This window comes from Carassius carassius, chromosome 28 (genome assembly GCF_963082965.1).
Source record: "Carassius carassius chromosome 28, fCarCar2.1, whole genome shotgun sequence".
Classification (NCBI taxonomy): Eukaryota; Metazoa; Chordata; class Actinopteri; order Cypriniformes; family Cyprinidae; genus Carassius; species Carassius carassius.
In genome coordinates this window covers 8,698,534-8,943,176 of record NC_081782.1, presented here as the reverse complement: position 1 = coordinate 8,943,176, position 244,643 = coordinate 8,698,534, and the positions used below count along the sequence as shown (strand labels likewise).

At 39.5% G+C, this 244,643-nt stretch overlaps 16 protein-coding genes, 1 long non-coding RNA gene and 3 pseudogenes across 22 annotated transcripts; 6 read left to right on the top strand and 14 right to left on the bottom strand.

Moving 5' to 3' along the window:
• Positions 1 to 9,765: 9,765 nt before the first annotated feature.
• LOC132107862 (WD repeat and SOCS box-containing protein 1-like) lies at positions 9,766 to 24,447 on the bottom strand. The gene is made up of 9 exons (XM_059514169.1): positions 24,047 to 24,447; positions 22,619 to 22,787; positions 20,931 to 21,202; positions 18,532 to 18,663; positions 17,787 to 17,887; positions 11,947 to 12,119; positions 11,734 to 11,847; positions 10,955 to 11,062; positions 9,766 to 10,584 (listed from the first exon to the last, which is right to left on the bottom strand). The coding sequence occupies exons 1-9, from the start codon at positions 24,084 to 24,086 to the stop codon at positions 10,422 to 10,424; spliced, it is 1,272 nt and encodes a 423-aa protein (XP_059370152.1). The 5' UTR covers positions 24,087 to 24,447; the 3' UTR covers positions 9,766 to 10,421.
• Positions 24,448 to 25,920: 1,473 nt separating this feature from the next.
• On the bottom strand, positions 25,921 to 169,089 carry LOC132108398 (uncharacterized). 3 transcript variants are annotated; one of them, XR_009424436.1, is made up of 5 exons: positions 168,927 to 169,089; positions 166,623 to 166,749; positions 165,271 to 165,350; positions 164,916 to 165,147; positions 164,509 to 164,779 (listed from the first exon to the last, which is right to left on the bottom strand). It is a non-coding gene; the product is annotated as an uncharacterized LOC132108398 (long non-coding RNA). The 3 variants fall into 3 exon arrangements; XR_009424437.1 differs by lacking the exon at positions 165,271 to 165,350 and having other exon boundaries at positions 164,510 to 164,779; positions 166,645 to 166,749; positions 168,927 to 169,087; XR_009424438.1 differs by lacking the exons at positions 164,509 to 164,779; positions 164,916 to 165,147; positions 165,271 to 165,350 and adding an exon at positions 25,921 to 25,963 and having other exon boundaries at positions 166,645 to 166,749; positions 168,927 to 169,086.
• LOC132107861 (CUE domain-containing protein 1-like) lies at positions 36,190 to 59,339 on the bottom strand. Of its 3 annotated transcripts, XM_059514167.1 has the most exons (12): positions 59,071 to 59,339; positions 48,102 to 48,183; positions 44,476 to 45,085; positions 43,200 to 43,327; positions 42,677 to 42,803; positions 41,413 to 41,626; positions 41,041 to 41,109; positions 40,094 to 40,183; positions 39,902 to 39,995; positions 39,552 to 39,610; positions 37,204 to 37,273; positions 36,190 to 36,941 (listed from the first exon to the last, which is right to left on the bottom strand). In XM_059514167.1, coding segments are annotated over exons 3-12 (1,140 nt in total). In that variant the 5' UTR covers positions 44,764 to 45,085; positions 48,102 to 48,183; positions 59,071 to 59,339; the 3' UTR covers positions 36,190 to 36,940. The 3 variants fall into 3 exon arrangements, with proteins under 3 accessions (XP_059370150.1, XP_059370149.1, XP_059370148.1); XM_059514166.1 differs by lacking the exon at positions 48,102 to 48,183 and having other exon boundaries at positions 58,988 to 59,339; XM_059514165.1 differs by lacking the exon at positions 48,102 to 48,183.
• Positions 60,419 to 76,462, bottom strand: LOC132107860 (vascular endothelial zinc finger 1-like). 2 transcript variants are annotated; one of them, XM_059514164.1, is made up of 5 exons: positions 76,243 to 76,462; positions 65,547 to 66,289; positions 65,066 to 65,135; positions 64,822 to 64,987; positions 60,419 to 63,374 (listed from the first exon to the last, which is right to left on the bottom strand). In XM_059514164.1, exons 1-5 carry the CDS (start codon positions 76,273 to 76,275, stop codon positions 63,010 to 63,012), a joined length of 1,377 nt encoding a protein of 458 aa, XP_059370147.1. In that variant the 5' UTR covers positions 76,276 to 76,462; the 3' UTR covers positions 60,419 to 63,009. The 2 variants fall into 2 exon arrangements, with proteins under 2 accessions (XP_059370147.1, XP_059370146.1); XM_059514163.1 differs by having other exon boundaries at positions 65,547 to 66,292; positions 76,243 to 76,461.
• On the top strand, positions 78,717 to 80,095 carry LOC132107858 (gap junction delta-2 protein-like). The gene has a single exon (XM_059514161.1). The coding sequence runs from the start codon at positions 78,717 to 78,719 to the stop codon at positions 79,794 to 79,796; it is 1,080 nt and encodes a 359-aa protein (XP_059370144.1). The 3' UTR covers positions 79,797 to 80,095.
• LOC132107859 (ras-related protein ORAB-1-like) lies at positions 81,090 to 83,124 on the bottom strand. The gene is made up of 6 exons (XM_059514162.1): positions 82,741 to 83,124; positions 82,442 to 82,514; positions 82,097 to 82,192; positions 81,753 to 81,848; positions 81,543 to 81,674; positions 81,090 to 81,444 (listed from the first exon to the last, which is right to left on the bottom strand). The coding sequence occupies exons 1-6, from the start codon at positions 82,752 to 82,754 to the stop codon at positions 81,223 to 81,225; spliced, it is 633 nt and encodes a 210-aa protein (XP_059370145.1). The 5' UTR covers positions 82,755 to 83,124; the 3' UTR covers positions 81,090 to 81,222.
• On the top strand, positions 93,048 to 93,983 carry LOC132107548 (olfactory receptor 52J3-like). The gene has a single exon (XM_059513663.1). It carries the CDS (start codon positions 93,048 to 93,050, stop codon positions 93,981 to 93,983), a length of 936 nt encoding a protein of 311 aa, XP_059369646.1.
• Positions 99,647 to 100,593, top strand: LOC132108397 (olfactory receptor 52B2-like). The gene has a single exon (XM_059515106.1). The coding sequence runs from the start codon at positions 99,655 to 99,657 to the stop codon at positions 100,591 to 100,593; it is 939 nt and encodes a 312-aa protein (XP_059371089.1). The 5' UTR covers positions 99,647 to 99,654.
• Positions 102,887 to 104,551, top strand: LOC132107547 (putative gustatory receptor clone PTE01). The gene is made up of 2 exons (XM_059513662.1): positions 102,887 to 103,849; positions 104,540 to 104,551. The coding sequence occupies exons 1-2, from the start codon at positions 102,887 to 102,889 to the stop codon at positions 104,549 to 104,551; spliced, it is 975 nt and encodes a 324-aa protein (XP_059369645.1).
• On the top strand, positions 115,270 to 116,351 carry LOC132108395 (putative gustatory receptor clone PTE01). Its single transcript, XM_059515104.1, has one exon. It carries the CDS (start codon positions 115,371 to 115,373, stop codon positions 116,349 to 116,351), a length of 981 nt encoding a protein of 326 aa, XP_059371087.1. The 5' UTR covers positions 115,270 to 115,370.
• Positions 126,762 to 127,703, bottom strand: LOC132107545 (olfactory receptor 52J3-like). The gene has a single exon (XM_059513661.1). The coding sequence runs from the start codon at positions 127,701 to 127,703 to the stop codon at positions 126,762 to 126,764; it is 942 nt and encodes a 313-aa protein (XP_059369644.1).
• Positions 127,849 to 134,954, bottom strand: LOC132107544 (olfactory receptor 52J3-like; annotated as a pseudogene).
• Positions 135,833 to 136,771, bottom strand: LOC132108396 (olfactory receptor 52J3-like). Its single transcript, XM_059515105.1, has one exon. It carries the CDS (start codon positions 136,769 to 136,771, stop codon positions 135,833 to 135,835), a length of 939 nt encoding a protein of 312 aa, XP_059371088.1.
• LOC132107543 (olfactory receptor 10A6-like) lies at positions 139,080 to 139,852 on the bottom strand (annotated as a pseudogene).
• LOC132107542 (olfactory receptor 1L4-like) lies at positions 144,716 to 146,839 on the top strand (annotated as a pseudogene).
• A 13,187-nt stretch (positions 169,090 to 182,276) lies between the features above and the next one.
• On the bottom strand, positions 182,277 to 183,557 carry LOC132108394 (olfactory receptor 1M1-like). The gene is made up of 2 exons (XM_059515102.1): positions 183,540 to 183,557; positions 182,277 to 183,437 (listed from the first exon to the last, which is right to left on the bottom strand). The coding sequence occupies exons 1-2, from the start codon at positions 183,555 to 183,557 to the stop codon at positions 182,424 to 182,426; spliced, it is 1,032 nt and encodes a 343-aa protein (XP_059371085.1). The 3' UTR covers positions 182,277 to 182,423.
• Positions 183,558 to 196,155: 12,598 nt separating this feature from the next.
• LOC132108393 (olfactory receptor 52E8-like) lies at positions 196,156 to 197,142 on the bottom strand. The gene has a single exon (XM_059515101.1). The coding sequence runs from the start codon at positions 197,134 to 197,136 to the stop codon at positions 196,156 to 196,158; it is 981 nt and encodes a 326-aa protein (XP_059371084.1). The 5' UTR covers positions 197,137 to 197,142.
• A 10,707-nt stretch (positions 197,143 to 207,849) lies between these two features.
• On the bottom strand, positions 207,850 to 208,857 carry LOC132108392 (olfactory receptor 1M1-like). Its single transcript, XM_059515100.1, has one exon. The coding sequence runs from the start codon at positions 208,828 to 208,830 to the stop codon at positions 207,850 to 207,852; it is 981 nt and encodes a 326-aa protein (XP_059371083.1). The 5' UTR covers positions 208,831 to 208,857.
• A 1,273-nt stretch (positions 208,858 to 210,130) lies between these two features.
• Positions 210,131 to 211,165, bottom strand: LOC132108391 (olfactory receptor 52E8-like). Its single transcript, XM_059515099.1, has one exon. The coding sequence runs from the start codon at positions 211,163 to 211,165 to the stop codon at positions 210,188 to 210,190; it is 978 nt and encodes a 325-aa protein (XP_059371082.1). The 3' UTR covers positions 210,131 to 210,187.
• A 14,176-nt stretch (positions 211,166 to 225,341) lies between these two features.
• LOC132108390 (olfactory receptor 52E8-like) lies at positions 225,342 to 226,349 on the bottom strand. The gene has a single exon (XM_059515098.1). The coding sequence runs from the start codon at positions 226,317 to 226,319 to the stop codon at positions 225,342 to 225,344; it is 978 nt and encodes a 325-aa protein (XP_059371081.1). The 5' UTR covers positions 226,320 to 226,349.
• Between the last annotated feature and the right edge of the window lie 18,294 nt (positions 226,350 to 244,643).

Here is a 244,643-nt window from a genome sequence, read left to right as displayed (position 1 = left end):
TTATTATTATTGGAACCAATCGATTTAACGGTTACATCACCTTAAAGTGAAGTGAAGTGATACAGCCAAGTAGGCTATGGTGACCCATTCTCAGAATTCTTGCTCTGCATTTAACCCATCTAAAGTGCACACACACACCCAGAGCATTGGGTGCACAGAGCCATTTATGCAGCAGCACCCAGGGGTTCAGTGCCTTGCACAAGGACACCTCAGTCATGGTATTGCCAGCCCAAGACTCGAACCCACAACCCTAGGGTTAGGAGTCGAACTCTCTAACCACTAGGCCTCGACTTCCCTAAGCAACAAAAACAACGTATCTGTGTGGTGTGGCTGACACAGAACAACAAAAGGGATAGTTCGCCCAAAAATTGTGTCATTAATTACTCAACCTCATGTCGTTCCAAACACCGTAAGACCTCCGTTCATCTTCAGAACTCAAATTAAGAAATCTTTGATGCATTCTGCCAGCTCTCTGACCCTCCCATACAGAAAGGGTACTACCACGATCAACATCCAGAAATGTAGCAAGGAGATCGGTTAAATAATCTATGTGACATCAGGGGTTCAACAGTAATATAACGAAGCTATGAGAATACTTTCTGTGCGAAAAAAAAAAAAAAAAAACTCTACTCCTAGCGCCATTTTGGAGAGTATCCTCTGAACGCAAACAGTGTATGTTGTTCTGTGTAAGCTCCGCCACACGGATAAGTTTTGAGTGTTGTTTGTGCTTTGATTTGAACGAAAACAACGTATCTGTGTGGTGCGGCTGATACAGAACAACATACACTGTTTGCGTTCAGTGGATACTCTCCAAAATAGGGTGGCGCGGAGGAGACTGTTGTTTTTTTCTTTTGCGCACAAAAAGTATTCTTTTAGCTTCGTAATATTACTGTTGAACCCCTGATGTCACATGGATTGTTTTACTGACCTCCTTGCTACATTTCTGGATGTTGATCGTGGTAGTAGCCTTGCTGTCTATGGGAGGGTCGGAGAGCTGGCAGAATGCATCAAAAATTTCTTAATTTGTGTTCCGAAGATGAACGGAGGTCTTACGGATTTGGAATGACATAAGGGTGAGTTATTAATAACAACATTTTCATTTTGGGGTGAATTAACCCTTTCAATTTGACGCAACTTTAGATAAAATATTTAATTTTTCCAAAACACAAAATTTATGATTGTTGTCAATATGTTATAATTTTTACAACCCTTTGGTGGAACTTGTCTTGTCATATAACTGCTCTTGCTGGTTCAGTAATACAGCTCCCATTATGTCATCAGAGGCACACTTTGTATAAGAGCTGGAAAAACACGTTAAGTGTGTATGTGTGTGCGCATGCATGACTGTTCACAGGTTCTGCTCTCTGCCCACTCACATGAGAAAAGACTGTTTTTACACTTTCCATTGAGTTACTACTTGCTGGGTACCTTTGATGTGTAAGTAATGTTGGTAATTCAATTATTATAAATGATTGTGTAAATAAACAACACTTTGGCTGTTCAGAGTTCATCAAAGTCTTTGTAGCGAAGTGCTGCTTTATGCTACATATGCACTATTATAATGCATGTGCCTCAACTGCAGATTAGGAAATGTAACAGAAATACATAAAGAAATGTAACAGCACCAACTTTCCCATGGGAAAAATCTCCTCTCTTCTGCAGCTTGCCAAGAAGGAGACATAATTTCAAAATGAACAGTAAAGTGGGCTGAAGCCAAAGAAGAGCAACTGCTAATTGTCTTTCCCCACGTGGAAGTCAAGCCAAGACACTTTTAACCAACTGCATTAAAATGAAAAACTGTTTTGGCTCACAACACTAAGAAAAAATGTTTACGTCCACGTCAGCTGTATGACAGGAGCTTGATGGTTTTGCAGCCGGTTGAAATGCTGCTTAGTCAGTGATCTTAACCTATATCCATCCACACCCGGTATCCTCAGAGTAATGACACTGCAGAACAGGTTAGGCTAAATAGAGAAAGAAGAGATGGAAAGACTTAAATAGACACTCCCTCCATTCCAGGTAAGCATTGGTTTTACTCTGTATCAGTCAACACATTCACACACATAAACTGTGTAGGTGGAGACATGGTACTCTATATTATTAGCTGGTTATATAAACTATAGCACATTGAAAATTCTGTTATCAGGCTGTGAATTGATTTCCATCTGGTTAATTGCTCGGATTGCAGTGTGTTTAAGGAAAGATGTTCACAAGACATGAAGTGCGAAAAGTAAATAATCATATCTTACTTTTAAACAAATAATGGCTTTTAAACATATTATTTTAAATAAAAAAAATAGAAAATTAAAACAAATGCTGTTGTTTACAATCACTTTCACTTCGAATTTGATGGTAATCATGTATACGAATAAGTAAATAAAAAATATGCATATAGTGCCTCCTGCTGGAAACTAGGGAAAGTAGTACATTTGTATAAAAACTCCCTCTAAATCACTTGTCATGTCATTAAACTGCTATTTTGTTGTTGTCACTGTTGAGGTTTCAGATCTGTGTTCCAGAAAGTTTTACAAGATCGAGGCTACGTGATGTGTAATGTGTCCTGTGTGGTATTGCAGCGTTAAATGCAACATCAGGGCAGGAAGTGATGCACAATCAGAAAAGTATTTGGTTCACAGGAAGTTGAGACAATTGAAGGAAGGCCAAAAAAAAAAAAAAAAAAAAAAGAACAGAAAAGTGCACTGCACTTATTTCTCAACTGCAAACAGCATAACTTCTGCAAAATCATCTTAATTAGGTTCTTTCGTTCCATTAACTATTTCTAAGAATTCAGAATAAATATCAGTAGTTTGACATTATATGTGTTACTATATATATATATATATATATATATATATATATATATATTAATCCCTTAATGATTCCAAATTACATGACAAAAATTGTAGTTAGTAACCCATTACACTTTTCATGTAATATAATCAGACTACTTTTAGATTATTTTTGATCTATCTAGTTTTTCACATTGATTTTTCACACATACATATTGAGTAAGAAAATATATTCCATTTGTTGTTATCAACAACGAGAAGAACATTAAACATGATATTAAGTTAAGGTTTCCCAAACTGGGTTTGTAAAGGAACTGCAGGGGGTTTATGAGTTTAAAATATATTAGGTGATAGAGGATCAGATGAAAAAAAAAGTTGGTGAATTTGTGAATTTAAAATGTGTTTGAAAGTCAGAAGTGTTCCAAAGTAATACATGGTAACATAACTGAGTGCTATTCAAATAGAAAAGGTGTGTGTTCATCAGTATGTGGCAATGTTGAAACACAACACGATTTTTGAAAATTCAGTGCTCAAATGCTGTATAGTCACCTGACTAGTGACTGGTCTTTCAGAGTGTATACAACTGGTAGGCTCTTTTAGAAAGGAAATTTAAATTATGAAAAAGAGGAATTAAGGAGAATCAATAGATTATGTTTATTAAGTTATTGTGTAAATAATATGGAATCATGTAATCCATGAAAAAATATCTTAAGTCTTATCACGTGTATTTTAAAACGTAAATTAAGATAAGCACTTAATTTTTGGAATGTGTAATCCAGATTTCATGTAATCAGTTACTACCCAGTTCTGTACACACACACACACACACACACACACACACACACACACACACACACACACACACCTCAGGACAATTTAGGAAAAAAATTCTAAATACTAAATATAGCCTATGTAATATATTTATAGGCTTCATATTTTTATTTTTAATTCTTTTTACAGGTTAACATAATTATGTTTGGCTTAAAACAGTTTTTTTTTTGCTGAATGCTGTCTTGAATAGAAATGAACTCAAGGCGTACAGTATGACTACAACAGCTGCCGCTAGATGGCGCTCGCTCACTGTCAGATCACTCACACTAGTCTGAGCCGCTGAAGCAGTCTGGACAGAATGACGCGCACAGCTATGGAAAGCCTTTTTAACATTTAATCTATAAGCTGTACTAGTATCTTTTTTCAAGTTACTAGTACTTATTTTTTTAGATACTAGTATCTTTTTCATTAGGTACTAGTACTTATTCATTAACTACTGCTTATTTTTTAGGTACTAGTGCTTATTCTTTAGGCACTAGTGTCTTTTGTAAAGTTACTAGTACTTATTCATTAGATACTAGTACTTAATCATTACATACTAGTGCTTATTTATTAGGTTCTAGTACTTATTCATTAGATACTAGTACTTATTTATTAGGTACTAGTATTTATTAATTAGATACTAGTACTTATTGATTAAATACTAGTTCTTATTTATTAGATACTAGTATTTATTTATTAGACACTAGTACTTATTCATTAGATACTAGTACTTAATTCAATAGTGACTAGTAACTTTTATATTGTTACTAGTAACAAATTAACAATTTTTGCTATTGAATTCTATGGGGATCCGTCATTGAGATATCAACTACTGAGTTTTGACTAGTATGTATTCCACTAGTGACTAGTAATTAATTTTTATGTACTAGTAGTTATTCATTTGGTACTAGTATGTATTTTTTAGATACTAGTACTCATTCATTAGATACTAGTACCTATTAAATAGACACTAGTACTTATTCATTAGATAGTACTTATTATTAGATACTAGTACTTCTCAATTAGATACTATTACTTATTTTTTAGATACTAGTACTTATTCATTAGGTACTAGTGCTTATTTATTAAAAACTAGTTCTCATTCATTAGATACTAGTACCTATTAAATAGATACTAGTACTTATTTAATAGATACTAGTACACATTTATTAGATACTAGTACTTATTCTAAATGTTACTAGTATGTATGTAATAATAATAATTTAAAATGGGGGGAAATATCATTATGAAATAAATGTTTTTCTCTAATACACATTGGCCACAATTAAGGACACCTTTTTATTGAATTATTTTTTAAACCTCAATTTGCCAGTTTAACAGCTCTACATTTTCTCCTATAATGCCTGATGAGGTTAAAGAACACCTGACAAGAGATCAGAGACCATTCCTTCATCCAGAATCTCTCCAGATCCTTTAGATTCCCAGCTCCATGTTGGTGCTTCTCCTCTTCAATTAACTCCTCTCATTTTCTATAGGGTTCAGGTCAGAGGACTGGAAGGGCTATATCAGAAGCTTGGTTTTGTGCCCAGTGACCCATTTTTGTGTTGTTTTTGAGGTTTGTGTTTGGATTATTGTACGGTTGGAAAATCCAAACATGGTCCATTATAAGATTTCTAACAGAGTAAGTCACTTTTAGATTTTTTATATGTTGGTATTTGATATAATCAAAAATGCCATGTATCTAAACAAGATGTCCAGGACCTCCAGCAGAAATATAGGCCCACAACATCAAAAATAGAGCAGTATATTTCATTGTACACATGGGTTACTTTTTATCTCTGTGTTCACCAAACCCATCTTGAGTGTTTGCTGCTAAACAGTTCATTTTTTAGTTTCATCTGACCATAGAAGCCAGTCCCATTTGAAGTTCCAGTCGTGTCTTATAAATTAATATGCTTTAGTTTGTTTTTGGATGAGCTAGGAGATTTTTTCTTGTAACCCTCCTAAACAACATGTGGTGATGTAGTTGCTGTTTGACAATTATTTTTTTTAAGGTTTTCTGAGCCCGAGACTCAACTATTTTCTGCAATTCACCAGCTGTGATCCTTGGAGAGTCTTTAGCCACTCAAACTCTCCTTCTCACCATGCATTAGGACGATATAGACACACATCCTCTTCCAGGCAGATTCATAACATTTTCTGTTGATTGTAAATTCTTAATTATTGCCCTGATGGTGGAAATTGGAATTTTCACTGCTCTAGCTCATTTGTTAAAGTCACTTTCTAATTTGTGAAGCTCAATTATCTTTGGTTGCACATCAGAAATATATTCTTTGGTTTTTCTCATTGTGATGGATGATTAAGGGCATTTGGGCTTTGTTTTCCCTCCTCTTTATATTTCTGTGAAACAGGAAGCAATGGTTGGATAATTTCATGTTTATAATAATGCTGGAGTGCTCGAAATTGTGAATATGACTGGGAATCTAGGGGTGTTCTTAATTGTGGCCAATGTGTATTAGAGAAAAAACATTTATTTCATAACAATATTTCCCCCCATTCTTATTATCCAATGAAAGGTTAGATTTTTGTGAATTTTTTAAATAAAAGATCAAAAGGATTAACAATGCAGATTAATTTTCAGTCTTCTTTGATCATATTTACCCAGGGTGTCCATATTTTTGGGCATGACTGTATATGAAAAAAAAAATAAAGTTAACATACAGCTCTTGTATGATATTTATTGTTTTTACTGGAGAAAAAAATAGGAAAATAACAGCTAATACATTTGGTGTCGTATCTCCATCCTGCCAGCAGAGGTCACTCAAAGACCAACAAACACATTAGGCTACTATATTTACGAAATTACAGTTAAAAAACTGACAAAAATACATTTTCTATGTGCTTGTGTACAAATAATCTTTTCTTTTCTATTTGGTTTTCTTAAAAAAAAAGTACATCCATCTTTTTTATGTTTCCTTTTTAATCTCTCTCCTATATGTTGCTGGCTCATTAATATTCAACATACAATTACCATACTGGACAGAAATGCAAATTAAAAAAGTACTAGTATCTATTAAGTTCAGGATATCTCTGGTCTAAAAAGTTACTAGTAACTAAAAAATAAGTACTAGCTCTATTTTTTGTTAACACGAATAGTTTAATTAAATACTAGTCACTATTGGAATAAGTACTAGTATCTAATGAACAAGTACTAGTAACTTTACAAAAGACACTAGTACCTAAAGAATAAACACTAGTACCTAAAGAATAAGCACTAGTAGTTAATGAATAACCACTAGTACCTAATGAAAATAAGTACTAGTAACATGAAAAAAGATACTAGTACAGCTTATAGATTAAATGTTACAAAGGCTTGCCATAACCAGCCGGTGTCATGGAGACTAATCACCTTGTGGGTGTTTTCAAACTGCTGGGTGTTTATAAACCATGCAATCAAAACGATGCTCCTTAACATCACTATGACGTCAGCCAATCATGTATCATGGTGTAAAAACACCCTGATCTGGTAACTCCCATTATTTTCCTGCAGAGACCTATACTTGTTTGTCATGCCCAATTCTGACCCCCGCCGGATCATTACCCTCCATAGTATTGGCATGTTTAGGGTTAGGTGTGGAGGAGGGGTTGAAATTTGGGTGGAGATGGGGGGTAATAATTTACCAGGGGGTCGAAAATGGGCACAACACCTGAAATAGATACGGTCATGCTGCTCTCTCTGACCGTCGTGTCAGATTCTATTGAACCTTGGCAGCATTTACGGAGTGGATGAATGGATTCTTTGAGACTATAATAATACTATAATACAATTTTATTTTAATTCATATATCTAGGCCTATACTAATTAAATCAAGTAATTAAAGCAATATATATATATATATATATAAATATATATATATATATATATATATATACTTGATGAGTGCAAAATAATATTAAATTGAATATCTTGACCACAAAAAATAGCTAAAGGTAGGCCATCATGTGATGTGATCCCCTTAAAAAAATGTTTGTAGATACTGAATGACTAACTGAATTGTGTGGAATAATGTGGCAATGGTTTCTTAAGAACTACGTCTGCTTCTGATGCTTTTGGGAAACGCTGTCTTATTATAGTGCGTCAGCAGCGATGGCTGTCTGCGATTGATGCCTTTCAGCATTTGCGTGTGTTCCGATGAGCAGGAGAAATGCTTCTATCCAACACAACTATTCGCTAATATAGTCTTTTTTTTCTACATAGAAACATATTTAATTCACCGAATTTCTTGATAAATAAATAAAATTAATGGTTAAAAAATGCACTTTAGAATCGATATTTATATGTGAGGATCAATCCTTTCGATACAACAGTGCACAATGCGCCCATCCCTATCAGGGACCAGCCTATACTGATCACATCGGTGTGATCATACGCGTCAAAGGGTTAAACTGACGTGTGAAAGGGTTAACCTCGATATCATTACCGCTGCTAGTCAATAATAAACCCGATAATGACCTTTCATGCCTTTTGGACAGAGTCAACACTCAGGATGTTCAGTAAGTTTCCACAATCTGTGGAATGTAAGCTCAAGAAAACATTGACTCAAATTATTTCTGAACGAAATTATTTGAATAAATATGAAATCAAAGTGATATTTACATATCTATCTCTAGCAGTTTTAAATTGCGATAGTACTGAAGGTTGGAATGCTGTTTTCTGTAAGGGTTCTTGAGGAGTGACTTTGTTATGCGGAGCCTGGGAAGTTCACAGCTGTGAAATCTCACTGTGATTCTTGTTTGTACAGTCATCGACGGGTCAATAACCCACTGAACCGAGAGCTACCAAACCCTTGCTGCTTTTTGCCCATAGATACAGAAAATGAAAAGGTTTTATATTTATAGGTCTATTTTTGCACATTTCATTATAATACCAATCTAGAAATATTTAGATACAAGTAAACAATTTGTAAAATCTAATCTATCTATAGCAAGGATGCATTCAATTGGTCGAATAAGCGAAAAATACATGTTATAGCTATATAACATTTATACGTTATCATAAAAAATATAAGCAGCACAACTATTTTTAACATAGATAAATGTTTTTAAAGCAGAAAAGTAGCATATTAGAAATTCAGTTTGTCATCATACAAATATAATAAATATTTAACATATTTATATTAAATATATATAAAAACCTTCAAGACAACAAAATTATTTAAAATACTTTATTTCGACAACAATCATAAAAACAACAAACAAAATCACTACTGACTGGAGAAGAAAAATAAAAGTACATTCTAGTAAAATGAGTTTTTGTTGACAAATTCACTTGCTCCCGTTGAGCACAGCATTAGGTATTTTGTCTGAAACAGTAGGACAAATTAACTAGTTTCCAAGCATCTCTAGAATATTCATTAATGATTGAAAACTACTACCACCGTATTCATAAAAACTGCAACTGCTAGAATTTTGGTTTGAACACTGAAGTGCATCTATGTATCCTTTCTACATCTACTTTATAGGAATGAGTCTATAGAAAACCCAATCTGTTGAACATCAGCATTCTTCATACACCCAAGCAGAAAAACAGACATGCATCGAAACACTTTCAAGTTTTAGCCACAAAAGATGGTCAGAGAAAACTGACTGTGCCAAGAACCCAAAGGGATCTCTGGCGTCAGCTTTTTCAACACATTTTTCCTGTCAAGACCATGACCAGATGAATTTGCCACATTCTTAATTGATTCAATTGCTTTAGATGACAGGCAGGGTCACATGCGTTATACAATCAATAAACACAATCATGCCTTTTTGTTTCAGGACATGCAATAAACCGGTTCCTCAAAATAGAGGTAGATGAGACATGCCCAAACAAAACCACCTCCACAAAACCTCACTTTGGCTCTCTGTTTCAACACACAAGGCAAATGTCAAAATGTTAACAGAATGAGGTTCGATTGAGAGTTAAGTGGAAAGAAGGTGTCGGGCGTAAAGTGATGTATGAAAAGCATGAAAAAAAAAACAAAAACAAAACTGAAGCTATATATATATATATATATATATATATATATATATATATATATATATATATATATATACACATATACATACATATACATACACACACACACACGTATATACACATGCCTTTACAAATCTCTGTACAGATATATATAAAAAAAACAATACAATTTGTGGAGGAAACAAATTAGCCGATGTGTTACTGAAGTGTTAGGTTTGTAATGATGAAAGCCATTAACGAAGCAGCATAAGCGTGTGGATGTTTATTATCTCTAAAGAGGCACGTCAAGGGGAGGCACTGCCTGTGTCTCTGAACTACTCAACTATATTTCGCTCATTACAAGCACATACACACTTTCACATTGTCACTTCCCTTCAATCCCTCTCACAACCAGCAAGGAAGAAGAAAACACTGCAGAATGTTAGGGAGACAATCCCCCATCACATCGCTTAAACTCAGTTTAGGAATACCTTAAACAGAGCCAGAGAAAGAACTTTCACCTTTCATTTACCAACTCTAAGGTGCTGTACAAATTGTGCCATAAAAAAAAAGGAAAACCGTGGTCCGCTGATTAAGGCTGTTTGAAGGCCACTACCTTATTATGGGCTTAAAAAAAAAGACAAATTTGAACAAAACATTGAAATACACTTGCAACTAGGAAAACTAAACTAAAAAAAAAAAAAGAAAAATAAATAAATACAAAAAGAACCAATCTCGCCTTCATTAGAGAGTCGGTTTGCGCAGAAAAATATTTTTGTAAAAAAAATTTAACGGAAAAAAAAGGCCCACATACACATTTCATTGGTTTCACAGAGCGCCGTGTTTTGCGTTCCAACTTAAAGTGTCTTGTATGCCAGGTAGTCGTGCATGGAGAAAGGAATGGGAAGCGTATAAACCTGCTGCGTGGGCATGACTCGCCGCAGGGTCAAGCGGCACAAGTGCTGGAGGCTCGCAATGCTGCGTGGAGAAGCCCAGAAATGCACGCTGCCATCACGAGACCTGTGAAAACAATCGAATGCCATTTCGTTTATTTAACTTGGCAATGACACATGATCAAATGTCATTCTGAACAAGGTCTGGCTGTGTTTATATAATACAACTTGCCAGTTCATCTTTGTCAGACTGCTATCATAAAGAGAAGTATGAGTGTATGTGGGACAGCCAACTCATCTAAATAATTTCATATACAAAGCAGGCTGCAGAGCTGGCTTGGTGCATTTCTATAATAATAGATCGTTCAGGATACTTTTGAAAATGTGATGAAACTTATTCTTGGCTTCATCTCAAAACAGAAGAACAAGCCAAGATACATATTCAATCCTTTATGTAGTAACACTACCCAGCAAACAATGGAGTAACAGATTCGTACCCCGCAGCTAAGACACTTCCGTCAGTAGAAAAGGCACAACAGAGGCCGTTGGTGAGAGGGGCGATGGCCTGAGGACTCTTATCATCGATGCTCCAGAAACGCACCAGCCTGAAAAATGAAAATACAAGTTGATTCTCTACTGCGGTTTCCAGTGTCTTCCATAACATTTCAAGCAGATAAAACATGAAACAAAGTATGAAATTTGCCTAAAATAACTAGTTTAAATAATGATTTTACATGGCACTGTTAAAAATTTGATGTAAGATTTTAATACTTTTTTTCCGGCAAGGACACACTAAACTGATAAAAAATAAAAATGCTTAAATTACATTGTATTCATTTAAATGACTTTTAAATGGTCATTCATTTAAATTTTTAAATAGTCTTTTAAATGACTATTTTTGATCAAGTAAACAGCCTTGGTGAACAAGAGCATGGTCCTATCATTTGCGCCTAACCGCAAAACAAATCAAATGCACAGTAAGTGAGACATTATCATCCGCCATTTTGTAGAGCACAAACGGTTTCATTCTCTCAGTACGAGAGAGAGGCGCCTCCACCCAGAATCAGGAGGAGGCGCGGCGAAGGCAAACTGGCCGCTAATAGTGATTAATGGATGTCATATGAGAGGCATGTGATCTTTCCCAGAAAGAGGCCCTGCAACAAATCACACACTACTTCCAGAGCTCCTATCGCCCTAATGCAGGCTATTAACTGCAACACAAACGATCAATGTTGAGTTCTCAAAAGCAAATAACCGAGTGTTTGCATTATCTTACATGTCATCAGTGACGCTAGCAATGTGCCGACCGTCATGACAAAAGGCAACAGAGCGAACCCATCGATCATTTGCTCCTCCTGCAAATATGGGTGAGGGAGGAGGGAAGAGATGCCTGAAGGGAAGATAAGAGATCAGTTAAACAACATGAACTTCGGAGAGAATTCACACAGAACTAGAAAAGGAAAAGGGGGTGGAAAAACTAGTCACGTACCCCAACTCGAACAGAACTGTGGCTGTATGAGGGTCCCATATGATGACACGGGTGTCGTAGGAAGCTGTGGCCAGCAAGGCCCCGTCAGGAGAGAACTCGCAGGACACCACGTCGTTATGATGGCCCTCCAGCTTACGGATCAGAGTGTACTTATCCATGTCCCACAGGAAGACCTGCAATGCAAAAGACATATGTTATAGCCTACTGTGTTTTCCATACAATTCAGAGACAAATAATTCAATTATTTCAAATTAAACAGCAAGATCAAAATGTGCTCAGTCTCATTTTTATGGTAAAATCCTAAGCACTACAATCAAACCCAGAAAAAGTAGCACATGCCAATGAAACAGCAAGGCTTAGTTGCACATAACTGCACAATGTCAAACTCTACAGAGCAGCTAGCAGTTACAAGTATTTAAATTACATCAATGCTCACATTTTTAAAATTAAAATAAATAGTGATACAGAAATACTACAGGTGTACACATATATAAAATTACATTATTCCAAGAATTACTACGTGTAAAAAAATAAAATAAAAATACAAACAAGTAATAACTTAAGGTAACATTATGTTACTCCACTGGTACCCCCTTTCAGTTTTAGTTCACTTGAGTTTACAATAGGCTTGCACCGCGCCGGTGGAGGCCTACGAAGAGACAAGAGATACTGCAAGAGAAGAGAACATTCGATGGCCAAAAGTTTGACGCCTTTGGCAAACACAGAATACAGACATGTCACAACTTCAAACTCTGCTGATGAATCAATCATGAGACTTTCTAGTGCTTTATTTACTCCAGCACAATTTTTAGATTTAAGAAAGCAAAATTTTTGAGTGCCAAGAAAACATGGTGCCTGCATGGTCTTTATATTAAAGGGGTCCTATTATGATTTTTAACTTTTGGAATTTTAGTCAGTGTGAAGTGTGTATGTTTGGGCATAAAAAGAACTACAAAGTTACAAATCTCAAAGTCCACTCCAAAGGAGATATTTTGGGGGGAAAAAAATCCCTTTATAACAACAAATACAAATGGCTCGTTCGGACTACATCGCTGTTTTTCCGGGTTTTGTGATGTCACAAAGCGCCCCATAAGAATATCATTAAAATAATTTCCGCCTATGAAAATTCTAATGGCTGGGGGATGGGGAGGGGTGAGGCAAAGAGTATAGAAGTAACAAGAGGCGAAACTCAATAGAACGTTCCATAGCAACCCACGCACCCATGCGTAGAGCTGCAGCTCCGCCATCTTGGACTGAACGCAACACAGCTGTCATAGAATTGAATGATACCGGTTCCAATTCAAAAGCGGTTGAGGGAATTAAATAGTAGTTTCTAGTTTTTAATATCTCTATAGCAGACATCCCATGTCTCCCGGAAGTTCTGGGAGTCTCCCGCATATTGATAGCGGCTCCCTGATGCACGCAAATTATATTATATTAATTATATTATATTATTTTGTAATATATATATTTTATATAGCATATAAATAATTATATTTTTTAATTTGTATATTTTAATAAACTCAAACGTATATAACTTTTTTCTGTTTCACTTTCATAATTTATTTCACTTAAACAACCTAGCAAATGTCTTCTTTAAAACAAGACCAACCATAAGTCTATATTCCAAAGCATTCTTGAATTACAACCATTTAAGTTTGGATAGTGATTTTCATGTTTATGCGAAAAAAGGGTGACAGTTAAAGGGTTAATTTAGTGATAACAATGAATTAATAAATCGGTCATTTGCCAGGTCAGGTGTTCATATATCTCTGAAAATATGCGATTTAAAAAGCCCATTTCGAGTCTTAACCCAATTTTGACCAAATATATAATGTTAGCAAACTGTTACTGCGGTCATGGGATAGCTTACATTAACGTTACAGCACCTGTTATCGTTGACGTTAGCTCACTTTAACGTTAATAAAACACTTTTCTATTTTACCTCTCTGAATCTTTGGGGAATCTATGAAATGCTAGTTGCTTGGTTGTACACTGATAGTTGTTACAGTTGATGGCCGAACACGGTTTTCTTTGTTTCCAAATTACAGACATAATGTTAATGCTGCAGTGTATACGGTAGTTCTGCCAACGGTAAAGCCGTTGGTTCAGTCCAAAATGGCGGCAGCGCGATAGCAGCGCCATCTAGCGATTGTTGTCAAAACTACAACGGAGTTTCGCCTCGTTACTTCTATACTCTTTGGGTGAGGTCGTGGTTAGAACTATATATATATATAAACTACACACACACACACAAACACACACACACACACACGATGTAGATGCCTCATTAGCAACTGTTTCTATATGCTATACTTAAGCCATCTGCCATATTGTAATGTCAACTTGACATCATTCACCATAGTAATCACTGAATATTCGAAAGATGCCACAATCCTGCACAGAACGGCTCAACGGTTCTGTGAGAACCTACAGTATGGTGGATGATGTCAAGTTGTCCGTTCCAATATGGCGGCCACATCTTTATACCTGGAGCATCTATACATACCTATGGTTAGAACTCTTAGTTGAGTGCATCAGACAAGATGATGATGAAGTTTTTGCAAGTTATTACAAATGCACCAAAATAATTATCTACGTAAGCGCTGCTTTGTGTACAGCTGTTACCGGGAAAACCTCGATCTCCACAGCTCCAACAGCGCCTCCTGCTGGCATAGATGAATTTGCATATATATGCAGCCAGAGTCCCATCCTAAACTATACCAGAGCAGAAGGAACTTGCTGCTTTGGCAAGGAGCATGGCAGTACTGAAACACTGTCTAAGCTGTTCGCCAATCACAATGCACTGGGACAGCTAACCAATCACATCAAATTCCATTTTTCGTAAGCCGGGCCTTCATCAAAGCCAGAACTAATCGAGCCATTTGAACCAGACTGGGGAGAAAGATATTGTAATAATCTAAATTATGTGAAAAATAATGCTTTTTTTGAACCACAAAGCATGAGAGCATGTTCTAGTACACCCCCGAAACAAAATCAAGACTTTGTAAAAGAGCATAATAGGACCCCTTTAAGAAAACATTCTTGTTTATTCCTTATAAGCTACAGACACTGCACTTGAACAAAAGTATACATATTTATTCAATAGTTTATTGCGGTTTAAACATTCTGGTGTTGTTGGAGAAACTACAACGGTGCATTATACAAGGCTAATTTACCATTTTCTCTAACTTGGCAATGTGAGTTGAAAGGGCTTCAGGGTGCACAACTACTGCCAGCATTCAGTGTTAACCTAAGCCAGATATCTTGCACGTGGAAGAAACAACCATTTTTGGAAGTTGAAATAGTGTGATTTTATCAACCTTTAGGAGAAACAAGTGCTACTATTAAATGGTGGTTCCTTACAAATTAGGAAAAACAAGCTGGTGTTTGCTGAAGTTCTCGGGCTGTCGCTAAAACAGACTCTGCTTTCAGAACACAACAAATTAGATTATTCACAAATGGAAAACAAAATGCGCTTTCACTTAGTAAATGCAACCAGCTTGGAAAGTACAAACAGGTCCTGCTTCTGGTGGCTTCATGTATGATGAAACATGGAATGATATATTTGCGCAATTCCAGATTAAGGCTGCTTCATACTGAGCGCGATGCAAAAAAGCGAGGCGAATCGCAGACAAACGTTGCTTTCATACCGAGCATGAAACGATTGATTGCCTTATGCTAATTCACGCCTGCATGCTAGGTGGTGCTGACCAGCAATGCATTTTTTCTCAGATATGCATCTTATGGATTTAACATCGTTAAAGCATTAAATATAACTAACGTGTGGTTCTATACCAGAAACACAAACTATCTATAATGCTTACAAGTGATTATTAATGTTTTTTCTTAAAACCCACTACAAACCATCATCGAGTGTTTGTAATAACTTCCGATTGTGATCTATAGTTGATTCTGATTCTATAATAGGCAAACATTTGTAGGCTACGTTTAAGCTCAAATCTGATTGGACGGCCCGTTTCATCTTGGAGGGATGGGGGGAAAAAATCGACACGGGACAAAAAAAAATCCTTGCTTTTTCATACCGCGAATGATCGCGCCTTGTGTGAATTCTCCCATAGGGATCTATTGTTTCGATTCAAAAGCATCATCGCGCCGAACTTTCGCTTTCAGTGTCAAAAGCCCTTTAGACTGACATTATCGGTTTGCAGGAAGTCTTCTAAGTATTGTAGCCCTTTCATTGCTCACACATGCCAACAATGCTCCCAATCCCCCCTTTACTATTAACTAGGGCTGTGCAATTAATCCGGGTTGTGCTTTACTGATGAGATGCACGTGACAATTGAATTTGATTAATTGCACAGTCCTACTACTAACCCTATTACAAAAGAGTCTAACTAGGGCATTAAGTACAGAAAAATCAGCCAAGTGCTTCATATCAGACGTGTCTTGAGTTTGTTTTAACTAAGACACTAATGAGTGGGTGGGCTCTACTGGCTGACTCATGTACACGTACAGCAGACACAATGTCTAGAGCTCCTCTCTTATTGTAAATGTGTAGATGATGGGAATGCTACTAAATATAGAGATGGAAAGGAGTTAAGGAAGGGAAGTAGGGGTAGGAAGTGAAGGGGATCTCACTGTCAACTCTTCTGAGAAATAAGGTAAAAGAGAACTGCGACAGCGGGAGGTAGACAGACATGGAGCAAAACCTACGTACAGGAAGCCCTTGTGGGCAGGAGCATGGAAGCCCCTGGGGCGTGGGCACGGGCACATGAGCGTCCAATGGGGGCCGCGATGGCAGCCGTGCCCCGCGTGGTCCGCACCAGCTGCTCTATATGTCAGCACGGCGCTTCCCTCAAAATCACTCAAACACAGAGCTCTGCCACCACCTGGGACAGGGAAAGCAAGACACTTATGGACACACACAACTGTACAGTTCAACCGCTGCTGCCTGTTCATGGGAGGAGAGTTGGCTAGGAGTCGGAAAGACTCAAGAGCTGGTTTCGGGGATGACTTACTGACTGGAATACTTTCTTTGTTGTGCCATAAGGGCTTTCACACACAGCCAGCATGACAGCTACATACAATACACTGCTGTTCAAAAGTTTGAAGCCAGTAAGTTAATTTTAACAATTTAAAAATTACCATTTTCCTTTTGAATATATTTTAAAATGTAATTTAATTCTGTGAAGGCAAAGCTGAAATTCCAGCAGCTATAACTCCAGATTTCAATGTCACATGATCATTCAGAAATCATCCTAATCTGCTATTTTGGTGCTCATGAAACATTTATTACGAATGTTGAAATAAACTGATTTAACAAATAGAACAAACAGCTTTTGAAACTGAAATATTTTGTAAGAAATGTCTTACCCGTCACTTTTTAATCCAACGTGTCCTTGTTTTTTTTTGTTTTTTTAAGAAAAGTATAGGCTACTTCTATTTAACATCTTAATGACCCCAAACGTTCTTGATATCAGTTTTGATATCAGGTTTAATACCACTATGTGTGTGGGAAAGATCCTAGGGATTTCACGTTTTATTCAAATTATATTTATGAAAAGATATCGTCTATTAATAGAATTGTCTATTATTAAATTTTATTAATAGTAACATCAAGAAAAGCTTCATGGGTGAAAAAGATTCATAAGAAATTTACATTTCTATATACATGCGCATAATAACCAGGCACTCATTTGTACAAACAAAAACAAACCAAAACTACAGGCAGGGTTTATAGAAGTAGATTATGGCACTCAGCATTATGATGATATATAAAGATTCATTTAGCACTCATTAATTGGTCATAGCAAAACTACGAACAGTGAGAAACACCAAACAGGTAATAAAGAGGAAGAAAGAACTGCAAAACGTACCGCTTTGCCTGCCCCTACGGAACAAAGGACAGATGAATCCGGTGAGAAAGCACTGCAGTAGACCCAGTTTTGATGGCCACGGAGTACCTTCACCATGTTACCTATTAAGACAAAGAATTTAGATTGCTTAATATATAGTAATACTTTGTTTGTTTTCTGTTATAACACTTATAGTTGGTTATAACATTTCCTAAAATCCTAAGTAAAATTGTTACAATTTACAACAAAACATTATGCAAACAGTTTACAATAATAAATTACCAATACAGTATTTATCCTTTGAAAGCAATGTTGATTTCCCAATGTTTCCACACTTTGAGACTTAGGAAAATTCATTTGAACTTGGCCATTTGTTTGGCCAACATTCCTTCATGATTAGTGTAATAAAAAAAAAAAAAAATGTTTGCAAATACAGTGAACTCCCATTTTATCTTCAAGTTCCCAGCATATAAATAAGATTCACGTGATCTTATTAAAACAGCAATCCTATCCTAGGATCTTGCAAGTAAAAGAGAAAATATCAGCAAACATTCTTTTGGAGTATTGAACCATGTCCCACATGCCAAATGCCCAAATCTCAGAGTGGGTGAGCATGTACATGCTTGAGTGAGTGTGTGTGCTGTGAAGGAAACGTCTACTCCAGAGACTTTTCAGCTTAGGGTTACACAATATCTAGCTCTAGCATGTTAATATGTAAAGCTAACAGTAGTGGCACCAAATACAAAAATCAACATTTGGCCCTCACCGTCATCTTTGAGGTCCCACACGCGTAGAGTCTTGTCTCTTGAGGCAGAAACCAGCAATAAACTCCCATCTGGGGCAAACGTAAGGTCTCGAACAATGTCTGTGTGGTCCATCAGGTTCAGCAAAAGTTTTCCTGTACAGAAGAAAATAAAATTGAGGATAAATATAGACAAAAAAAGCCAAATCATTCCAGATCAGCCACTGTTTACAGCACAAAGTCCACATTAATTGATGTTGCATCAGTATCAACATCGTCACTGTATCTTGGAAGCTGCATTTAAAGGTGACATATTATGTCTCTTTTTACATTATGTAATATAAGTCTGTCTATAAAGTTTCAGCTCAAAATACCCCACAGATCATTTATTATATAATTTTTGAAACACGCCGTTTTTGGTGCCTGTCTCTTTAAATGCATATGAGCTACTGCTCCCCGCCCCGTTTTCCAGAATAGAGCCGTGTCATTACAGCTCGGACCTGCTAAAAAAAATATATATAAAAATGTTTTAGTTCAGATTATCATCATGTTTATCACGCTGAAACCATGCGTTTTAAACCATGTTAGTTTAAACTTCTGATATACGGTTTTCTGAGTGTACACATCTGAAGCACATAAACAGAAAGTTGCTGTCACAGCACGTGAGTACTAAACTAAGTTCTTATTCACATTCAAGTTTACATTAAAAACACACGATTTACAAAATCAGTCGGATATGTCATTGAAGGTTTTAAATCCTGTGTGGCAGCAGCAATGTAAAGCAAATTTATCAATAAATCCACTGCTCTGTTGTCTCCTCTGAGGCTGGAACTCGAACTAGTGTCCGGTGCTCGTCTGTGTAGCCAAAGGCAGAACAGTTAGTATTTTTTGCTCAAACTTTCGCTATGGCATTAGAGCTGGTACACCGTTGTCTCCTGCGAACTCAAAATGACGGCGCTGTGCGTATAAACTTAGAGGGCGGTAATATTACAATGAGTTCCCAAGGGAGCTAAATCAGACGTGCTTGTTTTCTCAGACGCTTGCAGAAAAAGGCTTACCAAAACAACTGGGTTAACCTAGTTCAGCTATCGGATTAATCGATCTGATTAATAGCACTTAAAACCTGCAAAATTCAGATTTTCATGATGTCACCTTTAACACTTAGTTGACTTTAGAAATTTCTTTGACTACTTAGGAATCAAAGAGAGGAAGATTTCATTCGTGGCTTGGCTTTCATGCTTATAAAAGCAGATGTCAAAAAGGGACTTTCCAAGGAATTCTGGAAAACACTGAGCAGTTATACATCCAAGCCCTTTCTTTATGTAAGGTGCTGAATTGCCTAGAGGCATACAGAAGCACAATCACTGACACCTGCCAGCCTAATTTGCTTTAAATCCCTATAATTAGCTCCATCTACAGTGACAGAACTAAAATCTTTAACATGCGTTTCTAAAATGTAATTGAGGCTTAGTAACAGGACCGATTTGTATCTTGTCAAGCATGAAAACATACATTCACTTAGCATATAGAATGACGGGTGCATGGCACAAATCCTGTCGAGATACTGTACAATATGTTGCGATCAAATTTCCAGAATGTTTTCAGAAGGGAGAAAAATAAAGGCAGCTGGAGGAAGAGTCTCACACCCTGAAAAGAGCAAGTCAGCTGGGTAAATTTATGGCATTGCGGTTTTAGTTTGAAAGGAGGTGGAGTCATCCACTGAAGAAAACATCTCTTACCCCTCAGAACAGCCAATGGCAGTGTCTTAACAGGACCTGCCCATCTATTAATATATTTTACAGCTGGGCAAAAAATAATTATATATCTTGGAAAAGTCACTACTTTTTCTGCAGTCAACAACCGCCTCTCTGTTTCACAAAAACAGCGATTCGTTCTCTGATAGCAGATTTACACATGCTTTTATGACCATTTAAATGTGAAACTTGAACAGAGGCACAGAAGCAGAACTTAAGTGGCCAAGAAACCAATGGCAAAGCAGTACAAAGGTTCATAAAGTGGAGAAATGTATTGTGTAAGGGAGAGCGTACTTATGAGGTTGAGTAAATATGTTAAAAATTATATTTAGCACTGACTGATGACTGCAAAAAAAAGCTAAAATTCAATAGGTGTATGCGAGACATACATTTGTAAAATATGAAGTATGATTAAGTGATAGAAATGGTTAAAAATTACAGAAAGGTAGGGCTTAAAAGATCATGTCAACATCTTATATAACCACCACCTCCCCTCTCTCTTACACACACACACACACGAGCGCACACACATCTGTTGGGATATAGAAAAACAGGAAGCTGACATGCAGAAGTGTTGAGGGAAGATGGTATGGGTTTTTAAACACATTTGCTTTAGTGCAGAATCATCAGGAAAAAACTGATTACTTGATTCAATGAGAGGACCCTCACCTGTATAGACGTCCCAAATTTTGATGCGGCCATTGTTGAGGCCTGTGGCCAGCAGCAGCTGGTCCTGGCCGAACTTGAACCTGTGCCATTCGATATTAACACAGCGACTCTGTTTTTCAGGGACAGAAGAGCCGAAGGCCAGGCCCCAGACAATGTCACCACAGTCGATGGTGTGCTCTCTGGGCTCGCCTGGCAGCAGACTGCCCTCACTGTTCTGCCGGGACAGTCGTCGAGGACCTGCACTGCTCGACCGATCTTCATTTCGTACAGAACTAGGGCGAGGAAAAGAGAAAAAAAAATAATTGTGTTGTGTTGGTATGAAAATCATGTCTGTGCTTCATGGAAAACAGGTAACAAATTCTCTTAAAGTTGATAAACTGTCAACAGCAATTAAAAAAATATATATCTAGCATGTCTGTTGAAATAAGCTGCACATTGTAACTCTTAGGAATATTTGAACACAAAGTAAACTCCCAGCTTTAGAGGTTACTTAAGTGTTGCATCAACTTGGACCCATTTGATGTCACTAGGCCAGTTCCTGAATCATTACAAGAGGTTATATTGCATGAATACAGAGCAGGCGCTGCAGAACTGAAACAGCCTGCCACGTGTCAGCTGAAGCTTTTAATGGCACAGTGGCTTCTGCTTTTGCATTAAAGGAATAGTTCACCCAAAAACCCGCAAGTCTTTTATTAGTATTCAAAACACAAATGAAAATCATTTTAACCAAAACTCTGATGCTTCAAAAAGTTCAAAATATGAATAGAGCATTTAAATCCAGGTCAAACTTTGAGTTTTAAAGATGAATAAGTCTTATGGTTCTGGAACAACATGAGGTTGATGAAGTGATGACAATTTTTTTTATTAATTTAGAAAAGAATAAAGACTCCAATAACCTGTATAAAATTTTGCCTTTGATTTTAGTGCCACTGAAATATTATCACAGTTCTTTTTTTAGTGTTTATTAAACTTTTAAAGTTTTAGTAATGTTGCTGTATGTTCAATTGTGAACCTAAACTTAAATTTAACCACCAAATGATATCCTTTGTGTGTACAACTACTAATAAAGCTACTACACTTCAATGCAGAATGAAAACTGTTTTACAATACCATGGTTCTCTTTTATGGACATGTAGAACGGTTTGTTTACTTCCAACTATCATAAATTCTGTTAAAGTTTTATTTTAAATGTTAAAGTTGTCTGCATGGTTTATGTTGCAATATTATTTCTAGTATTTTTATTACGAACACCTGCACCAAAACCAGAAGATAATTACTTAACATTTTATATAATGACTGCCAAAATAGCTAGAAAAGTACAAGACCTTCTGCATTTAACACTGGCAAAGAGCCCAAAAAGTTGCTCAGTTTGAGACATGAAGCCAAAGGGCAATGATGTGAACTTCATAATGAGGACTCTGCATTCAGTACTGGACAATAGCTGGTTGGCAGGGCTGTGTGCTCAACGGCGCTCTCTCTATAATGTAAGGTGAGAGGATGACTGCCGCTGAAGGCTAAACAAGCCTAAACACTGGGCACCACTGTAGCATAGCCACCATGTGAAAGCCCAGAGGGCCGAACAAGACAACCAGCATACGTGCAGACTGCCTTTGTCAGTCCATCAATACACAAGCTGTATTGTAACAATTCACCACAGTGAGAAAAAAAAGATAAGTGTGTATACTCACAAGCTGGCTAAGCATTTTTTCCATGGTACAAGTCTCACAATTCGATGTCCTTGAGACCAAGCGAAGTAGGAACCATCAGGTGCAAAAGCTACAGTCCAAGTCTCCCGTCCAGACTTCTGGTCAAAGGGAGCAACAGGAGGTATGAGTTCCCCGATGAACTTAGCTTTACCTGTAACAAAAAAAGCACATTTTTAAGCCTTTAAAGCATTTAATAAAACCAAAATGGCTGGCAAACTACCTTTTGTTACTATTTTATAACAAACATGCATTTTGCCTAGCCACAGTGGTCACTGAGTTACATTATAACTATATTTCCATCTACTTTTGCAAAAAAAAATTTTTTTTTAATTCTGTTATCATTTACTCACCATCATGGCGTTTCAAACTTGTTTTGACTTACTTTCCTTACAGAACACAAAAGATTATATTTTGAAGAATGTTGGTTACCAAACAGTTTTGGTAACAATTATTTTCTATTTTATGGACAAAAAAAACTGAGACATTTCCCAAAATTTCTTTTTTTTAATGTTCCACAGAAGAAACAAAGCCAATGTTTCTTTAATTTTGGGGTGAACAATCCTTATATACATACACACACACACACACACACACACACATACATACATAGAATATATATATTACTTTTTATGCAAATAACTTTGAAAATGTTGTGGAGCATCTAATTTTGTGTCAATGGCACATTTTTAGTAAACAGCAAGCAATCCAAGAGTTTTATAATGGACTAGAAGCGATTCATTACGTAGGTACTAATTACAATAGTGTATATGTACAAATTGGAATGTATATAATATTACACACTAATAAATAGTTGTCTGTAAAATGTCTGTAGAATTCATTAACAAAACAGAGCAATTCGTTAAGCGAAACAATACTTGTCACTAACAGGTTAATGACTAGTAGCAACTGAATAGTAACTGATCAATATTTGAATACGTCGCCCTGGATATTAAAATGTAAAAACAAATCACATAAAAAAACATTCAAAAATGTAAAGTTTATATAATTAACACAAGTCATAACAGCGTAACGTGTCGCTGAGATGGTGATTCATTCACAGTGGTCTGGGGAGGGTGTGTGGATGTGCTCTGGGTGTGTACCGTGAACGTGGGACACAATAATTATAGTACTCGCAAGAACTATGAAATATTTAAATAACTGTCAATATTTAAACGGACGTACACGGCGTACGGATTTGTTTGAGTTCAATCTGCGTCCAAGCGAAAATTGTGTGCTAATATGGCTGAAATAAACACGACACGGAAATTAGGAGTAATTTACGTTAAATCCATATCCACACAAAAGTGAACACTAATTATATAGGATACTACACACGTTTAAAAAGAAACTAACGTAAACAGTAAGAACCCCCCCCCATGCAAAGCAGTGACGAGAATTTGAGAAACTCACCTATTTCATTTTCGTTGACAAAATCTGGGAAGCTTGCCATCTAAATCGAAGCGAGTCTCTAAAGTCTGAATATTCTTGGTTAACGAAAAGCAGGCGCTCAGATGAATGCGCTAAACAAACGGATAAGGCTGTATGAGTCAAACGCTTGGGAATGCGGAGCGTCTCACGTCGACGCAACGCTGACTATATTTACATATACGTTACGACTGTTTGAAAAACAGATAAAAGGACCGTTTTAAAGTTCAAATTCAGTTTAAAAAAAATGAAATTTAAACAAAGAAAACGATGCAGTAACAGTCTAGTTCCTTTAATCACGTTGCGAACGGTTGGAATTCAATGTATTGTAATGGCTGCGTGCCTCCTATCGATTCGAACACACACTGATGGGCGGGATACTCTAGCGACGTCATAACAGTTGCCGGGGCGACGGAGGAACATCGATTTCTGATTCGCGGAAATCCGTTTACGCGTGGCCTCTGATTGGCTGTTCGCTCGAGAAAATGAATGGAATGGATTCGTGGAATACGTGCTGATAAGGAGTGCGAGGATGAAGCGCTCATCCAGTGCTGCAGTTTAAATCCATATCCCCAAAAGCAACAAAATATCGAATTCAGTGATGAAATTGCTTGAAAGGTGTCGGGAGATTAATGTACAATTTATTTCATTTTATTTTTGGTCGGTTGTGCCTATTAATGATTAATGTCGTGAAATGTTCCATTGCAGTGAGAGAACAAAGAAAGTTTAGTATGTTCATGCACAACCGGAGGCTGCAGTTTTAGTACCCCGTCTATAGGACCCCGGTTATTGGACCCTAGTTTTTTGTGACAGCGCCACCTACCGAACTGGATGATATAGCAACGGTTGCAGTTTCAGGACCGCAGTTATAAGAGCCAGGTGGTTTAGTTTGTACATGCATAGTTTGAAAGACATTTAATCTCAGGAGTACTTTTATTATATTTTATAAAATTAGTTTTTTATTCAAAATACATCAGAGGTAAAATGTAAACAATTTACACAAAACAAATTACACATCTACAGTATATCAATCTTTAAACTGAACAACTGAAAAAGTAAAGTCTTAGTTTCTTGGATTATACTGTATATTGATAAACCTCCTTAAGTTTAACTAATTTGCTCGTTATCAGGTAAAATAAAAATGGAATCAGAATATGCAGTCACTAAATGATATAGCCAGATATTGTAATGGTTGTAGAGAGGCAAGACAAAACTCGAGAATGATTAAAGAATGAATTTATTGACATACATACATACATATATATATATATATATATATATATATATATATATATATATATATATATATATATATATATATATATATATATATAATTTGTGCAAGAACAAAAGCACCAAAAAGACTCCCTTTTCCATCAGTTGCTGCACATGGATGTAGGCTTCAACTCTGACAGTCTGAGAGAGAGAGAGAGAGAGAGTGAGAGAAAGAGAGAGTGAGTGAGTTAGAGAGAGAAAGAGAGAGTGAGTGAGTGAGAGAATGAGTGAGAGAGTGAGAGAGAGAATTAAATAAGAAACATTTGTTTAACATGTTCAACTGAAATATATCTCTCTGATTTAACACTTATGAAATGTTTTTGAGCTTTTTCACATTTGGCTCCCAAACTCTGGAATAGCCTTCCTGGGAATGTTCGGGGTTCAGACACACTCTCTCTGTTTAAATCTAGATTAAAAACGCATCTCTTTCGCCAAGCATTCAAATAATGTATCTCTTAAATTGTGACTGCAGTTGCATCTGATCAAATGTGCATTCTTATTCTTTAGCTTGGGTTAAACTAATTAATTTTACTTTGTTTGAACCGCAGCTATGCTTATGATGTGTCTATTTGTTTACATATTTTGGTAACTAGGATTTACACAAGCTCCAGTCTGGATCCAGAACACCTGAGAAGAGATGATGCTGACCCCTCAGAGGAGTGTTTTCGGTGATCCAGTTCGGTAGGTGGCGCTGTCAGAAAAAACTAGTGTCCTATAACCGGGGTCCTATAGGCGGGGTCCTAAAACCGCTGCCTCCAATTCCCTTTCATAGGTCACTTCAATGCTGCGGTGAAGTCACCACTATGGGAACACCTTCGGTGTGACGAATGTCTGAAGCCCTATACCATCCTGCCAATCCTATTGGCCAAATAGCGCGTGGCACCACCCATGCATGCGTACGCATATATATGCCTGGTGCCGCGCGCCATTTAACTCAGATTTCATTCCTTCAGTAACGAAGCGAATATAGCGAATCTTCTGTGCCCTATTATCTCGCGTTCTCCAGCGATCTTCACGAGCAGTATTACTCCTCTCCACGGACGCGATGAGTTTTAGGAAATGCAAAGAGCCGTGTACCAGGTACATCGTGAAGGGGGACACTCATGACAGGTGCGTAGTTTGTCTAGGCTTTAGGGCTGCAACTAACGATTATTTTGATAATCGATTAATCTGTCGATTATTTTTACGATTAATCGATTAATCGGTTTATGTACTTATATTTTAGTTTTTTCCATTTTTTCCCCCAAGTAAATTATTAATAAATGGTCTTTATCATTCAGCATAGATTTAAGAGATTTTAACCATTTTGCACTGTCATATCCTCATCAAAAATATACCTGGAGTTGTTTTATTGTGTTAGTAATCCTTTGTCGAACTCTTCTGCAATCAGAACACTGACCCATACTCTAGCAAATTTCACAAGGAGATTTAAAATAATGTTTTCACCATGGCAGTCCTTAGAGCTCCTAAAGTAGTTTAACATCCCGAACGAAGCTTATTAAGGAATCTTTCAGAACATATTTTCACGAAGAATAAGGATAAAACAGAATAAAATTGCAGTGCATTGTATTTTATTATTTACTGGGAAACAGCTTTATAGCTTTTGCTGTGAAATTGTAAACAATCCTTCAAAAAAAGTGCCAATGGCATGAAACCTGAATGGAACTCACAATTTAAAGTAAAATCCATCAGAAGGTTGTCCAGAAAAAAAAATAGGACACACACAAAAAACCTGCTGTGTGAAAAAGAGCAGTGAATACTTAGGAAAAAAAAGTGCATTTCAAATATCTTCATTTACCTCTCTCATTCAGTCATAATAAGGCTGCACGACTGAATTTTGAACTGGTAAACGACAAACTGATTACAGAACATGTTTGTAAAGCTTTAAATGTTAACTGTTAAAAAGCAATGTTATCAGCTTTTACGACTAAACATTTGCAAACAATATTGTACTGGAGAATCTGCACAAATGAAAGTCTTAGGGGCCGTTCACAAATTGCTCCTAAAAACGCGTGGAAAACGCTAGGCGCACCGCTTTCTCCTTCTTCCAAAGCGCTCGCACAGAAGCGCCCCTGAGGCGTCTGCCTTTGCTAAGCAACCATGACGTGCTCTCTCCTTGAAGACACGGGCATTTCAGCAAAGGATAAATGGATTTGCAGCTCAAATAAATCGCTTGCAGTAGCTCTGCTACTAAGTTTATTTCAAAATGGAAATCCATATACAACTATGATCAGCTGTTCCTTTCATCTTGACTGAGCTTTTAACGTTGTTACGGGAAAGGATGAAGCTGATTGGTTAGTTCTTGTCACATGACCCGCGGTGCGGTTGCGGCATTCTGAAAAGTTTAAATGTTTTTAACTCGATGCGGTGCAGTGTTGGAAATAACGAACTTGAGCGCGCAAAAGACGCGATATGTGAACGTCCCCTTAAACAGTGCAGTAGAGCAGAGTTTACAGGTTACTCTTCTTTTTTGAAGGCTCAAAGTAAAGTACTCCCACATCACGCTGAATGCTGCAGACATATAGACATCATATGATGTCTATGGCTGCAGAGACGCTGCTCGGGAAGCACGTGACATAAAACAAGGCCAGCTATTGGCTATTCGCTACTTCTCCTGTTGAACTGGCTGAGTAAAACCTCCGGTGGCTCATTACTGCCACACTTTGGTCACCGCAGATTTGAAATATGCACGAAATGAGCCGCTTACGGCAAATAAAAGTTATTTAGCAACGAATCGATGACTAAATTAGTTGACAACTATTTTAATAATCGATTTTAATCGATTAAATCGATTCGTTGTTTCAGCTCTACTAGGCTTACACCACGCACAGGCGGCGCTTAGCGGCCTTTCTTCATGCCCCCATTGCGATGGCCTGCGGCTCAGAGTGCTGCGCTCGAGGGTAGATGTTTTTTCCGATATCGCCCCCGTGTCTAACCCCCGCCATGTCACTTCTGCGACTGCCGAGGCACCGCACGAGGTGATAGCTTGGGGTGACATGTGCGACATGGATTTTGAGGACAGCTCAGCTCTGGAATATTCTCCTCATCGCTCGCTCTCCCCTACCCTAGTGCAGAGGAAAACTTTTATTGAGCCTGTCATCTTTTCCTGTGAGGATTTACGGCCCACACCGGAGGCATGTAGTGCCATCTCCTTCGGTTGTGACCGCCATGATGACGACGTTTTACCGCGGCCTCGGGGTCTGAGGACTTCGCGGCCGACACTAGCCCTCTCCCTCCTAGTGGACAGGAGAGGCGTGTTTCCCCCTCCTACAGTGAGCTGTTGGACGTGGTTTCTCGTGCGGTGGGTACATTGGGGCTGGAATGGGAGGTTGAGAAGGCCGAGGCCCAACCTTCTTCGAAGCTGGACGACAGTTTTTTAACCAGTCGGACTCCTGCACAGCCCCGGAGGCCTTTACCTTTTTTCCCGGACCTCCACAAGGAGGTTTCGAGGTCCTGGAAACAGCCGTTCTCGGCACGGATTACGAACGCTGCGGCTGCGGATTTCGCCACCATTTCTGATATGGCAAACCATGGCTATGCAGCGATACCGCCGGTGGAAGAGACTCTCGCCGAGCACCTCGTGCCTAATTCGGCCGCGGCGTGGAAGTCTCGCCCCCTTCTTCCCTCTAAGGCGTGTCGAGTCACGTCCAGTTTAGTGGGGAAATCTTACATGGCCGCTGGCCAGGCGGCTGCTTCGCTCCATTCTATGGCGGTCCTTCAGGCCTACCAAGCGGAGCTGTTAAAAGGATTAGATGGAGGGGATATTTTTTTCCCCATGAGGCGGTAAAGGAATTACGGCGGGCAACGGATTTGGCGCTTCGTGCTACCAAACATACTGCTCGAGCAGTGGGCCGTTCCATGGCCGGTTTGATCACGGTTGAGCGCCACCTCTGGCTTAATCTCACCGACATAAAGGAGAAGGATAAATCTTTTCTCATGGACGCCCCTGTTTCCAAGGACGGTTTGTTCGGAGAGGCTGTCACTTCAGTGGTGGAGAAATTCAGGGCAGCGAAACAGCAATCAGCCGCTTTCCGCCAGCTGATTCCCCGCAGACCCAGGGAGGTTGAACGCCGACAGGCGCCCGCGCGTTCTCGCTCAACCTCCTCTCACCGCCAGCGAGTAGCCTCTCGGGAGGAGCCTTCACCTATGGCGCCCCCTCGAAAGGACTGGGGCCCTAGGGTTGTTCCACCGGCTCAACAACGTCAACGTAAGAGGTTGAACCTGAGTTCGATGGCTAACGCCTCTCGTTCTCGGGCACCGAACAGCAGCTCCTGATCCTTTTGCTGCTTGCCAGGGACTGTGCCCTCCGCTAGAGAGCGCTGTTGGACCGCTTTCGCGCATCCAACATTCTCATTGCAGTCCCCACGCTCAAACTCTGACTGTCTCGCCGCAAACAGCGCCTCGAACAGCATTGGATCGAGCTGTAACGCCAAACGCTCCCTCAGAAATTCTGCGCAATCCAGCTTTCAGAGTTAGAGGGGCGTTTCAAAGGGTCTTGCACGGACGGCCCGACATGACGGCTCGCACAGCCGCCGCTTTTCCGCTAGCGGCAGAGCCCGATGTTCAATCTGTTGGCCTAACTCCTGCCGTGGACACGTTTCAGGATTACGCACAACGAGATGCAATGACTATTATGCATACACTTCCCCTGTGCACAAACACCGTGAGTTTTTTGTGCCCGGACATTTCAATGTGTGTGATAGCGTTGCAGGAAACGGACATTTTGAGACCGCTAATATTGTTTCGGGCCGCGTGGGAACGCTTGCCCGGCATTTCTCAATGGGTGTTACGCACAATTTGTCACGGATACACCATTCAGTTTCGGAAAGGCCCACCCCCTTTCCGCGGAATTCTCTCCACGGTGGTGAAACCGATGGATATAGCGGTGCTGCGACGGGAGATGTCAGCTCTACTGAACAAAGGGGCTATAGAAGAAGTACACCCCTCTCAGATGGAGTCAGGGTTTTACAGCCGTTATTTTGTGGTACCAAAAAAAGACGGCGGATTACGACCCATTCTGGATTTACGCCGTCTGAATCTTGCACTCAGGCCGAGCAAATTCAAGATGTTGACGGTAAAGTCTATTTTGTCTCAGATTCAACCAAACGACTGGTTTGTCACGATCGATCTGAAGGATGCATACTTTCATATTCAGATCATCAAGAGACACAGGAAGTTCCTCAGATTCGCTTTAGAGGGCAAAGCGTATCAGTACCGCGTTCTTCCCTTTGGCTTAGCTCTAGCTCCCCGTACTTTCTCAAAATGCATGGACGCAGCTCTGGCCCCGTTGCGGCTTCAGGGCGTCTGTGTTTTGAACTATTTGGACGATTGGCTGGTGTTAGCGCAATCGCAGACTCAAGCACACTCTCATCGGGATTTTGTGCTGAATCATTTACACAGCCTGGGCTTATGCACAAATTTCCAGAAAACTGTGTTAATCCCCTCTCAACGGATTACCTTTCTGGGAATAGAATTGGACTCTCGCGCGATGACAGCGAAGCTTTCTCTCCCGCGTGCTCAGTCGATTGCGTCATGCGTGCGGCACTTCAGAGCGGGTCACGCAGTGACAGTGAGATTGTGCCTCAGACTTTTAGGTCTAATGGGGACGGCTCTTCCCGTAATTCATCTGGGATTGCTTCACATGCGCCCGTTTCAGTGGTGGACGAAACGATGGAATATTTCACCCCGTTGTCTTCCGCATCGAACGATCTCGGTGACACGGAGGTGTGTGATGTCGTTAAAACTGTGGACGTCAGCCGAATTTCTCCGTACCGGGGTTCGGCTGGGGATCTGTCTTTCCCGAGAGACTGTCACGACAGATGCGTCTTTGACCGGTTGGGGAGCTGTTTGTCAGGGGCGCCCAGCCCACGGTGGACAGCGGCACAACACAGCTGGCACATAAACAAATTGGAATTACTGGCGGTCTTTCTGGCTCTCCAGTATTTTTCGAGTCTGCTGATCGGCCGTCATGTGCTTGTCAGATCAGACAACACAGCGGTCGTGTCGTACCTGAATCATCAGGGAGGATTACGCTCTTGCCCCCTGTGCAGGCTGGCGAGACGTATTCTTCTTTGGTCTCGCAACAAATTTCTGTCAATCCGGGCTGTTCATATCCCCGGACGACTGAACTTCGGAGCAGATTTACTATCCAGACAGATTCTGGAGCAGGGGGAATGGAAATTGCACCCCCAGACGGTGAATCACCCATGGCGGATTTTCGGAGAAGCGAAAGTGGATTTATTCGCGTCGAGCACGACTACGCATTGCCCGCTATGGTTCTCCCTATGCCCTCCATCGCCTCTGGGTTTGGATGCGTTAGCTCACAACTGGCCCAGGACCAGTTTGTATGCGTTTCACCCAATTCGTCTGATCCCAGCGGTATTATGCAGAATACGGCTGGACAGAGTGGAACAGCTGCTGCTGGTGGCTCCGCGGTGGCACACACAGCCGTGGTTTGCGGATCTGATCAATCTGTTAACGGGCTCTCCGTGGGAGATTCCCCTCAGACAGGATTTATTATCGCAAGCACAGGGACTGATTTGGCACCCGAGGCCAGATCTGTGGAAACTGTGGGCGTGGCCTCTGAGCGGAGTGAGTTAATATGTCCCGGTCTTTCTGTTGAAACCTCCGAGACTATACTAAACTCTAGAGCAGCTTCTACGAGACGCTTATATGCTTTCAAGTGGAGACTGTTTACGACATGGTGCGAAACTCATAATATGGAGTAATTAGACCTAATTATGTCCCTAAGGTCGCATCTAATCCCTTTCGCTTTCAGGTGGTCCTGGAGGCTTAATCCCCTGCTGTGGCGGAGTCTGGAGATCTAAGTCTTTGCCCTGTGAGAGCTTTAAAGACTTATGTGGATCGTACTGCCCCATGGCGTGAGTCTGACCAGCTGTTTGTCTGTTTTGGACATAAGAATAAAGGCCATGCAGTTACAAAACAGCGCATGTCCCATTGGCTGGTGGAGGCAATATCCTTAGCCTATGAGGCACGCGGGCTCGCTTCGCCATTAGGAGTTAAAGGTCATTCCACGAGAGCAGTGGCTTCTTCTCAAGCCTTTCTCGATGGATCTTCTATGGATGATATCTGTGCTGCGGCAGGCTGGTCCTCACCGAGCACTTTTATCAAGTCTTACAGTCTGGATGTGAGGATGGCTCCTGGCTCCCGGGTTCTCTCCGCTTGAGCAGATGCTTCCTTGGATCACAGCTATCAGGTACGTCAGGCGTTATGGTATAGCGTTCCCATAGTGGTGACGTCACCGCAGCATTGAAGTGACCTATGAAAGGGAACATCTCGGTTACGTATGTAACCTTGGTTCCCTGAATAGGGAACGAGATGCTGCGGTTCTGGCCGTGCCATACCTTGATAGCATTCTTCTTCTTCAGTCATGAAATCTGAGTTAAATGGCGCGTGGCACCAGGTATATACATGCGTACGCATGCATGGGCGGTGCCACGCGCTATTTGGCCAATAGGATTGGCGGGATGGTATAGGGCTTCAGACATTCGTCACACCGAAGGTGTTCCCATAGTGGTGACGTCACCGCAGCATCTCGTTCCCTATTCAGGGAACCAAGGTTACATACATAACAGAGATGTTGTGCAGGAATACCCTTCTCAGTTTAGTCGCAATTTTTAATATAAAAGATTTGTAGTTCATATGCTCCTGTTGAAAATTCTCTGTAAAGTTACGATGATAATGTAAATGTATTATTGTACATTTATTTTAATAATTGTATTCTTATTCAGAACTAGACCTATAAATCTGAATATTAATCACTGATTTATTTAAGCTACCAATTGTTTCACTTAGTAACGTTAGGCATTTCATTCAAGAATACATAAAATATATCTGTTACTTTTTTATTGACACGGTTGCACATAAATAGGGCTGTTTTTATTATAATACATCCATACATGTATATTATTTTATTGTAACATAAAAATGGGTATAAATATTTTCGAACAACTCAAGCTGTTCTACTGCAATGAGCAACCAAGCAAGAAGGTCATCTGTCAGAAAAGATAAAACAAGATAGTTTTACAAGATAGTTTTTTGTAAAACAAGATAGTTTTACAAAGAACTTGGCCAGATATTAGTCTCTTTGGCATATCACAGTTTAGACCTCTTTAGAAGAGTGGGCTGAAAATAGCTACATCCGAGCATAGCCAAGTCCAGCCCCATTCCTGTCGTTTGCTAAAGACATTTGACAACCTAAAACATTCGGAAATAAAAAGTGGTCGTATAAGATGACACAAACTTACATTTGTGCAATCCTTAAGTGACTTACTGCTTTTATAAAATAGTATGTTAACATATTTTTTCTTCTGCTTGTAGATGCTATGATTTCATTTATATGACATACATGTGCCAGAACATTCTGTTGGCAGTTCTGATAAAACAGATAATGTGATGAATGCAGTCTGTCTGCTCATCGTGTTTATCTTTAAATGTGGTTTCAGCCATTTGTTTTTTCCCCCTAAAAAGGTAGAAAGCAAAATTATGATCGAAAAATAATTTTGAAATAATGTTTCTTTGTCAAGGGAAATGCTTGTTTATTTATTGCCAGATCATTACGTGTTAAGGAGGAAAACTTTTTAGGGTTAACTTTTTAGTGTGTCATATAGATTAAGTGTGTTAGATTCAATGGTTTTTATCTTTGATTTTTGCAACGGCGGCTCACTTGATGCCTGATAGTGAAATGTTTTTATTTTGCTTTTGGCTGATAAGCGATGCGAGTTGTAGCTTTGTACCCAGTTTCCTAGTAATTCCAGTTCACAGACAGTTGGTGAAGGGAAGTTCATTCAACGGTGTAATAAAAAAAGACAAATCGTTTAATATACAAATTTAAATGTATGTAAACCCAAAAAAAATGCATCGATTAGGAAAAACACATCCATTATAAAGACTTGTGCTGCCATCTAGTGGTTACATTTAGAACAGTGGTTTTCTAACTTTTCATAGCCAAGAAACCACAAACATGAGCCCCTTAAGAATCATAAAAAATATAATATATATCATTGTTTTAATATATTTTAAAATGAAGTTTATTACTGTGATAGCAAGACTAAATTTCCAGCAGCAACGATCCTTTAGAAAATATTCTAATATGTAGATCTTGTCCTCCGTTATTATATCGATTGGTACATATAAGCTATCTGTAATGAATTTCTGTTGACTTTATTGGGGGTGAAAACATGGTCAGACAGAGTACAACAATTGTATTATTTATTCCAATAACTAATAAACATCTGAATTGTAAGAAAAGTCCAGAACTTGAAATAGTCTTAAGTGAATGGTGTGATGTGGAACAATCACAGACTTTGGACAAGTAGACAAAGAGTCAACTTAATTTGTGTGAGAGTCATATTTTTCAGAAGAAACTACGGGGACAGAAATAATGGGTAAAACAAATATTTCATATAAAAAAATTGCCAATTTGCATGTACGGTTGCTTTCTTCTAATACAGTAGAACAGTATATACCACTAATTGTAAAGAGCCACTTAAAGTCATGTGGCTCACACACAAAACTTTCTGAACACAACTCCCAGTGAATTCGGCTCTTTCGGTCCCATACAAAAACAGAAAGTGGAAAAAGGGATCTTGAAGAGATTTCAGGTAAACACACAAGGACATGTGATCAAGAAAAGGAACTTGGCTACAAACTGAAGCAGATCAGCCACACAGTCCTTGAATTCTTCATATCAACCTTATGACCAGTAAACAGGGGGTGCTAACTTGCCTATTAAAGCCTTTGCGCTAACAATTTTTCAGTTTGAGTTGTGCTTTTAGCAGAAAGTGAAATGAGAGCAAGTTCCCTGAGAGGATAACATATTTTAACAAGCAGGATTGAAGGGAAAACCTCACAGTCTTGCGTGTCCGTGAATCACAGATGACAACGCTGTATGCGTTATTTCTCTCAACAAGGTTTGCCTCTTACAAAACCTTTGTTCTTTCAATTCACATCATTTTCAAATGAGATTACAGACTTTTTTTTTGTGCCATTCATGAAAATTTGGAAAAAAGTAATCATGCAAATATGCACGGCCTTAGCACATATTTCATAATGGTGATTACAGTTCACAGAACATGATTTTATGTGGTATACATGTCATTCATGATGCCTAACAATACTTACATAATTTGTAATAATGGCAAAAATCAATCACATATTGAGGTGACATGAACATGACCTCATATATATACATATATATATATATATATATATATATATATATATATATAACAAATCCCCTTAAAACAAGCAAGCTCTTATAGCCACATTGGTACATTTCAGAAGCACAAAGTGTATCAGTAACATCTGAATCCTGCATATAATACTGAGACGAGATGGTTTCAAACTGACAGATTTAACTGTTGGACTATCTGATGTACATAAAACAAACATCACTGTCACACAGTGTTTTCCAACGGGCCACTTTACACTGAATCAATACTAGGATGCACAACACTAAAAGGAACATAATGGCACATTCTTATTGGTTGATCGCAATTAGACCTCCAACCAGTCACTGGAAGCACAGCGTTAGGGTAAATCATTCAGTTTGATTTGCAAGAAAAAAAGAAAGCAAAGCACACAGCAGCGTTTTGGTTGGTTCAATGACAGCATCATTCAAACTGTTCTATGCTCATTCTGAAAAAACAAACAAACAAACAAACACGTTTAGATGACAACTATGCTGGCTCAATCAATCACTTTTACGGTTGAAAAAAGTATTTAAATATTTTATAAAACAGATATGGCAGTGCAAACATGAGAAGGCAAACTCTTCAGTGGGTCAAAAGATAGCCTTTCTTTTTTGTGTAAAAAAAGACAAAAGCCTGAAATCAAATTTTGGAAATCGAAGATGTATTACATAGAAGATGTGCATTGCCTCAGTCTTAAAGAGGGACATCTCATCTGAATTTAACTATGAAGAAGTTGTATGGAAATGGACTATTCAGCACCCTAAAATCACAACAGACTAAATTTTTTTTATTATGCAATGATAAAGAAAGGTTTATGAGTAAATAATGGACGTGATGATCTGGGTACATTCTTTGAGGAAATGCCGTTGATGAATAATGTGCAGATTAGACTCCGAAAGTCTATTAAAAATAAAAGTGTTCTATACTAATATGCTGAAATGACTGACCGTTAACTGTGGACAGTAATAAACAAATCAAATATCTGTGTATTTAAATTCCTCAGGTTAATTATATAGATACAAAAACAAAAAAACAAACAAACAAAAAAAACCCAAAAGGGAATTTTGTTTCAGATGGTTTAGGATAAAAAAAGAAAAATACATAGTTGAAGATCAGTACTATAGCTGTTGAGTATTACATATGAAACCAAATATTAACAAACAGTTACAGTACAATAATTATAATAGTAATCAAATGTAGGTAACAATGATCTTAGGCTCGCAAAAGGCTGCTACAAAATGATCACGCAGTCCAGCCTCGACTGGTCCTCTGGAGTCTGCAATTGCCTGCCACTGAGCTAAGCACTGGAGCCACTGAGATAAGGAGCTATCAGCCATGGGTCATTCTGAGGTCACCATGGAAACCCTAATTTCCCAAGAGCACAGAGGGATCTGGTAAGAAATTAGCAAGAGGTCTGTTACTAGATATCATGTCAGTTATACTTTTTACGGAATGTGATGACACCACTATATTGGCATTGTTATATAACACATACATACATACACACACACACATACACGCATATATATACACACACACGAACATAACTTATATTTGTTTACAAGTTAAATTAAAAGCCCCTCTAATGGGTTTAGAAAATACAAAAGGATACAACAGGAAAGTGGTTTATCTCACTGATAGTGAGACCCTCACCATGATAGTGGTTCCTTATGTGGCTCCTCCTCTTCCTGTGCAGCCAATCGTCTAAGCTGACTTTCTTCATCTAGAAAGACACACGACATTCAAAATTAAAAAGGTATTTACTCCAAAGTAGTGCTGCACAGTTAACTGAATTCATAATATGGCCTCATTTCAATTATTAAAGGCTGCTAAATAAATATTATAATAAATAAATAAATAAATAACATACATAAATATACAGTCATGGCCAAAAGTTTTGAGAATTACATAAATATTAGTTTTCAAAAAGTTTGCTGCTAAACTGCTTTTAGATCTTTGTTTCAGTTGTTTCTGTGATGTACTTCATACGTTTCAAAGGCTTTTATCGACAATTACATGACATTTATGCAAAGAGTCAGTATTTGCAGTGTTGGCCCTTCTTTTTCAGGACCTCTGCAATTCGACTGGGGATGCTCTCAATCAACTTCTGGGCCAAATCCTGACTGATAGCAACCCATTCTTTCATAATCACTTCTTGGAGTTTGTCAGAATTAGTGGGTTTTTGTTTGTCCACCCGCCTCTTGAGGATTGACCACAAGTTCTCAATGGGATTAAGATCTGGGGAGTTTCCAGGCCATGGACCCAAAATTTCAACATTCTGGTCCCCGAGCCACTTAGTTATCACTTTTGCCTTATGGCACGGTGCTCAATCGTGCTGGAAAATGCATTGTTCTTCACCAAACTGTTGTTGGATTGTTGGAAGAAGTTGCTGTTGGAGGGTGTTTTGGTACCATTCTTTATTCATGGCTGTGTTTTTGAGCAGAATTGTGAGTGAGCCCACTCCCTTGGATGAGAAGCAACCCCACACATGAATGGTGTCAGGATGCTTTACTGTTGGCATGACACAGGACTGATGGTAGCGCTCACCTTTTCTTCTCCGGACAAGCCTTTTTCCAGATGCCCCAAACAATCAGAAAGGGGCTTCATCGGAGAATATGGCTTTGCCCCAGTCCTCAGCAGTCCATTCACTATACTTTCTGCAGAAGATCAATCTGTCCCTGATGTTTTTTTGGAGAGAAGTGGCTTCTTTGCTGCCCTTCTTGACACCAGGCCATCTTCCAAAAGTCTTGGCCTCACTGTGCGTGCAGATGCGCTCACACCTGCCTGCTGCCATTCCTGAGCAAGCTCTGCACTGGTGGCACTCCGATCCCGCAGCTGAATCCTCTTTAGGAGACCATCCTGGCGCTTGCTGGACTTTCTTGGATGCCCTGAAGCCTTCTTTACAAGAATTTAACCTCTTTCCTTGAAGTTCTTGATGATCCTATAAATTGTTGATTTAAGTGCAATCTTAGTAGCCACAATATCCTTGCCTGTGAAGCCATTTTTATGCAACGCAATGATGGCTGCACGCGTTTCTTTGCAGGTCACCATGGTGAACAATGATTTCAAGCATCACCCTCCTTTTAACATGTCAAGACTGCCATTCTAACCCAATCAGCCTGACATAATGATCTCCAGCCTTGTGCTCGTCAACATTCTCACCTGAGTTAACAAGACGATTACTGAAATGATCTCAGCAGGTCCTTTAATGACAGCAATGAAATGCAGTGGAAAGGTTTTTTTGGGATTAAGTTAATTTTCATGGCAAAGAAGGACTATGCAATTCATCTGATCACTCTTCATAACATTCTGGAGTATATGCAAATTGCTATTATAAAAACTTAAGCAGCAACTTTTCCAATTTCCAATATTTATCTAATTCTCAAAACTTTTGGCCACGACTGTATACCTAGTGTCAGTGTTCTAGAAAAACAGTTTGAGGAATATAATAGAAAAGAACAACATTTATCTGAAATAGATTTTTTTTTTGCAACAATGTAAAGTTATTTAATGTCCCTTTTGATTCATTGAAACATATTTGATTAATAAAAGTTATATTGCTGACACTTTGAACGGATGTTTGTATATATTTACATTTAAACATTTAGCAGATGTTCCGAAGCAATTTACAAATGAGGACAATAGAAGCAATAATAATAATAAAAAAAAACAATATGTAAGTGCTGTGACAAGCCCCGTTAGTCTAAAGCAGTACTCTTAGCAAGGTTTATTTATTTATTGTTTAATAAAAAGTAATACTAAAGCAACTACATAGAATAGAAAAAGAATACTAATAACTAAATGTTAGAGGGTCAATTTATATATATTACAATAATAATAGTATAAAATAAAATATTAATTGATTACGTTCATAGAGTTTATCGCTGAAAATATGAACATTTCAGCATTCTGAGCAATGAACTCTACCCAAGCAAATATGCTTTCAATTACCCAGAGATGTAAAGAAATAATGGCTTGGAAAATTGGAAAGAAAGTCATACCACATGGGTTTCCTTCCACATCATCTAGGAGGTTGGCAGTGGAGTTGGCTGTGCCCAATCTGAGAAAGGGCAGTCAAAGTAAACAATCGACACTGAACTGAATCAAAGTTACTGTGCCAAGCATCATAAATAACATTTGCAAGGTTTTCACAGCCTTCTGAACACAAAAAAGGGGAGCCACTGAGTTTAACAGTAAAAACACAGCATCGTAACTAAACCTATATCTCTAAATATTTCCTCATCCGTATCTTAATTTTTATTTCATACTTGCCCTAAAAATATTCTGATTACTTGTTACTCATATTGGACTGAATTAGGCTAATGTTTATCCGACACATTTTGAAAGATACGAATGATGCCGTAGCAGCGTTCTTCTTTTAGACTTCCTCCGCTTCGTCTTCTCTGAGAACCCTCGGGCAATTTCAAACAGCTTCTTCCTGGTTGCTGCAGATGAGAACGCAACAGACATGTTAATGCCCTGTAAAATCCTGAATACGCAAATATCTTCCAGTGGACTGGGGTGTTTTAGGCAAGATCCTTACACTTCCCCATGTGCTTAAGCTTGTCTCTAAACAGAGCGTCATCTGAGACTGCTGTGCAGGTCTCTACAGATCCCGAAGCATAATGGTCACCTGTGTTTCAGGGAAAAAAGTAAAGCATCTTGATGACTACAGTACGAAGGTTGCAAAATGGTTGTGTGTTAATTTTATATTTTAAACAGGTTTATCAAAACTTTCTACTATTAGAATGCCTAATGCATCACAAGCCTCTGAATTATCAACGTGATCCAAACTGATGAAAAACCGGTTGCACACAATGTACAACATGCCTGATTGATATTACAATTTTTTCTCAAGGTAAAAGGCCCGGAAGTGTCTTTTTTTACTGTAATATAAATGTATGAATAACTTTTATATGGTTAGCATTTTAAATTAACACTTACTTAGGTTTGATTATCCACTGATCCGTTTTAAAAAGATTTGATACAACAGGGTTTTGTCAAACACCACTGTATTGCATTGCATTATATTTTTTCCACCCCACAATTAAAACTAGTTTTGACTATAATAGCAAGCATTTAACTATCACCTTACTACAATATTAGAAAAAATAAAGTGATGACTGATATTTATTTGCAATTTATGCAAGTTGTCTGCTATAATGTTATTAAGATTTCACTGATTTACATTACAAGCTATCAGAATTTTCGGGCTATCAGAATTGGCAAGTTTTATATTTTTGCTCAGAAAACTGATGTTTTATTCCCCTTCAGTATGAGCTCTATATTCTCCCATCTCATACTATATAAGCCTGATGTAACAAATATTATACTTAACAAAAAACATTATTTGTCAGGCTTTAAAGGGTTAAAAAGTGAAGATTGGGAGTTTTGAAAGAGAAAATTATGCATATGCACAGAGACAGTGTGTGACATACATGCTCACATACACAAACATAAACTGCCACTGTTCAGGTGGATGATATCTACCTGTGGAGTTCTCCATGCTAGCTGATGAATGACTGGATTTGGATTTCTTTGACTCGTATTTCAATCGATCTACAACATAGAAGGCAGTCGTTATGTAACGAAAACTAGGCCTTGACATTCAATGAGGATATGAGTTCGTCCAACGAGAATCATTCAAGTAACATAAAATCTCACTGTGAGAAACAGACACTGTTAATGGCCTTGGAGAGAAACCGAAACAGTCAGCAGCAACGTTCAAAGCCGGGTTGAGTAAATTATCATAAGAATTGACTCTTCAGGATTTGTGTAGGTGGAACTGTGAAAAGTGGGGAAGCGGAGTATGCCAGAAACTGCTCATTGTCCCGTTTAATGTGTGGGCGAGTGTCTTCCTACCTCTTTCCAGTGCAATGAGGAACTCTCGGTTCCTTTGCAGCTCCTTCATGAACTCTTCATTCTGCAGGAAAAGTGCAATACGCTCATCCTCTAAATATTGCTTCAGTTTGCGTTCCTGCTCTGAAGTACCGCCTGTTCCTGTGACGGACGCCACAGTGGGGACCTTCTGGGGTACTGAGGAGGAGGGGGGCTTGGAGATGCTACTCTGAGAGCCCTGCAGAATATTGAAAGGTAGAGGGATATACAATAAAAATGAGACATTCTCATGAAGAACCCGAAAGCTAGTTTTTAAAGTAAACATGGTCAGCATCTCAAATATGAACATTAAATCATAAAAATGAGGTTAATTTTATTTATTTTATCACTGGTCTATATTATCCTATACTATAATAATTTAATATATTTTCCCATTATGGTAATGTAGAAGAGAACTGTTCACACTATGTTAATGGGATGGAAAATATGCTTAAAACAGGCTTTGTTTTTTTATATTTCCATTTAAATTTTAGTTCCATTTAAAATCTATACATGTTGAGAGAAGATTGGTTCTACTGAAAAACACTGAAGTGAGAACCTTATTAACATGATAAATCTCTTGTTGCCTCAAAATACCGATATAATGTCTTATGTATGAATGATCATCATATGCAGGATAGCTGTGTATAGAACAAAGACGCCATTATATTTTATTTAGCCAAGTTTAAAAAAAGCTTAGTTTAAGAGCTTCAAGACAACCGTACACTGGCCTGCATTGCATTAGCATGTTTTAATGATCAAACTCCTGGAACTCAGTGAACTATTAATGGATCTTTAATATCATTGATAAAGAAAAAAAGAGCTGGAGCAAGATCAAGGCCAAAATAAAAGCATGTACTAGTTTTTGACATCACGTCCAGTGGTCACATGGTCTCAGAGTTTGAGATAGATAACTGAAAATACAGACCCTTTTTAACCCTTAAGTGTAAAGGTGGTAAAGGCAATGTGACACTCTAGATAAGTCTATGATATACACCACTTAAAGTCTGAGATCAGTAAGATTTCTTAAAAACATTTTTGAAAAAAGTCTCTGATGCTCACCAAGGCTTAATTTCTTTGATAGAAATATAGTTAAAACAGTAAAAATGTTGAAAATCCTTGCTGATTAAAAGTATAAATTTGTAAATAGTCTCAAAAAATTACTTAATATTTAAAACAAAAATAAATAAATGAAAAAGCATAATCTTACTTATTTGAACTCTTATTGAATCAAATGATAAATGCTGACCTGTATACTGTCCAACTGTTGGGGCAGGATTCGCAGGAAGTCGTCAGGCAGATTGCCAAGTAATGGTGGGTTCCAGTTTTTGTAACCTTGCACTTGTCTGTGTCCAAGGGGAGGTTGGGCCTCAAATCTGAAAGATAACAGAGGGCAGTGTCACTGACACTCATTTCAAAACAGATCAGATTTCAGATGACACATAATTCAATTACAGATGTGTCTAACCTTTTTAATGTTTGTGAATTCATGGGTATTACGATCCGTGGATAAATGGAATTACATGCATATGGTTTATGAAACCACACACACAAGGATCAACAAGAACTGCAGTTTGGTTAATGAACACCAGGGGGCATCATTTAGAGAACTGTTAACTTAAATGAACAAGGAGGCCAAGATCCATGATGACCCCATTACATGTTTCCAAGACTGATGTTTCAGTAATTTGTTTAAAACAGCTCTCAAACTCATTTCTTTGTAGAAATTGGAAAGAATGATCAGTAGAGAACATCAAAGCGCTATTTATCACCTGGGTGGAGGAACTGGAGGAGCATCTGGGTATTTCCTGTCATATATGTGCATGGCATATGTTGGTGGTGAGTAGACAGGGGGCGGCTCTTCATCTGAGCTGTCTGGCTCGAGGGTCCGCTCAAGAATCTGATATAAGAGAACAAAATGCAATTAGCAGCAACTTGAAACTTTTATCACGAAAATAAATACCAAATTACACTGCACAGATCCATTCATTTATTTAGTAGTGGCCAGGTACTAAAACCATTAATGCAGAAGGATGTCAAAAATATTGGTTTCGTGGGAAGTTTATTACATAATACTCGACTAATCTTTGCTTGAAAGCTACGAGACATTGCTTTAATATAATTTGATCATAATTCAATTAAATCTGATTAAATTACTGCTATAAGGATTAGCTTGTGAAATTCTGGTATCATAACAAATCTAAATTATAATTATGGATCTCCTGTATCCATAACTGTATTTGAATTAAATTAAATATTAAATTAAACACAATTCTGTTCAAATTAAATCACTGCCATTAAATGTAGGCTATATATTAGACTGGTTATTTTTATTGTACCTTAGATCAATATTTTGCAGTGATTTTTATACCAACAGCATATGCAGTCTAGTACATACTGTTTCAACACATCCCCATCTAAACATAAGATTATAAATAATGCAAGAGGTAAAAAATATACCAGTGGGGAATGTCCTTAAAAACATATAAACAAAATGCACTGCAGTTTATGCTTCACTTAGGATCGCATCGAAGTCTAATGGCAGAGCATCTCCACTGGGCCATGAAGCAGACGGTTACAGAGACACAGACAGATAAGACTGTAATGTGTCTCAGATCCATCTCGGGGCCCAATACTGACACACTCTCTTATCGGAGCAGTCAGGTGTAGGAGGACTTTGGGTAAGAAACCTATTGATTATCACACCCCAAAAAGTGCAATAAAACCTAGTCCCAATTTCAGTCGGTTTCTGATGCAAAAACTATTGTATGACTTCAGGAGACTTATAAAATAAACAGTAATATAGAGCTTAAGCCGTATAGACCACTTTTCTTATACATACATATATATACATATACATATATATACACATATACATATACATATATACATACATATACATATATATATATATATACATACATATATATATACACACACATATACATATATATATATACACACATACATATATATGTCATCTTCCACTGAAGAAATGTGATAATATAGGCAATATGGGTTACAATAGATGCTTTTAAAGACACTGACCTCTGGTGGGATGCTGTCATCTGAATCCGAACTATCATCTGAGTCTTGTCCGTCAATGCTCATCTGCAGGAGTTGGTCGATGGTGGCATCCACAGCCCCATTGTTGGAGCGCAGTACGCACTCAATCACCTCATAGTCCATGCTAGGGAACATGGTTTTAAAGTCCTCCATGGCCTGGTTGAACTCCAGCCGTCGAACTTGCCGATTGGGCCTGGAGTTGTTGAGCTCACCTGTATCTGAGCCCCGAGACCCTCCATTACTGCTGCTGCGTCGGAAAAGGCTGGTCATCCTACAGGGAGACCGGATTTCTTACCTGACCAACGACGCCACGCGGTCAACGCTGGTGCCTACTTCCACCTAAAGTCTCCCAAAAAAATGTATCTCCCTCGTCTCACGTCTTTCTTTGGTTTCTGGAACTATTCAAGTTCACTTTTTCATCATTCCGGACACAATCTAGTCCACTGGAGCGAGAGAAATCGTTTCTTTCTCTTCTTCTGCTTGTTAAGCTGCATCCAATACGACAGTACAGAGTCACCAACACGAGGGAAGATGACTGTCTGGTCTTGAGCGCACTAGCTTTGTGTCCGACTGTGCGATCTCCCCATTAGCTCTGTTCAAAGTATAAAAAATACACAAACAAGCTGTTAAAAGGACAGGGTTTGAAACCATACAGTTCATTATAAAAATCTTTGACTGCCAACCATCAACCATTTAATAGTCTGAACTCATGCTTCTTATTGGCTTTAAGACTAACCAGCTTGTATTTAGTCCACACATTTCGCAGATATAATGACACAGGCAGAAATAAGCAAACGAAAGAGGAAGAAGCAAAAAACAAGTGAGGTCGAATTCTAGGTTTGGAAGTAAATACAAGGGTGAGAAATCCTGGATGAGCTGGGTGACAGAAAGTGTATCCATATAATACATATATAAAAGCATCACACTAAATTAAACATTAAGGAGACTTTTTGTGTCGGGTTTATGGGCCCAACCACAAAATTATTTTATTTTATAAAACTGCAAATGCTTTATTTTGTTTAAATGCAAAGCTGCATTTTCACCAGCCATTACTCCACTTTTATAGTCACACATAATACTTCAAAATCATTGCTGAAGAAACATTATTCTATTTATTAACAATTTTGGAAACAGTGAGACCTCTTCCTTTATGGATTTTGTCTTCCTCGGAAAGATCAAAGGATCATAATTTATTCGCAATTAAACTTTCATTTCTTAAAAAAAAAAAAAAACACACTAACCCTACATTTTTTAATTACAGTGTATACTAAAACATTCTTGCAGTTTCAACAAAACCCTCATCTCTGTTAGCCAGCAACATACTGTGACCTTATTTGCGGACTTACATATTTAACAAACATTTACAACTGCAAGGTATAAAAATACACAATAAATGTAGTATTCAATGACAATGCAGCCCTGGTCCAGTGGGTCATGTGACCGTTCCATCATCTGGCCCGAACTCTTCCAAACTGGCCCCACAGGGCACACGTTATCACACAACATCAGCTTAGCTTCAGTAACAGCACTAGCTTGGAGGAACTGCAGCGAGGAAAGTTTAGCTAAATTATCATCATTCCAGTAAGAGATAGTTTGCACAGACACATAAGCTTAAGAAAAAGTCATGCTGAGCTCACCCCAAAACAAAGTAAGTCCAGGCAGGATTAGCATTAGTTTTCATTGTGTTTATGAAACCGCAGAGTGAGACCATATAGTGGCTGAAATCAAGAAGCAACCCGCAACTACTAGAATGATCTCAACTCAATAAATTAGATGGTTAGACGGAAGAAAATGGCTGTAAGATGTCTTTGACCATAAAGAATTTTATTTAACATAATAAGCTCTCATTTCAAACAAAATTTAGCAAAAACAGTGCTTTATAACATTTTAAGATGCTGAGTATGTAAATGGCCTTTACAACATATACTGCAGCGACAATTTCTTATTTTACACACAGAGATAGATGTGTAATTAAAATAATGTATAAAATAATTGAATTTAGTAATATTGCACATAAAAAAAATGTATCATTCAAAAACTTCCAGGTTTAAATAAAATGATTTCTAAACCGTAAAATCTATTATTGACAAATAGCAAATCTTAATTTAAAATTAAAAATCATTTACCTTTTTTTTTGGCTACTTAATGCAAATCCTGACCGACCCTCAGACCTCGGTACTCTCCACATCCTAGTGCTCCAAAGTTTCCATATATCTGCTTTGGGTTATGATGCGAAACAGGAATGCTAAAAATGTGTGAGTCTGCAGAGCACGGGTGCAAGTTTGCGGTGATGTTCTCATATGCCTGCCTCCTTACTTGCCCCATTTCAACCCTCCCTTTCTCTCTCCTCTCAGTACAGGGCAGAGAAATCCCTGCTTCGGTGAAACAATGCACATAGCCGAGCCTGAGCCAAGCCCACATGGCACTGCCAGGACCCAGCACCCCTCACCAGCCTCTCGTTGGCATGGAGACATTTTGTGATGTAAACAGGATGCTTCGCCGTGAACTGATATGAAAGCGTATGCATGCCTGCAGGGATGCCGGCAAGAGAGCAGGGAGCACTGTTTAATGCTCGAGGAAAAATTCCTCTCGTGGCCAATTTCAGTGGCTTGAGGTTTGGGTTCGGAGTGAAAAGGTATTGTTTTAGTTCCCTACTGAACCAAGCGCCTATTTTGCATCTACTTAGTCATTCGGCTTAGACGCTGCGATGCCTTGACGACGCACAACAAGAAAGGTCACCGAAACAAGAGTAGTTTTCTAAGAGTATGACCTATTTGGCTGGAAGTAATGGCAACTCGGAAAAATAAACAGGAGAACTGTGATTTCTGGAAAATCCTTGGTCTAGGATAGGTTTAAGAGTTTATTATAGTGCTTTCAATATAATAAGTTTATTATAATTATTATTATTATTGAATTATTATTACAATTGAACAATTATTATTATTATTTCACAATATTACTGTTTTTACTGTATTCATGATTAAACAAGTGCAGCCTTGGAGAGCATAAGATACTTCTTTCAAAATCATAAAAAAAAACTCTTACCAGCCACAAACTTTAGAAATGTAGTCTATTTAACTATTAAAATAAATAAACTGTTTACACTGTAATTAACGATAATTGTAATTGTACGATAATTAAATAATATTAATAATTATAATAAAACATTCCCTTTTAAATTAATTTTATGGTCTATAAAATAACTCGGCCTGAAAATAGTTCCTCCTCAAAAGCAATATTATGCCTATATTTAGTGCAAAGCTGCTTGTTGTCTGGAAGAGGATTTCAGGAATTCTTTCTGAATTAATTCATCTCCCTCCTGTCTGGAGACAGGAAATAGGGAACAGGATGCTCCATTACAAAGCCTTTAGAAGTCCCAGAAACACGTTTGTAGCATGTTTAGTGCATAGACTACATTAAATAATGTAATATGAATGTCACCAACTCAGCAGAGTAAAAGATAATCTAATAAACTATCTTGTTCACAATAAATGCAGGGATGTCAACACCTGGAGTTTGAGGCATACAAGGTACAAAGAGCTGTAGTCAATTATATATAGATGAGCTTATTATCAGCTGAATTTCTGAACATCCTACTTTCCACTCACCCTTCCTGCTTGAGACTCTCACTTCCTGTTGTGAAGCTCCCGTCTGACCCATCACTAACACTCCATATCAAAGAGCTTTGAACTGAAGACGAACACAGCAGAGATGAGTTGCAGTGCATGTATGTGTGCACTCAGAGTTGGCACGGACTGCACAAAGCCAAGGCCATACATTCCAGAGCTATTTTTCACAGGACTATGATCTGTATTCTGAGAACCTTTACTAATGGATGCCAGATCTCGATTTTTACTCATCCAGAAAACCAACTCACTGTCTTCACAGCCAATGTAATTAAAAAAAAAGTCAGACAAGATGTAAACTATTCATGTTAAATGTGCTTCATACATCTGTTCTGTAACCTGCTTAGGAATTATGACTACTGGGATGTTTTACAAGCAAGGGGCCGTTTGGCTGCTAGTTCTTAGGTAATATAAAAACTAAAAAAAACAGCTAGGAAAGTACTTTGACCTCAATCCAATCTACTTCATGATTTACAGCTGAACGGAACAGTGATTAAAAAAAAGAAGAATTTCAGAATTTCACTGTTACACTACAGGTTTAAAAGTTTTTATTAATATTTGAAAACGGAAGTGTCACTTTTTTTTAATTTTTTTAAATTTTTTTAAATTAACAGCATTAAAGGGTTAGTTCACCCAGATAGCAAATTTATGTAATTAATAACTTACCCTGATGTTGTTTCAAACCCGTAAAACCTCCGTTTACCTTCGGAACACAGTTTAAGATATTTTAGATTTAGTCCGAGAGCTCTCAGTCCCTCCATTGAAGCTGTGTGTACGGTATACTGTCCATGTCCAGAAAGGTAAGAAAAACATCATCAAAGTAGTCCATGTGACATCAGAGGGTGTATTTTTGTGACAAAAATACATTTTGGTCCAAAAATAGCAAAAACGACGACTTTATTCATCATTGTCTTCTCTTCCGTGTCTGTTGTGAGAGAGAGTTCAAAACAAAGCAGCTGGATATCCGGTTCGCGAACGAATCATTCAGTTCACCAAATCGAACTGAATCGTTTTAAACGGTTCGCATCTCTAATACGCATTAATCCACAAATGACTTAAGCTGTTAACTTTTTTTAATGTGGCTGACACTCCCTCTGAGTTCAAACAAACCAATATCCCGGAGTAATGCATGCGCTCAAACATTACACTGACTGAACTGCTGTGAAGAGAGAACTGAAGATGAACACCGAACATGAGGGTAAGTTATTAATTACATAAATTTGCTATCTGGGTGAACAAACCCTTTAATTTAAAATACTAATATTTTGCAACTTTATAAATATATTTACTGTCACTTTAGATCAATTTATGCCAACCATGCTACAAAACCTTTGAATGCTATTCAGACTATATATTGTTTTTTATAGGAATGGTCATTTTTAACAAACAAGTAAACTGGTAAATTTTATGTTCAAACAAACAACAGAAATCATAGAACATATGAATAATATTGAATAAATCATTTATCTGAACCAATATAACAATACATTAAAACACAGCAATATCTTTTAGAACTAAAACATTTAAAGCATGTAAATTGCTCTAAATTTTTCTGTGATTATGCAAATTATGAAAACAGTTTATGATTTAAAGAAAAAGTTCAAACTGAATTCAAGGAAATTAGTTAAACTTCAAAAGTACACTGACATTTTTCAAACTGAAGTTTAAATTAAAGATGTCATTTATGCTGTTAAAATCTCAACATAACACTACCATGTTCCCTGAAAACAGAAAAAAGCCCCCAAAAATCTACACAATATACAATGTTACTTAATTTTGTTTCTGCAGCAATATAATATTGAATTCATCACAAAAATTCTATACAACAACCCAGTCCTAGTTAGAAACTGACAGATTAATGGAAGTGGATCTGACAAGAAAGCTAGTAGAGACGTCCGTGACAGAGAATAAGAAAACAACTGCCAACCGCAGCAGTCGTGAACTCTTGAACCAAGGATTTAGCAAACTCATCCAGGTTAGTCAATAAGTCACATGGTGCACAGAAGCTTTTCAGATCCAACACATGATGTGAATTATGGGAGAAGAAATGCATCATATCCTGCCTGCAAGCTGGCTGCAGGCCAGTGGACATCCAGATGCTGCAGTGCTTTAAAAAACTCCATTTAGAAAAGCCTGAATACCATCACCTGCTCAAAGGATGCATGGATGCGAGATGTCCACTTTTCACATTCATCTTGCTTAATGTAGAGACAACTTGATTTTAAGAGTATTTTAAAATTCGCATTTAACAAATAATTGGATTTACTAATATTACTTTGCCTTATTTCAATGCTAATTCGATGACAAAGCACTGATAATGAGTTGGGAAGTATAATCATGCATAGCTTAATACCATGTTTAAATATAACTATGGTTTCTATAAAACCTTACTGCTATTTTTATAAAATTATTTAGAAATGGCCAGTTTCAAAATAAAGATGAATTAAAAAAAATGAATTATTAATGGTTTTGTGGCAGCTGAAAATCAACTAATTAGCCAAAATGTTAGATAAAAGAGCATGAGGCAGGGGATTTGTAGAGATTTGTGAACAACGATCGTTCCAATTCAGTGCAAATCTGGAGCTTTCTGCAAATGCCGTGTGGGTCAGTAAATGCTGTAAATAAACTTCGAAGCAGGGATATACAGGTCCTTCTCAAAAAATTAGCATATTGTGATAAAGTTCATTATTTTCCATAATGTAATGATAAAAATTAAACTTTCATATATTTTAGATTCATTGCACACCAACTGAAATATTTCAGGTCTTTCATTGTTTTAATACTGATGATTTTGGCATACAGCTCATGAAAACCCAAAATTCCTATCTAAAAAAATTAGCATATCATGAAAAGGTTCTCTAAACGAGCTATTAACCTAATCATCTGAATCAACTAATTAACTCTAAACACCTGCAAAAGATTCCTGAGGCTTTTAGAAACTCCCAGCCTGGTTCATTACTCAAAACCGCAATCATGGGTAAGACTGCCGACCTGACTGCTGTCCAGAAGGCCATCATTGACACCCTCAAGCGAGAAGGTAAGACACATAAAGAAATTTCTGATCGAATAGGCTGTTCCCAGAGTGCTGTATCAAGGCACCTCAGTGGGAAGTCTGTGGGAAGGAAAAAGTTTGGCAAAAAACGCTGCACAACGAGAAGAGGTGACCGGACCCTGAGGAAGATTGTGGAGAAGGACCGATTCGAGAAGCAGCACTGGACTGTTGCTCAGTGGTCCAAAGTACTTTTTTCGGATGAAAGCAAATTTTGCATGTCATTCGGAAATCAAGGTGCCAGAGTCTGGATGAAGACTGGGGAGAAGGAAATGCCAAAATGCCTGAAGTCCAGTGTCAAGTACCCACAGTCAGTGATGGTCTGGGGTGCCATGTCAGCTGCTGGTGTTGGTCCACTGTGTTTTATCAAGGGCAGGGACAATGCAGCTAGCTATCAGGAGATTTTGGAGCACTTCATGCTTCCATCTGCTGAAAAGCTTTATGGAGATGAAGATTTCGTTTTTCAGCACGACCTGGCACCTGCTCACAGTGCCAAAACCACTGGTAAATGGTTTACTGACCATGGTATTACTGTGCTCAATTGCCCTGCCAACTCTCCTGACCTGAACCCCATAGAGAATCTGTGGGATATTGTGAAGAGAAAGTTGAGAGACGCAAGACCCAACACTCTGGATGAGCTTAAGGCCGCTATCGAAGCATCCTGGGCCTCCATAACACCTCAGCAGTGCCACAGGCTGATTGCCTACATGCCACGCCGCATCGATGCAGTCATTTTTGCAAAAGGATTCCCGACCAAGTATTGAGTGCATAACTGAACATAATTATTTGAAGGTTGACTTTTTTTGTATTAAAACACTTTTCTTTTATTGGTCGGATGAAATACGCTAATTTGCCAAAATTTGAAAAGCTGTATGCCAAAATCATCAGTATTAAAACAATAAAAGACCTGAAATATTTCAGTTGGTGTGCAATGAATCTAAAATATATGAAAGTTTAATTTTTATCATTAAATTATGGAAAATAATGAACTATCACAACATGCTAATTTTTTTGAGAAGGCCCTGTAGATGGGTAATTAATTAATCATTCAGTTTACAAAAAAAGAAATGCAAATAAAATAAATGTAAAAAAAATAAAAATAAAGAACAACAATGTCTTGTTAAAAGCATCTGCTAAATGAATATGGAGTTATTATTTGTAAACGTAATAGGGCTGTCACTTTTGTGAAAAATCTAATTCTAATGAATATCGAATATCATGCAATGTATTCGAATATATTCGAATACCTACAGCTCTCTTTTTATTTACAATGTTCCCCGGGGTGGAGAACACACGTTCGGAGCACACAGACCTGCCTGGCTACTAGCTTTTATTCGCTTGATTTGGTCAAGGGCCTATGCTACAATACGTCTAGAGTGCCCTCTACTGGATAAGATGGCAAAGAATCAAATAAAAAACAAATGGTCTAATCATAGACTGTAAAAAATGCGCAACACATGGCATTTTAAAAATCGGATATTTTATTTATAGTTCGATTACGGATATTTCAAGTCATGTTCGAATGCATATTCAAATATCGAATAAAAAGTGACAGCCCTAAAACGTAAATCTCCCAACGATTGCATCCCTTCTTACAAAGTAGAAATCACCCAAATACAAAACAGCCACATTCTTAGGCAATGATAGGTCAAGGAAACAATGAGAAATTTTGGGTGTTGACCCACATTAGTGCACCATGGCCCCGTCGCAGTGACTCCAGCCATCCTGATTGAGAGCACTAAACTTGTTTTGACAGCCGATAAAGGCCAATTAAAGCCTGCAGGTTGTGTTTTCACAGGCCTTATCCAGGGCATTATCAAGAAGCTTTTTTTTCCGGAATAGGTTTCACTTTGCATTAATAGCGTTAAATCTGACAGACCGCCAAACACCGTAAGGCTGAAGGACTTCAAAGGAGAATAAAATGCATTATTGGCACACAAGCTTTGATGTAATGATTCCTCAAGTGTGCGCTGTGATCAATATTTAACAAAGCTCTAATAACGTCAAAGCGGGAGAGTACAGTTTTAAACCACTCAGAAAATGCAGAAGATGTCCAAAGAGACCAAGACACTTTTCAGATGGGAAACTATCGGGTGAAATCAGCACAAGTTAAAAAAGATAACAAACGGTCTAGCAAATCAGGAAAAAAAATAAAGAAGTGAGAGAAACGCTCTTTCACCAAGACTGAAGAGAGGAAGGAAAAAAAACAACAACATGGGTTTGTTGACAGCAGATCTTTCCAAGCAGTGTGTGCCATGATCAAAAGAATGCTAAATCTAGATGCTCAAATACCAGGCCTTTTTGTTCCTTTAACGCCGCCCGGCTTCAAACTGGCAAACACAGATTAAAGACAACGCTTGCTCTGCTGGGTACAAAATCAATCCGACATAAACAGACAAAAATGAAGTTAACAAATAGAAAATAACAATATTAGGTCTTGTGATTATATTCCGAATCAAAAAAGGCAAATGGAGCAGTCAGAAGCAAAAATATGGCTGTTCTGCAAGCAGATGAACAGAACGGACCCACGGGGGGAGAACCTGGAAAGCCTCCACACGTTCTCAAGTGAGCCAGTCAGCTTTAACACCTTGGCAGACGGACAAGAGCAAAACTAATTGCAAAACAGACCTTAGACAGAGGCACAATCAATTACGCCGTCTGTGACGTCTGGCTGTGAATGAAGGAAGTGTGAAGTCTGCAAAGTAGAATAATTCGTGGTTGAAAGGGAGTAGCTCACTGCTATCTGTAATGGGAAGTAAGTCTATCTGAATGCATCACTGACTGGATGGATGCCACAGAGCCACTCATTGGCGAAATCTCTTGAATAGTGACACAAAACAGTTCGGGTTTGATTCATGGCTGTTTCTGCATTTGTCCTGGAAGCACAATTCAAAAAGGCTTGTATGTGGAGTAAACACCCGCAGTATTTCTGTGGGAAAGCACTGTCATTTGTGACTCCAGGTTAGATGAATAAACAGGAATCAGTCAGGCAGGCACTGAACCAAACAGTGCAACGCTTGACAATCTCCCTCCTCCTCTTTCTTCCTCCTTTCCTCTGACCTGGTTCCAAAGCCATAGTCAACATGATGGAACTGGGGTTTCTGAAACAGGAAGGTGGAAAGAAAAAGGCTGACTTGACTATGACACCCCCAGCATGTCCACTGTCCCACTGCTGGATGGTCTTCAGAGTGTCGCACCCCTAGTGCATCTGTTGAGGTTCGACGCCATAAACCCAGTAACGATAGTGATGATCCGAAAGTCCAATATTGACAATAAATGTTAAATTTAAAACAAATACAAAGAAAGTTTTTTTTTATCCTATTCATGAAAAAACGATCACTGTCATCTTTTCTTGCCCTCTTTGCAAAAAAAGCTGTGATTTTTCCATGACTGGCTTTCATAGTTAAGATAAAATCCTTTTTTGATAGACCTGATAATTATTTTAGTATAATCATATCAATTAAAAACGTAACGTTAAAAGGTGTAATAGTGTATTTTTTTACCATATAAAATTTAATAAAATTAGCAGCTAGCTATAGCAACAGATCTAGTTTCATCTCACTCCAGTCTAACTTTAAACTAAATTATTTTATAGGTAATTTACTACACATTGTCATAGGCCTATGCATACTGTGGATTAAGGCTAAATTTTACTTAATCTTGCTAAATGGGGTAAGCACAATTACTTTCTCATTTCAGATGTGTATGTTCTTCTAAGAAGTAATGATTTGTTATACACCGATTCAGACACTGACGGGCAGACCAATTGCTTTAACCGTTCATTATAATGAATCGGCTCAAAGGAGTCATTAGGTCACAAATCAGACCTTAGCGGACGTGTTGTGTGGGAATCCTGGCTGTTAGGACATCGCAAAAGATTTGTCAACACACACACCTGCTATACTCACCTGCATAAATGTATTATAGTGTCCTGCACCTACTAGTAAAAAATATATAAAAAAAAATATATCTGGTGTCTGAATAATTGCTGGTTTGATTGTGCATTAATTCTTGTTAAAACTACAAAGTAATTCGGTCAAGAACAGTGTGTGATTTTCTTTCTTTGATTTTCTTGGATTAACATTACAGCAGCTATATAGCTAAATTAGGCGCAGTCACTTTAAGAGACAATGAATCCATCCAATATAATACACATCAAATTTTTTGCTAAGCTTTTTACTTTCACTTAAGACATAACCGACAGTTTTTTTCAAACATACTTTCCAAGACGGTATGAATTTGACGGTATTTGTATTTGATGGTACAAGAGCAAAATAAGGCAAATTTAGTGTTCAAGCGTTTTGAGACGCCTCTCTCTGCATGAGCTCTGAACACCAGAACACCGCGGTGCTGAAATGGGCTCTTTCACATCCTTTTCTGTTTGTTTAAACTGCGATTTGTAGTTGTTCGTTCAGGTGCAGGAGGAAGTTCGAGGAGAACTTCACAAAGGAGAGCTCAGTTCAGTGTTGCTGTCTGTGAGACGCGGCTCTCTCTCCGTGTGCGCAACGAACACAGTGCGCGAGTAACAGCTTCTCAGTTGAGCTTTTCCGCGTCTTGTGTTTGAATGCTTTAAACTCTTTTTATTGTTTAAATCGACAAGTGGCAAGGCTTAAAAACGTGAAAATGGTAAGCTTTTGTGACCACAAGCAGCAGTGGCCTGTCAACTGTCCTGAGCGTCTTTTTAGGCTGGCCTCAGCCAGACGGTTGAGATCGCCAGGGGACCCCCTCAGCCGTGTGCCCCTATAATCGTCACCACCTTTCATCCCACTAGCGACGACCCTGGGATCAGCTGATTTTGATGTGAGGGAGCGAGCAAAGACAGACTTGAAGACGGAGAGTGCCCGCGCGGGGGGCGCTGTGCTCGTTCTCTCCGTCACCCCGTCAGTAACCTGCTTCACTCACAAAACCCAATTACAGATCAAATAATGCTTTGGCGGGACAAAAAATCGTTTTGGCGGCCGCCAAAAAAAATTCAATGTAGGAAAAACCCTGTATATATATATATATATATTAGTAAAACCATGGTTATTTTTCGTAAGGGTAATTTTACTACTGTGCCAAAATAAAAGCTCGCTGGTTGCAATATGGCTTACTAACTTTTTAAACGTGCATACATGACTCTCAAAATGCATGTTCTCTTCGCTTAATTAGTGTAACATTTGAATAAAACTGTTAAAATATATCAGACACTGCTTACCTCCTTTTGCCATCAATCAACCATTGTATACCACTTCCTCTGAACGGTGTGCGTGTGACGTCACACGCGATACTTCACCTGAGTCCGTTTCGTCTGATGCCTAAATGTATGAGACCTGACACCTGACGTCGTTTTTCCTGGGACCTGAAGCTTTTCAGTCAGAGGCGCGATGTCGTTTTGTCCGATGACTGAAGCCTTTTAGTCTGAGGCATGATGCCTTTTCATTTAATGACTGAGGTCTGAGGATGTCCTAAAATGTACACCGTAAGCTAGCTATTATTCGCTTGATTTGGTCATGGGCCTACGCTACAATACGTCTAGAGTGCCCTTTACTGGATAAGATGGCAAAGAATAAAATAAAAAAACAAACAGTCTAATCATAGACTTTAAAAAATTCGCTACACATGGCATTTTAAAAACCGGATATTTTATTTATAGTTCGATTACGGATATTTCACGTCATGTTCGAATGCATATTCAAATATCAAATAAAAAGTGACAGCCCTATTATCCTATTAATGTATTAAATAATAATAATAATTATTATTATTTTTATCGGGCGGCCTATTATAATTCGGCTATCAAACTGCACAGCTATTTCACTTCAGCACCGCATCTCACTCACACACACACACAGACACACACACACACACACACACACACACACACACACACACACACACACACACACACACAAATGTTTGTTTTTGTGAAAAGTGGGGACATCCCATAGGCGTAATAGTTTTTATATTGTACAAACTGTATATTCTATGGCCCTACACCAAATAGTTATGCTGTGACATGAACAAAGAGTTTCTCTCTTGCTCCACCCATGTACGATAACATTGTGTATCGTCGATCTCACGGGCTGACGATATGACGATTTGAAACATGACCATATCGCCCAACACTAAAATACAACCACGCCATTTAACACATGTAACCTGAGAAATGACCTCACTAATAAGGAAGGGTAAATCTACATCCAGCTCATCACCCCTGAGGTCCTGGGGTAGATCATGAGACATCTTATAAGCTTTCAATGGGATAATGCCATACAAAATGGGAGGTGTGTAAGTTGATACAATGAGTCCATCACCCACTTCAGCAGCTTCGAGAAGGGCAAAAACGGTCAGTGGCCATATGCAAATCAAGGCTCTGTTAAGGGGTGAGGAGTGGCACCAGCAGTCCGTCAGACAGACCTTCACCACCTCCTTCATCATATATAGCATTGTGAGACTATGGCAGCCTGACACTACATCTTTGAACTCAGAAACTCAATTTGAGTCTTAAAATGTGTTACGCTAGGGTTCCTTGAGAGGTCCATATGCACAAGCTATACTTCAGAAAATAACAAGAAACAGTATGCTATATTGGTTGATTAAAAATCTAATTCCAGGCTGTGAGAAAGCAATAAAAAACAATAAATATGACTTTATCTTCTTGGAACAGTATGCCTTGTGCTACATGAAGCTGTGCAGTGATTGCGGACTGGAATGGGCCTCTGGTTTGTCAGATCTGAAATCTATGGGGAAAAGCTAAGGGCCTCAAACAAAATGGATATTTTGGTGGTTGGAACAGCATGTCAGCCTCAGCCAAGAAAGCACATGTAATCTCTTTCTTTTTAACTGAACACTATCATGGGATTTTATTAAATGGGCTAAAACCCACTCCTTAGTGTAAAGTTGTAAGGAAGCTGTCAAGAGTATAATGAGTAAAAGATTAGCAATTAAAATATCCTGTTGCACTCACTGAGATATGTCTAGTTTACACACTGAGGAGAAATATTCAAACAGGCATATGAAGCCCAAAAAATGTAATTTGAATGGGCAAGTTGTGCTCAGACCGCCTGATTTCCGTGAATCGGTTCTTTTGAACAGCTCGTTTCGACAAACTGGCTCACAAAATGATTCAGCGGTTCATTATCATGTGGCATCATTCAATATATTACTAATAATAATTATTTAATTTTATAAATAATTATAATTCCATTTGATAAATAAGGACGTTTATTGTAAATGCGTGTGTCCATGTTCTGTTTAAATTATTTATAAGATGCCTTTGAATGAATTGTATTTACAGATCTTTAATGAAAAATTTCGCTTGCATTTCAGTCTCCGAAAGAGGGGATTCTTGCGAGTCATTTCGAAATGAATAAGTCCGAAAGAATGGTGTTCGGTCCAATGACTCGGAATGATCCTGAGATGACTCAAGATCCGCTCGAACCGATTTGTTGAACGAATTGTTCAGACCAGTTTAGCGGACAGGTTCAATCGATTCACTGAAAAGATCCGACTTAAAATAACGATTCATTCACGAATCAGATATCGATGTCGAACATACCGACGAAGACCAAAAATTCCATTCCATTTTAGCTTTTAAAACACAGCCAACCAGATTAATGGCAGAAGGACAGCGTTTTCACAGCTTACATTTTAACACGACTACAGCATAATTACCCTTCTTCACATATATAAACTCATACAATTTATGTGTAAATAAGACGCGAGGCCGCACACACTCCTCAACAACAGCAACCAAACAGCCATAATCTAAACAAGGACGTATAAAACAACCATAAAACATCGACATAGCGATTTTATCAGTGTATTAACTACCTACCTGTCTTATATAGCGAACACATCGTGCAATCCGTGGAGTTCAGTGTTCAATGTTTCAGTTTTAAAATATACAAAGCTACTTACTCTAGGTGAACAGAAGGAGAACGCCACAGCGCGCGTTCCCAATCCGTCCCGCCGTCTTCCTCTTTTATTTTTAAAGAGACACTATTTGCGCATTTACTTGGGCTTTAAAAAACTATTCACGGCATGCATCATCGCTATCGAAACAGACTGGGTCCCGGTCGTTGCGTTCATACCGCAGCGCCTGAAATCCCACAGAAAGAGAACTAGCAGTGTGTTGTTGTGTACTGGGATGAATCAAAGAGATGGGAAAAATCTGTCACAGCCAGAATCTGTGTGTGAGGGAACAAAGAGCCACACAGCCGCTTAGTGGACAGAGAGCCTAAGTACACCCGCTGAGTCCAAATCAAAGACGTCCAGGTGACTGGGAAATGTTTGAGAAAATGAATAGGAATATAAATTTTTAATTCTAAAAAATGTAGGAATAAAATAAGACTGAATAAATTTGCGAGACACTTTACGTGTAATTCAATTAAAAGGATATTTCATCCCAAAATAAAATTCTGTCATGATTTAATCATGTTGTTTAAAACCTGGATAAATTTTACCCTTCTACTGAACAGAGTTGCTGGTACTCAGTGAAGTCAATGTGTATGTCTTGCCAACATATCTGTTTGAAAATGAATATATTTGGTAAATGCCAAATTAGAAAAAAATAAAATGATTACATTAAGACTGATAAATATTTGTATGCAATTTTATTGTACTTAGGTGTTCAGTCTTCAAAAGCATATAATTTCCAAACAATAAGTATACTTAAAATGTAATATATGTAATACTGTATTTACAAATAAGAGATTATCTGCATTATAATACTTAAAATAGACAAAGATATAGAGCATTTAAATGTAGATTATAACTTGCTCTTATCCTGAATTTCCCCCTAACATGATCTTAGTATAATTTACCTTTAGTAAAATTGTTTAAAATGTATATATCTATCAGGAATAATATCTAAGAATAATTCTTAAAACACTGCAAATTGATCAAAATTCTTATCAGCATTTTAGATTTAAATCTGTATGACATTCACTCAAGATATACAAGAAAAATGAAAGGTCATATATGCATCAGTCATTGCTTATACGGTCAGAGGACTAATGTATGCCCTTATGTATTCATTTTCATGAACTTTTAAGACTGGAAAGAAGTCCAGTCTTTTGTGAGGCATGATCCTTCAGAAATCAAACTAATATGCTATTTCGGTACCCAAGAAACATTGCTTCCTACTATCAATGCTGGAAACAGTTATTTGATGAATAGAAAGTCTAAAGATGCAGCATTTATGTGAAATCTATCATTTGACAAAATCAAAATTCCCTGCAAAGCATTGAGAGAATGAGGCAAATCATACTTGACAGTTTTCTTTTATTTAGACAACCCAAATAAAAGGCACATTAAACATTGCGCAATGTGTTTACATAATTATTCTTGACGTACATTAAAAAAAAAAAAAAAATGTAGGAATGTTTTTACCTTTCTGCTAACCAAAAAAAGCCTAGTCTTCATATATATACAAAATTATCAATGTTAATGTTCTAATACAAAAAAGTCTTATAAAAGGTTATTTTACTTGTGTTTTTCCTTGCATGTGTCTATCGTAACTACCACGTTCTCTGAGCTAAATGTTTTTGTACAAAGATATACATTCATTGGCCTTCACATGGGTTTGCCAATTTAATCAAAAAGGACATGAAAGGACTTAACTCATTTAAACGGTCCTATCCAAAATGAACACCAAGTCTTTTCTTGTTTTTGCCCCATTAATGTTCTTTAAAAGATACTGATGCATAAGGAGTAACTTCATGAGCAACACTTTATAGGATATATATATAAAAAAAAAAACACCAACAACAAATTCCTCCAAAATTGCAACATGATATTTTATATGCAAAATAGATTCTAAATCTCCACACACATTTGGTAAACAGTTAAACTGCAGTTGGCCGCCCAGGCAGTTTCCATCGCTGAGCACTGCTCGTCTTATCTGAGAGAAGACTGATGTGTTTCACGGTGGCATTTTCAGACATGCAGTTCAGGCACGGAAGTGACGCCATTGTGGAAGGACAAACATTTTAAATCACAAGCACAATTAAAAACCCTTTCGTTTGTTTTAGTTTTTTGTTGTAGTGTTTTTTTCAGCCACATTCCTCAAATTCCAGTTCTCAGTTGTAATAATCCGCCTCTACAGAAGGCAACGTTTAAAAAAAACAAAATGAAAACTTAAAACAGGCCATTAAGCGATTTTTGCTTTAACATCCCTACATGGAAGTCCATGTAATACTAACTTAAGACTGCAAATGCTTTGTTACCAGGTCAACGCTGGTTGGGAATCACTGGGGGTGCGAGTTAACACAAAACTAAACCCTCTTCTGGCGATTTACGCCAAAGCGCGGTGGTAGCTATGACATCATCATTTAAAGTACGATCAACTTCTGCTGGTTTTACTCTCTGTTTGAGACTCATTCACATCAGACAAGCACACACAACCCTGGTTTAGAGGGCCACGTGTGACTACATACCTTGCATCGGTTTTTCCATATCACAACACAAAACAGGTACGACAGCAGTCTGGCTCGGTCAAAAGGAGGACTGAGAAAGGAGTATTGCTTATTATATCTATCAGGGATAGGAAAATCGAAGAGAATAACTAGTTTGGTGATATCTGCGCAAGCCGGTTTTCTCTGTTATTTTTAAACAGGGTTACTCCAAACAATATGACAAACCCTGAAAATTTGAAGGCAGTTTTGGTTTTTACTGTGACTTGGGAAAACGAACAAGCAACAGAGGTTATTTGTATGCTCCTGTGACGGACGATCACGTCAACGGCTGAAGAATATACGGCACCTCGACTTCTGAGGTGCTTCTCAGTTTTCACCAATAAAGGGAACTTTGTTTACTGTGTTAATTGCGTAAAAAATTAGGTCTGGAAGAAAGCGCTATGCGCGATTCTGTCCGTAACAGGAGTCGAATAAGTTGGGACATCCTCAGCAAATTTCCTGAGCAAAAGGTCCTAAGGAAAAACAGCCCTCGTCCTTTGGAAAGGAAGAGCAAAAACTACACGGTTACAAAACTAAATGCTCTTAAGAATACAAATGGACCTTTCTGTGTTGAAGTCGGCCACTTGGTGACCAGGCATCTATGCGAACACTAAAAATATTTGATCTAAAATAATACTGCCGTCAGAATAAACACCAAAGAGATATGTGTTCAGTGCAAGACTGTAACGGTTAATGTTCAACCCCACTAAGCAGAAGAATATCCCAGCTATTGAAACAGAACGTAATTATTCTAAAATCAGGAATGACCAACTCCAAAGATTACCTATAAAGAATAATAATAAAAATAATAATAATAATAATACAGCTACAGATTAAAAGGCTTACAATGAAAGGAGGCCTTTTATAAACTTGTTCTACATTTTCCTCATTTGTAGAGTATTGTCTCAAAAAAAATAAAACACTCATCTTCCATTAATGGAAGCCACTGTCCCTTTTGCTGTACGTGACTCATTAATATGCATAAAACTATGAAATACTGATAAGCAAGCTAACGTAACAAAAATAAAATCCTCACAGTTAATATTTGCCAAAGTCCTTAAACCGTTAACACTAACAATGAAGCGCTCCGCTTCAAACAGCCGACTGGCAAGGATTTTCTGGCACTAGAAAAGTGAAATCACCAAACATACAGCATGTCAGTCTTCCACTCCATGCAATAGCTATTTTTTCTGTCCATCACTAAACTCTAGACAATCTCTCAGCCGAGCGAAGGAGATGCAAAGTGCCAGCTAACATCTGCATGATTCCTTGCCGCTGCGGACTGTCATTTTCCTATACTCGCCATTCCTCCAGACTCTTTTTTTCCCCCTCACAGCTGGAGAGGAAGACTAAAACGGGAGACATGAGGTTTACTAGGAGAAGGCGGGTGGGGCGTTGGGTTCTACCAGGGAGGAGAAGAAGGCAGGACCTGCGAGAGGAAAGACATGCTTTCCATTGGCCTCATGGCGATGTTGAGTGGACCGGTGATGTTCATTGACATGGGCGAGGTTATGGCGACAGGATGGGCGATGTTCATGGGCGCCGTAGCTGGGATGTTGACCGAGGCGATGTTGACGGGAGCAGTGATGGTGACTGGATGCTGAAGGCTGATGGGGGAGGTGATGTTGACCGTGTTGGTGGTGATGTTCATCTGGGCGGCGATGGTAACAGGGTTGCTGGCGATGCCGCGGTTCATGGCTGTAGTGTTGGACGCAGTTGAAGCAGTGACTGATGTGACTGGGGCAGAGTTGCACACGTTGTTAGAGTCTGACCGGAAAAAGTAAAAAAAAGTTACGAATGAATAAAACACTGGGGTGATTTCTAGGGTTACACTGTGGGCAAGACAAAGCATGGTTCATTAATAAAGATGACCAATGGTTAGTGTGAGAGTTTCAGGAGAGTAGCTGTATTGCCACTGATTATTTTAAACCTATTGATCTTATACATTTATTTTTACATTCGGTTTACTGCAATATATTCCACACTGCTGTTGCAAATTTGTCACCATCATCCATTTTTTTAAACTGGCTAAATTGTCAAACATTACTTTTGATTGTCTTGAAAATATCAGTAAAACCTAAAAAAAAAACAATGTTTTGCATTACATACCATCTATTTTTTTTTTGTCAAAATGTATTTTTATAAATACTTCTAGTAAATATAATACATTGTTAAAGACCAATGTTTCTTAAGAATTATAAATATACAGTGTTAAATGAAAAACGTTCCTAAAGGAAAAGTTAAAATTTTCATTGTAAACTTTTTTTTGTTGTTATCTAATTGAACATTTTATGAAAAATATAAATATTTCTAGTAAATTAATTGTAGTAGTTTTGAAATGCATAATGTGATGGGACTAGTGAAATAATTGAATATCCAATATGTGACTTATTACACAGAATAAGGCACATAACATATTTCATAGTATTCTAAGCAGTGATAACGGCACTGCATTATAAATATACTTTATTTTAATATAAAATAATAGGGATGTAACGATTCACTCAACTCACGATTCCATTCAATTTGATTTAACGATTTGATTTTGATTAAAAGATTGATTTAAAGATTTTTTTTTTTAAACAAAATGAGATTTAAGATAAATTATAAATTAAATATGTCCTTTTATTATTGCTTTTACAAAATGCTGCACATTTATTTGTGAAATTGAAATATAACTATAATAATATACTAATATTGCACTTTATATAAACAAAATAAGGCTTTGTTTGTGTTCTTTCCAACTCAGATAAACCATATATTGTCATAGTCGTGTGTTTATTAGTCATGTTGAATCAATGATAGCAGTTAAATCTCCTCTTTATTCAGCTGCATGGATTTTCTGCAGTGATTTCCTGGGTTTCTTTTTTGCATCATATTTATATTTTCAGCACAAGAGCGCCATCTGGCCTTTGGATGAAGATTTAGTGCTGATCACAGAACCGTGTTTCTCTGAATGATACACATGAAAATCACAACTTCTGTTGAATTACGATTTCGATTCCATTTCAATTAATCGTGCAGCCGTAATAGTACACAGCTTACATTTTTGGGAAAATACCCTTTAGCACCTAATATAATGAAAAGTGAATAAAAAAGGACAATTCCATTTTGTAATGGCCACATCAAATCACACAGGTGGCAAACAGTCAGAAAGCACTAATTTATTTGGCTCAAGTGTGAAAGTTGGAGAACTGTTGGAGAACTGACATACCTTTGTTACAGGGGGAGGTGAAGCCGGCCTGGCCGTGGGTCTTCAGGTGGCTGGTGATGTAGGCGGCACTCAGCATCTTCCCGCAAATGTTGCAGGTGACTTTGCCTTCATGCCGTATCATGTGTGAACGTAGACGGTCTTTGGTGGCGAAGGCGGATGTGCAGGCCTGCAGTGACGCAGAAACAAATCAGTGTGTGGACAGAATGCCACAGACCAGGAGAGCGAGGGGCATGCGCAGTCTTACCGTAACTTGGCATTTAAAGGGTCGTTCTGTGGAGTGTACGTGCTTGACATGACAGCTAAGATGATCTGGTCTGTTGGAGATGAAATCATAAACAATAAAAAATGGCGTCGCTTTACATGGATGAGAGCAAAACTTGAACTGCACTGAATGATGGCACTATGCAGAAAATGTATTCATGTAAGAGAAAAGCTGTGATTGGGGAATTCAAACTTTTGACACCTGGCAACCGCAGTCATGAAAGCTTGTGGATGCTTGTAAAAAGAAAATTAAATGATTTCAGGATAAATAACCTGTCTTATTTACAGATGCTTTACAGTAGAATTTGCATTCGTCTTTTCTTTAAAGAAGTTTTCATCATTGCTTCTGTTATTTTCCTGCTTATTACTTTGAAACATTATATATTGTTTAAAGCGCTACATAAATAAGTGAGACAAATTGGTTTCTTCTATTAAAAAACAAAAATAAGAATTGCTGCACATACCGAGAGAAGCCTTTCCCACAAACAGAGCAGATATACGGCTTGTGCACGCCACCGTCGTGCGAGCGCACATGGTAGGTCATGCGGTCCTTCCTCTTAAAACGCTGGTGACATATGGGGCATTCAAAGGGCTTCTCATCCGAGTGTGAGAGCTTGTGGCGGTTGAGGTGATAGACGTCACGGAAGGCCTTGCCGCACATCTCGCAGCCATGGTTCTTCTTCACCGGTTTGGGGGGTTTCTTGGGTACGGCCGGCTGCTGCTGAGGCAGGACCGACATCACGCCCGCGGCTGTAGGTGCAGAGGTGGTGACAGTGGTGAGGATGCCCGCCACTGTGGAGACATAGGAGGGGTTGCCGTTGTTGTCGCGTGGCACAGTGGAAATGAGAGGCACCATGGTGGGCGCTGTGGTTGTCTTCTTGGGCCGTGACACCATCTTAATGCCCGTGTGACAGGACTCATGTCGCCGGAGGTGGTAACTGTCCCGAAAGGCCTTGCTGCAGTAGCCACATATGAAGGGTGTCTTTGACTTGGGTTCCTTCTTTATTACTACCTGACCTCCACCGCCACCACCACCTCCTCCCCCTCCGCCTGTCCCACTGCCCATGTTGTCTTTGAGGAGGTCAGCCGCACTGACTGGGGGTTTCTGGTCGAGCAGGATGGGAAGAACAGGCTTTTGATCCTGCGGCTCAGAGTTGAGCAGTGGCAGCAGGCTGTTCTGGTGCTGGTGGTGGAGGGCTTCATTGGCCTGCTGAGATAGAAAGAGAAGACATCTTAACATGTCGAACAATACTTTGAAGCTTTTAGTCCTGAAACAAAATCGAAACTGACATAAAGTGTATTTGAGTGGTTGACCGATATTGTTTTTTTGACAACCGATGTAGTTTTTTGTAAATTATTATATATTATGCAATATATAAATGCATACTTTACGAGATCTCACAGCTAGATCCAAATAAGTCTGCAAAGTTTGTGAAATTAAATGTTTAATAAACATTAAAAAAATTTTTTTTAAATAAATGTGTATATGCTGAAGGTAAACGAGAAATAATTATGTTTGCCTTTCTATTTCTAATAATATAAAAGCAATCATTATAATACTTTATTGTATACCTTTATTGCAACCCACAGCGGCATTTCATTTCGTAATCCACGTTTTGAAGGAATTTGGTGAACCATTTGGCGATTCAAAAGCACAAAGAGTCATCTGCTCTTTAAGCTCTTGCAGTTCTTTGATGTCACACACTGATCGGTCTGATGGTGATGATCCGCTTCAGGTCGAACAAGCCTAATGATTCAACCATTCAGAAAGAACCCTTTACTTCACTCCTGAATGAATCAGCCATTTGAACTAATCGAACGAATGAATAAATGAATCGATGACTTAATCATCAAGACATTTACCTCCACCTACTGGCAGTTTTAGTTTATTTAGAGTTATTATAATTTCATTAAAGAAATTATTTCATATTTTCATATTAATAACAATAAAATTAAGAAAATAAATTATTAAAGTTATAGTTCACCCAACCAAAAATGACAATTTTCACATAGTCCAAAAGAGTAGGCTATGTAATAAATTTTATCAAACTAAATATTTATTGCTGAACCTACTTTTTGTAATGCCTGATGCTTTACACAACAATGACTTTAAATTATATTTTGTGGAATTTCTCCAAATTTGATGTCTTTAATTTGATTAAATCACCACATCATGTAATTAGATTAAAAATTGTAATCGCTTATCAGTCCTACTAAATATATTAAAAATGAAAACCAAAAATCAGTCATGCTACAAGGGAATTTAGGCATCACAACATCACAGTATAAAAAAAACATTAATTTTAAGACTTCTAAATATTACATGTAACAGTATTAATAAATTATAAGTACATTTAAAAATTAAGCAAGCATTAAGTGATGATAAAGGTTTAATTTAAATACTAAATGTCAGCCAATATATATTCTATTTTAAATAATTATAAATAACAAAATCTTCTGTAATAAAACTTGACTGTGTATGCCAATCATTCGCTTTGAACACATGATGCAAACTCATAGCCCGAGCTGTGTGAAAAGCCTAGCTGTGATACTATGGGCCAGCGCTGCTATTGGCCAGTATGAGGTAGACACGACTTCAGCTGAGAGACGGTGTCAAATGTTTAGCAAAAATAGAAACTGACTCATTTCCAGGGCATCTGTACAACTTGGAAAACAAGAGAAGCCCTGACTGGGACCTAGCAGGGGGACAGTCAGCTGTTCAGTAAAGTGCAGGATGACTAATGAGATACTGGAGCAATTGAGAAAGCTGAACAGAAAGTGAGGGAGAGAGTATGAGAAGGAATGTGTACTGTAATGCATTCAGATGTAAAAAACTTGCCAAAAACTGTCCATAAAAAGCAACTCTTTAAGAAAAAAGCAACATACTTCAAGATGAGAAAAAGCAGATGCATTAAGAGAAAAAGACGTAATTCTTGGCCAACATAATTCCTGTGTGACTAACTAGAATCTTTAGATCACGTAAGGGCAAGATGCAAATGTGCAAAACTGTTCTTTATATCAGAGACTTCAGTGTTTTTGCACAAGAAAAACACAGCCTGCAGCCTGCAAACATAAATCTACTGCATGTAAAATGATCTGAGCTTGTAATGAAAGTGCTTCCACATGTGACTGGCATCACGGGCTCAGGACATTCTGCTAAACTTACATCATGTCATACACAACAACAACTGCAAAACACACATGGTGAGACTACATGGTCAAAGGAGCAAGTCGTTTACATAGCTCTTTTCTATAAGTGAAGGTGGGACGGGGTGACCAAACCTGTCATAAAAATATCCAATACATTTTGTAAATTCTTGCAATTCTTAAATATCATTTGCATATTCAAACATGGCAAATCAAGATGTCAATGTTGTTAATGCCACTTAACAAACATTGCTGGTTCTTGCATGTTTGAATAGTCTAGTATGTGGAAAAGCAAATGAAATTTGATAGCTACTGTGGAGGGGAAAACGATCTGTCCCCCCCAATATTTATTTTTGGCATTTTTGCCATTATTATGATAGGATCAGAAAACAGATCAGAGCTGGCAGGAAGCAAAGTGGGAAAGTAATGTGGGGACGGTATCGGGAAAGGTCCTTGATTCGGGATTCAAACTCAGGTTGGTGCACTGCCTAAAAAGCTATCAGCACTGGCAACTTCATATCTTTAAATTAAAAAAAAAAAGTGGAATATAGTGCAATACAGCTATTACAGTAATTCAGAGTATGAAAGCATCGGTTTCCATTTAATTTCATTGTAAAGAGAGAATGAAAATTCGTCCATCTTCTACTCACCCTCGAAGCATCCTAGGAGTATGTGACTTTCTTCTTTCAGAATAATCCAATCAAAGTTGTATTAAAAAAATTGTCCTTGCTCTTTCCAAGTCTTTCAATGGGGGTAAAATAAAGTGCACGAATCTTTAATAAAACATCCGCCACACGGCTCTGGAGGATGAATAAAGGCCCCCTGTAGCGAATCCATGCGTTTTTGTAAGATAAATATACAGATTTCAAACGCAATAAACACTTTTTTTTCTCACTTCTGAGTAAAAAGACTGTTGGGAAGCAGAAGATGTGCAGGCGTAAGTTGTAGTTCGTCAGCGCTGCGCAGTTAGTGACGAGCACGGAGATAGAACAAAACAAAATGCTAGTCATGAATTAGAAGCACAAAATGAGGATTTGTGCGCACACGACACATACGTCTTCCATCTTCTGCTTGCACGTCTTTCATGTCCCAGAGTCAGCAGACGTGAGAAAAAAAAGTGTTCATTACGTTTAAAATCTGGATATTTATCCTACAAAAACGCATGGATTCGCTACAGGGAGCCTTTATTCATCCCCCAGAGCCGTGTGACGGATGTTTTATTACAGATTCATGCACTTTATTTCATGTCATTCTGAACTGTTGACAACAAACACCCACTTACCCCCATTGAAAGGCTTGGAAGAGCAAGGACAATTTTTAATACAATTCCAATTGGATTATTCTGAAAAAAGAAAGTCACATACACCTAGGATGTTTCGATGGTATAAGATGGACGAATTGTCATACTGGGTTGAACTACCCCTTTAAAATTCTTCTAAATTTGTTTAGTGATCCACAAAAGAAAGAATCTCATATTGGTTTAAAATGATATGCGGGCCTGAAAATTACAAATATTATAAGAAGATAAAATAAGTTTTTTTAGTTGAGGCCAAAATCTGTTACAGGTTAAGACATAAAAACGACACAAAAAAAAACCATGATTATAAATTAAAGAAGGAACAACAAATTGGATTACATGCAATTACGAACAGAAAAAACAGCATAAGTTAAATAAACAAGGTTTTATAAATCACAACATAGCAAGTCTTGCAATACAAAATAATACTCTTAATTAAATAATTAAAAAAAATTAAATATAAGCAAGATTTTGTCTAATCCAAAAAAGCATCTCTTCAGGCAGAGGTGGGGAAAATTAAGTGGAGGTTGGTAGAGCATAACTTGCTCATAAAGGGTGGGGTCGTTGGTTAAGGGGGGTGTGGTACAACCCTTAGTGCAGGGCCTAAAACAAGAGTAGCTGAAAGACTACACGACTATTAGGCTCCCCGTTCTGCAGCTGCTTGCATTGTCACATTGGTCACGGCATCCAGTTGGTGGTATGGGGGGGGTGGATATTCACCCACACAATTGAACCGCTGAGGAAATATAGTAAAGCCTACAGTAACATGAGACTTGCAGGCTGGACCTACCTCTGACGACAGCCGGGGAAATGCTATGCCACATTAAAGCTTACAGGCGTATATATCCTAAAAGAATGTAAGAGCAGACATGTTCAGTTTGCATTTTCACCTAAAAACCACGGTCTTTGTGAGCTTAATTAAGTGACCTCGCTCTACAAAATGTGCAATTAGATGGGACACAGCTGCTTTGGGAGCTCTGAACATTGTTAACCCAGCACTATTTGCTGGTATGGGTTAGCATTTGTATTTGGATGCATTCAAGTTTGCCACACATTAAGCATTCAAACAGTGACAGTGGCCTGCTCTAGAGGTCTTCACGGGTCCAAAAATTCATGCCCGAACCGGAAAGAAACCCGTGATGTACAACACCGAACCGACCCGGACCCGTCTAATATTTCATGTAGAAAATGTAAAGCGCGGTTTGGCGGTCGAAGTGTCCCTCACTGGTTGCCATAGAAACATGAAACGCGATCGAGACTGCACATGCATGCTAGCTGTATCAACCTAAAATATGCTTTAACGCAATTTGAGCATCATAGAAAACATTCATGTGACAGTTCACCTCAGATTGTGTTGCTGATTTGAAATATATTAAATATTAGTGTGTCAAGTCTGCAAGCATTATCACCATGCGTGCACTTGCATTAACTCTGAGTCTGCGCGCTCTGATTCTAAGGGCAGAGAGAGAGAGAGAGAGAGAGAGAGAGAGAGAGAGAGATTTTTTTTTTGGCTCACTCTTTTCTTTTCCTAATTTTACAAGTTGCAGGTTAGGCCATCCTTAAAAATATTCTTGTTTGCCGTAACTCGACCGACCCTGTCAATTTAGCACCGACTCTATTTTTTTTTTTGCTTTTAGTCCGACCGACTTGCCGATTGTAAATTTGCGTTAAGACCGACCAATTGTTTTTTTACTCTTCAAACAGCTAATACAAATGCAATAAAATACTATTAATTATATTTAAGTAGGTATTGTAAATATATAAATTGCCTTGGCCTACATACAAATGAAGGCTATCTTCTTTAATTAAAAAAAAACCCATTGACGTCATCTGTGTTTACATGTATGTCACACTGTGGCCTGTGCGTTCGCTTCGTCTCCTCTCATTCACTGTCAGAGTCAACGGTTCGCGCTTGGTAATGATGGCTGCGGCTGCAGTAAACTAAATTTTCGCGGTCACTGTTCAAAGTCATACGGGTTCGGGCACCATCATACATCTAAAAAAATTCATTAAAACAGCTAGACACCGCTTTAACTTGGCACAAAGTTCTGGAAAAACTGTGCCCAGATCTTTTCCCATGCCTTCTCCTCTCTAGTCTAAAACCGTGACCGTGTCGACTGTCACTTTATGTTCGAAAATCTATTGCACGAATCAACCAACACAAGTTTCGAAAACGAAAATAAGAAAATAATTTTAACGGCCTTCTCTCGGAGCGCGTCCAGGTTTTTTTTTTTTTTAAACAGGCCTCACACAGCAACTGGAGCTTCGGACAAACACGCATAACAGCAAATAATACTTCTGCACAATGTTTCTCTTTCTACAACAGAAATGTGAATTCAGCCGGTATTTAGTCTCATACAGTTTCGGACTTGAATCGCCTAGGGCTGTCAAAATAGTTGAAAAAACTAAATTCGAATTTTTTACTTAAATATGATCAAAATTCGAATTGTATTCGAATTTTAAATGCATAATTTCAGTTAGGGTGAAGAAAAGCTTTTTTCTTCTCTTCTGAGGCTCAAGATAACGCATCGAGCAAAATATTACTGCATGTTTATTCAAAGCATTAGAATACATGACTGTGAAAAAAACATAATATTTAAAATAATGTTTATGAACCAATTATTATTAATTAAGTTGCTTAAAGAACTATAAACAAAACAGCATCATGTATGCATGCATTGTTAAATAAATAAAAAGGGCGGAAAACCAGTCACATAAGGTTACATTTTTTCATTTAAAAACATGAGATGCAGTGGGATGGGGAACAAAAACCCAACATAAAGTCTTGAGATATTTTTAGAATATTAAATTAATACATTAATTTTACATGTCTTTCTAAACATGCGGCTCTCTTGTGCGAGACGCGAGTCCAACGGTGTCCCTCTAGAAAATGCGCGAAATATGCGTTCTGTGTGAACGGCTTGGTTTCAGTTTTGATGTAAACAAGATCTTCTCCACATTGATTTTTTTTTTTTTTTTTAAGTGGCTTCAACTGGAAAGTCTAACATAACCTTAAAATGTAATGACACATATATTGTCATCGCATCTCGTGCGCGTACACGAGGTGAAAGATGAGAAAGCAGATAGCCTACTGCGTGTCGAGCTCGTCCGCCTTTGAAAGTTGTGTAGACACAGCTGTGCGCGCGGCGAGATGGAATGGAACACGTACCGGGGCTCATAAGGCAGCTTCCTTAATGCACACCTAAAATTCGAATGCGCATTCGAATGTGGATTTTTATTTTAAATTCGACGAATATTCGAAAAAAGATTTTTTTTGATAGCCTAAGAAAATCGCTGTTGTTGTTGAAATTTAATCGTAAACACAGCCATGTTGAAGCCTGCAGTAAATGTTTTGCATTATGGCAGTCCACTCTGCTTAAAATGTTGCACTCCTGTTTGTCATTGTGCACGTAACTTCACGCCAATAAATCATCAAAAATATTGGTCTTTACCAATATATTGAATCTTTACATTCCTCCTGCCTGTTGTCCGTGGATTTACCTATATTTGGTGTTATTTGCCGTAAAATACTTTAGACATGCAAAATCGATTTTACAATCGATTCAATGAACACTCGTCACTCAAATCAAACAGGATTTTTTTCACAAAAGTGACAACCCAAGAAAGCAAAGTAAACGTTCTCTCATTTGTAGATTGCATTGATACGTATTGAAGGCAATGATGCGCCCGAAGGCACGGCTTGAAGACCCAGTCAGTGACGTCACGATATGCTAATTTGTTTAAATTCATACGGACGTCATCACCATCACAAAAATTTACTTTTTTTTTTTACATTGAAACTTGAAAAAAAAAAAAATATAGACCGACCTACCGACCTTCTTTTTAAAAAAAATTACTGTTACTGCAAACCAAAATATTTTTAAGGATGGCCTTACAAGAAACACAAGCAGTGTTTGATCACGGCCGGGTGTTCTCCGAGTCCGATGACTCGAACCCGACTCGGACCTGGCTGATCATTTAAAATATAGACCCGAACCCGTACGGGTCCCGGGTCGACGGGTCTCGGGTGCACTGTGAAGACCTCTAGCCTGCTCTTCATGCCGCTTGGATGATTTTGATACAAATCTGCATTGAAGGCTGAGGTCACTCCAACAGAAATAAAAATGGAAGAACTGTAGGTACTTCAAAACGCAGATCTAAATCTGACAAGCATGACTAAACGCAAAATGAAATCTTAAGCAAACTCAAAGCGTTTAAAATACGCTGCTATTGTGAGCATATATATTGGAACGTCGTATTGGTACATATGATAATCTGCATTTTGTGCACAGCCATATTGTGGAAAATGGACTTTCATAATATGATATAAAAACTGACAGACTCTGGTCTGCTGTGCAAACCTCAAAACTTTAACAGTGATCGGTGAAAAAAGCAGATGCACAGTTAATTCTGTTTAAGCCTATTACAGCCATTTCTGTTGGTGAAATAGAGAAAAAAAAGCTTAATAACAATGCCAAAATTAAACATGTGACATCAAAACCAACATATCTGCTCATGTAATCTATCAAAAATCTAAAGGCAAGAACAAGAGCAGGCACATCTCTTTTACGCCAAAGACAGAAGCCAGTTAATCAGATTTTTGTTTGCTGCAGACGGATTAGGAGATGCCTGTTGGGAGCCGGACAATGCCCCGCTCATGAATAACCTCAGACGCCTGCAGAACAATGAGGAGTGACGCGCTAGACCGTCGTCTCATTAGATGCTTCATCACATGGGTGGAATCAAGCAGAACAATTAAGCTCTTTTTTTTTTGTTCACACAAGATTTAATAAATCACTGATCTTGTGGTTTTAAAACTACTGTAAATTAATAAAGTGTAAAGATTTCATAGCTAGAGCCATAGTTATAAGACATTTTAGAATAACTTATGTATTTAGTATATTTTTTTATTCAAACATTGAGTTGTTTATCTCTTAAGTGGTGAGTGAATTCTGATCGCTACTGACAATATCTAGATCAGCATTTGAGGTAAAGAATGCACAACATCAAACATGGATTATGAATGGTGCATGCAAGATAAGCAGCGTGAAGAAAATCTGCATAATGTGGTAAGAAAGTTCCAGACAAAGAATCTATGCTCACAGGAAAGGCTAAATCTGATCTGCAAAATTGTTTCAGTATGTGTCCAATTAAAAATAAGTGTTAAGATGATGGTGATGATGATGAAGCACACACTGAAGTTGTTACAGGCCTTCCTACCATTAACTGGCAACAACATTTTGGACATTGTCTGCTTCTATTTCTTCTCAATAAATACATTTTCGGAAACTTTTCTGGGACAAAGCCTAGAGCTGTAGAGCGATTCAAATGTTTTCTCTCCCAAGAGAAAAGTTAATAAAAAAGCTTTGAGTCCCTACCTTCTCACACTCATAATAATACTAAGAACTTTACATATCTTGACTACATTTAATAATTGGTTTGTTCATTTTTAAAAAAAAACAATACTTATACTTTTCTACTCAGCTAGCAACACCATGTTCTTGGGTTTGATTCCCAAGGAAGGGAAGAACTGATAAAAATGTGTACTTTGAATGCAATGTAAGTGGATTTGTATAAAAGCATCTGCCAAATGCATAAATGTTCCACCAATGGTACCACTGGTAAATTACATCATTTGGTGGATCACTAAAGAATAGCACCTATCATGTACTTATTCTAAATGGGAGTAAGCAATATTTGTACCTTTATATTAAGTTTAAAGTATGAACTCATATCAGATCAATGGTAAAAAGAGTTGCATGCAGTCAATAACATGCCATAACCTAAGCATTCACATGTCAGTGCAAACATGCAGATTCCTCATGCATCAGTGCAAAAGTCACATTTGCATCTCACATACCAATGGAATGCCTGCTTTAATAACATTAATCATTACATGCATAAGCTTTATGGACGTCAGAGGCATGAACATGGGCTGACCATACAGCAAAGTTCAACACCTTTTTAAAGTTTGAGTAAGAAAATAAGAACAACAAACGTTCTGTGAGACTTTGCGTTTAACGTTATCATAATAGTGAATTTTGGGGTATCATAATAAGTTTTCTACAGAAGAACCTCTACAGTATTTTTGCTTTCATCATATGCATGTTCTGTTCTAGGTAACGTAACGTTAGGCAGCTGAGAAGATCTTGAAACACCAATGAACCTCATGTTCCCTCCAATAAAAGTAGGGAGCTGCGTTAACAACAAATAAAAACTAACACAGGAAATTAAGGAGAATTATGGAGATCGATTGGGAAAGAAAAGTTAAGTATTAAAAAAACGTGCCAAAATGAACATAAACATCGTATTCTATTATTACATACGCAGACATGGACGTTGCGTCTGGTCAAAACATCCAAATTGTGTCATAACAAAATCAATGAGTACACAAAAGGAATAAGCTGTCTTCTAAAAGTGTTTAACTTAAAACCAAAAAAAGGCATAAAGCACGTAAAAGAGTGTGAATGATAAAGAGAAGGGGGAAAAGAGTGAAAGAAATCCCTTGTACGTCTCCCTCACAGTTCACAGCTGGAAGTCTGGGAGAGATGCAACATTAGCGGCTAATGTGAGCTAGCTTAGCTGCCATTGTTTTTACTGCCTTAAAATCCCGCTTTTAAAGCTCAAATCTCCGCGCTACGCGCTGTTTTTAAGGGTCCCGAACGATTTTCAATTTTTCCCGCGCAGTTGGGATTTATTTCGAACGGCTGGCTTACCTGAAATAAAAATGAACTCCAGCTCGTCTCCATTGCAACACTTAAAAAAAATCTGCAGGAAACCTACAAGAAATCTACAACAAAGCAGCTAAACATGGCAGCTGCTACAACTTCCTGCAACCCCGAGGGCCAAACCATTTCATCTGATATCCGCGCTGCTGCTGCTGCTGAGATTCTGCCAGCTCACTCCATCACAGAGCTGCACTCACAAACACTAGTTTAGAGCAACGATTCTTTTTATTTTGAATCAAACATTTATCATCATTAACCAAATTTTAACACGACAACGATGTCGAAAGAAATAAACAGGAAATCGTTTAATGAATATGCATATTTTAGGTAGGCTACTACATAAGCAACTGACTTAAAGTAAAATTATTGAAAAATGTAAAACCATATCAAATTTATTTTAAAGACGTCTTATTTATTCATGCATGTATGTATGTATTTATTTATGTATAGTTTTTAATCAAGTAAAAGCTGTTGTAGGCTAATAAATGAGAAAATATATTTATAATCGGCCAATATATCTAAAATAGAATAAATATAAAACACACACACATGCATACATACATATAATACATACATACCTACATATATATGTATGTATGTATGTATGTATGTATGTATGCTCTCTTTATATATATAAATATGTGTGCGTGAAATATACAAGAAATAATAAACATACAAACATAGACATACACATGTACAACAAATTATAAAGTAAACAGACATCCAGTTTTGGTGTGAATTAAGTGAGAGGACCAAATGCAAAATATTAATATTATGTATATGGAGTAACCAAGACAGATGTCGAGGCGGCACAAATTATGTTTTACTCTGGATATTATGTGTCAGGGGCAGATGGTGAGGTTGCCTAGCCTTTGCACAATGTGCAAAATGTTAGCTGTAAAATGCATCTGTCTGTCTTTTGTTTGCTTGCAGTTTTTTTTTTTTCATTTTATAGTACAGCAGATGCAACTGTAACTTTAAGGTTATAAACCTTTAGTCTACTATGATTTTGAAATGTTGCATTGCGCTTGAAAACTAAATTTTAAAGCATATTTATATTCTTAATTCAAAAGATTTCACAGAATTACATTTTCCCCAAAACTCTAATTAGAATTTTCATGACTGAATTATTATTATATTAAAAGACTGTTGTTTTGCTTGTTTTTACCCAAAGGATGAAATATTATGTCGTGTTTATAATACATTTTTTTTTCAATAATTAAATAAGAAAAAGATGAGTGAATGGGTCAGTACAGATTAAATGTTGTTTATTTTCATATTGTGTTTAAATATTTATCATGCAGAAAATAATTTCATTAGTTTTCACACTCCCAGAGCAGGTATAGGACAAAATCTCTCATGAATTAGCATTGTTTCTCCATTCCAGCAGGTTCTTTTGAACAATTTGTTTGACTGTTCACGGACATTCAGAGATGCTGCATCCCATTGTATTTTTAAATCTTTGTGACATTGTACATTGGGACTCTTTGTCTGAATACAGTACAATGAGGGTTTGGATAGATGCCTGTGGTCAGCCCGTTTCCCCCAGCTCACACACTGAGGTCTTTTCCTGGTGACAAGCAGACCGTTTTTCAAATGTAGCAATGCAAATTTTGGCAATGCCATCTTTGTGTACAAATTATCCATAGGTAAGTGTTTTTTTCTTGTCTGTTTTATTAGATTAATCAATGTAATGGTCATGATGTCGTACAATTTAATTAAATGATTGAGGCATTTTATTGTCCTACCAAATTAAATAATGACTGTAAAGAGGATATAAGGATAATTCAGGATAATTGAGAGATTTGACAAATTTATCTAGATTCACCTCAATGTAGATGACACAATCAAGCAATTAGATTAACCTAAAATACATTTAAAACATGAAACATTCATGAGGAAGAACTTAAATCAACATAAATCAACATGTTGGCATCACAAATTAACATTTTCTGGAATATTGTTTTTAATTTGCCTAAAGAGTAGATTATTTAACTTTCTTGAAGGAAAATTTTACACAAAAATGAAAATTTGCTGAAAATTATAGCCTTAGGACATTCATGATGCAGTAGAGTGTATTTATCGGAACAGATTTGTTTTTTTTTTTATTTCTCTTTACAAAATATTGATTGATGAACTAAGTCATGTTGTAGATTATATTGTTTTTATCAACTATTTTAACTCTTATTCTGATGGCACCCATTCGCTGCAGAGGATCTGTTAGTTAGTTAGTAAGTGATGTAAGGATGATGTAGTGATGTAAAATTTCTCCAAATCTGTTCAGATGAAGAAATACACTCATCTACATCTTTGATGACTTGAGGGTGAGCAAATTTCAGCAAATTTACATTTTTGGGTAAACTATTCTTTCAAGAATTTTTTTTTTATATAATATACTAGATAACAACATAACATAAAATCTTTGCCTTTCCACTATTTCCTTATTTTTCCAGATTAAAAAAATGGCTGACTGGTCAATTCTGGGCCGCTTTCTAACAGAGGTTCAGAATCATTCAACGGTAATCGGTAAGATCTGGCTGACGGTGCTTCTGATCTTTCGCATCCTGCTGGTGACCCTTGTTGGAGATGCTGTGTACAGCGACGAGCAGTCAAAGTTTACCTGCAATACGCTGCAGCCGGGCTGCAACAATGTCTGCTATGACACTTTCGCCCCTGTCTCACATTTGCGCTTCTGGGTCTTCCAGATTGTGCTGGTCTCAACACCTTCCATCTTCTACATAATCTATGTGCTGCACAAAATCACCAAAGACGAGAAAATGGAGACAGAGAGGGTCCAGGCAGAGACTAAGGACTCCGTGGGAGACTATTCTGGGCAGCTGGAAGGGGACCGTGTCAGACTGGGATATGGACACCAGGGAGAAGAATGGAGTGGTCAGGATGAGGATAGCATAGAGCAAAGTCTCCTGCAGGATGATTTCGGAAAGGAGGGCAAGGATCCAACCACACTCTCCAGTCAGGTTCTCCTCATCTATATTGTTCACGTCTTGATCCGCTCCGTCCTAGAGATCACATTTCTTGTTGGTCAGTACTACCTGTTTGGATTTGAGGTGCCTCATTTGTTTAGATGTCAAACGTACCCTTGTCTGACACGGACTGATTGTTTTGTGTCGCGAGCCACGGAAAAGACCATTTTCCTTAATTTTATGTTTAGCATTAGCCTGGGTTGTTTTCTCCTGAACATTGTGGAGCTTCACTACCTCGGATGGATCTACATTTTCCGCATTTTGTGTGCTGCCTGCTTCCTGTGCATCAGGCCAGAGAGGGAGCTGTATTCTCAAAGCAGGCCTTTGCTGCTACGCCTGAGACATTCAATGCGGAGCAGGCTGGTCCTGCAGTCCCCCACAACCACCTTGTCTGAGGAAAAGACGGCGACGGCTTTGCTTTCACACGGCCCAGCCATTTCCTTTGAGACTGACTCCACTCTTGAATGCACCTCAAAGAGGAACCCAGAGGAGAGGGAATGCATGAGGCTGAAATTGGCCAACATGGCTAGATTTACTGGCAAAAAGTCCTGGTTGTAATGTGTATTGATGGTTTTTATTTTCTCTTGTTACATAAGCTCATTGTAAATTTCAGTTTGAGGCCTGTTTCACACACCCTGACCATATTAACAAGTAACAACTTTCACAATGCATACAGGCAGTTCTGCGGCCAAGAAGAAGCACTGAAAGTCAACTTTTGGAGCACTTCATGCTGAAATCAGCAGAAAAAATATTTTGAAATAGAAACTTTTGAATTAGAGCAACATAAAATGATGGAGCGACCTATTTGTTTGAAAAAAGACACGTGTTTTTAAAGGAAATACTTTATTTAAACTTACTTACAGAAATTCTGTATTTTTAATTATGCATTGCATTGTGTTTTAGAGGTGTCTGTATAAGTCTTTCTACTATTGTAGTAGCTCAAAATGAGCCCACAGGATATGTGAAACAGGCCTAAAACTTTTAGTGATTGAATACTATGTTGTGATCTTGTCAGCTGAGCTTGTTAGCGTTGAGTTGTTTTGTCGTGTAGTAATGTTCAGTGCATTTTGTGTTTGATTCAAATGCTTGCAATGCTTGACTTAAAAAAGTTGAACCCTTTCAGAGCTTTTATTATAAATCAAGATGCACAACTTTCAAAAATTTTGAAATATCATAAAAATGAATATTATATATTCAGCTAAATGTCCAGATATGACCATCACATCATGTATATTACATCTCCTTAATTGTATTATTACTTGACTTTTTTTTCAGTAATGAGATGAGATAATGAGTATTTCATTACTATTTCATGAGACAATGACAGTGTCATGCACAGCAACTCTTGGGCCATTGCTTTATCTGCGCATGTAATACTTGCACATTAGGTTGATCTGAGTGTTTATTTAGATTCAAATGCAGTGCAAATGCTTCTGTATATGCAATACACAGTGAGAGATTGCTTGACACTCATAAAAAGCTTACTTTTTTAAATGTATATACATTTTTTTTTTTGAGAAATTGAAAAGTAAACATATTTTAAGCTGAACTTCTCTAAGATTTCTTAGTGTTGCTTCTTTTAACAAGGCTACTGCATTAGATCAACGTGGGGTCCAATACCCCACACATCACAGAAACAAATTACATTTCTAAAATATATTAAAACAGAAAATAAATTATTTTAAATTGTAATAATATTTCACAATATTACTGTTTTGTTGTATTTTTCATCACATAAATGCAGCATAAGAGATTAAAAGAGGATAAGAGGTTGTGTATGCTAACAGGCTTGGTCCATCACCAAAAAAGAGAAAAGAGCACTTAACATAAAACAGTGCATGCTTGATTTACAGAAAAGGCATGTAAAACTTTCATTAGCTCATGGAAACATAAAATCAATGACTTATTTAATATTCAGAATGAAAAAGAAGGAAAAAGAGAAACACATAAAATGATAAACAAAAATATTAAAAGATACTGAGCACTAACAACAAGAGCTGACCTCCTCAGCCACTGACTTCTCTCCACCAGGCCATAAGGGGGCACTGTTTATTTTGGATCCCATTTTAACTGCTTCATTCTGAACGCTGTCTGTCCCGATCCTCTTCTGGATTTCAGAGGCCATTGTTAAAAATGCCTTCTCTACGTTGTTTGCGTTCTTGGCACTCGTCTCCAGGAATGGGATTTTGAGTGACTCAGCAAATTCCTGTAAACAGTGCAAATGAAAGTTCAAATAATTGCTTGGATCTGCCATTTCTGTAGAGCAGACTTTACCATAAATTTGCATTAGCAGAGTGTGCTTACCTTTGCTGTGGTAAAGTCTACCACCTTTTTTGAGGCAAGATCACTCTTATTACCGACTAACAACTTGGAGACATTTTCACAGGCATAGCGGTCAATTTCTTCTAACCATTGCTTCACATTGTTGAAAGACTCCTGAAAAAGCAAAGAACTCCATTAAACATTCTCTATTCCCAAAACTTTATATCATTTTGTAATATTCAATAGTATTACCAGCTCTGTGACATCATAGACAATTATAATCCCATGTGCCCCTCGATAATAACTGGATGTTATTGTTCGAAATCGCTCTTGCCCTGCTGTATCCCACTTTAGGAGAGAGAAACATGAAAAAATTAACAGCACATATGTTATTTGCAAAACAATGCCAGCATATTATTAGTTTTTGTCACTTTACAAAAATAATTCTCTTTTAAACGTCTTGTTCAACAAGCGTTTGTTTAAAACAGATCTAACAGATCAAAATAAAAAAATAAAAAGCAACACATGCCTGACACAAACCAACTAACTTAGTCGGAATATAAATGTATATAAATGTCTGTAATGTCTTTACTCACAATCTGCAGTTTAACAGTCTTCCCCTCCATTTCAATAGTTCTGATTTTAAAATCCACTCCAATAGTGCTAATGTAGCTCTCTGTATAGGTGTCATCCTGTTAGAATAATTGTGTCATCAACAGAATTATCATATCGTTTCTTCCATGACAGATTCTTAAAAAAAAATCTACATTGTTAATAATTGTAAAATAATTTTACATTGATAAAAACAACCGGCACATAGATTTGAAACATCAGTATAGTGAGTATATAATAGAAAGAATTGACATTTTTGGGTCATCTACTTTAAATGATTCACTGAAGAACTTTTAAACAGAATATTACGGGTAAAATATTTAGCTTACAGCAAACCGTAGAAGTAAACACGACTTTCCTACACCAGAGTCCCCAATCAGCAACAACTTGAACAGGTAGTCACTGAGAAAAACATTATGATATTACTAACATGTTACTGTACTGGGCATTCATGCATTTTTATTCACCTATTATTTTGGGGCAAAATTTATAATACTAAGATAAATGGCACAAATTAGAGGCCTCCTCTATTCGTTGCACTGTTAGCAAAACAATATACTGTAAACAAAAGGACAAACTAGCACCACAATAATGTACACAAGCAATCTTGAGAGCCAAAACTACTTACTACTCAGGATTCATCCTTAGGGTCAGTAATAGCAAGATGCTGTTTAAATGTCTTTCAGCCTGATTATCTTTGTTCAGCTGGTTTCTGTCCTTAGAAATGCAAACAGCAACAACCGTGGCAATAGTGAACCCAGATACTGCTCCATCATTTATTCAAGCCTTGATCAGGTTACAAAGTGGCCATTGCCTGTTTTTTAAAGGTGCAGGCCTGTAGAAGTGACAGCGAGGGTGATACAGGAGCATATATTGATTTCTGCTAAATTCTGAAGACACAAAGCTGTCCGTGTATTACGTTACTGTACCAATCACCCGGCATGATGTTATTGTAGTGTCAGAACAAGTTAATCACTAAAAAAGTACAAACAAAACAAACAAACAAACAAACAAACAAACAGACAAACAAACAAAAAAGTTATAAAACTCATGAAATTCATATTAACAGGTAAGAAAAAAGAGTGAACCACAGACAATCACCAGATAACTTTGCCAAAACCTAATTTGTAATAGCAAACTACTTCCGCTAGAGGACGCTGAAGAACGAAATAATCCACTCACCTCATTATTTTTGAATGTTTGTCAATGCAAGATATTCCAATCCACAATATTACATAACAAGAGGGTATTAAAATTGTATAATGTTGTATTTTTTTTAAACAATCTTTTTAATAAGCAAAAGATTTTCTTAAAATAGTAATCTGAATTAATAGACGTATGATTTTTTTTTTGTGGAAAATCTGGCTGAAGATTAGACATTTGATGATTGAAAACATCACCACAAATGATGAATTAATGTACAACCCAATATTTTGAGGCACACATTTTCAAGTCTGATGATGTTGCACAATGTTGTTGCTAGTTTTATTATTAAATTATTTTATTTTCATACTTTTGTTTTTAGAAATGCCATACAGTCATACAGAACAGTTATGGCAATAATCTTGCTGCAAACCGATACTGTAACAACAAAACAATACAGGCCAAGAGATCCAAGAGGGCCAATTATTGTGTTCCCTAGACTCTAATAAACTCAAGAGGCTTACTGAAGATACTGCAACAGAAAATTACTTCACGAAGTCCTGTATTGCTTTTCCTTGTAAAATGATCCTCCATTCAATACTTGAAATTAACTATTTACAGGTCAACATGCAGCACTTTTAGAAACAATTCACATCACATTTAGAAACAATTAGTTCCACTCACAAAGGTCTAATGTACTGCAATTTTTTTTTTACATTCCTATTTGACACAATTGCAGAAATGGCCTGGTAAATGTCTTGAATGCTTTACTTCATGATCACTAACATATTTTGAGTTAATCATGTGACTCTATTACTCCTTGCAGCAGACAGGAAAAGCAAGTTGTTTTACACAGTTACTAAGAAGCCACTCCAAAAATCATTTATGAATAAAACATAAAAAAGCACTTAATCAAAGTACATGACTATTTTTAATTGTTGTCAAAGTAAAAAAGACGCTTTATGGTGTAGGTGTATGCCTGGTTTTATAATATCTTATATCGTCTATCAAGGTTTTTTATAAAAAACAACAAAAAGAGCATGTTGTGTCAAAGCTTTTATAGCTAATCATGTTACAGACCTGATATCAATTAACTTAATTAATCACTAGATGTTCTCCCAGCTGAATCTTTTCAAAACTGCTTGCTTTTTTAGCCATTTGTTGCCCCCGTGCCAACTTTTTTGAGACCTGTAGCAGGCATTAAATTTTAAATGAGCTAATTAAGTGGATAAAAGTGTAAAATTTCTCAGTTTAAACATTTGCTACATTATTTATGTTCTATTTTGAATAAAATATTGGCTCATGTGATTTGAAATTCCTTTAGTTTTCATTTTATTAAAATTTAAAAAACGTCCCAACTTTTCCGGAATTCGGGTTGTAAAAACAATTATGTTTATGAAGGCCGAAATTAGTTTGTGAGCACTTCACAATGTTATGTTTATGCATAGTAATAAATAAAACGCAAGTAATAAATAAAAAAATAAAAATAAATTCGAACAATATAAACCATAAATTCTATATCATTGTTACTTACTTGCAGAGCTGGACGCACTTACATGTTCTCTTAAACTAAAAAGATAAAAACACATGACTGGAAGGAAACCAGTTACACAGTTTGAAAGAAAAAAATAATAGACATTTTAGTAAAATAAATCATTTACCTGTTTAGAGTGTGTTTATGTTTTTTTGGCTAAGGTCAAAAAATCAGTAATGAGCCTTTTTTTTTTTTTTAAGTGTAGTGAAATTGTAGCAAAAATGTCAGTGCTCTTAACAACAGTTGACAGATGACGCTGAACATGAATAAATACATAAAGAAGTAAAACACAAAGTAAAAACTAAAAATATATGTGATGAAGAAAGTTCCAGTGAAATATCTTCACAATCCTCTATGATGGCTAAGTCCATAATTTTGATGTGACTGAGTGTTAGTTTCTTTCTGCAGAGGATGAGGTTGTGGCGTGATGCATCTGAAATACATAATTGAGTTTAGAGTTGTCTATATGATTATGTAAAAACAGTAATGTCTATGAAGGCCAAATGCAAAAATGGACAGAATGTAAGCCCTTGAGTATATTAAAAGAATAAAATTATTTAAAGTCATGGGATAACTTTAATATTCTTTTTTTGTGCCTAGGTATGTTTATGCATAAACCCAAGTAATAATAGATGGAAAAGAAATAGAATAGATATAGCTAGTGTAAGAGGGTCAATTATTATTATTTTTTAATAATATTTAAAAAGAAAACAAGTAGATAAAAATAGAAATAGAATAGAGAGTCCTAGTGTTAAATAATAATAATAAAAAAAATCTAACAATATGTATTATAAATTCAATGTCTCTGTTATTACTCAGTGGAGAAGAGAAGTATCCTTAGCTTACAAAAAACTAAAAAGAGAAAAGAACATGTTTGCTTGGAAACCAGTTACAATTTTAAAGTTAATTTGTATTTAAATTAAAGAATGAAATCATTTACCTGTTGCGAGTGTGTTGACAGTCTGTGTATTTGGATGGCTGAGCTCCAGAAAATCAGTAATGAGGAGCTTGACAGTTACAGATTTAAAAAAACAAAAAGGGCGGGAATAAAGAATCGTAAACTCTAACACAAAGAACAATTTCAGCATAAAACGGTTCTTCGTTATTCTATGGTTCTTAATAGAACCGTTACTAATGTACATGTAAAGAACCTTTAAAGAACCATCTTTTTTTCAGCGTGTAGTTCCAAACTCTACCAGCAGGGGCAACCTGGGCTATGCTACCAGTAACTCTACATCATTTAAAGTGACCTGAGGCTTAATTCGCTTATTAAATTCAGGCCCTTGTTCCCTACAGTCTTAATCAACTCACAGCAGCTTTCCCTTGACCAATGTTTCACAGACTTAATTAATATGTTTCCTCTTTGGTCTTTAGTCCCAGTAGGGTCAGTGTTTTCATGGTACATTGACATAAGTCTAGAGAATTCTGGATTCCGATAGACCTGTGTTTCACATTATGGCACATTTAATACATATAACTAACTTGACACTCCCAAATCAAGGCCAGGAAGCTCTATGCTAATGTATTAAGAAGTATATTAATATAATCAGACTGTCATAGAAAGGAGATGTGTCCACAATGTGCTGTAAAATGGGGTTATTGATACATAATTATATATGGAAGAAACGAGCTAGATCAGTGACTCCCACAAAACTTTTCATCTGCATTATCATTAGAACCAAATTTGTTTACTATTGTCTGACAATGATATGTATTAGTTCATGATAGAAATATTTAATAAAAGCAAAACTGTAAAAAAAAAAATTGTTCTTTTGTTAAGAAAGTCTCTGTTGTTTAAGAAGTTTTGGTTATGATTAAAAAATTATTGAGATCACTTGCAAGTATAAGCTGTTTGACATAAATCCCCAAGGTTTTATTAGCAACAGTGTTTTTAGTTAGGGTGTTGGATAACTGGTGAATTGTCTTGAAGCACTAGAGGTTTATTATCAAAGGGTTTTTTGTAAGTGACAAAACAAAACTAGAGGCCATTAATAGACTCTCCCACAGGTCTCATAAATCAGACATTTTAAGTTGATGAAATGGTCTGGCGTTTGTAAAAAAAAAATAAAAAAATATAGTCTCATTGGCTTAACAAATATATGCCTCGGTAAGTAGTTCATATAATTAAATTGGCTTGAGAAGGACAACTTACTGATCTAATATTTAAGCGTATTAATATTCTTCTGAGCCAAAATTTAAACATTATATTCTCCTAGAGCTTCCAAGCTACAATGACCTAACTCGAGTTAAACCTTCAGACCGGTCTGACTCAGTGTGGTGTATCTTTTCTTACTGGTCCAACTTATGGTTTTCAGAAACCAGACTATCAAAACCACCTAAAATCTCATAGACTTTCATTGAGGGTGTGAAATCTTTTATACAATAAGATATGTGGAGTTTTTAAGCTGTCTACTGCCATAGCTAAGCTTAAAAATTCCTTACTGAAAAACTGCTTAAACCAGCCTAAGCTGATTGGCTGCTTTGGCTGGTCTCCAAGCATGGTTTTAGCCTGACTACGTCAGACTTCGTACTTCCGCTAAATTTCAGTTCGCTTCTGTACTCAGTCTAAGATAGCATACCATCTCCCAGTTTTCCTCCGGCTCCGCAACAGCCGTCCTATCAACAAATAGAGGGCGGGCTGAGAGCCGTGACGTAGACGCTAAACTAAGCGTAAGTGCCAAATTTAAGATTGTAGTTTATGTTAGAGAAATCTAAAACAACAGTGGACATGGAGACACGGGATCCCACATAACAAATGTCTTCTGGCCGAGATCCGGGCCACACAATGACTTTTCCCTCGACTAAGTACCGCAAAGAATGACGGCCCAGAAGTGGCTCAGAACTGGATTAAAGACTCGGGCCACACATGGGCCATAACCAGCCCGAATCTCAGCCAGTTAATCAGCCCTAGCTGGCCCTGATCTGGGCCAAAACAGGTTTTATTATTGGTGCCAATTCTCAGCCTTAAGTAAACCAGAATCCCCAAATCTGAGCCACACCTGAGCATTATAGCCCAGACCCTACCCAGACAGAAAGCAGTGTCGGACCATATCCGGCCCGAATGGATTTCACACGGGCCAGATGTGGGCCGAATCTGGGCCAACACTATATTGCTGTCTGGGAATTTTAACATTTCATATTATTACCTTGTATATTACTGTGATTGCAATTATTCATTTTGTGACATTCTTTAATGTACACACAATATATGCCAATAAAGTACATTAAACTGATTAGAAAATCAGACTTAAAACCCACACATCATGTAACTGTGCAATAAAAAACATATTGCATTGGTTTTTCTATTTATTTTTATAAAGAACAAATCAACCAATAAAGAGTGAGTGTATAAAGTATACAGTCTAGAAGAGAAACGTAACAGATAGACACATGTAACTTAATCATAATAATTTATTACAGATGTAACAAAGAGCAGTACCGATCGTCAGTGAGAAACTGGGGAGGCCAAAGTCCGGCAAGGCGATAATTGTGATTGTGTCCCCCTTGGTTGCTCTCATGCAGGATCAGTTTAATGAGGCAGCAAAACTCACTTGGTGTCTTTTTATTCGCAGCATACCTGTGTTTACTGTGGAACTCTGCTCTCCTCATTTGATCTCAAGCTAGTGTCTACTACAGCGACTCACAAATCAGGCAACCAACTGGACCTCATCTACATGCGCTGTTGCTCTGTGGCCAATTCTTCAGTTGCTCCACTGCACACCTCAGACCACTTCCTCATTACTGCTAACCTATCACTTATTCCTGAAGTGCCTCACACTCCAACGCAGGTCACCTTTCGACGGAACCTACGCTCACTCTCTCCATCTCGCCTATCTTCTGTGGTTTCATCCTCGCTTCCTGCACTCTCTCAGTTCTCTGCTCTGGACACGAACAGCGCTACGGACACTCTTTGCTCCACTTTAACATATTGCTTGGACAACTTTTCCCCACTGTTGTCTAGACCAGCACGCACTGCCCCATCTGCCCCCTGGCTGTCTGAGGTTCTCCGTGAACATCGCTCTAAACTCAGGGCTGCAGAGAGGAAATGTCAGAAATCAAGAAACTCTACAGACCTCAGTTTGTATCAGTCTCTCCTCTCTTCCTTCTCTGCAAATGTCTTCACGGCTAAAACATCCTACTACCACAACAAAATTAACAGCTGTTGTTACGCTCGGACACTCTTCAAGACTTTCTCTTCTCTTCTTAATCCGCCGCCACCACCTCCTCCATCGACTCTTACAGCGGACGACTTAGCAGTTTTCTTCACAAATAAGACAAGATCCATCAGCGGCCAATTCTCCACACCGCAGACTGAGGACAACTTCACAATGACCGACGCACACTCTTTCTCCTCCTTCTCCCCACTCTCAGAGAAGGACGTCTCCAAACTTCTCCTGTCCAATCATCCTACTACTTGTCCACTTGATCCGATCCCCACTCACCTCCTTCAAGCGATCTCTTCTTCAGTCATACCTTCGCTTACTCACATCATTACTCACGTTCGCTTACTACATCAACTCCTCTCTTCACTCTGGAACATTTCCCTCAGCATTCAAGCAGGCTCGGGTAAGCCCACTGCTCAAGAAACCATCTCTTAATCCAGCGCTTCTTGAAAACTACAGACCGGTATCCCTTCTTCCATTCATTGCAAAGACACTTGAGCGAGCTGTGTTCAACCAGTTTTCTATGTTCCTTGTACAGAACAACCTCCTGGACAGCAACCAATCTGGCTTCAAAAGTGGCCACTCAACTGAGACTGCTCTGCTCTCGGTTACTGAAGCCCTGCGACTAGCAAGAGCAGCTTCAAAATCCTCGGTACTCATCTTACTGGACCTTTCTGCTGCTTTTGGCACTGTTAATCACCAGATTCTCTTGTCCACCCTCAGAAAGATGGGCATCTCTGGAACAGCACTCCTGTGGGTTAAGTCCTACCTCTCTGACAGATCCTTCAGTGTGTCTTGGAGGGGTGATGTTTCAAAGTCACACCACCTTGCTACTGGGGTCCCTCAAGGCTCAGTACTTGGACCACTTCTCTTCTCAATCTACATGACATCATTAGGATCTGTCATTCAGAAGCATGGCTTTTCTTATCACTGCTACGCTGATGACACCCAACTCTACCTCTCATTCCAACCAGATGACCCGACGGTAGCTGCTCGCATTTCAGCCTGTCTGAGTGACATCTCTAGCTGGATGAATGACCATCACCTTCAGCTTAACCTTACGAAGACAAAACTCCTGGTGATTCCAGCTAACCCATTGCTTCATCACAACTTCTCTATACAGCTGGGCTCATCAACCATTACTCCTTCGAGGACAGCTAGAAACCTAGGAGTTGTGATGGATCTTCAGTTAAGCTTCACAGACCACATTGCTACAACTACCCGGTCCTGCAGGTTTGCCTTATACAACATTAGGAAGATTAAACCCTTCCTGTCAGAGCAAGCAACCCAACTTCTTGTCCAAGCTCTTGTTCTCTCCAGACTGGACTATTGTAATGCTCTCCTAGCGGGCCTTCCTGCATGTACTGTCAAGCCTCTGCAATTGATCCAGAATGCAGCAGCGAGGGTTGTCTTCAATGAGCCAAAAAAAGCTCACGTTACTCCTCTCCTCATCAGGTTACACTGGCTACCAGTAGCTGCTCGCATCAAATTCAAGGTACTGATGCTAGCCTACAAGACGACCACTGGCACGGCACCAACTTACCTAAACTCATTGGTTAAATCTTATGTGCCCTCCAGAAGTTTGCGCTCTGCAAGTGATCGACGCCTTGTGGTACCATCCCAAAGAAGTTCAAAATCACTCTCACGGACCTTTTCCTGGACTGTGCCCAGCTGGTGGAATGACCTCCCAATCTCAATTCGTACAGCTGAGTCTTTACTCATTTTCAAGAAACAGCTAAAGACTCATCTTTTTCGCCTGCACTTAACCAACTAACACTAGCACTTTTCCTTTTCTTGTCTTTTAATTAAAAAAAAAAACTACCTATGCGTTCTATACTAGACTAACTGAGACTTGTCATGGCACTTGTATACTGTTGATGTTCTCTTGTTGACCTGACTGCTTCTATTGTTCTCATTTGTAAGTCGCTTTGGATAAAAGCGTCTGCTAAATGATTAAATGTAAATGTAAGTGTGAGGCGGCTGAGCCGGCGCATAACACACGTCATAACCAAACCTTATGTTATTGGCTTACGGGTACACCAATGATTTTTAACTTCAGACAAGACAAGAGAAAGAAAACACTTGTCAGTAATGCCCTTCCAGACTCTGTCTACGAAGCAAAGCGAAGTAGCAGAGTTTGGTATTACTAGGCTAGGCTGGTTTTAAAGTGGTTATGGCAGCTTTTTAACTGGTCAGACTGGGTCTTCGCTGGTCAAGCTGTGATACTTGCTAAAAGACCAACCAGGCTAAACCCAGATATTTTCAACTTAAACCAGCTAAGACTAGGCAACCAGCCAAAGCTGGTTTTAGCTGTTTTTAGCAGTTTTTTTTTTTGACTGAATCAACTGGTTTTTACTGTATTAGCATATAAACATGCAAACAACATGCGTGTAACTTGCTAATCATGTTAGAAACATGCTAGAATCATGCTAGTAACATGCTAATCATGCTAGTAACTTGCTGATCATGCTATACTCATGCTAGTAACTTTCTAATAATGCTAGAAACATGTTAACAACTTGATAAACTTGTTTGAAAACATGCTAACAACATGCTAGTAACATGCTTATCACGTTAAAATCATTCTAGTAACATGTTAATCATGCTATAATCATGTTTACAACATGCTAGTAGCTTGCAAATCATGCTAACAACATGCTAGAAAGATGCATGTAACTTGATACTCATGCTAACAAAATGGTAAACATTCTAATCATGGTAGAATCTGTGTATTTGGATGGCTGAGCTCCAGAAAATCAGTAATGAGGAGCTTTTACACTCATTTTACATAGATTTTTAAAAAACAAAAATGGCGGGAATAAAGAATCCTGAACTCTAACACAAAGAACAATTTCAGCATGAAAGGATTCTTCAGTATTCTATGGTTCTTAATAGAACCGTTACTACTGTAAATGTAAAGAACCTTTAAATAACCTCCTTTTTTTAGAGTGTAGTTCCAGACTCTACCAGCAGGGGCTATGCTACCAGTAATGCCGGGTGCACACGAAAAGATTTGTTGTGTGACATTCATTAGAGCTATAGAGAGTAGAACAGACGGCTCCTTTCGTTTCGAATCGCTCTCGCACCGAACAATCACGTGCGCATATATCGTTCCCTGTAAATCTCACCTTCTAACACGCAGCCCCTCAATTATGTACAATACCTGCATGTTATTGGTCAAACTGCTTTGGATGTTTTAGGCAATATTAAAATCCTGGCCAGAATGTGTCCCATATGAACGGTGCATATGGCCACCCTTACCTATAATGAAAATTCCATGGATGTAATGGTTCTTCATTGAAAAACAGAAGCCAATAAAGAACAATATTCTGCTAATGGAGCTGTTCCTCATGTCTGCTAGGCCTGATTGAAATCTAATCAACATAGCCATAATTATCAGTAGATTAAAATAATATGACATTCTTTTCGACATGCAACTTAAACAGGACATCAAACCATGTTTGAGATTCACTGAAAGTGATAATTAACTGACCTGATCTGGTTATATCAATGGTTTCTATGATCTACTTACGGTACATGCCTATGATTCTTCTGGAAAACGCTGCCCTGATCAGTATAAATAATTTCAGAAAACATACAAACATAGCTTATATCTTACTTTTTCAGTTTAATTTAAGGTATTCGGGATTGTTGTGGTAGTCCCAAGTCTCCCGCTACTCTTCATCATTTAGTTTCATGGTTTTCCCCCCACAAATTTTCCTGTCTTCAGGGGTTTAGATGTAGGTAATGTCAGAAATATGGTTGTCTATATAAGACAAATGTGTTTCACTGTCCTTCATAATTGACTTCACTTGAATGTAGTCTCTTCTACTGGATGAGGTGAGAAACATTAATTGTGTTGTCTGTCAAGTTATATTATATAAAGATATTTTGGGGTAATTTGATATTATTATTTACTTTTCCAAAGATTTCACAGGGTCATAATGGAGAACATATCCATCATAGTCAGTTTTAAACTGAACCTGGATCAAATGTTTTATTTTTTTAATTGAATAAGGGGAAATTTGGTGTTTTATTGATATGAATGTAAACATACTATTATTTTTCTTGTATTCCACAGATTCCAGAGTCATAATGGAGAATTTATCCATCATAGTCAGTTTTGAGCTGACCCTGGATCCATTTTCCATCCCTCCAGGAGCAAAATATCCCATATTTATCTTTGGCATCTTCATCTACATGTTTGGTGCTTTTTGTAATCTGACCCTGTTGCTCCTCATTATTCTGACACAAAGTCTCCACAAGCCAATTTATGTTATTTTGTTCAGCCTCCCTCTGAATGATTTTGTGGGAATTACTTCCATGCTTCCCAAGGTTCTCTCTGACATTGTGACAGAAACTAATAATACATACTATCCCCTCTGTGTTCTCCAGGGTTTTCTGCTCCACATGTATGGAGGTGGTGTTTTGTTCATCCTGGCAGCCATGGCTTTTGATCGCTATATTGCCATTTGCATGCCTCTGCGATATAATAGTCTAATGACACCCAGAGTTGTTATGGCGATTGTGGCTCTTGTATGGGGGTTTGACTTTTTATTAATTTGTACACTGTATTCCTTGCAGGGAATGCAGTCAAGATGTAGATCCCATATTGTGAGTGTGTTTTGTGATAACCCTTCTCTTTTTAAGCTGACCTGTGGTAATACTATAGTTAACAACATTTTTGGCTTATTTACAACAGCCATTATGCAGATTATTAGTGTTTCCATTCAAGTATTTTCTTATGTGAAGATTCTGATTACCTGCTTGGTTACAAGTAGTTCTGACACAAAGAGCAAGGCCATCAACACCTGCGTTGCTCAACTGGTCATTTTCATCATGTTTGAAATTGTTGTGACTTTCTACATCCTGTCCCACAGGTTCTCAAATATTAATGCAAATCTGCAGAAAATTATGGGAATGCTTATTTTTTTGGTGCCTCCTGTTATGAACCCAATTGTTTATGGACTGAACAGCCATGAAATCCGAAAACATTTCCTTAAAATCTTTCACAGAAAAATCTCTTTTTAAATGTGTTTTGTTATATCAGTTTGTGCCAAGATGTCTTATAAAGCCTTTTGCTGATGTTCAAAGACAATTCCAATAAACTATTTCTAATATGTAGTCAGTAGAGGGCAATTGCACAACTATTTTCACTTTAGGGAAAATGAATGGATTCACATTAATGCCAAGACCTATATTCATAAAATTATTGTTAAGCTATATAAAAAGAACAACAACAAAAATTCACCAGTGTAACAATTCTTTATTTCTCAGTTATCATATAGAAAATGACAAATATTAGGTGATCATAATAAATCCACAAACTCCAAACCAATTAAAGGGAACAATACCACATCAGAAAAAAACCTTTACAACTTTTGAGAAAATTAACAGAAGATTAAAAGCACAAACAATATATTTTATTTGCTTTGTTCCAAATTTCTTGCTTTATTGGCATACTTATAATAGAGAATGCAGAAGTGCATAATGTCATTTTCAGTGTTAACTGATATCTGTTATCATGAATGGCATTTTATGACAAACATGATTTATCATTAGGCAAAAGCCAGGCCCTGTCATTTTATGGTACTTTCTGAATATACAGTTTTCAGGGTTTGTGTATTCATGAAGACTAAATTGTTTTCTGTCACTTCAGTGTGAAACAATCAGTTTTTGTGTAAAAAATGAATAAATAAAATAGAAGGTGTAGATAATCTTTGTTCTGTCTGCTTCTGTCATTTGTCATGCAAACAAAAAAGGTCAGACACATAATTTCTGTAAGTAAAATAGCAGTCTCATGCTCTGTTTTGTTTATAGACACTAATTCAGAATGGATATTTAAAATGATACAAGTTTGTCTGCTGAGTGCATGAGAAAAAAATAAACACACACACACACACACACACACACACACACACACACACACACACACACACACACACACACACACATATATATATATAGAAGGGCTGTCAGTTGATGAACATTTTTCATGTAAATATTTTCATGATGTTTAAGTTTATTAATTTAATTAATCACAATTCATTGCAAAATAAATTATAAATTTGACTATGAAAATACCCACAAAAGATTATTTAAAGATTTTTTTTGTGTTAAATGAAAGTATGAAGTAGACATTGCAAATTGTATCTTTAGAAATATTTTATTTGATTCAACAACAATATAAAATTATTACACATAAATATTAAGGCTACAACGGCCTTACAAAAAATATGGAACACAAAAGGGGATAATTTGAGAAGTACCTCAGTATTGTTTGTTCATGCAGTGAAAGACTTTGGTAACCACAACAGCTTTGTTACAAAAAGTCTTCAAAATACCTTCCTTTATGTTCCACTAAAGAAAAGGTTTGAAAAGACATGAGGGACATAAACGAGTAAATGATGACATAAAAAAAATTGGGGTATACTATAATATTCTATACATTAAAACTATACCTTTAATGTTTTTATTATTATTATTATTAATTCAATTATACTCTAAATAATAAACTAAATCTGCTGGCAGGTGCCAGTAAATGTCTTTAGTCGATTTGTTCAAATGGCTGATTAATTCAGGAAAGAAGTAAATGGCTCTCTTGGGCCTTTGAATCATTGATTCACATGATTCATTCAAAATGCAGATTCATTCAGAAACTAAACACCGCTGTGTTGCTCAGAGATGCACAACAATTCTGCTATGGCTTTAAAATGAATCAGAAGTTGCTGCCGACTTTATTTCAGTGTAGAGACATATTTCCAGCTGAAACGGAATATTGAATAGAGGGCATGGTTTTATTTTTGCGCCCCTCCTCTCTGTCTCTCTCTCATACCAAACTAATGGTTTTAGGGGCGTGGTTAAGGATATTCATCTCAAGCGGTCAAACTGACGTCATCAGAAAATGAATGCCATTTTTTTCAGTGGATTAACTTGCACAGAATAATTGTTCACATCAAGAGTATCTATGTGCGCTAGTAAAGTAAATAAAGTCAGTTTTGATTTAATGTGTACTTTAAAGGTAAAATATTATTTGCAAGATTGAGCATAAATACATCATATTGTTCTTAAAATATAACACAATATCAACTTTTTATTAACTGAACTGTTGTATAAAATCACATTTAAACTTGTGATATTCGGGACAAAATCATCACTTGTGTAATCATATGCAGTATATACGTAGATGCCTCATTAGCGACTGTTTCTATGGGCCACTATATGTAAGCTATCCGCTTTATTGTAATGGTCAACTGGATGTCATTCACCATAATATTCACTGAATATAAAAAAAATGCTACAATCCTGCATAGAAAGGCTCAATGGCTCTCTGAGAAACTTCAGTATGGTGAATGACGTCAAGTTGACCATTGCAAGATGGCTGACGCATCTACGTGCCTGGAGCTGTCGAATAGGACATGCATGCATGTAATAGTCTGCTGCTCTTCTTGCTCATGTGATATGGTATGATATAAATATGATACAAAAAACACATACAGGGGCATTTTTGCACCAATATCTTGAATTTTAGTGCATAACTGCATTTATGGCAATATTGTCTGGCATCATATTTGGCAACTCTCTGAAATGTAAGATGACATACAATTCTGGGGGCGGGGCCATGTGTTAACTGAGTTAAAATATCTTAATCACCTTATTATTATTATTATTTTTATAACTAATTAATTAAGTTAACACATTAAACTGACAGCCCTAATATATATAAATGACTTACTATTAGAAAACAAAAATATTTTAAACAGTGTACCTACTAAGGGCATGTTTATCATGTGCCCCTTCTTTTCTTTTTAAAGTTATTCTGATTCAAACCTTGTATATTTTTAAATACAAAAACAACTTACAGTCAAGCTCGGCATCCCAAAGGTATTGTTAGTGGCATTGTTCATATTGACCTCTTAACATCAACACAATTAGTGGCACAATTAGTTAATTATCAAGTTGTTTATTGTATGTGACAAAACCAAGTGGACGCCATTAATGAAATCCCTCCAGATCTCATCAATCAGACTGACATAGGCCTACTAAAGGTCCCCATGGACCAATAATGACATGAATGTGCAACTGTTATTATTAATGCAATGAACTTAAAGTACCAGTGAATGTTAAGCATTGAATAACAATGTGTAAATTTATTTCAAATGTTACCATCCAAAATCTGATCTCTTAAAATTACATGGTTAGACCTCCAAGTGAAGACAATCAAAAGCATATGTAGACATTTTTTAGACTAAACATACTTTGTTTTACATACTTTAAATACAGCGCTTTGTGCTCTGGAAACATCCACGCTTCTGATTTAACCCATAAAATTAATTTTAATGGTATAAATAAATGTAGTATTGCTATCAATTTGGTGATATTAAATAATATTTTTTAACTTCGATAAAACCAGTTAATTTAGGTTTTTAGGTTTACACCACACAGTTATTAAATAAAAATGGAAGATGTTTTATTAATTTTGGCTGTTCATTTACAAAACAACAGCACTTTTGGGGGAATGAAAATGCCAATTTTTAAAAATGGGTTTCAAAAGTTTTTGAAAATTATACCATAATCATCTCTGTAAACTTCAAAAATGTGAATTTGTTATGTCATGCTATGTTTATCACACGTTCAGTCTATAGGCATGATGAATACTTTAAGAATAGGTATGTGCACAGGTGCTTAGTGTTTCTTTAGAAAGTGACATTTTAATGAGGATTATTTTTTGACAACATTGTTGTCTGTACGTGAAACTTTTTTAAAAATGCCAAAACTTTTCTGTTTTGATTACATTGCTGTAGTGTAATATACCCTTAGTTACCATTTTTAGGTATATATTTTTTCACTGCATGTCAGTAATGGCATACAAACCCATATTTATTTTACTGGAGGGCCTATATTGCCCTACAGCCTTGCTTTCATAGCTGCCAGCTTGTCCATTTTATAATAAATGCAGTATCCTAAAGATCCCACTCTTTTCATTTCATTACAAGGAAAGATCCCACTCTTTTCATTTCAAGAAAAAAAAAAGGGGCGGACTTAGTGATTTGGGAGCCCTAAGCAAATTCCAGGTGTTGGGCCCTAACACAATAAGGGTTTCATATTTTATTGAAGCAGCCCTGGCGCCGCCATTGGCTAGCGGACCCCCACCTGCTGTTAGCATTCCATTGACTCCCATTCATTTTGGCGTCACTTTGACAGCGAATAACTTTACATCTGAGGCGTTTAAAGACTCCATTTGTCCATTCATTATTTCTAAAGAAACACAAAAATGTATAAAAGGCTCCATTACCTTGTATATTACATTATGGCCCCGTAGAAGCAGTTTTTGTAAAAATAGGCTAACGATTGCGTCATAACCTGCGACTCTCTGTCGCACAGTAGAGAAATTACCGTATGGACAGGAGGAGAAGCTCGCAGGCAATCTTTTACTGTCTATGAGGCAATTGGGGGGACGTGGAGGTATGAAGTCAAGGGAGAAGCCCATAGAGTCCATAAAAGCAACTGGACAAAATTATTCAACAACGTCTGCAACATTCAGTGGGTGATTCAGATTTCTCTTGGCACAGCGATAAGAAGACTTACAATTGTCAGACAGGTTGCTCACGTGACATCTACGTCATCAAGCTCAGTTTGAGTCTGTGCAGTATGCTCGACCCCCAGGAAGTGCATGCTTCTAGTTGACTTCATTTGTCTCCGTTGAATCCAGGGGGGCAGGGTTTCATATTTTATTGAAGCAGCCCTGGGTAAGAGTAAAGGGATCTGTGATTTTTTTTTTAGTAATTGATTTATTGAAGTGGCAAATTGATAATAAATGTTGTTATTTTTAATAAATAGAAATAAATAACAGATTAAACATATTGCCAATAGACAATTAATTATAACATTAATACATGTTTTGTCTAAATTCTTAATGAATATTAGCTGGTTAGTTAAATGATTTGAAATGAAATAAATTTTCAGGGGGTGACTTGATGTATAACCAACCGTATTGTTGATTATAAAGGCTAAAAAGCTAAAAAAAATAAAAATAAATAAAAAGAAAATTTCTATTTCATTGTAGATGGATATACAACATTTTTTTGTTGAGTGGAATAGGTCTGCAAATTAGCAACAGTCAGATAAGCTCTTTACACAGCACAATGAATCTCTTATTTACATCATATCTACACTTTGTTATAATGAGAGGATTCCCGAGCTTAGAGAACTCAGCACTTTACAAAAACTTAGCATTTTGAGTGGTCAGTGGATTCTAACTTAAACATTTCTTGTCATTGTGTTCAAGAAACCATCAGATATGTCTGTGATTGGCCACACTGCTCAATACTGCAAATATGTTTAACCACGATCAGATGGCCTCCCTAGGTTGTATGTATATGTCAAGTCTGTTTGAGAATCTGTGTCGTATTTGTGATTATTAAGTATTATGCATTATTCGTCTTCAGGGGTTATAATGTGGATGATGTCAGTATGATGACTGTCTATATAAGACAGTTTCAGCTTGAATTTGTAGAAGACAACATCAGCATACTGCAGTCTTTTCTAACTGAAGTGCTGGTAGAGGTTTGAAGTGTGGATGAAGTGAGTAATATGCTGACAAATGTTTTATTCTACAATTCATTAAGGGGAAATTTGGTGTTTTATTGATATGAATGTAAACACATTATTTTTCTTGTATTCCACAGATTCCAGAGTCAAAATGGAGAACTTTTCCATCATAGTCAGTTTTGAACTGACCCTGGATCCATTTTCCATCCCTCCAGGAGCAAAATATCCCATATTTATCTTTGGCATCTTCATCTACATGTTTGGTGCTTTTTGTAATCTGACCCTGTTGCTCCTCATTATTCTGACACAAAGTCTCCACAAGCCAATTTATGTTATTTTGTTCAGCCTCCCTCTGAATGATTTTGTGGGAATTACTTCCATGCTTCCCAAGGTTCTCTCTGACATTGTGACAGAAACTAATAATACATACTATCCCCTCTGTGTTCTCCAGGGTTTTCTGCTCCACATGTATGGAGGTGGTGTTTTGTTCATCCTGGCAGCCATGGCTTTTGATCGCTATATTGCCATTTGCATGCCTCTGCGATATAATGCTCTCATGACACCAAAGTTTGTGATGGGAATTGTAGCTTTCGTATGGGGCCTTGACTTTTTTTTAATTGTTTTGCTTTTTTCTTTGCAGGGAAGGAATTATAGATGCAGATCTAACATTTTGAATGTGTTTTGTGATAACCCTTCTCTTGTTAAGTTGGCCTGTGGTAATACTATAGTTAACAACATCTTTGGCTTATTTACAACAGCCGTCATGCAGATTATTAGTGTTTCCATTCAAGTGTTTTCCTATGTGAAGATTCTGATTACCTGCTTGATCACGAGTAGGTCTGATGCAAAGAGTAAGGCCATCAACACCTGCATTGCTCAACTGGTCATTTTCATCATGTATGAGGTTGCTGGAAGTTTCACCATTCTGTCACACAGGTCCTCAAATGTAAACACCAATCTGCAAAAGATTATGGGAATGCTCATTTTTGTAGTGCCTCCACTTTTGAATCCAATAGTTTATGGATTGAACAGTCATGAATTACGAAATAATCTGCTAAAAAATATACGGAGGAAAATCAATAAAATGTAAAATATTTGTAAAATATGTTTTTTTTTTTACTGTTTATGCCAAGAGATTCCACAAAACCCTTTACATAGTAGTGTTATGATTAATTATAAAAGTGTAGCAGGATAAAATGACTATAGCCATTTAGCCATTTTTAAGAACAAGAAACTGCACTTAAAATAAATTTACATCGCTTAGCATACAGTTCATTTTCACACTGATATATCCATGAACAATGTATTACTCTTTTGGAGAGTCTCAGAGACATAAGGTATGAAACATATCATTGAAGATATGTTCCTGTACACTGTATTTATATGTTGATATATTTGCATGTGTTTTGTGTGCACAGTTACTATAACATTTTCACATTTCTGAAAAGTGCATATGTTAACATGCATGGTAAAACATAATATTAAAGCTTTAAATCCAGTGGGTTTTGATTAGGTCAAAATGTTAAAACAAAATGAATAATGCTTATTGTTATTTTTATATGTAGGCCTACATCACTGGTTTCTCTGGGACAATCTTAGTCTAAAACAGTCCAAAAGATACTGTGTTTAGATATGTTTTATTATATAGAAATGGCTATTATTCAACCTTTTAGTGGATTCTCATTAGTTAATTGTTGGAAGAAAGGGTGCCGTTTCATGCTTTGGGCCTAAATGTACAATAATATATTCTTGATCACTTTTAGGTATGATATCTGTATACTGTATGCACAAATGTCAAATGTTAATGTAATTGCAATTAATCTCAAGGCATATATGCATAATGTCTTTTATTAAACATGTATACTCTATGCTACAGTTTTCTTTTTTGTAAGAGAAAGGCATGCTGTTTTCTGCAGTGTGCAAATACAACAGACCTACAGTACTACACACTCAAATGGTTTTTATAACATTTGTGGCCCTTGACCACAAAATCAGCCATAAGGATAAATCTTTTAAGACTGAGATTTGTACATCATCTGAAAAAATAAATACAATTTTTCATTGATGTATGGTTTGTTAGAAGGACAATATTTGGATGAGATACAACTATTTGAAATCTTAGGGTGCAAAAAAATCTAAATATTGAGAAAATTGCCTTTAAAGTTGTCAATAGCAATGCATATTACTAATCAAAAATTAAGATTTGATATATTTACAGTAGGTAATTTACAGAATATCTTTATGTAACATGATCTTTACTTAATATCCTAATGATTTTCGGCATAAAAGAAAAATCTATAATTTTGACCCAGACAAAGTATTTTTGGCTATTGCTAAAAATATTCCCCAGCGACTTAAGACTGTTTTTTATGTCCAGGGTCACATATTAACTTTGCTAACCCTATAACCCTATAACCCTATAGGGAGAATGCAGCTTTTTGTTTTTGTTTTATTTATCTTTGAATTTTTGATTTTCATTGTTGCCTGTTTCAGTTTTAGTTTTTTTAAACTGGAAAAAAGAAATGGCTAAAATGAAAGAAAGAAAGAAAGAAAGTAAAAAAACAACCACTTTCCACCTTAAATATTGGATGTGCAACATGACTGAACATATTTAAAACACACTGTACACATTTTGTAAACAGTCACAGAGAAAAAAAATAACTGATCACACTCCTATAGACTTTTAAGTTGTTCTGAACACAAACTTCAGTACAAACATGCATCTCATCTCAATGTGCTCAAAAATTTGCTCAAAAATTTGCTCAGAATATCCAATATGTTTGATCTCCAACGACTGGGTGGAATCAAAGTCTGAAAAAAATAAATAAATAATAAAATCTATGCTCATCTTACATTATGCAGTATGTGAAGTACTCTTCAACTCATATTGCCCAAAATCTGCAGACATTAAGAATTAGAATTGACTCCAAAAATCTGGGTAAAATTATGTAGTGTATTCCAGCCTTTAGTGTTTAAAATAATGTGTGATCTTTCATTGTTTTCAATAATGTGAAACACATCTGTTCTCAAAAATGATCTAAAAAATGTGTTTCATGACTGTTAAAGGATTTTTAAAGAGTATTTTCATATAGGCTCCAATATTCTAAAATGGCAGATTCTCATGTCTTAAATCTCAGGTCTATTTTAGACACAAACATTACATCATCTGGTGTCAAAGGACCACAAACTAAACCATGATTATAAGTCCCACGACTAGCTAGTGTATTCAGGTCATACAGTTAGTGAACTAAGGTAAGACATATTGTGACTTAAAGTAGGCAGTCAGATTTACAAACCTTGTTACATGACCACTATGTAAAATTATTTATTTATTAATTATTTTAGTGAAAATATATTCGTTTTGTTTTCCATCAAGGTTTTTAATGGCTGGAAACCTTTCAAATCCCACTTTCACATTTAATCTTAAAATTGCAAAACTTGATATCCATCCTAAAGCAATATATCCTGTGTTCATGGCTGGAGCTCTGATCTACGTGTTCTCTCTGGTCTGTAATGGAATCATTCTTGGACTGATAATCACTCAGAGAAGCCTTCACAAGCCGATGTTCTACATCCTGTTCAGCCTTCCTCTAACCGATTTAATTGGAATCACAGTCGGTCTGCCCAGGGTGCTTGTGGACATTTTAACAGAAACAAATGATGTGTATTACCCTACGTGTGTTCTTCAGGCTTTTTTACTACATATGTATGCATGTTCAATACCTTTTCTACTGGCAGCCATGTCAGTAGACCGGTACATAGCAATATGCAAGCCGCTCAGATATAATTCTATCATGACTCCTTGCAAAATATGTGGAATCATAGCTCTGGCATGGGGTCTTGACTTCGTCTTAATACTAGTGTTGTTTTCACTTCAGTCTAGAATGGTAAAATGCAAGTCTTTCATTACCAACGTGTACTGTGACAATGCATCTTTGCTTTTGCTTTCATGTGGAGGGGATTTGACTGTGAACAACGTTTATGGTTTATTTATAACAGCATTTATACAGATTAGCAGTATCTTAATCCAGCTATTCTCTTATACACAGATTCTCATAACATGTATAAAACAAACACATGCTGATTCAAAAGTTAAGGCTCTAAATACATGTATAGCCCAGATTGCTACTTTTTCCCTCTTTGAAATAGTTTCAACTGTTGCTACATTATCATATCGGATCCCCAGCATCTCTTCCAATGCACAGAGGATTTGTGGTTTAATGATTTACACAGTCCTTCCGACTGTCAATCCAGTCATATATGGAATGAAAACTAAAGATATTAGAATAGCATTACTCTTGGTTTTAAAAAAGTACAAAGTTAGCCCAGAAAAAAATAAATTTGCTGTTAAAAACAGAAAATAATAATTATGGAATGTAAAAAAAAGTTTCTTGATGTTGTATTCTGGATGGAAATTGACACAGGTTTACCTTCTCGTTAAACCTATATTAATCATGTAAAAAAAAAGTGAATGAACATTTACTAAACAACTGTATCATAACAGAGTTTAAAAAAATGATTTTATTACATGAGATGTGGGTGTAATTTCTTTGTAATTGTTGTGAAGGTATTAAATTATTTTAAAAACGCTGTATTATCTGTGTATAATGGACTTGTTACTTTGTACTAGGCTTTTCATGTCTATATAAATGAGCAAAAAATAAAGGAAATTAATAATTGTGGGATATTTACCAGATCTGAGGATTTGTATATTTTCACTGAATGAACAAAGTGCTTCTGATTCTATAGCCTCATCTAATAGTCAAAAGATTTGCAGTTATATTACGGTTATATTTTTGTCATGAAATAAACAGAATGACATTAACAAATAGTGAAAATGAACCCTAAACCTAACAACTGTGAACAAAAATAGTATTTCCCAACAAAGACTTTTGATGTTGCTGTACAAGCATCTTTTGTTTCCACTAAACTGAAGAAACCAACTGAAGAGAATAAAAAACAAAGGTAAGATTTTGACTTCGTCTAAAACAGTCCAAAAGTGACTGTGCTTAGATATGTTTTATCATTGTGTCCAGAGCCGGCCCTAGACCTTTGGGGGCCCTAAGCAAAATTCGGTTGGAGGCCCCTTTGACCGTTTTAAGTAAGGCCTAAAGAAAAGAAGTGACTACCTTATAACTATACTGTACATATTATATCTACTATGTTATTTTAAAAAATTTTAGTCTATTAAATTATGTTTAAATTATTCTATGTATGCTGTATGTTAATTATCTTTTTTACGCTGCTGGTCCTGAGTAAGTATTTTGTTCTTATGTGGCAACATGTACAGAATGACAATAAAAGACCTTGAGTTCTTGAGTTGAGTTCCATGTTTGATGTCTAAAAGGAAAATTATGATACCACTGAGCTGAATGGCAGTGCAGTTCAACGAACACACACTGATGAACTTGCTGAATAAGAAGACTGATAAAGTGATTTTCACTGACCTTCAAAGAAACATTTTTAATTGACACCAGAGTTTAATAGGCACAAACAAAAGCCTATATATAATTTAAATGAAATCGAGCAAATAGAATAACATTTAAATAAAATAATATATATAATAATAAATAGAACATTTAAATGTTTGAATTTTTCAAATAAACAAAATTAACAATAACATCTAAAACACCACAAACAAGATTAATAGTAACAATAATAAGAATTAGGTAATATTTCAATAGAACTATTAAAATCCATATTTGTGCAGAATGATGTGCTCAAAGCAACATGGAGTCACAGTGTGCAGCGCTGCGCTGCTCAAGTGGGCATTTAAAAGTTCACGGCACAAAGCGACGAAATGTCGAGCGCACAAATCCTAATGTATATCTGTCCAACAGTTTATTGATCATTTGTTTGGTCACAGTTTTAAATTCCAGTTATTGTGGGTTTGATGCCGATTCATAGTCCTTGTGATGTGTGTGATCTAACAGGCAGACGGTAGCGAGTCGTTTAAAAACAGCAACAAACATAAAATACAAATACACAAAATAAAGTAATTTTATTCAAATCCACAGCCTTTTATCTACAGATCAAGCATTATAATGTAAATATATGATATATTGGAGAGAGTTTTACCGTGCACGAGACGCGCCCTTTTTGAATAATGTTTATGAACGGAGAATGATTGACGAGGAAAAACGAGTTTCCGTAAACTTTAATTTAATGATGTAAATAGTAGGCCTGTCGTGATATTCGATAAATCAATAAATCGCACTATAAAAAAAATGAGCTTGATAATTTTTTCGGCCGCGATAATTTCTTTTTTCAATTTTTATTTAAGAAATGTAACATGTCACGATGTGTGGTCAGTCTGGAGCGCATGTGGACAGCCCGTGGCAGACACACCCTTTCCGATGGCAAAGTTGTCCCAGGAATAAAGAGATAACGACTTCACTTGTCTCCATTGAATCCAATGGGGTCGCTGTGTCCATTTCTTTTACTGTCTATGGTGTCAATGCGCCCAGTGAGTTCACACACACACACACACTTTCTTTCCAAAGCGCTCGGGCAGTTGCGCTCAGGGGCGGTCTGGCCATCTGGAGGAGTGAGTCGATAGCGCGGCCGTGGCCGATATGTTTTGTTTGCATGAGTGTTTTGCCCTCCCTCCCTGTTTAGTTTGGTCTACTCCACTGCGTATCTTGAAACACACCCCCTTTAACGTTGTCTATTTTACAGAGAGAGAGAGAGAGAGACAGATTTATCCGGTACAGCGAATTTCTCTGAGCAGCAGGCCACTGTAGACGTTCACTTAAAACATAACCGACTGTGTTTACGAGAATACTTGCAGAAACAATTATTTTTAGAGTGACTCTAGGGGGCTCTCTGCTGGCTACGGGGCCCTTTGCAATTTGCAAGGGTCGCTTAGTGGCTTGGCCGGCTCTGATTGTGACGATCGAGACCCAGTGAAACACAGGGAGAGAGAGATCCAAATCTTAATCCAAACAAGCCAGGGTCAAAACCAGAAACAATACAAACAAAACAAAGGAGGAACAGGAAAGGGAACAGGAACGGGAACTTGGAATACGAGGAACTCAGAAGACGAGAATACTGGGTAACGGAAGGAAACGTAAGAAAAGTACTCCATCCAGAAAAAAGGAAAAGACTGGTTAATATAGGGAGGCTAATGACTAATAAGTGAAGGCACCTGGTGCAATTAACAGGAGTGCAATTACTGTGATGAAGGGACAAGGCTAGTGGGAATTGTAGTGCCTACGGTGAGGTGCCTAAGGGGAAGTGAGCCAACTAGTGGACACCCAGGGAAACAGAGACCAGGCAGCGTGACAATTATATAGAAATTGCTATTATTTAACCTTTTAGTGGATTCTTATTAATTGTTGGAAGAAAGGGTGCCGTTTCATGCTTTGTGCCTAAATGTACAATAAATATTGATCACTTTTAGGTATGATATCTGTATACTGTATGCACAAATGTCAAATGTTAATGTAACTGCAATTAATCTCAAGGCATATATGCATAATGTCTTTTATTAAACATGTATACTCAATGCTACAGGGCTTTTTTAGTGTAAGAGAAAGGCATGCTGTTTTCTGCAGTGTGCAAACACAACAGACCTACAAAATCTTTTTTTTTATAACATTTGTGACCCTGGACCACAAAATCAGTCATAAGGGTAAATCTTTGATTTAAGATTTGTACATCATCCGAAACAATAAATACACTTTCCATTGATGTATGGTTTGTTAGAAGGACAATATTTGGATGAGATACAACTATTTGTATATCAGAAATTTTAGGGTACAAAAAAAACAAACAAAAAAAAACTCTTTGAGAAAAATCACCTTTACATTTGTCCATAGCAATGCATATTATTAATAAAAAATAAAGTTGATATTTACAGTAGGTAACTTACAAAATATCTTTATGTAACATTATCTTTACTTAATATCCTTGTTACAATCAGGGTCTTGTAGGCAAGGCCGGATCCAATTGCAGCTTTTATTCAAACAAAGTGCATAGTCAGACAGGCAAAAGGTCGTACAACAGCAAACAGATGAGACAGAAACCCACAAGGGCGGAGCAGTGGACCACCACAGCCTAGCAGACGGGACTGAAGCCCACCAGGGTGGAGCAGAGGACCAACACAGCAGAGCAGACAGGACAGAAGCCCATCAGGGTGGAGCAGAGGACCACCACAGCAGAGCAGATGGGGCAGAAGCCCCCAGGGCAGAGCAGAGGACCACCGCAGTGGTGTCAATGGCTCAGTAGAGAGAGTCTGATCAGGTAGGACTGAAACAAAGAACAAACAGGTAAATGGCAGCCTCGTGGCCGTGATAAGGTGGGAAGAAAGTTCCCAAACGGCCTCCATAGCCGTGACAGGACGAGAGTTCACAGACGGCCCCCATAGCAGTGACAGGACGAGAGTTCACAGGCGGCTTCCATAGCTGTGACAGGATAGACAGGAAGTTCACAGACGGCCTCCATAGCCGTGACAGGGCAGAACGAGGATTCACAGGTTGCCTCCATAGGCGCAGAAAAACTCAAGAATTCAAAGCCCACAACCTTGGGTGTGACAGACAAATCTGAAAGTTCTGAGGTAGCCTCCTCGGTTGGGTCAGGTCAGGACAATGGCCAGTTCAGAGCAAGGCGATGATTCACGGACTGGGAGTGTATTGCTGAGCACCACCACTTTGCAGGGAGCTGAAGCAGACATCCCCCTTTTGTGAGGTTTGGCAGCATAAGCCGCCACCTCTGGATACTCTGCGGTGGTGTTTGCGACCCAGACACAACATAAAGGGATTCCCATTATGGGAAGCGCTGCAGACAGGGGGAATCAATTCAAAAACTGCAGGGCTAAGGTGAGTTTGTTAAGGGACACCAGCTGTGCATCTCTCACACTGGAAACCATACTGGGATACCAAAGAACTGACCTCAAAAATCTAGGTGCAACACACAGGATGAGACTAGTCAGACAGGCAAAGGTCATACACCAGCAAACAGTATCCAGAGGGCAAAGCAAGAGAATAATCCAATACAGGCAATTGATAAATGCAAGCAGCAAAAGATCAGAGGCGAGATAAACAGGCTATGGTCAGAACAAAAAGAAAAGGAAACAGAATACAAGGCTAAACAATACTGAGCACCTGTATGTGAGTGAGTGCAAACTTTATAGGGTCTGGGTTATTGGAAACAGGCGAGTGTGTAATCAGAGAGGATCTTGGGAAATGGAGTCCAGGGTGAATGTCTGAGTGGTGTGTGTGGGAACCTCTGATGGTGAGCAGGAAATGGATCATGACAATCCTAATGATTTTCGGCATTAAAAGAAAAATCTATTTTGACCCATACAATGTATTTTTGGCTATTTGTAAAAAATGTACCCCAGCAACTTCCCACATAGCAAATGTCTTCTGGCCCAGATCCAGGCCACACAATGACTTTTCTCTCAGCCCAAGTACCGCAAAGAATGATGGCCCTGAAGTGGCCCAGAGCTGGATTAAAGACTAGGGCCACACATGGGCCATATCCGGCCCGAATCTCAGCCAGTTTATCACCCTTAACTGGCCCTGAACTGGGCCAAAAGAGGTTTTATTATTGGTATCAATTCTCAGCCTTAAGTAAACCAGAATCCCCCAGTCTGTGCCACACCTGAGCTTTATATAGCCCAGACCCAACCCAGACAGCAAGCAGTTTCAGCCCAGATCCAGCCCACATCTGGCCCGTATCGATTTCACACAGGCCAGATGTGGGCCAGATCTGAGCCAATATTATACTGCTGTCTGGGAATACAGAATCTTAATATTTCATATTATTGCCTTGTATATTACTATAATCGCAATTATTTATTTTATGTATTTTGGTAAACCAGACAGCAACATAGTGTTGGCCCAAATCCGGCCCATATCTGGTCTGCGTGAAATCCATGCAAACCACATGTGGGCCAGATCTGGGACGACGCTGCTTGCTGTCTGGGAATGTACATACAAACTATGCCAATAAAAGTACATTAAACTGAAGAGAAAATCAGACTTAAAACACACACATCATGAAAAAAAAAACGTATTCCATTGGAACAAATCAACCAGTAAAGAGTGAGTGTATAAAGTATACTGTCTATAAGAGTAACGTAACAGATAGACACATGTAACTTAATCATAATAAGTTATTGCAGATGTTTCAAAGATCGGTACCACTGTAATCCAAATGATGATGCATTTCAGTTGCAGTCCTCTCAGGCAGACTATAACAGAATCGTGAGGAGCAGGGAATAATTTAAATTGTTAAATGCTGAAAATACTATCCCGATCCACTCCGTCAAGGTGTGCGTTTCGCATTCAAAAAACGTATCACCTTAAATACGGCATGTCGCAATTTATGAAGAAACCGGCAAGAGCCAATGAGCTTTTGAAATCGCTGCTGTAAAACTTGTAAAACTTCTTAACGGCACATTTTTAAATTGTTACTATAGCTACAGAGGAAGGAGATACATATCGCTGATGAATGCAGTTTGAATTTGGATCTGTTCCTCACACAAAACATCACACAGAGGATTTAAATAAAAATAAAATACTTTCATGATCATTTTATTTAATGCTTGTGCATGACAGCATACTAATAAAAATTATGTGCCCCATTATGTGCCCCATGGTAAACCAAATAAATATTACATGATAATGGTTAAATGATCTCTCTCTCTCTCTTTTTTTTCATGTAAGGATTCTAAGATTATTTGTACCAAGAATAATAATATAAAATTAAATAAAATTATTAAGTGCAGTTTAATGCACTTGACTGATTTGCTTAATTTTGAAATGATGTTTCATTCTGTTTTGACTTGCTATTTCAAAGACTTAATTTTAACAATACTACACTTCATTAAAATGTCTCTGATCATTTAACCATTATCATGCAATGTTATTTATCTTGTTTATCATGGGTCACATAATATGCTGCCAGATCTTAGCCTGATTTGGGCCACATATCACCTTACTGATCTGGGCCACAATCCTCCCATCAACAATCGGCCCTCATGTTGTTTGCCGGATCCCCGCCGTGCCATCATTGCCACACATGGCCCAGCTCTGGCTGAAAGGGTACATGCCATTGCCGACATTAGGCCAGCAGTGTCAGCTTGAGGCCACATGTGGGCCAAGTCTGTTTGCTATGTGGGTTGTGGGCCAATACTGTGTGAAAATACTGTTCAACTGTAACACACAGACTCAGGAACAGAAGGTTAATGAAATAAGTTTATTAAAACAGGTATATATGCAAGCAGGAAGAGATCAATGGCTGGAATTGATACTGGTTTTCTCCTTACAGACAGTGGGGTGACCAGGATGGATGAATTGTTGCACAAACCTTGGGAGATACGTAGGAGAGGAGGACTTGGAAGAGGAATCACTGGAGGCACACAGGAGTTTCATGCTGACAAAGAGGTAGATAGAGAGGGAAGTTAGAGGAGTCAATGCAGGTAACTTGTAACAGGGAGGGTTCCACTGTGAAGCTACAAGATCAGGCAAAGGAGACTGAGGTGTGTGCTTATATGTGGTGGTGAGTTTATGAATTGTGAACAGGTGCTGATGATTAATACTCAGGTGAGGAAGTGCGCTGTGATTGGCTGAGTGATGAGCCTGACCGACTTGAGACATCAACTCATATTGCCCAAAATCTGCAGACATTTAGCAACTAGAATTGACTCCAGAAATCTGGGTAAAAATTATATATAGTTTATTCCAGCCTTTAGTGTTTAAAATAATGTGTGATCTGTCATTGTTTTCAATAATGTGAAACACATCTGTTCTCATAAATGATCTAAAAAAATGTGTTTCATGACTGTTAAAGGATTTTTAAAGAGCATTTTCATATAGGCTCCAATATTCTAAAATGACAGATTCAGTGTTAAAATGTCAAAATCTCATGTCTTAAATCTCAGGTCTATTTTAGACACAAACATTACATCATCTGGTGTCAAAGGACCACAAACTAAACCATGATTACAAGTCACACAACTTTTTATTCTGCATAAAAGGTGATGATGTACCATAGCCTATAGTGGTGCTGTCACAGTGTCTGGGTTGTGTTCCCTGGGTTTCCACTAGGTGTCCTCAGTTCCCACGGTGTTTATCATATTATCACTTCCTGTCTCCTTATTTGGTCACCTTCCTCCTTGTTTAGTTAATTGATTGTTCCCCACCTGTCTCCTGTTTCCCCATTATCCTTTTGTGTATTTATACCTGGTCTGTCTGAGTCTTTGTCACGGAGTCCTTGTTGTATGTGAGATACAGTTCATAGTCTGCTCTTTCCGTGTGTTCTTGTTTTGTGTTATTGGATTTTCTGGTTTTGACCCTGCCTGGACTGTTTACCCCTTTGGATTTGCCATTTAAATAAAACTCATACCTGCACTTGGATCTCTCCTCGTTAGTGATGGCAAAATCGAGGCCTCGTGAACCAATGAAACAGTTGAACCAAATGTGCCATATTGTTTCGAGGCTTCGAATCAATCCGACACCCGTCTCAACGGTGACACCTAGTGGTCACTTGCAGGTGTTGATCTGAAACAACCTTGACGAGCCATTAAAAAAATGTGTTGTTTTTTTATTATTATAATGTTCTAATATGTGAAGCTTGTAACCTATAGGCTCCTCACTGTGCATAATGTTATTTTGGTCATGAAAAATGAATATTAATAAAAGAAATCAAGCCACAATGTCTCACTTTTTTAGAGATTTTTATTCAAAAATATTAATTTATCTGCTGTGGAAGGACTTAGCTTACTTCTTTTTTTACAGATAATTTCTCCAGCCTTTGAAAAAATCCTCTCACAAGGGACACTTGTTGCTGGCATACAAAGATATTTTTTTGCAAGGACATACAAATGAGGAAAGATTACTGCTCTCTCTTTCCAGTAAGTTAGTGGATCATGAGTTCTGAGCAAATACGCATCGTTGATGTATTTTTTCACTTCCACTGTGGCATCAGCTGTAGCATTGTGTATCATCTTGGTTTGATGGATGCGAGTATCAAAAAGTTCCCATAAACTGTCCTGTGTTTCTACTGGTGTTGATGTTGATGGTGATGATGATGATGATGGGTGTGATGTTGACATTTCTGGGTCTGAATAAAAATGAAAACAGCAATTAGTAACAAATCCTAAACTGACGGCATATATGAAGGATATATTATATTACATAATTCAGATTACATAACATAACACAGACTGAAACTGCTCACCAGGATTTGTGTTTGAACGCATCAGTGAAGCACACTCCAGTGTGATATGCTTTTCAGCTTCCTGGGCTTTGGCAGCATTTCCAAATGCCACATTTTTGAACCTTGGGTCCAGCAGTGTAGCCAGTGCCAAGGCTCTAAAACTCTCATAACCTCCACATCTGGAGTGCAGACCTTCTTGCAGATGTGAGCCTATGAGCCAAAACAGGAGAAACACATATTTATAATAATGACAATAATATGACAGTTATGGCCAATCACATGGGTAGTATGGTCATTGTGGCCTACCTAATTGAACAGTTGATTCCTGCGTTGCATTTCCTTTTTTCTGTGCAAGCTTGTGCTGCAACATCCTGTACAGTGGTATAAGCTTTGAAGCAGACACTCTCTTTTCCTCTGACATCTCTGTTGTTGCGAGTTTGAATGGTTGCAGTATTGACAATGATTGTTCAATAATGTCATAATCAATACTTGTCAGGGGAGCAGTATCATTGTTTAAGTAGGAAAGTGCAGCAGCCACTGGTTCACGTTGGTCATACAAGCGCTGTAGCATGTCAAATGTGCTGTTCCATCTCGTGTCAACCTCCTGTATCAGTTTCAGAGTTGGTCTTCCCATCAAGCTCTGCATCTCCACAAGCTTGTCCTTTGCTTTGCAGCTGGATCTGAACAACCCCACTATCTTTCTGGCCTTCTGGCGTATTTCATTGATGACTGGGGTTTGATCTAGTGCCTTTTCACAATCAAATTTAAAGTATGAGCAAAACATGGGACATGGCGAAGGTGGAGTAGCTGGGCACTTAGGATCATGTTAGATGCATTGTCAGTCACAATGCACTGAACTTTGGAGGTTATTCCCCACTCAGCCATTAGCAAGGCTTTAGACTCCATGAGATGCTGGGCTGTGTGGGTTTGGTAAAACCTCCTTACACCCAGTACAACAGTTGCCATTTTTGCCTCTGGTGTTATGTAATGGCAAGTCACACCAAGATATCCATCCATATTAATGGAGGACCACATGTCAGCTGTAAGGCTAACAAATTCGGCCTTTTGTAGGTCCTCCATTGTCTTCTCCTTGGCTTTGTTGTACTTTTCGCTGACCATTATTTTAAGCACCTTCCGGGATGGGAGGACATAGCTTGGATCAAGCTTGTTCACAAATGCCCTGAATCCCTCATCGTCCACGATGGTGAAGGGCTGCAGATCCTTCACCACCATGTTTATAAGAGCCTCATCCAATTCCCTCTGTCTGACTTTTAAAAGAGAAGACAAAACATACTTTCAGAAGAAAAGCAGAAGAAAGAAGCCAGCGACACTGCCCATGATGGCCGCAGGTCCAGCACCACAGCACAAGATGGCCGCCAACCCAGCGCTGCTGCGGTGCATGACCACCAACCCCGCACCACGAGGCAAGATGGAAGCCAGCCTCACCCCACAGTGCAAGATGGCTGCCAGCTCAGCACCAACGCCCAGGATGGCCACTGACACCCTTCTCGATTACTTCGAGATGCTATCAAGGATCTTAGATGTTCCCAAGATGGTTCACGTCATGGCTGCTGAGCAAGAGCCACAGCACAAAATGGCCGCCAGCCCAGCGCCACAGCACAAGATGGCCGCCAGCCCAGAGCCACAGCACAAGATGGCCGCCAGCCCAGCGCCACAGCACAAGATGGCCGCCAGCCCAGCGCCACAGCACAAGATGGCCGCCAGCCCAGCGCCACAGCACAAGATGGCCGTCAGCCCAGCGCCACAGCACAAGATGGCCGCCAGCCCAGCGCCACAGCACAAGATGGCCGCCAGCCCAGCGCCACAGCACAAGATGGCCGCCAGCCCAGCGCCACAGCACAAGATGGCCGACTCAACGCCTGAGTCTCCAGACAAGGTGCCACCGACTCGCCATCATAGAGGGCGGAGGAGGAGGAGACAGGCGCCTACCGTTCCTCAAAGCCCGGAGAACGTTCCCGAGCGGACCGCTGCCGTCCAGGTGGACGTTCCCGAGCGGGCCGCAGCCGTCCAGGAGGACGTTCCCGAGGCGGTGCCCGAGGCCGTTCCCGAGGCCGCCTCCCTCCTGGTCTCTGTTTTGTGTCTGTCTTGGAGCGTCTGGGAGCCGCTCCGTAGAGGGGGGGTACTGTCACAGTGTCTGGGTTGTGTTCCCTGGGTTTCCACTAGGTGTCCTCAGTTCCCACGGTGTTTATCATATTATCACTTCCTGTCTCCTTATTTGGTCACCTTCCTCCTTGTTTAGTTAATTGATTGTTCCCCACCTGTCTCCTGTTTCCCCATTATCCTTTTGTGTATTTATACCTGGTCTGTCTGAGTCTTTGTCACGGAGTCCTTGTTTTATGTGAGATACAGTTCATAGTCTGCTCTTTCCGTGTGTTCTTGTTTTGTGTTTGTGTTATGGGATTTTCTGGTTTTGACCCTGCCTGGACTGTTTACCCCTTTGGATTTGCCCTTTAAATAAAACTCATACCTGCACTTGGATCTCTCCTTGTTCCTTGTATCAACGTACGTGACAGGTGCATAGCTAGTGTATTCAGGTAAACTTACAATAGTTAGTGAACTAAGGTAAGACTTATTGTGACTTAATGTAGGCAGTCAGATTTACAAACCTTGTAACATGACCACTATGCAAAAATTATCTATGTTGAAAATATATTAGTTTTTTTTCCATCAAGGTTTTTAATGGCTGGAAACCTTTCAAATCCCACTTTCACATTTAATCTTAAAATTGCAAAATTTGATATCCATCCTAAAGCAATATATCCTGTGTTCATGGCTGGAGCTCTGATCTACGTGTTCTCTCTGGTCTGTAATGGAATCATTCTTGGACTGATAATCACTCAGAGAAGCCTTCACAAGCCGATGTTCTACATCCTGTTCAGCCTTCCTCTAAACGATTTAATTGGAATCACAGTCGGTCTGCCCAGGGTGCTTGTGGACATTTTAACAGAAACAAATGATGTGTATTACCCTACGTGTGTTCTTCAGGCTTTTTTACTACATATGTATGCATGTTCAATACCTTTTCTACTGGCAGCCATGTCAGTAGACCGGTACATAGCCATATGCAAGCCGCTCAGATATAATTCTATCATGACTCCTTGCAAAATATGTGGAATCATAGCTCTGGCATGGGGTCTTGACTTCGTCTTAATACTAGTGTTGTTTTCACTTCAGTCTAGAATGGTAAAATGCAAGTCTTTCATTACCAACGTGTACTGTGACAATGCATCTTTGCTTTTGCTTTCATGTGGAGGGGATTTGACTGTGAACAACATTTATGGTTTATTTATAACAGCATTTATACAGATTAGCAGTATCTTAATCCAGCTATTCTCTTATACACAGATTCTCATCACATGTATAAAACAAACACATGCTGATTCAAAAGTTAAGGCTCTAAATACATGTATAGCCCAGATTGCTACTTTTTCCCTCTTTGAAATAGTTTCAACTGTTGTTCCATTATCATATCGGATCCCCAGCATCTCTTCCAATGCACAGAGGATTTGTGGTTTAATGATTTACACAGTCCTTCCGACTGTCAATCCAGTCATATATGGAATGAAAACTAAAGATATTAGAATAGCATTACTCTTGGTTTTAAAAAAGTACAAAGTTAGCCCAGGAAAAAATACATTTGCTGTTAAAAACAGAAAATAATAATTTTGGAATGTAAAAAAAAAAGTTTCTTGATGTTGTATTTTGGATGGAAATTGACACAGGTTTACCTGTATGTTTCATTCTCGTTAAACCTATATTAATCATGTAAAAAAAAAGTGAATTAACATTTACTAAACAACTGTCTCATAAGAGAATTAAAAAAAATGATTTTATTACATGATATTTGGGTGTAATTTCTTTGTAATTGTTGTGGAGGTATTAAATTATTTTAAAAACGCTGTATTATCTGTGTATAATGGACTTGTTACTTTGTACTAGGCTTTTCATGTCTGTATAAACTAGCAAAAATATTGTGGGATATATATATAAATTGTGGGATATTTACCAGATCTGAGGATTTGTATATTTTCACTGAATGAACATGATTCTATAGCCTCATCTAACAGTCATCAGATTTGCATTTATATTATATTACAGTAAATAGGCATGGTGAGAGAATGAAAGAAACCTTTTTTTTTCGTCATGAAATAAACAAAAGGACACTAACAAATAGTGAAAATTAACCCTAAACCTATAACAACTGTGAACAAAAATATTATTTCCCAACAAAGACTTTTGATGTTGCATACAGACTTTATTAAAGAGTTTGCTGATTTTACATCTGAGTTTTTTTCTGGCTGCAGATAAAGTTTTAATAGCAGGTGATTTTAATATTCATGTTGATAATAAAAAAGACGCATTGGGATCAGCATTTATAGACATATTGAACTCTATTGTGGTTAGACACCAGGTTTCAGGACCTACTCATTGTCGAAATCATACTCTGGATTTAATACTGTCACATGGAATTGATGTAAAATGGTATATGTGAGGATTTCCAGCATCATAGTACTGAGACTGCTCTCCTTAGATTTACAAATATCCTGCTCTTTTCATCTGATCGTGGCTGTATCTCTCTAATAGTTCTATTGGATCTTAGTGCTGCATTTGACACAATTGACCACAACATTCTTTTGCATAGACTTGAACACTTTTTTGGCATTAATGGAAGTGCATTAGCATGGTTTAAATCATACTTATATGACCGCCATCCACTCGTATGTGAATGAAGAGGTATCATATCGATCAGAAGTGCAGTATGGAGTACCTCAAGGCTCAGTACTAGGACCGCTACTCTTCACGCTTTATATGTTACCCTTGGGAGATATCATCAGGAAACATGGTGTTAGCTTTCACTGTTATGCTGATGATACTCAGCTTTATATTTCTTCGCCTAGAACACTGTCTAAGACTTGATGGCTGCTCTGTCAATTCTTCGTCATCAGTTAGGAACATAGGTGTGCTAATTGATCGCAATCTTTCCTTAGAAAGCCACGTTTCTAGCATTTGTAAAACTGCATTTTTCCATCTCAAAAATCGAAATTACGGCCTATGATCTCAATGTCAAATGCAGGAATGTTACTCCATGCATTTATGACCTCAAGGTTAGATTATTGTAATGCTTTATTGGGTGTTTGTTCTGCAAGCTTAGTAAACAAACTACAGCTAGTCCAAAATGCAGCAGCAAGAGTTCTTACTAGAACGAGGAAGTATGACCATATTAGCCCGGTCCTTTCAACACTGCACTGGCTCCCCATCAAACATTGTTTAGATTTTAAAATATTGCTTATTACTTATAAAGCCCTGAATGGTTTAGCACCTCAGTATTTGAATGAGCTCCTTTTACATCATAAACCTCTACGTCCGCTACATTCTCAAAACTCAGGCAATTTGATAATACCTAGAATATCAAAATCAACTGCGGGCGGCAGATCCTTTTCCTATTTTTCCTATTTCCTAAAATCCGTTAAAGGATTTTTAGGCTGCATTAATTAGGTAAACCGGAACCAGGAACACTTCCCATAACACCCGATGTACTTGCTACATCATTAGAAGAATGGCATCTACGCTAATATTAGTCTGTTTCTCTCTTATTCCGAGGTCACCGTAGCCACCAGATCCAGTCTGTATCCAGATCAGAGGGTCACTGCAGTCACCCGGATCCAGTACGTATCCAGATCAGATGGTAGATTGTCAGGAGAAAGCAGGCTGGATTCAGGTGCGGGTAAACTCAAGGCTTTATTCACAAAGCGGAGACAGAGAAGAAAGAGTCACGTTCCACAGGTTTCACTCGCAGTGACAGGATGAACAGCAGATGAGTCACGTTTCACAGGTTTCACTCGCAGTGACAGGATGAACAGCAGATGAGTCACGTTTCACAGGTTTCACTCGCAGTGACAGGATGAACAGCAGATGAGTCACATTTCACAGGTTTCACTCGCAGTGACAGGATGAACAGCTGAAGCTACTAGGAGCTCTGGGCTTGTAAGAACTAGAGCAGAGAAATAAGCCAAACACACTGGAGCCTGAGGACAAGACACGACAGGGTGAGTACAAAGAGCTGCTAGATGATCGGAGCTATTGGAACGAATAACAACAGTCTGACAATAGACAGAGAAACACAGGGAATAATAAAGGGGAAAAAATTAGAAGGACATAGAGAACAGGTGGCGAGCAATTATGGTTAACAACGGGGAACAAGGGAGGCGGGGAAAACACAAACAGGCAGACGTGGTGAGCTGTCAAACCATCCCAACACACACACACACACACCCACACACACCAAAAAGACAGGTGATTAGCCCCGAGACCCGACAGTACCCCCCCTCCCAGGAGCGTCACCTGGCGCTCTAGGAAGGGGCCTACCTCGATGCCGCCGGAAGTCCCCAATCAACGAGCGGTCCAGAATGTCCCGGGACGGCACCCAACACCTCTCCTCTGGACCATACCCCTCCCAGTCCACAAGATACTGAAACCCCCTGCCGCGGTGCCGCTCATCGAGTAATCTCTTAACCGTATAGGTAGGAGATCCATCCACAAGACGAGGGGGTGGGGGGGTGGGGCGACTGCAAGCAGGATTAAGGGGGGAAGAGAACACAGGCTTGACCCTGGAAACATGAAACACCGGGTGAACCCGACCAAGAGTAGGAGGGAGCTTGAGCCTGATCGCCACCGGACTAACCACCTTGGTGATGCGGAAAGGCCCAATGAATCTGGGTGCCAGCTTACGAGAAGGCGCCCGGAGAGGCAGATCCTTGGTAGAGAGCCAAACCCGTTGACCACACACATAGGTAGGAGGAGAGGACCAGCGACGATCAGCTGCAGCCTTGGTTCTGTCAGAGGCTTGGACCAAAATCCTCCTGACTCTCTCCCAGGTGCGACGGCAGCGCTGGACGAAAGCCAGGGCGGATGGAACCGCTGCGTCGGGTTCCTGTGATGGGAACAGAGGTGGATTATAACCAACAGCACACTCAAAAGGGGACATACCTGACGCGGCCGTAGGAAGGGTGTTATGGGCGTATTCTGCCCAGGAGAGCTGCTGACACCAGGAACTCGGATTGTTGGATGCTAGACAGCGGAGCATTCTTCCTAGATCCTGGTTGGCCCGCTCACACTGCCCATTGGTCTGAGGATGAAAACCAGATGACAGACTAGCAGAGGCCCCAATCTGTCTACAAAATTCCCTCCAGAACCGGGAGACGAACTGGGGACCCCTATCAGAAACCACATCCACCGGTAACCCGTGGAGACGGAAGACGTGATCCACCACCAGTTGGGCGGTCTCCCGGGCGGAGGGTAGCTTGGGCAGGGGAATAAAATGAACCGCTTTGGAAAAGCGATCCACCACCGTGAGAACTACAGTGTTTCCCTTCGACGGAGGAAACCCAGAGACGAAATCAAGGGCAATGTGTGACCAAGGACGGGAAGGGATAGGGAGAGGATGCAGTAGACCATCAGGAGAGCGATTGACAGGCTTACTTTGGGCACATGTGGGGCAGGCCAACACAAACTGTCTAACATCTGCGGCCATAGTAGGCCACCAAAAACGCTGTCGGATGGCAGACAACGTTCTCCGAATACCTGGATGGCAGACTAACCTGGATGAGTGACCCCACTCAAGGACCTCAGAGCGCAGCGCAGCCGGCACCAGCAACCTGCCCGCCGGACACTCTCCCGGCACCTGCACCCCTCGACCGGCCTCCTCAACTCGCTGCTCGATACCCCACGAAAGAGCCCCGACCACCACCCCCTCAGGAAGGATGGCCTCGGCCGCAAACTCCCCTCCCGGAGCACCGAACAGGCGAGAGAGGGCATCAGGCTTGGTGTTCTTTGATCCCGGCCGGTACGAGAGGGTGAAATTGAATCTGGCAAAGAAGAGCGCCCAGCGGGCCTGACGCGAGCTCAGCCTCTTGGCCGAACGGATGTATTCCAGGTTCTTGTGATCCGTCCAGACCAAGAAGGGCTGCGCTGACCCCTCCAACCAATGACGCCACTCACCCAAGGCCAATCGTACCGCCAGCAGCTCTCTGTTGCCGATGTCATAGTTACGTTCTGCAGGGCCGAGACGATGAGAGAAGAATGCACAAGGATGAACCTTCCCATCATGGAGGGAACGCTGAGATAGAACTGCGCCAACCCCAACGTCAGACAAAACGGGACTTTAAAATGTCAAAGGCTACCTGCGCTTCCCGGTTCCACCTGAAAGACACCTTAGTGGAGGTTAAGGCTGTCAGCGGTGCAGCGATCTGACCAAATTCCGGATGTAACGCCGGTAGAAGTTGGCAAAACCCAGGAAACGCTGCAGAGCCTTCCGGGAGTCAGGGATCGGCCACTGGGCAACAGCTTCAATCTTAGCGGGATCAGGCTTGATCCCCTCCGTAGAAATAATATGGCCAAGGAATGTAACAGACTCAGCGTTGAATTCCCACTTCTCCGCCTTGACAAACAACTGGTTCTCTAGTAACCGCTGGAGAACCCGTCTGACATGCTGGGTGTGTAATTGGAGAGAAGAAGAAAAAATCAAAATATCATCCAAATACACAAAGACAAATTGATTAATCATGTCACCCAACACGCTGTTGACGAGTCCCTGGAAAACGGCTGGAGCATTGGTCAGACCAAACGGAAGAACCAAGTACTCGTAGTGTCCCGAAGGGGTGTTAAATGCCGTCTTCCACTCATCCCCCCCCCGAATGCGCACCAAGTGGTAGGCATTGCGCAGGTCTAACTTGGTGAAGACCCGAGCTCCCTGTAATAATTCAAAAGCAGAAGACATTAAAGGTAGGGGGTACCTGTTCTTGATAGTAATGTCATTCAAACCTCTGTAATCAATACAAGGGTGCAGGGAGCCGTCCTTCTTCTGAACAAAGAAAAACCCTGCACCAGCGGGAGAGGAGGAATGGCGGATGAGCCCAGCCTGAAGTGACTCGCGTATGTACTTGTCCATGGCCTCTCTCTCTGGACCTGAAAGGGAATATAAACGACCCTTAGGCGGAGAAGAGCCCGGGAGGAGATCAATGGCACAGTCGTAGGGGCGATGCGGAGGTAGCGAGGTGGCCCGGGCCCTACTGAAGACCGCCCGAAGATCATGGTACTCCGCCGGAACACCAGTCAGGTCAGAGGGATCCTCCTGAGGAACACAAGACACAGAGACAGGACAAAAAGCAGCACCCAAACATGACACGTGACAAGACTGACTCCAGGCTAAAACAGAATTATAGACCCAATCAATGTGGGGATTGTGCTTGTGCAACCATGGGTGTCCCAGAACTAAAGGAGCCTTAGGGGAATCAATAATAAACAGTTCAATCCGCTCATGATGACTGCCAGCAATATGGAGGTCTATCTTGGGAGTGACGTGGGTGATGGTGGTAAGGGGACGGCCAGCTAATGACCATGCTGAAACGGGGCTAGCCAAAGGAACAAGCGGGATCTTCCAACGTTGAGCAGAGGCAGCATCAAGGAAGTTCCCCTCAGCCCCTGAGTCCACAAGGGCGAGTCCAGTGTGTGAATGACTCTGGAAGGAGAGTTGGAACGGCAGCTGAGTGCGTGTTGCAGGAGAGCTTGAGCTGAGAACCGTGCCCACCTGGATGCTCCGCCTCACTGGTGGACCCTGGCCCTTTAATGGGCACTGAAGGGCGAAGTGGCCTCCCTTGCCACAGTATAGACACGCCCCCGACAACAGACGCTCCTGCTTCTGCCGTGGTGTAAGCCGTAGACGACCCAACTGCATGGGCTCCTCCTCCAAGGGCTGTCGGCTGGCTAAACTGCCTGAAGAGGACTCTAGGTGGCGCCACGGGGCGGGTGTTTGCCGTTGTTTGCGGCGCCGGCTGAGACGACCCTCAATGCGGAGCGCGAGACTAATGAGCCTATCCAATTCCCGCGGGAGCTCTATGGCCGCGAGTTCATCCGAAATGGCGAAATCCAACCCCTCAAGAAAACGAGCGTGCAGCGCGCTCTCATTCCAGCCGCATGCCGCAGCTAAAGTCTGGAACTGGATAGCATAGTCAGTGACGGAGCTCCTCCCCTGAGACAGTCGTGATAACTGGGCCGCCGCCTCATCACCCTGAGCAGAGCGATCAAACAATTTGGCCATCTCTTGACTGAAAACCGCGAAAGTGGCACAACAGGGAGCCCGCGATCTCCAAACGGCGATTCCCCATTCACGGGCACGGCCCGAGAGGAGTGTAAGGACGTAAGCCACCTTGGTCTCTTCATTGGCGTAACGCCGGGGCTGCAGAGAAAACACCAGCGAGCATTGGGAGAGAAACGCTTGACAGGCGTTAGGATCGCCATCGTAGACCGGCGGATTGTTGGCATGGGGTTCGGACTCGTGTGACATACCGGTGTGAGAAACGGGACCCCGGCTCGTTGCCTCTTGCTGAAGATCGTCCACCCGTGTGAGGAGTTCGGAGACTCGGGCACTGAGAACTTCCACATCCAGCGCGGTGGTGTTGAGCTGAGTGGCATGCTGCCCGATCAACACTCCCTGTTGAGCGAGAGCCGAGCGAAGCGGACCAGATCCCGCTGAATCCATAATATGGTCAGACTGTTCTGTCAGGAGAAAGCAGGCTGGATTCAGGTGCGGGTAAACTCAAGGCTTTATTCACAAAGATGAAGATTTTTATAGATCAGCACCTAGAAAGGTTAAAAACTCGTTCTTGAGTCAAGAACCGTTTCCGTCAGACGCGTCCGATTCGAGAACCGAGGAGCTGATAATACTGCGCATGTGTGATTCAGCGTGAAGCAGACTGACACACAGAGCGTCTGAACCAAACTGATTCTTTTGGTGATTAATTCTGAACTGATTCTGTGCTAGTGTTATGAGCATGGGTAAACCGAAGGTTTGAATCAAGGGCAATCATCGCCAATGACGCCATTACGTCGAGCGCAAAAGAACCTGTGAACCGTTTTCTTCAACCGGTTTATTGAATCGAACTGTCCGAAAGAAGTACTGGTGATCCGAAAACCGATGCAACCATTTCTTGACTCTCTTCACAGCAGTTCAGTCAGTGTACTGTTTGAGTAAATTAATTACTCTGGGATATTGATTGAGTTTGAGTTTGAACTCAGAGGGAGTGTCACATTAAAAAAGTTAACAGCTTAAGTAATTTGTGGATTAATGCGTATTGGAGACGCGAACCGTTTAAAACGATTAAGTTCGATTTGGTGAACTGGTTCAAAAAGATCCGGTTACATCGAATGATTAGTTCGCGAACCGGATATCACAAACTGCTGTGTTTTGAACTCTCTCTCACAACAGACACGGAAGAGAAGACAATGATGAATAAAGTTGTAGTTTTTGCTATTTTTGGACCAAAATGTATTTTCGATGCTTCAAAAAATTCTAACTGACCCTCTGATGTCACATGGGCTACTTTGATGATGTTTTTCTTACCTTTCTGGACATGGACAGTATACCGTTCACACAGCTTCAATGGAGGGACTGAGAGCTCTTGGACTAAATCTAAAATATCTTAAACTGTGTTCCAAAGATAAACGGAGCTTTTACGGGTTTGGAATAACATGAGGGTAAGTTATTAATGACATAATTTTGCTATTTGGGTGAAATAACCCTTTAAGTCTTCCACCATTTTAGAGAGTATTACAATGCATATTAATGCTTTTCCCTAAGTGTAAATAACACTGATTATGCACATTACTACATTCATGTGCACGCTTTCCCCCTTAATGTAAACCATGCTGATTGGGTCCAAACCGTTCTTGGGTACTCTCCAAAATGATGGAAGATGTAACTTAGGGGAGAAGAATCGTTGAGCAAATTATGTTATTTCTGTTTTCTTTAAACCAAAAAAGTATTCTTGTATCATCATAAAACTGAAGTTGAGCCATTTCTGGACCTGGGAACATTTCAGTTGCGTTGCTGTCTATGGAGGGTCAGATATCTACATCTTTTATTAGCCTACATGATGCACATGACTTGTTCTTGATTCCTAAAAAGACATGATGTTTGTATTTAATACATTTGACAGCTTTTAACCTTACCCTGGAGCTGGTTCACCCTCCGCCTATGACCTTAAGTGATCATCCTTCAGCTAGGTTGAATGTCACCTATAGGCTAATGATTTATATTTGTGGAGTTGGTTGGAACTTTTTTTTTTCTGTTGAATTAGTCATGGGATCAGGTGTTGTGTTTTGTACAGTAGCTTGCGCACAGGCCTGCTGGTAGAAAGCGTAACTGCATTATCTGATTTAAAATGCATCTTTTGACTTTTTCCTTTAAAACTTGCTGAAAATACTAAAATATCACATCGTACCAATGTTGACAAATAAAATGTGAAGTAATCCTTTTGGTTGATGAAAACCTTTTATTTAAATGAATAAATATATGCTATGCTATGACTTCCCACACAGCAGATGATCTTGGTGTGAATATTGTTTCTGGAATGCACCTTGTCAGGGACCAAGCAGTTAAGCAAGAGGAGTCGCAAGGGAAATTAAAAAATAAGGATTTTTATTTCCCAAAAATCATGACAACAAAGTGAAAATAAAGGTTTGGGCCCAAAAACAAAAGTCAAATAAACAAACAGTAAGTAAAGCTCTAAACAAAAAATACAACTAACTCTTACAAAGAAACAACGGGGACTTATATATTGGCTGATCAGACCAATTTTAACACACAGGGGAAGACTAACAACAACAACACTACTACACAAGCTACAAATAACAGCAAAATCTACATAAAACTTATTCCAAAAGTAATAAACATTTAATTAATCTTAATTCAACAAAAGTACTCAATATAATATAAATCCAAACCCCAGAATATCTAAGCAGAGAATGAGCTATCCCCCCAGGACATAAACAATGGTAGTGTCCAATTAGGCCACCTCCCCTATAAAACTGCTCCTGCTCCAACCGCCACCCCTTTAAGCCAGCCAACTTCCTGGATCTCTCCCGGGTGTGGAATCCAACACTGGTAAGCTCAGAAACAAATAATTACACAATCAAAATGACAAAAGTAACTAATGGTGAGCGCTCCCAAAACTATACTTCTGTATGGTCAACTAAATAAAATACAATGTATGTGAAATGACCTTTGTGTCCTGGGAGTTATTTGTAACTAAATAAATGTTTGCAACAAATGTGAATGAAAAATGCATACAAACTAATCCTAGAGAAAAACAGCACAAACTAAGTACATGAGGTTACCGCTCTTAAACTGGTTGTGAGGCCATGGCTGTGGCCTTCACACACCTCATCAGCCAAAGGAGGGTCATGCATGGCAATGATGGCATGACAACAAACAACATAAGACTGACTCTTGTTAGGTCTGTGGCCCATGATCAATCCTGTGATCATGAGCCACATTTGAAAGTTTTTCTAAATAGATTTTTAAGAATTACTAGGTTTGATTATGTGTAATTGATAGTGAACTGCAATACATTTCTAAACTGTTAAAAAGAGGTTTATTCTTTACCAATTAAGAAATAATTTCCATATTTTGTTACTTAGTGTACATGTGTGTATGTTATTGTGTTAGTGTTTTACAATTTGGATGTCATGTTTCTTTCCCCTTGACCCTCCTATTCATGGAGATTTTTTTGCGTGGCAATAAAATAACTATTATGATTATATACAGTTTATTTTGAACATTGTAAACCAATAATGTCCTGTAGCTCTTTTGCTAAATATCAAACAATTGCATCTTCTATATTATTAAGATGGAAAAAAATTTACACCTACAGAAATGAATAGTACAAATATGTCTACAATTAAGTAGGCTACACTTACATGAAGACTTGTGTCATCATCAGTGGCTTAGAAAAAGTGATTCCATAAGGAGGGTCTTCCCTTCATGGTGGCTGTCATGTTGAGATCACATGACCAGCTGAATACTATTCATTTAATTTCAGTAATCTGCCTAATTTTTGACAGTTTCAGAAAATGTGCAAAGGGAATTTATAAGGCCGTCTGTCAAACAAACGGACTGATTTATGATAAACAGGTCAAGCAAAATGATGAATTTGCATCCAAGGCACTTGTGTAACAAATAAAAGTTAAATATATCATCAGTTCATGATAATTTCACACACAGATCTAATTATGTCAGAAACTACTTATCTTCTTGTTTTTAAAACAGGTGAAAATTTTCTGTCTGATCTCTTTAGTTTTAAAACCATATACAAGTGGATTCACAAGAGGTGGAAAAATAAAATTGGAAATAGAAAACACTCTGCGTAGGAAAGCGGGAACAAACTCAGATCGATGTGAAATAAGAGGAAAAAGAGTGTTAAGCTCTAACAACAGGAAGACAACCAAATGTGTACCACATGTCTGAAGTGCCTTAATCTTTGCATCAGACTGTTTATTAGTAACACATGTGATTAATATATGAATGTATGTAAATGCCACAACAGAAAGTGAAAGGCCGTGATAAAAAATTATGCAACTCAACCCAACGATATTGTTCACCTCTGTACCATCACATAAGAGTTTCATTAATGCTGTCTTATAGCAGACTAGATCTGTCATGTGTGTCTGGCAAATCCTGTAAGGTAATAGAATAGTGAAAACTACAGTTATAAGAAAAAAATTTAAAAGCCACATCCCAGTTATGATTTTCACCAAGTTATTGGTAGTCATAATGGCTCCATATCTCAGCGGGCAGCAGATAGCGATATACCTGTCATATGCCATAGCCGTAAGAATAAGATAAGATGCTCCACCATTCAGGTGGGCTAAAAAGCCTTGAAGAAAACATGCGGGATAGGATATCGATCTGTCCTGAGACCATATACTATACAGCAACTGAGGAAAAAGGCTTGTAGCATTCATTGCATCATTGATGGGCAGGTTAAGCAACAGTATGTACATTGGTTTGTGAAGATTTCTGTTCATGCAAATTGTATTAATAATCGTGAGATTGCAGAGTAAGATAAACAAGTATGTTGTTAATCCAAATATGAATGCAGGATAAATGCTCGTCTCAGGCAGTTCCAGAGAGTGAAAAGTCAGGACCAGTGAGAGGAGAGATTCATTTGGATACATGATGAATGTTCCTACTATTAACAGCCTTCACAATCCTGCTGTTAATGCTATCAATATAAATAAAGAGTAATTATCAAAAATAATCCTGCCAGCAAAAGTCCTGCCAGATCATGATTGGTGTCCAACATTTATCCATTCCATCCTTTCATTTCGCTATATCCAGCATCATCTTACTTAGACTACAACCTGAAAAAGGAATAAACATTAAACAACAGCATGCTAAATTTGCCACAATATGTATATAATATATATATATACAAAATTTTTCCTTATTTATCTCGTCAGATTAATAAAGTTCATCTTTCACAGTATAATTTAAATAACTGCTAATCATTATTTGCTTAAAACCAGTACACAGTTGTTTTTAAAAATAATGTTTAAAATAATTTATTTGCAAAAATTGTCATGCATAATGTCACCTTAAGTGATCATCCTTCAGCACTGTTGAATGCCATCTGTGGGCAAAATATTTATACTCATGGAGTTGCCATGTTAGTGTTATAGTGTTGCCTCAGTCATGGGAAAAGGTGTTGTTTTGTAACATGTGCACAACCCTGCTGGTAGATATTGTAACTACACCCTACACAATCTGATTTAAAAAGCTTCTTTCTGCTTTGTCCAGAAAGAAGTCAAAAGTTGCTAAAAATACTAAAGTATCACATTGTACCTGGGTTTTTGGCAAATAAAATGTCAGTTAACCTTTTTGGTTGATAAAAATCTTTTATTTACATTAATAAATATATTTTATGCTTTGAATTCCCACACACAGAAGACAATCTTAGTGTAAATATGGTCTCTGAAATGCACCTCGTCAGCCCAAGGATGGCCACACGTGGCAATGTGTGACAGCTAACAACATAAGGCCGACTGCTGGAAGGAGGTGTGTGGCCCAGATCAACCCTGCGATCAAGTGATTTCAGGCTTGTGATTATTAGCCACATATAGAAAGTTTTTCTGTAACGTTTACATTAAGGTTCCCTTTATAAAGGGTTTATAAAGGTGTTAAATGACTAAAACTAATTTACAAATGCATTATAAATCATTGATAAGCAGTCATAAATGCATGAATAAAAAGGGTGATTTTAGTGCAATACCTGCCAAACAGTGAACCATTTTTAACTCACATGTTAGAAATGTATTATAAGTATATTTATTAATACTGATTTCACTCAAAACCAGATGATTTATTTCATGATGCAGCAAAAATCTAATATTATAGCATGACTAAATTATGTTATATTTATAGTTTTCTCATTTATATCTCATGATTTGTCACTTTTCTTATGATGTTTCTTACCAGAATCTACTCTACCATGCCCATGATTCTCCAAAAAAGTTCATGATGCTGATATATTTTCTTTATTAAGAAACAAATTAATCATTATGACAACATGCTGCAAATGCTCACAACACAACCAAATAAAGAAACACAGGCCACCCTCATGAAGTCTGTTTCTGATTGTTTGGTAAGAGACATTCCCACCAGTGGCCTGCTGGAGATCATTTTGTAGGGCTTTGGCAGTGCTCATCCTGTTCCATCTTGTACAAAAGAGCAGACACCGGTCCTGCTGATGGGTTAAGGACCTTCTACAGCCCTGTCCAGCTCTCCCAAAGTAACTGCCTGTCTCTTGGAATCTCTTCCATGCTCTTGAAAGTGTGCTGGGAGACACAGCAAACCTTCAGGAAATGGCACGTATTGATGTGCCATCCTGGAGGAGTTGGTCTGCCTGTGCAACCTCTGTAGGGTCCAGGTATTGCCTCATGCTACCAGTAGAGACACTGACCCTGGCTAAATGCAAAACTGACGAAAAACAGTTAAAAACGTTGAGTAGGGAAATATATATATATATATATATATATATATATATATATATATGGCATTTTATAGTGGCCAGCCTAAGGCACACCTGTGCAATAATCATGCTGTCTAATCAGCATCTTGATATACCACACCTATGAGGTGGATGGATTATATCTGCAAATGAGAAGTGCTCACTAACCCACAGATTTGTGAACAATATCTGAGAGAAATAGGCCTTTTGTTTACATAGAAAATGTCTTAGAACTTTGAGTTCAGCTCATGAAAAAAGGGGCCAAAAACAAAAGTGTTGCATTCATAATTTTGTTCAGTGTGTGTGTGTGTGTGTGTGTGTGTATATACAGTATATTAGTGCAGTCAAACTGTCATTAGTTGATCCTTCTAATGATGCATTAGATGTAAATAAATTAAAACAGTGGCCAATATCACACCTGCTCTTTCTGAGTTCATCATTTGTGCTTTGCAGTGGGTATGTGAACAATGGCAGTAAAAAAAAATTAACCACAATTCTCAGCAAATAATAAGAGTAATGGAAACTGCATGTAAATGGGAGTGAAACGCTTTACTCTTGACATGTAAACATCATAATAGGATTAAGTCCTTACTTTGATTATTGGAAATAATCACATTATTTGTGCTCATGTAAATGTATTAATTGACATTCAAATACAAGACTTTTGTAAATGGGTATTATGATTTTTTTAGGGGGTTATTGTTTTACAATTTGGATGTCATGTTTTTCCCCTCTCAGCTTCCAATGCACGGAGCTTATGGGAATGAGTAAATACAATGCCATGCTGAAATTCCACCCGTCTGTGTTTTGATACAATATAATGCAATACTATGCTGTATCAATCCCCTTAAGCACCCACAATAAAGAAATAGCTTGACTTCAGGTGTGGTTGAGGAGATAAGATTGGACTTCTAACACCGTGTCCACACTGGACGCCAGCGGCGTGATACAAAATGACAAATCCTCGAACAGTAAACTGATTATTCGTTCTATTTATTAGTACTGATACAAAGTACAAATGATCTGCAATGGTTGTTTTGTCACATCCAGTGTGGACAGCATCAAGCTGTTGCGGAGAGAAAATAACTCAACAATTAGGGTAGGATATAATGATATAACTATTATTATTATATACAATTATTTTATTTAATCTGTTGTGCTGAACATTGTAAACCAATAACGGCATACACACTGCATTGCAATTATCTTCTGTAGCTTTTTTGCTAAATATCAAACAATTGCTTTTTCCTATCTATTAAGATGGAAAATATGTACAACTATGAAATAAAATTATTATATAAGATTACATCCGAAACTGCTTATCTTCTTGTTTTTAAAACAGGTGAATTTTTTTTGTCTGATCTCTTTGGTTTTAAAACCATACACAAGTGGATTCATGAGAGGAGGAAAGACAAAATTGGAAAATAGAAACAACTCTGCGTAGGAAACCAGGAACAAACTCAGATCAATGAGCAATACTAGGAAACAGTGTGTTAAACTCTAACAACAGGAACACGGCCAAATGAGTACCACATGTCTGCAGTGCCTTAACCTTTGCATCAGACTGTTTATTAGTGACACAAGTGATTAATATATGTATGTATGTAAATGCCACAGCAGAAAGCGAAAGGCCATGATAAAAAATGATGCAACTCAACCCAACTATATTGTTCACCTCTGTGCCATCACATAAGTACGGTGGCCGAGACAGCTCAACACGCTGCAACTTAAGAAAACACATGCAAATTGAAAAAAACATCAGCAAATGAAGAAAACATCTCTGTTTGACAACACAAGTGTTGCAAATCATCACAGCACATGCATATAACAAAACGCGCTGCAAATCATCACAACACATGCATATAACGAAATGCGCTGCAAATCATCACAACACCTGCATATAACGAAACGCGCTGCAAATCATCACAACACATGCATATAACGAAACGCGCTGCAAATCATCACAACACATGCATATAACCAAACGAGCTGCAAATCATCACAACACATGCATATAACGAAACGCGCTGCAAATCATCACAACACATGCATATAACCAAACGAGCTGCAAATCATCACAACACATGCATATAACGAAACGCGCTGCAAATCATCACAACACATGCATATAACCAAACGAGCTGCAAATCATCACAACACATGCATATAACGAAACGCGCTGCAAATCATCACAACACATGCATATAACCAAACGAGCTGCAAATCATCACAACACATGCATATAACGAAACGCGCTGCAAATCATCACAACACATGCATATAACCAAACGAGCTGCAAATCATCACAACACATGCATATAACGAAACGCGCTGCAAATCATCACAACACATGCATAAACGAAATGCGCTGCAAATCCTTCACAACACATGCATATAACGAAACGCGCTGCAACTAGTACTGACCACAATGGAAATGGTTCAAAGAGACCTCAAAAGGTGTCGGACCCGACTTGGATTTGTTTATCGTGCAGTGGCTACTGGTCTGTGGAGTTGTAGGTGGACTGAAAGGTGAGTTTTTATTTTCATGGTGTTTTTTAAACACCATGATTCCTTTATCTTTTGGATATTATTAGCCTAAATAAGCTGAATAATTACATGATTAAATGTAAAACATTACTTAAGATGGCTAACTTTAATATTCTCAACTAAATATAATTTCAAGGTTAATGAAAATAAATTTGCAATGCTTCATTAATTGTTTCTTAATGTGTATGTGCTGTGAGGATTGCAGCGTTTCTTAATTTATATGTGTTGTATTTGCAGCGCGTTTCGTTGTGTGCATGTATTGTGAAGTATTTGCAGCGCGTTTCGCTATATGCATCTGTTGTGAAGTATTTGCAGCGCGTTTCGCTATATGCATGTGTTGTGAAGTATTTGCAGAGCGTTTCATTATATGCATGTGTTGTGATTTGCAGAGCGTTCCATTATATGCATGTGTTGTGATGATTTGCAACACTTGTGTTGTCAAACTGATGAAGATGTTTTCTTCACTTGCTGATGTTTTTTTCAATTTGCATGTGTTTTCTTAAGTTGCAGCGTGTTGAGCTGTCTCGGCCACCGTTCATAAGAGTTTCATTAATGCTGTCTTATAGCAGACTAGATCTGTCATGTGTGTCTGGCAAATCCTGTAAGTTACAAGAATGGAGAAAACTACAGTTATAAGAATAAAATTTAAAAGCCACATCCCAGTAATGATTTTCACCAAATTATTGGTTGTCATAATGGCTCCATATCTCAGCGGGCAGCAGATAGTGATATACAGTATCTGTCATAGGCCATAGCGGTAAGAATAAGATAAGATGCTCCGCCATTCAGGTATACGAAAAAGCCTTGAAGAAAACATGCAGGATAGGATATTGATCTGTCCTGAGACCATATACCATATACTATACAACATGATGAATGTTCCTACTATTAACAGCCCTCACAATCCAGCTGTTAATCTACCATTATAAATAAAGAGTAATTATCAAAAATAATCCTGCCAATAAAAATCCTGACAGAATCTATGAGAAGTTGGTGTCTAACATTTATCCATTTCATTTTTTCATTTTGCCATATTTAGCTCTTATGTATCTTACTTAGGCTACAACCTAAAAAAGGAATAATCATTAAAGGTCTCCTTCTTCGTGATCCCATGTTTTAAACTTTAGTTGGTGTGTAATGTTGTTGTTAGAGTATAAATAATATCTGTAAAATTCTAAAGCTCAAAGTTCAATGCCAAGCGAGATATTTTATTTAACAGAATTCGCCTACAAAAAAACGACCCGTTTGGACTACATCCCTCTAGTTCCTGCAGTAATGACGTCACTGAAACAGTTTTTTGACTAATCTCCGCCCACATGAATTCACAAAAAAGGGGGCGTGGTCTTGTTGCGCTCCGACGGAGAAGAGGAAGAGCTGCGTTTGTGTTTGTCGCCATGTCGTCGAAATGCTGTTATTTTCATCTCAGAGTCCAATCACCTTTGTTTGGCCTTCCCAGGGACGCTGTACTTGGAGATTAATGGTTACAATTTATGTTTAACTCGGTTCCCGAAAATTATAATCCACATGTAAAACTATGTGCAGCACATTTTGCAATTTTCATGCGCATCGTCAGTAAAAACGCTCCTGTGATTATAAGTACATCTCCAGCACATGCTCCTGCCCACTTGCTTCTCAAAACTACTCCAAAACTAGCCCAATCATGTTTCCAGGAGGGCAGCATGCTCTAAGCTGGTGTCGAATCACAACACAGGAACTGCTGGCCCAATCAGAACTCATTCCGTATTTCTGAAGGAGGGACTTTATAGAACAAGGAAGTCATCAGCCCGTTTTTATGACAGTGAAAACAGCGGTATACAGATAGGTGAATTGTGTGAAAAATACTGTTTTTTTACACGTGAAACATGAACACATGTTATATTGCACACTGTAAACACATCTAATCAGATTAATAAGGCACATCCTTAACTGTACAATTTAAATAATTGTTAGTCCCCATTTATCCAGTACAGTTGAGATTTGAAAAAATGTTGTCTATTTGAACAAACTGTTATGCATAACGTCACCTTAAGCGATCATCCTTCAGCACTGTTAAATGTCAACTGTGGGCAAAAGTTTTATACACATGGAGTTGGGTGGATAAACTCCTATTTTTGTTGAATTAGTCATGGGAACAGGTGATGTTTTATGGCACATATATACAGTATATATACTCTGAGAAACTCCTTTCTGATATTGCTCCACTATTTTTCGCTGCAGCATTGGGGGAATTGGTGATTCTCTGCCCATCTTGACTAGACACTGCCACTCTGAGATGCTCTTTTTATACCCAATCATGTTGCCAATTGACCTAATAAGTTGCAAATTGATCCTCTAGCTGTTCCTTATATCTACATTTAACTTTTCCGGCCTCTTATTGCTACCTGTCCCAACTTTTTTGGAATATGTAGCTCTCATGAAATCCAAACAATATTATTGGCAACATGCACAATTTGTGTTGATTTTAAGTGACGTCACAAGTAGCGGAGAGTGCAAGTAGTGATTGCAAGTGACATTGTATTTTAGTTTCTTTTTTCTTGTCTCGCCACCTGGCTACTTTTATAAAATGTTGGGAAATTCATCTTGTCAAAGAAAAAAAAAATCTTTATGGATTATATTTTTACTAACACACAGTTTTACACTTCACAGGACATTAATTGTTATCATTTGGATTATTGTTGTTTTCATGATCTCTTTAGACTTTTATTGTGACGCCACCCATTCACTGCAGATTTTCATTTTTTTTTCTGAGTCAACTATTCCTTCAATATTACATGGAAAATTTAATGAAAGGGTCCATACTTATATGACAGTCTTTACATTTGTTTACTGGTTTTGAAAATGACACACTTCGCTTTGATCTTTCTTTATACATTCTCTAGAAAGCGAATTCAAGTATGTGCCAGAGGATGTAAGAAAATCTTGTGTATGGACACAGTTTGCCTGTATTTATGCAAATGACTAGCCAGTGCTCACATATGCAACTTTTTTATCCACACATAAATACACAATGAATGAAGATCAGTATAAAAAATGAATGTTTTTGTCAAACATTATTATGTTTGTAAACAAATACTTTTTTTTTAATTTTATTTTCATCAAACTTCAATTGCTAATCCTTTGGAAAAGACTTTCCTTTTTAAATGTTTATAAAAATGGGAATATGCAGAAAATGTAGTCATATTACATAGTATATGATTTTGTAATTTCATACTTTTACATAAACATTTTTAAACATCTGTAAAAAAAAAGCACTACAAGTGGATTGGTGATGTTTACTTTTGTTGTCAGAGTTGCTACTGACTACAGATCAATAAAACTGAATATACAGTGATTAAAAACAGCAACCCACATATGTGAAATTATTATTAATAATATTCAACTTTTTGTCATTTTCACCCATTAATCTGTTTTCATATAAATACAAACAGTATAGACTAGCTAATAATGTTTATTTACTTTATTATAAATATGATTATTTTTTTAATTAAGATAGACATAGCTGATCAGCAGATTAATGATGAATGAATAATTATATTTTAACAGTTAATGCTAGTAAAAAACGTTTATCAACTGAAATTTTAAGACATTTTAAAAATGTTTAATTTATACAGACTCTGGATAAAAATGCATAATATAGTGAAAAAAAAAAACAATAGCTTTCTGTGAGGAAGAAACTGTAAAGTATAATAATCATAATCATAATCATAAATATTAAATGGTTTATTGTAATTTTGCTTTAAATGAACATCTTCAAATACTATGTATCTTACCCTTGAAACAGGTGAGAAATTTCTGTCTGATCTCTTTAGTTTTAAAACCATACACAAGTGGATTGACAAGAGGAGGAAACACAAAAACTGTTATGGAAAACATCCTGCGTATGTAAGCGGGAACACTTTCTGACCGATGTGCAACAAGGGGAAAAAGAGTGTTGAACTCCAAGAACAGGAAGACAACTAAATGAGTGCCACATGTCTGAAGTGCCTTATTCTTTGCATCAGACTGCTTATTAGTAACACAGGTGATTAATATATGAATGTATGTAAATGCCACAACAGAAAATGCAAGGACGTGGTACAAAACCAGGGTAAACAATCCATAGATATTATTCACTTTTGTGTCTTCACACATGAGTTTCATTATAGATGGATTATAACAGATGAGATCTGTCATGTGTGTCTGGCAAATCTTGTAATTCAGAAAAAGAAAGAAAAGAACAATTATTACAGCAAAATTAAAAAGCCACATCCCAGATATGATTTTCACCAAGTTACTGGTATTCATAATGGCTTCATATCTCAGTGGGGAGCAGATAGCGATATACCTGTCATAGGCCATAGCGGTAAGAATAACATAGGATGCACTACCATACAGGTGTACAATAAAGCCTTGAAGCAAACATGCAGGGTAAGATATGGATGTGTCCTGAGACAATATACTATACAGAAGCTGAGAAAAAAGGTTTGTAGCACCCATTGCATCATTGATTGGCATGTTAAGTAACAGTATGTACATTGGTTTGTGAAGATTCCTGTTCAAGCAAATGGTGACAACAATTGTTACATTGCAGAGTAAGATGAACAAGTAAATTGTTAATCCAAATATGAATGCAGGATAAATGCTGGTCTCAGGCAGTTCCAAAGAGTGTAATGTCAGGACAAGTGAGAAGAGAGATTCATTTGGATACATGGTTAATGTTAACTGTTAATGGCCTGTTTAAAGAAAATTAAACAGGTGTATAAAAGTTTAATATTGAATAATTTACAATTTCGGTATAAATAAACAAAAATGAATCATTTAGATTAAATCTAAATCTCACCAAACTGTTGAATCTATATTGCGGTCCAAACTTGAGCTATCATTTGTTAATTTGGCCTTGTTGCATCTCATACAACCTGGAAAACTCAGCAGTACATCTGATTATCCACAACATATTCAATAAAATGATTTCTTATCTTACTTTAGTGGTGTTGGAAAGCACTTTGCTGTTGTCATCTGATTTATACTTGTGCTGTTTACTATAGGAATGGATTATGCTATTTATAGCATGCGCACATTGGATTCTAATCAACTGACATTCTCTACAGAGCAATTTTTCACATGAGACAGAAGCCTAAATATACTGCCCTCTATATTGCCCCTTGAGATATAGTGCAGTTATATGTCCAAATAATGTATTAAATATTTTCAAATGCATAATTTAAATAATTAAATCAGTTTTATTTTCATAAATGCACTTTTTTTACTTAACACTTATACTTACTTAATACTTAACACTTTTTTACACTTACTTTTACATTTGCTAGATGCATTATTTGCACCTATAATGATTAAGCATTTTTATATTTATACCAAATTAATAACTTTATATGCAGTAACACATTTCCGATTTGAATTGATTTATTTATTTACATTTTTTTGCTGTCGTTCAGCTGTTAGTTAACTTATAGTAAAAAAAAAAGACTCGATAATGGTAACTTCAAGTATACAGTATATATCTTCCAGATGAATATGCACATCAAATAGACGTATCTCACATAAATCCACATATGAAGAAAAATGTGTGTACATGTGTAGACAGGCTCCCATAAGTTACTGATAACTGCAATTCAAGCTCCAAGCTATTGATCATGCTCTAGCTCTTAGGTAAGTGCATGATAGAACTCTCATGTATGGACACAGTTTTGCTGTGTTTATGACAATGAATAGCCAGGGCTCACATTTCTCCACACATAGATGCCCAAATAGTTTGAAATTGTTAGTGAATGAAGATCAGTATGAGAATTAATGTTTATGTCAAGTATTGTTATGATGTTTGTGAACAAATACTTTTTTGTGTGTGTTAGTTTTCGTCAAACTGCAATAAATTGCAAAGCCTTTGGAACTGACCTTCTTTTCCAAATGTATATTATTTTAAATCAATTAAGTCATCCCCAGAGATCTATAGAATTTTATTAAGAATTTTGTTATATTACATATATTAAGACTCAGGAGGTGAAAATAAGACTCAAAAGTATTTATTAAAGAAGCCAAAAAAAAAGATGAAGGCAGAGGTGGAGCCTACTCCTGCATGGATGGGGCCAACCTGGTGGTCATGGGGAGGATGGATGGAAACAACAGTATCAGTATCTGCAAACACAATAAAGGGTGAGTCGAGGGCTTATGAGTGACGATTAGCTAGATGTAATTGTAATATGTGACGTGGCACTTAGTCTTTCTAGTAGAACTTGCACTGATGCTTCCATTTACATTTTTATCCATAAATCTGTTTGCATAAAAAAAAACTAAAAAAACATTAATTCACATTCTTCTAAAATAAATTATTTAAATCTCATTAGAAGATTTTTTTCTTTTCAAAATTGACCTATATAATCATTTTATTCTGACATATAGGCTACAGCAAAATTATTTAATATTTTTTCACTATTTTTTTTATTAACAACAGGTTAGATTCTCAATGAACTGTAAAAAAAAATTCAGGAAAATATCTTAAATGAAATAAATTGAAAAAACAATCATTTTACAGAAATTTTCATTAAAGGTTTTACAGAAAACAAAATATTTGACAGATTCTGAATAGTTTTGTAAATAATATCCTGCTGTAAATGCTCAACATGCAGATCAAGCTTTTTTTATTATACGGACTGGAATTTTAGCTGGAATACAGTTTAAATTAAACATATATTTAATTTATTTTGGTTAACTAGACCATAATTATGATTACTATCGTTGAGAAATGGATGTTGTTCCCTCAACATAGCATCTCGAGGCCACGACATAAGGATGTCATTACCTCGCCAAAATGATCTGGTGGCCACGACATATTACGACGTTCCCACGGGTTAATATTACGTTCCCACAAGTTAATATGACTTTACACAAATTAATATCTCGTACCCATGACATATTATCACGTTCCCACGAGTTATTATGTCGTGGCCACGACAAAACTAAGTAAACCGAACAAGTCACCTTACGGGCACGGTACCCCTGGCACTTATTTTATTATGCAAAATTTACAGTTATTTTCAGACACTAGCCTATTCATCTTACTCTTGAAACAGGTGAGACTTTTTGTCTGATCTCTTTAGTTTTTAGTCTTTAGTTTTTAAATCCATCCACAAATGGATTGACAAGAGGAGGAAACACAAAAACTGTTATGGAAAACACAAGGATGTGGTACAAAACCAGAGTAAACAGTCCATAGATATTATTCAATCTTGTGTCTTCACAAACTAGTCTCATTATAGTTGGATTATATAGCAGATAAGATCTGCCATGTGTGTCTGGCAAATGTTTTTGTTCACAAAAAGACAGAAAATTGCAAATATGAGGGTAAAATTAAAAAGCCACATCCTAGTTATGATTTTCACCATTATTGGTATTCATAATGACTTCATATCTCAACTGGGAGCACATAGTGATATAACTGTCATAGGCGATAGCGGTAAGAATAACACACGATGCACCACCATACGGGTGTACAATAAATGCCTGCAGTAAACATGCAGGATAGGATATTGATCTGTCCTGAGGAAAAAGGCTCATAGCACCCATTGTGTCACTGATATTCATGTTAAGCAAAAGCATGTACATTGGTTTATGAAGATTTCTGTTCAAGCAAATGGTGACAACAACTGTTACATTGCAAAGTAAGATGACCATGTAGGGTGTTAATCCAAATATGAATGCAAGTTACATGCTTGTTTCAATCAGTTCCAAAGAGTGCAAATTAAGGACATGTGAGAGGACAGATCTATTCATACACATGGTGAAAGTTGGTGAAATTCAAATCTTAGCAAACCATTTGAATCTATGATGCTGTCCAAAATTGAGCTGTCATTTTTTCATTTTGCCTAGTTATATCTCATACAACCTTAAAATCTTTTTACCACAGTACTTTTAACTACAGAACATTTGTTTCTTCAAAACATAATCAGATAAAATGATTGCATAACATTCACCTATCAGAAGCCATTCAAAGGCGGCATCTTTTCAGTGCTGTTGGAAAGCACTTTGTTGGTACTTTGTCATCTAAAGTCATTTGATTTATACTTGCGCTCTGTTTAGGAATATGTGATGCCATTTAGCATGTGAACATTAAATTCTAATCAAGTGACATGCTCTACAAATCAATATTTGACATGAGGCATAATTTACTGAGTATACTGCCCTCTGCTGTCCACTGAAAGTGCAGTTATTTATCCAAATTATGTATTAAATATTTCAAATTCAACCCTTGAAACATATATATATATATATATATATGGGGTGTAATGGTACACTAAAAAATCTACTATACTCGGTTTATTTTCATTTATTTTGAACAGACAGTAGTACAATTACAACTAGATGTGAAAATACTAAATATTATTACATTGTGTTTTATATATATATATATATATATATATATATATATATATATATATATTCATAAATACATGCTTTAATTTCTTACTATCTTGATTTGGCTTGTTTATATGAATAATTTGCAATGCTAATGAATTTTGCAGGAGAAATACAGTGTTTTTTTGTAAAATCTCAGCAAGTGTACAATACTAATGTTTTTATTTTGTAGTAATTAAATGAGGCTGAAATGAGGTAAAGTTCATGCTGATTTTTTTTAATTAAAAACTCAAATGTAAATGAATGTTTCTCACATTTCCAGGTTTAATAAATAAACATTTCCACCAAAAGAAAATACATTTTGTATTTTTACAATAACAATGTAATTAACGTTACATTTGTAAGGCATTATTACATTTATTTCAAATTAATAGCTATTTGAATGCAATAATATATTATTAGATTTCATGCATATTTTTTTTTGTGAAATGGAAAAATCCATTGGAAATCCAATGCTGCTCACAACTCTAAGCCCTGCAGGACCACGGCAGCCCTAGTAGGGTTTACATCATGGCTAGACAATCAATGCCTGCACCTTTGGCAGCTCAGTCTCAGCCTAAAACAAAACCAGAGCCCCGGCAATGCTCCCAGACCCTCATGCGCTACACCTTCACCAAGCACCAGGGGCCCCCTTCCAAAAGTGACATTGGATCTAAAGTGAAAAGTGAAGTGACATTCATCCAAGTACGGTGACCCATACTCAGAATTCGTGCTCTGCATTTAACCCATCCAAAGTGCACACACACAGCAGTGAACACACACCCGGAGCAGTGGCCAGCCATGCTGCGGTGCCTGGGGAGCAGTTGGGGGTTCAGTGCCTTGCTCAAGGACACCTCAGTAGTGGTATTGCAGACCTGAGACTCAAACCCACAACCCTAGGGTTAGGAGTCAAACTCTCTAACCACTTGGCCACGACTTTCCCTGAGCCACAGAAGCCATCCTAATGCACCAGGAGAGATGAGGAAATGGCTAAATCCCTCTGTGGCCAGACATCCATCCAAGAAGACTTGTGCTCGCTTGCCATCCAGGGGCAGCACAGTGTCTCACAGCAAAAAGGTCCCTGTTAGGGACAAGAGGCCTTTCTGTGTGGAGTTTGCATGTTGCATGTTTTTTATGCACTCCCTGTGTCAGTGTTGGTTTACGCTGGGTGATCCGGTTTCCTCCCACAGCCCAAAGACATGCAGGTTAAGTGAATTGAAGATTCTAATTTGTCCCCCCTGACTCGTGTGTAAAACATACTTGTTTATAGATTGACTTGTGTATGGATTTACTAGTTTTCACCATAAATATAGCCGTATATGTTGAATGGTGTTAAGAAGAAGATAAACAAACAAACAAACCAAACTATTGTCATCCTGTGCTTATTTTGACAGCAGATTTGATTCAGTCTTAGTCATAGTCTTTTGACTAGAATGCCATTTAGTTTTAGTCATATTTTAGTTATCTGAATTGTTTTTGTTTTAGTCTAGTTTTAGTCGACATTATGGTCAGTTTTTGGTTTTCACCATTATCTAGTACAGGATAAAAGTTATTTCCCCTCACTTAAGAAAATTAATTGCGGTTGGTGTTATGATATTGCCACAGACAATGAATCCTGTCATATATGGACTGAGAACTAAGGAAATCAGGGTCAAAGGGATAACATTTTCCAGTGAAAGGTTTTTGCATCATGAACAAATAACAGTGGTGCTGTCCAAAATATTGTTTCTACAAAACTTACCTTGCAAAGTTTATCAGTTATATAAATTAATGTAACATACAGTATTAATCTGTTTTTCTGTCAAATCTTTCTCTCTAAACTTCTATTCTGGGTGGTTTAAAAAATATTTTTCTAAATCTGGGGCACAATGTACTGTATTAATTATGAGGGAATTTTCCATTTGTATTATCATCATTTTTATTATTATTATTAACATTTTTATTATTTTGTGTTTACCTTTATTTTGAATTTCACATTGCGTTATGTTTTAGAGTTGAAGAAAATGTCTGTAAAATGAATGGATAATGTCCTGACAATGAGCTGCTAGTAGGCCTACTTTTTCTGTTATGTTACATATTTATTTCTTAGAGTGTAATATTATATGCCTGTTTTAATTTTTTTTTATTCTCTCACTGACTACTGTCTTTTCTAAATACCATGTCTGTAAATATTTAAAACACCTCAAATCTCATTTTGATGTCAACCTGATAAGTTCCATTATATGATTCAAATGTCAACATATTGAATTTGCTGACATATGATTCATCTAATTAAAACCTGATTTGGTTAAAAATAGTTTTTGACTAGCATTTTAAGTAATATACGTACATGATGGACATTTATTACATGAACTGAGTTACATGAACTGAGTTTCATTTCATCTGTTTTTATCATAAACAGAATTCTGGATGTAAGTGAACCAAAGCATTGTCATTACATTGACAATAATACTTACCCACTGTACAATACAGGCCTATGTGGACATTACGGATATTAATGCAATGAAAAAAATGCATTGAATGATTTTTGTCCATTTAATTATTGTTATATTGACTTTTAATATAGGAGTTCACAGTGTACACATGGGTTAAATAGATGTTAGGGACATTGGCATTTAATGTTTCAAGATATTGGTGTGAGCTTGTCTAATGTGTCATAATATATTGTATCAAACAGTGTCATGGCACAGCAGGCTCGTCTCGCATTGGCTGCCAAAACACGGTGTCATCATGACCTCATTTATTACCTGGAGACCCATTAGTTGTTAGGCTTGCATGTCAACCTTTTGTGTACTGTAGAAACCGTAATTAGTCATTAGTTTGATGAATGTACTTAGTTTAAATTAGTCATGTTTGTTTCTAGTGTCTCAACAGGGAATCACAGTAAGTTTGTCAAAACAGGATAATGAGTCTCTTAGGGATATGCATGACCAATCAAAAGATTCATAACAAAGTTACACTATGAGAATAGAATACTTTTTATTTGATAAGATATTTTTATTTTATTAGAATAGAATTACTATTAGATATTAAATCTGATATTGCTATACAAAAGTCTACTTTAGTTAATCTTTATATAAACTATTGGTCTCTGATGAAGTTTTGACCTATAAAACAGTTTTTTATGAATTTGATGTTTTCTAGTTATAATTTGACATGAGACCTCATATTATAACATAACAGTAACTTTGGCATATATGACATTTAATTTAATTTGGCAATTAGATTTGCTAATTCTTCACAATAACAGAACAAAAATGTTTAAGAAGAATGAATCTGATTTCTTTCTATGGATGTTTCTTTATCGGTCTTACTATACACACACACACGCACATTTCTTTTTTTGAATTTGTTTACCTCTATGAGTCAAAGTGTACAGACCAACAAAAGCTTTATTTGGACATAATTAAACTAATTAAATACTCATGAGAAACTATTTTGTTAAATAACGACTTCAATCAAGGTAATTATATTTTTGTTTGTACAACAGTGGTTAATTAGACTCATTAGACCCTGGTCATCAGTTTAGAAGCCCTTTAAAAATCTGTTTGCCTTTCAAACTGCCCGATTTCAACACAAAGCAAGATTTTAAAAGAAATCAGTAGGTATTTTATTTGTTTGCTCACTTAATTTCCATTTGCAACAGACATTTTTAGTTTTGTCAATATTTTCTGTACAGTACAATTACGATACTGCACCTTTTTATGATTACAAATATGTGGAATAAATGTGAGGTTGATTTTATTATTACTAAAATGGAAAATGTAACACTTCAAATATAAATCCCCTCATACTTTGTTAATGAAAGACATTGGCTTTTCAATCAGTTTATCAGAAACTTTTATGGCTTCAAATGTTTTACTTGTGTAATAATCATAATGTTTTGTTTCTTTTTTTACAGATTTGGAGTTAAAATTTATTTTTCAGTTGCTTTCAGCAATGGAATAGATTTTTTCAATGAAGGATTTTATCTAACTGCCTTTCGCAATCTAGCAAACAAAAACTACCTTATTTTGGCCTTGGCGATCATTTACATCATCACCTTGCTGGGTAACCTTGTTCTTCTGACTGTCATGCTAATGAACTCCAGCTTACAGAACCCCAAGTATCTTGATGTTTGTAATCGTTAACATTTCAATGAACAGTGTTATTATTCCTCAAATGGTGCCTGTTTTTGTGTTCAATCAGAATTATGTTTCATTTGGAGCATGTTTTTCCCAAATGTTCTTCATGCATTTTTTTTGTGACATGGAATCTTTCTCTCTTGCTCTTTTGGCATATGATCATCTGATTGCGATCTGCTGGCCTCTGCGTTACTCTACCATAAACACCAACCTAAGGATGCTGCTCATAATAGTAGGGACTTGGTCTATGCTTGTTCTACTTGAGATTTTCCCAGTCGGTCTTGCAGCCAGACTCCCTTACTGTGGCTCAAGAGAGGACAACAGCTGCTGTTGTGAACACAGTCCAGTCTATATAGTTGTGTTCAAAATTATTCAACCCCAACTGAAATTGATTGTTTTGGCCGGTTTTACATTGATTTTGATCATTTAGTCATCCTACTTACAATTAAATCAAAGAGGCACGTGCAGGTCAGACAAATATAACATTTATAATGAAATAACCACAAATGTCTTTTCTGCGCTCACATCATTATCAGTTTTATTCAACCCCCAAGTGACAATCAATCTTAGTACAACATCCTTTTACAGTTAAAATAGCTTTTAAACGTGAAGCATAGCTTGACACAAATGTCTTGCAGCGATCTACGGGTATCTTCGCCCATTCATCATGGGCAAAAGCCTCCAGTTCAGTCACATTCTTAGGCTTGCGCACTGCAACTGCTTTCTTTAAGTCCCACCAGAGGTTCTCAATCGGATTTAAGTGGTGACTGATGGCCACTTCAAAATGTTCCAGCCTTTAATCTGCAACCAGGCTCTAGTGGACTTGGAGGTATGCTTGGGATCATTGTCCTGTTGAAAGCTTCCCTGTACCTGCAGAAGCAAAACAGCCTCAAAGCAAGATTGACCCCCCGCCATGCTTCACAGTAGGCAAGGTGTTCTTTTCTTCATAGGCCTTGTTCTTCCTCCTCCTAACATAGCGTTGATCCATGGGCCCAAACAGTTCTAATTTTGTTTCATCAGTCCACATAACACTATCCCAAAACTTCTGTGGTTTGTCCACATGACTTTTGGCATACTGCAGTCGACTCTTCTTATTCTTTGGAGACAGCAAGGGGGTGCGTCTGGGAGTTCTGGCATGGAGGCCTTCAGTACGCAGGGTGCGCCGTATTGTCTGAGCAGAAACTTCAGTACCCACATCTGACAAATCTTTTCTCAGTTCCTCAGCAGTCACACGGGGACTTTTCTCCACTCTACGCTTCAGGTAGCGCACAGCAGTAGAAGTCAGCATCTTATTTCTGCCACGACCAGGTAGCGTTTCAACAGTGCCCTTTGCCTTGAATTTGCGAATGATGCTTCCTATGGTGTCTCTTGGTATGTTTAACATCTTTGCAATCTTCTTATAGCCATTGCCCTTCCTGTGAAGAGTAATCACCTCTTCTCTTGTCTTCCTGGACCATTCTCTTGACTTCACCATGTTTGTAACCACACCAGTAATTGTTTAGAAGGAGCTGAGTATCACAGTCATTTTAAAGCTGCCTAATTAGTGCTTATTAGACTTTATTGCTGCTCCCTGACATCCACAGGTGTTTTCAATACTTTATTGAAAACACTTCAATGAACCTCTGTTCTTCAGAGTGGTAGTCTTTAAGGGGTTGAATAATTGTGTCAATGAAGAATTCACAAAATAAACATTTACTACTGTATTACAAAACCAATTGATGTCATTTTAGTTGCATATGGTTCTTTAAGAAGTCCTTGTAGGATTTCATTCTGAATACAATTACAAATGTAGACTAAATTCCCGAAAACCCTTTACAGCATTGGGGGGTTGAATAATTTTGAACACAACTGTAGGTTGACTTGTACAGACATTTCATTCAACTGACAACTGGCTACAGCTAAGACTCTGACTGCTTTACTAGGCCCTTTGTTTTTTATTATCTTCACCTATGTGATTGTAGTGGTTGCTGTGACAAGGATTGTATCTATATCACAGCGCTGGAAGGCCTTCCACACCTGTCTCACTCACCTGCTGTTAGTGCTTCTCTATTATATACCTGTCATGGTGGCATATGTTTTAGGAAACCTGCGACTAGTTCAGAATGTGGATCTTTTAACATCAATTCTGACTATTTCTGTTACCATCCCACCAATGCTCTACCCCATCATCTACAGCTTAAAGACTGATGAACTCAGAGACAAGATATTCAAGCTTCTGAGAAAGCCAAAAGTGGCACAACTAGGGTGACCAGACGTCCCGAAAAATTCGGGACAGTCCCGAAATCTAAGCTGCTGTCCCGAATCCCGAATCCCACTCTAATTGTCCCGAAAATTATACTGAAGCAAAATCTTAATCCCAAATCCCACCGAAAATTATACTGAAGCAAAATCTTAAATAGTTATTGTCTGATAAAACATAAAAAACTGTCCGTGGAGCGAGGTTGAGTCATCCTGCAGCCTGGCAACCAGCCCCCGCCGGCTGCTCATTGGCTGCAGCATCTTGTTTTTTTTTTTTTTTTTAGATATACCGTAGGCGCGCATTAAGATATGCACTGATAAGCTAATTTTCATTCATGAAATTGACATGGCTGGTGTACCGGAACCCCAACACGCTGTAAAAAAGCTAAAACGTCTCTGCAGGTACCGGGAGGAGTGGGTGGGCAGGTATCCATGGATTGCAAAAGCCCTACATGATGAAAGTAAAGCGTTCTGCAAAGTGTGTAGGAAAGAGTTTGGTGTCTCTCACGGGGGGGAGGCAGATGTTAGGCTGCATGCTAGCAGCAAATTACACTGTACCAACACCGCGACAGTACAGACCAACACGTTGGTCTCGTCCTTCTTTAAGAAGCAGGATGATTCCATGTATAATAAAATAGCTGCTGCTGAGCTGACCTCCGTGTTCCACTGTGTGGCCCACCAACAATCATACAGATCGCTTGACTGTGCGATGAAGTTAACACCAAAACTGTACTCGGATTCGGGCATAGCTAAACTCGTTAGCTGCGGTCGCACAAAAGCTGAAGCACTGGTCACAAACGTCCTGGCACCCCTCGCATCTGACTTCTCCCAATGCCTCGAGTCAAAAGATATGTTCTTTTCCATTTCAACCGATGCCTCTAATAAAGGCAATGTGAAAACATTCCCGATCTCTGTGAGATTCTGGACTCCTGAGCAGGGCATCCAGAACAGAGTTCTTGATTTCTTTGAACAAGCAGCCGAGACCGCAGATGCCGTCACTGACACTTTACTGAATAAATTAAAGGAACACAAACTCAGCATCAATAATATCTCGGCTTACTCGGCTGACAATGCGGCAGTGAATTTCGGCAGAAAACACTCCATTTACCAAAATCTAAAAAAAATCAACAGCAAGATCCTTCCCGCAAACTGCCCAGCTCACATAATACACAATGCAGTAAAACGTGCCAGCAATGCACTGCAAATAGATGTGGAGACTATCGTCATAAAATCATTCAACCATTTCAGCTGTTCTGCGAAGAGAGTTTCCACCCTCAAAGAAATGTTTGAATTTGCTGACATGGAGTACCAAACACTGTTGCGTCACGTCCCGACACGCTGGTTGAGCCTGCACCCTGCAATTGACAGACTTGTCAACACCTGGCCAGCGGTGCGCAGCTACTTCTTGTCACTGGGACAGGAGGAGTGCCCCCGTGTCCTCTGGGATGCGCTCCAGGGTAACGAGCATGGAGAGGAAGATGAATGCAGCGAGCTGGAGGTCACACTCTTCTTCTTGCAAAACACTTTAAAGCTTTTCACTGGTGCTGTGCTGAGTCTTGAGAGTGACAGTCTCACCTCAGTTGAAGTATATACACTTATGAACGGCCTCCGAACCAAACTCCAGCAGCGCAAAAAAGATGCTTTTTTCGGAGCAAAAGTTGACCGCGTCCTCCTCTCCTCCGTTAATCTTAGGGTTGACAGGCTCAAGAGAGAATTCACAAATTTTTATGATATCGCGGAGCAATACCTTGAGAAATGGTTCAACTTCTCAGAATCTGGGCACCTGTTCAACATCCAGTGTTTCAATCTTAAGGAAAAGCAAGAAATCAGCTACAGGGAATTAACGGCCGCTGTATCGGCCCTTCAGATGGATGATGAACTCGACCTGGATGAGCTCTACAACGAGAGCTGTGTTCTGAAAGAGATATTGCCTCATCTGGAAATACACAGTCACCCTGTAGGTGCGCTTTGGGCCCAAGCACTCAGGAGCACGTCTGCGTTCCCACAGTATGCCAAGCTACTGTCTTTCATTTTGAGCATCCCCGTGAGCAATGCTTACTCGGAACGAGTGTTTTCAATAATGAAAGGTGCCTGGACCGATGTGAGAAACAGGTGCTCATTTAACCTGGTCCGCAGCGAAATCAAAGTAAAAATGAATTTAATGATGACTTGTGCAGAGTTCCATAAATACATCCTGGGAAAGACGGGAGTGCTGGCAGCAGTGAAAAGCTCTGCAAAATATGCTGATGTCGAGCCTCCACAACCTCGGTAGGCTATATAGCTCAAGTGTGAATTAAAGTTATATTGTTTCTATTAATTTATCTAATTCATCTAGGCTATATGCACAAAGACAATACGACCATTTTGTCCCCTTTTTGCTTTATAGAGTAGATGAAGAGAGCGCAAGTTGCAGCAGCCGTTAGGAAAGTGCAGGCAGAAGTCGCGTGAAGAAGTCAGACCGGTCGAGGGCGAGGCACCGTGTTCAAAATAATACTTCTATAGCCTGCTACGTATTAGGCTATCAATTTATATGCATATATACTTGTTAATAAAAATATGATTGGTTCATTAACTTCAGTTTGAAGTATAAAAATAGCCTAACGTTACTTCTATATTATATCAAATTATATGTATGTACTTATATTAATAAAAACATGATTGGTTCAGTCACTTTCGTTTGAAATTCATTATCTTTATTACCCCCCCCCCCCCCCACCCCCCGTCCCGAATTTCAACCAATCTCATCTGGTCACCCTAGGCACAACAGATCATTAAAAATGAGTCCAATGGTTAACAAAAATCTTGTTTTTCCCATAGTAAGGGAAATATACTTTTTAATATTTTACATTATAATCCATGTTAAGCGGAATGCACTTATAACCTATATGGTTATTAAAAATCTATCTTTAAATGCTCTGGGTTAGTGTAAGACCCTTTTTTTCTTCTTGCTTTGTATTCATGGTATGATGCCTGCAATTAAGCCATACGTTACGCAGAATTAAATATCACATATAGAGTTTTTATTCAGTTGTTCACAAATGATGAAAGAGCATCAAAATAATTAGTGTTTTATAATTTCACAAAACTCAGGTCACTGTTAGACCCACTGTCATTAAAAAATTGTCATGAGACTATGCTATAATGAGTAATACAGTAATAACAAGCACATTAAAAGTACATCTATACAGTAACCAAATATGATTTCTTTATTTTATAATATACATTTTTAAAATATGAAAATGTTGTTGTTGTTTTTTTAACAAAACAAAACAACAATAAACAAGATACACTAAAAATAAATAAGATACCCCAGAATACAAAGCAATTTATTGCATATTTCACTGAGGCATCGTGAAGATGCATTACTTTCCCACTAGATGGCAGGGAAAGACAAGAGACACTCCTACAATGTAGTTGATAGATTTCCAACATTAAAGCACATACGTGATACTGGACCACAAAACCTTAAGTGTCAATTTTTTTAAATTGAGATTTATAAAAAATCTGAAAAATGAAAAAAATAAGCTTATTTAAATAAATAAATATAAATAATAAATAATTCTTTCCATTGATGTATGGTTTGTTAGGATATGACAATGTTTTGTTGAGATACAACTATTTGAATATCTGGAATCTGAGGGTGCAAAAAAATAAAAATTCTGTGAAAATCCTCCTTAAAGTTGTCCAAATGAAGTTCTTAGCAATGCATTTTACTAATCGAAATTTAAGTTTTTATATATATTAACGGTAGGAAATTTACAACATATTTTCATGAAACATGATCTTTACTTACGTAATTATGTTTTTGAATTTTATTCATGTTTCATTTTTCAGTGCAAAAAATAAAACAAATGATGGAAATAGTTGGTTAGTTGGTTAACATAATGTAATTTGCTAATATGACTCTAGTCCAACATTTTTATTCACTTATTTCTGTACTTTAGTACTGTAGTTTATGTAAATATCACATTTTTAAATGTTTTTTCGAGTCATTCACAAACGGTTACATGGAAGCAAAATTATTGTTTATTATATGTTTCATAATGAAATAAGTGCAAGTGTCCATAAAAAAACTGTACATTTTGGAGACTGAATGACTATAAAACGAACAAAAACAGAATAAAACAAAAGCGCACTAAACAGACATCTCATACAGTCATCAGATATACCTTTAGTGAATAATGCATTATAAAAATAGTAATATATCTTATCTCTTTCTAATATAAAATATAAGATTTAATATCTAACATATCTTATCACATGTTGCCATTTACGGGGGGATCAAGAGAGTATCTGATAAGTATCTTTGGAGCTGGTTCATACTTAAAAACACCAGAAGTCAAAATAATTAATCTTAATTAAAAATATGGTACATAGTCAAGAATATTTTCCTGTGTAAGTCACTGGGTATTTCATGAAGATTCAATCTCTCATTTATCCACTAGATGGCAGAGAAAGGAAACAATGCACTGAAGTTGACTATTTGCACTATTTACATAACTACAAACACACTTTTTAGCATTTGAATAGTTACTCATAGAAAAGCATACTCTACTCAACAACAATAAGGGATCTAAACAGAGATCTGGGCTGCATTACAGAAGCATATTAACTCAGAATGCTATTCTATTCTATTCAGTTTATTCTATTTCTATTTTTGTTTTATAACCATGGCAGTTTTACATAGGAAATATACAATACTGTTTCAAATCTTAAGTCAAGATTTAAATAGGAAGTTTCTTATAAAACTAACTAGTTACACAAGCACCGAATTACTTAAAATGTACAATAGGAAGAAAAAAATAAAACAGTTATATCAACAAGATTCTCCCAAATGTTGTCCTAACTAGCATAAAAAGAGTTGTTTAATCAAGCACTTTAATATTACAGAATGTTTTGAATTGTTAAGAGTCTGCAAAGCTCCCAGCATGCATTGCAGTTGGAATAAATTATGTGGCTACTGTTATGAGAGTATCAATTGCAGACTTTTTGTTGTTTGTGTTTTGTCATCACTGGTAATGGTTTTTGTGTTGATGTTTAAGATCTTTTTACTGTTACAGATCACTCGGGAGGCTGAGGAGTATCAGACAGAAGGGTTTATTAATAGACACAAGCAGAGGAGCAGGTAGTGTTGGGTAGAGTGATAAATGGATCCGTGAGAGCATGGGTGAAGACGTCAGAGCAGGGAGGTGAACCACACACACTATGTGTGTGTGGTATTTATGGTGCCGAGGTGATAGGGTAATGATGAGGGTCAGGTGGAAGTGCTCAGTACTCAGGTGAGGGCGTGCGTTGTGAATGAGTGGAGGTGGAACCTGGCGTGTTTGTAACAGTACCCCCCTCCCCAAGGCCCGCTCCTAAGGACCCGACGATGTGGTGGACGTCCTCTTCCCCTGGGAGCTGGTCGGTCAGGATGATTGGAGTGGAAGGTGTCGAGTAAGTTAGGATCCAGAATGTTTTGTGGAGGGAGAGACAGAAGGATGGTGAGATTTAAGGAGAGACACATTGAAGGTGGGGTGAATCCGGTACTCAGGGGGTAATTGGAGTTTGTAAGTGACTGGATTGATATGCTGGAGGATGGTGAATGGGCCAATGAATCTGGGACTTAGCTTGCGGCAGGGCAGGCGCAGGCGGATGTCCCGGGTGGACAGCCAGACCTTCTGACCAGGTTGGTCCAGGTAATAGGAGAGACGATGACCTCTTCTGGAAGAATGGTTTCTGGTTCTTCGAGATTCTCTTCGGGGGCGTGACACCGGGACAGGGCGTCAGCCTTTACGTTTTTCACCCCTGGGCGATATGAGATGGTAAAGTGGAAGCGGGTGAAGAATAACACCCAGCAGGCTTGTCTTGGATTTAATCTTTTCGCCACTCGAAGATACTCCAGGTTTTTATGATCTGTGATCTGTTGATGGCCAACAACTCCAGGTTGGCGATATCATAGTTGACCTCCGCTGGGTTGAGTTTCTGGGAGAAGGCGGCGCATGGGTGGAGGCGACTGGCATTCCCCTGCTGCTGAGAAAGGACCGCTCCCACTCCGGTGGTTGAGGTGCGTCGACTTCCACGACGAAGGGTTGGTCGGGGTTGGGATGAATCAGGAGTGGGGCGGTCGTAAAAGCCTCTTTGATGGTGTGGAAGGCCTCTGTGGTGGCAGGAGTCCAGTGGAGAGATTTGAGTTTGTAACGGAGGTGACTGGTGAGAGGGCAGGTGATGGTACTGAAGTTTTTGGATAAACCGTCTATAGAAGTTGGCAAAGCCAAGGAACCGTTGTAACTCTTTGATGGTGGTAGGAGTGGGCCAATCTCTGACGGCATTTACCATCCGGATGCCACTGCTGCTGATGTTGTATCAAAGGAGCTGCACTGAGGGCTGATGGAAAGAGCAATTTTCGGCCTTGAGATAGAGTTGAAAGGCCCTCAGGCGTTGCAGATCCCCCGCAACGTGGCGTTGATGTTCTGCCAGGCTCCGGGAGTATATGAGGATATCATCTATGTAGACGAGGACGAACTTGTGCAGGAGATCCCAGAGCACCTCATGGATGAAGTCCTGGAATACGGAGGGGTCGTTAACAAGTCCATACGGCATCACGCAGTATTCATAGTGGCCAGTAGGGGTTATAAAGGCTGTTTTCCACTCGTCCCCCTCTCTTAGGTTATAAGTGCTACGGAGGTCCAACTTGGCACCACGGAGATGTTCCAAGGCAGCTGGGATGAGGGGAAGTGGGTACCTGAACTTGACAGTGATATTGTTGAGAGCCCGATAATCAATGCATGGTCTTAAACCTCCGTCCTTTTTCTCCACAAAGAAGAAACTCGAAGCAGCAGGGGAGGTAGATGAATGAATATAACCCTGGGCCAGCGCCTCCTTGATGTATTACTCCATGGCCTTCTCCTCCGGAATGGATAGGGGGTATATCCTTCCTTTAGGCACTGGTTCACCCGGCAGCAGATCGATGGCACAGTCCCACGGCCGGTGTGGAGGCAGCTTGGAAGCCCGTTTTGGGGCAGAAGACCTCACTGAAGGGGGCATAGCAGGTATGGATGGCGATAGATTGGTTTTCCACTGGGCTCTCTATTGAAGTGGAACAAACTGGAAGAGGTTCAGGGGAAGATGTGGCTGGAACTGGACAACCTGAGATGCAGCTCTTGAAACAGGCGTCGCTCCAGTTCAGGACTTCGTCCGTCTTCCAGGAGATTATGGGATTGTGCTGCTCTAACCACGGGCACCCTAGAATCACGTCAGCGGTGGATTCCTCCAGAACCAGCAGATGGATTTCCTCATGATGGAGTAGTCCGGTTTGGAGGGAAATGGGACCCACACTATGACGCACGCATCTTCTACTTAACGGTTTGCCAGTGATAGTGTGGACTTGGTAGGCTGACGGCGTTGCCATGGTAGCGAGCTTGAGCTGACGGCAGAGGGCGCCAGAGATGAAGTTGCCAGCTGACCCAGAATCGAGGAGGGCGGAAACCGGAAGAGATATGTCAGCGGCAGTAAGTGTCACAACAGTGGTGAGTGGTTTCATTTGGTATCTTGAAGGGAGAATGGGACGAGGAGGACGGAAGGGGCATACAGCGATGGCATGCCCCGGGGCTGCACAGAAGAGGCACAGATTCTGGGCCAGCCGTCTTTGTCTTTCAGCCATAGAGAGACGATATGAGTCCACTAGCATGGGTTCGCTGGCTGGTTCTGGGGAGCTGACGGCCTCTGGTCGGCAGAGTGGCATAGAGGAATACGCCTGGCCCTGGTGCTCTTCTAAGCACGACTGCATACGGGTGGCGAAGCGGATGGACAGCTGGATGAATCGTTCAAGCCCAATGGTGTCCTCGTATGCAGCGAGATGCAACCACACTCGAGGTTCCAATCCCTGACGGTAGGTAGTCAGTAAAGCCTGTTCGTTCCATCCACTGGAGGCTGCTAGAGTCCTAAACTGAAGGGCATATTCATTGACAGACATTTTTCCCTGTTTGAGATTATACAGCTTCTCACCAATAGAAGAGTCCCAAGCTGGTCTGCCAAAAACTTCTCGGAAATGGTTGATGAAGCTGGAATAAGACTGGATAACTGGGCTATTTTGAACCCATATTGAATCTGCCCACAGTAGTGCTTTACCTTGCATTTGAGAAATTACAAAGGCTACCTTGGATCTCTCGGTGGGGTACAAGTTCGGTTGCATCTCCAGGACCAGCGAGCATTGTAGGAGGAAACCGCTGCACTCCTCCACCGAACCAGAGTAGGGCGCCGGCCAGGCCATGGGACTGGCGTGAACGGATGGTGAGGAAGTGCTGGCATCATTGACGGAAGTGCTCGCTGGTGTTGGGGATGCAAGTGTAGCCGTGAGTGTTCTTCAGAGTGCATCGACCAGATCTTGAAAGGGGTCTGTGAGGCTCATGCTTGTGCCTAGCGGTGTTGGTCCGGTCCTCTGTTACAGATCACTCGGGAGGCTGAAGAGTAACAGACAGAAGGGTTTATTAATAGACACAAGAAGAGGAGCAGGTAGTGTTGGGTAGAGTGATTAATGGATCCATGAGAGCTGGGTGAAGACGTCAGAGGAGGGAGGTTAACCACACACACGCACATTGGGGATCTTGATCTTCGGAGAATCGCTGGAGAGAGGCAAGTAGAGGAAGAGTTAGTCTTTTGTGTTAGCATACAGGTAAGACCTTGTCGCGAACGAGACTGGAAGCTGATTGAGTGCGTGTGTGGGGTATTTATGGTGCCGAGGTGATAGGGTAATGATGAGGGTCAGGTGGAAGTGCTCAGTACTCAGGTGAGGGCGTGTGTTGTGAATGAGTGGATGTGGAACCTGGCGTGTTTGTCACATTTACTTTATAATCTTTGATTTATTCAAGAACTGTGAATATTTACTATCATTCAAAAGTTTGTGGTCAGTAAGATTTTTATTTATTTATGTATTTTTAAAGAGATTAAAAGTTTTATTCAGCCAGGAGGCATTCAATTGATTAAATTTCTCATGTATTAAATTGGCAGTTAAGACATTTATAATAGTTAATAAGGATTTCTGTTTTAAATACACCAATCCGGTTCAAGACTATTTGTTTGAACATTGGAGCACAAAAACAAATTACTACTAACAAGTCAGTAAAGCACGTATGAAACATTTTATTCTTGTCCCCCTTTGAGTTCATTCTAAAAACAGTGATCACTATTCATATGTAGAACAAAAAAATTAATGAGAATGTGTGCTTGTGTGTGAACCCTGTCAAAAAGTTCAAAGTTCAATGTTGTGCCCTGTCCTTGGACAGAGTCAACTCATCAAGAGAGAAAAAAAACATGTAAATTAAGTGTGTGTAATTTTGGTAAGATAGGAGCTTGACTGGCAGATCGTACCATGCACTCATCCCTGCTATTTACAGTACATCAGCCTGATATAGTGATGTTCACAATAACAATGAACAAAGAGAGGGGAATAAATTATTTACTGTATTGATAAATAGAATTTGTTACATTATTAAACTACCATATAAAACCCATGCAAGCACTGACCTTCCAAAATATTTGATAGTTGACATTCTCATTAATACTGTCTAAAAGCATAGCATGGTAAAAAAAAGAAGTATTAAAAACAAGTATGGTACATGTGCCTAATTGTATTAAATTATTAGCTTTAATTATGCTTAGGGATTTGACCTGGAGACCTCTAAATAATCTCTATGGAGAATTATTTCATCATGCCATAGAGATTAACATTTTGTGGAATAAATGTATGACATCATATAGCTATTCCTAAACTATCAATTAAACGTTTGGGCACACTTTGGTGGTTAATTATTGACAAGAGTTTGTTAATTATTTTCTGCCTCTCATTATCTTAACCCAGAGCCTACTGTATATATAAGGCCTTTTTGTATAAATCTAAAATGTGCCACTTCAGGTTGTGGTGCAAGTTTCTTTTTGCTGTTAAGTCCACTTAATTGTCTATACATTTACTTTTAGAGCAATTATGGTAATATGGCAAGTATGATACATCAGACATAATTATATCACTCAGTCATCGTTGCATTGCATTGTATTATGTTTTGACCCCACAATAAAAGCTATGCATTGAAATATAATTTAAAATTTAGTCTAATCTTTAGTTTAATCTAAAGTCCAGCTTCAGGTTTTCATACACAGTTAAACAACATATATTTACTTGAATTTACCACTAGATAAAATACAATAAAATACCATCTATGAAGCTGAGATTTTAAACGTGCGGCACTGATTTTCTTATAAAGTGTTACTTAGACTTCAAAAATAGTTTGTCTCTACATCATTTGAATTATAAATAATGTTACTGTCATGATCCTGGCTTTCCTTCTCTTTTCTTTTCATCCCTCTCCTCCCTCTGCTTGTTGTTTTTTGTCCTACTCTCACTCTTAACCCTCATTACTGTCAACTGAATCCCATTCTCTCATCATCACACCTTTTCGCTACCTGCCTCCTTTGCCTTCTCTATATCTAGCTCTCTTTTTTGTGTCTGTGTTGTCAGATTATTGTTTAAACTAGATGCACGGAGCTGAGTTTAACTGTTACTTCACTGTAGTCTTGTCTTGTCCTATCTAGTCTAGGCCTGCTCTGTCTTATTCAGTGTTTCTTATAGAGCCTCAATATAGCAATTGTGTTTACCTCCTCTGTGCTGTACCCAGCGGTCTTCGTAGAGGGTTGCAGAGTACTGTGCTTCTCACCTGTGCTCCTGGTCTCTCCGTTCAAGAGTCGCCCGGACCTCCGGCTGAAATCTTGAGTTACCCCTTTGAAGAAGTGGTCAAGGGCCCTGAATTACTTTGTGAATCCTTAGTTCTGTTTATCAGCCATGCGGCGCATCCTTATTTTCTCATTAAACAAGACTGTACTTGCTTTTGTCTCTGGACCCTTCTCATTTATCACAGAATAATCCGACCAATGAGGAATGGATCAGGCTGGAAGTCACCCTTTCCAGGCCGCTGTTGAGATGCAAGGAGCGCTGCTGGGAAGGCACAATGAGGAACTCACCGCGGCTCTCCATATGGTGGACTCGTTATCCATTCAGGTGACCGATCTTATGCAGCAACTCGACTCACTTCGGAGGGACACTTCACAGTCCGTCCTCCAGGATTCACCTGAGCCGCGGCTCAATAACCTCCCATGTTACTCTGGCGAACCCACTGAGTGTCTGCCGTTCCTTACTCAGTGTATGGTATTTTTTCAATCCAGGTGTCTTCCTACTTCAGAGAATGCTCACGGATAGCCTATATCATCTTGCTTCTCAAGGGAAGAGGGGAAGTGGGGGACTGCTGTATGGAATGCCGAGGCCGATTGTCTGACCAGTTACGTCCAGTTTAAAGAGGAGATGTTACGTGTCTTTGACCGTTCTGTCCATGGTCCAGAGGCTTCTCGCACCTTGTCCTCCTTACGGCAGGGACGCCATACTGGCACCGACTTTTCCATGGAGTTCCGCACTCTCGCTACTTCTTGTGGATGGAACGAGCCAGCCCTGGTGGCCCGTTACGTTGAGGGGCTTGATGCCGACATAAAATGGTAAATGGACTGCATTTAAATAGCGCTTTCAACAGACCACATGGCCATCCAAAGCGCTTTACAAGTTGCCTCACATTCACCCATTCACACACTCATTCATACACCGACTGCGGTGTCAGCCATTCAAGGCACCATCCAGCTTGTCAGGAGCAGCTGGGGTTAGGTGTCTTGCTCAAGGACACCTCGACACTTGGTCAGGTGGAGCCGGGGTTGAACCACCAACCTTCCGGTTTGTATGCAACCTACACGAACCACTACCACTACCACTACCAGGGGCGGACTGGGACCAAAAAGTGGCCCTGGATTTTCTGGCCCACAGCAGCCCACCACATCAAAACGCAAACGCCCCTGTTTTGATGTAATTTATTTATTTGATATTAAAGTATACTGTTTGGGGATTTTAACCAATAGGGCAACTGATCCTCCATTGAAAAAAAAAAAAAAAAAAAAGATAACCTGCGTGCTGCAGCTGTTCATTTAGCGACTCCTAGTGAGCGATACATGTTCATCACGAGACAAACATTCTCCTAGAACTCACACTTTGCATTCAATTAACCAGTGTTGGGGAGTAACTAGTTACATGTAACTTAATTACGTAATTTAATTACAAAATAAAAATAACTGTAATCAGTTACAGTTACTAAGAAAAAATGAGTAATTAAATTACAGTTACTTCTGAAAATTTTAAAGATTACAGTGGGGATTACATTTGAATATTTACACACATCCACATACAGATGTAATTGATTTCTTTCCCAAATTGAACTGACTATTCTGAGACGTACGGCCAGGGGCGGACTGGCCATCTGGAGCACCGGGACTTTTCCCGGTGGGCCGCCAGCCAATGTGGGCCGGCCCGCCCGGTACACAAATATATATATTTATATATATATTTTTTTTTTTTTTTTTTTAAATTGACGGAAATCATAATATTACATCTCTTTTCTACGCAAATGGATGAGTGAGTCGATCGCGCAGCCAACAAGCGCGTTTTCGTCTAATTTAGAGAGAGACAGATTCATCTGGTACAGCGAATTTCTCTGAGCAGCAGGCCACTGTATACGTTCACTTAAAACATAACCGACTGTGTTTACGAGAATACTTGCAGAGACAATTATTTTGAAATAATTGTGTGTGTATTTGTTCATTCAGAAGTTAGGATACCCAAAAGATGAATTAATTCTTTGTACGCGCATTGTCTGAAATGCTGCTCACAGCGCGTGCTTTGAACGAGTGCGCGCAAGCTTCGAACGCGCGCAAATTGTTTAAAAAAGTTGAATCAGCAAGATTTAGAAACAAGTGAAAACGATCAACTACGATACATTTCACCCCTCCAAGCGAGTGAACAACGCAAATTTTAAATCACTATTCACGATAGCCCGTCGGGAAGAGCAGTGATACATTTTGGAGCCCGACTGCAAAACACAATAGCCCCTGGACGTCGGGCTAGCGATTTTGCGAGCCCTGCACCTCAGATCTATCCAGTTTGTGAACCACTGGTTTCCACAATGTTTTCGTTAAACAAAATAAATGATTATTTTAAAAGATTTACTCAAGAGAATAATCTGTTCACGAATCGGATCATGAACTTATATTACCGCATATTCATGCATCTGTTAATTGCAGTGTTGGGAAGGTTACTTTGGAAATGTAATAGGTTACAGATTACAAGTTACCCTATTTAAAATGTAATAGTAGTGTAACTTTTTCAATTACTTTATTAAAGTAATGCAACTAATTACTTTTGATTACTTTTTGATTACTTTTCAAAATCTCCAATAAATGTTTATTTGCAACTGTTAATCATCTTCAAACATTTACACCATTCAGGTTTAACCTTACAGCAGTGCTCAATACTGTCAGACTTTTACAATCCTTCATCACTTGAATTAAGATGATCAAATTTGAACACATGTCTGCACATAGGCGCCGATTTATGTTTTTCTCCGTGGGTGCTCAAGGGCGCACGCCATTTAAAAAATAAAAAAAATAGACTAGGCTATTCAAAAAATATTGCATTTCAGAACCTTAGGCTAATGGACAGCGGCCGATACAAACAAACACAACAGCGTCATTTCTCAAAAATACAAACAGGATTGGAGATGAAAAGTTTAACTGACACGTAACCGCTAATGCGTTCAGCTTCTTGGGAAATTAATGTTTTGTAAATATTGATTAAAAAACTATTGCGAAAGGACAGCGTTTCCATTAACCGATTGTTGCGACTAAAATAATGAGTTTCTGGGAATGTCTACCTCATTTATGTTTCGAGGTTTCTTTTGATAGTGGCATGGCTTTTCTTTGAGGTTTCGAATCCATTATTCATATAGGCTAAAAAAATATTTTTTTATTTTATGTATTTAACAAAGAACTCGTATTCTGTCCAAAAGTAGGCTACTTTTGTGTCCATTAGTTTTTCCTCTTTTAAACCGTATATAGGCCTATACTTGAGCAGAAAAATGTTCCCATTTAAACCCTGTTACGAACTTTAAGGAGTCTAGGGAATGTACCGTAACATTTACATATTAACGTAGCTACTGCTGGGTATGAAATGAGGTGGAAGAACATGACAGACAGTCTGTTTATTCACAAAAAGCCAAAGCCACTAGATCCAGTAAAATAACAATAATAATGTGCGCTATGTACAAGATAAAAATGTAAACAAACAAACAATAAAATGGGAAAAGAACGAAAGCGGCGCCAAAGGAAAGAACAAAATATAAGAAAACAATCCTTAATCTAAACCTAATCTAACCAAAGCAAAATGTAGAAAATAAACCGAAATCTTCAGTGCATCCGGCACCTTAACTAAAGTGTCTAACAAAAACAGAAATACAATGTGTGGCGCTCACTTATTACCTAGTGTGTCTATACAATATGTACAGTGTATATCGCGATATACTGACCTGCGTTCTCTTCCCTCTGTACTACCAGCTGTTACTCAAGGTCTCATAGCGAACGAATAACTCTTAGTCTGATTAATGATTAGTGATTACGGAAAGCAATAAATGATTACATACTCGCACGGCACTGTATAGTGGGGGATGGGACGTTTTCAGAAACGCTGTGATTGGTGGATAGGATATGGAACATGCATGCGACTGGTTATGTCACTGTCACTGACAACAACATAACCAATCACAGTGTAGCAGACGCTTCATAGCGCCAACTGCAATGTTTAATTTTAAATAAATGTAGCCTACTGGCAGTCTGGCAATGGCACACGTGGGTGCTGATTTTCCGTGGGTGCTCGGTATTTTCCGTGGTATCGGCGCCTATGTGTCTGCATGTCTGCTTCATTAATTTCCACATGGGGCGGACTGGGATAAAATTTCAGATCGGGAAATCTCAAACTCATACAAACAAATTCATGGACGACACTATTTTTTGTATGGAACTGATATAAAAAAAGATTTAAATCTTTAGTTTGGGGACATGCAAAATAATTAAAAGTTCTCTCCTGAACTTCACCTTCACTTCATTTCTTTTTTCTTTTCAGTCTCTTTATTTTGCCCTGTTATCCATCTACCTCATGACTTTAACACTCAAGATTTAACAAAACTATACTTTCTAAATTGCCTACATGTCAAATTGAGTGCATCACTACAATATAAAATCCTAATACTGAACATGAGTCATGTTTTTCCCTCACAAAAATTAACTGCTTTTATTACGTAAAAGTACAGTAACCATGTTTTTTTTTAATTATTATTATTGCAAATGGATTACCATTTGTATTTATTTTTAAATAAATAAATATGTAAATTTGTGGCATGGTTTAACAACAGTAACCTTTGTCTCTGAATTTATAGCAAATATTAAAACTTTGCATATGCTTTGATTCAAGTGTACTTTTGATATATTTGTCCAAAATGTGGCATATTCCGTCCGTGTTAGGCAATAGCAATCCCGTTTTTACGCCCAACCCTCACTGCCCGAAGCTAGCAGAGAGCACGTGTTCTCTTCCCCCAACGCAGCCCTGAGATCCACTTCCTCGGAAGACGCGGCAGCAGACAGTGGGCGCTGACCATCGGGAAGCGATGCAGGGGAGGCCGGTGAAGCAGGGAGAACCGGCGAGCTCGGTTGAGCTGGAGACGGTTCCGGAATTTGCTGGGAGCGGCGCTTTTTACGGCGCTGCGGCACAGCGGGGAATGCAGGCTCGGAGAAGAATGCCAGGCTCGCGGTGAGGGCAGCCGCCGTCAGCGAGCGCGAGCGCTGCATGATCCTCACCCAGGCAGGAGACACAGATGACGTGACGGTCGCCTTCGCTGAGCGGGGCTCTGCATGAGCCGCAGGAGGGCATCTTTAAAAAGACACAGCTCTTTTATGAGTGTGTGTCGCAGGGCGAACACACACGAGAATACAAAAAGGATATAGACGCCGGAACATGCAGCAGGAACGGCAGTGGAAGGCGGCGTAGGCCAGTGGCTTCAGGAATGGCTCGAGTTTAAAAGGAAATTTCAATGAAAATTAGCTAGTGGATTTTGCATGCTGAGCCACTTCCCATGCCTATGGGTAGGGATAGGCTACTCCGGTCCTGGAGGGCCACAATCCTGCAGAGTTTAGCTTCAGCCCTCATAAAAACTCACCTGCCTGTATCTATCTAGTAATACCGAAAACACTGATTGCCTTGTTCAGGTGTGTTTAATAAGGGTTGGAGCTAAACTCTGCAGGATAGTGGCCCTCCAGGACTGGAGTTGTCTATCCCTGCCTACGGGTATATAAGACGACAGCGCGCATCCACTTAATCAGATTTTTGCTTTGGAGCCGAGTAGTTGATGAAATATATTTACTACAAAGCTATTCATCTTAGTGTTGGAAGGGCTGTTCCTGGTTAGTGTTACGGCACGTTACATCGGTGTCCCTGTAATCTGTGATTCCCTTTGGCGCTTCATCTAAAAGAGCAGTTTCCTCTAAAAGAGCAAATCACGGATGATTTGTGTCTTTTTCGAGATGCCGTTTTGTCCGTGTCCTTCTGGATGCGGTTGTTTTCTGTCCTCTGTTCACAGCCACGATCACTGTCTTCAGTGTCAGTGTCATGCTGAGGTGGCGCTCGAGGATGAGTCATGCATCTATTGTGGGGATATGACCATGGTTGCGCTGCGATCATGGCTGTGCTGCGGTCCCATTGAGTCTTTTGGTGGCCGGCCAGAGGAGATGTCGGAGACTGCTCTTCTGAAGGTGGCGAAGCCAGCGCCGCTTCTTCCCCCGGAGGAGGCCCGGGCAGAGAATCTTTCTCACTCTCAATCAGGCGCCCCATATTGCCAGATAGCACACGTACGTCGCGGAGACGTCTGCTGAAGAGCGCATCATCTGATAAACATCGGATTCCTTTTTTATAGTCGTATTTTGATCGTCTGTAGATCGTCTGTTTGAGCTGTTAAATGAAACGTCTTCCCTACCTCTAAATGACATCTATACGACGTATCTTTATTACCCGAAATATGCCGGCATGTCCGTCGAGAACGGGAAGCTGCTATACTTGATTAATTTAAAGGGAAATACTTGAAGAAATAACGATTATTTAAAATCCATATTCTGTGATTTGCTCTTAGTACAAGAACGTTTATAACATGTTTAAAAACAAACATCAAATTATTATGTAGACATAAATTTATTTATTAAATGTATTATATTCCATTGATGTTTTCAAGGAGACACAAACAATTTTTCTTTACTTATGTGCACAGACACTGTGCACTTTACGTTAACATTAATATTGCTCTAAATAATCAGACAAAAGGTGACATACTTTACTGGAAACAAACGAGAACAAAAGCACAAATTGTTTTAACCACGTAATCCATCATGCACTTGTAAATCGGTTTGTCCAACTATCCCTGTTAATGGAGATAAACGCGTGTGGAAGTTATTTTGTAGAGCTTGTGTAAGATAATTGACTACTTGTAGGTTTTAGCATATATTAAAAATGTGGAATGTACACCCGGCCATGGCTTAACTCACATATTACATTTTATATTTTAATTAGAAGCACCATTAAAATGCTTTCAGTATCTATTGAGAATGGTTACAAAGACACTCATTTTTCGATATTTAACTCTACAAGGTAGAAACCTCAGGAGGAAACAGACTACACAAATGTTCATCTGAACAGATGTTATGCAGCTTCACAACATTAATGACACTTAATTTCTTCTTTCCCAGTTTTAAAACTGAATACAGGTCAATATAGCATTTCAATAATGTAAGGTGATGACACTAAACACCTGCTCATCATATTACTGCACAAGACCCAGAACTGACCGTGAGAGTTTACACTTCAGATATGTTCAACTTCAATTGGTCTGCGCAGCAGCGCTTAAAGTATGACAAAGTAGCGTGAGAGCGATTCAAAAGTATATGAAGCTGTCTTATTGCTCTCATGGTACCGTGATGTCATACTTCCATCGGTCTGCACAGCACTGCTTCAAGTCTAACACACCTATTATCTCTTCTAGGGAAAGATGAAGTGAAGTTGCTTTTAAATAATAAACTTGAGATCTATTCCATTTCAAATATTAAAAACATTTAAACAACTGAATGGACAAAGGTAGGCAAGACCATGCTACATTGTGAACTGTAACAAATCAGGGAAACTGTTAGGCAAGATTAAATTATTTTAGTTTGATATTGTGTAGAGATTATGTTGTGAATGGCATCTCTCTCCAGAACAGAAATCCATAATATTGGCAGTAGGCAGGGTGCAGACACTGGTGATGGACTGTGATGAGACACAGGTGTGGGACAGATCGTGACCAGGGCTGAATCTGGGTGTCTTAGGAGATCACAGGCTGGTCTGTCCTAAGCTATTGGGTGAAGAAAAGAAACAGTAAGAGCATTTTATGTAACAATGTTCACAAAAAGAGCATCACATCATATAAAACATTTTTATTTTTTAGCTTGGGTTAAACTAATTAATTTTACTGTGTTGGAACATGATGTCTCTATTTGTTTCTCTGTTTCTGCTGGGATCTTCATCCCGTGGTAACTAGGATTTACACAAGCTCCAGCCGGATCCAGAACACCTGAGAAGAGATGATGCTGACCCTCAGAAGACCCCAGATGATGCTAACCTTGAATCTACAACAGAACTAACAAATATTGCTACAAGTGTGACTGCATCGTATAATAATTACTGTTAATAATGTTCATCGTCTGGCTGACTACGTCTTTGATTTGTTTTTGTTTTTTTTCTGAAAAATCCTGTCATATGCACATAAACTGACAGTCACCACTGATAAGCTACTACTAAATATTGTAGAAACTTAATTTTCTGTAAAGTTGCTTTGTAATGATTTGTATCGTAAAAAGCGCTATACAAATAAACTTGAATTTAATTGAATTAAAAAGATACTTTAAATGTGACATTAAAAACCACCAGTAGGTGACAGCAGGTAAATGTTAATAAGTGAGTAATTAAAACAGTTGATTCATTCAGGAACAAAAAGCCTCATGTTGCTTAGAGATGCAAAACAGCACTGTGGCTTTGTTTGGAATTATTTTTGTTGGCGAAATAGTACAAAAAACGTAAGTCTCTTAATAGAACGTAGTTTATGAAACGGTTGTTAAAAAAAAAAAACCTATTACATTTGTATATGGTAATTTTTTGAGGGAAATAAGGCACTCTGCCATGTGAAATTTACCAAAATTGATTAACTATATTTAAATGGTATTAATATAGACATGTTCTGCCCCCATGTCTTTTAATTTGTGATCATTCTGAATGTATTTTAATAGACTGAATCATGCAGTGAAAGAGCACTTTCTAAATGCAGACACGTAATGCATGCACTCTGTAGGTGTTTTCAATGTTTTTTTTTTTTTTGCGTTGTTAGAATATTGTTCAAGATAGCTCACTTGTCAAGGTATTACTTTATTATATCATGTTTATGTGTGCCATTTTATTTGTTCTATCTGAAGTCTCTCACAAAGAGTTAGCCTCAGCGCATACTTGTATTCTTCAATTCTCTCTGATGACGCAGGGGAAGAAAAAAAAAAAATCTTCGGTCTGTCCAATGATTATAAACAGTAATTAGGTCATTAAGTCATTAGGTAAGACTGAAGTGACCAAATATATTTAAGACCTATCTAATCTGAATTTAAGACATTTAAAGACTTTTTAAGGCTTTATATTAGGAAAACACTATTTAAGACATTTTAAGACTTTTTGAGGACCTGCAGACACCCTGAATATACCGGGTATATATAGCGGTTATCAAATTGATCAGAAAAATTAAAATTATTTGCAGCTTAAAACAAACTATTCACTGACCAACAACACAATCTTTAATTTAGTACCTCATCCGAGTGATATAAGAGGTTCAATAGTTGAGGATGGAGGAGAGGGTCCTCACCAGGTCAGGTTTCCACAGCTGTGCAGCCAAGGCAGAAGAAACAAGGAAACTAGAGAACAAGAAAATGTGTGCCACACACATCACTCATATATCAAAAGGAATAAATATAATAGTTAATAATAAAAAAGTGTTTTACAACAAGGTGTCCACATTGAGTCTGTGGGTTGCCATTGTAAAAATCACTCCATCCAACTTTCCATCAGACATCCACAGTAAGACAGGACTCAAGCCTGTATTAACTGTTACAGAAATAATAGAATAAATATATTTGTTTTGTTTTTTTTACACTTAACACAGATGTTGTTTAAACAAATTTATATTTCACCCAAATTAACTTGAGCGCTTTACTGCCCAATATCCATTTTCATAAAGAGAGAAAAAATTAATAAAAATTACCATTGCCACTGTGGCAAATTGTGTGGCACTGAAATATTCAGGGCAAGTGTAATGTGACACACAGAGAGAAAATGATATATGTACACATTTCAATATTTTCATATTCTTTTAGTATTGATTGTCAAATTAAATTTAAAATGCCTAATAAATATAATAACTAATAAAATAAACAATATATTTTAAAATATCTTCAACATATGGTGAAAAAAAACACCCATTACATTTACAAATAAACAGAGGTAGCAAACAAGTAACCTTTGACATTATGTCCTTGAGGTAACCCTCACTCTCACCCTAAAAAAACAACAACAAAAAACACCTGATCTAAGCAATATTAAACCATTAAACTGTAGCAATATTTATAACAACTCTAAACATGAACACATTGGGTTTCCTGTATTAAGCTCAGGAAAAAATAATAAATTAATTAAAAAAATATATGAATGAATGTCACGTGACCGTAGGCTACATATATGCGATGACCGTTGTTATTTGTATCAGATGACCGTTGTGATTTCCTCAGCCTACTGTACCCTCAACATTTTTTGATCATTTTCCTCACATTAATAACCTGTAAATAGAACCAGTTGTATATATTAAGTTCCTGTTCATTCATTACATGTCTTTCTACTACTGTTGTTTTAAAAGTTAATTAGTCGTCTTTAAGTTTGTTTGTAGTTTGTCGTTAGTTCATCAAGTGGTTGGTAAGTAACATTTATATGGATTAATCAGCCTTTTGATATCTTTACGTTTAATTATATTCGAGATAAGAATCATTATACATGGAAACACATACACTTAAATACAAACAAACTAACTAAAACTAAATACAGAAATGTTAAAGGCGCTTTTTCCCCTCGCGAAAACAGCTGATGTACGTCATCAAATTCACTTCAACGCCATTCTGAGCGAATCCAAATCACCGGTGGGCGGGAAAATCTGAAGCGCTGCTCTACTCAGTACTGATTGGCTAAGGCCTATCGGTACTGAGGAATATAACGTAGAAATTTAAAATATTGCTATACTTTTAGTGTGAGTGAGTGAAGTGACATTCAGCCAAGTATGGTGACCCATACTCGGAATTTGTGCTCTGCATTTAACCCATCCGAAATGCACACACACAGAGCAGTGAACACACCCACACACACTGTGAGCACACACCCGGAGCAGTGGGCAGCCATTTATGCTGCGGCGCCCGGGGAGCAGTTGGGGGTTCGATGCCTTGCTCAAGGGCACCTAAGTCGTGGTATTGAAGGTGGAGAGAGAACTGTACATGCTCTCCCCCCACCCACAATTCCTGCCGGCCCGGGACTCGAACTCACAACCTTTCGATTGGGAGTCCGACTCTCTAACCATTAGGCCACGACTTCCCCAACCCATAGCACTTGCGCTGAATCTAAAATCCATCACTCTGTACCCTCAAATAGTATACTTTTCAAGGGACACCCATTTGTGCTGGACCAAAAACTAAGTGGACGCAATCAAGTGCACTCGTATTTTACACCGCAATAACAAGTAAGATTTACACTCAGCGGTTTTTCGAAATTGCTCGCTAGTTTTCATTCATTCCTACAAGTTAGCTGTAGTATTGGACGTCGTAAGGGGCTATCTCGGATTGGTTTAGACCCACCAGCTCTGAGAAATGTAAGGCAAGTCAACCATGAACAGAGGCTCCGAGCTAACGTAATAACAGCGGCCCGGATCAAGTTACACAAGCACTAAACGTATATGATGTCCAGGTAAACATAGGCGAAATCACAAAAAGTCCGGTTCAGTGACAACAGTTTAACAAACTCACGGTTGCGGGATTTCGTTTCAAGTTTACCTTACCAAACCATTCAGACTTCGCTTGTACCATGACGCTGATCAATTTTCTCAGTTGAATAAGGCTTTGAACCCGTGCCATGTTGTTCTTGCAGCGCGACATCAGCACCTACCAGCCAATCGAATGCCTTGCTTGAAACAGAGGAAACACAATTAAAATCTCGCGAGACACTAAGCGCCATTCAACTCGATGGATATATTTGACCATTTCGCTTCACAGCTTTTTGTCACGCTTCTCCATTCATCAGGGCTGCGACTCTGTAATTGAATACTATTATGCGCGTCTCGTGTTTATAAAAGCAAAACATTCTGACTGGCTACTAATGTTAGTTTGGTTGAGAGTGAAAGTTGCACCTCTCATACAATTGGTAGGCGAACTCATGGACTCAAAAGTGATATCAATCAACAAGATTCTTTATTATTTATTATGATTTTTATTTTTTATGAAGGACTAAATGCTGCACACCGGAAATCCGGCACGGTGCCGAAGAACTTTAAGGCCTGTTTTACTGTATAAAGCATATTTTTTTAAATAGTAAAAATATATTTCACAATATTAGTGCTTTTACTGTATTTTGGCTTAAATAAATGCAAGCTTGGTGAACACAAGAGAATTCTTTAAAACATTAAAAACCTTACGGTTCAAAAAGCTTTGACTGATTGTGTACGTTACCATTTACTGACTTATTTTCTTCTGGATGGCATTGATGGCATGATTTTACTTTAAAAATGGATTTTAATACATATTTTGCTTTGTTTTTATTATTTTCTGAAATTCAATTAGCTAGAATTTTAATGTGCATTTACTTGTCTGAGTAACAAGCAAATCTCACCCACTTCATCTTTCTCAGCTCCAGTGGGCGTCTCTCAGGCAGAGCATCATGGAGACGGCTGGAGTGCTCACCCACCTGACACACAAGGTAAAAGAACATTAAATAGAATAAGGAGATGAAAATGAGAAAAACTTCATTCACAGCATTTTAAAACCAGATAATATAACATGCATGATCTGTTTAATCCATAGAGCACACCTTTTCTGTCCTGAGACCCTCAGGGGCCCACCAAGGAAGAACACTGAGTAAGTTAAGAAGGGGAAAAACACAGTGTCTGATAACATGAACAATGTCCAGGAATACAGACATGATGGACTGCTACATTCACAGGAAGTTGTTTGTTCTGAAAGTACAATAATCTGCACGTTTTTGTAGAATTGAACTAAATCAAACTGCACACAATTTCAAATCATATTAAATATCATGATTTAATGGTATATAAAAGTTTAGGGTATAATAGGACATGACAGCATTATTGTCCATTTTAATCATGTTCCAAAAATAATTTAAAATGAAGTTACACCAAAAAAAAAAAAAAAAAAACTCTTTGGTACATACCATCAGTTTAGAAATCACGGTAGCTATGATTTTAGTAAAGCAGGAGAAAAAAAAATAATCAAAATTGTGTTCTTTAGTAAACAGTGGTTTACTGAACAAATTTGGTCTCTCTTAAATTAACTACAACCAAAATTATTTAATGGATAAAACATTTCAGGTAATGCCATAAATAACATAGGGAGTCCAGTTAGTTGCACATTACTATATTGTAGGTTTAATTTAATGAAACCCAAAGTATTAAATTCCAATAAATTTTTAGATTATATTGGGACCCTTTCACGCCACAGCCTCACGAATGAGCCACATCTGTCTGAGTGTAAACAAGTACCGGTAGGTGTGTTCAACTGGACACAGCTCTGCACAGGACCAAGAGAGTTACAGCAGACTGCTTTGTAGGTTTTTGAATTGCTCTCCCGGATGTCAACACCAATCGATCTGCACGTTGTCGCTTCTTGTCGAACACACCTAGTGCTGCAGGTTTATTGGCTCACTGATGTTGACAAGATTAAGCCTTTAGGTAACGAAGTTTGGTATCAAACGACGAGGTTTTATCGATAATGCTGTCAACAGAATACCAATATAGATTTTTGGTCGATGTCAATGTAAAAATAATTGAACTAAACTCTTATTACAGTTATTATAAGAGGCAAAGATGTTTTATGTTTTTCTGAAATTTGGTTTTAATTTTACGGTGTATTTATTTGTTTTGGTAACAAGCAAATTTTACCCACTCCATCTTTCTCAGCTCCAGTGGGCATCTCTCAGGCAGAGCATCATGGAGACGGCTGGAGTGCTCATCCACCTGACACACAAGGTAAAAGAACATTAAATAGAAATAAGGAGGAGAAAACACTAATTCACAGCCCTTGGCACAATCTAAAACTGAATAACATAATATTTTGTGTTCAATCCATAGAGCACACCTTTTCTGTCCGGAGACATTTCTGATGTTGAAACTATCATCATTAGCTTACTTTACGTTTTTACTTACCAACTCCCCCTTTGAGCTCCAGTAAGGCTCTTTAGCAAACCAGAAAACACTGAAATGCATATAAGGGTCACGATAAATTTTTTTTTTTTGAAAATGGTAAACATTTTACCCTAAATAATGTGACATTCTTTTGATAACCTCAAGGCAGATGCATGTAACACTACATCTAACATTTAAAACCTTACAGTAAATTTATACTTACAGGTACTTCTCGTGGGAGACAGGAATATCCAGAATTGAGAACTGTAACAAATCAATGTACACGTACGTTATTTATTAATTTAAATAAGTTGCAAAATGCATAATTTAATAGATCAAAGCTACATAAAAAATAAATTATCTTCTGTATTGCAGCTGTAGAAAGGGCAATTCTGGAAACACTAGAGAAAATGGACATGAGGATCAACCATCTGACTTCACTGGTCCAGTCTCTAGTGGGGAACAGGCGTATTGTACCCCAAATGCAGATGGCTGAAGAGGAAGAGGGTGGTGTCTTTCCTCTAGCATCTACTGCAGACCTAGATAGGCTGGAACAAAGACTGGCAGACAGAGGGTTTATGCAGAGAATGGTAAGATCACTGAAACGGTCAAACCTACAACTACTAACAAAATGTAAACAAACTGTTTGTGTGCTAACATGTGTGTGTGCATGTTTATACACACTACCAGTCAGAAGCATGGAATGATTAAGTTGAAATGTTGCTGAAAGAAGTCTCTAATGCGCACTGCATTTACTTGCTAATGTATAAAATTAATGAAAAATAATTAGCTGTTATTTTTAAATATTGTTATATGCTCATTAATCCAGCCTCCATTGTCACATGAAAAATCATTAGAATATGCTTATCAGTTAATAGCCATTATTAATGGCAGTTAATAATAATGGTTCATCTGATCAGTGTTAATTATCATCAAAAACATTTTTTGCTACTCATTATATTTTATGAAAACCATAACTATTTTTAAAGAATCTTTAAAAATTAGAAATACAACTGATTAGCAGTGGTTAAAATCATACGTTATTTTGGCGTATCATAGTAGATGCATTTGAAAGTTTTATTATAATCCTACTCTGTGCGGTTATCACCAGTCTATTAAAACATGTCACTAGTTAAAATTGCTTATTTCTCTGGATTTAAACATTCTTCGAAACATTTGGGATAATGTAAGTACACAACACTGTTCGAACAGTGCACTATGGTTTACACAAACACTTGAAACAGTACAACCATTTTCAACCTTTGATAATAATAATAAATGTTTCTTGAGCAACAAATCAGCATATAGATTCGATCATATCCTGCTGAGAAAATTCAGCTTTGCATTACAAAAAAAAGTTATATTCTAAAATAGTTAAATTTAGTTCATATAAATAGTTTCATGATATTAAATTATACTGCATTCTCAATTAAATAAATGCATCTTTGGTGAACATAAGAGGCTTCTTTCAAAACAAACAAACAAAAAAATCGTAATTGTTCCAATCTTTTAACTAGATGTGTATAGAATACAGGTCAATTTAATGCTAAAATATTACTTCAAAATGTACCTGTTGAAGGTGAACAGATTATCCATCAGTGGCGGGCCGAGCATGAAGAAAACAGTATGGAGGGTTTGCTCCAAGGTGTTCTCCACTGACGTCGCCCGGCAGTTGAACTGGTGCGGGAGGGGAGACAAGAGAGGGATCCGAAAAACACACATCGGAGCACTCCTAATAGGTAAGTTCAATAATGTTACACAAATACAAACAATAGAATTAATGAACCAAAAACCAATACGCACGCGAAACAACTTGGTATAACGTTACTCGCTGATTAACAAACAGGTGATAGTCATCATACACAACGTAATTTGGAAGTTATTATAAAACCGATCGCTGGCACAACGCGATTAGTTTTAAAATCTACACGTACCTTAAGCAAATCTTCTCTTGCAACTAATCTAGACGTGTATTCTGCAGGGCACATTTAGGCTGAATAACGCGGGAAGAGCTTTGAGGCGCGCACCCTAAATCACGTGCATAGTTCACGTGCTGTCTTCTTGTTTTTTTTATGTTGGCGTCCAGCAGCTTAAATTATTTGTTCTTTATGCTATTTAGATAACTTTGTCCGATTTATACAGACGAACCAGATAAAGAAAAAAATATATAACGTTCATTTCAATGTAAGTATATTTTTACATTTTTGTAATTGTTTCTTCTAACACACAGCTTCAGCTATGAGGAACCCCGTCCTTCTGTCTCCAACCGAAGCAGACGCGGAAAAATTTTCGGAAAAGATTTCCTACGCTTGGCCCCAGGGAGGATTTAACTTTTTTATTTTTTTGAATGCCTGTATATGTTACAAATAGTGTACTGTTGTTTGCATAAACTTGTTTTGTATAAATTAAATGTTTTTTTTTTGCCTGTTATATATATTTAATAAAATCAACAAATGTATGTTCTTTAGTTGATCGTTTGGTTTATTTGTTCATTATTATGTTTGGTAATTGTAACATGTATGACGGAAGATTATTTAAAACCTCGCAAGAGTATTTTATTAAAATAATATTATTTTAATTAAATGGGAGGGGAAAGTTTTGATAAAACGACGTCTGTCCTACATCAATCAGACATCAGGCAGACGTATGAACATCTGATTAACATCGTTTAAAGAGCTAATTCTAGACGTTCTAATTCATTTACGTCTGGAACACATCGGCTAGGCATCATCTTAACAGCTGGCAGGGACGTCTCGGCGACATATGCCAGATGAGCAAACGCCCTAAAATATACATCTGCCAGATGCAAAAGACAACGTCGCACAGACGTCTCCGCGACGTACGTGTGCTATCTGGGTACGGCCCTATAATTTCCGCGATGCAGAAACATAGTCAGTAGAATCCAGTCATAAAAACGGGATTGCTATTGCCTAACACGGACGGAATATGCCACATTTTGGACAAATATATCAAAAGTACACTTGAATCAAAGCATATGCAAAGTTTTAATATTTGCTATAAATTCAGAGACAGGTTACTGTTGTTAAACCATGCCACAAATTTACATATTTATTTATTTAAAAATAAATACAAATGGTAATCCATTTGCAATAATAATAATTAAAAAAAACATGGTTACTGTACTTTTACGTAATAAAAGCAGTTAATTTTTGTGAGGGAAAAACATGACTCATGTTCAGTATTAGGATTTTATATTGTAGTGATGCACTCAATTTGACATGTAGGCAATTTAGAAAGTATAGTTTTGTTAAATCTTGAGTGTTAAAGTCATGAGGTAGATGGATAACAGGGCAAAATAAAGAGACTGAAAAGAAAAAAGAAATGAAGTGAAGGTGAAGTTCAGGAGAGAACTTTTAATTATTTTGCATGTCCCCAAACTAAAGATTTAAATCTTTTTTTATATCAGGTCCATACAAAAAATAGTGTTGTCCATGAATTTGTTTGTATGAGTTTGAGATTTCCCGGTCTGAAATTTTATCCCAGTCCGCCCCATGTGGAAATTAATGAAGCAGACATGCAGACACATAGGCGCCGATACCGTGGGTGCTCGAGCCCCGGAGCACCCACGGTATCGGCGCCTATGTGTCTGCATGTCTGCTTCATTAATTTCCACATGGGGCGGACTGGGATAAAATTTCAGACCGGGAAATCTCAAACTCAAAAATACCGAGCACCCACGGAAAATCAGCACCCACGTGTGCCAGTGCCAGACTGCCAGTAGGCTACATTTATTTAAAATTAAATATTGCAGTTGGCGCTATGAAGCGTCTGCTACACTGTGATTGGTTATGTTGTTGTCAGTGACAGTGACATAACCAGTCGCATGCATGTTCCATATCCTATCCACCAATCACAGCGTTTCTGAAAACGTCCCACCCCCCACTATACAGTGCCGTGCGAGTATGTAATCATTTATTGCTTTCCGTAATCACTAATCATTAATCAGACTAAGAGTTATTCGTTCGCTATGAGACCTTGAGTAACAGCTGGTAGTACAGAGGGAAGAGAACGCAGGTCAGTATATCGCGATATACACTGTACATATTGTATAGACACACAAGGTAAGAAGTGAGCGCCACACATTGTATTTCTGTTTTTGTTAGACAGTTTAGTTAAGGTGCCGGATGCACTGAAGATTTCGGTTTATTTTCTACATTTTGCTTTGGTTAGATTAGGTTTAGATTAAGGATTGTTTTCTTATATTTTGCTATTGTGTTTTGCAGTCGGGCTCCAAAATGTATCACTGCTCTTCCCGACGGGCTATCGTGAATAGTGATTTAAAATTTGCGTTGTTCACTCGCTTGGAGGGGTGAAATGTATCGTAGTTGATCGTTTTCACTTGTTTCTAAATCTTGCTGATTCAACTTTTTTAAACAATTTGCGCGCGTTCGAAGCTTGCGCGCACTCGTTCAAAGCACGCGCTGTGAGCAGCATTTCAGACAATGCGCGTACAAAGAATTAATTCATCTTTTGGGTATCCTAACTTCTGAATGAACAAATACACACACAATTATTTCAAAATAATTGTCTCTGCAAGTATTCTCGTAAACACAGTCGGTTATGTTTTAAGTGAACGTATACAGTGGCCTGCTCCTCAGAGAAATTCGCTGTACCAGATGAATCTGTCTCTCTCTAAATTAGACGAAAACGCGCTTGTTGGCTGCGCGATCGACTCACTCATCCATTTGCGTAGAAAAGAGATGTAATATTATGATTTCCGTCAATTAAAAAAACAAAAAACAAAAAAAAAACACATCTCTTCCTCCGCATCGGCCATACGATTGCAGCATAGAGCTTCATCCGGGTACCACTCCTCCTCGCAGGAGGCTCTATTCTCTCTCGATTCCTGAGCGTAAGGCTTTGGTGAAATATCTCTCAGAATCGTTAGACACGGGCACTATCGTTCCTTCCACCTCTCCTGCAGGGGCTGGGTTCTTTTTTGTGAAGAAGAAGGATGGCACGTTGCGCCCCTGCATAGACTACAGAGGCTTGAATGACATAACGGTTAAGAATCGGTACCCGTTACCCCTTATGTCATCTGCTTTTGAGATCCTGCAGGGGGCACAATACTTCACAAAACTGGACCTTCGCAATGCCTATCATCTTGTACGTATCAGGGAGGGAGACGAGTGGAAGACGGCATTTAATACACCCCTTGGGCACTTTGAATATCGTGTTCTCCCGTTCGGATTAGTTAACGTCCCATCCGTGTTTCAGGCTCTTGTTAATGATGTCCTTGGAGACATGTTGAACCTGTTTGTGTTCGTTTACCTTGACGCCATTTTGATTTTCTCTCCGAATCTCCAGGTTCATATGCAACATGTTAGACAGGTTCTTCAACGACTATTAAAGAACCGTCTTTTTGTCAAGGCGGAGAAATGCACCTTTCACGCTCAATCGGTCACATTTCTAGGTTCCGTTATCTCTTCCCAGGGTATTAGTATGGACCCTGTCAAGGTTCGCGCTGTTACTGACTGGCCTAGACCAGAATCTCGTGTCGCTCTTCAACGCTTTCTAGGTTTTGCAAATTTTTACCGACATTTTATCCGAAATTTCAGTCAGGTAGCAGCCCCCCTCACTGCGCTTACGTCAGGTCAAGACTCAATTCTCGTGGACGGTGGCCGCCCAGGCAGCCTTCGAACACCTCAAATCTCGCTTTTCATCCGTTCCTTATCTCCCCCGACTTAGAAAGTCAATTCATCGTCGAGGTCGACGCTTCTGAGGTGGGTGTTGGGACCATCCTCTCTCAGCGCTCCTCGGCTGATGATCAGATTCATCCCTGTGCATTTTTTTCGCACCGCCTTACTACTGCCGAACAGAATTATTATGTAGGGAACCGAGAGCTTTTGGCCATTCGTTTTGCGTTAGGGGAGTGGCGGCACTGGCTGGAGGGAGCTGTGGTCCCGTTCGTAGTCTGGATTTACCATAAGAATCTTGAATACATTCGGCTTTTGTTTGTACCTCCATCCGCTCGTCGCGCTGTCCTTCAGTGGGCACACGCATCTAAACTATTCGCTCACCCGGGGGTCAGAGGCGCCATTGCCACCATTCGCCAAAGGTTTTGGTGGCCCTCCCATGAGCGAGACATCCGCCGCTTTATCGCGTCCTGTCCAGTCTGTGCCCAGACGAAAGTCAGTAGAAGACCTCCTGCTGGGTATCTAAGACCCTTGCCTGTGCCGTCTGTGCCGCCCCTGGGCACAGATCGCCCTTGATTTCATTACTGCCCCCCCCCCCCTCCAGAGGTAACCACGTGATCCTCAACATTATAGATCGCTTTTCCAAGGCCGCCCCCTTTATTCCCCTCCCTAAGCTCCCCTCCGCCAGGGAGACCGCTCAGACGGTCGTAGAACACGTTTTTAGGATCCATGGCATTCCGGAGAACGTAGTGTCTGACAGAGGGCCACAATTCTCCTCCCTTTTTTGGAAGGAGTTCTGTCGCCTTATCGGTGCCTCAGCTAGCCTCTCCTCCAGGTTTCACCCACAGACGAACGGTCAGGCCGAACGCGCTAATCAGACTATCGGTCAGCTGTTGCGTAGTCTCGCATTTCGTAACCTCAATAATTTGAGTTGTATTTTGTTTTATTAAATGGTCAACCAACAATCTCCACATCAATGGTTTTTTCTCACCTGTACATTACAGTAATTCAAAGATTAAATCTATGCTAATCTATTTTGTGGCACTGAAAATGCACATAATCCAAGCAGGGATGATGGTACATCATACATCATATATAATATAGTAATAATTTTCTATCAATCCTGCCTGCTTTTTTTGTGCATTTCCATTGAAACTGTATCATTTTAATTGTAAATTGTGCTCATTCAGAACTCTAAAATAAGTACTTTACTCACGAGCTGGTTTAATCTGGTCCTCAGCTGGTTTTAAGATGTTTATGGGCTGGTCCTGAGATTACCCAGAATATGTGCGTACGTGCGTTCACACACAACCCGTAAAGGTCATTTAAAGACACGTGACATCAGGATGTTACATGTAATGTACAAGTCGAAAACGCTAGGCACGTTAACTTTCACTGAAGCTGGCGAACGATCCAAGTGTTTGCTTTCACACAGAAGGCAATGTTCTGGTAATTTTTCGGGTCCAACGTGCAGTGTGAAAGGGGCTATACAGAAATGCACAATTAGATGGCAGTAAAGCTAAAAGACCATTTATGCAGTTCCCCTTCAAACTTGAGCTGCGTTGAACACTATGGGAATGCCTTCAGCATGACCACGCTCTGAATCACATGTGTAATCAGTCCAATAAATGGGCGAGATGTCACGGGAGGGTGACAAAATGACCAGGAAGCTATAAAAGCATGTGCAGTGGAACCAGTGTCAGCTTTCTGTCATTCAGCAAGCACACTGTGTTGTGTCAATCATTCTGACATCTGTGGTTGACCCTGTCCGATATGAAGGAAAAGAACAGGGTCTTCCTCCTCGATGCCCTGCTTGTGCCTTCTGGCCTGTTCGGCGACGCCGTCAACTCCATTGTCGACAGGTACCAGGCGGCTCATAAACAAGTGGTGGTATTTCAGCGGTTCCTCTCTCACCGCTTTCCAGCTCTGGGAGCAGCCCCCTCCGTGTACCAGCTCCTAATACAGGAAGACTCAATAACACCTCTTGTGCTCCCCCATGTTGGGACCAGGGATCTAAATGGTGCTCCGGGTTGGGCTTCAAAACATAAGACACATTTAATAGCTTCTCTCAGCTACCGCCCTGATGTAGCGGAAGTAAGATGCTACCTTTACGGAGGTCTCTAGAGCAGGTAGTTTGGCCGTCCCCTGCCAGTGCGCCGCTTCAGGGCACTGAGCCAGCCACTTTGATTACACCAGAGGTTAAGTCTTAATAGACTGATTCCCTTGGTAGATTATTTTGCAGCGTGGAAACTACTGCCAAATATGTCTCACTGGGTCCTGCACACTGTAGAGAGGGCCTACAGAATCCAGTTTGGTTCTCCTCTGCCTCCTTTCAACAGGGTTCTTTCCACCCTGGTGGTTCCCGAGCAGGCTCTGGTAATGGAACAAGAAGTAGATACTCTCTTGAGGAAGGAGGCCATCGAGGTGGTCCCTCCTCATAAAAGAGAGTTTGGGTTTTACAGCCGGTACTTTATAGTTCCAAAGAAGGATGGGGGTTGCATCCGATCTTAGATCTGTGTCAGTTAAACCGCTCAGTCATGCAACTGAAGTTCAGGATGCTCACACTCAAACAAGTTGTTTTTCAGATCAGGTTCGAAGACTGGTCTGTCACAATCGATTTAAAAGACGCATACTTTCATGACTCCATCCTTCCTAGTCACAGGAAGTTCATGAGGTTTGCTTTTGGGGGCAAAGCTTAATACTACCGGGTCCTTCCTTTCGGCCTTGCACTCTCACCCCACACTTTTACGAAATGTGTGGATGAGGCTCTGGCTCCCTTGCGATTCTGAGCTTACTGTGGTTCAACATCGATATGTTGTTTTTGCACACATGAAAGAATTGGGGTTAAGTCTGAACAGCAAGAAAAGTGTGCTTTCTTCAGCACAGAGGACTACTTATCTGGGCATGGTGTGAGATTCAACCATGATGCAGGCAGTTCTATCCTGTGCTCAGATTGAGTCGATCCTCATGGCAGTCAAGAGAGTGAGAGAAGGCCAGTCACTTGGGAGGTGTCTACGTGCCTTAGACATGTGGAAGAAACCTTGGTTCCTGTCTCAGGGTCCAGTGCTGGGAGCTCCTTGTCAACATGTAATGCTAGTGATGGATGTGTTCCTCACCAGTTGGGGTGCAGTCATGAGTGGCCACCCTGCCCGCGGTCTGTGGAGTGGTCGCCTTCTCACTTGGCACATCAACCGCCTGGAGATGCTGCATTCAAGCCTCTTTTATAAGCTGGTGCACCAGATCCTTAAATGGGCCTATGGGAAGCTTGTTTCTCTAAGAGCGGTTTAAGTCCCTGGGCATCTCAATATAGGAGCAAACATCCTGGTGAGGCAGGGGCCGGGCCCAGGGAGTGGAGGCTTTACCCCGAGGTGGTGAAGCAGATATGGAGAATTTTTGGCCAGGCTCAGGTGGACATGTTTGTGACTCACATGACATTGCACTATCCCCTCTTGTTCTCTCTGACTCATCCAGCTCCTCTCGGACTAGACGCTATGGTGCAGTCTTGGCAGAGGCTTCGTCTATACGCTTTTCCCCCGATCACTCTGCTCCTGGGAGTTCTGGAGACAGTGTGCAGGGACGGGGTCTGTTTGTTGTTAGTAGCCCCATTTTGTCCGGTTTGAGTATAGTTCTCGGACCTGATTTCCCTGTCCATGCAGAGGGCATGATCTTTCACCCCCGCCCAGAGCTGTGGAAGTTATGGGTGAGGCCCCTGGGGGGCACAACTCGTACCTTCTGGTCTTTCAACTGAGGTTGTTGAGACTATCCTTCAATCCAAAGTTCCCTCTATGAGGAAACTGTATGCCTTGCAGTGGAAGCTTTTCACTTGACCAAGCTAACTGCCTGGTTGGTACAGTTATGGAGTTCCTGCAGGCCTGATTTTCTGCAGGGTTGACCCAATCCACCCTAAAAGTCTATGTGGTGGCCATTGCAGCCTACCATACCCCTATTGGTGAACAGTTAGTCGGCAGACACTTCCTAGTTATATAGGCGGAACCCATTCTGAACGATGCCATAGTATGTATGCGCAGCTTGTGTGCCTCTGAGATATGCTAGTCTCATGAGCTTTGCGCCAGGTCTGGCCAAAGCTTTTCTCTACCCTCGAGCGGGTTATGTTCCTAAAGATTCCTCCTCTGCACCATGGTCTATCATACTCCAGGCCTTTTTTCCTCTTTCTTTCTGGGAGGCTGACTAACAGAAGATTAGTTTGTCCATTGTGAGCACTGTCACAGTCTTCTGTCTTTGTGTTGTGTTTGTTTGGTGCCATGTGTTCTCTCCTGCCTTTTTCTGACCCCGCCCACCTTGTTACCTCATTATTGTTTAGTTGCTCCACCTGTGTTTCTCTCTTGCTCCCGGACTCATTGCCTTCGTTCCGCACACCTGTTTCACCCACTTACACACACACACCTGGTGCCCATTGCCTTTGGCTATATATTCTCCTCTCTCACACCACTCTGTCTGGCTGGATTAATTTTAATTGTTACTTGTTACCCGTGTCTTGCATTTCTACTGCTTCTGCCCTTGCCCTGGTTATCTGTTTCTGTTTTGTTTTTGCCGTGTTGGCCTTTTGTTTCATTAAAATATATTTTCCCTGCATTTGGACCCAGACCCTGTTCATTCTTTGCCATATGTCCATAGAGCTTCCCTGTGGAGAAGTGTGGACCAACTGCTTGCTTGCTACGGTCCTCAAAACAGACCCTCTGTTGATGGATAGTGGATGCCATTTCCATTTCTTATGAGTCCTCTAATATGTGTGTCTAATAGGTGTGTCTATGCAGGACATCTGCAACACAGTGGGTTGGTCCACATCCCTAACATTCATCAGGTTCTATGGCCTAGATATGCAAGCCACTCCGGGCTCTTCTGTTCTCTAGCGCTTGCATCATTCCTAGAAGCTGACTTTGGTTCCATGCCACTTGCTTTTATAGCCTCCTGGTCATTTTGTCATGCGATTCAGCACATGGTTACATACCAGATTCATTGTAATATGAGTAATAAACAAATCCACAACTGTACATCCAGGTTTAGTTAGAAAGGTATGGGTCCACTAAACAACATCCCATAGAGCAGTTTTAGTCCAACAATAACGTTGTTATATGGATGGTAATTCCTTTTGTTTATGTCTCATTTTTTTTTTATTCATTATTACATAGCAAAGAAGGAAAAACGAAACCAACAAATGTAGAGAAAAAAGAGCAACATAAGCTGATCTCAGATCATTAAAAAATTTAACGGTATTACAAATTCCAACAGAAACATTTTTTTTTTAATTTTCCCCTTGATGTATATGAAAAAAAAATGTCTTTTAGAATTTTAAAGGCAACAAAGAAATACGAATATTTGTTACTCTGTCAAAAGATCATTTTTCAAAATATGCATTTCTAAAAAAAGACATTGTTCACTGACATTATTATTAACTCTGTGAGGCCTGAGAATGTAGTCTTCAGATGGGTAATTTAATTAGAAATCATTAAATAAGACATTTCAGTCATTTAGAAAGGTTCTCTCTACTTGGTGCAGATCTGTTTTTAAAACATTTTTTAACTATGTATTTGATTTCAGCTGTGTTTAAAACATAAATGATGGGATTTAGCATCGGCGGAATAGCATATGCCAGAGATGTGCTGATGACCCTTGCATTGGGGGCTAGAGAAAGCAAGAGCTGCGCAAAGTATGTACAGAATAAGGGAAGGAAATATATCCCTACTACCAACAGATGAGAGACACAGGTCTTTAGAGCTTTTAAACGTCCTTGCCAAGTTGTAATTTTAATTAAAGCCAAAAAAATGCCTAGATATGACAGGACTATTGTGACCAATGGTGCTACAAGGTATAAACCTGTGATAAGAAATGCCATGAACTTATTAATGTTATTGTCATTACATGCCAACCTATACACTGGTCCATGATCACAAAAATAACTCTGTATCACATTAGAGTCACAGAATGAAAGTCGGGTGATCAAAGACACCATCAAGGCCACAATAGAAGAATTAAATGCCCAAACTGCTGAGAAAACTAAAACCATACTTGTATTGTTTACAAGAACATGATATCTTAATGGCAAACAGATTGCAACGAAGCGATCATATGCCAGAACAACAAGAGTGACACTTTGAATAGAACTGAAAAGAAACACAAAAAACATGTTCACTAAACAAGCATTGTATGAGATGTACTGTGAGTCAAAGAGAAAAGTCTTCATCATGTTAGGAATCAGTGCATTAGTTTCACCAATATCAGCCAAGGCCAAGTTAAACACACCAATGTACTTTGGACTGTGCAGACTTCGTTCAAGAGCAATAATGAGAAGCACTATAGAGTTCCCAATTATAGTAATGAAATATGTGATAAATAAGAAAATATAGAAATAATTGCTGCTTGGTATGCCTGAAAGTCCAGTGATGAAAAAGTATCCAGGACGAACAACGGACGAGATATTCTGGTAAAAACTTACATTTAAAGAACTCATTGTAGTTTTGTGTTTGATGTTTTGAGCAATCTGTAAATAGACATTTCCACAAAAACATAAGCAAAATCTAGGAAAAGTGCATAATTTGTCATTTCAAACCTGTAAATACAATTATAAATTCTGAAAATATACCTTCATGTAACTTTGCATTTTATTTGAGTCACAAACCTCACCCACAGTATTCTCTCATGCTGCAGAGATCTGGCTATCTGTCACTGCATCCAAATATATCTTCTGATTTATCTCTTGAGAACCTTCAGACAACACAGTGATGAAATACTTTTTATGTTGTAGTAAGTGTTTTTATCATTAGTTTTGATCTATTTTTTTATTCCTCACAACCACTGCTCTTTTTGTTCTCATTTGTGCATACCATGATATGGTATTTCAGACCATTTATTTGTCTATTTGTCTATTGTTTGTCTATTATGTGACAAAATGTCTGTGTACTTTCATTTCAAGCACCAAGTGAATATAAACATTTATATATGATTATATATAATACAGCATGGCAATTGTTTTTGTGTTTAACGTAATAAAAAAAAAAAAAAAATATTAATCTAGCATACTTTTTTTTTAGAGTTACAGTAGACAATGGGTCTGTCCAAATACCCACTCTTGCCAGGTCTTAAAAATGCCAAAGCACATTGCTATTAACACACACAAATCCACACTCTGAAGTGTTATTCAAGGCTAAGCGTATCCTAACATGCAACATGTTCTGGAAATAAATCGCTTTTTTCAGCGATCTTGTGAGATGTCATGGAAACCTTTCCAGTGTAAACTGAATATTAATAAATAATTACATATACTTCTAGAGAGAACCGAGGTTACGTTAGTAACCGAATACGTTCTCTTACGAGAGCTCTCTCGTACTGCGTCTTAGCTAAGACGCTACGGGAACCCAATGTAAAGCGCCGTGCATGCAGGGATCACACACCAATAAACCTGGAAGCGACACCCAGGATTTACAGTGCACAATCACCAGAGGGACTCACAGAGAGTCCTAGAACAGGTGGTGGGGGGTCCTCCGTCTCATATCTAGCAGCGTCCATAGACGCGGCAATATGACATCACATAATCAAGGCAAGGCCTGACCAATGTGGTAATGTGGGTCTTACGCAATACTGCCCATATAACAGTCGGCAGCGCATAGCGCTTGCGATCTCAGATATCCAATCAGGACCCTGATTCAACTATACTGACAGCAGCTTTGCTTGCAGGGCGGGAACCTCCAGGTTATAGAACCTGATAAATGTAGACGGCGAGGCCCATCCTGCCGCCATACATATATCCTGTAAGGAGATCCCACTAGACCACGCCCACGACGAGTGAAATAACCTGAGCCCGAAACGGCGTGTTGAGGGATTTCGGCACATAACCGTGCCTAGGTTTGAGTATGACCCTTGAGTCATTAGGCCCAAACTCCAAGCATGTCGGGCTCACCGAGAGCGCGTGCAGGTCACCCACACGCTTCACTGAAGCGAGAGCCAACAAGAACACTGTCTTGAATGACAGATGTTTGAGGCTAATCGTTTGGATAGGCTCGAAAGGGGAACCTTTCATGGCCTCCAAAACCGTCGAGAGGTCCCATACAGGGACTGATGGAGGTCTGGGAGGATTCAGCCTCCTAGCTCCTCTAAGGAAGCGGATGACCAAATCGTTCCTACTTATTGACTGACCGAGCGTTGTCTCAGAAAACGCTGCGATAGCCGCCACGTAAACTTTGAGCGTGGAGGGGGCTCTGCCCTTATCCAACAGCTCCTGTAGGAAGGAGAGAACCTCCGTCACCTCACAACTAAGGGGTGAATGTCCCCGAGCTGTGCACCAGCTGGAGAATACTGACCACTTCGAGGCATATAGCCGTCGAGTCGACGGAGCTCTAGCCTGAGTGATAGTATTTAGCACTCCCACTGAGAGATCAGCGGGTAACCGTTGAGCGCCCACACATGGAGGGACCACAACTCCGGTTGAGGGTGCCAAATCGAGCCCCTGGCCTGCGAGAGGAGGTCCCTCCTCAACGGCACTGGCTACGGGGCAGTGTCTGCTAACTGCATCAAATCTGGAAACCATGGTTGGTTCTTCCAAAGTGGTGCTACAAGCAGTACTGAGCATCTCGTTTCCCTCACCCGTTCTATAACCTGCGGAAGGAGGGAGACGGGGGGGGGGAGCATAGAGCGGGCAGCACGGCCACCTCTGTGACAGCGCGCTTTCATTCTTGGAAAAGAACGCGGGGCAGTGAGCATTTTCGTGGGACGCGAAGAGGTCCACTTCCGCCCTGCCAAATCTCTCCCACAACAGCTGGACTGTCTGTGGGTGTAGAGACCATTCGCCCGTGGGAATTTTGTTTCTGGACAGTCTGTCTGGACCCAGATTCTGTAGCCCAGGCACATGAACTGCTCTCAGCGAGCGCAAGTTGCGCTGAGCCCAAACCAGGAGGCGCTCTGCCAACCTGTACAGGTTTCGGGACCTGAGACTGCCCTGGCGATTTATGTAGGACACCACAGACATGTTGCCCGAACGGACTAAGACGTGGTGGGTGACACGTGGTGGGTGGCCCTTGATTCGGGGACAAAAGCGCGTCAGCGCGTTCTCTACTGCCAGCATTTCCAGACAGTTGATATGTAGGAGCTTTTCCCGTTCTGACCACAGGCCAAAGAACGGTCTGCCCTCGAGCAGCGCTCCCCATCCCGAAGTGGAGGCATCCGTCGACACCATTTTTACTCTCGAGGAAGTCCCCAGGTTTACACCTGATTGGTACCAGTCGTTCGCTGTCCAGGGTTTCAGGGCTGTAACACAGCTCTGATTGACCTTGAGACGCAACTGACCGGATATCCACGCTCCGCGCGGTACTCGCGCTTTCAGCCAGAACTGCAAGGGGCCCATGCGGAGCAGGCCCAACTGAAGAACTGGAGATGCTGAGGCCATGAGACCTAGCATCTTCTGAAATTCTCTGAGCGAGAAGGTCGCGCCGCAGCGGAGAGAGCTTGCTGCGCACTGAATGCCCAACGCGCGCTGTGGCGACAGCCACGCCGTCATGGAGCGTGAGTCCAGAGCTATACCCAAAAACAGTATCGTCTGACTGGGGTTCAGCGAACTCTTCGTCCAGTTGACACTGAGACCGAGTTTCTCGAGGTGATCGAGTAAAATGGCCCCGTGTTCCACGAGCTCTGATCGTTATTGAGCCAGAATCAGCCAGTCGTCCAAATAGTTCAGCACTCGCATGCCTCTGAGTCTGAGAGGAGCGAGCGCTGGGTCCATGCCTCTCGTAAACGTACGAGGAGCCGTGGACAAGCCGAACGGCAGGACTGTATACTGGTATGTCTGACCCTCGAAGGCGAATCTCAAGTATCACCTGTGACGTGACGCTATCTGTATTTGAAAATACGCGTCCTTCAGATCCATCGACATGAACCAGTCTCCTCTGCGAATATGCGCGAGGAGTTTCCTGGTCGTAAGCATTTTGAAACTGTGTTCCACCAATGCCTTGTTCAGCTGTCTTAGATCCAGTATGTGCCTGAGACCCCCGTCTTTCTTGGGCACTAGAAAGTATCTGCTGTACAGCCCCCCTTCGTTTTGAGCTTGAGATACAGGCTCCACAGCCCCTTTGCTCAACAGTTTTGATATTTCGGCCCGAAGTAGGTGTGCTACTTCTGTTTTGACCGTAGTTTTGACGCGCGCTAAAAAGCGCTGGGGGCGTCGAAAAAACTGTAGCGAGTAGCCTCTCTTTATAATGTCTAGCACCCAATCCGAAACCCCTGGAAGCGCTGACCATGCATCTGCATGAATGGCTAAGGGTTGGATGCGAAGCGCGCTCTGTTGGCTGGGCAACGGCGGTGATTCGATGTGCTGTAACATGGGCGTTATGCCTGTGACGTTTGAGGCGGGGAGCACGCTGATCACAGCGGGCAGATCGCTCTTCCTCGATCCCACCACGATGCTTAACCGAGTTAGGGAGGGCTGAGCGGGTCCTGTGGGACTCGTGCTGTCTGTGAGTAACTGTGGGCTGTACGCGTGCACATTTACTGCTTTCAACTCGCTGTCTGCCTGGGCAGAACGCACGTGCACGGGATTCGTTTTTACAGAAACCACACACCGTGTGTGACATAGTGTTTGTGGGCATTGAGGAGTGGGCACATTTACTATGTAGTGCATGCGATCGACCTGAGTCGCTCTTATGGGCGCGAGCCCTGTGTGAAGGGCTGTGCTTATATGTGGAGATGGGCACTGAGCAGTGGGCATCGTCACTACATTTATAGCACCATCGGCCGTGGCCGGGACACCAGAAATTACACTCTTTTCGGGAAATATCTGGGTAGCCGTGATAACGGCTTTTGTGTGCAGGCAAGCGGGCAACTGTACAGGCTTGCGCGTTGCAGAAAACGCTGAGACAGTCACAATTCCTGGAACTGAAACAGCGGCGCGCTTGGGTGAGAGCTCGGCCACAGCGGAACTCGTACACCGGGGCTTTCCTAGAAGTGTTAGGATGACTCACCGTAATCCTCTGCCGTGGTTCCTGCGGCGCGGGGCGACGGCTGGTAGAGCGAGAACGGGGTCTCGAGCTGCGTTGCTGACGCTGTTGCGATGAAGCAGCAGGAGGTGGGGGTGCGGCTGAGAGCTTTGCAGGGCCGGTCTAGCACGACTCGCTGCAGAACCAGAGCGCTTCGGGAGGAAGTGCTTGAAAGCTTGCGACGCTTTCTGGTCCTCGGTCGAATCTCTCAACAAACTCGTTGAAAGACGATCCAAAGAGGCCAGCGGGAGTCAGCGGGGCGTCGAAGAACGCAGCACGCTCAGACTCTGCCATATCTGATAGCGTCAGCCATAGATGTCTCTCAGCCACAGTAGCGGAAGCCATAACTCGTCCCATGGCCTGTGCAGCGGACTTAGTAGCGCGGAGAGAGAGATCCGAAGCACTCCTCAAATACACGAGACAGATAGCTTCATGTCCCATCTCATCCAGCTTACGTAGGAGATCATCCTGGAAAATCTGCAGCATGGCCATGGTGTGTAACGCAGACGCAGCCTGCCCAGCAGCAGAAAAGATCCGCGCGAGCAGAGATGACGTCATGCGGCAGGCTTTCGATGGCAACACCGCTGTCGTCCGCCGTCCAGCAGAGGGCGGGCAAAGGTGCATCGCTATCGCCTGTTCCACTGGCGGAAGTGACTGGTAGCCTCTGTTTTTAGCATCATCCAGTGCGGAGAATGCGGTCGAAACAGACAAACGAGTTCGCGCTGAGTATGGAGCGTTCCAAGCTTTCGCCACCTCTTCATGAAGCTCAGGAAGAAACGGAGCGGGCTTTGACCTAGAAGAAGTACGCTCATCCGGAAGGCCGAGGCTCGTCACGGGCAGCGTGAGCACTCGCATCAGCTCCTTCTCGATATCAGCCCGTCTGCTGGGCTTCTGAGCAGAAGGTGCGAGATCCCCGGAGCTCGCCCAACCCTCACTGCCCGAAGCTAGCAGAGAGCACGTGTTCTCTTCCCCCAACGCAGCCCTGAGATCCACTTCCTCGGAAGACGCGGCAGCAGACAGTGGGCGCTGACCATCGGGAAGCGATGCAGGGGAGGCCGGTGAAGCAGGGAGAACCGGCGAGCTCGGTTGAGCTGGAGACGGTTCCGGAATTAGCTGGGAGCGGCGCTTTTTACGGCGCTGCGGCACAGCAGGGAATGCAGGCTCGGAGAAGAATGCCAGGCGAGTCCTCAGAGTCACCATTGGCAGTAGCTCGCGGTGAGGGCAGCCGCCGTCAGCGAGCGCGAGCGCTGCATGATCCTCACCCAGGCAGGAGACACAGATGACGTGACGGTCGCCTTCGCTGAGCGGGGCTCTGCATGAGCCGCAGGAGGGCATCTTTAAAAAGACACAGCTCTTTTATGAGTGTGTGTCGCAGGGCGAACACACACGAGAATACAAAAAGGATATAGACGCCGGAACATGCAGCAGGAACGGCAGTGGAAGGCGGCGTAGGCCAGTGGCTTCAGGAATGGCTCGAGTTTAAAAGGAAATTTCAATGAAAATTAGCTAGTGGATTTTGCATGCTGAGCCACTTCCCATGCCTATGGGTAGGGATAGGCTACTCCGGTCCTGGAGGGCCACAATCCTGCAGAGTTTAGCTTCAGCCCTCATAAAAACTCACCTGCCTGTATCTATCTAGTAATCCCGAAAACACTGATTGCCTTGTTAAGGTGTGTTTAATAAGGGTTGGAGCTAAACTCTGCAGGATAGTGGCCCTCCAGGACTGGAGTTGTCTATCCCTGCCTACGGGTATATAAGACGACAGCGCGCATCCACTTATTCAGATTTTTGCTTTGGAGCCGAGTAGTTGATGAAATATATTTACTACAAAGCTATTCATCTTAGTGTTGGAAGGGCTGTTCCTGGTTAGTGTTACGGCACGTTACATCGGTGTCCCTGTAATCTGTGATTCCCTTTGGCGCTTCATCTAAAAGAGCAGTTTCCTCTAAAAGAGCAAATCACGGATGATTTGTGTCTTTTTCGAGATGCCGTTTTGTCCGTGTCCTTCTGGATGCGGTTGTTTTCTGTCTTCTGTTCACAGCCACGATCACTGTCTTCAGTGTCAGTGTCATGCTGAGGTGGCGCTCGAGGATGAGTCATGCATCTATTGTGGGGATATGACCATGGTTGCGCTGCGATCATGGCTGTGCTGCGGTCCCATTGAGTCATTTGGTGGCCGGCCAGAGGAGATGTCGGAGACTGCTCTTCTGAAGGTGGCGAAGCCAGCGCCGCTTCTTCCCCCGGAGGAGGCCCGGGCAGAGAATCTTTCTCACTCTCAATCAGGCGCCCCATATTGCCAGTGGCAGAGAGGTTGCAGTTCAGAAATGAAATGCATTTCCACACATCTCCGGACAGTCCCTCCAGTGACATGAGGAGGTTTTCTGCAATGACTCAGAATGCGATGCCTTCTAGGCCACTCAGCACAAACCCCCATCACTGCACCACTGAGGGTATGTCGACTGTCTCTTTGGTGCCACTCGTATGGAGCCTGGGGTCGTGGCTTGAGCTGCCCGACCCTTCTCGTTGACTCATTTGGACATTTCGACTCTGCTATGCGATTCAGTTCACCAGGTGATCTCCCAAGTACAATGGCATTCTCGAGACCACATTGGTAGTCTGAGATGCCTCTTTCTTGCACGAGGAGATTGCTGTCCTGTTCAGTGGCATGCAAAAGGTGGTCCGACACTAAAGTGCCCTTGTGGTCTGGTCTGCCCTCGGTTTGCGATTTCTGCAGAGGGTAGAGGTGTGTGATATGAAGAATTTTGATTGTGGATGTTAAAAATACCTCCACAATCTGTTTTTGAATAAATATCCTTGTATTGTGCTGCAGCGCACATTCTATCAGCAATATATTGCGACATACATTAACATCAGTGTTAACTCAGTGGTAGAGTTACTCTCATGGGACACCGAACTTATTTACAAAATAATTTTTTATTTTATTTATTTTTTTGCATCTGCATTATAACCTTACTGATTATTTAAATGTTTCATTCGTGTGCTGTTCTGACGTGTGGCTTTTCTGAGCGCACTCAAAGCACGTGCACGAAAACGAAAAAGCCCTTCAAATTGTCTGATTACTGAACTAAGTTATGTTATGTGTTAATACTGTCAAAACACACAAGGTTTTTGTAATGCCTCTGTTGGACATGTCTAAAATGAAAGTAAACAACTGCATGTCAGATGCATGTCTGTATATTAGATGCGTGCAGGTCTTAAAGGGACAGTAGGCTACATGCTGCCAACTGTAATTAAAGGGATAGTTTACCCTAAAATTAAATTTCTGTCATTGCTTATTCACTCACATTTCCCAAATCTATATTAATTTATTTCTTGTGCTGTACACAAAAGAAGATATTTTGAAGAAGGTGGAAAACCAAACAGTTGCTGGTCCACATTGATTGGGGGGGGGGGGTTGGGGGGGTACTATGGACGTCAATGTGAACCAGCAACTATTTGGTTTTCCACCTTCTTTAAAATAAGGTTTATGTTTAGCAGAAGAAAACTCATTCAGGTTTAAAACAACTTTTGAATGGGTATATGAAGGTATAAAAACAAAACGGTAACCTATTTTAAGTGAATTATTCCTTTAATGTTACATTTATTACTTTTACATTTATTCATTTAGCTGACACTTTTATCCAAAGTGAATTACAATTGCTATATATGTCAGAGGTCGCACACCTCTGGAGCAACTAGGGGTTAAGTGTCTTGCTCAGGGACACATTGGTGTCTCACAGTGGATTCGAACCCGGGCCTCTCACACCAGAGGCATGTGTCTTATCCACTGCGCTAACACTACCCCTTGTTATAACGTGTTAATAAAACACCAAACACACAGAGAAAAAAATCTCTCAATACTCTTGACTGAAAAACTTTAATACAGTTGCTTTAATATGAATGAATGTATGTAGTGTTTTATTTTTATTAGTTCATTACATTTTTTGAATGCTCCTGCTAAATACTATTGTAACTGAAAATAAAACACAGTTTATATTTATTTGTATATTATGTGTATTTGTAATGTTAATCTTCGTTCAAATTTTTTTTAACAACAATGATAAAATAATAACAAATATTTTTATCTTCTCCCACTTTGGCCTAAATACACGCCATACTTTTTGTGTCCTCGTAATGCCATACGTGATTGTGCCCTCGTAACACCATTTCACCCTTGCTCCTCAAGAGGTCTGTGCACGCCACTGGTCATGTTGGTGAAGGATGCAATTGAGCCGGTCCCTCCAGCCAAGATGAGGTAGGGGTTTTACAGCCCTTACTTCATTGTACCCAAGAAAGGTGGTGGTCTTCGGCCTATCTTGTATCTGCAAGTCTTGAATCGGGCACTTCACTAGCTCCCGTTCAATATGTTGACACAGAAACGTATTATCAAATGTGTTCAAGCCCAGGATTTGTTTGCAGTGATTGACTTGAAGGACGAATACTTTCATGTCTCGATCATTTCTCGTCACAGATAGTTTCATGCAGTTCACGTTCGAGGGTTGGGCATGGCAGTACAAGGTCCTCCTCTTTGGGCTCTCTTTGTCCCCCTGAGTCTTCACGAAGGTTGCGGAGGGTGACCTTGCCCCACAATGGGAAGTGGGCATCAGGATCCACAACTATCTCGGCTCATTATTGCTCGGCTGCGAGAGGAGTTGTGCGATCACAGGTACTTAGTGCTTCGGCACCTCAGTCAGTTGGGGCTTTAGGTCATCTAAGAGAAGAGCAAGCTCTCCGCTGTGCAGAGAACCTCTTATCTCGATATGGAGTTAGACTCGGTGAGTATGACAGCACGTCCCACATTTTCAGAGGCTCCTGGGGCATATGGCATCGGCAGCCACAGTCACGCCACTCGGATTGCTTCATATGACACCACTTCAGCACTGGTTCATTCCCAAGTCCCGAGATGGGCATGGTGCTGTGGTACACATTGTGTCATCATCACACAGATGTGTCACCGGCTATTCAGCCTCTGGTCGGACCTTGCTTTTCTATGGGGTGCACTTAGAACATGAACCCGGCATTCAAATTCATTTTGTGTTGGGTGATGGACCTTGTTTGGAAACCAAAAACTACATTGCCAATCTGGTGCCATCTCCATTCATGTCACCCATCCACATTTGTACAAGTGTCTTAGAGTTCCCGTGATCGCAAACACCTGGCTGGTCAGGTTTGGTGAGGCTTAGTTTCTCCAAACTGGCCAAATACAAACGACACGGTGATAAATGAAAGATGTTAACAATAAATGTGGCAACGATTCCTATTTCAAAGAAATAATGCACCCGCGAGATTTATACTTTTGCCTGTCTTTGCTTCGCGATCCTCCGGTGACTGCGCATGCACCTTCCCAAATAGAGAAGGCTTTTTTGAGTGAACCGTGTCTACACCGGATGCGACACTGCATCACAACAGGTTTGTCTAGTGTCTACCCAGGACATTTGAACTCTGTGTCAGTACCTCGTGTAGTGCTGCATCCAGTGTAGCATCACTGATTGATTATAATGAATTCTATAGTATTGTGTCGTGTCTCGCCCATAGTTGCGCCACGCCACTCGTGTCCTGCAGAAAGGGTGTAGTTAAGTTTCTTATTTAGGCTACTTTCTTGTTTGACTGTATTATTTATAATAATATTATTATAGTGTTTTGCAGGCTGTGTATAAAGTGCTAAAATAAACATGCACGTTTGTTAATAGATGATTGAGCCTAATTTATTATTAGTTGTGTTTAAAATATGATACACACACTTTTTTATGTATATATGCATGTATATATGCATCAACAGCTCGTCACCGGCGGTAGTTGGACCATTACCACGGTCCATATAAAAAGAAATGCAATAGGTTAAAAACATGACAAAACCGAAATGGGACGGAAGTTATTCAGGATAGAAGGATCTAGAAAAGGCTTACGTCTTCATTTTGCACCGAATAATGCACATATGTGTGGGAATATGTACATTTAAATACGGAAATACATTGCCATTTTACATATTGCATATTACATTTCAAATTGAATATTGCTAGTATGCTTCCATCCAGAACATTCAACCTCTGACCTGCTGATGCTTAGATTTTGCTTTTGTTTTTCTTTATGAAGAATATATCTTTTGTGTTTTTACATTACAAATGTAGACAAACCAGCTATATGCAGTATATATTGTAACATTTATATAGCCTGCTGCGCCTTTCTAAACAAAATACTTTTAATAAAATTTTTTTTGTTTATCATATTCAATCAGTTTCATTAGGGATGAACTGCTGAACACACAGCAATAAAAGATTCTTATACCAACCTACAGGCAAAAACGTAAATCTGCTAAACTTGTAGTAAAGACTGTAAAGAGATGGACCAACGAAACAGACTGGGCTTTAAAAGCCTATTTCGACCTCACTGAATGGAGTGTTTTTGATACTGCTACCACTAACCTAGACAAACTCACAGAGACTGTAACATCCTATGTTAGTTTCAGTGAAGATTCCTACTAGGACTTATTTAACATTTACATGTAACAACGATAAGCCATGGTTTACAGAAGAACACAGGCATCTTCGTCAGGCCAAAGAGGATACCCACAAAAATGGGGAGAGAGTCAATCAGGCCAGGAACAAACTGAATAAGGAGATTGAAGTGGCTAAAAGGAACTACAGTATAAAGTTGGAACATCAGTTCACTTCCAATGAATCCACTTCAGTGTGGAAAGGTCTGAAAGCCATCACAAAGTACAAGACAGCATTCCCCCGCCACTGAGGTGAATCAACAACTTGCTAAAGACCTGAATGAGTTTTATTGTAAATTGGAAACCCCCCACACCACTTTTTGACCATCTCTCTACACAACTGTTAACACCTCCTCCAATCCCCCTCTTTCTGACAGATAGGCAACAGCTAGTGAGACTGGGGAAACTCATGTCAAACAGCTGCTCCACCAACACCAGAGCTCCTCTCCCCACTGTTCTTCTTCTTGTGCACCAATGACTGCACCTCTAAAGACCCCTCTGTCTATATGGTTTGTTTCAGTTACAAAATCAGACATCAGAAGACTACAGAGAATGGTTCGGTCTGCTGAAAGGATTATTGGTGCTCTCTTGCCCACCCTTCAATAGCTGTATACATCCAGAGTAAGGAAAAGGGCTCAGAAAATCACTCTGGATCCCTCACATCCAAGTTATCCCCTTTTTGAACTTTTGCCATCTGGCTGGCGCTTCAGAGCTGCAAATATGGGAAAAGCCAGGCACAAAAACATTTTCTTCCCCCAGGCAATCAACCTCATGAAAATTTAAATGTTCTCCAGTTTATGCAATAAAAATGTGCAATAATTTATTTGTTACCACCTCCATCATAGTACATCACTGTATCTCACTCTATTCTATTCCATTTTATCATTTATAGCACTACTATTCATACAATTTATTTATTTTTCGATCTATTTTTCAACATTTGTGTATTTATATTTACAATATTTTTATTTTATAAATGTGATATTATGTTTTTTTTTTTCTGTGTTGTTGTTGTTGTCGTCTCTGTGTACTGGAAGCTTATGTCTCTAAAACAAATTCCTTTTATGCACAAGCATACCTGGTAATAAAGTGCTTTCTGATTCTAATCTGATTCTAATTCTGAAAGTGAAAGATGGAGTGAACAGCATCTATGCAGCTGAGAGTGTGAGATGAAACCCATTGTGACTTTTTCCTCACTAAATATAATTTAAATGACTTTGGAATAATCTTTATTTTCTCACTTTATTTTCATTCTGAATATTTACGTACATTTCCATTGTTATGCTCAAATTAACATAGGCCTTTGGAATGGAATTTCTATTTGTGTCATCATAACTGTACTCGCATACATTTAATTAATACAATAAAGAATACAAGAAATAATTTTGTGCAAATTTACTATGTATATGCTTTCAGACATGGACAATCAGTTTAGTGGTAACTAAAACACCACTTGTGTAAAAATGAACACTTTGATTTGAAGTTAAAATCTGAAAAAATTAAATAATGTTAATTTATTTAGAAAGTCAGCTGTTTCTTCAGAATTTGCCCACTAATAACAGTAAAAGATTAAAATGTAATATAATGAAACAAGTGAACATAGGAATGATATTTTTTTCACAAATTGCTTGATAAAATATTCTGCCTTTTTGGTTGTTTTGTTTTAAGGTGAGTAAGAACACAAGCTGTACATTTACTTGCGACATCAGCAAATGAAAACGAAAAAGCACATACAATAACTGCAGTCATTTTGAAATGTTCACTCTAATTGATGCAGATTTGTTGCTAAGCATTTTCCTCAATAAGTTTTTGATTTCAGCTGTGTTTAAAACATAAATAATAGGATTTAGCATTGGTGGAACAACATATGCCAGAGATGTACTGATGACCCTTGCATTGGGTGTGAGAGAAAGCAAGAGCTGGGCAAGGTATGTGAAGCATATGGGGAGGAAATATATCCCTACTAATAAAAGGTGAGAAACACAGGTCTTCAGAGCTTTTAAACGTCTTTCCCAAGTTGTAATTTTGCTTAAAGCAAGAAAAATGCCCAGATATGACAGGAATATAATGATCATCGGTGCAATAAGGAATGAAGATGTGATGACAAATCCCACTGACTTATTAATGTTATAGTCATTACATGCCAATCTATACACTGGTCCATGATCACAAAAATAACTCTGTATCACAGTGGATTCACAGAATGAAATTCGAGTGATCAAAGACACCATCAAGGCCACCAAAGAAGAGTTAAATGCCCATATTGCAGGGAAAACTAAAACCATAGTAGTATTGTTCACTATGACATGATATCTTAATGGCAAACAAATTGCAATGAAGCGATCATATGCCAGAACAACAAGAGTGACACTTTGCAAACTACTAAAGAAGAACACAAAAAACATGTTTGACAAACAAGCATTGTATGAGATGTACTGTGAGTCAAATAGAAAAGTCTTCATCATGTTAGGAATCAGTGCATTAGTTTCACCAATATCAGCCAAGGCCAAGTTAAACACACCAATGTACTTTGGACTGTGCAAACTCCGTTCAAGAGTTATAAGGAGAAGGACTATAGAGTTTGCAATCATAGTAATAAAATAAATAAGAAATAAGAATATATAGAAATAACTGCTGTTTGGTATACCTGAAAGTCCAATGATGAAAAAGTATTGAGGATGGACAATGGAAATATTCTGGGATAAACTTGCATTTACAGAATTCATGGCAGCTTTTGTGTTTGTTGTTTTTCACAAGCTGAAAATAGAAATTACCATATAAAAAGACAAGAAAAATGCAGAGAATTCTCAAAACAGTTATTCCACACTTTTAACAGCAATATTTAAATGCAAGGAATATACAGTTATATGCATTTGCTTACTAGATAACATTAAAAATACAGACCTGTGCAAACATACATAAAGCTTCAGTACTTTAAAGCAAACTGACTGTGAAAGCCCAAACACTTAATCGCTGCTTTTAATTACTGCTTTTAAAATCCAATGCTCATCCTTATTCTCTCATGCTACAAGATAACTGTCTGGCTGTCACTCAATCCAAATAAATCTTCTGATTCATCTCTTGAGGGCTTTCAGAAAACATGATGTAATCCTTGCATGTATGTTATAGTATAGTTGCTGCTACAGTCTTCAAAGATAAACTTTATGCTAGTTAATTATGTGCCCTGATAGCTACAGTGCAACATTGTCAAGTTTTTGATCTTAATGCTTTACACAACATTTTTCAACATGCACATACAAAAATTAAGGCATTAGTAGCAAATATAGACTACAGAGCAAAAGGTTCTATAGGCTAAAGAACCTTACGGTGACTGGGGAATGAGACATGATTGCATCATTTATTTTTGTTGTGTCCACAGCATTTACTTGTGGGGACAACAACATGTTAAGGACATTAAATATTGACATGATAATCATTGCCATGAATTAATTTTGTCCTTATGTAATTAATTAGCATTCTTATGTTGTGGCCTCAAGATACTATGTTGAAAAAAAATATGGAAATAAATATGGAAAAACCTTATTGTGTGTGTAATTATTTGTGACAGATTAATATGTGTTGTTAATATCTTAACAGATCCATCCTAGCCTCAATTACTAATTTAAAATTTCCTACATTTGAGGATGATTGCTGCATTTCACTCCTAGTGGTGGTCACATTAAACTTTTAAATTGGTCTCGAAGCAGTCATTTTGATTAGAATTATAGACTGTGAAAAAAAAATTATGAACAACATGTCTCCACTTTCTTCCTTCATAGGAAAGTAAAGCCAAGCATCATAATATGGGTGCTGTCATCTTATGAAAATGACATCATTTGGAGCCAGAGTCTGCTACTAGTGATTAATTTTGAGCCTGAGTCTACGAAGTAGTGATTATGATGTGGGGCCACGATATCAAAGTCCCTCCCAGACTCCCACAGACCCAATCGCAAGCTCACAATCATGACACCACACCCCTTTTTTATAGCATCAAATAACTAACCCAAAAGAAAACTTAATAGAAAACCGAACACTGAGGCAAGTATGGAAGCGTATGGGTAGCATAATTAAATTTGGAATGTAATATGCAAAATGACAATGCAATATGTAAAATGACAATGCATTTCTGTATTTACATTTACATTTTCCAATACATTGGTGCAACGTTTGGTGCAAAATGAAAATGAAAATTAAATTACATAATTTTAATTTGCCATTTCATACACCAGTTTTAATATGTAAAATTAATACTAATTTTAACGCTTTATAAGTTGCAAAATGAAAATGAAAATGTATTACAGAAATTATTAGATATGTATAACATGTTCAAGCAAAAACTGTGGCAAAATTATCATTTAAATGCTATTTTTCTTAAATGCATTAACACTCACAGTTAAGACACTTTTGCATTTTTGCATTTTCATTCAGTGTCCCGCAATGAATGTAGAAAAATTCAATGTGAACATTGAAAATGCATTCCGAGCCGATCACGTGTCCGGCCCCTCCCGCCATGTCAATCACTGCGTGAACAAGGCGGGGCTTGCAGAAGTTCTGAGACTCAAATCTCAAGAAGAGGATTGAAGTGAGAGAACATGGACAAGACAGTTGGTCCGTGTACGTTTTGATCATTTAAGTTTATGGCTTTAATATTTCATTCGCACTTGTGGGCGGCGCTGAAACGCTGCTTTCATCTGATTGGTCGAATCGCTCCACCTTCAACTGGGTCTTTTCATTCTTTCAGGCAGAATAAGAGTCAGTCTGAAACCACCGCTCACTGTTAATTAGTATAATATTTGAATCAGATGTAGCTGGGCACATAATTCGTGCTGCTGAGACCTGCAAATTATTTCTAGGTTGCAGTATTGTATGAATATTGTCCCACTGATAAATACAGTGCAAATAGTTCTGTCTCTTTGGAAAAAAGTGAAGTGGAAATAAAAATCAATAATAGACTGAACAGTTCCATGTCTGTAACATTTACCACTCTCATCTTTTAAGTCATAAGGCACTAGGTATGTGTGTGTGACATTAATAAATAATTGTACAAATTAATATTGTTACATTTCTGAAATAAAATTGTAAAATTAGCTTTATGCTGCTCAGTGCTCCTGTAGCCTACCCCAGAGCGCCCTCTCGCGGCTGTAGACGGTAATGTTTTCTCTTGGTTCTGAATAAATGCGACTTACATGTTTTTTTCCTCGTCATGACGTATTTTTGGACTGATGCAACTTATACCGAAAAATACGGGTAACATTATTATTATTATTTATTATGAGAGTAATTGACACAGACTAGAACTTTAATGTTTCACCAACTTCAGCTCAGATCTTCATACTCGTCTGACTCGTGTTGCTGTATAACTGGCCAGACTTACCTTCCCAAAAAAATCCTATTTAATTTTATTTCATAAATTTAACTATATTTATTTCCACTTCACTGTTATCCAAGGAGACAGAACTATTTGCACTGTTTTTATCAGTGGGACAATATTTATACAATACTATAACCTAGAAATAGTTTAACGGGGTCTCTTGCAAGTCGCAGCAGCACGAATTATGTGGCCAGCATAATCGGATTCAAATATTATTCTAATTAACAGTGAGCGGTTTCAGACATTACAGTGCTTCACTCGCACTGACTCTTATTCTGCCTGAAAGAATGAAAAGACTGTGCTGAAGGTGGAGCGATTCGACCAATCAGATGAAAGGAGCGCTTCAGCGCCGCCCACAAGTGCGAATGAAATATTGAAGCCATAAACCGAAATGATCAAAACGTACACGGACCAACTGTCTTGTCCATGTTCTCTCACTTGAATCCTCTTCTTGAGATTTGAGTCTCAGACCTTCTGCAAGCCCCGCCTTGTTCACGCAGTGATTGACATGGCGGGAGGGGACGGACACCTGATCGGCTCGGAATGCATTTTCAATGTGCACATTGAATTTTGCTACATTCATTGCGGGACACTGAATGAAAATGCAATCGAAGTGTCTTGACTGTGAGTGTTAATGCATTTAAGAAAAATAGAATTTAAATGATAATTTTGCCACAGTTTTTGCTTGAACATGTTATACATATCTAATCATTTCTGTAATATATTTTCATTTTAATTTTGCAACTTATAAAGCGTTAAAATTAGTATTCATTTTACATATTAAAACTGGTGTATGAAATGGCAAATGAAAATTATGTAATTTAATTTTCATTTTCATTTTGCACCAAACGTTGCACAAATGTATTGGAAAATGTAAATGTAAATACAGAAATGCATTGCCATTTTACATATTGCATTGTCATTTTGCATATTACATTCCAAATTGAATATCGCTACCCATATGCTTCCATAGGCATGCTCCACAATAATGTCATGGCACATCACTACATAAATGATGCATGGTGAGGATAATTAAAGTTTAGGCTATAGCTTATTATTATTATTATTATTTTTTTTAAATGAAGTGTCTTTTAAAACCAGTCCATTATAACCTACAATTGGTTTTAGGCCTATAATTAAAATGTTAACACTGCAGTCAACAAATGAAAATTAAGAGCAGATTTATCACGTACAGTTCAGCATCAGTGCATGTACAGCATCATTTAACATTTTAATTAAATTGTTAAAATAAATATTTTATAATATTTTAATAAAAGTTGTGTTCCCCAACTTTATGTCTGTAGTGTTACAGCAATGGATAAGAAAAGGTGGGATTATTTTGGACTACTTAAAGGAGCATTGCGTAGGTTCTGAAATTTCTAACCGTTACTGACACCAGTGGCCGCTAGAGGAACTGCAGCCAGTCCCATGCTCGTTCTCAGTGCGAAAGTAGACGAGAACGCGCATGACGTCACATTTTGTGAATTTTCGCGCCAATTTGGGCCCGACTCCTCCACACACAATTGAGCCTACAGGCTGATAGAGGCAACCGTGGTGGACTGTCGAGGTGTCATTCTTTTTTTTACATCATGGTTGGCTCGTACATGTACAAATTAAACTCTATCTTAAAGATTTTTTTAAAGTAAAAACCTCCACATAGCTCCTTTAAGTATAAAGTATTAGATTACAATGAATTAAAAAGCAAAAAATGTCCCCAAAATCTTAGGTAATCTACTGAACAAATCATATTAAACAAAAAAAAGGGTTTAATCTCTACAAAAACCATTTATCCTCTTCGAAGGCAGTTAAATTGTCTTATTAAAATAAATCTAAACTTTATACTGATGCAAATGATCACAAGGGAGACAAAATTCACACCAAAGCTGGTGTTTCTTTAGGAGGCAATTTCTGTGCGTGCACTGTGCACGATTTGAGGGATTATTAAAGTTAAAAAACTTAAAGTTAAAGTTATCCAACAGGGATAACAGGAGTAACACACACGTATGGAACTGGTAGACTAGACCAAACTGAACTAAAAGGACATTGCTTATAAAGACAGGCTAACGAGGGAGCTAAGGAGACACACCTGCGAACTAAGGAGACACACATGAGAACTAATCAATAATCAAGTAGAGACATGAGGCGTTTCTCAATGTCAAGGATACTTCCTTGGCAGGACTGGTCCTTCCAGTCACTTCCTTCAGAGGCTAGGCGAGGCTCCTCTTTAGCATTCGGAGAAAACGTAAATGGAACAGGCTAGCAAGTGCACGGAAATGCGTCATTATGTAAGTGAAAAGGTCAGTTTAAATAACGCTGTGAATGGTATCGTTAAATTACTTTGGACAACTTAACTAGTTATTTATAAAAGAAATGCCGGTGGCACAAACAAGCTAACAATTGTTAAATGACAGGTCAGATTCAGTTAGCCATTTGTGTTTGTATAATTTACAATATCAGTATGGTAGTAATTTGTACTGGCTTTTAAATGTTAAACTTTACTTATATTTACTACAGTTATAACAAATGTTTGGTAATGTAAATAAAAACCGTTAACGCTCAGACTCCGCTAACTTTCGACATTTTTTAATTTTTGAACAAGATAGCAAAGCTGTGCGCATAGGATTGTGGGTGATTTGAGAGCGCTAAGAGCGCAAAGGCTACACATATGCATACTTTCCTGTGTATGGGATATTTTTCGAACGAAGGACTCAGTCCTCGACATTGGAACAGTCATTCGACGGATGTCGATTACGTAGCATCCTAAAAACTCTGGCTTCCGAGGATCCTTCCTTGACATTGAGAAACGCCTGGAAACTGGGTCACTGAAACAAAAACACACATACAAGTCCATAGTTCTGACATTTCGCCCCCTCCTGGAAGATGTGTCCTCGCACCATAGGCAACAACAGGAGGAGGCATAGGTGGGAGCTTTTAGAGGAGGCCTCAGGTGGAGGGGGCCGCCAGTCAGAGACCACGGAGGGAGAAGCCAGGAAGGAGACGATGATGGGAGGAGCCAGTGAGGAGACAGGAGGAGCTTGGATCAGAAAGAGTCCAGCTGACTGAGCTGACTGTGGGAGGAACCATGGAGGAGGAATGGCTGCCTACTTCAGGCGGTTGACCAATGGCAGCGGAGCAGGTGGAGGAGGAACCAGAGGTGGAGACAGAGAGCCAACAAGCCAGGGGGATGCCGAGGATCCGGGGAGCCAGGCTGAAATTCTAAATGGCCAGGGGGGAGCCGAGGGCTTTGGCGATCGAGGCAGAGGTAGAGATCCCGATATCCTTAATGAAGCCAGAGCGACTGAGGACAAAGTTGGAGCTGGCGAGAGGAAGGAGCCCAACAGAGCTGGTGGGACGGAGCGACTAGGCACAGCCAGTTACAGCCCAAAGCCATTTGTTTTGAGAATAATGGCTGGCTGATGAAGTTATTGGCTGGCTAGCCGGCTCAGCCAAAACCTAAATGGCTGCTGCAGCCGCCAAATTGTTCATAGCTGCAAATGGCTGAAGCTGCCACTTCGTGTCTACAGATGTCTATGTTATACTGATTAACTAGATCTCAATCTTTCCAAGCAATGCATGGCTTGCACTATATTTCTACAAAATGCAATACAATGTAATAAAGAAAACACCAGATTTTACTTTCACAACGTATGCAAATATTTATTTTGTAGTCTGTATGCTACTAAACATTTTCAAATAGCCTACAATTGATGGTAAAAAATTACAGAGGGATTTATGGATATCTACTTTTGTTATCCTGTAAATCAGAATATACTGTGTCAATAGCCTTAAAAAAATGATTTTCGCCATATTTTTTTGAATAAAATGTTATATATCAGGCTAGGAATAATATATTTACAAATCCCTCTGTAAATGTCTTCATAATATAACTAGGTACTACCAGGGGCGCTGGACTGGGGGTAAAACCAGTACTGATTACCAGGGCCCCAAAGGAAGAGAGGGCCCTTGAAAAGTCTGGAATATATATTTTCAAGGGGAGGGAGGCCCATTAGGACTGCCTATGCATAGGGCCCGGGATCTTGTGCAGCACCCCTGGGTACTACTGAAGTGGAGATTTCGGACTTGGAGTATGAGAGAAAGGTAATTTTGAGAAAACGGGCTTCAAAGATTTATCATCAGACAATGAGATCGCGCATTCAGTCTTTTTACTTACACGATTGGTTACTGATAAAAAGGAAATTACCATATTTGGATCCAACAGGACTGTACAGCAGAGAGAGAGCTAAACGGTGCATGATTGAGAGGGTGACGGCAGAGATCGCGGAGAAGTATGTTGATTAAGAACGCAAACTTTTGTTGAATTTATTAGGAATCTACAGATGCAAACAGACGAAGTGTAGTAAAATAAAGACCTAAATGTGTATTTCGGACTTTTTTTCACCACAAGTCTGAAAGAAAATATGTTATTGAAGACAAATATCCAAAAATCTCAAAAGTGACCAAGAAAAAAAACTATGTTTTTGCCTGCCGTGTCTCGCCTTAATATAAACACACACTGTTATCAGTATTATTTTGGACAAAGTTTTGCACATTTCACTTCAATGTACACTGAAGCATGCATCGTGAATTAGCAATGTGGAAACGGTGGTTTGTTACTGCAGTAATATCACGTTCAGTGCTATAAATCTCTCCGTTCCAGAATATTTGGTTCATAACATCAATCTTTGATTCAGGTGTTTGTGCAACCGTGCCCTGAAGATTTAACAAAAGTCTGGCTAGGCCTAAGTAAAAAAAAAAAAGTACGTAGGAATTAGGAAAGTAAGTGAGAAGTGAGATCATAATTACCTTGCTTGTTTCTTTCCGCCATTTCACCTCAGTGCGAGAAAAAAAAAATGCATCGCTTCTTCTGCACGGAAAACTAGCAATTTTAATTGGTCGTCAATTCACTGTGAGTCTGTGTATCGTAGCAACGAGCACAAGACGGTTCTATTATGAAACCAGTGGGAAAATAGATCTCGTGTATTGTTTATATATTTCATGTGTGTGTATGTCTCTATGTGATAGAATTATTATATGATGCAAATAATTCTAGCCGGCTCAACCAAACTTTATCAGATGGTGGCTCAATTTGTCTTATGAAATTATTGGCTGGCGGCGGCTGAAATTCTAAATGGCGCAAATGGCGGCGCCTGGCGGCGGCGGCGGGATCTACGGCCAGTGGAGAGGAGTCCAGAGTCAATGGCGGCTTGACGCCCGACCAAGGCAGAGCCGGAGTGACAAGGGAGCCTGGTGGATCTATGATAGATGGTGGAGGCGAGGTAGCTAGGAGCCGAGGTGGAGCCGCTGGGACTACAGACTACTGAGGAGAAAAAAAAATGGCACATACACTGCCTGAAGCTCAAGGCAGTTCACCTGGCACATGAGAGTTTTATGCCCAAGATTTATACAACGTGTCAGTGGTAGCGAATATAAATCACTAGGGAGGCATCCGCTCTTCCTCACTTCTCGCACTCTCAACTAGCCTGTTGTTATTTGTGGATTAACATCTATTGTCATTTAGCGCTGTCCATGTCACTGGCCACCTGAACTGCAGGGTAGACCTATAATCAATGCAAAGAGTGGTTCAGGGGGAGTTGAGACTCCACCCCAGACCATGGAAATTATCTAGAAATGTATTTGGATGAGCGGAGGACTATGGAAATGATTTAGAAATGTATTTGGATGAGCGGAGGACCTTTTTGTATCAGTGGAGAACATTTGTTGTCCCAGCCCACTCTTGGCAGAGAGTTCAAGTATGCAACCTTTCGATTGTGAGTCCGACTCTAACCATTAGGCCACGACTTCCCTAAAGTCGAAAGAACCAGTTTTGTTGGTTGTGATGAAGTGGCCCACTCAGCCTGGTTCCTGGAATGTTTTTGAGCACTCCCTGGAGTATTTCTTTGAGGATGGATCTCCTCTCCTAGGCAAACAGTTCAATCTAGCACCCTGCTTGATCTCATTCATTCTGCCCTTTTCACAAGATTATGGCCGCACGCACTCCACACTCATAGCTGCAAAGTAGCTGCATTTTCAGCCTTCCATAATGGTATTGAAAGGGAGTCAGTCAGCAAAAACTAAATCAGTGATTAAATTTCTCTATGGCACGAAGCAGCTTAACCCTCCATCTCCAAACCAGATTCCAAAAAAATTGGGACACTGTACAAATTGTGAATAAAAAGTGAATGCAATGATGTGGAAGTTTGAAATATCAATTTTTTATTCAGAATACAACTTAGATGACATATTAAATGTTTAAACTGAGAAAAGGTATAATTTTAAGGGAAAAATAAGTTGATTTTAAATTTCATGGCATTAACACATCTAAAAAAAAGTTGGGACAAGGCCATGTTTTCCACTCTGTGGCATCCCCTCTTCTTTTTATAACAGTCTGCAAACGTCTGGGGACTGAGGAGACTCAAGTTGCTCAAGTTTAGGAATAGGAATGTTGTATGTGTTCCTGTATGTAATGCAGTGCCGTCTAAGGGCCCAAAGATCACAGGCATCCAGTATGGTTTTCCGGCCTTGACCCTTACGCACAGAGATTGTTCCAGATTCTCAGAATTTTTGGATGATATTATGCACTGTAGATAATGATAACTTCAAACTCTTTGCAATTTTACTCTGAGAAACTCCTTTCTGATATTGCTCCACTATTTTGCGCCGCAGAATTGGGGGAATCGGTGATCCTCTGCCCATCTTGATTTCTGAGAGACACACTGATAGGCTCTTTTTATATCCAATCATGTTGCCAATTGATCTAATAAGTTGCAAATTGGTCCTCCAGCTGTTCCTTGTATGTACATTTAACTTTTCCGGCCTCTTATTGCTACCTGTCCCAACTTTTTTGGAATGTGTAGCTCTCATGAAATCCAAAATGAGCCAATATTTGCCATGAAATTTTAAAAAAAATCTCACTTTCAACATTTAATATGTTACTTGTGCTGGTTGTGTTGGGGATACATATGCTCTCTCAGTCAGTGAATCCTGTTTGAGCTATGGTGTTAAGGACAGTAAAGTAGTTCTTAAACCAAGTACGTGCCCAAAGTGCTTTCAACATCGTTCGGAAATAAAGTGATAACCCTCCTTGCTTTCCCCTTGAGCAAGCCTGTGAAATATGTCAACAGTAATGATTGTTCAAAAAAGTCAAATTGCTAGTGACTTTTTTCTGTTTGTTTTGTCTTGTAGTCTGTAACTGAGAATACAAGCATTTCAATAGACTCATTTGAAACCAATTTAATTAATAAATAAAAAAACAAATAGCACAGCACTGCTGTACAGTTGCATATATTTTATTCACATATTTCAATCAGAATTTAGAGGAAATACAAATAAAAATAGTTACTGGAATGTTCTTTCAAAAGGTTGTTTGAAATAATATTGTTCACTGACATCATTTTTGTACGTTCATATAGATCTCTGTGAGGCCTGAAAATTTTCAATCTTTACATGGGTAATTTAATTCCCAATGATTAAAGGAAAATAATAATAATATACATTTCAGTCATTTTGAAGTTCTATCAGTTGGCACAGATCTGTTTCTAACTGCTTTTTTTAAATTATGTATTTTATTTTAGCCTTGTTTAAAAAATAAATTATAGGATTTATCATTGCTGGGACAGCATAAGCCAGAGATGTATTGATGACCCTTGAATTGGGTGTGCTATAAAGCAATAATAATGTAAGGTATGTAAGGAATATTGGAGGGAAATATATTGCTACTAAAAACAGGTGAGAAACACAGGTCTTTACAGCTTTTATTGTGTCCTTCTCAAGTTCTTATTTAACTTACAATTAAACAAAATGCCCAATTATAGGCCTATGAAGTTGTATACAGAAACTTGGTTCAGATTAATAAAACAACAAACGTCAGCAGAGGCATCAGAACAAAGATAGAGAAAAACAAAAAAGCCATATCAGCAGATGTAAGACCAACATGCATTAAAATGGACTCCTGGATTACAAATTCAAATATATATTATCAAATAATAATACAATAAGATTTTACTTAATCAGTAATTGCTTTTACTAATTGAATTCAACTGCTATCTGTTAATAAAAACAATAATTGCAGTCATTTTGAAATGTTGTCTCCAGATGGTGTGGATCTGTTTTTAAGCATTTTTCGCATTATATCTTTGATTTCAGCTGTGTTTAAAACATAAATAATAGGATTTAACATTGGTGGAACAGCATATGCCAGAGACGTACTGATGACCCTTGCATTGGGAGCAAGAGAAAGCATGAATGCAGCAATGTATGCACAGGATATGGGAAGGAAATATATCCCTACTAACAACAGATGAGAAACACAGGTCTTCAGTGCTTTTAAACGGCTTTCCCAAGTTGTAATTTTGTTTAAAGCAAGAAAAATGCCTAGATAGGACAGGATTATAATGGTCAGTGGTATTACAAGGTATAATGTTGTGATGAAGGTTCCCATAAACCTATTAACGCTATTGTCATTACATGCCAACCTATACACTGGTCCGTGATCACAAAAATAACTCTGTATCACAGTGGATTCACAGAATGAAAGTCGGGTGATCAAAGACACCATCAAGGCCACAACAGAAGAATTAAATGCCCATTTTGCTGAGAGAACTAAAGTCATATTCGTATTGTTTACAAGAGCATGGTATCTTAATGGCAAACAAATTGCAATGAAACGATCATATGCCAGAACCACAAGAGTGAAACTTTGCATAGTACTGAAGAGGAACACAAAAAACATGTTAGCCAAACAAGCATTGTAGGAGATGTACTGTGAGTCAAAGAGAAAAGTCTTCATCATGTTAGGAATCAGTGCATTAGTTTCACCAATATCAGCCAAGGCCAAGTTAAACACACCAATGTACTTTGGACTGTGCAGATTTCTTTCAAGAGCAATAATGAGAAGAACTATAGAGTTCCCAATTATAGTAATAAAATATGTAATAAATAAGAAAATATAGTAATAACTACTATATGGTACACCTGAAAGTCCAATGATGAAAAAGTAATTGGGGTGAACAATGGTGATATTCTGGGAAAAACTTGCATTTAAAGAAATCATTGCAGCTTTGTTTTTGATGTTTTGAACGAGCTGGAAATAGAAATGACCACAAAGGCATAGGCAAAATATGAAACTGACATTGTTATTACACACTTTTAACATATATTTTCAGATACTGGAAAAATACATTTATACAATTTTCACATAGTCACAGATTAATGTAAGTTTTAAAAGTTTTTAAAGTTTTAGAGTCAGAGAAAACAATGAATCAGATTTTTTTCTGAGCTGCTTTGAATTAAATTACCCAACTGTGTGTCCTTCTCTCTTGCTGAGCATTGTCTGATTGTCTGTGTCACTGAATTTCAATATATCTTCTGATTCGTCTCTTGAGAGCCTTCAGACAAACACAGTGATGTAATACTTGTATGTTGTAGTAAATGTTGGGGCCACTATAGAAGTTTGGATAGACTTATTTTACCAGTACGTAAACAATCTGTAATACAACTGCTTATTGTGTTCTCATTTGTGGATCATCAGATTACAGCAATTCAATGATTAATGGGATTAATGTTAGTATATTATGTGACGCTGATAACTGTGAGGCAATACTAGAAAGCTTACCAGTAAGCTCAGTTTTAGACAAAATTAAACAAAATAGGATACCCTTACTAAAATGTAGCTTCTAGATGGAAGTGAAATACTAGAGTGAATAGCATTTATGCAGCTGAGATTATGAGGTTAAAACCCATCATTGTGACATCTGTTTTACTTCATGTTGATTGATTGATTTGTTGGTTGGTTGGTGGATTTATGGATAGAAACAGGAAAACAGCTTCATACATAATAAAATGAGCCATATAAGCAAACCTGAGAAAAAAATTCCCACATCCAAATATACACCTGAATTACACATTCAAAAAAAGAAATATATTTGGAAAACTTATTTTCTTTATATAGTCCAGAATTTTATCAAATTGTTTTGTAAACATAAGCAAAAAACATTTAACATGACAGTACAAATTTGGAGTAACATGAAATATGTCAACAGTAATGATTGCTCAAAAAAAGTCAAAGTTAAAAAGTTTTTTTGTTTGTTTTGTCTTGTAGTCTGTAACTGAGAATACAAGCATTACAACAGAGTCATTTGAAACCAATTTAATTAATAAATAAAAAACAAAATCGCATAGCACTGCTGTACAGTTGCATATATTTTATGCACATATTTCAATCAGAATTGAAGGAAATACAAAGAAAAATAGTTATTGGAATGTACTTTCAAAAGGTTGTCTGAAAAGATTTTGTTCATTGACATAATTTCTGTACATTCATATAGATCTCTGTGAGACCTGAAAAAGCTCAATCTTCACATGGGTAATTTAATTCCCAATGATTAAAGGAAAATAATAATAAAAATACATTATTTTGAAGTTCTATCCGTTGGCACAGATCTGTTTCTAATCGCTTTTCGAATTATGTCTTTGATTTCAGCTGTGTTTAAAACATAAATTATAGGATTTAACATTGCTGGGACAGCATAAGCCAGAGATGTACTGATGACCCTTGAATTGGGTGTGCTATAAAGCAATAATGAAGTAAGGTATGTAAAGAATATTGGGAGGAAATATATTGCTACCAACAACAGGTGAGAAACACAGGTTTTTACAGCTTTTATGCGTCTTTCCCAAGTTCTTATTTTCCTTACCACAAAAAAAATGCCCAAATATGATAGGCCTATTACGAGCATTGGTGCTATAAGGTATAAAGTTGTATACAGATATCCCATAATCTTATTAATGTAATTATCACTACATGCCAATCTATACACTGGTCCATGATCACAAAAATAACTCAGTATCATATTGGACTTACAGAATGAAATGTGGGTGATCAAAGATACCATGGAGGCGACAATAACAGAATTAAACACCCATATTGCTGAGAAAACAAAACACATATTGCTATTGTTCACAATAACATGGTATCTTAATGGCAAACAAATTGCAATTAAACGATCATATGCCAGAACAACAAGAGTGAGACTTTGCATAGAACTGAAGAGGAACACAAAAAACATGTTAGCCAAACAAGCATTGTAGGAGATGTACCGTGAGTCAAACAGCAAAGTCTTCATCATGTTAGGAATCAGTGCATTAGTTTCACCAATATCAGCCAAGGCCAAGTTAAACACACCAATGTACTTTGGACTGTGCAGATTCCGGTCAAGAGCAATAATGAAAAGGACTATAGAGTTCCCAATTACAGTAATAAAATAAATCATAAATAAGAATACATAATAATAATTGCTGTAAGGTATACCTGAAAGTCCAAGGATGAAAAAGTATTCAGGATGAACAATGGAAATATTTTGAGAAAAACTTGCATTTAAAGAACTCATGGTGTTTTGTACAAACTACAATTTTCCACAAAGATATAATAATTTTAGAGAATTCACAGAATTGTCATTTCACACTTTTAAAAAGTATTTTCAAATGCTCAAAATATACCTAAATACATTTGCAGCATAACATCTGAGTCACCTGTACATAGAAAGATAAAGCTTTAGTAACTCAGTAACATGCAGTAACTGCATTACTGATCCAAATATATCTTCTGATTCATCTCTTGAGAGCTGTCAGAAAACAGTGATGTAATTTTGCAGTAAGGTACCCCTGAGCCTTCCAGCCAGTGACGCCACTCCTCTAAAGCTAATTTGAAGGCCAACAATTCTCTGTTACCAATGTCATAATTGCGTTCAGCAGGAGATAAACGATGGGAAAAAATGCGCAAGGATGTACCTTATCATCCGAGGCAGCACGCTGGGACAACACTGCTCCTACCCCCACTTCTGATGCGTCGACCTCCACCACGAACTGCCGTGTGGGGTCAGGGGCCACAAGGATGGGAGCCGAAACGAAGCGGCTTTTGAGGTTAGTGAACGCAGTCTCAGCTGCGTCCGACCACCTGAACGGAGTACTGGCAGAGGTCAAGGCTGTCAGAGGTGAGGCTAGTTGGCTGAAATTTTCGAATGAAATGCCGATAGAAATTGCCGAACCCCAGAAACTGCTGTAGGGCCTTACGGGAATCTGGAGATGGCCAATCTATCACAGCCTTAACCTTGTCAGGGTCCTTATGTATTCCCTCGGACGAGACAATATACCCTAGGAAAGGAACAGACTGTGCATGGAATACGCATTTCTCCGCCTTGACAAAAAGACCATTCTCAAGTCATCTCTGGAGCACTCGTCTGACGTGTTGAACTTGTTCCTGGAAAGATGAAGAAAAAAATCAGTATGTCATCCAGGTAAACATATATAAACTGATCTACCATATCTCTCAACACGTCATTAATTAGTGCTTGGAAAACCCGAGTTGGTGAGTTGTAGAGCCCGAACGGCATCACCAAGCATTCAAAGTGCCCTATAGGGGTATTAAAGGCGGTTTTCCATTCGTCCCCCTTCCTCATGCGGACCAAATGATAAGCATTACGTAAATCCAATTTTGTGAGTACTATGCTCCCTGTAACCTCTCAAAAGCTGAAGACATAAGTGGTAATGGATAGGTGTTCTTTATCGTAATGTTGTTCAGCTCTCGGTAGTCAATGCAAGGTCACAGAGAACCATCCTTCTTACCCACAAAAAAGAATCCCGCCCCCGCTGGAGAAGAGGAAGGGCGGATGAACCCAGATGCCAAGGAATCAGAAATGTATTTCTCCATGGCCTCCCTCTCTGGAATAGAAAGAGAGTATAATTTGCCTTTAGGCGGAGACTTACCTGGCACTAAGTCTATGGCACAGTCGTAGGGACGATGCGGAGGAAGAGAAGCAGCACAGGACTTACTGAACACCTCCTTCAGTTCCAAATACTCTGCGGGCACGTTTGATAATACCATGTTCTCCTTCTGAAAGACAGAGACAGGGACAACAGGACAAGCAGAAACCAGACAAGACTCATGACAACTTTCACTCCACAATGTGACTGTGTTGGAACCCCAATCCACTCATGGATTATGTTTCATTAACCAGGGGTGACCTAAGACAATGGGAGCTACGGGGGAGTCTATGAGAAAAATGGATATGGTTTCGCAATGAAGTGAGCAGAGTGATGTGTTCCGTGTAGTGAGTGACGTGAGGCAGTTCCTGGCCGTTGAGTGCGGTGACATGGATGGGAAGAGACACAGGCAGGACAGGAGTGTTCAGGTGGCGTGCAAGGAGTGAGTCGATGAAATTGCCTTTGGCTCCGGAGTCCAGAAGGGCGTGACAGTCGTGTGTGTGATTCTCCCACCGCAGTTTCACCGGAAGGAGAGTCGATGATGTTGTTGAGGACTTCCCAGCGGAGATCCCACCCGATAGTAGCCTCATTTTTACTACCGGGCTGGCTCTTTTACCGGGCAGGAATAGATGGTATGTCCTGAGCCTCCGCAGTACAAACATAGTCCTTGGGACCTCCGCCACTCTCTCTCCCTCCGGGACAGCCGAGCTCTACCCACCTGCATGGGTTCTTGGTCATCGACGGGACCGACCGCGTTCTCTCGACTCGAGCGGCCCCTTTCTGGAGAGATGGGATGGCGTGTAGGACTGGTCTGTCTACCCAGCAGATAAATCCGGGCATCAACTCGCAGAGCTAGGTCGATCAGACCGTTGAGTGTAGGGGCCAGCTCGAGGAGGTAGATCTCTTTCTGAACACGGTCGGCCGTCGATCAGGAGTCGATCCCACTGCGCCGCCTTGTTCCACTGGCATGCGGCCAGCAGGGTGGGGAACTGGATGGAGTAATCCATGACAGAAGATTTCCCTTGATGTAGGTCCTCGGTGGCGAAGGTGCGGGGCTGTAAAGCAAAGTGCATGGAACACTTATTAAGGAAAGTTCTGCAGAAGTTTGGCTCACTGGAATAGTTTTCTGGTGCCGGAAGTCACGGCTCTGGCCGGAAGTGATCCTGGGGGGTCTCCAGGGGGACGGGCGGCGCAGGCGGTGCAATGGGCACAGTGGGAGAGGTGAGCTGGTGGATCTGCTGGGTGAGCTCGGACACCTGTGCCACCAGCGCTTGGATAGCGTGTCCGGTGTTAGCGATGCTCTCCTGCTGCTGATCCATACGGTTGATGCTGTGGTGGATAAAGTCAGATAAAGAGGTGGTGCTCACTGCTTCCATTTTGGTGAGAGCGTTCTGTGATGACTGGGTGAAGGAGAAGCTGGAAACAAGTGCAAGTATGAACAATATTTAATGAAACAAAACAAAACACAGAAGCAAAGAACAGTTACCAACATGAAACAACACTCTCACAAACACAAGACGTGAGACAAGCCATTATATAGGGAGAAAGTGATGAGTGACAGCTGCTGCTGTTGACAATTAACGGAGACGCCCACAAGTTAATCAGTGCAGACGCGAAACACACAGACTTCACCACAAAGTGCAAAACCACAGTAATATCACAGTAATGTCAGAACTGTAATATAATACATTATATTAGTTAACGTCAGGTAAGCAGACATAATGAACATGGCAGCATTTATAAGTTGAGAATGAGCATAAGGATAATGTTAATATAAGGATATTATTTTTACATGATCCAAAGTTGCTGTTATCTGAGGTTTTCTCAAGTGTTAACATCATCTGAAATCTTTACAAAAGCAATCCAAAGTGGAGCTGGTTTAAAAAGTAATAGGCTACTGCACACCAATATGAACACGGTTGTGCTTCAGGCATCCCAAGTTTGAATCCAGAGGCCAGAGAAGTGTAGTCCACGAGGCGAGGGCAGGTCAAAGACAGGACAAGGGAGCCCGGAGAAGTAGGTGCACTAACGGGCCACAACAGAGAGGAGGGAGCTAGGAGCCATGGTGGATCCACTGAGTCACAGAGCCTTGGCGGAGTCTGGGACTTGAAGGCTGGAGGCGAGGACAAGTGATCCCCTAGCATGGCACTGACAGGGGAACAACCTCCATGGTCATTACAGGATAGATGTATGATTCAGTGCAGACAGCCAGTTAAAAAAATGACCTCTTGTAACAGGAGAAACAGAGAGTTTAGAATGAGATCAGAGAAAAACGGATATGTCCACAAATATATCCATAATTCCCTCTGAATTTAGCTTTTGCTCACCCTCAGCGGTTGTGCAATGCGGAGGCGCTTTCCTCCATGCACCCACACTCCACTGCGACATCCTCAGCGGCAGGCTCCATTGCCAGCTTGTACACCTGGTCAGACATTGTGTGAGGCTCCGGCTCCAGGGCGATCTTCAGCTCTGTCACTCTATTTGGCGATGGCTCCTCAGTCGTGGCTTTGGCTCTCCATCTGCGGTGGGCTCTGGCCAGAGCATGTGAGCAAAGTGGAGTGGTAAACCAATGCCCGCTCAGTTTCCGCTCCGACATAAATGTTTCTAGTAGTCCTAATTGTTTACTGTTTCTTGGAAAATTCTAGGAAAAATTCTAGGAAAACTGATAAATAGCAGATATCATGTTTCAAAATTAAATTCTTGCTTTCTTCTTTTGCATTAATTAAAACTATTAAATGTATTAATCTAATCCTAGCAAACTTACCCAAAATTTTAAAACTGAAAAAGTGTATTTGATTTTCGTTCACTTTATTTCCGTGAAAATAGCTGCAGTTGTCGTACAATCAAACACTCAAAACTGGCTCATTAAAACACACTTTACAAAATACACCTGTATTATAAAGCCTTTGAAAAGCACACATGAGATAAAAAACTTAAACTTAACTTGCACTTAAAGAACGCTTGGATTATGAACTGGGTTGAACGAGCGGCGCTGAGTGTATTGCGAGAGCGAGTGGAATCTTCAGAAAGGCAGTCTTTCAGGCACTCTTCAGAAAATATTACCACTCCGTTCCCACTCCACTCACATTCTCTGGCTTTAGCTGATGCACCGCGCAGAGGGGTGGTGTTTGGCTGGGCTCTGAGTCTGGCTGCGAGATGTCTGCAAGGTGTTGTTGGACATTAATATTGCAGTCAACATCTACTTTGTCCACTATGAGTGTGGATCCACTGACCCACAGTGCAAATCCGATTGTAATCCTTCAGGGTCCAGCATGGATCTCCTCAGGGCATAACAAAACAAATATTGTCATTCAGACACACCAGAACGCCTCCATAAAGCAAACATCATCGCAGCTCGCATGATGGCAAGTGTCGAGGAACTCCTCCACATAGTCCTCAAGATTGGCCATTTTGAAAAATTAAAATTGCTCCTCCATTTAGCAAAATTTTGCCCCTTGTCAGGGTGACATCAACAGACTCAATGTCTAGTTTTCTTTTCATCTTGGTTATGTATTCTGTCATGAATGTTGTGTAGATGAACATGCACAAAGATAAAGGTAAAAGTTCAACACTCTTTAATATAACCCACACAAGGTAATCCACACAAGGAGGGCATGAAACACACATATACATTGGCGATACCTGATGAACTAATACAAAACAGACAGGAACTTAATTAGACCAGATAATTAACAAAATACTCTACACCTTAACCTACAGTAATGACGAACTCAATGTGACAACCTCATGTAAGGCTGGTTCACACCAAGGACAGAGTTTAATCAAATACATTTACTTGAATGTACACATTTAATGACAATGGAAGAGAAAGATGAAACATGTCTTCAGCAGTTTTAAATGTGCTTCCTAAATTGTAATTTTGTTAAAGTGAGAAAAATTTCAATATATGACAGGACTGTTATGGACCACTCGGGAGGCTGAGGAGTAACAGACAGAATGGTTCATTAAACAGACACAAGCAGAGGAGCAGGTAGTGTAGGGTGGAGTGAGGGATGGATCAGTGCAGGCTGGGTGAAGACGTCAGAGGAGGAAGGTGAACCACATCTTCGGAGAATCACTGGAGAGAGGTAAGTAGAAGAAGAGTTAGTCCTTAGAGTAAGCATATAGGTAAGACCTTGTCGCGAACAAGACCGGACATCGATAGAGTGCGTGTGTGTGGTTTTTATGGTGCTGAGGTGATTGGCTGGTGATGAGGATCAGGTGGATGTGCTTAGTATTCCGGTGAGGGCGTGCGTAGTGATTGCGTAGAGGTGGAACCCCTTCCCACGGCCCACTCCTGAGGGCGGAGGACCCCGACGACGTGGTGGACGTCCTCTTCCCCTGGGAGCTGGTCGGTCAGGATGCTTGGAGTGGAAGGTGTCGAGTAAGTTAGGATCCAGGATGTCGTTGCGTGGGACCCAGGAACGTTCCTCTGGACCGTATCCTTCCCAGTCCACTAGATATTCCAGTTGGCCACCACGCCGCCAGGAGTCCAGGATGTCACTCAATGCATAGGCTGCGCCGTCGTCTAGGAGGATTGGAGGGGGGGGGGGGGGGGCTTCCGTTTCACCAGGTTCTGTGGAGGGAGAGACAGAAGGATGGTGAGGTTTAAGGAGAGACACATGGAATGTGGGATGAATCCGGTATTCAGGGGGTAACTGGAGTTTGTACGTGACCGGATTGATCTACTGGATGATGGTGAATGGGCCAATGAATCTGGGACTTAGCTTGCGGAAGGGCAGACGCAGGCGGATGTTCCGGGTGGAAAGCCAGACCTTCTGACCGGGTTGGTACGTTGGGGCCTCTGATCGGCGAAGGTCGGCTGTCGTTCTACGTCTGCGTAAAGCCCGCTGGAGTTGGTGGTGTGCCGTGTCCCAGACCCTCTCGCTCTCCTGGAACCAGTAGTCGATGGCGGGGACATCCGAGGGTTCACCTGACCAGGGGAATAGAGGTGGTTGGTAGCCGAGTACGGACTGGAATGGAGGGAGTCCGGTGGTAGGTTGACGAAGGGAGTTTTGTGCGTACTCGGCCCACCCAAGGAACTGGTTCCAGGAGTTCTGGTGGCCGTGACAGAAGGTACGGAGGAAGCGTCCAATCTCCTGAACCTTCCTCTCCGTCTGCCCGTTTGACTGGGTAAGGTACCCGGAGGACAGGCTGATGGCCACACCTAGGAGTGAGTGGAAAGTCTTCCATACCCGGGAGATGAACTGGGGACCTCGGTCCGATACGATATCCTCTGGGATGCCAAAGTCAAAGTCAAAGTCAAAGTCACCTTTATTTATATAGCGCTTTAAACAAAATACATTGCGTCAAAGCAACTGAACAACATTCATTAGGAAAACAGTGTCAATAATGAAAAAATGATAGTTAAAGGCAGTTCATCATTGAATTCAGTTATGTCATCTCTGTTCAATTAAATAGTGTCTGTGCATTTATTTGCAATCAAGTCAACGATATCGCTGTAGATGAAGTGTCCCCAACTAAGCAAGCCAGAGGCGACAGCGGCAAGGAACCGAAACTCCATCGGTGACAGAATGGAGAAAAAAACCTTGGGAGAAACCAGGCTCAGTTGGGGGGCCAGGTCTCCTCTGACCAGACGAAACCAGTAGTTCAATTCCAGGCTGCAGCAAAGTCAGATTGTGCAGTAGAATCATCTGTTTCCTGTGGTCTTGTCCTGGTGCTCCTCTGAGACAAGGTCTTTACAGGGGATCTATATCTGGGGCTCTAGTTGTCCTGGTCTCCGCTGTCTTTCAGGGATGTAGAGGTCCTTTCTAGGTGCTGATCCAGCATCTGGTCTGGATACGTACTGGATCCGGGTGACTGCAGTGACCCTCTGATCTGGACACAGACTGGATCTGGTGGCCACGGTGACCTCGGAACAAAAGAGAAACAGACAAATATTAGCGTAGATGCCATTCTTCTAATGATGTAGCAAGTACATAGGGTGTTATGGGAAGTGTTTTGATTTTGATATTCTAGGTATTATCAAATTGCCTGAGTTTTGAGAACGTAGCGGACGTAGAGGATTATAATGTAAAAGGAGCTCATTCAAATACTGAGGTGCTAAACCATTCAGGGCTTTATAGGTAATAAACAATATTTTAAAAAAGTACCTGAAGACATGATTAAATAACAGTTCAGCCATTTCCATGGCCGTGGGCAGACCCTTCAAAGGAAGAAGACGACAGGATTTAGAAAATCTATCCACTATGACAAGAATGCAGGTATTGTTATCTGAAGGAGGAAGATCGGTTATGAAGTCCACCCCTAGGTGTGACCACGGGTGATTGGGAACGGGCAGAGGACGGAGCATGCCTGATGGAAGATGGCGAGGGCTTTTGGATATGGCACAGCTTGTACATCCATTCATGTACTTCCTGAAATCTGAGGCCATGTTGGGCCACCAGAAGGTTTCCTTCAGCAGCGAGAGGGTTTCATTGACCCCCTGGTGACCAGTGCCAAGCGATGTGTGAGCGGAGTGCATGAGTGGAGTGTGCCGTGTCCTGGGAATATACTGAAGTTCCGGTGGGCAACCCGGCGGGCTGTTGGTGGTAGGCTCGGTGAGAGGAAGGGTCTCAGCGGAACAGGTAATAGGAGAAACGATGACTCTTTCTGGAAGAATGGTTTCTGGAGTTTCGGGATTCTCTTCGGGGGCGTAACACCTGGAGAGGGCGTCAGCCTTCACATTTTTCACCCCTGGGCGGTATGAGATGGTGAAATGGAAGCGGGTGAAGAATAACGCCCAGCGGGCTTGTCTCGGATTTAATCTTTTGGCCACTCGAAGATACTGTAAGTTCTTAAGATCTGTTAGGACCAGAAAGGGGTGTTTGGCTCCCTCCAACCAATGCCTCCATTCTTCCAAGGCCAGTTTGATGGCCAACAGTTCCCGATTGCCAATATCATAGTTGACCTCCGACGGGTTAAGTTTCTGGGAGAAGAAGGCGCATGGGTGGAGGCAACTGGGATTCCCCTGCTGCTGAGAAAGGAACGCTCTCACTCCGGTGGGCGAGGCGTCGACTTCCACGATGAAGGGTCGGTCGGGTTTGGGATGGACCAGGATTGGGGTGGTTGTAAAAGCCTCTTTAAGGATGTGGAAGGCCTCTGTGGCGGTAGGAGTCCAGGAGAGAGATTTGGGTTTGTTACGGAGGAGACTGGTGAGAGGGCTGGTGATGGTACTGAAGTTTTGTATAAACCGTCTATAGAAGTTGGCAAAGCCAAGGAACCACTGTAACTCCTTGATGGTGGTTGGAGTGGGCCAATCTCTGACGGCGTTTACCTTCCCCTCGTCCATCCGGATGCCACTGCTGCTGATGTTGTATCCAAGGAACTGCACTGAGGGCTGATGAAAAGAGCACTTTTCGGCCTTGAGATACAGTTGGTAGGCCCTCAGGCATTGCAGGACCTCCACAACGTGGTGTTGATGTTCTGCAAGGCTCCGGGAGTAGATGAGGATATCATCAATGTAGACTAGGATGAACTTGTGGAGGATCTCCCGGAGCACCTCATGGATGAAGTCCTGGAATACGGAAGGGGCATTAACAAGTCCATACAGCATCACGCAGTATTCATAGTGGCCTGTAGGGGTTATGAAGGCGGTCTTCCACTCGTCCCCCTCTTGTATCCGGATGAGGTTGTAGGCGCTGCGGAGGTCCAACTTGGTGAACACAGTGGCACCACGGTGATGTTCCAAGGCAGATGGGACGAGGGGAAGTGGGTACCTGAACTTCACTGTTATATTATTGAGAGCCGATAATCAATGCATGGTCTTAAACCTCCATCCTTTTTCTCCACAAAGAAGAAACTCGAAGCAGCAGGGGAGGTTGATGGACGAATATAACCCTGAGCCAGCGCCTCCTTGATATCCTCCTCCATGGCCTTCTCCTCAGGAATGGATAGGGGGTATATCCTTCCTTTAGGCACTGGTTCACCTGGCAGCAGTCCCACGGCCGGTGTGGAGGCAGCTTGGAGGCCCATTTGGGGCAGAAGACGTCACTGAAGGGGGCTTAACAGTGAGCGATGGCGATGGATTGGTTTTCCACTGGGAAGAGGTTCAGGGGAAGGTGTGGCTGGAACTTGACAACCTGAGATGCAGCTCTTGAAACAGGCGTTGCCCCACTGCAGGACTTCGCCCGTCTTGTTGGCGTTGCCATGGTAGCGACCTTGAGCTGACGGCAGAGGGCGCCGGAGATGAAGTTGCCAGCTGACCCAGAATCAAGGAGGACGGAAACTGGAATAGATATGTCAGCGGCAGTAAGTGTCACAACAGTGGTGAGTGGTTTCATTTGGTATCTTGAAGGGAGAATGGCACTCACCATGGGATGAGGAGGAAGGACGGAGCATACAGCGATGGCATGCCCCGGGGCTGCACAGTAGAGGCACACATTCTGGGCCAGCCGTCTTTGTCGTTCAGCCATAGAGAGACGATAGGAGTCTAGTAGCATGGGTTCACTGGTTGGTTCTGGGGAGCTGACGGCCTCTGGTCAGCCGAGTGGCGTAGAGGAATACGCCTGGCCCTGGTGCTCTTCAAGGCATGACTGCATACGAGTGGCGAAGTGGATGGACAGCTGGATGAATTGTTCTAGCCCGATGGTGTCCTCGTATGCAGCGAGATGCAACCTCACTCAAGGTTCCAATCCCTGACGGTAGGTAGTCAGTAAAGCCTGTCCGTTCCAGCCTCTGGGGGCCGCTAGAGTCCTAAACTGAAGGGCATATTCATTGACAGACATTTTCCCCTGTTTGAGATTATACAGCTTCTCACCAATGGAAGAGTCCCAAGCTGGTCTGCCGAAAACTTCATGGAAATGGTCGATGAAGCTGAAATAAGACTGGATAACTGGGTTCACTGGCATCGTTGACGAAAGTGCTCGCTGGTGTTGGGGATGCAGTTGTAGCCATGAGTGTCCTTCGGAGTGCATTAACCAGATCTTGAAAGGGGTCCGTGAGGCTCATGCTTGTGCCTGGCGGTGTTGGTCCGGTCTTCTGTTATGGATCACTTGGGAGGCTGAGGAGTAACAGACAGAATGGTTTATTAAACAGACACAAGCAGAGGAGCAGGTAGTGTAGGGTGGAGTGAGGAATGGATCCATGCAGGCTGGGTGAAGACGTCAGAGGAGGAAGGTGAACCACACACACACACACTGGGGATCTGGATCTTCGGAGAATCGCTGGAGAGAGGCGAGTAGAAGAAGAGTTAGTCCTTAGAGTTAGCATATAGGTAAGACCTTGTCCCGAACGAGACCGGACATCGGTAGGGTGCGTGTGTGGTTTTTATGATGCTGAAGTGATTGGGTGGTGATGAAGATCAGGTGGATGTGCTTAGTATTCCGGTGACGGTGTGCGTAGTGATTGCGTGGAGGTGGAACCTGGCGTGTTTGTAACAAGGACTTTAAAGATCAATGGTGCTAAAATGTATAGGACTACGCTGAGATTTTCCATTGCCATTGCATGCTAATTTGTACACTGGCCATTGAACACAATAATAACTGTTTTGTTGGAAGCACTAGAGGTCCATACTACTTAAAACACTGAACACATGATATTATTATTTACTGTATAGTATTGGCTACTTTTGTGTAATGGTGGATTGTAAGCCAAAAAAGTGCATTTTGAGTGTATGGTGATTTGTGCACGTTTAGATTATGATGATTAGATTAGATTAGATTCAACTTTATTGTCATTGCACATTTAAGGTACAAGGCAATGAAATGCAGTTAGCATCTAAGTGCTATGGACATAATTTACAGATTTTTAAATACTATCAGCATGATGGGTGCATTCATAGGTGTACTATGAACATACTATACAGATGGATTATATAAGAAGTGTATGTACACTATAAGCCGAAACTATGAACTTATGATGAACATCATTTACAAATATAGGTATAGGATGTAGAATATACTGTATATAAAGTGATAGATTAAGCTGTACAAAACACTAGTGCAATGGAGATAAAAAAGTGCATTAAAAATATTCCAGTATGCAAATGGATCATTTCAGTATCCTGGATGTAAAGACAGTACTGCATGTAATAATCAGTGTAACAGTTCTTTTTTAAAACCAGAGGTAGAGATGAAAAGGGGTGAGGAGTGTTTAGTGGTAGTGGTAGCACAATTCAGTAAACTGTAGGGAAAAATCTGTCCCTGAGTCTACAGGTCCTTGTCCGGACAGTTCCTGAAGATCCTCCTTGAGGGCAGGAGGTTAAACGTTCCCATAAATGTGGACAGGGTCATACGTGCTTGTTTGCTTGTGCAAATGTTAGTGTGTGTGCAAACTGGTACAATATTTGTGTCTGTGAGGGAGAGAGAACAGGAGAGATAGAGTATATGCTTTCCATCCATAAAAAGTCTGTCGTTTTTATACTATATATATATTTTTTACTATAATTATTTGTTTGGCCAGTGTTGTTGTGGGTTTTGGTTATTTTGCTGTTGTAGGCTGTAAGGACCTTTGAAATAACTCAAATCATTTCTGAGTTCTGTCTCTGTGCAAAATTAATCCTTTAAGGATGCATTCTGTTATAGTGGCATAACAAAGGCTGTTGCAGCCTTGAAATTTAGTGCAGTCCCAGGATTCATTGTGTGCCGGTAATGAGAGAAAATTTGGGAAGATGCCAAATTTTACACCAATATACTTTAGAATGTGCAGACATCGTTCAAGAGCAATAATGAGAAGTACTATAGAGTTCCCAAATAGAGCAATAACATTAATGAAAAACATTAAAATATAGTAAGAAGTGCTGTATGATATACCTTTAAGTCCAACGATAAAAAATGATTCAGGATGAACAATGACAATATTTGGGAAAAAACTTGCACTTAAAGACCTCATGGCAGCTCTGCATTTGGTGTTTTGAACAAGCTGAAAGTAGAAATTACGACGAAAATATAAGCAAAATTCATGATATTTATAAAATTGTCAACTTTTAACAACCATTTTCAAAAGTTGAAATTATACCTTTATTTTAACTATCACCATAATATTTGAATCCCGGACCTGTATACCTGTTTTACACAATAACAATGACTGTCTTAACACTTGTGAGTGAAAGGCGAGTGAAATTACTCGACTGCAAATGCTCACCTTTATACTTTAATGTCGTATAGATCATTGACATCTGCAATTTGTAATACAAATATATCCTATTTGTCTCTTGAGAGATTGCAGAAAAAAAATGTTGTAATACTTGTATGTTGAAGTCAACGTTCTGACCACCGTTTTAGTTTTTGTGGTTAGTTTTGATAGACATCTTGTTCATTAGTCTAAAATCAGGCCACACAATTATTTTTTTTATGTTATCAATATAATACAGTGACTCAGGAGCATATTTAATGTTAAGCCTAATGTTAAGTGACAGTGGCAACTGTAGTACAGCTTTAGTGTGTCCATGCATTGTAGACACTGTATATCCTTACTGCTTATTGCACTTCTGGTTAGATGCTCTGGTTAGATGCTAACTGCATTTCGTTGCCTTGCACCTTACATGTGCAATGAAAATGAAGTTGAATCTAATATAATATATTCTAACAGTGAGTGGTGGAAATGGCTGCAATCCACTGATTTACACAAATGTAAATTGTAAATCTAAATTGAAATCAAAGCAGTGTGGGTGAGCATACCATGTAATGCTAGTATATGGTCATGCAACAATTTAAATTTGACAATGATGTTCTTTTTATCTTTTCTACTGACAAAAGTATTGGAAGTATGGAAATGGAAGTATTTCAAACCACTTAATATCAGCTCTTCCGTCTTCTAAGCTAGTTTGCTGCAAAAACTGAGAAAACTTGCTTGAATGAGTTATGATGATTACAAAACAAATCTGGGGATGATTGGATTGTGGTACCTACTCCCAATAATTACTGGTTGAGACAAACAAAACTAAAAGTTGTAATAATCTATTTTATGGATGATAACAACATAACCACTGAAATATTGTTAGTAGTTGGTTTAACTACTCGAGATGTGGGGCTAATATTATTATTGTAACGTGTTTACTGCCCAACACTAATAACGACTACACTATACTGTACCTTATTTTATAGTTATGCTTTACTGGCAACAGGAAGAACACCAATACAAATGGGTAAATATTTATTTGTACATTATAGACTATTTTTGAGTATTTGTGGATTGTAAGCAAAGAAAACAGAGTACTTTTACATTTTTCTGTGTGAAATTCCTCAAGTTTTCATAAATGAATTGATATCTTGGGTCATGTTCAGTTTTTATTCTGTGTTGTTAAATGAAGACAGAGATAGCAAAACAAAAATGCCACGTGCGACACTGCAACAGACAGACAGTAAAACAGCCTTACCAGCGTATATCTCAGATCACCATGCTCATATGAAAATGTACAACTGGATTGCATGTTCAAACAGGAATTCATTCTAAAACAATATTGTTTGAATTATGTAAAAAACATAACAATTAACAGCATTTGGGTGGATGAAACTTGAAAGGGTAACATGAAATATGCACATATTTCAGCATAGTAATGATCGCTCACACAAAGCAATTCAAGTTGCTTGTGCATTTTGCTTGTTTTTGTTTGTTTTGTCTTTGGGTTAGTAATTAAGAATACATACAGTACAATACAGGCACATTAAATAAGATGTAATAGATACAAAAATACAATAATAAATAAGAGCGTTTATACACGGTGGAACAGCCTTATTGTATATAACCCAGTATATATAGAGTAAAATGCTGCCTAGATTTCTTCTTAATCCATAGATTTGCTATTTTTAATGTATTTTAATACAAATCTATTTTACACGAAAATTTCATTAATAAAGAAAAGAGTTAGTTTGAAACACTCTCAATTTGTGTTGATCTCTTTTTAAGGTGTTTTTTAATTAAGTCTTTGATTTCAGATGTATTTAAAACATAAATAATGGGATTTAGCATTGGTGGAACAGCATATGCCAGAGATGTGCTAATAACCCTTGCATTGGGAGTAAAAGAAACCATGAATGCAGTTGTGTATATGCAGATTATGGGGAGAAAAAACGATCCCACTAACAACAAGTGAGAAACACAGGTCTTCAGGGCTTTTAAACGTCTTTCCCAAGTTGTTATTTTACTTAATGCAAGAAAAATTCCCAGATATGAAAGCACTATAACGAGCAATGGAGCTACAACATATAAAGCTGTGCAGAGTTTAGCCATGAAATTATTAATGCTAACATCATTACATGCCAACCTATACACTGGTCCATGATCACAATAATAACTAGGTACAGCATTGGATTTACAGAATGAAAGTCTCGTGATCGAAGACACCACAAAGGCAATCACACCACCATTAATTACCCATAATCCTACAAACACTACAGTCATGACAGTATTATTCACTATGGCGTGATATCTTAATGGCAAACAAATTGCAATGAAGCGATCATATGCCAGAACAACAAGAGTGAGGCTCTGCATAGTACTAAAGAAGTGAACAAAAAACATGTTTGCCAAACAAGCATTGTAGGAGATGTACTGTGAGTCAAAAACAAAAATCTTCATCATGTTAGGAATCAGTGCGTTAGTTTCACCAAAGTCAGCCAAGGCCAAGTAAAACACACCAATGTACTTTGGACTGTGCAGGTTCCTGTCAACAGCTATAATAAAAAGGACTACAGAGTTCTCAATTACAGCAAAGATATAAATGAAAAATAAGAAAATATAGTAATAAGTGCTGTATGGTATACCTGAAAGTCCAATGATGAAAAAGTATTCAGGATAAACAATGGAGTTATTTTCAGAAAAGCTTTGACTTACAGAACTCATGGCAGCTTTGCGTTTGGTGTTTTGTCCAAGCTGAATATAGAAATGACGACAAAAACATAAGAAATACATTTGTATAAATACAAGGAATACACAACACTGTCTATTACCTATAGCATAAATTCATAACATTAAATAAACCTACAAAGTCAGAGTAAAAAATGACTGTGACTTCATTGTCTGTGACCTACTTTGAATTAAACTGTAAATACAAAGACCTATTATGCTGTCCTACTGCACATTTACTCTATACACTGGATATCCTTGTCATTGAATTCAAATATATATATTTTTTCAAAAATCTCCTGAGATTCTGACTGACAGTTGTAACACTGACACTGATGTAACACTTGCAAGCTGTTATCCATTTTCTGGACAATACAGTAGCTTGGAGGGTCAGTTGAAACTGTGTCTTCCTCTGAACATCCAACATATATATATATATATATATATATATATATATATATATATATATATATTTTGTTTGTTTGTTTGTTTGTTTGTTTTGTTTCTTTCTTTCTTTCTTTTTAATATCCACTTTAGCAACAAGAAACATTAAACAAAAAACAAAAAGTGCATAGAAAATGGATTATTCAGTATTCTAGATGAACAGACAGCAGTGCAAGTAATAACAAGTTTACTGTTCCTTGCTTGTTTATAAATAAATCAGAAGTTGTGTACAGTATATTAAAAATTGACTGAGCATGCAGTTTTCTCAGGTGTCATAGTTGTTTGTACATGTTTCCTGTGTATAAACACATAATTAGTGATCTATTATAAGTTCTGCTAATTAACAGGTGAACTTTTTTTCAGACTTTACTTTGCAAATGGCAATAAAAATGTCATGAAATACAAAAATATTACCATGGATGGCATATACTTAATATTAGAAAAGGAATTTGCATAGATCAAGAACTACTTTGTTGTTAAATTATGATATTTGAATCACCAATTGAACTCCACAGCCTTTTAGGAGGCACTTAAAAACAATCAATATTCATTACAATACTGTTGTAATATTTCTCAGGACACTGTTACAATCCAGCTATTAACACACAACTACACACACATAGTTAAGTGATCTAAAAAAGGTTTGACACAAAGAAAAATTATGACAGTCAATATGTACTAGAATTAAAGATTGATCTCATGTATCAGCTGATATCAATTTAAATTCTGATGCTTAAACTTTAATGTATTTGTTCATGTTAAATCAACCTTTCCCTGTAGTACAAAATCACATTAAATCATATTCATATTATTAAATCTAAAAAGTATTTTATTTTGATAAGAAAAAGATGTTACCTCTCAAACATACGTATCTTAATTTGATGTTCCTTTAGTAGCCTATGTTTATGTTATTTTTTACTGTGCTCTGCTCAGTTTAAATGGCCCGTTGTTGTAGAGGAAAGAGACTGCTAGGCTTGGGTTCTAACTATCAGCAATATATACTCCTGGTGTGTCGGTCAGGACACAAAGAATGAGGAGACTGGAGCTTCTTTCCAAAGTGTATTGAAAATTAGTCTAAAAATAACAAAACATAACAGTATAAGAATAACGATTCACAAATAAATCAGACACTTCTTAATCAAGAAATCAGCATTTTCATTATAATCTAAATAACGGCTGCAGTTTCAATATGCAGAGTATGCAGTTAGAGACAATATAACTATTGGTCTTGTCCCACAAAATGGTTTCAGTATTAATATATTAATAAATCCAGGTGCATTAACAAACCGTGCATCAATTCCCAAATAACATCATCAAAAAGGCAGCAATACTGGTTAATCCTTCCACAGTATCACAACATGAACTGTAACATCTAACTCTGTATTTAACAGAAATTACACATCATATCTTGTTTATCTATCGAACAGTCACACATGAATCCTTACATGTTCGTACATGCCAGTGTAAACTACAATATTAAAGCCCATGTTGCAGGTTAACCACCACTGTCGATTAATGGGGACATAAATCACTCAAAATCACTGTTGGGAACATTATTTTAAAAAAGTAATTAGTTATAGTTACTCACTACTTGTTCCAAAATTGAGTTAGTAACTGAATTACTCTATAATAAAAGTAACTCGTTACCAGGGAAAGTAACTATTTGCGTTACTGTTTTAAAAAAAAGTTGCTATATGTCAAAGAATTTGTATTTTTTTTAGCAGTTTTTACAAGTCAGTTGAAATGAGTAGAACAGATAGGTGTTCATAAATAACTTTCGATATTTATTACACATCAAAACACAACAAGAGTTTTATCCTGCACTTAAAGTATTATCTTTGTAAGAAAGGTGTTTTTGGCCACTAGCTTTGTAGATGCGTGTGTCGTTGTGAGATGCTTGATTAAATTAGAGTTGCTTACAATGGATGTCGACGAAGTCTTCGCTCCTGGACATAATTTACACATTACATGCACGTTCTTGCCTTTGACCACAATTAATTTGCTTATATCTCTACCTTGAAAATGCCAATTTTTCATAGGATTGCTCCTGCCTCGCCATTTTTGCTGCGAATCTCTGTTAAGCTGTTGTTACCACTGGATCTGATTGGCTACCATGAAACACATGACTCTGCCTTAGCCAATCATAATCGCTTATCTCGTTATTAACCCACCTCCTCACTAGCTGTGTGAGCCAGGAGTGCATTCGGATTATATAGTTTATTCAATCAATGCATAGTAACGCACCGCATTTAACGTCCAGTAATGTTAACAGTCTTAAAGACCAGTTTTTTATGATTTTAGTATTACATTTTTTTGTTTACGCAATTCTGTGATGACGTCAAGGTGGGGAGAACTGGAGGAAAGGTAGCCTCAGTCTAGTATTAGAGCTATGGCGACTGACTGGGATGAGGAAGAGGTGGCAAGAGCCAACATGTATGATGGCCCGCAGCCGTATAATTTCGAACCTGCCAGATGTAAGAGGGCAAATGAGGAATAACCTACTGATGGCCGTCAAGGCCAATTAAATGCATGGTCCGAGGAGAATGAGTGGAGAATTGGTGAAGTGTCCTGGTCAGTTGCTATCATTTAGCAATTCAGCAATGAGCACTGGAGCTAGTCTACGAGCAGCAGTGCACAATAACGACCCTTTTTTTTACTGTAATTGAATAGCACCGAGTGAAAAATCAACCTTTTCTTCAACATGTTCTTTATATCTATATATCTATATCTATATCTTTTTCTTTATATCTACATGTATTTATATGACGTTAGTTCAGATAAGTACCGGTAACCTTTGTCATAGTGTCGTAGTACTGGTAAACTTTGTCTTTGTCATCTAGAAATAAAAGGCATCATGCTAGCTATATGGGCGTTTCTAAGCATTTATCTCTTCCTCCAGTGAAAATGTTATTGCAAACTATATATCTATATATCTAGTCTATCTATCTATCTATCTATCTATCTATCTATCTATCTATCTATCTATCTATCTATCTATCTATCTAATCTATGTATTTATCTATAATCTGTGCTATCTGAATACTCTCGTCTGCTACTTGTCTCTCTAGTCACTCTCAATGCGCTTTGGTAAATTCTCTCCCCAAGGTGACGTAATGCAATGCATTGTGGGGGAAAGGAGAATTGTTGCAAACTGCTGTAAGATAGTACCTACTTTTTCGTATCATATTCCGTTTTTTTATACTCAACAACATAAAATACAAAAGATAACAGTCTAAATATGTATTACCAACTACCAAATTCCACAAATTCATAGAAAGTTTTACCCTGCAACACAGCCTTCAAATAATACACTTCAAACACATTTATAACATACAGAAACTGAAGAAAACTTACTTTATGGTCATGAACTAACACTCTGAAATGCCAACAAAAATCCAAAATAACAGGCAAGAAAAACTTAAGTGTGCAGCTGCCATTCTCTCAGGAATAATACAAGCAGGTAGCAGGCAGCAAACTTGTACAATAATGCATCCTGCTGGATGTATCTGAAAGTACGCTCTACAAACTTTCACAATAGGAGTCCCTCAATAAAAGACCTAATTTCTCCAGGAGCCTTTCATACAGCCGCCCCTTTGCGCAACTTTGCTCCTACTAAAAAGCGACTTGGGCTGAGTAGGTAGGACGGGTTCCGTTATCTGCCAGAGCTGGAAGGATCACCAACCGTGCTACTGGTCGGGTGTAGACTTGCCCCTTTATATCCACATCAGCAGACCTGACATGTCCATCCGAACTTTGGTGCACCTGTAGCAGATTGGAAGTCTGTTAATTTTAAATTGATCTAAATTCCCAGCCACACCAACACAGAGAGAAAGACACAAGAAATACCAAACAGTATTTTATTACTTCTTTAAAAGTTAGATTTAAAAGGGCAGCATAATCACAATTTTCATCCTCATCCAGGGGAGACAAATAAAAACATGAATTGTCCAATATTCTGTCCCAGGGTGAAACAATACCCAAATCCAGTCAAATCCGGATTTAGCTCCACGTTTCCCCTGCCACCGGCAAAGAATGTCTGTTTCAGCGAGACCTCAAATAGCTGATTCCAAATCCCGAAAAATCCCGGACCAGGATTTCCGCGGCGCCGATCTGCGTCTGTCAGTGGAGAGATCGTGAAATCAATGGGCAGCCTGCTCGTAGCCCGGCAACTTAAACTTAGATGACCAGAATGACAACTTTCCTTTCCTACTTCAAGTGAGCTCATCAAGAATGCTATGGTGTCTGCTGCTCCGCCGTCAGCTCCCGGATCTATCACTTAGAAGAGATGGACATCTAAGAATGCCTCCCTTAACTCAGATGTTAAAAACACACACGCGCATCAGCGTGGGAAAAAAAATAACCACTTCCCTTTCGTCGGAGTTTGTGAGCGTTGACACTGCAGAGTCTGGGATTCGGCTCCACCAGGCACAGGAAATCCAGCCAGCAACAACGCCGAGGGAAAAGAAGATCAGTCCGCTTCAGCACACGGCTCGTTCCTCTGTCCAGAGCGTTTTTCTTCTCCGGTAAGAGATCTAGCGTCCTTTTTATTGGGAGTAATCTGATCAGCTGGCAAATTAGATCGCCGATGTGATTTGGGGTTCTACAGGTGTGTCAATTAGTTTTGGTTGTTGTTGCAGTTTGTGAAGAAGGGAAAACAATCCCATCAATGGTCCAGCAAAATCACAGCAAACAAGGAAACCCACAGCAAACAATAAAAATGAATCCACCACAACAATATAATAAATTAATCCACAGCAAACAAATATGAAAATTAAGGCAGAAATGGCTATATCAATCAATAACAATTTCCAAAATAAAATAAGGTTAACCAATCAATCACACTGCTCTACTTATTTTGTATTATATGACACTCCTCCCCCCCTTAACAGTTGTCGTCCCGACAAAGTCTTAGTATCCATACCTGTCTGGAGGCCTTCCCCTATTCTGTCTCTGGGACCTACGCAGGGGTGATCTGTCACCTGGCTCAGGTCTCACAATAGGGGCTACTGGGTCATCATCCATTGAAACTGCAGGAGGGGCACAGGCTATGGGCACAAAGGTCAGAGTTAACGTCAAAGGCCCAGGATACAAGGCATTCGAAAGATTGGGGTTCACCATTTCAGTCTCTGGGGCTTGTTGAGGCTCTTCACGGGGGTTGAAAAGAAAAGGCCTTAAGTGATTCCGATGAATTGTCCTGATGGGACCTTCTTTTCCTTCAGGCTTTATCTGGAAAACTGGCAGGCCTGGGCGTAGTTGGTCAATAACCACATAGAGTTGGGGCTGCCAGTGCGGTGCCAACTTCCCTTGTTCTCTACGGCGGAAGTTGCGCAGGAGCACCCATTCTCCGGGCAACAAGGGGAGTTTCTTTGTTTTCTGATCATACCTGGCCTTGTCCCCCATTCTGCTTTCTTTGGTTTTTGCTGCCACCTGTCTGTAGACTCTCTGTAGGGTCTGGTTGTGTTGGTGAACCCAACCCTCCAATTCTTGTCTTTGGGTCAATGGTGGCGCCCCAACAGCCGTTTCTACTGGCAGGCGAGCGTGTCGGCCAAACATGACAAAGTGTGGGGTCAGTCCAGTGGTCTCATGAGGGGTGTTGTTATACATCTGCAGGAGAGTCGGCAAATGATCTGGCCACCGCACTTGATCTTCTGGACTCAGTGTTCCTAAAAGAGACAGAACAGTCTTGTTAAACCTTTCACAGGCCCCATTTCCTTGGGGCCTGTAGGGTGTAGTTCGAACTTTGGCACACCCATACAGACTGCACAGCTGTGCCACCATGGTTGACTCAAAGGCTGCTCCTTGATCGGAGAGGATTCGTTCTGGACACCCCCATGGCTGGATAAGATAGCGCCAAAGGGCACGTGTCGTAGTGGCTGCTGTCTGGTCTTTTGTGGGGACAGCCCATCCGTACTTAGAAAAAAGGTCAGTTATTACCAAGAGATAAGGATAAGTGTCACCATGCCTGCCCAGAGACAAATAGTCAATTGAAACCGTTTCCAAAGGGTATGATGTAAGAATAGGCACCAAGGGTGCCCTTACCTCTGGTCCTCTTTTCTTTTGAGTGCAAATTGAACATTTGGATGCCCAGTCTTGCAAGTCTGCACCCATCCCGGGCCAAAAGAAGGTTTTTCTCAGCAAGCCCTCGACCTTGGCTATCCCCATATGGCCTGAGGCATTGTGATACTTCTCCCACAACTTATAAGTCTGGTCTTTGGGGACCACGATTTGATAGAGGCTCAACCCTGTATGACGCTCTTGGGCCCTCCGCTTTAACACACCCTCCTGGATGTGCAATCGACTCCATTCCCTTAAGAGGCGTTTTGTTGCAGGTAGGCATGCCTTCCTCTCCTCGGCTCCTGGAAAACAATTTCCAACCACCCAACCCTTCATTTGGGCCACCGTCTGGTCCTTCTCCTGCCAATCCCTCCAATGGTCTTTGGCTTCTGTGCTAGCCTCTGACTCCACCACTACCATCTCCACTTGGGCCTGTCGGTTGGATCCTGTTTCCTGTGGTAACCTGGACAAGACATCAGCATTGCGATTGGAAGCGCCAGGGCGATACTTGAGTTCAAAATCAAAATTAGCCAGCTGCGCTGCCCACCGCTGTTCTGTGGCCCCCAAGTGTGCCGTATTCAGGTGGACCAGAGGGTTATTATCCGTAAAGGCCAGGAACTTATTGCCCCACAAATAGTCTTTAAATTTTTCGGTGACAGCCCATTTAACCCTCTGGGCTTCTTCGCCCGAAAACGGGCGAAAACTTGAACGTTTTTAAATGTTTAATTTTTTTGCTTCATCGGATGGCTATGAAACTTAGTGACTTTTGTTGTATTACCTATATGAACACACAAAAAAATCAAGGAGATGATTCTGATATGTTAAAGGGTCGTAAAAAAAAAAGTCACACTTAGCTTCCTCCCGCCCGAAAACGGGCGACATAGGAAATTAATGGGAAATACGAAAAAATAGGAAAACTCAGAGAAACTTTTGGTGGTACAAGCTACAGATCAGCAACTGTGCTGAAAAAAAGTGTACAGCAATGAAGGGGTGACACTCTAGAACATCAAGAGTGCAAATAAGACCCCCCCCCCCCACACACACACACACCCACGCACACAAACACACACACACATACACAGATAAACTGCCGACTGCAACAGCAAATTTGTAGAATATTCCACATAAAATCAATAAATGAAAAAAAAACTTGCTCAAATGCACACACACACACACACACACACACACACACACACACACACACAGAGAGAGAGAGAGAGAGAGAGAAAGAGAGAGACTGCAACAGCAAATTTTGAGAATATGCAAAAATAAATAAATAAAAAATACAAAAAGAGACTCTCGCTCAAATGCAACACACACACACACACACACACACACATTCACTCACACATACACACACACACACACACATTGTGTTCCCTTTCTAACCAAATGCTATAGTTTGATTGTAATCATAATGCAAAACCTGATACTTATCTAAACATTTTTGTTAAGAAAATAAAGTAATCATCTTTTAGAATATCTAAATGTATATCTAAATAAAAAAAACGAATAAGATAGAGAAATCATGTCTAAAACAACAAAAGGAATCAAAAAGCCTTTCTATATAGGATATATAGGAAGCTATAGACAGCCTACAGGCTGGTACAGGACATTACACAAAAGTGGCTATTTTTTAAAGCCACTAGATGAAGTTCTTCTCCTGGAACATTTTTTTTTTAGGCTGGCACTCTATTTTGATGTGAAATGCTGCATTTATTGAATTTTTTTTAAAAAATAAATATAAAATAAAAAATGATATATTAATTCTAATGGAAAAAATAGCTCATAAAAATTATATAATTAATGCAAAGTATCATAAAAAAATCTAAAAATTCTAAATAATAATTAGAAAACATTATAGAACAAAAATATATTTGATTGGTTATCCTGGGAAAAAGGAAAGTACAATTTTAAGGCTTCGCCCGTTTTCGGGCGGGAGGAAGCTAAGTGTGACCCATTTACGAAGAAGCCCAGAGGGTTAAGGGCTAAAAACTCAGTTTAAAAGAACTGTAGTTTTGGTCATTCCTCTCGGTGGGGTTAAGGCTTCTGCTGGCATAAGCTATAACTCTCTCTCTACCATCCTGTAGCTGTGCCAACACAGCCCCCAAACCTCCCAGGCTGGCATCCGTATAAAGATGGAAAGGTTTTGAGAAGTCTGCATATGCCAAGATTGGGGCACTCACCAGGGCAGTCTTCAGAGAATCAAATGCCATTTGGCAATCTGTGGTCCAGTTGATGGAGGCATTTCCTTTCCTCATACTAGCAGAACCTACTAGGAGAGCATTCAGGGGTGCAGCTATTTTAGAAAAACCTTTTACAAATCTTCTGTAGTACCCCACAAACCCAAGGAATGAGCGTACCTGCTTAATGGTAAAGGGGATGGGCCAGTTCTCAACGACAACTGTCTTTTCAGGATCTGTGGATATTCCCTCACCAGAGATGACATGGCCAAGGTAGGTGACTTTTCTCTGGAACAGGCTGCATTTATGGGGCTGCAACTTTAAGCCATGGGCTGCCAGCTTCTCAAAAACCTGCTCCAGGTGACTGATATGGGTGTCAAAGTCTGGGGAGTATACAACAACATCATCCAAGTAGATCAGGAGAGAGTCATGGACCTGCCCACCCAGGCACCGCTGCATTAGGCGTTGAAATGTTGCAGGTGCATTACAGAGGCCAAAGGGCATCCTCTGGAACTCGTACAAGCCCAAGGGTGTGGTGAATGCAGTCTTCTCTCGATCCTTCGGGTCCACATCTACTTGCCAATATCCACTGGCCAGGTCAAGGGTAGAATACCAAGCAGCTTGCTTGAGGCTGGTGAGGGATTCTTCTATCCTTGGCAAGGGATAGGCATCTTTGTGGGTTAGGGCATTCAGCTTCCTGTAGTCCACGCAAAAGCGCCAGGATCCATCCTTCTTTTTCACAAGGACAATTGGTGCTGCCCAAGGGCTTGAGCTTTCCCTTATGACATCATTATCCAGCATATTTTGCAGAAGTTCCCTCAATTCAGGGTAAAGGCTTGGTGGAACTGGCCTGTAGCGCTCCCTGCTGGGTGGTGCAGAACCGGTAGGTATGGAGTGGAGGACTGCACTGGTCTGCCCAAAGTCCTCATCACCTGCTGCAAAGATGTCTCTCCATCGATGTAACAGTGAGTCCATCTTCTGTTGTTGGTCTGTTGTTAAGCCATCACCTTTCAGCAGGTTGACTGGATGCTGGTCTTTTGTGCTGATGTGGTTGGTCTGCACATCCACTTCCACCACACCTGGATCTAAAGTCTTCAAAACAAGGTCCTTTTCCCCTCGAATCTGCCTTGGGTCAACCTGGAAAACGTTAGCAAGGGGGCGGCGTTGAGGTATCAATATGGGGTAAGGATTGAGGTTACGTACCCTTATAGGGAGGCGTCCTTTCACCACAGTAGTAACAGTCCGGGCCACCTGCCACTCGTCATCTCTTTCTGGACTCTCCACCAAAACACAAAGATCTGACCCAGCTTTTGCACCATAGAGGTGTGTCCACAGTACCATCTCACTATTCGGAGGCAAATAAACTGGGTCTTGGCGGGTTAACCTGGCCATTCCAATCTGTCCATCAGACGATTCAGCCTGTAAAACCTTTTGACAGACCGCAAAAGCACGCTCCCATTCCCCCTTTGCTTCACGTGACATAGTTGCACCGAAGACAGTCAGGCCAGGGTGAACTCCCTGAAACAGCTCTTTCCAACAATGTGAAATGACATTCATCCCTAGAATACCCCTTTTAGCACTCAGGCACTCATCCTTTACAATGATAACCCCTTTACCTGGCACGGTAACTCCTCCCACTGAAAAATCCAAGATGGCATAGCCAGTATATGGGATCTGTAGTCCATTAGCTGCTTTTAGAGAAAGCCAGTGCAGATCTTGTGGGCTTCGCTTCTGCTCTCCGCTCAGCCGTTTCTGGAAGAAAGTTTCACTGAACAATGTAACTTGTGAGCCTGTATCAAGCAAGCAGGGCAATTTCACTCCTGCAACAACAACTTCAACTCCTGGACACGTCCCCACCAGGGATGGTTTGTCAGTTTGGTTTCCCTGGTCCCCCTCCCCAACCACCTGGCTCTCAGTGGTTGGGGCGGTTAGTTTAACTGCCTCCTCCCCTGTTGACAGTACCTCTGAATGTGACCAGCCTTCCCGCAGCCTCTGCAGATTGGTTTGCCTCGGTCGTCCCATTCCAAAGTCTGGTGACGCCCGTGGGCAGTATAACGGCCTTCCTGAACAGCCCTCCTAGGGGATAAAGATGGATCTCTATGCACCCAAGTCTGAGGAGAAAGTTGGCGTTTAATCTCGTCAGTTAAGGTTTCTTTAATAACAGAAAGTTGGTCTGTAATTTCTTTTCTAAGTTCGGCTCTTATGGTCTCCCTCCACTCCTCTAGGCTTGGTGCAACCATGGATTGGTTTGTCTGTGGCACAAAGATACGTGAGGCACAGACAGGCTCCATCTTCAACTCAACTTCTAATGCTCTCACTTCACTACACACCTCAGTGAAGGACAATGTAGGTTTTCTACGCACCTGCCTTTGGAGTTCCTGTTGCACCACACCAGGCCTCAAACCCAGGACAAGCTGGTCCCTAATAGTCATTTCATCCTGGGCAGAGCCCGCTGGTTCCTGCTCCCTCCACGTGGAGAATAATTCCCGGAGATGGAGTATGAAAGCAGAAACAGTTTCCTCTTCCTGTTGATGACATTTAAAAAATTGCGCCCGGATCTGGGCTACTGGTGTTACACGCCCATACAGCCTCTTTAACTCACTCAGCAGGTCTACACTTGTTAAGCGTCCTCCTGGATTCAGTAGCCTCATCTCTCTTTTTGCCTCACCCTCAAGTGCCCCATATATAAAGTCAATTTTCTGTTCCTCATTTTACCCTTGTGCCCTCAGCATAGCCTGTACCTGCCCACTCCATTCAGAAAAACTCATTTTACTTGAGTCATCATTAAACCTTGGAATCCATGGGACCCCCATGAACCAAGGCATCATCATTGCATTTATCACAGGCTGACTAAATGGAGCATTTTCTAGTCTGGTCCCAGTTCCTTGTGACACATTACACCCTGGGCCTTCAGGCTGGCCTTCATTTTCATCTGCCATTCTTCACTGTGTGGTGTGGAAAGGGAACCCTGCCGACTACGCCACTAATGTAGCAGATTGGAAGTCTGTTAATTTTAAATTGATCTAAATTCCCAGCCACACCAACACAGAGAGAAAGACACAAGAAATACCAAACAGTATTTTATTACTTCTTTAAAAGTTAGATTTAAAAGGGCAGCATAATCACAATTTTCATCCTCATCCAGGGGAGACAAATAAAAACATGAATTGTCCAATATTCTGTCCCAGGGTGAAACAATACCCAAATCCAATCAAATCCGGATTTAGCTCCGCGTTTCCCCTGCCACCGACAAAGAATGTCTGTTTCAGCAAGACCTCAAATAGCTGATTCAAAATCCCGAAAAATCCCGGACCAGGATTTCCGCGGCGCCGATCTGCGTCTGTCAGTGGAGAGATCGTGAAATCAATGGGCAGCCTGCTCGTAGCCCGGCAACTTAAACTTAGATGACCAGAATGACAACTTTCCTTTCCTACTTCAAGTGAGCTCATCAAGAATGCTATGGTGTCTGCTGCTCCGCCGTCAGCTCCCGGATCTATCACTTAGAAGAGATGGACATCTAAGAATGCCTCCCTTAACTCAGATGTTAAAAACACACACGCGCATCAGCGTGGGAAAAAAAATAACCACTTCCCTTTCGTCGGAGTTTGTGAGCGTTGACACTGCAGAGTCTGGGATTCGGCTCCACCAGGCACAGGAAATCCAGCCAGCAACAACGCCGAGGGAAAAGAAGATCAGTCCGCTTCAGCACACGGCTCGTTCCTCTGTCCAGAGCGTTTTTCTTCTCCGGTAAGAGATCTAGCGTCCTTTTTATTGGGAGTAATCTGATCAGCTGGCAAATTAGATCGCCGATGTGATTTGGGGTTCTACAGGTGTGTCAATTAGTTTTGGTTGTTGTTGCAGTTTGTGAAGAAGGGAAAACAATCCCATCAATGGTCCAGCAAAATCACAGCAAACAAGGAAACCCACAGCAAACAATAAAAATGAATCCACCACAACAATATAATAAATTAATCCACAGCAAACAAATATGAAAATTAAGGCAGAAATTGCTATATCAATCAATAACAATTTCCAAAATAAAATAAGGTTAACCAATCAATCACACTGCTCTACTTATTTTGTATTATATGACACACCCTGATGACATGTCCTGCAGGCCAGAGGGCCCTAGGCATCTGTGGATCTACAATCATAGCAACCATTTTCTCTGTTAGATCTGGGGGCGAATACTGCCGCTTTTGCCATATCTGGAGGCCTGGGAGGTAGTTCTGGATAAACCTGGACCAGAAGTTATCCACCGGGATTTGCAAATGCCTCCAGCGGCTGAGACTCAACAATTCAGACTCCGGGTAGACTACCTGTGGCAAAGAACCATGTGGCTGCCCAATGAGCAAACTGTTTGGTATCACTGGGTCAATGTCTGCAACATCCGAAGACACGTACCCTAAAGGCTTTGAGTTAAGAATAGCTTCCACCTCTAGGAGGACTGTCAGTAGGACTTCTTCAGAAACTGACTGAGCTCCCACAGTAGTATAAAGGGCTGACTTTACAGATCGCACCTCTATCTCCCACACTCCTCCGAAATGTGGGGCTGCTGGAGGATTGAAATGAAATTGCATCCTCTGACCAGCAAGCTGTTTCTGTAAGTCAGGAGCCATTTCAGCGAAGGCTTCTCTCAACTCTTTTTCACCCCCTTTGAAGTATGTTGCTCTGTCTGTCCAAAGCTTCATTGGTGTTCCCCTTCATGCAGCAAAGCGCCTAAAGGCCTTCAGGAAGGAATCAGTATTCATGGTACTGAGGAGGTCCAAGTGCACCGCTCTGGTAGTTAGACACTTAAAGAATATCCCCCAGTGTTTTTCTGTGCGTCTCCCAATTTTAATCAGCATTGGCCCAAAGCAGTATACACCACATGAGTAAAAGGCAGGTTTGTGGAGACGGAGACGGACAGAAGGCAAGTTTGCCATTATGGCATCCAGAAGTTCTTGCCAGGTGTGATAGTTCCAACATCAGGTATACTGGATGGGGGTGGTACTGTGGTGGCGCGGCAGAGGCAGACTTCTGTAGCTCTGTGGGGTCATCTGTCAGGTCTGTTCCTGGCATTACAGGCCAGGTGTCTGGATCTTTGAGTAAGAAGAGAGGTCATTGAGACCATCTATTCATTCCTGTAAGGACATTCAGCGGTCTGCCTCTTGTGTGGTCGTCGGAAGGATTTTTTGCCGGATTCCACATAGTGCCAATAAGAATTTTCTGTTAGTTCCTGGATTTCAGCTACTCTATTGACAACAAAACTTTGTAATGGCAGGATTCAGAGTTCAGCCAGGTAAGGACAGTGGAGGAGTCTGTCCATAACACTGTGGTCTCAATCTGCAAGGTCAGTTCCCTCTGAAGCAATTTGGCTAACTGAGCAGCCACAAGAGCTCCACAAAGTCCCAATGGAGGAATGGAATGAGAATGTTTGGGGGCTACTCAGGATCGAGCTACCATGAAAGACAGGTACACTTGGACTCTTTTGTCAGTGGTCCTCATGTATTACACAACTCCATATGCCTGTTTTGAAGCATATGAAAATATGTGGACTTCATGTATGGCACCATCCTTCTCCACCTCAGGAGGGATATATGTCCTAGGGAGGGTGATGCTTGGTAGGCCTGAAGTTCATTCTCCCAGATGTGCCATGACTGCAAGAGTTCAGGTGGTAAGTTTGGATCATCCCAACCCCGCTGCTTATTCCATAGCTGCCTAATGATGACCTTGGCTCGAGTGGTGTAGGGCAAAATAAGTCCGAGAGGGTCATATTGAGTGGCTAGGACCTTGTAGATGTTCCTGAGGGTGGGAGTCTCATACACTACAGGTTGGCTCTTGAATGACAGTCTATCAGTCTGCCAGTTCCAGTGTAGACCTAACGATGACTCTGATATGTCGGTCTTGTCTTGAGCTAACCAAAGTTCTAAGCTCTCAGCTTGAGCTTCTGTGGGTAAGTGACTCAGAACCCTGTGAACATTGCTGGCCCACTGTCTTATCTCAAATCCAGCTGTAGAAAGCATCCCTCTCAATCTGTCAGCCAAGTTCCTTGCCACTTCAGGGGTGCTCAGACTCTGAAGGCAGTTGTCAACATAAAAACATTTCTCTACTGAGAACCTGATGGACTCATCAGCCATGCTGTGCTCGATCACATGGCACTGCAGAGCATAAGTGGCACAGCACAGACTGCATGAGGCGGACCTGATGGAACATTGCCTTGATTTCACCACTTCCTGTGACTTGATGCTCCCTAAATCTATTTAGTACACCTAACAATGATGCACTAAGTGTAGGGCCAGGCAGCAGATACTGGTTGAGACTCAATGGTGGGAATAGTTGAAAACAACACAAGATTTCCCATTATGACTGACAATGTGGTGGGGTATATACCAACATTCGTCAGAGTCTGTTGTCTCTTTATTTACTTCCTGGACAGCCTGTCTGCTTGAGCTTCTCCATCTCGGCTCTGTAGGTCTCTGCTTTCAACGTATCCTTCAAATAACGCTTCTCAAAACTGCACAGGTTAGTCATGACTGACTCCTTAGGGGCATGCAACTAAGGCATATCTTTCTGCAGTAACAAGGCTGTTGCCAGTCGAAGAATCCCATTCACTTTTGTGCAGATGGTCTTCCTTGCAAGTCACCTCTTTCTCATCCCTGTGTGGAACAGCTTCTATCTGCTAGAGTCTTTGGACATTCTTGAAGAGCTTATCTTGAGGTGGAAGGACCAATGTCAGCAGGCATTGTTGGGAGGATACAGGCCACCCCATGAATGATGCAGGGCCCTGGAGGGTCCATCCCAGGAGTCTGAGGACAACAGCAGGTCCACCTGGAGATCCTAATCTGACAGGTTCAATTGGGTGAAATGAGATGGGGCTAATCTGACCCGATCAGAAGTAGAGGCTGAACATCTTTCATCTGCAGGATGGGAAGACCACAAAAGTGGTGATACTTCTTCTGCAGCTGATCCACAGGATAAGACTGTCTTGAAAAAATGAGGCGATCTGTAGTGAAGGCATGTTAAATTTTGTAAAGGATTTGAGGCTTGTGGGTTGAGGATACTTGAAAGTATTTCATGAAGTTCATGAATTAACTTCAATGTCTTGTTGAACAGTGTGCAAGAAGGGATCTTTAGGTGTACCCTGTATACCGAGGGCTTTGGCAGCAGTTGGGAGCAAGATGGTCCTCTCAGACCCGTCATCCAAAAGTATCTAAAGTACGGTCTTCATAATGAACATGTATAGGTAGGTACTGCCTTAAGCATGACACGGTTCCCAACAACTGGTTTGTTCAGGTAAAATCTGTCTGGAGAGGAACTGGTAAGGCAGGTCTTCTCAATACTAACTATATCCTCTTGGGAAGATCTGACATTTACATTGAGGTCGAAGCTGTTTGCCTTGTCACAGGTTACAGGGCTTCTACAGGTCACACTGAGCAGTGTGATGAGTCCTGGCACAGCGCCAACAATGATTATTATCTCGAATCCAGTCTTTGGCCTGATGGTAAGTTACCATCCACTTACCAGTGGTAAGTTTAGCAAATGCTTTGCATTGACTCAAATAAAGCTCTGTGCTATCACAGAATGGGCAGAACCGTTTCATTTCACTTGACTTGGTCTTTTGAGAAGTACCCTTCTGAGGGGACGGGGAAATTAAATTGAGAGCCTCTCCAACTACATGAAGAACGGCTACAGTCCTTTTACTCTGTACAGCTCGGGAAGTCTGACGGTCTTGAACTTCTCGTGAGACAATCTCAACATCAAAGTCATGGCACCAAGCTTCATAGAGGAGCCAGTTTGAGAGGTCATGCATGTAGGTACAGTTTCAGGTTGCCGGAACAAGTGCAGCTGAACTCAGCTCATTGCTCAGAAGGAAGTTTACTCACAAGGCCTGCAACATGTGACCCACAATTCAGTTCAATGTCACCCTCAGGTCCTAAAGTCTTCAACAAACCCACCAATGACTGTACCTGAAGAGCAAACTTCTGGAATGCAACAGTATCCCCGCGCCTTACATCAGGGGCTTCCAGAACACTGGCAGTTTTTCTCAATGATAGTTGTTTGGGCTGACCAAACTTCTCATGGAGGAGAGACCATGGTGTCAGTAAACGGGGTAGAAAGGCATCTGCAATTAGCTTAGCTTCATCCAACTTTAAATGGTCCACCAGTATTTCATATTTAAATAGTTCAGTCCCATCTGGAGGAAGCAAATTCTCTAAAGCAATTCGAAGTCTGGCAAACTCACTTGGATCTGGTTTGCTGAACTTGGGGATAGTAGGTGTAGGCCCTCTATAGACATACTCTGACCCTGAGGTGTGGGTAAAATGTGGTATATTGGATTCTACTTTAACTACAGGTGTTAGATGACTCGACTGAGCTGGCATGGCTCCATGTTAGGGAGAGGAAACAGGGATTTGGGCCTGGGCTGATGGGGGAGGTAGTACATCTGGACTTTTTGAGAATAATACTGAGGAGGCAGATATGCTTGGGAAGATTGAGACTTGGAGGTTGGTAGGTAGCTGTGCCTGGTTTTGATAACTTTAAAGTCTCCATACCCCTTCTCAGTTCTAACGTGGGCTCAGACCAGGGTGGAAGCTCAGGCCACTCTTTATCATCAGCTAGTGTGGTCTACTCTGTCTGGTCTACGTGGCAGGAAGGACTGGGTGGCAATTTGGGGTCTGATCACACTTGAGGACTGTCATGGCTTTTACTTATACTGAACTCTGCTCTCAGAGCTTGAGCAACTTGAACAAGTTCTAACTGCTTTCAACTCCATCGTGTCATCATGAAAAGCCTGATGTGTCTGCAGCAGCTGTGCATTCTGTCTGTGAATTGTTTGTAGTATCAAATGGGCCGGTACCTCCCGAGGGTGGGGGGGGGGGGGTGAGATAGTATGTTCAGTTACAGCTCTGCCATCTACATACTGCACTTCAAAGTCTTGGAGTCTTACTGGTGAATGTGTTTGGCATTTTGGTCTGGATGCTCCAACGATCTCCTCATCAGATTCCATGGTACCCGGAATGTAGTCACCTGAAGTCGAGGCAATGATATTGCTGTAGATGAAGTGACCCCAACTAAGCAAGCCAGAGGTGACAGCGGCAAGGAACCGAAACTCCATCGGAGAAATGGAGAAAAAATCTTGGGAGAAACCAGGCTCAGTTGGGGGGCCAGTTCTCCTCTGACCAGATGAAACCAGCAGTTCAATTCCAGGCTGCAGCAAAGTCAGATTGTGCAGAAGAATCATCTGTTTCCTGTGGTCATCTGAGACAAGGTCTTTACAGGGGATCTGTATCTGGGGCTCTAGTTGTCCTGGTCTCCGCTGTCTTTCAGGGCTGTAGAGGTCCTTTCTAGGTGCCGAACCACCATCTGGTCTGGATACGTACTGGATCCGGGTGACTGCAGTGACCCTCTGATCTAGATACAGACTGGATCTGGTGGCTACGGTGACCTCGGAATAAGAGATGCCATTCTTCTAATGATGTAGCAAGTACATTGGGTGTTATGGGAAGTGTTCCCGGTTCCGGTTTACCTAATTAATGCACCCTAAAAATCCTTTAACGGATTTGGATATTAAAAGCATATTAGTATGTTATGTGTAAGCTAGGTTAAAGAGATGGGTCTTTAATCTAGATTTAAACTGCAAGAGTTTGTCTGCCTCCCA

Coding starts and splice junctions, on each gene's coding strand:
- LOC132107862 (XM_059514169.1), bottom strand. CDS start 24,086: ATGGCAAGCTTCCCAGATTTTGTCAACGAAAATGAAATAG. Junction 18,664..20,930: donor AATTTGGGACGTCTATACAG/GTGAGGGTCCTC, acceptor TCTTCTGTACAG/GAAAACTTTTGCTGAACCTG. Junction 17,888..18,531: donor GTGGGACCTCAAAGATGACG/GTGAGGGCCAAA, acceptor TTGTCTTAATAG/GTAACATGGTGAAGGTACTC.
- LOC132107861 (XM_059514166.1), bottom strand. CDS start 44,763: ATGACCAGCCTTTTCCGACGCAGCAGCAGTAATGGAGGGTCTCGGGGC. Junction 43,328..44,475: donor ATGACAGCATCCCACCAGAG/GTCAGTGTCTTT, acceptor CTCTTATATCAG/ATTCTTGAGCGGACCCTCGA. Junction 41,627..42,676: donor AACAGTTGGACAGTATACAG/GTCAGCATTTAT, acceptor AATATTCTGCAG/GGCTCTCAGAGTAGCATCTC.
- LOC132107860 (XM_059514163.1), bottom strand. CDS start 76,275: ATGGAGACGAGCTGGAGTTCATTTTTATTTCAG. Junction 66,293..76,242: donor GGAGTTCATTTTTATTTCAG/GTAAGCCAGCCG, acceptor TTTCTATCTCAG/CAGGCCAATGAAGCCCTCCA. Junction 63,375..64,821: donor CACCTCCCCCTGTAACAAAG/GTATGTCAGTTC, acceptor TTTTCCGGTCAG/ACTCTAACAACGTGTGCAAC.
- LOC132107858 (XM_059514161.1), top strand. CDS start 78,717: ATGGCTGACTGGTCAATTCTGGGCCGCTTTCTAACAGAGGTTCAGAAT.
- LOC132107859 (XM_059514162.1), bottom strand. Junction 82,193..82,441: donor GTTTACTTCTACGGTTTGCT/GTAAGCTAAATA, acceptor TTATTCTAACAG/GATGACACCTATACAGAGAG. Junction 81,849..82,096: donor AGACTGTTAAACTGCAGATT/GTGAGTAAAGAC, acceptor TCTCTCCTAAAG/TGGGATACAGCAGGGCAAGA.
- LOC132107548 (XM_059513663.1), top strand. CDS start 93,048: ATGGAGAATTTATCCATCATAGTCAGTTTTGAGCTGACCCTGGATCCA.
- LOC132108397 (XM_059515106.1), top strand. CDS start 99,655: ATGGAGAACTTTTCCATCATAGTCAGTTTTGAACTGACCCTGGATCCA.
- LOC132107547 (XM_059513662.1), top strand. CDS start 102,887: ATGGCTGGAAACCTTTCAAATCCCACTTTCACATTTAATCTTAAAATT.
- LOC132108395 (XM_059515104.1), top strand. CDS start 115,371: ATGGCTGGAAACCTTTCAAATCCCACTTTCACATTTAATCTTAAAATT.
- LOC132107545 (XM_059513661.1), bottom strand. CDS start 127,703: ATGTATCCAAATGAATCTCTCCTCTCACTGGTCCTGACTTTTCACTCT.
- LOC132108396 (XM_059515105.1), bottom strand. CDS start 136,771: ATGTATCCAAATGAATCTCTCTTCTCACTTGTCCTGACATTACACTCT.
- LOC132108393 (XM_059515101.1), bottom strand. CDS start 197,136: ATGAATTCTGTAAATGCAAGTTTATCCCAGAATATTTCCATTGTCCAT.
- LOC132108392 (XM_059515100.1), bottom strand. CDS start 208,830: ATGATTTCTTTAAATGCAAGTTTTTCCCAGAATATCACCATTGTTCAC.
- LOC132108391 (XM_059515099.1), bottom strand. CDS start 211,165: ATGAGTTCTTTAAATGCAAGTTTTTCTCAAAATATTTCCATTGTTCAT.
- LOC132108390 (XM_059515098.1), bottom strand. CDS start 226,319: ATGAGTTCTGTAAGTCAAAGCTTTTCTGAAAATAACTCCATTGTTTAT.